Genomic DNA, 286,011 nt, shown 5'->3' with positions numbered 1-286,011 from the left:
AATACTGTTCATTTAAACTTAATAGTAAATAGAATGGCTGCAAAAAACATCTAAAGGATGGGGAAATACACGCACAAATACGCACACACAAACACACGTCTTTATATCCTTGTGAGGACACTTGTTAACTTAAGGCATTTCCTGGGCCCTTTCCCTAACCTTGAACTGAACCTAAACCCAATTCTAACCTTAACCTTAAAGCCAAATCTTAACCCTCGAATTTCCCCTTTGAAGTTTTGAGGACCGCCCAAAATGTCCCTACAATGCTTTCAACTATCATGGTTCTCGCAATGATAGAAAGACATGCGCACATACACACACACACACACACACACACACACACATAATTTGAATGTTTGGGAAGAAACAACAAAGAACTCTTCATGTTCATCACTGTTCTTTCTCCAGCCCAACTTACCATCCTCGAATGCCACCCCATAAATCACATGACCTGTTATCTGTAATAATGTCCGCCATACTGTGAGATGATAATGTGTGGGATCTCACATTGACTTATACACTTGCATACATACAGTACATTAGCCCCATACGGCACTAACTTAATTTACAGCCACCTGCCATCATGCTCAACTGATGAGTATATATGGATAATAATCATGGACATCACCTGGGGCGAGCCCATGGGTGACGTCCTCTTCCAGTCACCTCATTTCTGTTCCTCCCTCCATCATCTCTCTCTCAGTTACTCAGTCCGTCTTGTTTGTTTGATTCCTTTTCTTCGGCTCGCTTTTTGTCTCGTCTGGTCCCTCGTGGTCTTTCGTTGGTGGGTGTGTGAAGCATTAACCCTTTAAATGCCATCAAACACACAAATGCACAGGCGATGGCCCTTTAAGACTAACATGCACTCACCTCTAAACCCTGCTCCCGCCCACGTGCCATCGGGTCGTCTCTCATTATGTGCCCGGCGCCCCTCTCCATGAGTATTTTGGACAGGGACGTTTTTTCATTTGACGTGTTGGGTCTGGTCATTTTTCCAGAGAAGGTTAGAAAAAAAACAAAAAAAAAAAAAAACTGTTTAATGTTGGAAAGCAGCCAATTGATTCAATCAGGCCTGTGTCTAATGTCAGTGTTTGGTTTCAGCTGCTGAAATCTATCAGGTATAACCAATGAGAGCTCATGTGTCATTGTGTCAGATACTGTGCGTTCCCTACCATCATGATGTCTAATTAGAACAGCTGAGAGTTACATGAGAAGATCAGTACTCATAAGTATTGGGAGCGGCACTGATCTTCTCCCCTAACCTTTGTCAAGAAAGTGAAGAAGCATCTTTTCCAAAAATTCTTAATTTTTCCTTTAAGGATCATTTTAAAGGTATCCAAAGTAATAGGGTGTAACAATGTGAATGAACACACCCCAAAAGCAATGAAATCTAACCCCAGAAAGCATTTCGATAAGCACCCATGTGACGACGGGTGCCACGCTCGTGACATCAGACACCTCCACCGTCAGCTCCACCTTAACATTCCATGGAACATACATTCCAAAAACCTGCATCACATTCCAAAACCCGGGGGTGTGAGCACGCCCTCTTGTAATCCCCATGTTGCACTAGGTGTGGGTGAACCGCTGACTTCATGTTGCCCTGGAAGCGCAACTGCAATGCAATGCAAACCTTGGAAAAGCCTCCCTCCCAAACCCACCCACCCAACATATCACACACACACACACACCACCAACTATCCTCCTCCCCTACCTTCCCCTCAGTTATCTCCTTGTTGACTTCCCTCTGAGTTCTCAACTGGTCCCACCACCAGATAAAGGCAAGGGCAGACAATATGCAACAGACTGCCAATGTCGACAAGTGTACCCAGATTAGAAATATGGTGTATAACAGGGACGATCACACATGCAAAACACAGCGAGAGAACATGTCTGTCCTGCTAGTTCTGTTTTCAGGATGCGCGCAGGGCTCTCTGGGAACAACCGTACCTGTACAGAACTCTGTCTTCTTGAATGCTCATCATCATCGCCGCCACCTGAGCCTGACCCCGTCCGCAGGCGGGTGGTGACATTGTATTGGTCTGTCTGTTTTGAAGCATGCATTTGGTATCATTAATGTCACTCTATGTGTTGGTAAATCATTTAGGCTACTGTCACTACTGTGTGCTATGATCTCTCCACATCTGCTCTCTTCCTCTCTCTCTCTCTCTCTTTCTCTCTCACACACACACACACATACACACACACAAACATATCCTGTTCAAGTCTAACCTATTCTATTTCAGCACCTCTTAGCACAGCTCTATCAGTGCTTTCTGCGGTATACAACACACACACACACACACACACACACACACGTACATACACCCAACAGGCGGATTAATCTACAGTGGTGTAAATTTGACTGTCCAGCTCCAGCCATTTCTGTCCATCCGTCCAGCCACGTTACATCATGATGTTGTGAGATAGTTCACAGAAGGCAAAACACAATGTGAAAAAGAATATATTATATTTATCAAAAATTATAAATTGTGTACAACTGCACCACTACTGTACAGATTGCCCCAAATGTGCACATGTGCATCTTTGATTTACAGGTACTATGTTCCTGTTACACTTTTTTTATGTTTCTTTCTTTTAATCCTATTGCTTTTTGTAAAGAGAGGAACAACAAAATGGAAGCGCTTGTATATTATTATTATGATTATTATTGATTTTCTCCACCAGTGCTCCCACTGATGGGAAAAAGACAGTTGCACATTCTCCTGAGCATATTCTGAGGGCTGTGTTTTCTGTCCATTGAACAGCCCTTGAAGCGTGCAGAGGTGTAGAGATGCTTATAGTCTCTTAAGACCAGAGACACCACTCTGTAAATAGGGAACAGGAGATACAAATGTACCTCATTATGATCTACAGGACTGGACAAAGTGGGGAACCCAGGGAGGATGGAGAACTGGAGGGTGATGCAGAGCTACAGACTGCAGAAGTGCAATGCATCCATGGCGTGCATTGTTTAGGCTGCTCTTTTAGATCTGCTACAAGTATTTACTGCCATGTTACAATGGGAAGACATTTAAGGTTTTACATTATTCATTATACATACTGTTGTAAATATTGTGTGCGGAATGGTCACCCTTCTTGCACAATGCAGTGCTGTTCTGCAGACAGAAAATGCAGCCTTAACTGTGCTGAAATGAAAAAAAAGACCAAAAAAAAAAAAAACCTAAACATAAAGACTATTGAATATATTAAAGAGTTACCTGCCTGTTATTTAAGCGAATAAATATATATGAGAAAGAACACACCTGTATACTGTAGACTAAATCTGTATGGAAATCTAAGAGAATTTAATGGGAATTAAGTCCAACACCTTTTGTCTGTATGAAAGAAAAAATACATCAAAGTATTCTACAATAATAACTTTGACAAAGTCTGTGTGGTACTGTGTTGTTTGTTCACACTGATACAAGAACGTACTCATGGCTGGATTTACCATACGAGTGGTATGGTATTACACATATGTGCACTTTTCTAGCGTCGGACTCCACAGCAAAACGACACAAGGCTTGACTCTTTCTCTTTATGTAGATAATTATGGTCACTGTCAGAAATCTTATATGTCTGAAACTAAATATGGAGTTACAAGGTTTCCACCTAACAGCAGCATTATCAGATCAGAATAAAATCAAAATTATAGCATGAGTTACAGGGGCAATGGCAGTATTAATCTAGTCTTGACCATGTTTACATTTGATAGGTTTTTTACTGAGCATACATATACATACGTAATATATTGAGCCCACTTCTAATTGTAATAAGAATGTAAAGTTTCCAGCTTCACACAAATGTAGTTCATTCTTGACAATGATAAATCTTCTGGTGCAAATCACTTTACCACAAGAAAGGTGGCCCCAACCAACACTGCTGTCATGGCAAAGGTGCTTTTTCTGACAGAGCCTATTCACATCAGATGTTATGATTTGTGAATTACAGGTATGATTATTAACATTCAATGGCTGGATTCCATTCAAGGGGTTTCACTTCCAGATTGGCTTGGTAAAGTAGAGCAAGAAGTTCAACCTAAAGGTACCCCAGCCTGAGCCCAATATTTTGGCATTGAAGTTAATATCTATGTGTTGCCTGCATGTGGTTACTTAGTTTTTAAGGAACTGTGAGTGTTTGACAAATGTATACACAGACAGATCTTTTGGTATTCTACAGGGGTGTAAACTCATCACGAGTGAAAAAGGTGACAAAGAAGATTAGGGATAAAATCAATCACCTCCTGCCCTCAATAAGCACTGATTTATCCTCTAACACAGAATACCTAGAAATCGCTGTTAAACCTGATACTTTAGACTGTTTCTCTACAGTCGACCTTATAGAATTCACTTCAATGATTACTTCATCCAAACCATCAACTTGTCTCTTAGACCCGATTCCAACTAGGCTGCTCAAGGAAGTATTCCCCTCAGTTAGCACTTCCTTATTAGATATGATTAATTTGTCTTTGGTGACAGGTTATGTACCACAGTCCTTTAAGGTAGCTGTAATTAAACCACTTCTTAAAAAGCCTACTCTTGATTCAGAGGTTCTAGCCAACTAAAGGCTGATATTGAACCTTCCCTTTCTCTTTAAGACTCTAAGATCCTTGAGAAAGCAGTTGCTAATCAGCTGTGTAACTTTCTACATAGTAACAGTTTATTTGAGAATTTTCAGTCTAGATTTAGAGCTCATCATAGTACAGAGACCGTACTAGTAAAAATTACTAATGACCTTTTAACTTCATCAGACAATGGACTTCTCTCTGTCCTTGTTCTGTTAGATCTTAGTGTTGCTTTTGACACTATTGATCATCAAATCCTGTTGCAGAGACTTGAACATTTAATTGGCATTAAAGGAACAGCATTGAAATGGTTTAAATCATATTTATCTGGCAGATAGTATGTAAATGTTAATGATAAATCCTCCATGCAAACAAAAGTTAGACATGGTGTTCCTCAAGGTTCAGTGCTTCGACCAATACTATTCTCCTTATATATGCTTCCTTTAGGAAACATTATCCGGAATCACGCAATAACTTTTCATTGTTATGCAGATGATACTCAATTATATCTATCAATAAAGCCAAATGAAATTAACTAATTAACTAAACTACAAACATGCATTAAGGACATAAAGGCCTGGATGACCTGGAACTTCCTGTTATTAAACACAGAAAACACCAATTCATTATCAAATGACATAACTACTCTGGATGGCATTACTCTGGCCTCCAGCACCACTGTAAGGAACCTAGGAGTTATATTTGATCAGGATCTGTCCTTTAATTCACACATAAAACACATTTCAAGGACTGCCTTCTTTCATCTGCGTAATATTGCAAGAATTAGACATATCCTGTCTCAAAATGATGTTGAAAAACTAGTCCATGCATTTGTTACTTCTAGGCTGGACTACTGTCATTCATTATTATCAGGCTGTCCTAACAAGTCTCTATCGACTCTTCAGCTGGTCCAGAATGCAGCTGCTTGTGTTCTGACAAAAACTAAAAGAGAGATCATATTACTCCCATCTTGGTTTCACTGCATTGGCTTCCTGTAAAATTCAGAATAGAATTTAAAATCCTTCTCCTCACTTTCAAAGCTCTTAATGGTCAGGCTCCATCATATCTTAAAGAACTGATAGTACCTTATGTACCTACTAGAACACTACGCTCCCAGCATGCAGGCCTACTTGTGGTTCCTAGTATCTCTAAACGTTATCTCAAGGCACTTTACACATAGATTTGGTCCGGGGGGCAGACACCCTCCCTACATTTAAGAGTAGGCTTAAAACTTTCCTTTTTGATAAAGCTTATAGTTAGGGCTCTTTGAGCTATTAGCTTATGCTACTATAGGCTTAGACTGCCGGGAGACTCAGATGATGCACTTGAGCTCCTCTCTCCTCCTCCCTCTCTCTCTCTATCCATCCATCTATATCCATTAACATTAATGTTCTATTAATGCATTCAATAACCTAAACTTCTTCCCCGGAGTTGTCTGTGCTTTCTTGTCTCACAGGTAATCTGGAGACAGACGTCCGGATGACGGATTCCAGTCCCAGACCTTCTAGCTTCATTGTTGATTTTCATTGTGCTTCTCTCTCCTATCCTTCCTTTCTCTCCTCTCATCCCCAACCGGTCGAGGCAGATGGTCGCCCACTCTGAGTCTGGTTCTGCCTGAGGTTTCTTCCTGTTAAAAGGGAGTTTTTTTTTGCCACTGTTGCTCATGTGGGAATGTTGGGTCTCTTTAAAGTTAAAACCTGAAGAGTTTGGTTTAGAACCTGCTCTATGTGTAAAGTGCCTTGAGATAACTTTGTTGTGATTTGGCGCTATACAAATAAAGATTGATTGATTGAGATGTGAACTCACTAGGGAGGCCTCAAGGCATGACAACCCAAGAAGAAATTTTTTAAATGTTTATAATGTGAATTTACAGTTAATTTTTAGCATGAGGATAAAGTAAAAAAAAAAAATCCCCCTAGTAATGTAATGTAATCTTCCTGCTACAAAAGTAACATAAGGTGGACATCAATTCAGAGGGCACACAGTCAAGAGAACAGACCTGGCTCCAAGATTGTTTTAAGTGCATGGCATGCACTTACAGTAAAGTTCATCAAATAAAATAAAAACACTATCAAATGTAAAACACAGCTTATTTATATGTTATATTTTAGTAGAGAGAGAGAGACACACACCTGGATTAATACAAAACAAATCTTTTAAGCTTTTTTTAAAAGGTTGCACCCGAGTCGTATTCACCACCTGCAATTTGTAAAACATCTTACTTATTTAATGAGTTTAAATGAGACTAATTTGCATACTTTCATGACAAAAAAGGTTATAATACTGAAATAAGTTATATTGTATGTGGATATGTATTAATAAGTTTCATTCTGATTGAAAATAACTATTTTGTCCCCATTCCACTGTGGTGCCTAACACACATCCACCCATATTTAGGTTTTTAAGAAATGTCACATAGGCTTGTTTATGTTGCAAACTGGGCTGACTAGTAAAGAGAAAACATATGGTATAAAGTAGAGATGTCATTGTTAAGCCCAATTTCCACTGAGTCCAGCCCAATTGCCACTGAGTCCGGCAGCGGCGCGTTACAGCTGCGCCGCGGTCACCGGAGCTGATAGGTAACACTATAATCAATGAGAGTATCTCCACCGGGAACGTTTCAGCAGCGTGTCAGCAACGGCTCAGCAGCGGCTCCCGCGCCGCAGCGCTATCGATAGGTAGCATTTCTATTTTTGACGGAGCCGTTGCCAACTCGCGACAAGCTCAACAGAGCAGATTGCACCAGACAGGAAGTCCGACACTGAATCAGCAAAATAAAACTTCCGTTTTTCAAAATAAAACAACCCGTGCAGCCTCCCGATCGTATTTCAGCAACAAACATGAATAAAACAGTCAGATAAAGACTCCATCTAGCTACGTAGCCTACTGACAGATGGGATAAGCACATAAATCAAAGAAAATTACCAAATCAACCAAAATTGAGCAAGTTAACAAAACCGGGCCATTTAGTTGTGCTGCTACTATAGTAATTACTGTAGACTAAAGGCACTCGTTCGGGTTTGATTGTGCTGCCGTAATTACTGTATTAACAGTGCAACGTCATTTTAAAAGGCAGCTTTCTCTCCCAGAGCATGCTCCGGTCCGCTGCTGTAACGCTCCCGGTGTGAGTTGACGCCGGGCAGAGGACGGAGCTAAACCGTAGCACAGCCGTTCCGCGCCGCTGACGGACCCAGTGGAAATCCCCAGTCCGGCAGCGGCGCGTTACAGCTGCGCCGCGGTCACCGGAACTGATAGGTAACACTATAATCAATGAGAGTATCTCCACCGGGAACGTTTCAGCAGCGTGTCAGCAACGGCTCAGCAGCGGCTCCCGCGCCGCAGCGCTATCGATAGGTAGCATTTCTATTTTTGACGGAGCCGTTGCCAACTCGCGACAAGCTCAACAGAGCAGATTGCACCAGACAGGAAGTCCGACACTGAATCGGCATAATAAAACTTCCGTTTTTCAAAATAAAACAACCCGTGCAGCCTCCCGATCGTATTTCAGCAACAAACATGAATAAAACAGTCAGATAAAGACTCCATCTAGCTACGTAGCCTACTGACAGATGGGATAAGCACATAAATCAAAGAAAATTACCAAATCAACCAAAATTGAGCAAGTTAACAAAACCGGGCCATTTAGTTGTGCTGCTACTGGAGTAATTACTGTAGACTAAAGGCACTCGTTCGGGTTTGATTGGGCTGCCGTAATTACTATATTAACAGTGCAACGTCATTTTAAAAGGCAGCTTTCTCTACCAGAGCATGCTCCGGTCCGCTGCTGTAACGCTCCCGGTGTGAGTTGACGCCGGGCAGAGGACGGAGCTAAACCGTAGCACAGCCGTTCCGCGCCGCTGACGGACCCAGTGGAAATCCCCAGTTATGATTAATCAATAATCGGTTAGTTACCGTTAATAATTAAACCGATTAAAAACATAAGGCAGAGGATGAAGGGTGTGCCACCGGGAACGTTTCAGCAGCGTGTCAGCAACGTCTCAGCAGCGGCTCCCGCGCCGCAGCGCTATCAATAGGTAGCATTTCTATTTTTGACGGAGCCGTTTCCAACTCGCGACAAGCTCAACAGAGCAGATTGCACCAGACAGGAAGCCCGACACTGAATCGGCATAATAAAACTTCAGTTTTTCAAAATAAAACAACCCGTGCAGCCTCCCGATCGTATTTCAGCAACAAACAGGAATAAAACAGACAGATAAAGACTCCATCTAGCTACGTAGCCTACTGACAGATGGGATAAGCACAAAAATCAAAGAAAATTACCAAATCAACCAAAATTGAGCAAGTTAACAAAATCGGGCCGTTTAGTTGTGCTGCTACTACAGTAATTACTGTAGACTAAAGGCACTAGTTCGGATTTGATTGGGCTGCCGTAATTACTGTATTAACAGTGCAACTTCATTTTAAAAGGCAGCTTTCTCTACCAGAGCATGCTCCGGTCCGCTGCTGTAACGCTCCCGGTGTGAGTTGACGCCGGAGCTAAACCGTAGCACAGCCGTTCCGCGCCGCTGACGGACCCAGTGGAAATCCCCAGTAACTGTCAGAAAATGTCCTGCAGTTTTCTTGCAGTACGCGGCTGTGCCGCCAGGTGGAGCCTTCTACTTATTAATGAGATTGAGGTACAGGTGTGTTTGGTGACCGCCCGTACGGGCTGCACGAACTAAAACAAACGCACCTCCCTGCCTTCCGAGGAATAAAGTGGCAGTAAATAAACTGATAGTCGGAGCGACAGTATTTCAGTCGATCCATCCATCTTTATTTATGTAGCGCCGAATCATAACAAAAGGTACTTTATAGAGCAGGTCTAGACTGTACTCGTTCATTTCATTTGTGCGTCTGTTGCAAGCTGAGCAGCTGTATTAAAATGATCTACGGTGAGCACACTGCACACACATTATTGGTCAGCTAAACGTGAACGTGCCACCTTGACTGCCTACAGCAGAAAAATGCTGCTTACAGATTGATGCATTAGTATTGATTAATTGATGTAATATGCTGCATAATTCTACCTATTTACAGAACAAGGCTAAAAGCTTCCTTAACCCTCTGCATGATCCTGGTTAGCCTACCATCATTCGTGTGATTAGTTGCACCTGTGCGTTTTCTGATTTGACGTGTCAACACGTTATGAACATTAGTTATGGCTTTATAACCAAATGTATTGTGCATTCTCGTTGGTTTGTAAAGCAGTGTTGGTGGTTGGATAATCCTGTTTCTATCTACTGAGCTCTCATTGTGGACACTTTACTGTATCTAATAACACTGGCTGTGTTTTCATATTCATGATGTTCAATGGCATACCTGAATTGAATTCAACCTTTATTAATATAACAGTTCCACCTGTCATGATAAATGTCAGTTGGTTTATAGACGCAGTCCCAAAATTGATCTCGTCCCATGACTGTCAAATATTACATTAACGGTAGATGGGTGAGCAACAAAGTAATGTGGATGGAGACATTTTAACTCAATTACTCGTGCTCAATATGCACAATATCAAGGGGATCCTTTATCAACAATGTGTATGTAGTTGTGTGCTTAAACCATGAATATGCTCATTTCTATGCATAGATTTCTATTCTAAATATAGACAGATGTTTGACATTGTGGGAGCGTTTCTATATGTGAACAAATATACAACCATTATCAACAGGAAGGCTTTATTGAGGTCATTGCATGAAGTTGTATGTTTGAATGTTTAACACTTACTTTGTTTATACAGACAGGTCCATCATACATTGAGAGGCCCAGTACCCTGATATCAAATCAGCTGACTGGAATTCAGCATCCAATTTTATTTCTTGCACTTTTCCTACAGTGAAATATCAAAAATATTACTTAGGACATGTGTACACGGTTGACTGATTGTCACTCAACTTTTAGACTGACAACTTGTCAGGAAGTGTCAACACTTTATGTAGTTGAAATGATGCAGCGCTCTCTGCCTAGACCTATGGGAATGGGAATCATTTCTGCACCCAGCAAAGCATCAATAAATAACATCCCATGTATAAATGCTGGAGGTGAACTCTGACCCCATCTCAGTGTTCAGCAAAACACACAATACACATTTCTGCAATGCTGCATTTAAACCATACAAAACAGGCTCAGCGTGAGCCACAAAACACTACTCCGGCCAATCAGCAGGGGGCATTCATGCTTGTCCACAGACAGGACAGGGGGAAGTCATCAGATCAGCTATCTGTGAGGACATGAGTCTCCTGTCTCCAGCAGTCTTTGAATACAGAGTAGAGCTGACAAAGTGGAGAGAGGCTGTTTTCAATAAACATAGAAAACCTTTTCTCTCTGTACAGAAACACTTCTATTTTATTAAATATATCAATCCACACTGAACCTAAGCATCCTATAGAAGTTACTCTAAAGCTGACACATAGCTCTGGATTCTACATATTTTTCTTTAGGTTGTTGCCTTGCCAATGTGTCCATGAATCTGGGGGGCAGAAATACTGAAGGAGCACAAAGAGAGGGGTGGAGGTATTTGGGTATTTAGTTAAAATAAACATTTTTCTCCAGATGAGCGACTCTTCCTTAACTGTTCTTCCAAACACCTGAGGAGCTGAAAATAAGATGAGTCATGGGGACGTCATCTACGTTTCCAAATGTCAATTTTGTCTCGCAGTAATTTCAAAAGAAACTGGGATTTCTGTATTCTAATATTATTCTAATGACACCGACTATCCACACATCTGCCAACTTCAGTTAACGCAAAGAGGCCAGTTACAGCGACTGATACATTTTACATTGTCTAACATACATTTTAGGTAGCTGCTGACAATTCATGTTTTTTTCCTAATCTTCCATGTAGATTATGTTCTACAGTAGTTTTGATTAACACAACACAATAGAATAACCTCTAAATGCTGAAAATTTATTGTTCAGGTTTTAACCCACATGCTACAAGTCACGCAAGCTAACAATAACTTTATAGACTTTATTCTGAATGCATTTCTGCTGTGTGGAAGTCAATGAAACTAAATACTAAACAGGAAATGAGGTAATCAGAGAGGACAGCATGTGCTTTATATTTGTCATAGTGTAATAATGCAGTTGGAAACAAGTTGCTCTGAAGTCTTGGGTGGTGCTAAATAATGAATAATGAAAACATGAATTGGCCAACTAACACTGCTTGAACTTCTATCTCCTTTATAAATGTGTAAATAAACTGTCATGCATCTAAATTATATTGTGTATTTAAGATGAGGATGGAAACCTGATTTTAACATCCAGTTCCTTGTTCCCATGCTGATATTTATGCAGTACCTAAAGAACCAGACAATGTTAGGACTATGTATAATATTATCTAATTCCAATGGCTATCAATGTTAAATGTTTTTTAAAAATGTAGTATTCATACAATTTTATTTATTTTTTAAACAATTTGCCCTGATTCTTAAATTTGCAGTGTTATTTCATGTTTGTACCAGTTCTACAGTTAGTTTAATTACTGTCAATTCTCACAGTCTGCATGGATGAAGAAAAGATGTGCCATGATTCTTACATCATAGCCAATCTTAAACAACTTGATACAGAGAGCCATTGTAAAGTTGTTCTTGTGCTGTTACAGGAACACTTCAATAATCTGGAAAATACACTTATTTGCTTTGTCTTTGATGGGAAGATCTGTACTGCTTTCACATCTGTGTAATACATGAAATGAGTCCAGTACACAGTAACTGCATTGGTGCACAAGGATAACTATGACAAAACATAAAGAGCATGTTATTCACTGTGCTGGTTACTGCTTTAAAACAAGCTGTTTGTCTATACACTCTGATTTTTAAAGCAATTTTTAAAAATAGCTTGACATGAATGTGAAGTATTTGTGACTTGAAGTAAATGGGTTAAAACATGGACAGGTGGACACTGTGTGCTTTGTACTTCCATCAAATGAGGTCTTTTGTTTTGACCACCTTTACCAGACTTGACCCAAATGTTGAGGAAAAGTAACACCTTTATCGGCAGAGAGCTTGCTGTTCAGAAAGAGAAGAAGAAATGCATTAATATCAACAGTACAGAACAAGACAGAGTAAATATTTGTAACTGAAACATAATGAAAATATTTATTTGTCATTTGTCATTTATCTCAAACAATATGTATTCAAAATTATATATACATGTACATTACACTTGGACAAAATGGCAATTTCACCACTCATTCAGAATGAATTTAGTGCATACATTCCAATTTTTCAATATATACAAGACATAATCCTACAACATATAGCATTACTCAGAGTAATGGAGCAGCTGTAATCAGCCCCCAAACAATATGCTGCATGAGCTGTGCTGACAGGATGTATAGATGTGGAGTATTGGTAAAATGGAATCACGTATACCGTTTGTTACCGATACTACCTTTAAAAAAATACCAGGCCACGTTGGCAGCAGCTTGTCCAGCCTCTTCCCCTTCCACCAGCAGAATCCACTTTAGCATAAAGAAAAATAGGTGGCGCTAAATGAAAGTATTCTTTTGTACAATGGTGCTGGTTCACAAAGAGATCAATTCTTACCAAAACAAAGTATATGCACTTTTTTTTCTTTTTTGAGTTGAGTTTCAAATTTGAAAGCTGATTCGAGATCACTCTTTGTGGACCTTCACCTTCATTGTAACATTTTTATGCTATTGCATTTAACTTTACTCTTACTTACAAGTTGATATCAAATAATTTTCTACAGGAAAAACTCAAACAAAAATAATAAAAGTACTCAAAATCCACTAAGTAGGACAAGAACTTTGTGAATAAAAATAAAAGTACTGAAAAGGTCACTGCTGAACGCCTCAAGCCAGTTAAACACAAAACAAAACAAAAACAAATCTTTTCTTGTCTGATCCTTACCATGGAGTCAAGCAGGTAAAGGTGTTCAGAAAGCCACTCATCCCGCATGGTAGATCAACCATTACCTAGAAGAAACTGTCGACAAGGTTTAGCAGTAACGTGTACTCAAACCATTACACAAAAAAAACATGCACATTCAGCAGTTCTTAGGTAATCTTAACTAGTTCAACAGCGTTCTTCCACCATCAAGTGGCTCAGTCTCAATATCGGAAAACAGAGAGAAGTACTTGACCCTACATTTTGAGTGATGTGCTTGCACTCTCTGCACACTTAGTGCAGAACTCCACTGAGACGTGGTTTCTGTCCACATGCAGACACACGCCGCCAGATGTCTCCTTCTCCTCCACTTTCACACGCTTCCTTGGCAAAGCATAGTCATGGTCATTCGGGTCAGGGCCCTGGAAAAGCGAGGAAGATAATTTCATCCCATTCACACCACTCAGCCTTGACAAGAGCTGGCCTAACATGCTCTCATTGGCCAGCACAGCCCTCAGGTACCTGGTCTCATCTTCAAGCTCTTGCACTCTCTTGGTCAGCTGAGAATTTTCCTGTTTGAGAATGTTGTTTTCCACCGACATGACGCCAACTTTCTTCTCCAGGCTGTTGACATACTCCTTCTTCTTGAGACGATTCAATCTGGCAGCGATTGCGTTTTTGTTGATCATTTGACGTGATTGGTTTTGTTTGCTTTTGATCTTCACGTCTGACGACATTCTCTCTGGAGATGAGGCTGATGAAGCTTCGGCCCCAGAATCTTCACATTGGCCACTGTACACACAAAGATCTGCCAACTCGATATCGAAGAGCGAGGAGGCTGCATCTCTTTCAAGTGTCCATTTTAAGTCTTCAACGCCAAATAGGTCATCTAGCTCTATTCCTGCAGTATCAATGTCATCAGTTAGGAACCCCTCTGATGAACTCGGGAGATCTATGGCTTCTACTGCGTCTACCACTTCAACCTGCAGGGGCTGCACATCAGAGTTGTTGAGAGCACGGCCTCTTCTTCTGGTGATCATTGTGGTTTGTTTAAGAGGGTCACAAGGACGTTGTATAGAGGATATGGAGTCCTCACCTGACAGAAAAGAAGAGAACACACTGTTAGCATATGATGTTGCAGCAATTTACTGTACACTGATATACAAGTGACTTGAGTCACTGTAGCTCGATAAAGGCTATTAAATCAGATGCGATGGCTGTGCTGCATTACATAAAGTAACTTGGCTACTAGAATAAACAAGACTAAGCATTTTACTTTGGATAAATCTATACCTCAATGTAGCTTGAATACTAACTTGTGGTTGTCTTTTTTTGCCAACATCATTTACATGTTAAAAATTATGTAACATTTTATTCACTAAAGTTGGCGCTACTGAATGGTAACACATGACCTTGTACGAGTTTGGCATGAAGATTACCTTCAAATCTAACTTCATTATATTCAGTGTGCAACAGTGGCAATTTTAGACCCTTTTTAGGGGTGCTCCAGCACCACTAAATTTGATCTCAGCACCCCTAAAAATAAATTAGTGTATCCCCCCTCCTAAAAACAACTTATTTTATACAACTTTAATTATTTTGTGAGCTTGTCTGTTAGAGATGGGACAAACACTTATGCTACAGGTTTAAATGGTTTTATTCTAACAGGTTAAATGTACTTTGGATAGTTCATTAATCATTAATATATAATCTTGCCCTCAAGGTTCATTAATCTTAGAGTCCTCTCTGTAGAAATCTGATTGTTTATTCAGAACTACTATTGTACATTTCAGCAGACCACTCTACTGTGTATTAATATTTCTTGTTGTAATTTACGTTATTGAGTGAAATGAGTAGTTCAGCAGGGGGTTTGCACTTGCAGAGTATTGTATGTCAAATACTCATTAGGAGCTGAGCCACCCTAAAGGTCTGATCCTAAAATCAACCCTGGTGTGAAACATTACACATAAGGCGTTTGGATTGATAATTAAATCGTTTTTGGTTATGTCATCTCTCTCACAGCGGAAGTGTGTGTCGACGTAGGTACGACGTTTATTCCACACTTAAGCAAGGCCGCAACTTGATAGCAGTAGCACCAACGATAGCTTAACACAATGCTTTCCAACGAATAACCCATGACACACATAAGCCTCACTATAAATCAGTTTTTAGTTGTTTTGTTTCTAGTGCAGAGGTAATAATTCAACCTGCAAAGAACGCCAATTCTCTTCAATAACGTTACGTTAAGCGCTCTACGTTTATCCTGCATACAAAGGCCCAATTCCCCGAATACCTATTCTGCCCCATGCCAAGGTCTGTTTACTGTCGGTAACTTAAACAGTAAAATAAAAAGCTACTACCAATACAAATGTGATATTGTCTTGCGTATTTAGTTGCAAGTTGTCGACTAAACGGCAAATTCCCGCGCAGTTTTCGTTAGCGAGCAGCTAAGTGAAGCTAACATGAGGCGCTAAGCGACATGACGCAGCATGTTTTAACAACGACGCTCCTTAAACTACTTACCGTCCAGTTTGAAAAAATAAAACTAAACAAATGCAGTGATGAGTACTACGATACAGTACTTCCAAGGAAATGTGCTGGTTATTGGACACTTCCCAAACGGTCTCAGCTTGAAGAAAATAGGACAACGATGAAGTCAACCAGCTGAAGTGGAAACTGTAGTCAACCTACCGAGAGACGCTTCTTTCTCGTCTTCTTCTTCTTCTTCTTCTTCCCGTCCTGTTGACATCCAGCTGGAGCATTACCGCCACCCTCTGCTCCGGGGTGAGGATCAGACAATCTACATCTGTCTGTCTCTCTCTAAACTACAATGTATCCCCCATGCTTCATCTACTGTAAAATCACGATCATGTCAGCCACTCCAGCACCAAGAAACGTCCAGAAAAAAATCAAATTTACTTCAAAATTCCTTCAAAATAAAAGCCTCACTGCTGTTTGGTCAATTGAGTCAATTTCAAAATAAGTAAACAGCACAGATTAAAACCTCAACATGACAAACCATAAACTTCATAAAGCATTTATACTGTATCTTTGAGATGTTTTTAGATAATGCAGTACACTTTTACAGTCACTTTTTGCACACAGTATTTTATTATTATTTATTACATCTTTCTATGTGATGTTAAGTGTGGAGGTAGCTGCTGTAAACCAAGCAATGTCCTGTTAAGGATCAATAAAGTACCCATTTATCTATCTATATATCTATTATTACTGTATGTTGATTGTATTAATGACATTACTTTTACAATGTATTGAATCTGACACAAAAGCTGTTTATATTTTTCATGTAATTGTTTAAATATGCACAAAAAATCATTAAATTGTCCTTTATTCTTGTATCTTTTGTTTTGTGTTGTCATTAAATTTGGTCTAATTTTGGTTTTACTCAGCTGATTGGGTCCCCATTGAAAGGGTTACTATGTCTATCAATCTTTATTTGTATAGCAACAAATCACAATAAAGTAATCTCAAGGCACTTTACACATAGAGCAGGTCTAAACCATACTCTTCAAATATGTTTTATGTTTCAATATTGACCTCAGGGTGTATACAGGTATAAACAAGTTAAATTTAAGACTTTTTAAGACCTTTTAATACCACTTCTAAATGAAATTTAAGACCAAACGTACGATGGAAATACAGTAATATTTCCAAGTAAACACACTGACAGTATGGTAAAATGACAAATGACGGTTGAGTTTAAGAACATCGGCTAAATGTGTGTCATGCAAAAAGATCACAAAAATGTCATCACTGTCCTAAATTAAATTACTGCGGCTGTACTAAGTGGTGGTGTGACTCCTCATGTATGTTAATGGAGTGGACAAAATATTAGGAACACCTTTCAATATAATGCACCCTAATCTCTCAATAATGAACATAAAGCTGAATTTTCACCTTCTTGTCAAAAAATGTATAAACTTCATAAATGTAGAATTTATAGCAGAGCTGCTGTATTGGATTAAATTAGATTGGAAGCCAGTGAGTCTATTTTATATAGTTAACTTATTCTCTGAACTATATTACAAGTTCTCTAGTATTATACAGTTAAGTAGTTATATTCAACTTCAGTAGCGTCATGTTTTTTGTTGAATGCCTCACTCTCTCTCTTAAGGTCTGTTGAATGAGAAACCTCTGAGTGACTTAAAATTGATGTTGTGTAACATCAGCTGATAAAACGCGCAGCACCGCAGCATAGTGTATAGTAACGTCACAGTTACCTGTCTGAGGATTAACGTTGTTAATGGTGACATCACATGGAGCTGTTTTCATTAGTGTTTCGGGCTCCGCTGTTTTTTTCTGAGCAGGTTCTTCCTCAGATGATGTAGATTTATGTTTTAACCAGCGGTCTGTGTTTGTTCTTTAAACTTAATATCACTGTTAGCTTGTCTGTGTTATGCTAGCGGGAGGTGCAGAGAGCTACAGGTGAAGCTGCTTCATACACTGCCAGGCACCGATCGTAACCAAGAGTATTCATTCCTGTCTAGCCATTTGTGATTGAATTTGCATTTCCCCATGTTTAAGTCGAGTGGCTATCAGTGCTGAATTAGGACCACCTGTAGATGCTTTACCCTACGCCATCAAGAGCTGCGCAATACGAGCTGCGCAGTAGACTACGCTCTGACCTAACCATGGACAACGCAGCACAACGCAGCACCGGAGAAAAAATATTCGACCTAACAAAACAGATTGCCCGCATTTTCGCGGCGACGAGACTCAAATATTTAAGACCCAAGCAATTTGAATTTAAGACAATTTAATACTTTTTAAGGCCTTATTTTCATGAAAATTGATTTACGACTTTTTAAGACTTTTTAAGGACCCGCGGCCACCCTGGACCTACTGAAGGGAACTGCGGTTGAAGGCTGTGCATGGTCCCTATAAACAAATTACTATTACTATGCTACTACATGGCAGACATGTTACACTCTAAAAGAATACCATCATATTCCTTTAGTGAGAAATGTTTTTATTGAACAGAAGTGCGTGCAAGAAAACGTGTTACACAAAACCACCTTGTGCTGTTGCCATTACAATACCTCACTTGTCAGAGGTTACAACTAAAAGACTCTCAAACTCTCCACAGAGACTGACAACTGTGTTAACCATGAAAGGAAACTTACATGAAAGTTATAATAATAATACAAGAGAACCCCACTGTGCTTTCAATACACCATCATACTGAATGAATATTCCAGATGTACCTCACATTCTTGCCTTACAAAAAAAATAATTTCTGCACTATATTTTCAGATCTGCCTTTACCACATATTGTCTGCCACTGCAGACGGCATAAAAAGGAGGCTTTCAAAATAAATTCATATGCTGATTATTTTTCTCAATTTACTGATTTATCATTTTGTCTATAAAATGTCAGAAAATTCCACGTTTAAATGGATATGACATTAGAGCTGCAGATAAATGTTCTTTCAATTGAAAGAACATTTATCTGCAGCTCTTTTATTAGTCTAAAAAATGGGGGGTTTAAGAGAGCACCTTGGAAATCAGCATTTTTCATTGTTATTGAAATATCAACTATCCAGAAAATAGGCAGCAGATTGATAACAAATAGTAATTATTTCCACCAACCCGTAATGATGTAAAACAAAGAAAAGCAACACTTAAACAACAAGCTGTTCAGTACTGTAGTTAACGTATTTTGAATGTCAAAGCAACAGAAAGCACAAGTTTAACAATGTGTCAGAATCTACAGGCTTCTATATTTCACAGCATTACAACACCACTCAGAAAAGTTGCAGTCCAGATTTCAGTTTGCCAACATCACTGTGGTTCCAAACAACACCACCAGCTGTTCTCACAGGTGCCATGGCTCCTGGGGCGCTGTGTGGCGCGGTGGTCTCCATCTCCACCGGCTGGTCAAAGACAGTCATTGTTGAGTAGTTGCCCACCATGAGGCACGAAGGATCATCTGACTGTCCGGGGACTTTACCAAGAGGATAATTCTTCCATAGAACTTTATCGACGCACACCTGCCACGGAGAACCTCTGAGCAGCTTTGCTTTTTCAGCCTGAACATCTGACCACCTGTGCTCCTGGGTGGACTTCCCTCTGTCCGGTTCAGCCAGAGACAAATGACTGTAGCGCCTTGAATGCTGCAGCTTCTCGTGCAAACTCTCCAGGGTGTATACAGGCTGTTGCTTCTGCTCTGAGGATGGATCACTTTCTGAATATTCTGTCTGCGTGTAGATGGAGCAGAGCTGGACCAGCCTCTGCCGAGTCTCCAGAGGTAGCGGATGCTCCATGTCGTCCAGGATTAACTGGAGCATGTGAGGCGTGCTGAAACAGGGAGCTTCCAGACAAGCGGAGAGCAGCTGCTGCCACCTCAGCTGGATTCGGTTCACAAAAATCCTGTCCTTCATCCTGGCTTTCCTCTGCGCCTTTGTTTCAAAGTGATACTCAAACTTGTTGCTGTTACAGAAGAGGATCTCTGTAATCCAAGCAGAAATGTAGAAAGCTCTGTGATTATTCTCCTCTTTGGAGAGAAGCTTCAGTTCAACGAAGAGCTTCTCTAGAAGGAGGTGGATGAAGGACGGCGAGTTGAGCATCTTCAGGAGGGGCAGCCAAAAACGCAGGAACGTCTGGGGGAGCCTGGGACTGACATTATCAGACATGTCGCAGCCTAATGTTTGCAGTTGCTCAACAGTCGGAATGAGAAATCCGTCTTCTAAAAGCACGTCAACCAGAAAATCACTGGACTCCACAGAAAACTGCTTGATCTCACCAAGGATCCAGCTCATTTCTGCAAAGGGGGCAGGCCACAAGCTCTTATCTTTGCGTCCAGGAAGCTTGTCAAAAGCCTGGAACTTCTCTTTCTCATAAGATATCAGAAGTTCTCTAACGTTCTTGTAGGTTTCCATTTCTTTTTGCCTGGCAATGAGCTCATCGTCTTTCAGTTTCAGATCGTCTTCATCCTCTCCATCAGACTGCGACTCCCAGTCCTCGTTAGAACCTCCACCCAGCTGTCTGGACCAGTATTCCTGCTGGAGCCACTCCAAAACCACCTTACACCCCTTTCGACACCATTTCAAAGTAGGGAGCTTCCGATGTGTGAAATCGTGCCTCAGGTCTACAACCCACTCTGGGATGTTTAAGTTCCCAGCCAGGCGTCGTAGTGGTCTTGCAATCTTCCCTTGTTGCCGTTCAGTGATCAGGTTCACAAACCTCACCAGGGCCATCCCATACAGCAGAACCAAGTCAGCTCCGGCCATCTCTCCAGACCTGTCCAGAGCCTGGCACCTCACCAAATCCGCTGTGCACTCCACTGCTACAGGCGTGCTGCTGGCATACCTCCCCTTCCATGCTGAGATCCTCTGTAAAGCATACCTCTGTAAACCGGGATCCTGGGAGTAAAGATACTCCAACACCTGATCCCACTCAGCTTTGTTGACCCAGGCAACCACATGGCGTTTCTTCTCAGAGCTTTTTTTCTTCATTTTAACGGCGGAGGAGTACGTTAGACTTACGGTGGCAACTTGAACACATAAAGAATTAAAACGTAGAGTAACTGGTGTCCTATGGCAGTCACTCTCCTCAGCAAAGCACGAAATAGCTTTATGCTGCTACGCAAGAGCTAGCGATTGTATCTCATCCGGAATGGACCCACCGCCTTCCTCTTCTTCCTCTTCTCTGATGTTTACCGTCATATGGCATCCATGTAGTTTTATTACTGCCACCTGCTGGAATCAGACAGCTCCTACACAAGGCCGGCTATTTAGTTATTCAAACTTTATCCAGACTTATTTGTTGACATTTCACATTGGACTTGGACATAAGAAAGAGCATTAAAAGACAACGACAACAGAAACAATATATGTCATGTAATTTTATGGCAGCAGTTAGTAAAAAGACAATGCATTAACAAACTATAAAATATACAAAATAGAGTGGATTTCAGGAGAAATGGGGGAGGAAACAGAAAAGAGAGGATGACCAGACTAGGAAATAAACTTAAATGGGACTCTTCACACTATTGGGAAGCATCCCAAATGGACTTTGTGAGCATGGTCAGGTACCAGAAACAGGAGATTGGAGAGTTGACAGGAGAATACTGACCAACCAGACACCACAGGAGCTAACTATGTCCAGAAGGTGGCAGTAATGCAACTGTAAGGATGCGTGTTGCCGTTAAATATGCCAAAGAAGAAGAAGTGTCACTGCGTTTGACCGGCTACAAAAATGGCGGGTGTTTTGATAGAAAAACAACTCGCACAACGCGTTTATAATGCCTTACAGGTAAAACAAATTTAATTCATACCGAAATCATTTTATACCGATGACATTAGGCTACTTTGTCTGTGTACGGCTAATGGTGACATTTAGTTTTTTGCAAAGTTAAATGTTAGCTTCCGTCGATGTTGTGTAAACAGAATATAATGAGGGTGTCATATCATTCAGTGGTTTCTTGTTTTTTGTCTTTTAAATGATACTTCCATCAAAACTATTAAAACCCCGAACCTTACAGTCTCTTAAAGGACAGGCTTGCAATTTTTTAAGTCTGTCAGGAGTTCAAATGAACATTAAACCATGTTTTTCTTGCTGTAATGATTCCTCCTGTTCATACTTACCATTAGATCCTTCATAATGCACTTACAATGGAAGTGATGGAGGACTAAATCCACAGTCCTCCTTTTGTGTAAACATGGATTTAAAAGTTGATGTAAAGTTAATATGAAGCTTCAGCGTCCAAATGAGTCAAATCTTCATCTTCTATGTTTCAACGTTACAGTGTGTTAGTGCCAACGTCTTTTTGTTACTATACTTCCACCACAGCTCAACAAGGAAACACTAAGAGGGAATTTGATGCTAAAAAGACTGTAAATGTGTCAGATATCACTTGATATGAATAACTCACACTGATGAAGCTCAATAGAAGCTGATCATCTACTTTTAAATGACTGTGTGGAAACAGTGTGGATACAGTCCTCCATCACTTAACATTAAAACACCTAGTATATTACTGTTATTGAAAGAAAAAAAGGTGTCATTTAAAATCATCTTTAAATTGAATATCCTGTCTATATTAATCTGTCCAGGCTGGGCCTTGTCCCTTGGTGGAAGGTCTGCATCTACATGAGACAGACACCATGCTGCAGCTGCTGTGCACTCCCTCTCAGCACCGCACAGACATACTGGCATGGATCTGCAGCAGGTTAACAACAACAAAAAGGCTCTAAAAAGCAAAGCACCCATCTAAACCAGGTGGTAACTGTATGTAAAATAACCATTGCCTCTACCTTTACAGCATCAATCCAAACTTTGCCAGCTCCAGAGCAAGATCCAAAAACCCAGATATGCTGACTAAAGGTAACATGTTGTTTTCTTTGAGGGGATTACCTTACTATACAGTTTATGGTTAACAATTGTGGATGTCTTTTGATATAAACCTTGTGGAGGATAGTGAAAGTAACTCATTATACTGCTGTGGTCTGTTTTTTTTTGACAGATATGGCCATGCTTGGACAAGAGCTAACACTGTGCAAAGCAGACGACCTGGACCTGATCAGGGTGAGGGGTTACATAAAACTCTTATACTTATAGATGTTACTGATATGTATTAGCTGGGCAGAAAAGACAATCAAGGTCATATATAAGCTGATATTAGAGTATAGCAGATATAGTAATATTAGCAAACATGGGACAGTAGTTAACAATAAATAAATTCAGAAATACAAAGGACATTTTTGAGCTCATTTAAGGCATTTAAACTTATAGCTGGTTTGCAGTATTAGCCCAAAAAAATAGCCTGGTGGGGGTCATGTTCTTTCATGTAGTGGTGAGACAATTCATGAAATTCAGTTTGAGTAATGGATCAGTGAGTTTGAAGGCAGACACCAAAACCCTTCACTGCAGCTCATAATTCAACAATGAAACAGACCAGAAATGATCCAAGTGACAAACATTTTATCCTTATCCAATAATCTCCAGGCAAAAGTTGAGTTTGTCAAAGCTTCACAGACACAATAACCAGAAAACATAGCTCTTTTTGTCTTTGTGTTGTTCTGACTCGGTTCATCCAGGGTGATGCAAGTGCTCGTCGGCAGCTTCAATTCCTGGAGCAGCTTCTAACTCTTGTTCCAGGCTGCCAGACGTCTGCCACTCACAAAGTGGATACCGAGGCGCTGCTGAATGAGCTGTTTGCTAATGACAACTTGCCTCACCTCAGACAAACGCTCAGACCTACGTTTGACCCCTGGCCTGCAGACATCAGGTATGTGTTCACACTTTTAATAATCCTACTACACACTTGATATTCCCTCTCCCTGTTTTTATCTAAAAGGCTGTTTTTCACATTCATCTGCTCAAAGTGGGACGTTTCTGTGTGCTCATTGAAAATACCTACAAGCATATGTGACATCACAATTTGTTTTGAAGCCAATCCTGGTCCAGTATTCAACTTCCACAATTATGATATGGAAACTTAAAACCTTCAGTGCACAAACACTTCTGTAAAGTAGTTAAACTTTTTAATTGAGAAGGACAAAAAAACATATTCCAGATTTTTTAATGATCAAGGAGGAGTAGATACCCTTTTATGGCTCTTTAATATCTACATAGAGAGCGGGTCCTCTTCCATAGAGGCTACCATATTGCACCGCCATGTTTCTACAGTAGCCCAGAATAGACAAGCCAGCTGTAGAAAGGACCTTTTTGGGATGTCTGCAACCTCACTGCTAGACGCCACTAAATTCTACACGCTGAATCATGTTTAATCCATCTTTTTGTTCTATAAAAATGACTTCTGCAACAAATCAATTACAGAGAAAGACAGTTATGGCTCTGTGTACAACATGTGATCATCATGTCGGTTAAGTTTCCTCCAGTGCACGAACGCTGAGAACGGACTTTACAGTGAAACAGGAGACATCTGCTCGTGTGTCCAGCTGTTAAACTTTAAAAACGAACTACAGTTTTTATTTTAGTTTTTATTGTTTTAGCAGTTACATTTTATACAATCACAAATACACACAGAACAGACACGGTCATCTACTGCCAGGTGAAATACTGGATATTATTCAAAATGTAAATAGGAAGGAAATGGGCTAAGTTGAGTCTTGTTTACTCATTCTAACTGGTATTTTTTCAAAGATATATACTTCAGATCTTAAAACATGTCTGGGGGGACGTTTTAAGTTTGCCAGCAGCACTAGTACCTTTTTATTTATTTATATTTTGATAGATAGATAGATAGATAGATAGATAGATCTTCAACTTCTCTCACTGTTTTTTCTCCTTACCTCACAGGGCTTTATTCAAGGGCACCATGTCATCCTGTCAGAAGAGCTCTAAAGAAGAAGGTGCTGATGTTGCTGCCCTCCTGCAGTCCACTCAGTCAGTACTGGAGCAGCTGCAGTCACAGGTATGTTGTCCATGTGGTCTGTGATCCCTAAACTACTATACAACCTTCAACCATTCATGTTAAATGACATCAATCACATCGCCGCCACCGAGCTCCTTTCACCCCTTTTTTTCTGATGTCTAGTGTCTTTCTCTGTCTACTCCTCCGTTCACCTACAGTGTGAGTTCCTGACAAATGAGCCACAGAATCCTGTAGTCCTCCGTCCTAATGCATTGCACGTGGCGGCGCGGGACCTCCAGCAGCTGATGGCTACTTTCGGACGCGTTTACGAGACAAACCTGAGAGCTTACTGCAACAGAGACCCGCCCAACTTCAGCAGTGAGGCCGACATCTTCCACAGAGTACACCAACTGCTGCTGGCCTGCAAAACGGTAAGAAGGCACACATGTGTAAAAAAACAAAAAAACAAACAGGTGTTGACACAATTCTCTCAACGCCTGGGGTCCTTTTTTATCAGGAGCTGGAAATGCTGAGTGAAATATCAGAAGCATCTGTGTCCATGAGTGAGGATGTGAGCCAGCTACAAACACAGCCTCGCTACTGGAGCGGACAAGACAAGCACACATTAGGTATGTGTATGTTCTCTCTGAGAGAGAGAGAGAGAGAGAGAGAGAGAGAGAGAGAGAGAGAGAGAGAGAGAGAGAGAGAGAGAGAGAGAGAGAGAGAGAGAGAGAGAGAGAGAGAGAGAGAGAGAGAGAGAGAGAGAGAGAGAGAGAGAGAGAGAGAGAGAGAGAGAGAGAGAGAGAGAGAGAGAGAGAGAGAGAGAGAGAGAGAGAGATGACCATGTTCATTTATCTTCCCAGCGGAACAGTTGGAGAAACTAACCAGGAGATATGGAGACTTTCTCACTCGGCTTCAACCCTGATGTCATCACAAACACCAACTTAACCTCCAACCGTCAAGTTGAATGTTACTGCTGAAGTGAACAAAGCACTCTCTCATCACTCTGTCCTTGTGTCATAGAGGAAACTAACACCTTATGCAAAGTGATGTCAGACCATAAAATAATGTCATCTGCACTGCAGCACACCTGCCTTACAGTAACTCTCTAACATATATTTATGAGTCACAATCATATCCCTATTTCATACTCGCTCCATTGTCTAACCCTAACAAATGTGTAAATTGTATTACTAAATAAATGTGTTTATATTGCATCACTTTCTCAACAGATTTGTCAGCTAATTTATTCTTTTGCTCTATTTTCTGATTATCAGCATCATGTTTTTATAGTAAATAATTTTTAGGTAATTGAGGGGAAAAAATACAAACTGTTTACTTCCATATTGTCAGTAAATAATTTCAATGGATCAACACTGGTTCAAGCTTTTCTTCTGAGGCTATGATACTTTTTCTGAATGTGGACTCACTGAATGAGATTCTTTGTATCTTTTGAGTTTCAAACTGTATGCTTACACCGAAAGGTATGACAGATCTCCTGTTTACTCTCTAAAGAAAATTTTACAAACAAATATTTACTTTTTTTGCTTTAAAATCCGGCATTTTTTAATCAAAATGGTTGACTAAGTTTTTGTCAAAGTTATCGTTTCAGCCCTACTTAGCACAAGAGTATAGTTTTATAGGTTCATTAATATGTTCTTACAGTGATCCATGTTCAGGGTGAAAAAAAGCACAAGCAATGGACAGTGACTTTACAGCTGCTCAGACAGCAATAAGCATACAACCAGCTGTGGGTTTAACTATTATGTCATATTTATTATATATTTCACACCTTATGATTCCATAGCTTCAACATGTCTCTGATTTCAGAAAGAGTTCAGTAGTTCATCACAGGTTGACATGTGAGAACAGAGCTGTAGGACACATTTACACAGTATTGACATCAAGTTCTTTCCTGGTCCAGCTCTCTGACCCGGACCAGTCCTGTTGGTTGGTTTATTTAGAATCCTTTACAGGCCAACCACTCCTTCAGCTCCTTATCAAAATGACCTTTGACCTTTAGGGTCATGGTGACCTCATTGACCTGTGTTGGCAGCTCTTTGCCCGTCAGCTCCTTCAGGTACTGCTTCACGTTTTTCTCCAGAGCCCAAATGTCCCCCTCTACTTTCCGTATCAGCGTAGTCGCGCGGCTTCCTTTGGTCTTGTCGGTGTACACGGGGATGTTGTGCATGCGGGAGCGGCGGATCATGTAGGGCAGAGCAGGCGGGGAGGCTGGCGGTGAGATCCAGCCAGACGGAGTTGGCCCGGCGTGCTGAGGCGGAGCGGGGACCCGTGACGGTGGGATGAGCCGCTCTACGAACTTGTATTCCTCCGCAGACTCTACTATCACCGGCTTGTGTTCTTCTGCAGCAGCGCTACAGACGAGCCTGAGGCCGACAGCAGCGGCCGGTGAACGGCTATGAGGGCTGAAGGAGGCTCGTAGCGCTCTGCGGAGCACCGCGGACTGGACACCGAGGTAAGCCGCCATGTTGGCATGTGTAGAGGAAGTCACGTGGTTCATTCCGGAAATGGTCGATTTTCCCCCCTTCCGAACTTTATTTATAACAGTAGGTCGCTCCATATAGACATATGCGCCGCCATATTGGTACAGGGCTAGCAGAGGCACGGAGGTAAGAGCTACTCCACAATCTCAAAGTAGAATTATTCACTGAAATCTCGACCTATTTCCAAACGGTTTGGTTTGTTAAAAACGCCACACATGTAGCTATGACACAGGATGCTTGGATATTTTAAAAATGCCGGTTTACAAATTGTATTCCGTTTTCAGTAGACAATCTTCTGACAAAACCAAAAAAAGATGCCGGACTTCTGTGCCGCGTATGGATGTTCCAATGAGCGGAACATACAAACCAGATCCAGTGGGATCACTTTTCACAGGTAAGGTATCGAGTGAGCAGGTTGTTAAATAGTGAAATAAACCCAGACAGGACACAATAAAACCAGCTCACTTTACTTTATCCCGCGTGTTACACAGCTGCTTACTTGCGAAATAACTCATTTGAGACAAAATTTTGGTTAAAGTGCAATGTTATTTCATTTAAACTGCCTCTGGTCTGAGAAAAAACAGCTTACACTGCAGTGATTGACCAGTTAGAAGATTAATGATAGATATTGGATGTATTTAATATATGTATTATGTACTTAACGTTAATGTGTGAAGGATTACATTTCTTTTTTGTTGTAGACAATTCTTTACATCTCTGGCTACTTTTCTCACATTTTTAAGGTTTCCCAAAGACAATATTTTAAGGAGACAATGGGAACGGGCAGTGAGACGGAAAGGTTTTGTGGCCAGTGAGAGGTCCTTGCTCTGCAGTGATCACTTTAAGGCAGATGATTTTGACAGGACAGGGCAGACTGTCCGGCTGAGACATGGAGTCAAACCATCTGTGTTTAACTTCCCATCTCGTTTACCAAAGGTATGTGTGCCATTTAGCTAAAGAATTCATTCATTCATGTCTATGATTCATATGTCTGTAAGCATTTGATAACAACTAAACATTTTTTTTCTGTCTGCATGGAATAAAGGACAGTACACCTTTTTTTTAAATTTGTGTTGTTGTGATGTTTCTTACATTTTAGCAAGTACCATCAAGTACCACACAAGCTTTGAGGAAAGCTGAAGAGAGCCTGCCAGTGGACTTGCCTCAGCATTTCCATGAAGCTGAACCTCGGTCTAACATTGTAAGTATATAAAAATCATATATGATCATATAAAAACCTCTATCGCAGTTGCTATCTCCCACTCATTTTAGACACACTCAGATACACATGAGCATACATTAAAACAAACTGTAGTTGTTGAATATAAGACACTGGGAACATGGACCAGCTACATCTGTGAGTGATGAGTTATAAACATCACTCAATATTTTCCTCCCTCTTTCCACTAGGACCATAATTATGCTTTGCCTGCTTCTCCTGATGCTCTAAAGGCCAGACTTAATCAAGCTCTGGCTAGAGTGGAGAGTCTGGAGCATGAGAAGAGGAATTGCTTGATCCGGGAGCGAAGGGCGAAGAAAAATGTACAGGCTCTTCTTGAAGGTTTGAGGTCAACATTGACACCTTGATGCTGATAATACCTGAGCTGCTCCAAGTCCAGCGGCATGTCTGCACTTGTCGGTTTAGCCAAGATCATTTGGAGCTTCTCTTTAATTCAATCAGAGCATCAGGTAGGGTTGTTTTTTTCCTTTTAAGGGGACAGGAACAACAATCCATCTGCTGGCCAGATCCAGAGAATCTTCTGGCGTTTGATGGACCGGTGTGGAGTCTCACCAAGTGGGCGAGGCAACGTGGCAGCACAGGATGGCACAGTGTCCCTGTCTGCTGTAGAGTCCTGAAAGTCCTGTAGTCCTGAAACTGCTGGAGAGCTAGATCGACCATTTGCCAACATTGCAGCCATCATGTGTGACCACAGCTATCTTCCCACACGCTTTGGTGGTGTTGTGGACAATGCTCTATGGTGTACATTGCAGGATTTGTTGTTCGGCAGGTTCTGAGAAGACTCTATTGAGATGTGTGCCGTGCCAGCCTGGTAGAAGACGCCATGCCCACATCGTTTGATGAGACATACCACCTCCTTGTGCTGAAAAATAATGGTGGGCTGATGATACCATCGGATGGCACTGTGAAGGTGGTGAAAGCAGCAGAGCGGGTGATTGGCCAGGTCCAATCAGGGCAAGCTCTCAAGGTGTCAGTGGTGGCCACATGTTGTCCAGGAAGAGACTGGCACCGAGGATGTGTTCTTGCTCAGGGAACAGATGGTAGAAACACAATTTGGCATTGACAACCACCATTCAAACTGACTGAGATTAGTGGTGTCTGTGTTTCTTAAAATGAGGCTGCACCACATTGCAAACATGACTTCACTGAAGTACCAGAGTGGCAGCACAAGAAAGAAACTGTGTAAAACCGTTCTCTTTCAGGGATTTTGGCTCTCATAGGCCCGATTAATGAAAGACAGGTCTTGTAAATATTTTTCTAGGGGGATTCTTTATGTTCTTCCACCTTAAATATTTCAAAGTTCTGCTACTTAACCGTACAATGATAATAATGAGTGATTTAAAAAAAAAAGTAATAATGATGATGATAATAATAATAAAATGATAATGATGATTATGAGTATTATTAATTATGATAGTGATGATACTAATAATAAAGATAATATAATGATAATAGCAATATAATTATAATGACAGTGATGATGATAATGATAATAATAATAATAATACAATGACAATAGCAATAATAATCAAATGAAATATATACCCTTCAAGCAATTCTCTAAATAAAAACTTGAACACACCTAAATGTTTTGAGTTCTTTTTGTTCTATTTATGTCTTTATCTGTCTGTCTGTCCCTCATGTCTGTCATTTGTAACAAACAACCCGCATGAATATATGTTGACAATTGAGCAATCAGCAGCAGCAGTCAACGCAGCATCTATGTGGGGTACTGACTAATGTGAGACACTTAAGCTCCAATGCAGTCATCTCTTTTTTTCTTGTCTCCAACAAGCCAAGTTTTCCACCAATTGGTGTCACCAAAAAGGGAGGTCACACATGTTCTTCGGTCCCAGATGTTCCGTAATTTCTCTGAACTATACGTGGCCTCTTCCGTTTTTCATATATCGTGTATGCAATGAGGAAAAAGACTAAAATCATGACCAAACCACTTCCAGACACCTAGAATGGACAATCAGACAAATAGAGTTCAATAAGACACAGAACCACAGAATGTTAATTAACACTGCCACATAAAAAATCAGAGTCTGGTAGTTTCATGTTACAATTTCTGACATTTTTCTAAACAAACAATCATGCTTCTTACCTGAGACCAAATATACAACCTGTGGGAATACTTCAATAGTTCCTCTGTAGAGTAAATAGTGGTGTTGGCTGGTTTACACCAGTTTAGATAGGTTTTGTCAGCTGTTACAAATGTGCCTGGCCAGTCTGAGAATGCACAGACGAGGAATTGGCCATTAAGCAACGTCAGGGCCATCCATAATAAAACAGTGGCAATAATATTACTAAGAGCTTCCAATCTTATACTGAATCCACGAATCCACAGCACCAGGAGAGATGATGCAACAGCAGGAATGAGAAAAAACAGAAGCACAAATATCTTGTTCCATTTAGGATCACAAGGGCAAGCAAATTCCACCTCCAAAATCTTCTCCAAAGCAACAAGGAGGAAGAGAGAAGCCAAATTTGACCCTGTAGAGCTTTTTTCTAACTCCTCCTTGAATCCTGTGATCAGGCCTTCCTCTGCTCCCATTATAACTTCTACACAAAAAGAAAAAAGTGCACATTAATGGATGATTCAGACATGTTCATAGGTTCACTTTGCACTTTTGACTGCCATTTTGATGTTGCAGAGGAAGAAAGACAAAGTGGAGGGAGATAAGTTCATGTTTGACTCAAAGCTTTCAAGGCACATTTGATGGAACAAAAAGTAATAAAAAAGTTCTGTGCTTCCACTTTGATGGAGCTTAAATGAAATAAGATCCATAGTAAAATAACAATTGTATTTTTAGGGAATAGGTCAAATAAATCTGATGCACATGTCAGTTTTCACAACATTTGCATTGGGTGGAAGCATTTTAAAGAAAAATTAGGAGCCAAAAACACAACTTCATTAGAATATTTGAGTCCATGTTTTGAAGTTTGTACAGGCCAAAGAAAAGAAACTAGATTTAAGTTGTTATATTATTATTTTTATCTGAAAATTAAATTGTCAATTAAAAAAAGAATACAAACAATAGTGAATGTGATTGGCCTTAACATGGAGAAGATAACTCATATTTTTAAGACTTCAATTTATGAACTGCATCAGTAAATGTGTTGTAAGATGAGTTTAAAATGTAATTTGAAGATTATCATTTATGTATCTCACAAAAGAATGCACAATACAAACCTACACACTGGAATAAAGTAGTTACAACTGTGTCCCATCTTGTAATTATGCGTTAAAGATAAACATAAAAGTAAGATGTACCAACCTTTAGGTTTAGGACTGATTTCTTCAACTGAAGTTCTTTTGACGGCTCTGTGAAAACAAGTTGTGTCCCTACTGCTTCTTTCTTTTGTATTGTGGTTTTGATTTGTGCTCTAGGTGTGACAACATCTATATGAGTATGTCTCACGCCTCTTGGTTAAAAGTGAAAGTTAATGAGACATCTTTGACTGTTGAACATTTACAGTAACAGATGTGACACTGAAGTCTGTTTGTGGCTGTTATGTTAGCTTACTCAGCCAAAATGCAGTCACTATTTTTAGTCGTCCATCCTTTGACAAGAATCACTTCTCCATTACTCTTTCTGAGGTTTCTCCCCATTTTTTCCCCTGTTAAAAGTTTTTTAGAGAGTGTGTGCTTATTCTAATCGAAGGACAGAAGATGTTTTTAGCTGTACAGACTAAAACTTCCTGAGTCAAATTTATGATTTGTGATATACATACAAATACAAATACAAATTATAATTGACTTGACTTGATCAATGTGCTTACATCAACTGAGCATGCTTACATTACCAGTAAATGTTATTACAATAAGATGAGATAGTGGACACTTGAATACTCAGGTGTCTGACTGTGTGAATGGACTTGCGAGGTTGTCTGCAGGGCAGTAACAGTCAATAAACATATATTTGAACTGTGGTTTTTGAAATATTATGAGATTTAGTGTGATGTAATATTGATGTAATTGATGGTATTTGTGTGATACAGTGGAGTCTCGATTGTGAAAGAAATGGTTTTCTAACAGCTCCTGGTTGTCTGTGGTTAAACCTTTGCACTCTGGTCAGAGTTCAACATGAGAACTGATGCTTACAAAGATCAGTTTTACTTTCTGTGTGATTGAGACTGTGCAAACTACATGTACTTGACAATAATCAGCATCAGCATACATTAGTAGAACCGCGCTGATGTTGCACATCATCTTGATTGTGTTTCTGTAATAATAACATTTTCATTATGTTCTCATGTACATAAAAGTGTACAATCCTGTTATTTTGTAATGTTCCCAAATGTTGAAAATACATGTGAACTGAAAATGGATGGTAGTTAAAGACTTTCTGTTTTCCAGTCAGATCATCAAACTGTTCACTGAGAGGAAGAGGAAGAAAGTGAGGAGCATTGGCAATGACAGCTCTCAACTTCTCTCTGACCAATTTGAGTTTTGTGCTCTGGGAGGCGCTACAGAGTTCCTTTGGCAACCAGGAATCTTTTATCCCAAGTGCAATTCATATTTAAAACACTTCCAAGTGATCAATACACGCACAGGAATATTATTCACTTATATTTTATCCTTTACATATTTTTATGTATTTATGTATTTTAGGAATGATTTTATGGAGTTTATGGAATCTATTGATCTTATGTCATTTCTGTCTGCTGTGTGTCTGTTATTGGTGAGCCAAAGACAATTTTCCACCATGATGGACAAAGATTGATGGGCTGTGCAGAAAGAGCTGTTTGTAAGTAAATTGTCTCTCCTTACAGCAGTAATGATTGTTGGCCACTAGAGGGCAGAAGAACTCCAGAATCAGCCAGCAGATAAACAGACTGGGTACAGTACATCTAACATTGCAGTATCATTCCATTGGAACAGAGTTTCTGGCCTCCTGCTGCATGAAAGTCCAAGATTTACTCACTTTATGTTTTGGTCTCCAACTCAGTTCATCAGGTAAGCTCACAGCTGGCTGAGGAAAAAGAAGCAGCTGTCTGAAGCCATTCCCAGTCCAGCACAGTGCATGGGAATCCGGGCCTTGCAAATTTGGGAGAAAACAGCAGAAGAACAAATATTGGAGTTGAAGAATTAAAGAGTATTGTGTGGTTTTGAAGACCTTCCTGTTTCTATCTATAATAAGGAACCTTTGTAACATTGATACTTCTTCAACATCCTCCATTCTTTGTTGTTTTGTGTTAGATGTAGACCTTTATTTTGAGGTATTGGACAAGGAGAATTAGGGTGCTCTTGTGTCACTTTTCTTCCTGCACTTCAACACATATCCAGGGAGAATGATGGTTAAAACAGAGCAGAACAAAGCAGCAGACCAAATCCAATTCAAAAATTAATTTAAAAGGATACAACACCTTAATGTTCACCAGCACTGTAATATAACCAACCATATTTGGTAAAAAATATGGGAGATAAAAGACTGATCTAGGATTTGTTGGAATCCCTTACAGCAGAGGTTTCAAACCAATGTTCCCTCTAATTTTTCATGTGTCTGGGCATACACACAAGCTCCCTGAGCACACTGAGAACCACTGTGAGCAACATCAGATGTGCACGCTGTGGCCACACACCAGTATCACACCTGTTCAAAACCTTGGATCATAGCAAGTTACATGGCTTATTAAAAGAATCAAATTACAGCAGCAATTTTCATTAGTTTACTTTTACTATAAGTGATTTTGCCAACTTAAAATGAAAAAAAGACAAAAATCTTGTTCATGAGATGTGTAGTATGTTATATGTGAGAGTCCTGCTTTGGCCATGGGAAGAGTCCTGCTTTGGCCATGGGAAGAGTCCTGCTTTGGTCATAGGAAGAGTCCTGCTTTGGCCATGGGAAGAGTCCTGCTTTGGCCATAGGAAGAGTCCTGCTTTGGCCATGGGAAGAGTCCTGCTGCTTTGGTCATAGGAAGAGTCCTGCTTTGGCCATGGGAAGAGTCCTGCTTTGGCCATAGGAAGAGTCCTGCTTTGGCCATGGGAAGAGTCCTGCTTTGGCCATGGGAAGAGTCCTGCTTTGGCCATAGGAAGAGTCCTGCTCTGGCCTGGGTGATGTCCAGTTGTGGCCTGGCTGAGGGTCCTGTTGTGTGCCTATCTTAATAATTAATTAGATAGCATCTCCTGAATCTAATCATGACATGAAGCTTCTTCTTTTACTTGCTTTATTGTCCAAACCAACGGTAACATCACCAGTCCACAGGTTACGCCTCAGGGCTCCCGCATTCACATAAACTTCCTGTTTTCCTAAACATGTGACCTATATAAACCAATACATGACATCCCTCCTTTTCTTGGAAATAAACTTGTCCTCTTAAACAACCTCTGCATTGTGCCAAACATAAGTATCTCTTTAACATATTACTGAACTTTATCCATCAGTTTTTTTTGTTTTTTTTTTATAAAACTTTTCACAATACCTCCACATTCTGTATACTGCTCACTTCAACAACAAAAAATCACCAAATCTTTCAGGTGTCCTCTTAACCCTTTGAGGTCTGGCTCTCATCATGTCTGACATTTGAGTGTCCTGGTGTGGGGTTTGAGTGATATTAGTCTCTGTTTGTGTGTCCGCCTCAAGTACATTATCCTCCTCTCCTGGTGTTTCTTCCTGTGTACTGTGCATTTCCTTTGGCCCGGTTGTCTCATATCTTTTCACATGTGTGGTGTTTCTCCGATAGCGTGTTCCTGTTGGAGATTCGACCACAACTTGATTTCCTGTCTTGTTGGCAATTTTGTGTGGTGTTCTGTGGAACGGTGTGGAAAACTTGTCCACTTTGTCCTGCTGTAGGAGTACTGTGTCTCCAATGTCCACTTTTGAGTACTGAGCCCCCCTTCTTTCATCAGCATATAATTTTGCCTTTCCTTTCTGCTCTGCATCCCTGTCACGTACCTCCAGTGCTGTTGTGTGTGATTCACTGACGTCTGGTAACTTTCCCCTTATTTTTCGGTTGAAGAGGAGTTCAGCTGGGCTTTTCCCTGTAGTGGCATGTTCTATGCTGCGGTACACAGTCACATATTTTCTCAGTTCATGTTTCCAATCCAGTCCTTCTGCTTGAGCGATTTTAATTCTCTTCAACAGTGATGAGTTTTGGCGCTCAACTTCTCCATTTGCTTGTGCCCATTTTGGTGTCGTCCTCACGTGTTTGATTCCATTAGTTTCACAGTAGTCCCTGAATAATTCAGATTTGAACTGTGGTCTATTGTCCGATTTGCAGGTGACAGGTAATCCATGCCTGCTGAATATTGACTCCAGACTGTCGATGACTTTCTCTGCAGTTGTAGAGGTCAGAACATCATACTCATAGTAGCGACTGTAGTAATCTACTACCACAAGTATGGACTGATTGGTTGGAAGTGGTCCAAGTAGATCTACTGCCACATCCTGCCAAGGACCGTCTGGTAGTGATGTGGTTCTCAGTGGTTCAGGCGGGTCAGGTCTGGCTACAATTTGACATCCGTGACACGCCTTGCAATATCTCTCAGCTGCTTTATCCATGCCAGGCCACCAAAGCTTGGTTCTGAGATGCTGTTTGGTTCCCACAATACCCAAGTGTCCTTCATGAGCCAGCATGAGCGCTCTGGCCTGTAGTTTTTGTGGTAGCACGATGCGACTTCCACGGAGAACTAGGTATCCCATTACACATAGTTCATTCACAATTGGTGCATACGGTTTGCAGTTCTCAAAGTGTCCATTTGTGATTGCCTTGCGTACCTCCACTAGTTCTGGGTCAGTAGCAGAGGCTTCTTCCACCTCTCTAGTTGTGAGTGCTTTAGGTGTAGCACTTACTGCAACAAATCTCACATACTCCTCTGACTCGTGTTTGTGTACCTCCTTCTTAGCTGTGTCCCCAAGCAGTCGTGACAGTGGGTCTGCTATGTTCTGTTTTCCTGGTACGTGTATCACTCTGAAGTCATATGGCTGTAATCTGAGGACCCAGCGTTCTATGCGTGCACATGGTTTAGATCGCTGACTGTAAATGACTTCCAATGGCTTGTGGTCGGTGATGAGATCAAACTTCTTGCCATACACATATGGATGTAGTCTTTCACAAGCCCATACCAGAGCTAATGCTTCACGCTCTGTCTGAGAGTATCTCCTCTCACAATCGGTCAGGCTGCGGCTCACATAACATACAGGTACCATCTCTCCTTGCTGGTCCTGCACTAGCACCGCCCCTAAGCCAACAGGACTTGCATCTGCTATCACCTTTGTTGGTGCTTCTTTATCAAAGTAGGCTAGGGTACCAGCTCTGGCTAGTTCATCCTTCAAAGCTTGAAATGCCTGTTTCTGTTCCGGTCCAAAGTTGAACGGTGTGTCCTTTCGGGTCAAGCGTCGTAGTGGCTCTGATAATGTTGCATACTGTGATATGAATCTGCTGCTGTAACCGACAAGCCCCAGGAAACTTCTCACCTCCGTGGCGTTCTCTGGTTCTCTGGCCTCCATTACAGCTCGCACTCTCTCTTCTGTGGGTCCAATGCCTTTCTCTGACAAAAGTATCCCCATGAATATTAGTCTGTTCATGCTGAACTGGCACTTTTGTGGATTCAGTGTTAGTCCACATTCAGAGAGTCTCCTCATGACAGCGTGCAGGCGCTTGTCATGTGCTTCCTGGTCTGGTGCGTGCACAATCACATCATCTGAGATGTTCTCGACACCTTCAATGCTAGTCAATGCAGCAGCTATCTCATGCTGGTACTGCTCGCTGGCTGATGATACTCCGAATATCAGTCTCTTGTATCTGTATACTCCATTGTGCACTGCAAATGTTGTTATCTCCCGTGACTCTGGTGTCAGTTCTAACTGATGATATCCTCATTTCAGATCTAGCTTACTGAATATGGCTGAGCCATTCATGCCTTGGAGTATTTCATCCACAGTAGGAATAGGGTAACGTTCCCTCACGATTGCCTCATTTGCTCTTCTCATATCCAGGCACATCCTTATATCCTTGGCAGGCTTTGGGAGCACCACGACTGGGTTCACCCACGGGATGGGGCCCTCGACACGTTCTATAATGTCCATGTCTGTCAGTTCTTGTATCTTTTTCTCTACAGCCTCCCTGAGATTGTACGGTATGCGTCGGAGGGGCTGTGCTACAGGTTTCACTTTTGGGTCTATGTACAGACTAATCTGCTTGGTGTTCAACTTTCCCACTCCTCTGAATACATTTGGGTATCGCTGCTGGAGAGTGACTTTAATGTCTGTAATAGCTGAGACATTTTCACCTATTTTCAGCACCCCTAACTTCATGGCTGTCTTTTTTCCCAGGAGTGGTTCGCCATTGCCTTTAATCACAATGAATTCTGCCTGCTCAGTTTTATTGCCAATTGTAATTTCACACTTGAATGCCCCTTTAACTGGCAGTGATTGACTGGATGAGTATGGGTACAGGTTTCGCTGTTCTTTTGGCACATATGAATGACACTTTATCTTTTCTGCCTTCATTCTGTTCCACACATTTTCTCCCATCACATTACTTGTAGCACCTGAGTCTACTAACATTTCCAATTTTACTCCCCCCACACAAAAGGTAAGTCTCTCTGACATTTCATCCTCTTTGACAATAAATGCAAACTCTTTTTGTTCTTCTACCTCAATACTGTTCACATTTTGTTTCCTCGATCCTTTTGTGCGGCACACTTTTGAGAAGTGATCTTTTCCATTACACTTGTGACATGTCTGTCCACGTGCAGGGCATTTGGGATCCTTTCCCATATGGTCCGTGTAACCACATCTGTAGCATTTTCTTTCCGTTTTGCCCTCATCTTTATTCATTGTCCTTCCTCTTGTTTTTGTGTATTTTCCTTCTTTTTGTGTGACACGATGAACAGTCTCTGTCCCTCTCCTTTCTTCAGACAGCGACATGGCTGTCATCTGTTCCTCAATTCTTTCACACTGTGATGCCACTTCTAATGTACGTGCTAATGTTAGCTCCCGTCCTTCCTCTAGTAGTTTTCTGCGCACATAGTCTGATGTACATTTGCTCAGAATTGCATCTCTTATCTGGTTATCTGTCTCTACTCGAAAATCACAGTGTTTCGCCGTTTGTCTCAGACGTGTGGAAAATTGTTGCACAGTCTCACCTTGTTTCTGGTACAACTTGTGAAACGTCTGGCGGGCAAACGCTGTATTAACTTGGGGAACGAAGTATGTATTCAGCGCGCCGACCGCCGCTGTGTAGTCCGTCACTGTTCCGGTGTTTAACAGAGTCGAAAATATGTCCTGAACATCTGGTCCAGCGAGGTGCAAAAGTAGAGCTCGTCTCCTCTGTTTAGTATTATCTGTAGCATCATCATTAATTATCAGTCCTTTCCCATCCGCATATAACTCAAATGATGTCAGCCAACGTGTCCATCTTGGTCCAAGCGTAGCTGGTTCCGTGTAACATGCAAACGGTTGAAGTCCCGATTTTTCCATGCTGGCTGCTACTCAAGCTAACTTTCGTCGCTGCCCTTTTCTTCAGAAGTCCAATATCCTCGTCGCCATTGTTGTGTGCCTATCTTAATAATTAATTAGATAGCATCTCCTGAATCTAATCATGACATGAAGCTTCTTCTTTTACTTGCTTTATTGTCCAAACCAACGGTAACATCACCAGTCCACAGGTTACGCCTCAGGGCTCCCGCATTCACATAAACTTCCTGTTTGTGACCTATATAAACCAATACATGACAGGTCCTGTTCTGGAAGAAATGATACATATACACCTTTCAGACATAACATTTTGTTCACATTAAAACATTCATATTTTGCCCAATGACATGTGCTGTAGCTTGTGATAGTGTAAATTCCTGTAACTCTTTGTCTGTAAAATATCTAATTACTCAGTTTTTTATTAGCATTTCTACTACCCATAAATTATCTAGTAGTAACAGCATTTAATGATTAATATCCATAAATAAAAAATCTTAATAAATGTCACTAGAATATGCAAATCTGACTTAAATTTTACCTTATTTTTCACGTCTGTCCTTCTCACTTCTCCAATGGTTGTACACTTTGTCCAGGTTGATGGCTTCGTCTGCTTCTTGCTTTGACTTTATGCGCATCAGCTGGTCCAAATGTGCCACTTCAAGACGATTTCTGGATGCTGTTTTGATATGATTCATTAAACTAAATCCTCTTTCACAATCTGCACTGGAAGCTTGAAATGTAGCACAAATATCCACAAGCTGTGAGATCTCCTTTAGCTCCTCACATCTAAGTGCTGCAGCAACCATATCTGAGAATGTGCTGATTGACCCTTGTTTAAGTTTTTGCTTCATTATGTACTTGAATTCAGCATATTGCCTGTTAATGGCCTCCATAGACTGTGGGTGGTGGAGAATGGCCTCATACTTCTTTGCCAGTGTGGCAATGTCTGCTGATCCATAGTCAAAACTGATGTCTGAGCTCAATGCTTCAATGTCAAATGCAGACCACTCCTTTAATTCATCCTCTGGAAAACGAGCATCCATGTGATCACAGAGTTTACTAATGAAAAGAGTAATCTCACCAGTATTTCTGCCATCAGCTGATGAGGTCCCCATTGCCTCTTTGACACGGTCACTCCACTGTACATCCTTCTCCTTCAAGTATTGGGAACGCAACTTCTCAATCTTTGCTCTAGCAAAGCAGTGTCCTTCCATCACAGTCAGGTTGCGTCTTTGTAAAGTGAGGCAGAGTTGTGCTAGCTCACCCAAAACATCTCCCAGAGCAGTGACAGTAACCTTGAACTTTGAATCACTCAGCTTTTTGAAGCAGTACTTTGCCACTGGATCTCTGTTATCAGTGAATTCTCTTTTGCAGAATTGTTGAAGCACAGTGTAGTTCCTCAGAACAGCATTGACAGCTTGGTGCCGCGACAGCCATCGCACTTCGTTCAGAGGCCTGAATGACAGTGTATCTTCATCAAGAATCTTTGCTAGGTCCTCCATTTTGCCCCTCTTCACAGTGGACCGAGAGAAAGTGGAATACACAGTTCTAAGAAGAGTTTCCACATCTCGCATCAAAGGTACATTTTTCCAGGCATCATCAATGCCCAAGTCCTCTCTATGGGCCACACAATGCTGTTCAGTTAGGTGTGGTATTTGGCGCTTTAACAAAGCCGCAACTCCGTTGTGTTTTCCTAGCATTACTGAGGCACCATCGGAGGTCAGCATCACCATTCTCTGCATGTCCAGTCCATGTTTGGAGTAAAACTGAGTTATTGCCTGCACAATATCCTGAGCAGTGCATGCTGTCAGCTGGATGATGCCACCAAACACAGTTTTATAGTTAACATCATTTTCCTCCCTATATTTAATATATAGGACTAGCATTTTGTGTACTGATATGTCTGTGCTCTCATCTACTATCAGGGTATGCCAGGTGCATTTTTAACACTGCACATAGTCTCATTCTGCACTATCTCATTGATTGAGTTCACAAATTCAAAGGCATAGTTTTTGCTTCGCCAGCTTTCTGGTATACTCACATACTTTGCCATGTGATCGTGGATTTGTTGAACTGACAGCATTGATGCATTCATTTTGATGGCAAGTAAAATATTGTCAATGAGAACTTGAACTTGCTCGGGGTCAGATTTTGTTTTGTGTGACAGCTCCTTCCTTTTCTCTCTGTCTTTTGCGCTCTCCTGCAATAATGTACCAATCCCCTGTCCCATCTTGAGTCTTCGTACAATTCCAACAGCTTTCAAATGACTTTTCTGCTGAATGTGACGCTTGAGGTAGTCCAACTTCCATTCAGTCCACATTTTTCCCTCCGAAAGCTCACATGCTACTTTGGCTTCGCTGCATGTTTTACAGAGTAGACCTTTCTCACTCGAAAAAGAAAAAATCTCACCCAGTTTCACCGCTTGTTCTTCTATTTGCACATACTCCGACAGCCATTCCATCTTAAAAGAACCGCATTTCTTTTTTACTTTGGCTTGGTGAGTGGATGTGTCGCTGCCCGTTCGTTTCGCCATGGTAAGGGTTGTTGTTAGCTAGCTAGCCTGCACGGCGTGTATGGGCAGGGCAGAGGGCACATAGGCAAGCACTGTCAAGGCTATGATTGGCTGCGTAGCGTAAGTGAACTGTATCGTATCATTGGCTGGACACCTGTCACTCACTGAGTTACGTTGCAAAATGGTACAGAAAACAATATTATTGTTCTAATTCATTAGATTAGATTAGGTCTAATATTAGATATTAATTAATACGTTTATGTTGAATTTTATTTTATGCGCTGCATAGATTTTCTTGTGCGCTGAGAATGTGCAAGCAGTGCGCGATTGCGCAAGCGCGCAGCTTAGAGGGAACATTGTTTCAAACTCATTTTCATTCAAGGGCCACATACAGCCCAATTTGATCTTGTGTCAAGGAGTCAAGGAGTGAGGGAGGAAGGGAGGATGGAAGGAAGAAAGGACAAATGGAAGGAAGGAAGGAAAAGAAGGAGGAGTAGGAAGAGAAGACAGGACAGGTGGGGGGAAGGAAGGAAGGAAGAGAAAACAGAAAGGAAAGATGGAGGGAAGAAAGGAAGGGCAAATGGAAGGAAGGAAGAGAAGACAAGAAGAAATGATGGAAGGAAGGAAGGAAGGAATGAATGAAGGAAGGAAGGAAGGAAAGAAGGAAGACAGGAAGGAAAGACGGAAGGAAGAAAGGAAGGACAAATGGAAGGAAGAGAGGAAGGAAGGAAGGAAGGAAGGAATTAAGTAACAAAGAATGAAAAGAGGGAAGGAAAAGAAGACAGGAAGTGGGCCGTAGTGGACCCCTCGGTGGGCCGGTTCTGGCCCACGGGCCGCATGTTTGACACCCCTGCCTTACAGCATTTATGGATCGATATGCTCAGCATCCCCCTAGCCTTCACTCTATAGACTCTTAACAGCTGTTTGTTTGGTTTTTTAAACCTTTTGTGTGACAAGCTGGTAATCACAAAGCTCATCTCATCTCAGACCCAATTAATGTGGGGTTTCTTTAATTAAGTTTATTTGATTCATTTTGTGTTTTCATTTATTTTCCTGCTTTTCTATTAATTTGGTTGTAGTTTATGCTTTATATTAATTGCATCATTTGTATTTAATGTAAGTAAATAATTACATTAAATACTAAGTAAGTAATTTATATATATATATATATATATATATATATATATATATATATATATATATATATATATATATATTGTTTAGTTTATTATTGAGTTGAAGTTGGTTTAGTTTATTCCTCTCATTTGCTTTCTGTGCTGACTCAGGTCAGATAGTTGAGCCCAGAGTTCAGACTAAACACGGTGAAGCAGCTTTTACACAACTGGAACAAACTACCAGCAGAACTGAAATCAGCTCCAACTGTGAACACTTTTAAATCCAGGTTAAAAACATTTCTCTTCTCCTGAGCTTATCATTGACCTCTTTTAAAGCAATTGAAAGTAATTGTATGTTTTAATGTTTCTTGTAAAGCACATTGAGTTGCCATTGTGTATGAAATGCGCTATATAAACAAAACTGCCTTGCTTTGCCTTGATTTATTTAGTTTCTGTTGAATTATCTTTTGGTTTGTTGTATACTAGCCTACTTTTGTTTAAACCTTCATTTGTTCATTCTTATTTCTTCTTCCTTAGATGAAGTGTTTTGATAGCCTACACTTTTGTTGCCAACCACATTAGTTTTGTTTATTGATTTATTTTGATGTGCTTTGATTTTCAACATTATTTTTTTTGTTTATTTGTGCTTTAGTTTCTTTTGGTTTTGGTTAACCTCGCTATTTTTTGTTATACTTTTCAGTTGCTGTGAGCTGCTAGTGTTGGTCATGGTGTCCCGATGGTGGTTTCCCCTTTGTGTGTGTGTGTGTGTGTGTGTGTGTGTGTGTGTGTATGTGTGTGTGCATGTGCTTGTTTGTGTTTTCTCCTGGGATTCCTCACACCCCCTCTCTGACTCACTGGTAGGGCTCAGCACTGATCAGGTCCCCTTTAGTTTGCTATATTTTTAAACGGTGTGATTGGCTTAAGCTTTTTAAGAACTATGACTTATGTAATAAATACTTTTTTGTTGAATTAGAACTATGTCTTCTGTGTCTCTGATTCAATATAGATTTGGTTGTTTATTGCAACACTTACTAATTCCTAGGGTGATATTCCCTAGGTGGTGTAGTACTACTTTTGGAGACCTTGAGTAATTAAGTACACACTCAAATTCTTACCTCTTGTCCCCTGCCTGTCTCCCTTGCGCTTGCCACATATATAAGTAAGGATGAGACGCAGAGCTTCAACGGTGTTCAATGAGGCTTCTCCCAACAGCTGTTTTTGGCCAGGGCGTGACTGGAGTGCCTTTAGATTATTTCCCGCTATGCCTCTACTTGCTTGACTGCAACCCTATCGCCGCTACTGCCGATATTCTTCCGCAGTGACCAAGTCGCGGCAAAACATTAAAAACGACAGCCGCTTGTTAACTGCCATTGAACCTATCACATATTACCGTCCACTCCTCAGTAACTATTTCCATCGAGTCTGCGCGGAATAACTGGTGGAAACGGCAATTGTTGTTGTTCAAGAGACTCTGAGGTGCAGACTTGAGATCATGCAGCGATCATGAGCATATCCCCCCTCCCCTCCCTCTCCTCTCAGCTGCTCGTTGAGTGGCAGTAGCCAATCAGAGCTGACTAGTTCTCCAGCAGACGAAAACAGTGTAAAGGCCCGGAAGGAGAAGAAAAGAGTTTTGGAGCAAATGAGAGTTTAGCAGTTAATAGTACCAGTTACGAATCAGTTTATTTTCCTTGGACTTTCTGTGTGCGTGAATGTAAAAAAGTAAGTGCACGTACCTGCATTTAAGTTTAGTTTGTAATTATTTTCGCTACATGTAGAGGCAGCTCGTTAAGTTGTTACAGCCCGTGTTTAGCTAAGTTTCACAGCTAACCCATATTACCAAGAAATGCTTAGTATGGATGTTTATTGCATTTCCTTCATTTCTGTAAGCTATACTTCTGGCATAATTATTCTGTAACTTTATGTATGTAAGCAGGACAGAGTATGTAAGCAGGACAGTAAACACTGTGGTGTTTACTGAGTGCAGATAATTGATGCATAAGGTGTAGTGTTATTTTGGTGACAGTGCATACATCCAGTTTAGTGCTATTGTGTGATTAATGCATAATTTGAAATGTGAAACTTTAGAGAGTGCCACCTGGAGTTTATGAGACCATAAGGCATGTTTTTCAGTTAAAGATGTGATGTACCAAATGAAGGAGACTGAAGGCCAGTTTATTCATTATTTTATAAATATTGTTTCTGTTGGTCATTGCTTTAATAGAGTATATGCAGACCATTACTTACCTCGAATTTGCTGTCTTATTTCTATGGTTAGTTACAGTATGTAATGTTAGGATTACATTTAAGGTGTAACCTAATTGCCTCTGGATTTTGCATATGTTTGTTTCCTGTAGACCACACACATTCGTCTAATAAATGGTAAAGGAAGTTCTGCCTCCTCTGTGTCTGATCAACACCCCTTGGCGACGGCTACCACACCTGAACCACTTAGTCTCAGCTACAAAATTGGTCCTTCGAGCCGGATAGAGTCGTTACCATGGCAACCCCGAGAAGAAGTGATCCAGGCAGAACAACCCCCAGCCCTCGCCCTCAGGGGACAACCTTCAGACCTTCTCACCTCCAAGACTATGAGGTTGATTATGGAGATGCAAAACAGCAACCAGCAACATCTTCTCTCCAGCATGAAGTACGACTGTCAAGCAGCCTCCCATCCGTGTATGAGAGCCCAGGCCCGTCAAGCCCCTCTGCCGACCTTATGCAGCAGATCGTTGAGACGGTTAAACAACAAAGTGAAACGGCGAAACAACAGAGTGAAACGGCTAAGCGTCAGACAGAGCTACTAGAACAGGTAAGAACCACTCCCCAGAGCTCAGCCCGTTCCTCAAGAGCAGCATCACGGCAACAGTCACCTTGGGCGCACCTCCAAAAGTCAGTAAGCAGAATGCAGCCAGCCCTCGATGATTGCCGTTCCTCTCAAAGACTTGAGGATACCCAGGCCCCAGCTCAACACTCTCCCCCCTTAGCCGCAGAAGAGCAGCCTAGCCCCAAGCCAAACTACCAGCCGAGTAGACAACTGTATCCATCACCACCTCCACTTCACCGTACAACACCATTCAACCAGTCTGCCAGCTTCATGCCATTCCGTCCCATTCCACTAATTCCTAAAGACCACCAGCAGTCATACACCCCCCAGCACTCTGACCCCCAAGCCCAATCACAAGACTATTAACCCTGCAAAACAGCAACCAGCAACATCTTCTCTCCAGCATGAAGTACGACTGTCAAGCAGCCTCCCATCCGTGTATGAGAGCCCAGGCCCGTCAAGCCCCTCTGCCGACCTTATGCAGCAGATCGTTGAGACAGTTAAACAACAAAGTGAAACGGCGAAACAACAGAGTGAAACGGCTAAGCGTCAGACAGAGCTACTAGAACAGGTAAGAACCACTCCCCAGAGCTCAGCCCGTTCCTCAAGAGCAGCATCACGGCAACAGTCACCTTGGGCGCACCTCCAAAAGTCAGTAAGCAGAATGCAGCCAGCCCTCGATGATTGCCGTTCCTCTCAAAGACTTGAGGATACCCAGGCCCCAGCTCAACACTCTCCCCCCTTAGCCGCAGAAGAGCAGCCTAGCCCCAAGCCAAACTACCAGCCGAGTAGACAACTGTATCCATCACCACCTCCACTTCACCGTACAACACCATTCAACCAGTCTGCCAGCTTCATGCCATTCCGTCCCATTCCACTAATTCCTAAAGACCACCAGCAGTCATACACCCCCCAGCACTCTGACCCCCAAGCCCAATCACAAGACTATTAACCCTGCACATAACTTTGCACCTATTAAACAAGATACAGTTATCGACCGCCATGTCTCTCCCCCCATTGCAGAGCTCCAGCTCAAACCAAAACCCTCATGGTACGTTCCACCCCATCCACTCAACCATGTTGAAGGGCCAACATTTCCAGACTTCACGAGAGAGGATCGCGCACAGTACATAGAGCTTCGCCTGTCCCTCAACAACCTCCTACACCAGAGCCACTCTGAACAGTACAAGTATGCTCTCCTGCTGAAGCACGTTAAAACCCCAAATGCACATCGGCTTGTTCTTGCTCATGCTGAGTCCTCCACCCCTTATACCAATGCATTACAAGCGCTAGACAGAAGGTATGGGCGGCCCTATCAGTTTGTCCTAAAGGAAATTGAGACCCTGGAGAACTTGCCCCCCATTCGTGCAGGAGACGAGCGGGCTCTGGATGACTTCTCACTGCGTGTACAGGCCATAGTAGGCATGCTAAAATCCCTAAAGGATGATGGTGTGGAAGAGCTGCACAGTGGATCAAATGTAAAACGTCTACTGAATAGGCATCAAATCAGGAAGAACCCCAACCAAGTTAAAACATCTCTGCTAGAGTTCGCAGAATGGCTGCAGTTGGAGGCCGACTGTCTGGAATTTGACCCCACAGACCAAGCTTTCCAGGCCAGAAGGGAGCAGAAACCTCGACCCCTAATTCGACAAGCCACCGTCATGTATGGAGCAGAGCACCCTCCAGTTAAGACCACCCCAGCCGCTCCTCCACCAAAGGTAAAAGGCAAAGCTAAGATTCACTGCCCCTACTGCGACAGCGTAGCCCATTACCTGAGTCAGTGCACAGACTTTGCTGCCCTTACCAGAGATCTGGCTGTCAGTTGGATTAAAGAGAACAAGCGATGCTGGAGGTGTGCCCGATCACACTTAGCTAGAGACTGTGACTTAAAGAAGCCTTGTCACCTCTGCAAAGGAAAGCACTTGTCCTCTCTCCATGATGTAAATCAGCGGAGTCCAGCAGAGCCCGTGGACAGTCCCTCAGAGAGTGCCACCCTCTACACCTCTAACTCAGAGACTCTGTACCTAGACCAGTCACGCTGTGGGGGAAAGGTCTTCCTCAAGGTCGTCAAGGTTACCCTTCATCAAGATAATAGAGCATTCGAGACACATGCTATTCTTGATGATGGCTCAGAGCGCACCATCCTGCTCTCCAGCGCCGCACAGCATCTGGGACTGCGAGGAACGACTGAGGCTCTGAAACTGCGGACAGTGCACCAAGACATCAAGACAGTGCATGGAGCCTCTGTCTCTTTCTCTATCTCTCCAGCTGACAAGCCACACAAGAAATTTCATATCCAAGATGCCTTCACCGCCAACCACCTTGGCCTGGCAGAGTATACATACTCACTGTCAGCTTTGAAGCAGAAATACAGACACCTAGAAGGTCTGTCAATACATTCCCTCCACAAGGTCCACCCCACACTGCTCATCGGCTCAGACCACCCAGAGCTAATTGTTCCCATCGAGCCAGTTCGGCTCGGCCCACCAGGAGGTCCAGCTGCAGTTAAAACTTGCCTAGGTTGGACCTTGCAAGGGCCTTCAAAACACCTACAGGATCAACTGTCAGCCTCTCAGTGCCTGTTCACCTCCGCTTCCCCGAAGACAGATCTGTACCATCAAGTAGAGAGGTTATGGCAGTTGGACACCCTACCCTTTCGTAGTGAGAAGGTGGTAACGAGGTCAAAACAGGATCAGGAAGCAGTCGACATGCTAGACAAAGGCATGGTTAGGGTGGAGATAAATGGCGTACACCGCTACGCGACACCACTCCTTAGAGCCAAGGATATGCCCAGGCTACAGGCACCCAAGGAAGCCGTGATGTCATACCTCCGGAGCACAGAACGTCGGCTTGCCAAGGACCCTCTACTGGCCATCACTTACAAGCAGGAGATTGATAAACTGGAAAGAGCTGGTTATGCCAAGAAGCTCACTCCTCAAGAAGTCGAGCATTCAAGTGAATCGTGGTATGTGCCCCACCATATTGTATCTCACCATGGCAAGCATCGGATTGTATTCAACTGCTCTTTCAGCTATAAGGGCCATAACCTCAACAATTACCTGCTGCCTGGACCCACTCTGGGATCCTCACTCTTAGGGGTCCTTGTTCGTTTTAGGGAACACCCTGTGGCCATCAGTGGGGACATAAAACAGATGTTCCACCAGGTACGCCTCCTCCCCAGTGACGAACCCCTATTGCGGTTCTTGTGGCGAGATCTCCAGTCTGAGAAGCCACCTGATGTTTATGAATGGCGTGTCCTCCCATTCGGAACCACATGCAGCCCCTGCTGCGCTACCTTTGCTCTGCAGAGGCATGTGCTCTACCACAGTGAACCAGAGGACCGTGTTCGTCAAGCCGTGCAGAAACACTTCTACGTTGACAACTGCCTGCTGAGCACACCCTCCCCAGAGGAAGCTAGAGACTTGGTGGACCAATTGAGAGTACTACTGGCATCAGGCGGGTTCGAAATAAGGCAGTGGGCGAGCAATGTTGCTTCAGTGGTTAGCCACCTTCCTGCCGAGGCAAAATCAGAGAGCGCAGAGTTGTGGATTTCAGAGTCCCAAGCAGATCCCCAAGAACATGCTCTTGGATTAAGCTGGCATTGTTCACCAGACACTCTTCAGTACCAGCACCGATCATCTCCCCTCCAAGATGTGACGATGCGCAACATCTATCGGACTCTCGCAAGTCAGTATGATCCCATTGGATACATACTCCCCTTTACCACAAGAGCCAAAGTCTTAGTCCAATGCCTCTGGGCGAAGGAACGAGAATGGGACGATCCCCTGCTGCCCTCTGACCTATTGCAAGCCTGGAATACCTGGGAGGGGGAGCTACAGCACCTAACACAGATCAAGCTATCACGGTGCTGCACAACTCCTGACCTAGATGGAAGTGAGGTGAAAAGAGAGCTTCACATATTCTGTGACGCGTCAGAGGTTGCATATGGGTCAGTGGCCTACCTCCGTACTGAGGACCATCAGGGGAATGTTCAGGTGTCCTTCGTGCTGGCCAGATCTCGAGTCGCTCCCAAACGTGCCCTCTCAATGCCAAGGCTCGAGCTTTGTGCCGCCCTCACTGGAGCACAGTTGTCTAGATTACTCCACAATGAGCTCACCCTGGAAATCAAGAATACAGTCCTGTGGTCTGACTCATCAACTGTGCTCATGTGGCTTCAGTCTGAATCGTGCAGATTCAAAGTGTTCGTGGGGAACAGGATTGCCGAGATTCATGAGTTGACTGAGGGTCATTGTTGGAGGTATGTGGATTCTGGGAGTAACCCTGCTGATGACATTACGCGGGGGAAGACCCTCCTTGAGCTGGCGAGGCCAAATAGATGGAGTCAGGGTCCACCCTTCCTTTACCAGGTCCCTGAGTCTTGGCCTACGCTTCCAGCCCCAACAATTGAGGGAGACACAGAAGAGTTCCGCAAACCTAAGTTTTGTGGCCTCACCACCACTGGCCCTTCTGCAGTCGACGCAACCCAGTACGCCTCCTTCAAGGACCTGGTGGAAGCCAAATGCAGATCCCTAGATGGGGCGGCTCAGCCACCTGACTGTCTCTCTGCTGCCGATTATCAACTTGCTGAAACCACCATACTGAGACAGGCTCAAATAGACTGCTTCCCTGAGGAGTACAAGGCTCTTAAGACGGGCAAACCCATCTCATCAGGTAGTTGTCTCATTACCTTGTCCCCAGAGTTTGACTCTAGTATGAGAGTGATCCGCGTAGGAGGTCGACTTCGTCAAGTGGAAGGTCTTAGTTCCGACACAGTGCACCCGATAGTGTTGCACCCAAAGCACCCAGTAACAAAACTTCTTGTGCAGCAGTATGACAATAAGCTGTGTCATTCTGGACCAGAAAGGGTCTTCGCTGAGATACGACGGCGGTTCTGGATCCTCAGAGGCAGGGAAGCAGTACGCCGTCATCAACACCAGTGTCTTCAGTGTCAAAAATGGAGAGCTAGGCCAAAGGTACCAAAAATGGCAGATCTGCCCCCATCACGGCTCCGCCTCTTGAGACCAGCCTTTTATTCTACTGGTGTAGATTGTTTTGGGCCATTCCTGGTAAAGCGTGGACGAAGCAATGAGAAGAGATGGGGTGTGATACTCAAGTGCTTGACGACCTGCTGTGTACATTTGGACCTTCTCTACTCCATGGATAGTGATTCATTCCTGATGGCTCTCAGACGCTTCGTAGCCAGGCGTGGCACTCCTTTTGAAATTTTGTCAGATCAAGGGACAAATTTCCGTGGCGGAGACAGAGAGTTACAGGAGAGCTTCGCTGCCATGAGCCCAACTCTGCAGATGGAGTTAGCCAAGCAGAAGATCCAGTTCCGCTACAACCCCCCCAACTCACCACATTTCGGTGGAGCCTGGGAACGTGAGGTGCGTTCAGTTAAAACTGCTCTCAAAGTCACAGTTGGTTCCCAAACACTCACCGAAGAAGTACTGAGGACTGTGCTGATCGAAGTAGAGGGTATCTTGAATGCTAAGCCACTGGGCTATGTTTCTTCAGACGTCGCCGACCCGGACCCTGTCACCCCAAACTACCTTCTGATGGGGCGGCCGGACGCCTCATTACCTCAAGTCATCTACCCAGCGTCTGAAGTACTAAGCAGACGGAGATGGAGGCATAGCCAGGTACTTGCGGATCAGTTTTGGAGTCACGTTGCAGTCCGCCAGAAGTGGCAGAGTGACATTGAGAACATCACACCTGGCACTGTGGTCATGATCGTTGATCATCACCTACCAAGAGCCCTTTGGCCAGTCGGCAAGGTGAAGGATGTCCACATCAGTACGGATGGCCGTATTCGATCAGCTAACATTCAGGTGAAGGATAAAGTGTACCAGAGATCAGTCGCTCATCTCATTAAATTACCAGCCATCCCAGAAGATCACTAAGCAGTATCCTACCCAGATGTAGTGTCTCTTTAAGTAGTACATTCTCATAGTGAATGTAGGGGCGGCTGTTCAAGAGACTCTGAGGTGCAGACTTGAGATCATGCAGCGATCATGAGCATATCCCCCCTCCCCTCCCTCTCCTCTCAGCTGCTCGTTGAGTGGCAGTAGCCAATCAGAGCTGACTAGTTCTCCAGCAGACGAAAACAGTGTAAAGGCCCGGGAGGAGAAGAAAAGAGTTTTGGAGCAAATGAGAGTTTAGCAGTTAATAGTACCAGTTACGAATCAGTTTATTTTCCTTGGACTTTCTGTGTGCGTGAATGTAAAAAAGTAAGTGCACGTACCTGCATTTAAGTTTAGTTTGTAATTATTTTCGCTACATGTAGAGGCAGCTCGTTAAGTTGTTACAGCCCGTGTTTAGCTAAGTTTCACAGCTAACCCATATTACCAAGAAATGCTTAGTATGGATGTTTATTGCATTTCCTTTATTTCTGTAAGCTATACTTCTGGCATAATTATTCTGTAACTTTATGTATGTAAGCAGGACAGAGTAATAATAATACTGTGGTGTTTACTGAGTGCAGATAATTGATGCATAAGGTGTAGTGTTATTTTGGTGACAGTGCATACATCCAGTTTAGTGCTATTGTGTGATTAATGCATAATTTGAAATGTGAAACTTTAGAGAGTGCCACCTGGAGTTTATGAGACCATAAGGCATGTTTTTCAGTTAAAGATGTGATGTACCAAATGAAGGAGACTGAAGGCCAGTTTATTCATTATTTTATAAATATTGTTTCTGTTGGTCATTGCTTTAATAGAGTATATGCAGACCATTACTTACCTCGAATTTGCTGTCTTATTTCTATGGTTAGTTACAGTATGTAATGTTAGGATTACATTTAAGGTGTAACCTAATTGCCTCTGGATTTTGCATATGTTTGTTTCCTGTAGACTTAAAAGTTTGCAGTGACGGTGGACTGTGGCACTTGGCAGACCCAGAGACTCTTACAAATGAGTTAAAAGATAGAGTTTGAGTCTATATGACAGCTTGGCTTGCAGCGCACATAACACCCTGGACGTGTGCGATCGGTGTCGGTCGGTCCAGGGCGGGGGGTCGGTCAGTTATCATTATAAGGGATTTGATCAAGGAATGAGGGAGAAAGTGATGATATCCACCATGAACCGTTTCTTATACTTTTTTATCTCGTAATTAACAAATTCAGTTCAATCAGAACAAAACTGTATAAATGAAAATAACATTGCTGCTTGCAAAAGTGAATTAATTAGGCTAAGAATATAATGTGGCCCGGATGACACAATGGAAAACATTACTGTAACACTCGAAAAGTTATTGGTAGTCGTAGCAATAAATAACTTAATAATTCAATGTGTGTGTGTGTGTGTATGTGTGTGTGTGTGTGTGTGTGTGAAAAACCTACAAGGAAAAATGAATTATTTTGTAATAAGGCATTTTAAAGACGCTGCATTAAATTGTAGAGCCCTGCAGCCCTGCCATCATTTGTGTGTTCGGGTAGTCTGAGGAAGTAAGAGCATATTCAGTGTTTCATGTACAATTTTCAGCGCCGCTACAAAAATGCCTGTACTTGAAGTAACGTGACGGTAACTATGTTCAGAGCCGGTTCAGACCTTCATGGGGCCCTAGGCAAAATTCTGCTAAGGGCCCCTCTTAACTGAACAGTCGCACCTGACACCCAGTGCTTCCACTCATCCCCCCTTTAAACATATTGCACTAGTGTCGCCACAGACTAAGTCAGACCAAATCAAATTGAACTTAATGTGTAACAAATTACTCACCATTAAAAGTGTCCCTTTCTGCACTTTCTGGATCATCAATAATGTCTTCATATGATATTTGCTTCCCCACATCATGGTTGATGCTCATGATGGCCAAACCACTCAGACGTTCCTGGGACATGGAAGATCTCAGATAGCTTTTGATCTGTGCCTGTCTTATCTGGTTCTGTCCCTCCACTGGCTGACTGACTGGACTCTGTGCTGCTTGTGAGGAACTTAAGCATCGCACCTGTAAAATATAGATCAGGCTACTATTAATTCAGTTCCATCAAATTGACTGTACTTGTTTTACCTTCATATAGTTAAAATGTAGGTGATTTAGATTATTATTTAGCCTATTTAGCAGCATTGTCATAATATTTCACAAGTTTTATTTATTCACTAATATATCTGCATCTATATGTGCCTGTGGGCTATCCAAGCAAACAAAATTCAATCTTAGTAAATATTTCTCCATTACTTTCCATTTTGTATAAGTGCAGTTGTAACTACACTCAGAGGGATTGATATAACACATTACAGAAGCTAGCAAGACGCACACGGAGACCGTCCGCTGTTCACCCAGGGCTCACCAAACACGGACCAGCCCCGTCCCCTCCCACCCTCCCACCCGGAGAGGAGAGTTACCTGACTGCTGTTCCCGCTGTTCATTTTCATGCACTTTCTTTTTTCTCTTTTCACTCCCCGAGGGATAACTCCGCTTCATCTTGCTGATGCCGTTGATGCACATGCATGCACTGGCAATCTGACGTGCACGAGCAGCGCGACGGACGGTCACGTCGTCAGGTTTTTTTGTTTGTTTGTTTTCCCCACGGGGCCTCTATGAGTTTGCGGGGCCCTACGTAACGTGCGTAGTGTGCGTATTGGGTGAACCGGTACTGTATGTATGAGTTCGGGTGACACTGATAGTGACAGCAGACCAAGTGAAGGATCTATATGTGATGTGTTTTGAATCAAAGGGTGGGGCTCTGTCTGTGCTCTCAGAGAGTTAATGTAAACCAAAATACACAAATCATGCATGACACAACCAGTTTGATGTGAGGAAATGTTGGATTACCTTCATTAGACAGGATTTAATGGTCAGTACACTCACAGAGAAGTGATGTGTAGATAAAACAATGAGAGATAAAAACACAACTGTTCTTGAACACCACTTGTCAAGAAGTGTGCAGTGTTCCCCTCAGGGGGGCGCCAGAGGAAAGGTAATATTACTAATTACCAGTTTCCAGTTCCAAATAACATGTTCCCTTTATATGGGGTGACAGCACTACACTGTGCCCATGTTGCACTGAATGGACATCTTCAAACATTTGTAATGACAAAAGTACATGGTGAAAATGTATCATTTCACATACTGGCTGCTGAAATTCAGACTGTATCACTTTTTATTCTATTATAGATCACTTTAATCCTCTTACTATGCTGGAAAAAATGACATCCCTTAACTGTTTAAATACACTCATAAACAAGAAAAGCATCAGTCCACATCATTAAAACTGTACCTTATCATCATGAATTAAATGTAGATTGCACAGTGTAATGTCTGTAGATTAGTTCCCTATATAGGCAATGAGTGCAATGAAGGCTCGATTTATGGCACCAATGAATTGTGTGTCAACCATTGCACAATCAAAAGAGGACGACCACAAACTAATCTTAGCAGACAGAAAACGAACCACAAGCCACAAGGAACATAAGAAATATCTAACTAGGTTTGTTTTTGGCTGCTAGTGTTAGCTAGCATTAGCCATGTTTCTAACACTAGATACACAACTCATGAAAAGTTGTTTGTTTCCATTTTAAGAACAAAGAACAAAGTCAAGAACAAGAAATAGTTTTACCTTGCATTATCACAAGTTCATTACGAAGGTCAGACTTGTTTGTTTCTTGATCTCTCTGCAGGCTTGTTGGACCTGTAATGTCTGATACGTCCTCTGAGTGATCCACTAGAACATGTGGACCAGGAGAGAAATAAAGTGGAAGACTCACAGACACTTCCCAAAATATAGGCTACCATCGTGGCCTCTTCCATTCTCTTCATTCCACAGACTGCCAGTTACCATTTTGTTTAACCCAGCTAATTTCAAAATAACTTCAATGCGGATTGTTTGTCTTGGACTTCAGTGATAGCAAATCTTGGAGGTACTGGAACCATTTTGATAACAGTGGAAGCTGGCAGGCTGCCTTAGCTGTGGTCAAGGTGATACTATCATATCTAGACTACCTACCTTAAATACCTTTTATTCAGGCAGGCCTTTTCATCTTATTTCCTTTATTTTGTGTGTTGTATGTTTTTAATGCTGAGGAAAATTCAACATTTGTATCTTTAATAATTTTTCCTCCAGCTCTGAAACATCTTTTATTTCTAAAAGTTGTAACAGACTTCATTTACTATCTTGTGGAGCTATTTTTTAAGCATCTGTCTATGGTAAATGTTTCTGCAGCAGTAATATGTGTGTATGTAGTGTGGGAAAGCTCACTTGTACCCTGACAGGCCAATCAAACCAGTCACACACACAGCACAGACATTCAACAACATGAGTGTGTCCAAGACCTAAAATGAGAAAAAGTCAAAAGATTTCACTGGGGGGAAAAAGGGAGGAACAAGTATTTCAGCCTAATCAAACGCAGACATGTTGAACTGACCTGCAGCATAATAAATGCACTTTTTGGTGATTCAGTATACAAACAAAAACTCGTACTGATAACGTTTTTAGATTTTTTTTCCATAGTTGTCCTTCAGGCGGGTTCTTCATGCCATCTCTATACAGAAGTGCTGAAGCTTTGTTATAGTGTCCATTGGGTTCTTGGTCTTCAGTTACTGAGTTTGGCCAGATAGACAGCTCTATGTCCATTGATGCAGCCTAAGGTATTGCTGCGAACATTCAAAGCTGGTGATATCCTAATAAATACCTGCATTGGGAGCTGCAGTATGTGGACTTTTTTCTTGTTTTTCATTTGATATTTGGTCCAGCACCTGCATTATTCTACTTCTTGATGTGTGAGTCCACCACTTTTAACATTCTTAACATAACTTTTTTAACATTCAAAGTTTTAGAAATGATTCTATACCTGTACCTACATCTGTTAGAGATTTTTATTATGCAGCCCATATGTCAATGAAGAGAGTAGACAGGAGTCCAGGATGTCATGCGTTGAAAAGGTTTATTTACTTGATCAAGGAGAAGTGAATGAATGATGAGTACATGTTATGTTCTGATGCTTCCTTCAATTCTGAAGTTTCTGTCCTCCGGGGATAGACTTTAAACCACACAGAGAATGCCACAGGTTGAGCCATGCCCAAATATGGGCAGATCCAACACATATAAAATATACAGAAGTTAGTCTACTTGTCTATAGACAAAACATTGCTTAGACGACACTCAGGACCAACACTATATCAACCCTTTTACTCGTTACCTTTACTCCGTTCAAAAACAGTCAAACACATATCTGACCTTGGCTGCTATAGCAACACTGTCAGAACGCCTCCTGTTTTCCTGTTTTTTTTTTGTGTGGCTATGACTGCAAAGCCTAATTTGACCCAGTGCATATTAATGATGGCTAATTCCCTAACAACATCTATACCTTGACACAAGTTGGTCTAAAAACCTTTTGAGGCCACTTCATGAAGGATCATCAGAATGCAGAAATGTCTTCTAGCAAGGCAAGCAACCAGAAGTCCAATAAATATTTATGTTACATCAAATCTGCTGACACTAAGCAAACCTAGCAAGGCTTAGACCCACCCTAGTATATGAGTAGTGGTTGGTTTGTGGGGCTCTGAGAGCTGTAACAAAGCAAGTATCTATAAATAGATAGTTCCTTATTTTTTTGAGAACTAAAGAGCCCTCATGAATTTCAGAGAAGACAGAATTGAATTTTATAAAGTCCTAAACTCTATGTATTATTCACTGTGGGACAAAACTAATACCCTTTAAACCATAAACACAAGCATTGTATTGTTTTGAAGTAAAGAGAAAAGTGAGATGTTACACTGTAGCTAAAGCACGTCTCAACAAGTTCAACTAGAGAGAGAGAGAAACAAAGACAGATAGTAGGAGGGGTCTTTGTCAATGTCCCTGTATGTAACTGGAGGAGTTGCTTGACTTGTTAGTCCCGCTCTACTCCCTCAACTTTCTCTGTGAGTAGTCCACTGAGCTCTGAGGCTATATTCAACAGGAAGCAGGACCGTTTCCTGATAGTTGCTGTGGAGCAGAGGAGGATGGCAGGAGTGGACAAACAGAATGGAGAGGACATAGCTCTGAATACACTGGGTGACATAGAGGTAAGCAGAGCCGACTACCCCCCCCCCCCAGTTACTGTTTTCATGTATTCTCTACAGCAGCGTGGCCAACCAGGCCTCATATTGCTCTCATTCAGGGCCATGGGTAGATCAGTACCCAACACCATTGTATTGTACTCAGATGCAAATTTTCCTTAACCCTCATGTTGTCCTCCTGGATCGATTTTGCGGTAATTCATCGACATGTTTTCCTCTGATCTGAAATGGGTTTTTTAACTCAAAAATGATGGTAATAAGTTGGAATGAAGTTGGCTAAAAAGGTCTAACGCAGAATTGGGTGATAATTTATACCTTATGCTTTATAAACAGTCAAACCAGACTGGGTCAGTTTTGACCCAGAGGGACTACAGGAAGGTTTAAACTGATCTTTAATAACTGTGCAGGTATGTTTATTACGTTAAGTTTAAGTTTTAATTGGTTCATAATAATTGTGTACAGTTACTTAATACCAGAGGATGAATAAAGCTTGATAAGATTTAGAAATTGGTGACAGCACACATGTTTACAACTTCCAGGTCAACAGAGGAACTAGAAGGTGAATACAGACCAGGGGAAGTTTATTGATATTCAGTCTACTGTATATAGCACTGAGACCTTTTCATTCTGATAGATTTACATTAGTCAAAAGTGTCCTGTGCTGTAAATCATATAGTTAACATTAAGGCAGAAGTGTGAACAGAAAAGTTGCCAACCATTGATGCTTTTCACATTCACATTTCTAAAAGCTGGTGGAGCTCATTGATAATAGATTGATGTCATGTACATTCATTCAACCTTCTGTTGTAATAAAAATATTATGAAATGAATCAGTGATTACAGGCCAACTTTGGCACATGGCACCCATATTGATGACCCACTAGTGCTCTAAAGTAGTGGTTTCCTACTTTTCCTGTTTTGCAACCCCTTAAAACAAAGATATGCCTATGCATGCACCACCAATCAGTTCCTTTTGATTATTAGTGGTAAGAAGTTTAATATCTTTCACTTGTTTTGTTTGAATACTTTTAAAACACAAGAAACACCAAAATTCTCAAGAAGTAATTTGCAAGAATAATAATTATAATAATAAAAATAATTAAATTAACATAACTACATCAACTCCTCAAATGTAAATTTCGCTCCTTCCTAAGAGACCTTGTCCCCTATTTGAAATCTAGCCTAAAGTTTGTTTAAATGAATGTCAGGAATGACATAACCCAGTGTGAAACCAGTGTTTCTCTTCATACTTGCCAGCTGTGCACAGAGATGAATGAAAGCTTTGACTCAGAGAGAGTTGTACCCAGGCGTGACATTTCATCTACCTGTGCGACAAGATTGGTCAAAGCCCTGAAACAAAGCCTGTGGCACTGATGTGGCAAACAAAACACACATTTTCTCTCAGTGGTGCAGAGGGAGGGGGAGATAATAACACTGTGGGTCATAATGCTTTTTCTACCCAGAACAACCGTTTGCTTATCTGTACTGACAGTTACATTATCTGACACACAGAGTCAGTTTCATTTCATTCTGTCTGCACATACATGTATCAACTCATGTGATAAATTGTCAGCTTTCTTGAGTTCATGTGCGCCAGAACATTTTGTGCCTCCCTCTTTGATCCAGGTGAGTCATCACCTGAGAGTCTGCCACTCCCTCTTCATTACAGCCACACCTGTTAACAGAGTACATAGTAACAAGATACATAACACCTCTCTGTGTTTAGAACAAACCAGAGTGAGGCAGGGACATGGCCACATGTGTAGAGAGCAATCACACCTTTGAAATAGAAGATTGACATTGATCTACATGTTCTTTCAGTCCTAACCTCTCCTCTCTTACCTGGCAGGCAGCTATAGCCTCCCCTGGAAAACCACTTCGTCCCATCAACATAAATCACTATGCCACTAAGAAGAGTGCGGCTCAGAGCATGCTGGACGTCGCCTTACTGATGGCCAACTCATCCCAGCTGAAGACCGTTCTATATGTGGGGCCTAATTACCGTTTCTACATCCCTCTCATCGTCCTGCTGTCTCTGTCCATTGCTTTACAGGTCACGGTGGGGCTGCTGCTCGTCTTTATTGGCAAGTGACTCAAACTTACATATACATAATTTCTATATATATTCCCATCCCGACACTTGGAAGGTGCAAAGACTGGTGAACAACTTGAGAAGAAACTCCACTCAGATCTGCATACACATCTGTAAAATTATGTTAGAAGTCCAAATTCTTCTTAGAATTGACAATACAGACAAAAGAAGCATAACAAGTCATAAGGCAGCAGGAGAACCTACATAGGGAGAACAGGAATTAACAGGATCGTGCTGCATACTGAAATGATACTTTTCATTCTGGTATGTGATATTAATGCACAGGATTGCTCAGAAAGACATCACCTAAGTATGCAGTGTAAACAGGCTGACTTGTGCATGTTAAGTGTAACTATAACACTACATACCTGTAACACTAAACACTAAAGCCACAACAGACACATGGTGCATTATATAATCTGGCTCTGATTAGGGAAATAGTGAAAGCCAGTTTTACATAGTGGCCAAACCCTGTAATTACATCACGTGACGCTATTGGGTTGAAAAAGATCTTTTCCAGGAAACCTACATCGTGAAAGAGACATCTGTCAGAGAATCAGTTTTTTTGAGTGTCACAACCCCCACGAAATGATTCATTTGATGATTTATCAGAATTGTATCCGTTCAGTCTGATCACATTTCAAAAGACTAGAAGAGCTGTACAATTGAATCTTTTTATCCCCTTTCAAATTAGCTGGAGGGCTCAACCAAATGTTGGCAGTCTCGGAAGTCTCTAGTAAGCATGCTCCATGGACACATTGTTTTCATCCAGGTTTTTGTTTTTGTTTTTTTACAGCAGGAAGTGGCTTTTTTTTACTTCATGCACCACTGAGCAACTTTTATAGGAATGAACAAGGCCATGCCTCCAACACTGTTCCTAATTCTCTTACATTAATGGGCTACGTTGACTAACTCCACACGACATTGTAGTATTAACTTGCACTAGGTTCCCCTTCACACTAAGCTAAGCTAAGGGTCAGTGACAAATAAGGGTTGGCGAGATGAACAATTCAAAAATATATAGTTTTAAAAGCAGCTTCAGGTTTGTTAAAATGACATTTGCACCAGTTTTTAAACCAAGAGTAAGACTGAATGCTCCTGAAAATGTCAAAGGGTGTAACCACAAAAGAATGATAAATATGAAATATTTCATCCACCTACAGTGTATTTAAGTGGACTTATACTAATAATTACTTTATTTTTAAAAAATGTAAATGTTTCCTGATCTGCATGATTCTCCAGATTAAATGTAATATTTAGAACAAATGTATTCCATTACCTTTATTTAATATAAAAATTATAATGTAAGATCATGCCAAACTAGTTGATATGGTGTTTTGTTGAGAATTTACTGTTTTTAAGCAAGTTGACCCATAGGAAAAATGTGTTGCTCATCTGTTGTTCAATCTCATCTCTTGAGATAAATTTGAGCTTCTCATATTCATATCATTCTTTGATCATTTGTTTCTGAGTTACTTCTCCTAAGGGTCCCTTAGGAGCAAGAGATAAGCTAAAAAGAGACAAGACACCAGTAAGACAAAGGAGGTTGAATTTAGAAAACCATTTGAGCAATATGTGAGACGTAGGATAAACATAGGAGATCTCATAATTGTACAATAAATACATACAGTTATTATGCTCCCTGACACTTTGATCTCAGGATGTCAAACCTACAGAATAATATCCCCCACGTGCCTCAATGATTATTTTTTAAATATATATTTTGGTCAATTAAAAAATTGCATCTATCCCTAAAAGCTCATTCTCTCCTAAGCGCTCCTCTCACGATCCGCGCACCAATGTTGACAGCCAGGATCTTTTAAGAACGGGCAGGTAATTTTCTAAGAGAGCTGATTGGTCAGGAGGTGGTGCTTTTGTACTCATTGATCTCTTATCCAGAACATAACCTGCTCCGGAGCAGGTTAGCCGTTCAGCATAAGTTACCATGGTGATTTACCCCGGTAAGAAGTGAACCAGCTTCGTAGTACGGAAAACCCAGGGTTAACCCTGAAGTTATCTCGATAAGACAAAATCCAGCTTCGTAGTACAGGCCTCAGGAGAAACAAAGGGCTCAGTCCTCCCACTTCTCCCCAAAGGATTTAGAAATATTAATGAATACATGCAGACGATGAGTATATTTAAGAAAAGTAGCTATTAATGAAAAAAAGAAACAAAACATTTCGTCTCGAGTGGTCGATTTATTCAACATTTATATTCTGTGTATGTTTGTGTGCGTGGCACATTTAACATTCATGCAGACCCCAACAGGTACAAAACATAGGCCTACTTGGCAGCAACTGAATATGAAATATAAAAATATAGCTCAAACAAGTAAGGTATTGATTACAAGCAATTGCGGTGTTGTTTAGCCTGCCCTACCTCATTAAACAGCATTTAAATGCTACATTCAACATGTTATATATATTTCAGTAGTTGATGAAATCTTCTAAGCAAAGAAGAAAGTCAATTTTTCAGCCATCCCAACACTGCCAGTATTTAATATTGTCTATTTGAAAGCAACACCTACATGCCTTTATACATACAACACTAAAAACGTGAACGTTTAAGTGTAATAGTCAAATTTAGTTTTATGTTTGGGCACTTGGCACTTTCACCGTAATTTAACAGTAGCTGGTATAGAGAGAGAGAGAGAGAGAAAGTTCCTCACTGGTAGCGAACCAGCGACATTGCCACTGTGAAGCATGAGCAGTAACCACTTGGCTATCAATCATCTTCAAATATTGCTTTTGTGACAGCCCGACAGACGGTTGCCTTGGAAACATGAACTTGAACAGAGAACTTATTCTGAACTGAGAGTGTACAGACGATACGAGGGCTGAGAATATTGTTCAGATAAATTATTGATTGTACAAAAAATGGAAACACTCAAACAGAACATCATCAGAGAATGATAAAACATCCCAGCAGGGTCTGATCACCCTCTGACGGAGATTTATGCTTCGTATTTGTGCTTCAATATTAACTGACTCTTTAAGAAAAGGACACACCATGTCTGACACCTCCTTCAGTCTGCGGACTTCAACTAAAAAGGAGGAGAAACTCAGGGTTAGTTGAAGAAAACCTGCCAGCGAGCAGATTAGGTTCACGGAGTAAGTTGCCAGAGTAACTGACTCAGAGTTAAGCTGAACTGGCTTTGTGAAACCGAAAAACCAGAGTTTCTTTTTTATTTGCCTGAATTGATTACTTATTTTCTCAAATTTTGCAATGAGATAAACTGAGATATGATTGAGGTATAATATTAAATAATGTCTCATATTGAGACTAATTTGAGAGCTTGCACTACTCTCATTTTTCTTTTTGCTGAAACGCTAGAAAAGAGACAACTGTAAGAGAATCTGAGAACTCACATAGTGAGCAATGAGAGACAGAACCATGTATATTTCTCAGTGAGACATAACTGAGATCAAATCGAGACATATTTGAAAGCAGCACAGTATGTCTCATTTTTCTCTTAGTTGAGATCAGGAAAAGATACAGCTGTGAGAGAATTTAGAGAACTTGCACAGTGCTCACTGTGAGACTTAATTCTCAGGAGAGACATTTGAGAAGAATGAGAAAACCACTTTTGTCTCGATTAGTGCTCATTTATATCTAGGAGATGCAAATGTGACATAAAGGAGATCTCATCTTCAATTTTGCTTTGCTATGGGGAATTATTTGTAATAAATAATAAGTTTTTATGGTTACACTACTTTGACATTTTTGCCATAATCCTCTAATATATTAGAAATTTGATGCTGGGTCCACAGAAAAAAATGTGTGCAAGTTATTCATACGTTTATTTTAACCCTTTAAATTTGACTAAACCACATGGACACAAATATATCATTGACCCATAATCAGCAGCTGTCTGCACAATAGCTTCAGATTGATCATATAAACATGTATTATTCTCATCTGGCATATCATCAAGAGAGTGAATGAGTGTCAATCCCAAAATTACTATATTACAGTTTAGATTACCCTGACCTCACATTATGAATTTTGTTTAGACTGCCACTTTTACCACCAACGTTAAGTTCTTTCTTTCACTGTCTGCTAGACTTGCTACATTCAGTGTTCACTCAGTTCCACTTCTCTGTAATTTTGCTGATTTTTATCTACAAGTACGCCCAGATATCTACTAATTTGTACCTTTAAAATATCACCAGCACAATCTTTTTTGTATTCCTTAACTAATCTTAAACTAAGTGAATCAGATTGCTATCTGTTGTCTTTCTGTCTCTCATCATCTTTTAATATAGCTAATTAGCTTTTTGTCATTGTGTGATTGTGTGCCTGCAGTGAAGTACGATCTGAACGACATGAGGAAACACGCCAAGCTCAACTGGATGAACAACGTAGCCACAGTCTTAGTCTTCTTTACAGTCCTTGTCAACATCTTCATCACAGCACTCGGCTTTGAGGGGCAAGCTGTGAGGTAGGCAGTGTGGCACAGTCTTACACAGAGCTGCCTCTCTTACTGTTGTCCCTTAATTAATGAGATCTTCTTGTTGTTTTATTTAGCAGGGTGATGCCGGAGGCTCAATTTTTACCACTGCCCTCAGACGTCAACAAGACTGGTGGCATCTAGACCAGTCTTCAGATCAAAAATAAGACTTTTCTTTGTTCACCTGTGTTAGGTCTTCATGAATAGGCTGGGAGAGCTGTCAATCTGGGTTTTAGAGGGGTACCAAAGCCTACTTGGACAGGCATTGACCCCTGATACCTCCTCTGTGCCACCGGTGATGGGACACAGGGCCACATAAGCTAAGGATGACCAAGTAAAGCCTCATCCTGAGTAACCAATGACAAAAACTCAGCTCTGGATCACAGCTATCGATTGAAGATCGATACTTTATCTCAACCTAAAACCTCGTTTGAATACTTTTTTTAAAATACCGTTTGTACTCTGAGTAGAGATGCCAAGACTGCACAGTCTACTGGATCCTGACTTTTGCATTGTTGAGGTACTTTTAAACTTAACTTAAATCTTATATTGTGTAAATATAACAGTACTTTATTGTGTTCCTGTTCAAATACTGGATTGAGCTGGTTCATAGTTTTTTAAAACTAAATAAATGAATGACATATCTTCTTTTTTATAAATAAAAGTTTTTGGGAGACATAAATCCAATCAATGGCTCTGACCTCTCCTTGTCTTGTCTGGCCTCTTTATTAGGCATGCCTGTGCAATGTAACTCTATCCAATAACAACAGCTCTGCTCCAAATTCTTTATGAAGTTTATGCTGTTCCAGTTTTTGTAAACAATATCAGGAAGGTGATAATTCTACTTTATGTTTATTACTGAGGTTATAGTGGGTGATGTTGGTGTATAAGGGTACATTATATTGAATGGTGTTTCTAATATTTTGTCCACTCTGTTAACATATGTGAGAGGGGAAACATATTAGGAACACAAGTCAATATAATGCACTGAAATGTATAAACTTGAAAAAAGTAGAATTTAAAGCAGAGCTGTTATATGGAATTAAAATAGATTGTACAAGTGTATCTAATGAAGTGGATGGTGGCTGTATAAAGTCTATAGTTAAGGCACAACACATCTTTTAAGCAATTTAAACACACAACGCATAGCTAGAAAACACTAGAAACATTTAATGCAAGACAGCAAAGACATTACAGGATGAGGCTAAGAATATTATACTTTTCTTATTGTCAACAAATCCCATGAGACCAATGATGTGTTCTGTCTGTCAATACTTTATGATTTCTCTACTCTGTTGCACTCAGCACCAAGCCCATTGGTTCCTACTGTTAAAAACATCACATCACAGAAGATCACAGTATTGTAGTTTTTAACAGTACTCAAACAGGAAGTAGTGCCTTTATTAAGGAATATTTTCTGCGCTGTATTAATACACAATTAGTGTTCTGGAAGAAGGATGGTGTGTGTAAAATTACGCAAGAATAAGTTACAGTGTAAGTGTGAAACATGTCACCCATTACAACAGTGAGGCTCATCAATGCGTTTTTAATCGTTTTTGGACAACAATAGAGCTTTATGACACAGAGGAATACGACAAATCAGGATATACTGTAGATACACATAATACTTAATAAGATCAAATCATTGTTGGTTAGACTCTGCGTGAGATTTGTTGACAATAAAAGAAAAGTGAATATCTCCAGCCATTAAAATATCACGGAATGTGATATTTCTTTACTAACAGCTGTCAAACTGTTGAACTGTTGACGAATAAATGAAGATGAATAAGATGAATAGAGATGAGCTTGGAACCCGACATCCTAAAAGCGAATCAGATCTATCGATCACGGAGCCCCAGAATGTTTTCTTCACTGTTCATCACGTGGAAGTAGGTGTAGTAGAAGACAGCTCCTAACACAGCTAACAGTAGCAGCAGTCGAATCATCTTCCACACGCAGCCTCCGGACTTTCTGATGGGCTCCCTCGGTCGTGCGGTGCTGTGGTTGACTGTCGTGCTACTGCTCTGGATAGATGGCCTGCAGCATGAGAGGGAAGAGGAGATAAGGGGCGTGAACTCATTTGTTCAAACACACCACTGGTTTACACTATGACACTCACTCTGTGTCTTGATCTGATTCCTCGTCTTCGTCTGGCTCAGCGTTGCCTCTTCGTTTCAGCCTGGGTGGAGAAATACCTGCACTTAAATTTCAAGCTAGCAGTGTAGTCAACAGGTGACACATCTCAGAAAGTCAGAAAAAAGCCTTAATTTTATGTCAATCGGTTGTTTGCACTACTAATGTACAATATAAAGTCTGCTTCTGCAGTTATCTAATATTGGTACTGTCTTGTAGAAGGACCCTGTGTCATAATTTTGTTTTAAGACTATACAAAACACACTTACTACTAAAATATGACTCATTGTTCAGTGCACACAGTCAGATTCTTACAATTATATTTGTCATAACTCCTCAAATAATGGCTCAAATAACGTCTTCTCAATTTTTTAAAACCTGTTTTTCTACAATACTCAGATGCCCAAATGAACATTGAAGTAAACTTTTTTGCCAAAATTATTCCTCCTGTTTATACTGGCTATTAAAGGTGCAGTGTGTAGGATTTAGGTGCATCTAGTGGTGAGGTTGTAGATTTTGCAACCAATTCCCCCTCCCCTTCCTAGAATCTAGGACAGGAATGTCCAAAACTATTCCATAAAGGTTCATGTGGCTGCAGGTTTTCATTCCAACCAAGCAGGAACACACCAGGCTCGACTTATTTAATCAACTGATCTCAGTCTTCAGACAGTTGAGTGATCGAATTGTGTGCTCTTGATTGGAACAAAAACCTGCAGACACACGTTCCTTAATGAAAGAGTTCGGACATGCCTGGTGTAGGAGAACCGACGGTGACTGTGAAACTGGCAAAAAATGCATAGGGCCCTTTATGGAGCCAGTGTTTGGTTTGTCCGTTCTAGGCTACTGTAGAAACATGGCGGTGCAATATGACGGCCTCTGTTAAAAGGCTCATTCTAAAGGCTGATTTATACTTCTGTGACGGGGCGACGCTGTTGCCACGCCGTCGGAGCAACGCTGTTACTACGCTGCCGGAACGTCGTCGTCGTTGTCCTTTCGAAGTTCTGTGTCGAGGGAACATGTTGCTTGGGGGTGTGACTGTGTGTGTGTGTGTGTGTGTCTGTGTCTGTGTCTGTGTGTGTGTGTGTGTGTGTGTGGTTTCAGAGGAGTCTGTATCCTTGTTTATCTTCCGGTCACAGTAGCATGTAGCATTGCGCTATGTGCGCTAATAACAGAAAACACATACCTTGTTCATTATTAATAAATAAAGCAACTGCCGGAGGAACTGACGCTTTGACCGGACCAATCACAGCCCTTGCGTTCCGTGTTGCTGTGACGCGTAGTTAGGATTTTTTGGAGGTGCACGTCAGGCTACGGCGTAGGGGTCTGCGACGAGGCAGAGAGCGTTCCGGCGCAGAATTATAAATCATTCCATTCTGGTACTAAATTCTACATATTACACCTTTAAAAATATCCCCCTTCAAATGCATTTTCAGTGTTAAGTGATGGCAGTAATACTCCCCAACACCTTAATGTGTGATTTCCTGTTTGAATAAAGAATCTGAAAAATTCTACTTCCACTTCATATTTCTAAATAAAGCGTCTGACACCCAGAACATCTGGGCAAGGTAGTACAGTACTCCAACTTGTGAGTATTTAACTACTTACAGTAATTGGAACTTGACACAGATCATACACAAATTACAAAAGCTTGGAGGTGGGCCAATAAGGGCGCAACAACAAGTATTTCACAAGTAAGTCAGGGCATGATGATGCATTAACATAGTTGTGTGTGTGTGTGTGTGTGTGTGTGTGTGTGTGTGTGTGTGTGTGTGTGTGTGTGCGTGCTAAAACTGTACTCACATGTCTGCATAACCTTCGTGTCTAACCTGTGGAAATGAAAGCAGAGCGGTTTGTGAGATTATTTCCAGTCACAGAGCAGAGGCCACTAACACAGAGGGATATGCAGACAATCAGGACTCACCGGATTGTGGTATGTCATGTAAGTAATAACCTCCTCTGTAAAGACACAAAACACATCAGACCACAGCAGTATTTGACTCTCTTGTGCATTATTTTTCTTTAGAATATGACAAAAGGTGATGGTAACAGACAATCAACAAGAGGGATTAAGACATGTTTTTGCTTTGTCCTGTAGATGGCACTGATCACCTAGAGAGAGAAACCTAACCTTAACCTTAACCTAACCGTGACCACAGTAGTGAAAGTTTGTCTCTCTCTCTTTGTCTAATCCAATTTATCATTTACTGTAAGGAATTTGGCATGAAGGGTGTAGTCATGGCTGGAGTTGAGCAAGAGAAGAAATCACTCTTAAAGGGCCAACACACCTACAGAACATAACCCTTACATACTATTCAGGGTTAAATTGGACCCAATTTTATACTTTTAGGGAATGAAAAACACCTGTAACACCTTTTATTTCTTCTTAATTTATGTGACCTAGAATATACACAATTGGAAATATTTATAACTTTTAAAAAACATTTTTGTGCACCGTATTTGATCCTTATTTATTAAAAAAGCACTAATACTAGGACATCCATACACAAAAAGCATAAAATCTAAAGAAATAAACTTTCTCTAACCCTAACCCTAACCACACATTGATCTGTTATATATAGCATACACAGAAAAGGGATAAAATATATTCTTTATGATTATAATGAGCATGGAAAAAGCTTTCTCATTTGAATTTGAGTTTAGCCCATTGTTGAAGAACTACCTTTTCTCCCCTAATCCACATCATCAAAGTCTGGAAGGGTAGAAGACCTGGTTGTTTATTCCCAAACAAACACCAGACTGCAGCTTTGACGAAGAAAGCTCCGGGCACGAGGTTTGTGGTTCACATCTACATACACACCTGTCATTATAATTGCTGTCATTACAAGAATGTTGTTAAGTAGGATTGGCTCTTCTATTGTTTGTCAGGTTTGAAGCGGCGGAGGATAAGTGTAATCAGGACTGGAGTCATTCATACTGTAAATATTGCAGTCAGCACCAACCAATCCTCATCCATCATTTAAACTCTACTACCAAGTGTCAAATTTGATCTTTTTTGCCAGCTGTGACACACTGACAGCTAAAAGTTTGACATTTATTCAAATGTTCGACCACTCGCAAACATTATAGACTCACAAATGAACAATCAAGCAAAGTGATACACAGACAGGCCAGCAGACTGAGGAGCATCCTACCTTCCTCTCTGTAGTAGGTCTTATCAGAGGAGGGTTTGGCTGGGGCGTCCTTCATCGCCTTTTCAATCTTCTTCTCATACAGCTTTCGAGTAGAGTCTATAAAAGTTCACACAAACACATTAGCAACGCTTCACAAACAAATGAAGATAAGTCTTCATCATCTAAGAGTTGAATTTAATACAATAAATCATAATTTGCGTGCTAGTGTTAAAGGTTTTATTTGATCAATCTTATTCATTTGGAATTCCGCCTTAAATAGAGGTTAAAGCACGACTAGGCCTATTAACTCCAATTATGAGTAAAAACAAAACACTGGAAGTCAAAGAATAGACAAAGAGGAAGGAAGTGGAGTAGTGTAATGTGGGACATTGACTAATGTGGGACACCTAAGCTCAAATACATTTATCTCTTTTTCTATAACATTAAAGTGAACATGATTGGTGTTGAATCCATGGAGGGGTGTCATATAATAGAAATCATGTCACTTTGTGGGTCTTATATCATAAATAGGGGCAGGAAAATAGCAACACACGAAGTAGCCCTTATGAAGTCCACTGAAGGGTCAGTGACATAGGATTTATACAAAATCAATATTAAGGATATAAACTTTCATGAATAAAACAATGTTCTTAATTTCTTAATTTTTAAAATCCATGCATAAGCCTGAAAACTAGTGTCCCAGATTTCAGCGCGAACTGTCCCACATTAGAAAATCCATCAATTCTGAAATCATTTGGCACAAGGAACACTAATATATGTATTACTTTCCCTTTGAGTACAACATCTACAAATTACCTTCTGATTAAACAAGGAAACATCTTGAGAATTTCATAATGATATTAGGTGTTGATATAATGTATTGGATTCATATGTAAATATAGTACACAAGTCAGAATGGCAAAAAGTGTCCCACATGACATGACCCTACTCCACCCTAGTAATGCTTTGAAACAATCAAACAATGGCAGAAATGAATGGAAATAATGTGTACAGGAACATGGAGATGGATGCAGTATAAGTACACATAGTATATCTGTCTTTCTTATTAATAATTAACTTTTTCTTACCCACTATGGGTCCATGTTTGATGTCATACTGAGCGAGCAATTGGGCGATCTCCTCATCACTTTTCTCACTTAAAGACATCTATAGATAGATAGATAGATAGATGGAGCATGGAGAAGGAGGAAAGGGAGGAGACTGAATTCTGCTCGCCAGGCTGTGATCCAGAAATCAAACTTGAGGAACTGAATAAAACCACAGCGGCAACATTTGAAAATTGTAACAAAGAATTCGACGTTAAATCCAAAATGTTCTTAAAATCCGAACAACCCGTTTACATTCTATAGATGTACAGCAACATTTATTTCTATACATCGATAATAAAACCATGTTAAAAGTGCGCACACGGCAGATCAGAGGGCTGATAGATACTTTTTTTACGCAATAGAGAGAAAATAGAAAGGAAAGAAAAGAAGGAATATATATTGTTTAAATAGAAATGAGAGAAATAATGACTTTACCTTTGTAGAAGTGTAAAGTGTTCCTGGTTGAGAATGTGTCTGAAGGCAGGACGAGGTTGAGCAGGATTCAGCAGTGAAGTGGGCGTAACCTCTGGCAACATCTGGACGACGTAACATGGCACAGTTTCAGATTATAGAGCAGACCTACTACGTTCCTGCTCTGCTGGTTTAAAATAACGTTTTCTTGCTGCAACTCCAGTTAAAGACAGTCATTTTTTACATGCTCTGAATTCTTAAACAAACTTTACAATTCCACTACTTGCACTTAAAAACAATAGGTTACCTTCAGGTTTATAAGACCGCTGGAACGCAGCAGTTCATCTGATGCTCAATGTTAGAATAGATCAATGATATCATATTAACCCTTTATTGGGCAAATCATTATATTTGGTAACTTCTGTAAATATCCCAAAATATCCTTCCTTCCTTCCTTCCTTCTTTCCTTCCGTCCTTCCTTCCTTTCCTTCCTCCCTGCCTTCTTTCTTCCCTTCCTCTTTTCCTTTCTCCCTCCCTCGTTCCTTATTTCCTCCGTACTTCCTTCCTTTCCTTCCTTCCATATGTCCTTCCTCCCTCCCTCCTTCTCTCCTCCCTTCCTTCTTTCCTTCCTCCGTCATTCCTTCCTTCCATCTGTCCTTCCTCCCTTCCTCCCTCCTTCTCTCCTCCCTTCCTTCTTTCCTTCCTCCGTCCTTCCTTCCTTCCTTTCCTTCCTTCCATCTGTTCTTCCTCCCTCCCTCCTTCTCTCCTCCCTTCCTTCTTTCCTTCCTCCGTCCTTCCTTCCTTTCCTTCCTTCCACCTGTTCTTCCTCCCTCTTTCTCTCCTCCCTTCCTTCCTTCTTTCCTTCCTCCATCCCCCTTTCTTCTTCCTTCCTTCCTTCTTCCTTCCCTTCCTCCCTCCCTCCTTCTCTCCTCCCTTCCTTCCTTCTTTCCTTCCTCCATCCCCCTTTCTTCTTCCTTTCCTTCCTTCCATCTGTTCTTCCTCCCTCCCTCCTTCTCTCCTCCCTTCCTTCCTCCATCCCCCTTTCTTCTTCCTCCCTCCCTCCTTCTCTCTTTCTTTCCTCCCCCCTACCTTCCTTCCTTCCTTTCTTTCCTCCGTCCTTCCTTCCCTTCCTTCCTTCCTTCCTTCCTTCCTTCCTTTCAATGAGTGTCCTATAAAGGGTTAACTTATTCCTCAAGGAAAACAAGAATGTATCACTTCTATTTATTAAATAAAACTTTCAACTGTCATGTTTTATACCTTAACAGGGGCTTTTATGAGTTGTATCTCCACCAGGATATTCATACAATCATACAATCCAAAATGCATCATAAAATATTTGTGGAAATGTTTTACTTCAGGTGCAAATGAGATAACTGGTATCATCAAATTATGTTTTTTTTACATCTCATTTTCCACTCCTGCCTGTTTAAGGGTTCAATTATATTTTTAATTTATCACACAAATAACACAATCTAAAGAAGTTGGGTGTATCAATAACATTTCTGCATCCAGTGGATTTCCTTAAATGTTCATAACAATTATACATTTATTTTTTCCTCCTCTTTTTAATGAGTTTTTAGTAAGATCTGCATTACAAAATAATTGCACTTGTAAATTATACATTTATTTATTTGATGTATTCTGGGATTGATGTGGAACATGGATGTGAAATGCAGTGTGGGACTTTGATGATGATGATCATGACTGTGATCATCCTCAATGCTTTGAGACCTGTTTGTATACATCTATGCATCTATGTGTGTGGTTTTCTGTTCATCTTCATGGTTTTTGCACGTGTGTACAAACCAAATATAGTTGACAGAAACACAACCTGCTACTACAGCTCAAACAAATATGACCCACACATAGTTTAAAAGAAATATCAAACATTATTCCTCCTTTTTATTAGTGAATTCAAAACTGATTTGACAGTCTCTCTCTGAAGCTGTTAGATCAGCATTTAGACTTAGCAGAAGACTCTTGAGAAAAAGTTGGTCTTAATTATAGAATTTAAACAAACAGCTTCATGAATAAAGCTGACCTATTGCTCAAACTTCAGTGTAAACCATGTGTTCAAAGGTATTACGTAAGACTTTCCATAAGAAGTGCTCTCCTGCAGCGGCCTCTGGAGGTAGAAACTGAGTCAGACCTAATAAGGAGTCATCTTTCCAGGAAGGGCGTTGGCTGCACACTCCAGTAATGTACACATTCTAATCCCTGGAAACTTCTATGCCAACATTCCTTCATGCTTTAAAGTTACCTTGAACTTCACATTTAGATTAAAACAATATAATGACTACATGTAAGGACACCGATGAATTTGATCAATTTTATGTTTGATTTGTTTTGTATTGGTTGTATTTTGGATGGTAGGAGACACAAAACACACAGCCATTAGATTGACAGAAAAATACTTAGACAATTTTATTGTGTATCAAAATACTGTCTTACAAACACTTTTAAAGCCTTTTTTTATTTAGGACAAGATTTTTTTTTTGTTCTGAAATATTGGTTAGGCACAAAGTGAGCTGGAAGCATGAAGGGAGGGGCGGGTGGCAGCTGAAGGGGTGAGATACAAACACTGAGCAGAAAAAACGAAGCAACATCTGTTCTCTTTTTTGTTTTTTGGTTGTCTTTTTGTTTTTTTGTAAGGACGTGACAAACCACAACATCATCTTCAGCCCTTCTGTCCAGCACAACTTTAGAAACTTCCCTTTTAAAAACCTTTTTTAATTTATATTGCAAAAAGTTCCTTAACTCAAAAAGTGACCCGACGCAAGAGCCGCCCGTCGCGTTGACGTCACTCTGAAACAGAGGCTTTCTCATAGTTTTACAACCCAATGAACATGCAGAGCACATGTTGGTGTGTGAGTAAAGCTACTTGTGAAATGTGTCTTTCTCTTTTCACATGTCACCCTACCTTTCTTCTCTTAACTACTCCAAATCCATACTACGGTTTAAAAAAAAAAAAAAAACAGCAGTGCCTAAAACTGGATCTTACTAGCAGCAGGTAAAACAACCGGGGTTAGTTAAAAAAAAAGAATCATGAACAACACACGCTAGAGTGGACTGGGCCAGTGCTGAGCATTTACTGAGCATAAACACTAAAAAAAAACGACCCCTATATAAGTAACAGGCAAACCGCTTAGATGACTTTTACATGGACAATTAAAGGTGTCGCACCAAAGAGTGTAAAAGAGCTCTTTCACACATTTTTACATACAAACCAATAAGGTCGAGAGGGCACGGTACTTCTGACACTCTTTGGCTAAAGTCCTGTGATTGTTCATATAGAAGCCTGCATAAAACTGAATCCATTATTTATGTGAATAAGTGTAACTCCTCCAGTGTAAACAGTAACCTTCCATCCAATGCTAGGCTCAGTGAGGCCAAAATCTACTGCTGCTACACTAAGCTATTCTTTCATTCTACACTAGTTCAGACTGTGTACTAATGTCCACTTACAGTATGTCCATGACTGGAAATGTAATAAGCCTAAGGCACAATTGACTGCTAGTTTACAGTAATAAAAAAAAAAAAAAAAAAAAAGGTGCATCTTTCTCCTCCCGAGAATTTACTGAAGGACACGATTAGCGGAAGAGTTAATAACCACGATGATTGACGGGAGTGTTTCGATGTTTATGTGTTCGTCTTTGGGAGATAATAGTGGACTGGGTCATTAACAGTGAAAATGTTTGTTTTTAAAAAGACATCTGGACACATACATAATTCTGGCTGAGGGTTCAATAGTTACAAAACAAGGCAAAAAAATTTTCTTTTAATAATTTGTAACACATGGGAGGGATTTAGAGCTGTAAACAATGATCGGTTAGATTCTAAATAGATTTTTTTCAGTTGTTTTTAAACAGTGGTATCATAAGTTTCTGATTGTGAAGCTGGGAGGGGTTGGAGTTTTTTTTTTAGACAGTGATGTGGTAAGGGCTGCCGGGGATGTGGTCATCACCCCACTTGACCACTAGGATGTACTCTCCCTTCTCTTTAAGCTGGTAGCTGACGTTGTACAGACGGTTGCCCAAATGTTTCACTAGGATCTCCTCGCAGGGGACTTTGGGACCGTCCACACCGACCAGAAGCATGTTACGACCTGTGGATAGAGACGAAAGAGATGAGTATCTACATCAGTATGTGATTGGTAGTTTACTGCCATACTGTACTATTAAAATATGGCATCAAACTGGTGCCTCAATCCTGAGCTGAAGTTAAATTTGGAAATGTAATAGTTTACAGATGACTAGTTTCTAGTTATTTAAAATGTAATAACTATTTCAATGACTTCAAAGTCATGTAACTTATTACATTTGATGACTTTTCTGTATGTTTTCAGCTGTTAGGGTAAGTGTTACCATTAAGCACCAAAATCTAAGTTGAGCTGTTTTTCATGGATACTGACATGATTTATAAGAGAGATCATTTCTTATAAAGAAACATTTATCTCTCATTTAAAATGTATTCATTAGTTCATGTAGATTTTGGAATATAAAATAAAGATATTTGATGAGAAAAGTCAAAAGTCTGACATGATCTTAATTGGTACTGTGTGTAAGCCCATGTGTGCTCCAAATAAGCCCACGTATGACTTATTTATGAAATATAAAAAAAATATTGATTTCAAATCAATATTCAGTTCATTGTTGAACTGAATGAAAGAGAAGTAAAAGTGAAAAATGTACTTAGAGTAAACGAATACCTATTTTGTATACTTTTGTATCTCCAATTGTTATTTGCGTTATCATTTCTTTACAAAGTAGAATTCATAAGCTGGCAAAAAACAAAGATCTCCCACTCAGGTTTGTGACATTATTATAATTCCATTCAGTCAAAGTCTCGCAGGCATAGTTTCCCATCATACACACCTGCTTTGCTGCAGTCCACACTGAAGCTGTTCTTCTGTCCGATGAAGCCCTTGGTCAGGCCCAGACCTTTAGCCACCACCTTGCTGGCATCTGACTGGGGTGGAGCACCTGCCTGAGAACAGCTGATGGCACGGGTCAAAGGGTCAACCATGACAGACGAGGTTTCATGCATACTGTGGCTGGACACGAGCTTGGTACCTGGAAGACAGAGAAGAGTTTGTTCATTTTAGAGACATTTATATTCAGTATTTATCATATTTTTCTCATTTTATATCAAATCCATTACACTCAAGATCTTCCTCACCAGTGATCTTGGCTTTGAAGGGGCTTCCGACGATGTGGTACGGGCCGCCGTATTTGATGGAGATGAGATAGTTGCCAGGGGCCATTGGGGTGTATGTGACCCTGTAGCCCTCGGGGCACTCCACACAGTCCATCTTCACCTTGGAGGGGCCGTCGATGGTCACGGCCAAAGCTCCTGGGCCAGCGTTGCTTGTGTTCACTATAAACTCACATGCAGTTCCTGCGAGAAAACAGCATAGAGGACGAATGAGTGGATGATGATGATGGAGATTTTGTTTTCTGTTCCACTCTATAGAACGGCAGTGTGTTACCTGTGGTGCCTCCCTCCAGCCCTGCTCCATATGCAGACACCATGCCAGGGTCTCCAGCCTGGCCCGTCTCTCCAACGCGGATCTTAAACGGACTACCAGGGATGTGACTTCCATTGAACTTCACATCAATTAGATAGAGACCATTCTCTCTGGGGATGAACCGCACTGCGTACTTATCTATACAAACAGGAGGGCAAACATAAGGAACATGGAAAGATATTCTCTCTCAAAATTCTCTAACATCATTTCAGTGGAGTCAGGAGTTCAGATGAGTTTCGACGCCCTCCTCGTGGTTACCTTGGTCGATCTCAGTGACGCAGCACTCCTCGAGTGCTCCAGATGGGCTGTGGACCTTTGCGTCAATCACACCCTTCGCTCCGTTAAGGCTGACAGCGAATGACGCTGGCTGGTTCACCTTCAAGCCCGACTCCTGCTCGACAACACATACTCACACATTCAACACTGTATCACCATTATTCAATAAAGCAAATGACTATAGAATCCAACTTTTCTCCTGATGGTGCTGTTCAATATTTAACAGCATCGTTATAGCGACAATTGTTACTACTATTTAGCTTACCTGGGGGTCGCTAACAAGGCTAAAGAGGAGGGCTGCACAGTGAAAAGGCAGAGAAAGAGAATGTTTGTGTGAATTAAACAGAAACTGAAGAGGACAGAGAGAGAAAAAATGTCCAAAGTGTATCTATGAGTGTATTTATATGTGTGAGTGTGTCAGAGCTGTGTATGGCAGGGTGTATCTGCCTGTATGTAGAAATGAATGTGCATTTATGAGGGTCAGTATTGTATGAAAGCCCATTTCTGGCCTTCTCCAGTGTTCCATGTGCTTTAATGAGTGTGAACAGTGACAGAGAGGAGAAACAGCCCATGTCAGACCTCTTTAACCCTTTAGCGCCCCGTGTCACTTTCAAGAGGTGGGAGGCTGTTGGGAGCCTTTAGAATGAGGCACGAGAAACACACACAGTCCTCTAGTATCCCAGAAGCCCTTGCACTGCCCAACAACGCAGCAGCCGCTGATCCTATTCCTGGAGCTCTGATCTCATTTTATACTATAATCACCCTGGCAACTAAGACTTTCACTACTCTGCTATTTATTTAAGACCAACCAAAATATTTCATTTAACTTGTTAAATATACTTTTGTTACCAAGTCCACACTATCAAAATCCTTCTGATCTGAAAATATTTGTCTACTTTGTAAAACAGTAATAACTGAACATTAAACTTTTAGAAGTTATGTCTAATTATAAGTCTCTTGCATTGCACTGAATTGTACAATAAACAGACTTTATGACTTTAATCCCATATAGTACAAAAAGTCTACTGCTTTGTTGCTCTTCAGCTTGGCTGCTGCATTGTGGGCAGTGTACTGTGGCCTGGCGTGTGCGCACACGGATGTGTGTGTGTCTCAGAGCCTCACCTGAAGACTGGCAACAGTAAGGCGACGGGCGTCATCTGACGGTGAAGCCACGGGGACGATGAAGGGGCTGTCAGGGATGTGCTCCTCATTGAAACGGATCGACACCTCGTAGTCTCCTACAGGACGATTAATGTCCAGTCAGAGTCACTCAGACATGAACACAAATATAAACACACTAGCAGGGTTTCATAGCACACTTACACGCATCAGAGTTTACCATTAGGAGACAATCAAGCATTTATGCTACGTTACCAACTGCCACACATGGAGGATAGTAAAGCAGCTTTTAACAACATAATTGATTTGAATGTATTTCAGTGTTTTTAAAGAAATATCCAGCATGCTTTCAGTTTTTACTTTCCCTCTCTCCTCTCTTACCAGGCTCCTGTACGATATAGGACACTCCGCTGGAGCCATCCTTGCGGTCCTCAAAGGCAATTTCAGCCTTGCTCGGTCCCTCCACAGCAATACTAAGACCTCCTGCTCCAGCCTCCCTCGTCCAGATACTGAACTCAGCTGAACACAACGCAGGGGCCAAAACAGTGTCAGGTCCAGCATGGAAAACAACAACATCTCAGCACACACAATAATAATCCAGGTAATAGACCAACCTGGCACTCCAGCCTCTGCTCTCTCCAGGCCGGGCCCTCCAGCACGGACCTTATGTGCGCCTCCCTCTCCCAGGGGTCCGACGGTGAACTGGAACGGGCTGCCAGGCACGTGCACGCCGTTGTACTTCACGCACACTGTGTGTACGCCGGTCTCAGTGGGGACAAAACGAATGCAGTAGGTGTTGTTCTCTCCCTCCATAATGTCAGCCTTGTGAATCTGACCAGATGGGCTGGTCACCTGAGCTGTCATGTCTGCTATGCTGATCTCTGAAGAGGCAGAGAGACAGATGTTTGAGTCATTGAAAACATATGCATAAAGTGAGACTATAGGACTTTTGTTAAACAGCACTACAAGTAGCACTTACAAGATAATTGCCTGTAAAATATATCCTTTTATTTCCTAAGACTATCTTGAGTCAGTTGTTAAAAGGAACAGTTCGACCTACTAGCACCTCCAAAGATTATACATTGTATCTAGTTTGTTTGTATAGACTTAAAAACCAAAGTGTAACAATTTGTGCTTTTACTGGAGCTTATTTTCTATACTATTTCAACCAGCAAAGATACCAGAAGTATTTACTGTATCTGACCAAGAAACAGTCCATAACGCCTTGTAAATGCCCAAACTAAATACATATCTGTAAAATGCAAACATGTAGTTTTATAGTTCACAAGTACAACCTGTCATTTGGCAGAACTAAATTAATGCTGAAAATAAAAATAAATATAACTTTACAATTAGAATAAGTAAAGAAGCGGATTCAGTAATGTTGGTTACAGAGCAACAATTTACAAACTATACAAAAAAGAAGTAATTTCTGTGGCAGTTACACATCTAACAAGGCTCACAAACAGAATCATAATGAGGAGTTGATTTCTACCACAGTGTGCAGTGTCATTATTTCCTGTTTTAGTCACCTGGGATCTTGAGGCTGAGGTCGCACTGGCTGCCAACATTGGCGACTGATGCTGCTCTCTTCTTCCTGGTAATGCTCTCCTTCATCCTGCCCTCGCCTGTTACCTTCACTGTGAATGCACTCCCTGCACACACACACACACACAAAATCATTTTCAGTTTAGTTATTCAGAACATCATCACTCTGTTCTGTAATCTGTGGATATTTTAGGGTAAGCACCTGGAACGTGTTGGTCAGCGAACTTAATGTTGATGATGTAATTGCCAGGTTCAGTGGGGCAGTAGGTGACCTTACAGGTGCCGTCCTCCTGGTCCTCAGTGTTGATGTCCACTTTACTGGGTCCCTCAATGGACAGGCTCAGACCGCCATAGCCTGTATGGAATGAATAGTGAGTTGAAATATCAAGTCTGGATGCCTAAAAAATAAAATGTAACAACTCCTTTACAAAGCGCAAGTATTTTTATCAAGCGTGTACCAGCATCACGAGTGTCGATGATGAACTCGGCGGGCTCAAAGGTCCTGGCCTCACTCAGGCCCCTCCCACTGACACGCACACGGCTGGCATCACCGATCTCCGATTGGTTGATCATAACAGAGATGGGGCTGCTGGGAATATGACGGCCGTTTTTCTTGATGTTCACCAGATGTTCTCCAATCTCCTTAGGAACAAATGAGATACCTGCAACAGACGCACGCAAAGGGTTAAAAAAAATATAACAGCTACCGAGCAAACAGCCTTTCCAGTCGATTTCTCCTCGCTCACACACTCACCAACATGTCCGTTACGCAGCATCTTCAGCAGACAGGGCTCCTCGCGGCCTGAAGGCGTGGTGAGCGAGGCGGTCAGCTGGCTGAGGTCCAGCTCACCGATGTCCAGTGGAATATCTGCGGCAGATCCCACCTTCAGATGGGACATCCTCATGGAGTCATCACCTGGAGACACAGCAGTGACAGCCCATTAGGTTCTACTTACTTTTTGAAGGGTTACAAAAAGATCAGATCAATGTTGGAATTGTGTCTATGTGATGGCCTACATATTCTCAGTAAATTACACAAGATTTTGAGGATAAATGATATTACCAGTAATCCTAGCAGAGAAGGGGCTGCCAGGGATGTGCTTGTCATTGTATTTGACCAGGATGCTATAGTCTCCTGGCAGGACAGGCAGGTAGGACACAGTGCATGTCCCATCCTGGTTGTCCAGACAGCTGATGTCGGCCTTGGATGGACCCTCGATGGCCAGAGACAGACCACCTACATGGACACGACATGAACAGATGGTGTTTTGCGATTACACTTGTCATTTTTAGCCTTCTCTTCTGTTTCCTTCTTTAAGTCATGACTACTAAACATTAAAAGTAATCAGAAAGTATTATAGAAATTGCAACATACCCTCCCCAGCATCCTTAGTGTTAACAGTGAAAACAGCAGGCTTGTTGACAGTGCCATGGATGAGGCCAGGGCCATAGGCGCTGACATTACCACTGTTCATGTAGTCCACATAGAACTGTAGGGGACTTCCTGTGAACGATAACAGATAGAGGAAAGAATGGTGAGTTGTGAAGCCGTTTTCCAAAATCCTCAAGGATTAGTGAAAAAGGTTCAAAAGGGATGGCGTACCAGGGATGTGGATTCCATCATATTTTATGTCCATCTCGTGCAGACCGGCCTCAGTTGGAGCATACTTGACGGTAACTGTGCCATCTTTGTTGTCTGTGATGTCAGGCTTGGCCACCTTGCCTGATGGCATTCGGACCTCACCTTAAGTTTCAGACACAAACATTAACAGTAAGATACAAGCAACTCAGAAGACATCAATGAAGACCAGGGTTCAATCTGTCTGCAGTCATTACCTGTGATCTCTCCCTTCTGGATGGTGAATGGGATAACCAGGTCAAACGGTCTCAGCCCTGCCACATCCAGGCCATTCATGCCCATTGGTCTGTCTGTCGCCTGGGAGACAGAGGGTGAGAAGTCAAGAACACCATCTTTGAAAAAGACTGCAGTGATGGGTGTGGTTACGACAACAGAACACAGTGCAGGATAGAGGGGTAAAAGCTTCAGAACACCAAAATAAACAAAAACAAAATGGGATGAGACAATCATGAGATGAAGTGACTGACAATGAAGGGATGACAATGGTGATCATGGTCGTGATGATGACACCGACACACACAACTGTGAGAGAGAGAATGAGATGAGGACAAAAACACTGGTAGGTCAGGGGAGAAGGAAGAAATATAGTTAATGTGGAGCAATTTAAATGCCCAGAATGATGATTTGCTTAAGTAAGTTGACATGGAGCACTGCTGAACTGTTTAATTTCAGAATTCAAACACTCAGGAGTGCCTGTTACTGTGCAGCTCTGTTGCACTTTCCATGTGTTTAAAGGAATCCTGGTTACGGGATGAACGGACAGAATGGAGGGAGTGAAATGAGAGAAAAAGCCCTCTCAGAGATGAAACACCTGCAATGAGAGACAGCAGACACTGACGCAGGCTGATGAAGGGAGGCCATGTGTGATGATGAAGATAAAAGGAAGAGAGGAGAGAGAGAGAGAGGGAGACAGAGGTTTTGTTTTTGTTTGTTTGTTTTTTTTTTGTTTTTTTTGTTTGTTTTTTTTAGGTACCCAGGGCTGTTGTGCGTAGTACTGGGGCATTTGGCTCTGCTGCATGAGCTGGTCTGATGGAGCTCCTTCCAGTGCCTGAGGGGGGGATGGGTAGGGGTGGTGTAGGGGATGGAGAGGGTAAAAAAAAAGATGGAAGGGATTGAAGGGGAATAAAACAGTAGTCAGAGTGATTTTGAATACATGTGGCACCACCAGGACCCAATCACGAAGCTTCTGTAGGGAGAAACAGTGTCGGCCAATACCAGTGTTTCATGAATACGTTGTAAGCCTCACTGTGTGGATGAGACTAGGATCATTCTCATATGTGCAAGGAAACATCAGGCTTGACTTAATTGCTTTCTTGTTCTTTGTAAAACAAAATTTAACAAATACACAGAAATAAATTATTATTTATCAAAAGAATGGTATCCAATACCAGGTTGGCCAATTGTCACTGATTTTATGATCCAACTATTTGAATCAGTAGATGTAAATATTGGTGTATCGCTAGTCTTTTCTGTAACTATAAAATTCAATCCTTATGTTAAGAAACTGTTTTATATCTACAACTCTTTAAGATGCACTTACTGTTGTTTAGGGCAACAACAATAAGTTAATTCATTGATTAACTATTTTGATAAATCAATTAGTTGTAATTATGTGGACATCCAAACTGAATATTTTGGCATACGTTGGACATTTCAGGATATCACATTGGGCTTTTGGAGGTTGTCAGGTTTTCAGTGTTTTCTGATGTTTTACAGTTCAAACAATCACAAAAGTAATCAGCAGATGAATCAATGATAAGACAGCCCCATTCTTCTTAAATTAATACTTAATGAAGTAAACATATGTATACCTCCACTAACCGTAATGGTGTTTAATATTGAGAGGGAAATCAAATTACATATCTGGCATGGTGACTTTACATTGAAATATCAGATAAAAAATATTGTTGGTAAACTGTGATGGCAGATTGCAAGCCCTGTTTTTTTCCCCTCTGAGATGTAGACAAAGAACAGTTGAAGGCTGCTTCTACTCTGAGCTCCCTGACTCCTTGTCCATGTCCTGACTCTGCCCTCAGGTTCATAATGAGTGATAATCACAACACTAACTACTGAATTCTGTATGATAAAGTGTCTTTGCTTTGCTTGCAGTGTTCTCATGAAGTCTGCCATTGCCTAAAAATAAAAACACTTCTGCAACTCTGTAACTTCGCCAACCTACCCTGTATAAATCAACGGTTAAAATGCATATCACTCACCGTGACTTGGAAGGGACTGTTGGGGATGTGCTCCCCTCCGAAACGGACGCAGATGACATACTCGCCAGGCTGCGGCGCTGTGTAGAAGATGTCAAATGTGCCGTCCTCATTTTCTACAACATCCACGTCAAGCTCTGCCCCCTCGGGCGTGCACACGCTGCATGTCACTTTGCCTTTACCAGCAGCCTTGGCATCCACAGTGATGACTGTCTGTTCGCCAATCTGGATGGTTGGGCCAACACCAGCGCCTGAAGAATTTAGAAGAAAGTCAGCTGTGACATATGTAAATTTTTTAAAATATTTTTTAATATCACATGAGACACTCCCTTTCACACACTCAACATTCAGCATGCACATTCCACAACCATGAGACCAGGTTAAAGTTGGATGAAATCCAGTCGTGTTATATCCATCAACTCTATATTGTTACCATTGATTCATGTTATTATCAAACCATTTCCATGTAGAACTGAAAGCTAGATTAGCCAACGTGCCATTCCACCATGCCATCCTGCCTACTCGTTAGTCCATTAGTCTGTCCAATTAAAAATATGAAAGAAGAAACAAACAGTTAGGAGACAGGAAGTAGAAAATGAGCTGGAAGGATAAAAAACCGTAGGGGAGAAAGAAACATAAGAAAAGATGTTGAGAAAGGATAGAGAGAAAATGGGAGATTCCGTTGAAAGCTGGTGCCACTATCCTCCATGCTAACAGAAAATAAAGAGACAGCAGAGCAGTTCCTCTACATTATAAAGTCATTCAGTAGGCTTACCTAAACCGTGACCGCCGATTGAGACTGATAATAGGAACAGTGAGAAGCAGGGGAGCGAGAGAAAAAAAGTGACAAGACAGTCAGGTGGGGGTGGGGGTGGTGGGAGGCAATAACTGTGCTCCAAACACTTGGATGAAAACAAACGGTGATGGTGGGTTGTGAAGCGGGGTGATGGTGTGTATGTGTGTGTATACAGCGGGGACTGGGGCGGGGGGGGGGGGGGGGGGGGGTGTGGGTTGTGGGGGTAACTGAGGAGCACAGCGAGGAATACAACATACCAGTGCATGAAAAATAAGATATGAGCAGCAGGTATGCTGACAGAACAGTTTTCACTTTCACAGATGTGAGTGTTGGTATTTGATCTCCTCTGAGGACTTTCAAAAAGAAAACTTCAAAAAAAAATTAATATGATGCTCTGACTACTGTGAATCGCATCAAAACTTGTACAGAATTCAATGTTACTGGAAAAAGAAAATACAGGAATAAATTGGTTTATTTTAAAGAAACAGTTGAACCTTTTAGGAAATGCACTTTGCTTTCTTGTCAAGGTTTAGATACGAAAAAAAAACAATAAAAAACATTAAAAAAAATAAATGTGGGTTCTAAAGATGAAGCTGTAGCAAGCAGCCAGTTAGCTTAGCATACAGACAGGAAGTTGAAATCGGTTAACAGCTAGCCTGGCTCTGTCCAAAGTTATAAAAATCCACTAGAACCTCTAAACATACCAATTTACACTTAATATCTTGTTTGTTTAATCAAAATTTTAAAAAAGGCCACAGTTTGTTGCTTTTATACTTGAGATATAACAGTTAGCTTTTGGTTTGGTATGACCACTAGCTTTTGGTGGATAATGTAAGCAAACCTTAATGTTGGCTAAGAGATATTGCTTTGCAAATTCGAGGCCGGCTCTACACAGGGGCAAGAGGGGGCAGAGCCCCCTTAAATAAATGTCTTGCCCCCTCAAATCAAAATTTTGGAAGTTGAGAAAGCACAATTTAATATACTCACACAAGTAATATACATTAGAAGTTGACAAAATATTCTACAGTAGCGGAAAAATCCGCCGAAAAAGGGACACACACGATAGCCTACAGTATCGGCTTCCCTCTCATCTCTCTGTCCCTCCGCTGTGCGTGTATTCACAGGCTGCCCAGCGCACACACACACACCCGCACACACCCCTCAGCCCTCAGTAAACATCCAATCACTGTTGCATTATGCAAATGAGCCAAGACGTACCCTGACAGTTGGTGTCAGGTTTCAGCACGGTCACGGACTCGTGGGTTAGACCAGAGACATTATAATAAGAGCCTTAGCCTTAGAAGGACTTTGGTTAGACATTGAAGGAGCAGCAGCGTTACAAGCATAGAGATGAGTGCCCACGTCCACTGCATGTGACAAATTGAAGACAAGTGACCTGTGTCTGACAGACCCTTTATACAGTCTATGGACGGGCCCCTACGTAAAGCCCCGCCCCAGGCTTTAGTTCTCTACTGTTTTTTAATAATCACAGCAGCTAGCAATACTGCACCTTTAGCATCAGGAAGCACTGATTCTCCTGCACCAGCTCCCTCCATCCCCTCAACAAGTGCTCCCCCAAAGCAGCATGTTAAGCTGCCAACAAAAAAACAGAAAAAAAAAAACAAAAAAAAAAAAAAAAACAGAAAAATGTTCTGCTGTATATCTGTTGTGTTTTATAAAATAGTTTGAGAAGAATTTTATTATTATTTATAAGACTACCTTTCAGTTTTGTAAATATTGATATAGTAAATATAGGTTAAAATGTATTTGAGAATTAGGCCATCCAGTTAAGATAAATGTTATGTTGTTGGTTGATAAAATCTGGATAAAGGATGTTTTATTTTATTCATTTATTTTATTCCCCACCCCCATGCCCCCCCCCCCCCCCCAATAGGGGTCTATTGGACACATAGACCCCTTTCAATGAAGGAAGCATCAATACTATAAGCACAGAAAAAAAGTGCTGGAGCATGACGTGTACACATGATGCCTCCTTCACATTTCTGACTGCCCCCTCATATATGCCTGTCTCGAACCGGCCCTGTGCAAATTACTCTTTGGTTTTCATTACATTTAAAAAAAAACAGACAGCATGTTAATAAGTGAGCTTTTGTTTCTCCCTGCTACTAGGTTTCTTGCTAAGCTAACAGTCTCTTGGCTGTGGCTTCATATTTAGCAAACAGATATAACAGTGATATCAATCTCATCTAACGCTCTTCAAGAAAGTGAATAAGTGCATTTCGTAAAATAAATTCATAATAAAATCATCTAAAATGGGAGAACAAGATTTTAAAAATACCATTTTCAGTGAAACCGTGTTCCCAAATTATTTTTTGTTTTGTTAATTGCTTTGAGAGATAACCACCAACTAATTTGTGTTTAATTAATAATAAATAGTTAATATGCCTTTTGCAGGTTGAGCACATTGAAACACTGTAAACTGTGTGAGAAGTTTATAATTTTTATTCAAGTACTTCAAAATAGGAACTATCCTCTGAGCTGCCCTCGTTTGCAAGATAACTCTGCTGACTGTAAAATGTGGTGAACAGCAGGAAGAGGCAACAACATCTAGATGTGTGGGGACATAAATTAAAAGTGAAAATCTGATCTGCCTCTGAAAAATATGGGTGTTTTTTGGTATAAGTAGGTAACCAAAAGTAAAAGGCTTCGTTATCCTGTCCAGAGGCATTCATGATGACTTATAATAATTGTGACTATATTGTGTATAACAGTAAATATCGTTACCATGCAGAATGACTTTTGTATAGGATGAGTCACTAGGATAATAAGGGACAGGAGAGAAATTTACCAACACAATGGATTTTGAGAAAATTGCCACTTCTGCAAGGTATGATGTTCCCAGTATATGACGACAAATGCATGTACAGTGGTCTAGCTTTCTGTACGTACCTGTGACAGTACACTTGCTGGCATCTCCTGTGGGCAGGGCCCTGATACGGTAGGGTGAATATGGGATCTCATCCCCTCCGTACTTAATAAGGATGGTGTATCTACCAGTCATGTCTGGCACATAGGACACCAGGTAGGTTCCGTCATGGTTGTCACGGATGTTGGCCTTCTTAGGCTTCCCCTCTGGATCCTGCAGGAGCGTAAAATTTCCAAATGTTCATCAAGATAATTTAGAATAATAGTTTATTTTATTACATGAATCCCATGTGTGTACTAACAGTGATCTGCACTGCCAGCAGTCCCTCGCCAGCGTCTTTGGCATCGATGGTGAACTCAACAGGCAGAGAGGCGGGAACCCCAGTGGTGTTGAGGCCAGGTCCACTGGCACGCACCTTACTGGCATCATGGGTGGGAAGCACCTTCACCTTGTATGGGCTAATTTAGATGTTAAAGAAGTTTTGAGCGTTAGTCATCACACAAAGAATCCATGCAGGTGTTCTATCACTGCAGTGTCTGTATGTGTGTTACCTGCGTGGGATCTCCTCATCAGCGTATAATACGTTAATGGAATATGGGCCCTCCCTGGTTGGAACATAGTTGACGGTGTGAGTTTGGTCGCCGTTATCCACCACTTCAACAGGCTCCACCACACCTAAACACACATGGAGAAAGAGTTTTAGTTAAATAAATAGTGTTAAAAGGGTTTAAATGCTGACTTTATAGGATTCTTGAGTTTCAATCATGAATAAATACAGAAACTTTTAGAACACACCTTTGGGTCCTTGCACGCGGACCTGCAGTGGGGCCACTCCAGCTTTGGAGGCGTCTACTGTGAATGCCTGAGGGATATTGGCTCTGACATTGTTGCCCAGTCCTGGACCCTGGCACTTGACCTTCGTGCTGTCCACTGTGTCACTGACTGGCACAGAGAAGGGACTTCCTGAAGAGATAAAACATGAAAAGAGTTAAGGTTATGTACTTTATCATACAAAAGCTGTACACCTTTTTCTAGTCCTGTCCTGTCTGGACTGCTTCAGAGATAATCTAACAGCAGAAAAAGGAACTTACTCAGGGTTAGAACCTCATTAAATACCACATGAACAACAATAAAACGTTATGCAGAAAAGTTGCAATTATTTTCCAGCTGCAACAGTTCATTACCTTTGATGGGCTGTCCTCCGTAAGTGATGTTGAGGTTGTATTTGCCTGTCTCATAGGGGACATACTCCACACTGCAGCTTCCGTCCTTGTTGTCAGTGCAGGACATTTTTGCCTCTGATGGACCCTCCATTGCCAGACCAAGACCACCAGTCCCAGCTCCCCTGCAGAGGTGAGGAAATACTTCAGTGACATTTACGTTTTCCATCTCACTAAACCGTGAACCTTCCCCGAAGCTGTGAACTCTAGGTCTTACTTACCGGGTCTCCACTGTGAACTTGTTGGGTTTGTTGGTGATGCCTCCTTTCAGACCAGGGCCGTGCACACGTACACGAGCTGGATCACAGCCTTCAGTGACGCCGACACGGAATGGACTCTTAGGCACTGGAGAGCCATCGTAGCAAACCTCCACATTGTGTGGGCCTGACGCATACACAGAAAATATCGGTTTCAAACTCATCTATCACAGAATTCAAGCCTCTAATCCCTACAGCAATCTTACAAATTCTGCAGATGTTGTTATGTTGTAACTCACCCTCCTCGTAGGGAGTGTATTCTACACTGTATGTTCCATCTCTAAGGTCGGTGATCAGGGCATCCGTATGGCTGCCAGATGGGTTGCTGATGAGAGTTTTGATGTGGTCGCCTCCGGACTGTGTGAGAGCACGAGCATCCACAGTAAAATCTGTGGTCGCCTCGCGGAAAACACCTAAAATACACAATATTTTGGTGAAATGTTTGCAAGCTTGATCCAATTTCCAATACCTCAACTCAGGGTATCTGTAGGTACAGATTCCTAGCAAAGAGCAGCATCTAAACTATTTTAATCTACTGCACTTTAGGGTACTTTACCTTTGCCCTCCACTCCAGGTCCGAACACACGGACACCACTGGCATCGACTGCAGGCTCCACGTTGAGCCGAGCAGGGAAGTTTGGCACATCCTGGCCACCATAGCGGATGGTGAGGGTGTATGAGCCAGGGTAGAGAGGGATGTAGGTGATGGTGTAGGTCCCGTCTCCATTATCTTGGATGTGAACCTCAGCCTCAGTGCCGCTGTCTGAGATGATCTCAATGGTCAACTCAGCCGGGCCGGCGTTGGTACAGTCCACGATGAACTCCCCTGTCTCCCCAACCTTGGCACGCTCCAAGCCTGGGCCAGAGCAGCGGACCTGAGATGAGAGGCGAGTAGAGATGGAGATAAATGATCAACGATTTACAACTGTGTCAAGCAACAGAATTACAACTTTTTCAAGTTTGTGGTTGCTGCACCACATGTCAACACTGAGAGTTAGTTGTTTTCTTTTTAACACTGTTATACATACAAACATTTCAAGTCATGACAGTATACATAACCTTTTGCTTTCATACAGCGCAGTCTATCACTGACAGTTTGTTTGCATGCACTTTGGTTAACATTCTGTCTTGAACATTTCTTGCTTGCATAAATTACTTTCTGCCCTTTTGTTTTTCATAAATACAGCAAGTCTTCCCCTGGCCTAAAGAAGCGGCGCCAGTAAAGATGGCCTCTCATTGTGGCAATACTGTGGCAGGCAGGAAGTGGAAGAGACTTAACACACTTGGTGTTCTTGAGCATAACTGCTTAGTCCCTGACAATGTTATACATATTATTCATTAAAAGTGTAACAATATTGTCTGCCAATAACTGTAGCCAACCTTGGAGGGGTCTGTGGCAGGATAAGCGGTGGGGTTGAAAGGTGATCCTGGGATTGGAACTCCATCATAGGTCAGTTCAACCTGGTATGGCCCCGCCTCCCGAGGGATGAACTTCACCTGACTGGTTTCTGGGCTCAGGCCTGGCTCAACCTGCAAGATATATGAACAGGATTTGACCAATTAAAAAAATAGACACTTACATTAGCATTCTGTATGTGTCATATCTTAGAGATTTAAAATTACATCTATATATTTATCTTAACTCAAATAAATAATAAAAAAGCCAGCAGCTGTGAGAGGACTACATTTGGTCTCAAAATAGATTTTTTCCCCTTATGGAAATAAATCAAAATCAAATTTGTGTCAATTCAAAAATGTGCCATACCTTACTGGTCACTGGTTTCCCTGATGGTGAAGTCACCTTGGCGGCGACCTTGCCCTGACCGCCAGCACCCTTTGATTTCACAGTCACCTCCTGATCTTTGCCTACAGTCATTTCTACAATGACACACAGAGCAAAGAGTGCTGCAGAGTTCAAAACAGACTGATCCAGTTGGAAAAAATGGACAGAAAACGCTGATATTCAAGATATTGCATTGTACAGTTGTGTATTTTACAAAGACTCACAAATACTCAATAAGTGGAGGATACTGATAACTGAACGTACCATTCAGCTCTGCTCACATAATGTATGTTAAACACAGAAATTATACTATTTTTAAAGAGTTCAAAATGTGTAGAGAGAGAGATTGAGAGGCATGACTGGAAGGTACATACTGCCTCCCAGGCCTGTGACGTTGATCTTGCTGAGGTCCAGTGTTGGCGCCACAGCAACATTGAAAGGACTCTTGGGAATATTATCGCCACCATAGGTCACAGCAACTCCCAGAGGACCCTGGAGCAAGAAATGGGAGGAGTACCACAGACAAATTATTATGTAGGGAAGGGTGGTAGAAAATCTAAACTTAGTTTAACCACCAACATCAAACAAAGCCTTTTTCTGGCCGAACAAATAAACTAAATATGTGTCCATGATTAAATCAGCTAGAAGAATAACTAACTAAGAATAACTAATAATAACATTTGGGGAAATGTGCTTATTTGCTTTCTTGCCAAGATTTAGAGGAGAGCATTGATACTTGTATCCATTTGTTAACAATGTTGATTAGCTTAGCCTAGCATAAAGACTAGAAACAGGGTACGTTAACTTGCTAACTATTTTTTCTCTTGGTGCACCACAAGCTTGCCAGGTAAACGGTGTAAGCTCCAGACAGTCCCTTCGTCCAACTACTATCCAAGCAAGCCATTTCCCCTTTGTTCCTGTATTTATGCTCAGCTATGCTAATAGTCACTTGGTTCTAGCTTCATACTTAACACACAAGAGTGGAATCAATCTTGACAAGAAAGTGAATAAGTATATGTCCCAAAACGTCCAGCTATTATTAGTTCCACATTTTTTATTATTGTGTGTACCTGCTGCACAGGTGTGTATTTCACAGTGTGTGTGTTGTCATGGTTGTTGATGATTTCAAAGTCCTTGACAGCCTCCGCTTTGGTTGGACCACTGAAGTTGCAGTCAAGATTTGCCTTTCCTGCTCCTTTAGTGTTCACGGTGAAATGAGTGGGCTTGTTTAATTCAACACCTATGAGAGACACACAAAAGATTAATATGAGTTTGTGTGGATCTGTTGTAATGCAATTCTCTGACGTGTAGGTAATTAGCTAGACATCATTTCAGTTGTGTTTGATTTAGGTTAGATAGCAAAAAAGAAAAATTGGGTAGTTGGCATGAGTCACCACAGCTTCACATGGAAAATGGAAAGAAAGTTGCATGTTTAAGTGTGGAGTTGATCAAAAACATAGAAATATTTCACGCTGAACAACCTACTGAATAGTGTTCTTACCACTGCGACTGAGTCCTGGTCCCTCAGCCTTGACTTTGCTTGCATCGTGAGCAGGATCCACTTTGACCCTGATGGGTGTCATTGGAATAGCCTAAAAAACACAAACATAAGGATACTAGTCTTCAAACACTGTCCTATGAAAAATGATACATGCACATTCTGCTTTCATTTATAAAAAAACTGACAAACTCACCTGATCAGCAAAGAGGACCATGATGGTGTAGCTGCCTGCTCCAGGAGGAGTGTATTTGACAGTAAATGTGTCGTTGTCATTCCTAATGATGTCAAAGTCGATGTCAGCCTCTGCTGGTCCCACCACTCCGGGGGCGCACTTGATTCCAATGCTGATATCACCTGAGGGCAGGAGCCAAAACTCAATATAACACACCTTACACTAATTAACTAATATAGTTATGTCCCACAGTTGCTCCATAGCCATTCTATGCAGATATTGTATCTATATTGTCTTAATTTAACTAATGATTTAATGGGAAAAACATATTAAAATACACCTAAGAAGAAAATGTAATCCTATGATTTGGACCTTTAATTTTATTTTTTGGCCATCTGAAACACAACATTAACATATTGTAGCTGTATGAACTTTTTGTTTGCAAGAGAAGGAGCAACATTAGCATTCATTTGAAGTCATAATTCTCTCCCCAAAACGTGAGGGGAATATCTGGCTTTTTGTCTGTTAAATGCCTTCTTTACTAGGTAGTGATTAACTTTGTATATCTACCTTTTGGTGCTGGGCAGGAAACCTTTATATGTTTTATAAAACATCAATTATATAGTGATAAATAATACTCTGACTTATTGTGTGATAGAATGCAACAGTATAATGTGGCTTTACCTTGACCAGCCTCTGCGCAGTCGACGGTGAAGTATGTTGGCTCGAAGGCCTTCAGGCCAGTCTTGGCCACCCCAGGTCCTGATACCTTCACCTTGTTTGGATGACAGCCTGCACCGATATTCATCTGTGGTCAAAGCAAAAGAGACATTGCTGTAAAAAATGTCTTAACAACAACATGCTCTGTATGTGTCCTTAAGTGTGTATGTACTCACCCTGTATGGGCTGTCTGGGATGTTAACACCTCCCCAAGAGACCAGGACAGTGTGTTTTAAGGGTTTACGGGGTGTGTAAGTACAGTTGTATGTGCCATTGCCATTATCCTTAACCTGGACATCCACAGGAGTGCCTTCAACATCCTGTAGAGATGTGGCAAAACCAAAGAGTTAAATAAGAGAAAACTTTTAAGTGGAATCAAACATGTAACATATGGAGACACTGATGCTTGAGGGACCGGGTCGGGGTCAGATAATCCTGCACGTGCAGTAGATTCTTGTTCGTAAGCTTAAACATACACAGCCTTACCTGAGCCAGAATTTTCAGAGGAGCTTTTCCTCCTTGCTTGGCATCAACTGTGAACTCAGTGGGCTTTCCAACAGCCAATCCACTGCTTTGAAGGCCTGGACCGAATGCCTTAACCTGGAAAAAACACATTCATCGAGCTGATTAGGAACATGGTTATACATTATGAACAGAAACAGCTCTCTGTGACCAATAACATCTCTAAAAGGAATAACTGATATTCATTTTATGTTTCATGTCTGGCAAAAGGTGTCGTTTGTCCACATGTGCATACCTTGTCAGGGTAGAAGTCTTTTGGTGGTGGGTTGACAATCTCAGCCATGAAGGGAGAGTGCTGGATGTCCTCATTCTTGCAGAGCACATGCACTGCGTACTCTCCGGCCTCTGTGGGCCAGTAGCGCACATCACAAGATCCATCACCTTTGTCGTCACATTCAATCTTGGCCTGAGATGGACCTTCCACGGAGAAAGCTGAACAGGGGGGAAAATACAGCAAACTTAGAAGAGCTTTGGATACTTGCAGAAATGCATACTTTCAGGATTCTTCTGCCATATGTGTATTTGTTTTATTTCTCTGGCTTCCTTACCTAGTGTACCGATGTTGTCTCCAACAGCTTCCACCACAAAGTCGGCAGATTTGCCAACCACACCGCCCTCCAGTCCTGGACCCCAGGCCCTCACCTTCTGCGGGCCGGCCTCAGCACCAATCTTGACCTCAATGGGACTAAATGGAGCAAAGACGGTCAGTCACAATGAAAAGTCAATTTGGTTCAGTTGTAGTATTTGTTTCTGCACAAGAGTGTACCTGCGGGGAATGTGCTGTCCTCCCCAAGTAATGGTGATGGTATATGTTCCAGGTGTGGTGGGGTAATACTCAAATTCAAAGACACCATCTCCAACATCTTTCCTTTTACATGGCTCCTCAAGACCCTCTGCAAACACATTGATACACATTAGTTCCACATTCTTTTTAATCTGCTAAATGTTTGGAGCCATGTTAAAAAAAAAAAGTTTCTTGTTTGCAAGGCATAATGAGGATATCATCAGCATACAGGGAGTACATACTGTTCACCATTTCAACTGGGTATAATAACAGACACAGCCACTAGAGGTTTGGACAGTGCAACTGACTTCTCTATAAAGCTCGTACGACCAATTTTGCCAAAAACTGGATTTTCTAAATCTGGTGAATATTCTGGTGTAATATGAATTTAATAATGATAATAATAACTGCAAATGATGAAGTTTCAATTCATTTGGAACAGGTTTTCAATCTTTCACTCTTTTAGTCTGACAATGCTGGATACAGTTAACATCTTAGCTAGCAATGTTTATTCCCATATGAAGCAGATGTGGAAAAATGTACATTAATTCACCTTGTGAATGCAAGTCTAATAGTAATTCTCCTTTTGGCTCAGTTTTGGTCTTCACCTCCTAAGGGAAACATCTGGCTCTATAGGTGGTAAATGCTTCACTATATTCACCAGCTAGTCTCTCACATTGTCTGCCATTTGTAAGATGCAGGTATAAAAAGCAGCTTATTTGTAGTTGGAAACAATGCTGATAAGAGTGGTGAGAACTAAGAGTAAAGTTGAGTGCCAGAAAACCAAAACAATGAGCTGAAAGATGCTAAAATGCTGAGTAGAATTGAGGGGACCTGTATAGTCGAGTAATAATTCTCTGTGGGTTCATCTCTATAAGCGACTCCTTTCACATTATGCCTCTTTATCTCTCTATATTTACCCACAGAGTGAATTATTGATCCATTGATAATCTAAAGTTACCGATTAGAGGAGCTTTAATGGCACAACATAGGATGTAAAGTGAATTTCTCATGTCTATCGGAGGATTGTGTTCAAAAGTTAGTCTAAGATTCAAAAGGGTTTATAATCTGCTTGCAGTGTATCAGACTGTACCATAGATGGAGCATGAGTAAAGTCAAGACTTGTGTTTGCAGTGTAACTCACTGGGCCCCTTGATGGAGACTTTGAGCTCTCCAGTGCCGGCTCCTTTGGTGTAAACCTTGAAGTCCGCAGTCTCCTTCACCCTCAGGCCCTTTGGCTGCAAACCACGACCCTTAGCTCTGCAGAGGGTGGGGTTACATGCTGCAGAGAGACACACGAAAAGAAAGAGTGAGTGAGAAACAGACATACAGACAACAGCTCTCAGTGTTATGACTCCAACGTTATGACCACATGTGAGTTCAATGGTGGTTTCAGTAGGGATAGAAGGAATGAGCTGTGGGGTGAATGATATGAAACCAAAATAATTTCCATCCGAACCGTATGCCAGTCACGCTTAAAGATTGCTGAAAGGCTTTCAGTGCTTTTCAACTGCCCTTTCTCTCTTTCCTCATACCCTCCACACCCCTCATGTGCCTCTTTATCTCTCTATATTTACCCACAGAGTGAATTCTATCTTCACAGAGGAAGTGGAATATCCTTCGTATCTCCTGATAATGTAAAAAATAGGACATGCTGAGTCACAGTTGGATGGCCCTGCAGGAAGCAAGCGATTGACTACAGGCACAAGATATCTTACAGGGAGGGGTCTATTAAGAACTCTGTTGGTTAAGAAAAATATTATTTTGAAAATGTATTTTAACTCCAGAAGGTCATGCCACATAAACAATCCTAGCATAAAAACTATAACAAATAATACATTTAGTAAAATGTGTAATTTAATTTGCAGCCTGGAGGCCAAATGGATTGAAAGACATGGAGTCTAGTGAGGTGCATTATAGGGACTCTAAGATCCAGCAATTTTGGAGCTTAATGCATATTAGAAAACCAAAAGGATATCTTGACATTTGCTCCTTAAATTGTGTTCTTTTTAAATCTGTCTCACTTAGTTATAAAGTATTAAAAATTGAACCACAAAAGCAACAAAAAACTGGATATCATTTATCTTCCTGATTAAAATGAATTAAAATTCCAGGCTTGGCATCATTGATTTATAACCTTATGCTGTTTTAATGCTATAAATTTCCCAATAAGGCATCACCTCACAACATGAGCTAACATGCTGAAGGTTTTAATTGTTCGTCACAGTAGGATTAAACACAGGTTATTGCAACTGGCAATTGCTGTAAGATATAAAGGCCCCGTAAACTTATTTTCTTTATTGGTTTCTTATTATGAGTAATGGGATCTAACACGAACACACTTACTTTCTGCCAAAGTTATATATTATATTCTGCCAAAGTTATATATTATATTATATAAACAGTTTTGGCTGTTTCATATGAGATAGTTCAGTAGTTCACTTTTTTCTATTCTCATTGGTTTGAAGTGGGTGGGTCTGTTATAAACTTCAGTGCACCATTTGATGTAGATCCTGTTCACAGTGTGGGTTGTTTAGCTACTGCCACACCACACCCACACAGTTCTGATTAAGCAGATTAGGCTTTCAACTAGATTGGTAGGTAGATTGATAAGCTTTCCTCATTGTAATCATTCCTCCCATTCATACAGGCTATCAAAATGTGCTTTCACTGTTGACACTTCATATTAGCTTCAGTTCAACTTTTAAATACATGTCGACACAGAAGTGTTGACTGTGGATTTAGTCCTCCATCACTTCCATTGTAAGTGCATTATGAAGGGATCTACTAATGGTCAATATAAACAGGATGAATGACTACAGCTGGAAAAACATGTTTCAGAGATCATTTGGATGCCTGACTTTTCAGGTGGATGAAAATACCCAATGTCAAAATTGCAAACTTAATCAAAATGTTTTGATATTGCCAATATTTTTGATTATTTGTAAAGTTCACTAAAGTTCATACAATTATTTACAACGAAACTTAAATGTGTACATGAGTAAAAGAACAACACTTTGCTTCTGATGGACAAGCCCAATCCAAGTCAAAGGTTGTGGTTTATTTAAGATAGGCACTTGCTAACTCCTAGAAAACATGACCACATGTGAGCTAGAGCAAATGAGGCATCACACTGCAGTAGTTTCCCATTAAAATGTGGGAAAAATGGTTACGAAGTAAAGTGAGGTGGCATGTATGAACAAGAGAGTATTTATTCATGGATGTGTTGAAAACTCCTAATATGGAGACAAAGCTCTGGAGATGCTTGAGTCATTGCACGTTTAACTTTCAATTTGACTTTACAGACAGATGACACACACTTAAAGCAAATCCACAAAAGGGAAATTAGTCACAAAACATGCCATTCTAGAAAACAGTCAAATATCTACATGGGCATGCATGCAACCACACACAAACACACGCACAGACACACGCTCACACACGTTGGGTACCCAAGAGAGATCCCAGGAAACAGGAAATGACAGCAGAAGGAAGAGGCCGTTCCAGAAGAGAGAGGACAGATACCACCAGGCCTCTATCAAAGAGAAGAGGGGGATGAGGGAGTGGGAGAGAGAGAAGAAAGAGGACACCACTTCCAGTAAAGTGGCAGGAAAAGACAAGCCAAAGCATTACACACAATTGAAGAGAAAACAGCCGAGAGAGCAAATATTTAAAAAGGTAGAAAAGCCTTTAAGAGTCACAGTGGATTTGGTTGCAGTTGATAGTCATTATAGGCTGAGATTCTAGACTTCTATAAATATAATTTAGGTGATTTATAGGTAAAGAATTGAACATTAAAAAGTATAGAATGTCACTATAACATCCTTTATAGAATGATTTGTAGTGCTGCTGTAACAGGAATGGATCTCCTGAGGGATTGAATGTAGAACTACTTCTCAGCAGGACGGTCTTACCTTCTCCCACGTTGACTGTGAAGGGGCTCTTGTTGATGGCGCCACCTGCGAAGGTGACGTAGACGATGTGCTGGCCCTCCAGGGTGGGTTTGTAGGTGCAGCGGTAGCTACTGTTGCCCTTGTCCTCAATGGTGCAAGTCACCGTGTTCTTCTTACCGGTAGGATCCATGATCACCACCTCCACCTCCCCGACACCAGCTCCTGAGATGAGGAGAATAGAAACACATGAAGTGTAGTAAGAGTTCAAATATATGCACGCAGGCTTCTTCGATTCCAAAACCCCCCCCCAACTTTACTCGCATCTTCCAGTGTCCTTACCTGCTGTGTAGACGTCAAAGTAGGTGGACTTGTTGGCGATGTTCCCTGAGGGCTCGATACCCGGTCCCTGGGCTGTGGCCTTGGTGGAGTCTCCCTGAGCCATGCCGACCTCCACCTCGAAGGGGCTCTTAGAGATGTGCTGCCCTGCAAACAACACCGTCACCTACAAAGACGAAAGAAGGCAGTGAAAAATTGTGTCTGGAAAGCCGAAGCTCGCTTTTTTGTCCCTTATTTGACATCAGACGTTAGGATATTGGTATGATCGATATGTTATTTATTATTTTCCCTTTGTAAAGTGGCTCTAGGTTGAGATCTCAGAGGACACGTACAGATCACCTTAGACAGAGTTCATTTTCCACTGGAGCCCAACTGTCTATGTAATGTTGTATTCTTTAATTCCTGTTGCTATGCAGTCTTCACTTACAGACCTTTGCACAATAGTCTTTATTGGATTAAGATTGAGTGATTTGGTTGCAGCTCTTGATTATAAAAGATCCAGTAAATAGGGGTTGATGTAAAGTCTGAAGGTTTGGAGTATTTATTTAATGATATTTATGCTGTAAACATCACCTCACTGACTCCATGAAGACAGAGAGGTGGTAATTAAATGTGCGCACTTATGTAAGCGACAGAGATGGAGTGTGTGAGTGAAAGAAAAAATGTATTCTTTTTTGGTACTTTTGCTTAGATTTTGATGAAACTCAATGCAGCAGGACCAGATAAGTGTTTTATTCCATTCAATTCTTCCTTGTCAAAACCGGGAGCCTACATTACCCACCATGCAGCTTTACTGCCAACAGCTGGGTCAGATTTATACTAGTAAACAGCTAATGTAACCTGGAGCAGGGATAAGGAGTATGGAGAGTATGATGTCAGTATATGGAGGGTGAGTTTCTCTCAGCAGCTAAACTCTGGGCCCTTGACTGACTTCTAGCGTCCCCTGGCCCACACCGTCACATACTGTCATGTAAGATCTGAAAATAAGCTTACCTTGTGCATGCCTGTGACTTTCGGGGTGTAGTAGACAGCGTAGGTGCGGTTCTTATCATTGTTGGCTGTCACTTTAGCCTAAACAGACATTTAAAAAAGAAGAAGTGAGCCACATAGTATGTCACAGTACATGAGATTATCTTATAGTGGCTTCCAACAATTCTCATATTCAGTAAGCAACTGGTTAGAGCCCGACTGGTATATTGGTCAGCCAATTTTATCACAGATATCGGTATCAGCGCATATGTTGTCTGATACGTACTGATGTCTTCTCAAGTTATAAAGGGAGCCCTAACCCTTTAATGTACATTTGATGCCTTTTCTTAATTCAAGTTAAATATATATTTCCTTTTTTTTTTGTTATTTATTTACTTCGTTATTTATAATTATGAAATTCCCATTGCAATTTACTGTTTCAGTGCGTAGATGTCATTTTATACAATAAAGTTTTTTATTCAGTAAAGATCTTTGTCAAGTGTTTGATAACTACATTTAAGGGATCAAAGCAAAAAAATTATGTTTATGTCTATATTCTTTATATATATATAAAGTTATCGGCTGACATAGCGATATCGGAATTTTTTTGCGACAGTATCGGTCGGGCCCTACAACTGGTTGAGCAGGGCTGACGACAAGCAACCCAAGCCACTAAAGATATCATAATATTCATATTATCATAGTTCATTATAGCTCCAACATGCCGGCCCACTAACTGTTAACATAGCAAAACAATTACCTAGTTATACTTCAATGGTGCCAAAAAAACGAACATGACTCATCATATACAAACAACTTCATGGGTCATCATAACCCATGTAATAAAGACTAAACACTGTCCAGCTATCAGTGTCTCACCTCCTCTCTGTGTCCTGCAGGGTCCTCCACGTAAACCAGGACCTCGCCCATGCCTGCGCTGATGGTCTCCACGGTGAACACAGCCTTCTTCATCACAACATTACCTGTAGGCTCAACACCTGCAGAGAGGAAGGAGTTGGGATAGTACATTAAAAAAAACAATCTCCTGTGCATATTTATTATACCTTATATAAATACTGACTGACTGCAGTGACAACTTAATGCATGCTATTTAACATTTATATCACATTTAAGGCATTGGTACCAACGGTAATTCCTGGTACCAACCGACTAGCTCAGTTCTGGGTTGATGTAAACAACATCCCCCCTCCTCCCGGCTCTAAGCTGATCCAGCTGCCCAGCCCAAATCTACTGCATTTGCTTGCTTTCTTCTTGAAATCCAGTTACAGATGTGTTAGTGTGTGCTTGTGTGTGTGTACCTGGCCCATAGGCACGAGCCTTCTTGGGGTTGAGTTTGGGTCGCAGTGGTGCGCCAGGCTTCAGTTTAGCCTTGGGGAACTGGGACAGGTAAGTCATGACTGAATGTTCGTCCACATTGGGGTCAACGATCTCCTCTGGGGTGATCACCTGAGAGAGCAAGACAAGACCAAACATATGTTATCCTAATGAAAGGCCAGCTTTTGCTTCCTCTATTTATTTGCTGATGAAAAAGAACAGAAGCTACAGCTGTACCGCCTGGAGGAAGGCTTGATAGGTTGCCATGGAGACCACACAAATAAACTAGTGCCGTGATTTAGTCTAACCACATACCAACCTCTACTCTCAACTCAGAAAGTACCTGAGACAAACTTACATGGAAAACCAGCAGGCGCTCACTCATTGGCTGGTTTTACAAGCCACAGAGACAACAGGGGAAAGGACAGACTCAGTTTCTTAGCAGAAGCACAGCTAAAGCCGGAAACAGCGGCGACCACAGAGCCAACTGTCAGCACGCTATGCTGTGCCAGCACTGTGCCAATCATACCAACACTACACTGTCACTCAGCAACTTGGCCTGCGAAACAAAGCTAAATTTGTTTAAATCCATTTGAAATCTCCCTATTAAATGTTGAACTTCTCTTTCTGGATACACACTAACGGGATAATGTCCAATGTAGAACACAACTTAAATAGCGATGGTCAAACTGTGAATGCCAGTCATGAGTCTGGATGGTGTTCTGTATTTTTCTTATTGTTAGCAAAACCTATATGGGTCAATGGCATGTTTTTGTGTCCATGTGGTTTAGTCAAATTTAAAAAGGGGTTAAAATATGAAAATAAATGTATGAATAACTTTTTTATTACCAGCATCAAATTTCTGCTTTTAATCCATTTTGAGAGAATATATTAGAGGATTATGGCAAAAATGTCTAAGTGGTGTAACCATAAAAACGTTGTACCAAATAATTCAACTTACTTAAAAACTCTTTTAAAGATTGACATCATCAGTAGGAAACAGTGGGCTGAGTCACAAAGTATTAAGAGACCGATTAACACATTGTTGCTTTTGATTTTTTGGAAATGTTTTTTATTTTACCTGTGGGATACCCAACCAGTCGTCAGCTTGCTGCATGGCCTCCCGGGCGTTGTCCACTGGTTTGGTCTGATCCCACTGGTCCCAGTCAGGACACAGACCTGAGAAAAAGAGTAAAGGTGAGTTGGACACGTGAAAAGATGTCATAACAAAATATATTTTACATTTTGTCTTGCTAAGTGGATTCATGAACAGCGTCAGGGAGTGAAGTGCAGAATTTCTGTCGGATTAAGGAACATTAAAGTTGACCTGAACTTCACTACTAAAAGAAACCAAGAGCTTCTTTTGTTACAGTCAAGACGTCTAATTATGGCCAAAATGTTACAGCCTTGATGACATCCAACAGATAAAGGTAAGAATGCAAAACATGCAAAGTAATCTTTATTTGAAGGTGAATGTGCAGCTGTTGTAATTAGATAAGGAGCCATACATATGTCTCCATGACTCCTCAAGATGTCTACCCTTGAATTTATCCATTGTATCTTATAATATTTCTTTATTATCACAAAAGCTGCCTTGGCAATGAATCTACGTAAGCAGTCTATTTACTCGATCATTGACTTAAAACTGAGAGTTGTTATTTTTGGACACTGTTGGACATCTTTTTCTTGAAGCCTTATCTGTGGTTCAGGGCCGTTGGAGATCCACAGGTATGCCAAACATTCCAAGCATGTAAACAGAAACCTCATTTATCCTTCACTTTCCCCCTCACCTATGTCTCTCCCTCCTCTTACTCCCTCTCCTTTACGGGACCATAATAGGAAGGTTAAGTACTCCCCACCTCCTCTCTAGTCTGCTCAGCTCATCGCCAAACCTGCCCTAATATTTTACTCTCAGACAGATGAGAATTACGCACTCACGCTTTCCCTGACCTGACCTCAGGTCTGCAGCTGTCAATCACTGTCGTAAGCAGAAACTTTAAATGCTAAGACTCAACTTGGATGTCTCAACACGAGAGAAAAATCTTTTTTTTAATGTCTAACATGCTTACTAACATCCAAGATTTGTGCAACAGACCAGTGTTTTGGTGACCCTGACCAATCTGTTATCCTCCAGAGATAAATGTCTTCAGGGCACTTGATACTTGGCTGGTGTTCATTCCAGACCCTGGCTGATGGGGGAACACATGTACACCACACCCACACATTCTGGTCCTTCACCTCCACTGACCCATGGAAGACACAAAACACCCCTCCCCCACCTCTGCATATACACTTAAATCCCTCTCCGTGACACAAGAATACAAAGATATTCCCCTCACCTGGAGCACAGCTGTCGACCAGGGCACCTAGGGCCCGGCCGGTCTGCCAGTCCCGGTTGAAGTTGGTGATGGGAAGCTCTGGCAGTTTGTTCTGGATCCATCCTAACAGCCTCTGCTTAGGTGTCTTCTGCCTGCCGTCGTCTGTCTCCTCATCCTCATCCCACATAGGCATGGAGATGGAGTAGTGCAGGATCAAGGTCCATATCAGCCCCAGGATCAGCTTCAGATTTCCATCAACAATGGCTTTAGAGTCTGGAGTACAGTGGAAGAGAGAGAGAGGGCAGATTTTAAGTCCTGTTCCATAAATAATTCCATTTATTTTAACCCACACAACAATGTTAAGATGAAACCCTCCTTCATTCTCTGCCTTACAGTCAGTGTTTCAGTAAGAAGGTTCTGCAATGATCTCACTCTGGAGTCTATCTGCTATCTAATCTAAAGCTAAAAACGGGGAGTGGGGTGCATACCTAGGAATCATCGACCATGGTCTGGGGAAAGATAGTAGTAGTGTATGTTGACTTCCAACAAGGTACTTTATAGCCTATTGGACATCACAGTACTGAGAATGCACTGATAAAGGTGTTTAATGAGGTTCATCTGAATACTGATTCAAGCGAAACATCAGTTCTTGTGCTGCTTAATGTGAGCATGTTTTTCAAAAGACAGGTGGTCTGTTGACAATGGACAGGAGCTATGTTGTTGCTACTGGTGATTATAAACATAGGATTACCATGTGGAGATTGCTTATCATTGCTATGCAGATGATACACTAAGTTCCAGAGCTATTTGACTCATAGTGTCAATGCTTAAAGTAAATAGTTGGATGCAGTGAAATGTCCTTCAATTACATGGAGATGACAAGACAGAAATAAGTGTATAAAGCAACAAGGGGTAAAGACAAAAAGTTTTAGATTGATTTCACAACTATAAAGACAAATGCTCAAGTTAGAAATGTAAGATCTCAAACAAACATTTATTTACAGGTCTCATGTCCAGACAAGATTTAGAGACAGTGTATATTCTACCAGGACTATCAGACAACTTTAGAAAACTGTTGCCAGAGTTGTAACAAGAACCAGGAGAATAGAGCATTAGTTATTAGCCCTGTACTCAAATGTTTACACTGGCGTCCAATGAAATATTTAATAGATAAACCAGCAGCAATTTATCTGCTTCATCAACTGAATACTAACTTATACTTCTTTCCCATCTCAATTTAAAACAACTTCCATTCTCCTTTGCCTACTCCATAAGTTTAACTTGCTTTTTTGTACTTAAAAAAAAAAAAAAAAAAAAATTCATTCATTTTATAAATCAACACTATTTGTTAATACAACAGATTTTGGATAATTCATTACCAATTTTAAACCTTCCCTTTATAAACAGAGAGCAGTGCATATTGCAATATAACAACACAATGCCATATCTAAGCAACATGTCAGTTTGCTCTAAATTACATCTGTGGCATTTCTCTGTCTTCAGACAGAACCACATATACCGCTGCAAGCAGAGGAGAAAGTGATGCAACCAGAAGCTAGTCCAGGCATGAGGGAGACAACCACATACACACCATCCAACACAGCATGAACAAACATGTTGCGCAGCATGCAGTTGATCAGGAAGGATGAATGCTCAGGGCCAGTTATGAGAAAAGGGTGGAGTAGCATATATGTGTGTGTGTGTGTGTGTGTGTGTGTGTGTGTGTGTGTGTGTGTGTGTGTGTGTGTGTGTGTGTGTGTCCTAATTGAGAATGATTACAGCAGAACCAGGGTTAAAGGGTTAAAGGTCTGGTTCTTGTAGGTATTTGAGGCTTGGTGCTGATGGATGTACTGAAATGATATACAGATAGGCCTCAGGCTCTCTGCAGGGGGTCTGTAAAGTCAAAGTTTTGGGTTTGGCAATATAGACATGCATGTGAATCCAACATCTGACAGCAGATGTGTCCAGTTTGCAGTTTGCCTGTGATTTCAGACTTTCCAACACTCGGATAAGGAATCTAGGAGGCTTTACAACAGACAGAATGAGGCTGTAAAAACATCATCTTTGGGCAAGGAAGAGGCTTTAGGGTATTCTGATTAAGCACCGTTCACAATGTCACATTAATTTGTTGTGTCATTGTTGTCTAGACTGGAATACATGTTGGTAGCAGCAGCAGCATTGTTGTCCTGAATGATCCTAAAGTGAGCCTCTTTTTTCCCCTGAAATGTTTTTGCATGAGAGTGCTGGGGCTGCAGTTGGGGGCTGGGGCTACTGAAAAGGCTGAATATTTAAGGCCTGTAGGAGGAGGGTCTGAAACCGATTTGGCCAAGAGTTATGAGAAAGAGTTTGAGGACAAAGTTGAGATAGATGGAGGTCTAAACCAAAGGAGGGTGGGGGAGATTTAATGCATGTTGAAGATGAGGAGTGACACAGCAGTCAAGTAATGAAATGAGGTGAGAAACAGAAAGCAGAGAACATCCAAGTTATACATCCGATGCAATTAAATTAGATGAATTCTTTGCCTACATGCAGACCACATCTAGGACATTTCTAAGTCCATCTCAGTTGGCTGAGTCTGAGTTTGAGGTCTAACAAAGAGCAAAGTTGGCAAAGATGCCAACCCTGTCCCTGTGATACATGATGTCAGCTGCTCCCAGTGGAAAAATATACTCCAAAATGGTAATAAAAACAGAGCAGGGTCAGAAGAAAAGGCCTATTTGGATGACCCATTACCTTGGGAACTTTTAGTGAGTCATAACAGCAACCAAGGGGCAACTCAGTCCACTCTGGAAGGGTAGCAAAAAAGAAAAAGAGGAGAGGAAACAGGGAAAAGCCAAGAGGCGAGAGATGTGAGACAAAGTAAGTGATTGTAAAGGGACGGAAAGAATGCAGGAAAGAGGTGAGAACAAGACAGAGAAATGTTGCCTAAAGATAGAGATAAAACTGACATCTATATTTTCATTTGTACTGACAGGAGGGTGTGTGCACATGTGTATCACAGGTCAGTGCTTGCAGTAGGAATGCAGGTCAGCTAAAGCAGGGGCGTGCCACATAGTGGTCTATCAGCCGCCACAATAAAACACACTAGAATGAGACCACAACATTACCAGAACAATAGCAGAAAAGGCCACAGCAGATGAAATGAATGATTATTATAATGGTCGATTTTTAATAAGTTTCCAGTGTTCTGTCGACAGATTGATCACTGTTTTTTGGACCTCAACAACAACAATAACTAGGAAAAGGCCATTTTTGAGGAAATTGCGGCGTGAATGAATGCTGGCTGTTGAAAGCCTGATGCTAAACTGGATTGCTGGCTTTAATTTAGATGAAGGAGTATGAATGAGGTGGAAAAGTGGGAAATGGGTGGGTCATATTAGGAGATCTCAATAAGCTTGTGTTGAATATTTTCAAAAAGTATGAATGGAATTTAAAAGTTAAAAAAAACTGCTAATTCATTAAAGATGGCAAAAGGGATAAAGGACACAAATTAAAGAGTGAGCAATGAAAGACGTTCAAATGGAAGATTTAGAGCAGGAACTTGAATGATTTCCTTTCATTGTCTTTGTTGGAATAAAGATAAATCATCACAGGAGGTCAGCTGATCAGCTAAGGCTTTTATTTTGAAAAACAAGCCTTATCTTGAGCTTTCTGTTAGGAGAGAGCTTTTGTGGGGCTTTTATTTTGAAAACATAGCCTCAACCTGAGTTGAGTTCTATTTTTATTTATTTTATTTTGAAAAACTAGATCAATCCCTAGTTTCCTGTTAACATACAGTGACCATTGGGGATTTTATTTTGAACATTGGAAATGTGTGTGTGTGTGTGTGTGTGTGTGTGTGTGTGGCATTACAAAGTAATATAATGACGTCATATTACATGCTGCACACTATGCATGATTTTTGTATTAATTTGAATGGAAAACAACAGGTTACACCACATTCCGAACATTTCACACTACAGCAAATTTCGATCCAACACACAAAAACCAAAAACTTATTGGGGCGAGTCTGAACTGGCCATAGGCTATGCTTTATAAACAGACTTCCAATGAAGACAATTTAACGATCATATTTTATAGGCCGCTTACGCTAAAATGCGACTTTCAAAATTAAAAGTTAGATTGATTTGTTTAGTAAAAACGTTTTGCCTTGCAGTTACAGCTCCCAGCCAGCAGGGGGTGCCACAGCCTCCTCAGCACCCCACACAGCATCCCTGTGTGTATGTGTGTCAATATTTGTGTCTGCATGCGTGTCAGTACATGTGCAAGACACAAACTGCTGGGGATTTAATCTCCTAACCACAATCAGCTGTGTGTTACTGTCTATTGATAAGAACTAGTAATAAACCACAGAGATCCCTCGAAGTAGACACCAGCGTTCAAAAACTGCAGATCGTATTCTTCGCTTGTCCTCACGTGCACATCAGCATCTAAAACTTTGCTGAAGATGTAGATGTATCGACATATTATCGCAAGTAAGACAAATTTGTCTGTGTTTTGATGTATAAATTGAGTATGAGAAGTAAAAACTAGTTAGCTACAAGGGTTGAAAAAGGGATCATTGGGTGACATCACAGGTCATATGACACCAAGGAGCACTACACCTTTATAAACTTAAAAAAGGAGTGAAAAAGCATACAATTCATAAAACTAAAATTTCAAAAAGTTGAAGGATAGTTGAAGGTCTTGTGAACTGTTTAAAGTTTAAATGACGTCTGTAGTGTAAAGTATATAGAAGGTAGCTTTGAGGAGGATATAAAGATTGCTCCCATTTGCTTAGATTGTAAAAATTAAAAACATCTTAATATTTTAAAAGGTAAAACAGTAAAAGATTAATAAAGCTTAGAAGAATAGTGTGAACATGAATGAATGCATTTACACTAATCATCAAAGCTGTCCAACTCTGAACATCATCTCAGCTGTCGTCCTCCTTCTCTCATGGACCTTGTTAGGACATTAGAGTGCTTGCAATTTCTGATAATGTGTGTATACGTGTTGCTCTTTGATTCATGCCTCTTACACACAAAACCATTAAAAATGCAAGGAATCTGCCAGCATTCCCGGCAGACCACAGCGTACCAAGTCTAACAGAGCCCATATACGGACACAGACTGCTGTAGACTCTCCCTGTGCTGACTCACCCCCCCCCCCCCCACACACTCTTTGTACGAGAGAAGGAAAGAGATGGAGTCAACTGAATGTGGAGGCTTTTGTATGGAGTTTGTGCATGTCTGTGGTTGATCCTCCTTTTGCCCCAAAAACTCCCATGACTCATCTGGTTGGCTCGTTGCTGCGGCCTTCCCCCCGCTGACATTGCTATGACATCATAGCAACCCCTGACCCGTAGCCTGACCTCCCATCCCAGCATCACAGGGAGGGAGAGAGAGGGGGGGGGGGGGGGGTCAAAGCGCAGAGAAGAACGTCAGCGGGAGGAAAAGGTTTAGGTTATACTGCAACATCTGGAGCAGATTAGATGTTGAGATGTTGTAAGACGAAAAGTGAAACAGAGAGTCTGGTTGGGACGTTCTGATAGGCCTGGAGTCTTTCTCTTACCTGTCCATCACCCATTGTATCCTTGTGTGTGTATATTCAGAGTTTCATTCAATATATTCAAAGGTTCGTTCAATATATTCAAATATTAATTTCCTGAACGGCATGCCATTTATTTATTTATTTATTTTTTTTGAGTCTGTGAGAAGACAGCTTCATGTACCAACATAGACCTTGAATCTCTTTGCAAGTAAACCCTGTCTAATAAAAGTGGATGGTGCAACGCAGCTGAGACGGCTTGCTTTTGGTCTACGCCGATTAAGTTGCCTCAAACCCGCACCCATATCAATTAGGCGGGCACACGGAATAATATCTGAAACGCATCCTTGTGAAGCAGCGTTTCTGCTCGGCGTGCTCGGCGTGCTCGGCGTACTCGACCCCCCCCCCCCCCCCCCACGCTCGCAACCGCTCAATAGTCGAAGTTGACTTCTGAGAAGTTTGTAGGCGGGGGTGGAGGCTCATTTGAGTGGTCACTTTTGAATACTGGCCATGACCTTTCATGGTTTGGTTTGATCACTGGCACAGTCAAAGATATGCAGCTGCCCAACAGAACTAAAAAGGAGAAGTAAATAATCATATTTAGAAGCTAATCTCTCATGCTTGTCTATTTGAAACATCGACTCTTATCAGTTTATTAACAGAATAAATGTTTCACTAATCTGTAACAGTGATGTAATGACTGTCTGGAGTCTCTTTATTCATCTAGTTCTGATTTAACTAGTTTAAGTGTGGTGGTTTTTGATCCAGATCCTTTTGCTATGACGTGTAACACTTCTTTCTAAGTAGTGAAAATGAAACAAAAAACAGAATCAGCTGCTAAATATCATCATTAATATCTCCCTGTGTTCTCTCAGGCAACGTGTCTGTCTTCAGCCGTGTCAGTGATCACTCATCACCGTTCTGTGCCTGCAGACTGCATTTTTTTTGCACGCATAGCAGAAATTCTCCCTCGTGTCGTGAGGATGCTTTTCCGCTCACGGATATTGTTCTGTACATTCGTATCACATGCACACGCCTGATTTTTTACATGTGCAGGTTTTGAAACTGGTTAATGCTAAAATGCATGAATAAAACGCTGTTCAATTCTTTTTAAACAAACTGATTTCACAATAAAATGTAACTACTTTAGACACTGTTGTGCAAGCCTTTACTGTATTCCCAAACTACACTATTAATATATGATTATAATAATAGAAATATATTGGCCAATGTTGGCATTACATCATCTCTTGGATTAAACTGTGTTACAGATTACAGTGGTGGTGAGTTCAATAGCAGTAGTGATGGATTACATTGTAATGTAGCACACCCAACCATTCTCATCCTCCCAGTACTCTCCACATGTACAGTGTAAAGCACTGAGTCAGTGGAACTGTATCATGTTTTGAGAGCGCATATTTTACATTAAGTCATACTGTGACCTAGGTCTAGCAGTACAATGGTGCCCACACACACACACCCACCCACACACACACACACCCACACACACACACAGACATGCCTGGAAAAAAAGGGGGAGGGGTTGGAGTGACCCAAACACAGTCAGACAGAACACTTTGAGGAAATGTCACACATTCCATGCTGCCCTTATCACTCACTACTTTAATATAGCAGCTTATGCAGTATGCTGTGTGCTTTATGTTCCTATAAAATCAAGCAAGATAAAAAATAGGATAGGAAACTAACTTAAAACACAAAATCTCTCCTCAAACTTAAATCTCTCAACATTTGCTTCACGATTGCAACATAAATTCAGCTTGTAGTCTCGAACATCCAAAAACTGAAAATCTTTGACCTGGAGCTCTCTCTTCTTTCTTTCCTTCCTTCCCTCCCTCCCACCTCTCCTCTCCTCTCCTCCTCCCTCCCTCCCTCGAATGCCAAGCAACAAGCCACACTGGAGTTACTACACTTCCTCCTCTTCCTTTCTACTCCTTCCAGTCATCCCTCCCTCCCTCCCCTCCGCTCTCCTTCTCTTCACTCCCCTTCGATTGGAAAAAAAAGTTCCTCCTGGTTTTTTAGCCTTAAAAGGGCAGAAGCAAACTGGATCTTGGCAGCTATCCCATTCCCTGGGCTCTGGTTACAGACCGGGGGGAGGAGGAAGAGGGAGGACAGGACAAGGGGAAGCAGTGGGGGGAAGGAGAGGGAGGGGAGGGTAGAAGGAGGGGGGGGTGGAGAGCCAAGAAAGAAGAGAGGAAGAGAAAAAAAAGGCAGCAAAAAGTGCTGTGTGGGACATTTTTAAAGCCCGCACTGACAACAGCACCGGCTGAGGATAGGCTCAGATATGTTAATCTGGGTGAGGACACCAGATAGGCAGTAAGAAATATGAGGTTCGGAAGGGGATAGGGGGGAAGGAGAAATAAAGAAGGAGAAGCGAGAAGAAAGAGACAGACTAGGAAGGAGGCTGAGGTGAAGGGGGGAGACGGTACCCGCATAAAATGATGAATGGGAAGGTTTAATAAATACCATGTGGCTTTAATCAACTGTTTGTTTCCTGGAAGCATCGGAGGACTACGATCGACCATAAGAGCAGAGTTTGGGTTTCCAAGTAATTAATAGTTCTTGGCCTGGCAAAAATGATTCAGGTCTGGAAAAGTAGATCCCCTCCAGACGCGTTTCTGGCACCGGAACCCAGGCAGTGTGTGTGTGTGTGTGTGTGTGTGTGTGTTTGTAGGTTAAAAAAGAAGAAAAAAAAAACTTGTAACATAATAAGAGAAAGAAAAAGCACAACAAGTAACAACTGCACATTTTTGTGATTATGTAAAAAAAAAAGAAAGAAAGAAAAAAAAAGTTGCTTTATTTCATGTCTGCTTGTTCAGTCTGAACATGAGGCATGGGGTGTCGAGGCATGTTTCCAACTCTGTGATGTAATGCAATAGCCTGAATACCACGGGTGCTGAATGGGGAATGCACACTCCGCTAATCCTCAGTATCCACTTGACCAATCCCCTTTGGCCCGCACGGACAGGAAGTTATGCTAATGATAATGAGCTAGCAGGAAGTGATCCATTTTGACCTAACTGAACATCTAAACTCTCCGTTATCTTACTCCTGTGGTCGACATTCCTCTCGGCGCTACGCTATGTGACACGACTCACCCTCTCCGCTTTTATGTCGCTGCTGAAGACGGAGAGATTAAACGAGATGCTGTATGACATCGCAGACATAGGCGGTCTCTATATAAACAAACTATTTCCCGAGATTTCCCTGTAGGACTGCGTAGTGTCTTCTCATTATCCGATGACTGATGTCGGAGTTGAGGTAGCTGCCTGAGCATTGGTGCTGTAATAACCCAAGAATTCTAGTTTATACGTAAGGGGACATTACATATTATCACCATATAAAGCTGCTATGGTGAACAGCTGCCTATTTCAGACAACCAGGACTTACAGTGAGTCAATCTGATGAATCCAAGTCCAATATTCCCTCTCCTTTAACTCAGACTGATACCACTTCTGTTAAAAATATCAGGCGGCTTGGCGGCTGAATGTTCCGTTATCCATCAAGTAGTCGCCAGCTTTGTCGGCTGTTTGGTGACTGGGCAGGTAGCGTACCGTGGATTAATCAGAGCTTTTATTTTGCTGACATAAGCTGCCTGCTGCTGTTAGAAACAATGCTGATGAGAGCAGTGGGAGGGAGGCATAACTAGGGCTGCAACTAAGTGTTATTTTTTATTATTGACCAATCTGTCGATAAGTTTCTAGATTAATCAATTAGAGGTTTGGGCTATGAAATGCCAGAAAATGGTGAAAAAATGGGATGCAACCTTAAATATTTGATCATAAGCTAAAGTGTGTAACCCAAAGATATTCAGTTCATGTTTAAGAAGCGGAACCAGAGAATTTTCAATTGATTTTGAATCAAATGATTAATCAATTATCAAAATAATATCCTATCAATCGACTAATCAACTACTCATTGCAGCTTTAATAAAAACAGTGAAGTTTTAGAACATAAAATAAGCTTAAAGACACTAAACAGCTCAGATAATTCTCTGTGAAACACCTTATAAATAGACATTACAAATAGTCATTGAACCCATTAATAATACTGAATAAAGCAGCTTTAATTACATGTTTATCAAATTGGCATTATGAATATGACCATACATACACTGAGGCTCTAGAAATATGTCAATGCCTCAGTGATGCCATTTATAGCCTACTAAGCTGCCTGGTTGTTTTGGTTGGTAATTTCAAGCAATGTTAATATAAATAAACAGCAGGACTGCCTTACAATGTTAGATTAACAATAGTCTTGCATCAGTTTGACTAAGTGGCTCAATCTGTTAAGTATTTCCTTCACTGGAGTAGTCACATACAAACAGTCCCATTTGCTTATTTAATCTATAAACTGTCTGGCAGGATGTACTCCAATATCAAATTGCATTTTGTGTGACTGAAGAGTTTATTCATCACCCACTGCTACTCTCTACTCTCACTGCTAATCATTAATGATGGACTGATTGCTTAGTGAATCTTTTAGGCTTCAGATCTGTGTTCATACTTGCATGTTGCTGCAACAGCTCAATAAAACCTGCTCATCTGTGCACTTTTGCATATCGAGCTTTAACGTCTGCTGCTGTCCCCGAACTAGTGTCTGAAATACTTCTGATCAACACACTGAATCAGCACCCACCGGTGAACCCACCTGGTTTATTTTTATTTTTCTGTACAACATACAGCAGTAACGGGTCATCAATTGTCTATCTACTTAAATTAGCTGCCGACACAGCTGGAGCATGCAGCGCGTGCTTGACACCGCAGTTTACAGGTCATTATTATTCATAAGTGTGGATGCTCACATTGTTATTTTTATAGTTACTGTCTTAGTGTGGACGGCCTTTTACACACCTATAATCATATCCAGATCCAACCTCTCTGTATTTTAAAGGTGAAAAGGACACACTGGTGTATAAAACGAAATGAAAAAAAAAAATCACATTAAAAAGTGTGTCTTATGCCCTGTTTTTTAAATGGTATATATTGGTGTACATGTCAGCTGATAAGTAGTAATTAATTGCTTTACAAAAATTCAGAAGATACATTGTTTGAGATCATTTAAAAAAACATTGTCACCAGCGTATAGCTTTTCCACATCAGCCATAGATTGCTATCCAACTTTAAAAATTGTAAATACAGATTTTGGTATTGTCAAGCTATATATTCAAGCATATTGCAAATTGGGCCACAAGCAGGTATTGACAGTTAATGGGAAGCATCATTCTGCTATCAAACGCACATCATCACAGATGCATCCACAAAGTAGCGTGTGTTGAACAATCCAAGCAATGAATTGTGGAAGGATTTATTCCTAGACCTAACAGATCTACCAGCGTGTTAGTGACTCTTTTTATACTTTTTTTATTTAAAAAAACATGTATGATTGAAAATGTTGGCCCTGTCCAGTTGGAGTCATCCAGAGGAGGATCAGTTTAATACACTAATCATGTCAGGTATCTAAAACCTGCTTTGTCTATCTGTTCAAATCTAAAAAACGAGGTATATCAGTGCAGGTAGACACAGTCAAACTGAATTACTGTCATTCCCACAAACACACAGTTGACACACTTCCCACACACCCCCAGTTGCAACACGCCAAGTTTGCCTGCATGCAATACCTCACAGAAAAGAGAATGCATTCAAGTAAATGCTCAGTAGTCTGATTAGCCACAACTGAGCCACATATGAGCTCTCTTTTGATGACTCTTATCAAGCTGTAGGTGTAACTCCACGTCTTTTTCTAAGGCTTGATTGACAACAGCTCCTCTACCCTTGTTCCCACCCCTTTATTAGTAATATAACACGCATTTCATTATTATGCAACTATGTTACCGGAGGAGAAAGCCTGTCTGTTGCCACACAGATGTCTGTCTCAACCCGCACTCTCTGCCCCTAGGCAATAACAGGAGAGCAACCAGGTACAAAAAGTTACACCACAGGTCTGTTCATTTCAAATCCTGCCCATGTGGATGATGGGAAGAATTTGGCACAATCATTTAAAAACATTCATCCCCCAAGTCCACACAGGTTTGACTAAGCACAGAAAAAGTGTTATGTAGTGTTTTTAAAATAGGGGCTGGGTCGCTGATGGCGTGGAGCAAATACGCTGCTGACAAGGAATGAAAATCAGCGCAATGAAAACAATGTTTAATGACTAACAGTCTTTGTCTACTCGACAGCTAGTGTGTGTCCATGCCTTTTATTGTGCATCAACACAAACAAACAGGATGATGCCAAGTGGAATGATTGAGCTTGTTCAAACAGAGGTGTGATGAGCACAGTGGAATACACACGGAACACACATGCACAGCAGAGCACAACAGGAATGTCCTCACTGGATGGATGCAAGATTTGGATTAGTTTGACTTAAAAAAACAAACAATAATCACAGAAAATTAGATAGACAGATGGAAGATACATAGAAGCTGAGTCATGATGGGCAATCTGATCAGTGCTTCACGTAAGACACCTCATTCAGTCCACTGCCTGCTAGATGGCAGCCTTGCTACTCTTTAACTTGCCTGTTGACTCAATACATGCGAGTTCTCCTCTGGATTTATTAGTAATCACTTGTCTGCTGCCAGTGCCAGATCATGTGAGGTTTTGTCAAAACTTGAGAAAGAGAGATTACCTGTTGGTTTGAAAAACCTCATTACAGTGAACACTAACCTGCAGTGTGTGCTGGGAATGTGACGTGATGTGAGTGTCACTGCGGTTGACTGCTGCAGGGCACAGCTGAATTTAATAGTTGAGATTGTCTGACTTCAACAAAAACCTCAAAAACAAGCTGATCCAAGGGTGTCAGGCTAGACTAATCAAAACTAGAACACAGAAGGTGGCTCCATTGTAAGTAATGACCCTGATCTGAGTGATGGTAGTGACACATGCGAGGGCATTGTGATTATAACCAGAGACACTGATAAGCAGGCTCCTCAGTCCAGTATGGGTGTTTTTAGAGAACTATTCTGACATTCAATTAATTGTTTAAAGCAATGTAGCGCTAGACTAGCCCCACAGCTACTGTGGCTGTGATTGCTCTTTGGTTGGAACACATTAGAACTAGACAACTAGAAAAAGCACCTGCCTGGCCTGCCTGAATGATTACCACCAAGTGCCACTCACCTCTGTAGTGATGAAGTGCTTTAAACAGCTGCTTCAAACCCATTAATGATTGCCTATCATTCCAACTGATCAATGGAAGACGCTATAGCACACACCCTCTACACCACTCTATCTCACCTGGACAAGAAAGGGAGCTATATGAGATTACTGTTCGTTGACTACAGTCGAGCATTTAACACCACCAGGTTCCACCAGGCTCGTAACAAAGCCCAAGGACTGAGGATCGAACACCTCAACTCTACATGTGGATCCTTGATTTCCATACGAGCAAACCCCACTTTGGTATGCTAACTCCAGGGATGTGTTTTGAGCCCCTATACAACAACCACTTTGCCACTTTATACTCCATCATCATCCAGTTTGCTGACGACACAGCTGTGGGCCTGGTCGCAGATAACAAAGAAAAGGTACCCTACACTTGCTTGTGTCACAACAACCTACTCATGAGCGTTAACGAGCCTTAAGAGCTGATTTTTGGAATTTGAGAAGAAGCAGAGGAGGAACTACGCCCCCGTAATATCAACAAGTCCTCAGTGAAGAGGGTGGATAGCTTCAAGTACCTCGATGTCCACATCACAGAGGGCCTGACCTGGGTCCTGCATACTGAGTCAATGGTGAGAAAGGCAATGCAGAGACTGTTTCATCTAAGACACTTGAGGAAATTCTGGGTATCCACTCAAATACTGAGGAATTTCTACTCACACACCATTGGGAGCATCCTGACAGGGAATATCACTGCCTGGTATGGAAACAGTACCTAAAAGGACCACAAAGCCCTTCAAAGAGTGGTTCATTCAGTGCTTTACCCTGCCTAGAGTATATTTAAACCAGGCACTGGTGCAAACATAAGGCTGAGAGAATCACCAAGGAACCCAATATTGGCCTTTTCTCCCCACTGCACCTGGGAGGAAGGTACTGGAAACACTAGGCCAGAAATGAGAGGCTCATTAAAAGCTTCTACCCTCAGGCCACTAGGATCCTAAAGGAGGTCACCGCCTAATACTGCCCCCCTCCCCCTCCAATCATACACATATTTATTACAATTCTTATTAGGGCTGACACTCCCTGGTCAGTTGGTTGATTGGTTGGTCAATATGCTTTTGTCTGACCACATTTTCATTGGTCGGACAATCTCTGGTGTTACATCCTGACCTACTCCAGGTGCCACATCTAGGGTTTAGATTGTTTGTGGGTAAATCTGTATATAAATCTGGTTTACATATCAGCATAGTAAGTACTGGAGTGTGAACTTGTGGCCTCTCTTGAGTAACTCACCGTTACACTGGGCACTGTTGCATATCTGTACTTGTCCATTCTTGAGTGAGCAAGCAACATTGAAAAGGGAAATGAAAGAAGTCTGGACATAAAGATTTGATTTAAAAAAAAATAGAAAGTCGTATGTTATGAAAATGACTTCAAGAACAAAAGAAATGCAGATTTAGAGTTAAAAGTAAACTTGTTAAAAGAAAAGAAAAAGAGAAAGGCAGAGACTTCATGCATCACGCTAAACAGTGATGGCAGTTTGGTAATTTGTGGTGAGGGTTGCTGGCTGGGTGTGTCCATTTTCTGCAATGAAAAAAGGAAGTTAAAGACGAGAGCAGGCTCCTCTCTCATCTTCAGATTAAACGAGTCAAAAGGGGCAGCTAGGATGAGGGTGAGTCAGCAGGAGTCACAGACAGACAGACAGACAGAGCTAAGCAGGATGGCTCATCGCTGCCTGGTACTGCACCTAGAATGCCAGCAATGTGTTTCATTAAGCACACAATGAGCTGGCATTAATATCAGAAAATACAGGAGAATTCAGGAATGAGTGAGAGATCTGCACCCAAAATTAATCTAAAAAAATAATACAGATGGCGCAATGCATGTGAAACTGTTTTTTTTTTTTGCATAAATCATATATCATCAACCACACCTAAAAAGCAGAAGATGCCCCACCTCTTCCTCCCTCGGTTTAGGGTACTTCAGTGTTTAACATGAAACTGTGCAGTCACCTCACCTGTTGGCTGCAGAGGGAAGCAGTTAACATGCATGTGAACAAAAAGTTGTCTCGACCACATCCTTTCTGTTGATAAAGATTTTATCTCAGAGAAGAAGAGTGTTGTTGTTGTCTGTCTTTGAAGGCGTGGGAAGAGTAAAATATCATAGAATCTTTATGCAATCTCACATACTAAATGAGATTAAATTGGAGACTCTTGGAAAAGCAGTTTAAGAGCCTCTCATTTACTCTGTATGAATAAAGATGATATAATGCCAACACATGCAGGCTATATTCTAGTAGAATTGAATCACAGGTCAGCAGAAAATGACTTTAATTCACATGTAGTTTGATAAACAACTTCAAATCACCAGTATTGTGAGCAGGCAAGCAGCTGCATGTAGGCAAAGCCCATTAAACCCAGTTTAATGCCACTGAGTGTGAGCCAAGTCCTGTCTAATGCTGTGGAGACCCAACCCCAGCCCACTGCACGACATGAGCACAGACAATAGCCCTGTGTCTCTTTCTGTGTGAGTGTGTGTATGTGTGTGTGTGTGTGTGTAGGATCAACTCTCCTGTCCTACTAGGCCTGACTTACACCCTGGACTGCAAATTTTGGCTTGGACCGGCCCAACCCAGCCCAGCTCAGGCAGCAAGGGAACACAGAAATCCTGGGGCCTCGCACAGCGTAATCAAGACCCCCTCCTCCCCAAAACAATCCGCCTCAAAAAATCTGGACAGCCGGAGACAAAAGCGCTGCGCCCCTGGACGCTTGGGGAAACGCCTGCTTTTCTCACTGAAAACACACTCAGTAATGTTACCAACACTGGCAACTTTCCTGTAGGCTTATCTAACAAGCGATCACAGGAGAGAGAGAAAAAGTGAACTCACAAGTGTTTTCACAAGTATTTCTTTACAAGAAGACAGTGGGTGTTTTTTTTTACTACTGGGCATCAACATGTTTAACTTTAATCTGTCAGGGACTCTGAAGGCAGCTACATCCACATCCACATTTACATGAGCGGTCCTTTAAATGATCACCATCTATGTGACAGGATGAGTGTTCAACTCAGCTGCTGCCTGGAGCTCAAGCTGAAAAACTTCAATCAAACCAAACATACAGTTCTACAAATAAAACTAGGAGAAAGGAGTAAGCCAGCTGAATGAAGGTGGAGACATACTGGCACTCATTCATTACACTCAGCGTGGTTTTGTGGTGTGGTGTATGTGTGTGTGTGTGTGTGTGTGCACGGACTCATCTGACCCACCTATGGACACCAACTTGATGTTCTCCTTGTCCAGGAACTCCAGCGCCACCGACACGTTCTCCAGCTGCATCTGGCGGAAGGTGGGCCTCTGGTTGTACTTTCTGAACATCTTCTTCTGGGACAGGACCTCCAGAAGCCCGATGAGCCGCAGCCCGTCGCCGAGGTCCGTCTGCAAGTTGCCGATTCGCTTGTTGACACATTTCAGATGCTCGTTACACCATCGGGTGAAGGTGTTCTGCTGGATTTTCTTCCACGGCGCATCCTCGGCCAGGTCCTTCTCCGTGGCGGGCATTTCTGCGTCCTTGTCCGTGGAGAGAGCGTTGGGAGCGGGCGCGGCGCTCTGGTGGAGCCGGGGGTGGGAACCACTCATTTTTATGGTCTCGGCTGTCTCTCGGTTCGCTGACTTTTTTCTGGGTGGAGTCTGTTCAACTTGCTTTGGCCGCTCCCTCTCTCTTTTTTCTCACTCGCTGCTGCTGGAGCTCGTCTGCGTTAGAAAGAAAAAGAAAGAAACGGAGAGAGTGACTTATAGCCTGGAGATAGAGATTTCGCAAAAAAGAAAGTAGGCGGTTATGGCACTTGGAAAAAGGAGGAAAAAAAGGGAGTCATTTTTTAGGATAAAACTACACAAGCGATAGGCTGCACTGCACAACGAGGCAGCTCCAGTCAATGATTAACTTCTTCATGTCCAGGAATCTCCAATCCTGACCATAAACTGACCCACATAGTACAGCTGTGTCTTCATCTAAATAGATGGCAGCTTCTTCTTTTTTTTGTTGTAACAGTTATTAAAGACGATGGGGGAGAGACAACAGTGGAAAAAGTCCAGTCAGCACAAATCCCCAACACATAATCACATTTTCCAATTACTAACATGACTATTATTGTCCCTTCTGTCGTCTTGGATGCTGATATTGGGCAGTAAAGTCATCCACTTGAAGTCTATTGCAGTGTGATTATAGCCTAGACCTACTCAAACTTTAGGAAAAACAACAGTAGAAACCCTTCATTTGTACCTTAGAGGAACCTTAATGTTAATGTTTACAGGTGCAAACACACCAAACATGGAGATAATTAACATATTGAAATAAATGAAGGTATATTCATATTCATAAGTGTTTTTGCATAGTTTGAAAGGAGACCCCTGCTCAAAACTGCCCCCAAAACCATGAAAACCACCTCTAAATTTCACCTTGAAAAAATTAAGGCCTTCAGATGCATAAATCTAGTAGAGTGGGTTTTCGGTCACTTTCAAGGTTTTATGTTTCTTTTCTTTTCTTTTTGTGCCTATCATTTACACACACATAAACACACATTGTCTCAGGTCACTTTTGGAGACATTAGATAGACATACATTCCTTCCCCTATCTCTAACTTAACCATAACCGCTACTTACCTAAACTTAACTCTAACTTTAACCTTAACCGCCGACCCAAAAAAGCTGCTTTTTCCAGATTGGGGACACGACTTTTGTCCCCAGTTGAACAAGCTGTCCTTAATTAACGTGTCTTTAGTCTGAAATTTGTCCCCGGAAGTTACCGATGACATACCCCCTTGTTCCCTCTCAATCTTTTTCTGCGGACAGCGTTCATGGGTCCCAGGAGGCACTGAAATAAATATTTGAGATATCAGAAGGATGAAAGCATCACTGTCTCCCCATAAGGCCACAGCACAGAGTTGTGTTTGTTTGTGTTTGCTGGCTTGTATGCACCATTTCTTCAGCTTTCCCTCTTCGTGCACTGGTCCGTACTCTGCTTATTTGTGCTACGTGTGCAGTATATATTTCTCAGAGTCTAAATTTCTGTCTTCATTTATGTGCTTGTCAGTGTGTGTGTGTGTGTGTGTGTGTGTGTGTGTGTGTGACGTCACCAAGTTGTGTGTGCGTGTGTGTGTGTGTGTGTGTGTGTGTCTGCAGCCTTATGTTACAGTGCGGATCAGCCACTATCAGACACTAGAGCGTCTAGACATCTGCCTCCTCTGTTTGTCCTCTCTGCACTGACCAAACAGCTGCTTGAGATCACACTCTGAGTCTGCACTATATGACCTGCTAATGATAGCTATTCATGACACAGCAAGTTTGACGGACACTCAATTTTCACTAAAAGCCCTTGGAGAGTTTTGCATTTAATTATTTGTACTAAAGAATACATCTCATCAGGTTCTTCTCCACTGAGCATTAGAGACACATTTTCATTTCTTTCCCTCTGGTTTGTCAGACAGAATCACAAGAGAGCACAGATTAAGAGGGAATGAGGTGACAAATATTACAATCCAGATGTTTTTCACATGATCCCATTGCTGTTTCTGTCCTGTTTTGATACAACAGAAACAACATATTGTAATATTTAAAGGGGCAGTCCACTGCCAATGTTTCACTTAAAGGTCAGTTTACTCATCAGAGAGCACGGCTCCATTCTTTGGAAACAGTGTTAAGTCAGTGAGGAAGCTTTTTGAGAAAAATAACTCTGATGAGCTAGAGCTGAGACTTCAAAGATCTGACAGAAAAAAACCTGCGTTATAAATTGGGTGCATGGACTTTTAAAGATGAGGACATTTACAAGGAGAGATGCTATTGGGCTGCATCATGGAAATGTTAAAATCCAGCATTTTTGAAGTTTGACTTATAATCTAAAGTTGGGATATTTTATACTCTACTGCATTGATCCATTTGACCATTAAAAAAAAAATCTCACTCAAGTCCCCCAAATTCAAATTAAGTAGACAAAATCTCAACACACGCAAGCAAAAGTCTTTCTCTCTGAGTGAGGAGCAGAACAGCAGTAGCTGTAAAGACAGAAAGAGAGAGAGATGTGACTCTGCAGCTTTTTTGACTAAATATGGAGCTCAGTGCCAGGAGCCACAGTGTAGCCAGCAGCCATCAAGAATGCTTTGCCTTTGTCTGTGTGTGTGTGTGTGTGTTTGTGTGTCTGGTCAAGAGAGAATCTGAAGAATGCCCCTCACCCCTTAACAACTCTAGAGCCCCCTGCCTTAATAACACCCCAATAAAAGAACCCTATTAATGTAACACACACACACACAGACTGGCATCAGCATGCTTTTACATTCACTGGGCCATTTACAATAACAATACAATTAGATGTATAATTTAGTCCATTTCACAACTTTCATTACATACAAACTTGTCACAATTTACAGGCTTTGTCCATAATAAAAATTTAACACGTATGACGACAGCAGATTTGAATTGTGGCAGAGCAGACAACAAACGGCAGATTAACAAAAGTGCCTGAAACACAGAGAATTTACTGAAGAGGAAAAAATAAGGCTCAGACAGCAAACAGACATACTGAAATAGAAATGTTTGGAGTGGTCATCCATGGGTTCAGTTCATACTGTGGATTATAATAAAGTGCTGCCTGGAAGTCAGAGAGAGTTGAGTAAAGTGGTGAAATATCCCCAGCCAGCAGGGTATTGTTTCACTGGAATTTGCCAAATAAACAGGAGACAAAACTCGGGGCGGGGACAGAAAGAGCTGACCAAGACACATTAAAATGTCTCAGTGTCTGATGACCAAACTGATATCGCTGTCTTTTAACTCCATCTAGTGTTCATTCATTGTACTACAACTTCCCCTTTTTTTCTGCTACTTCTCTGTTCAGTGTTATGGAGTCCTGTTACACCCCTGTCTTGTCCTCTTGACCTCTTTGCTTGTCTGAATGCATCAATTCTGCTTTTTCTTTCCTCTCTAACCTAGAGTCATTCTGAACACAACTTTCTATGGATCTCACTTCATTAAACAGCTGATGTGTGGAGGTTCACATGTTATAATTGGTTATCCTGGTGGGCTTGTAATTAAGACCCATATGTCCACTATGACATGTCATATAGAAAAGTTCCTGTTTTTAATAATTTAACACTTGACACTTCATTCTACACTTCTTTATACTTCCTCTTCCTTACATTTCAGAGGTGAATGTTGTAGTTTTTACTCACTACATTTAGCTATAGTTCCTTACCAGATAAAGATTTTACATGTAAAACATGTCAAATATGATGCAGCACTATACTATTAAACGTCCTAGTAGTGTATAGAGTAACATACTTTGGCTGCAGCTTGAAAAATTACAATAATATGTAAGAATAACCTATTACACAATATATTTTGCTGATGAAACTTACTTAAATATGAAAATGCACCACTTTTACTTGTAACAGAGTATGCTTACGCTGCAGTATTACTACTTCAATTTACATCCAAAACATTGGTTTTCAAAAGAGAGATCCTCCAGTAAGCTACTCAGAAGTCTTTGGGACCTGGGTCAAAAGGTAAATTATGTAAACTGGAACTAGACATAAAGTTAAAGAAAGCTTCAAAAATCATAAAGTATGCCAGTGTTGACTTTAAGGAAAGCCAAAAACCAAGGGGTGAGCTATGCACTGAGTAACAGACCCAGATCCTGCTCTGTTATTTTACATTAAGTCTACATGTCAGGCTTTTGGCCAAAGCTTACAACAGCAGCATAAGCTTCATTTCCTGGATTACAAGAAACCCAAAGGGTGGAGTTCACAGTTTAGGGTATTAGTGTCCTTTCAATATTTCTTTGTGAGGTAGAATGACGTGATAAGAACATAAAAACAGAGAAAGCATATTTTAAAGAGCAAACATAGTGAGGAGAGAGCTTTTACTGACCTGTAAGTATATGACTATATATAGTCACATCACATATGGCCATATTATATATAAGAATAAATACGGCTGTGAGGAATATGTGCTGTATTTAATTTAATTAGTTTAAATAGTTGTTCAAATGAATGCAAACTAAATTACCTCTGCACTCCAGTGATACTTTTATTATAGTATCAACCGCTATGTCAACAGCATCTCACCATCACTTACCACACCCGATCAGCCACAAGCTAAACAGAGCAGAGCAGAGCAAAGGAAGTTAGATGAATGCTGCACAAAACACTGCTAACCACATACACACACACACACACACACACACACACACACACACACACACACACACACACACACACACACACACAGAGGGAAAGAGTGATGCGAGGAGAGGCAGCGAGCGAGTCAAATGCACAGATTAGAGCAATGCTACGGCATTCCCCTTCCCTGCATGCATGTGTTTCGGTGGCACTTTGGTGAAAGTAGGCCAAGCAGTGTCAAATAAGGACAGGTTTTGCCCTGGCTATCTACATCTCACACTGTCTATGCCAGCACCCGGTTTCATTTTATTCCATAGCCCTGTCATCACCTCTTTATTATCAAGATGTTATCAAACCATGACTCTGTTAGAAGTCTTTTTTTCTTCCTCAAATTTTTGGCTTTCAGAGTCAGTGGAGCTACTGTAAACACGTAAAGCCTGCAAATCTGAAAACACACTTTTCCCTCCACCGCGTTTTAGATGAAGGGCGTACAGGAATGTTAGGACCTCAGTGTGAAATCACCTGTCAGAATAAGGTTGGAAAGCACTGCTCTGCTGAACGTTACATTCAGTCTGAGAAGAAAAGAAGCACATTCCACAGCTTCAATCTCTTCACCAAAGAAGTCAAAAAGAGAGCGAAGAAAAGCAGATGATGATGATGACAACGATGATGACGACGACGATGGCGACGACGATGGCGACGACGATGGCGACGATGATGGCGACGACGATGACAACTTGTGACAGATACAATAACAACTTCCATTAGAGACAGTTGTATTGGGGACATTCCTGCTGTAAACATATTAACATCTGTAATAAAAGTCATCTTATTAGATTGACCTGATGGAACGACCCATCCAGTCACATGAAGAATAACTATATTAGCTATATTAGGAGTCTCATTTCAGAACAGTAACCTACATCATTACACACAAGCCCTCAGTACTAGACACATGGCTCTTTAAGGTGTTTTCATAAATTATGTTTTAGACCCCAACATGTGCCATAAGGGTATAAAAACATTATGAAAATGTATGTACTGTTTTGTAGAACAACTATTAGGTGAAAACAAGAAACATTATAAAATGTGTATTAGAACAGCATAGTTCCTTGTTTCCAGTCTAATGATACAGTATTTTATTTTGAAACCCCTTTGAACCCCTGTCTTAATGTTCTGGCTTCTCATTATCAGGTAGCAGTTGCTTTTGGTCATGAAACATAGAAGGGCATCACATTATCTTCACTTTGCCTTTGCATAAGAAACACAATATATTCGTATATGAAAATGATAAAAGTAGCATTTTTGATATAAGAAATATCTAATTGTATAAGGATCAAGAACATGTGGTTTCGATGTGTTACAGAAGTACAGAGCTGCTTCTCACACCTGATAGTGGGCCTCTTTTCTAAAGCCCCCTGCTTCACCTGTTACTCAGGTTCCTTTCATTACTGAACACTGTCCAATAATAAGTCACGTCTTATTTATAGCCTCTGGCACTTTTTAAAAACACTCAGTTACAAAGTTCTTCACAAACACACACGCACATTCAAAATTGGAATGGATTCACCAAATAGTGTAATTTAATATAAAATATAACCGATGAAACCAAGACACTGCAAGAATATCTGTCATATCTTACAGTGTAAAATATAACAGAGAGAAACTGTCCAAAAATGTACCTGTGTCTAATATTATGAGGTTTAAAACACTGACCACGGTCATCATTATACATCACACCACATCTCCATCAATAAACATATTCCATAAGTGCTGAATACACAACACATTTAAACATCAACTGAGCTTCTTTAGACATCCAAGTAGGTTTTTTTCAAACAAGTTACCTTGATTTATAGGTGTTAAATAATTCCTAGCACTGGCTCTGCTCTCTAAGGGCCCAAAGTCCAGCATTATACCCACTTCAGCACTCTCAATCATATAGCCTATCACAAAAATAAAATATTTCGGGTGGATTAGGGTAATGTGGGACACTTTTTGCAATTCTGACTTGTTTCCCATATTTACATATGAATCCAATACATTATATCAACACCTAATATCATTATGAAATCCCTGAGATGTTTCCTTCAGAAGACAATTTTTAGATATTGTACTCAAGAGGAAAATGGCACATATAAGGTAATACACGGACAGTGGATTCCTTGTGCCAAATGGTTTCAGAATTTGTGGATTTTGTAATGTGGGATACAAGTTTTTAGGCCTAGAAATACTTTGATTTATACAAAGCAGCATTATCTAACAAACATTCTGAAATGTGTGCACCCATATTTGGTCATTTAATTTAGTAGGCCTACAATTATTTTTTCTTTCTTTGTCAGATAAGTTAAAAAACTAGAATTGAATAGAAAAAGAGATACATGTACTGGAGCTTAGTTGTCCCACATTAGTCAATATCCCACATTGCCCTAATCCACCATACATAATGATAGGATGTCTGTTGCTCTATATTCAGGGTTAAAAATGAAAGCATCATAATCCGCTGCTATCTTGTTATCAGTGATGATTATCTTCAGTTAAATATGATTAAATGGCCTGAGCAGAAGTGTCTCGCGTATGAGTGCGCGCGGTGAGCACGCGCTTGCACCCCCCTCGTCTCGAGGTGTGTGACCCGCTCCCGGCGGCGGAGGGCGCCAGCGGCTACTACTCGGCCCCCCGGTAAAAAACCACTGTCCGTGTATTACCTTATTTGGTGTGTAGCCCCTAATTGTAGCAAAGCCAACGCCGGAGAGATGCTTCAGTCCACTGCTGCTATTACGTGCATGCGCAAAAAGCGTGCTCGTGCGATAAACCCATAAACAAATCAATGCAGGAATGAAGTGAGACGGATGGATGATCTCCAGGCAAGGACTACACTACACATCTACTGCGGTGATGCTCTGACCACAGCATGGTCAAAAAAAAAAAGTTTCACTCGAAGTTAAAGTATGTGTAACGGCGCCAAATCATCTGATAAAACAGCGTTAAAGCTTTAGAGACAGAAAAAGAAAAGTTAGCGGTGCTCGAGGCGTGGCGCTCACACTCTTCACAGAGCTGTCACACATTATCATACATGACAGAAAACTTCATGACACCCATACACAGACACAGACACAGACACTGCAAACAAACCCACGCCACTTTGTTCTAGCCTACTTTACACTAAACTATATGCAGATTTAAGTCAAAAGCAATCATGTGACAGAAAATCTCCCACAGTGACAACACAAGTTCTCTCTCTCTCTCTCTCTCTCTCTCTCTCTCTCTCTGTCTTTCTCTTTCTCTCTCTCTCATTCACATCAACAAGACACAACTTACATGTGTTCTGTAGGCTGTGGTCTTGGGGTGTATGCGTGTCCGGTGTCTCTGCGGTCCTCTCTCAGTCAGTGCAGCCTGCAGTTACTTCGGTCATAGAGTAGCCTATGTGTGTGAGTGTGTGTGTGTGTGTGTGTGTGTGTGTGTGTATGTGTGCTGCACCGAGGTCCCGGACCTCCCTCCCCACACGCAGTCCCGGTGAGGGGAAATGGGTGTATTGGTTGTACTGGTGGCGCAAAAGGAAAGAAAGAGATAGTCCCTCCGCTCTTTTGCTCTTTTCTACCTCTGCTTCCCCTCGTCCTCTCTCTCTCTGTGTGTCTTCTACCGTGAGAGCCTTAATTGGTAAAGGGGTAAAGCATCAGAGGTGCAGGGGGTGTAACTCACTCTCTTTCTCCTCTGCGCCTTCTTTTTTTTCAGAGGTGACGTCATGACCGCGCCTTCAGGATTTTAAAGGTATGATGTCACCGGCCCGTGTAGTGCCCCTATCACTCCCATCTTTCTTTTTCCCAGTATGTGCGTGCGCGTGTGCGAACTTGTATCAGTGTCTGGTTTTGTGTGTGCGTGTGTGCGTGTGTGTGTGTGTGTGTGTGCATGTTTTTCTACCTTTTGAGGGAACCACTTTCAGTTGAAGCCTTGTGAGGATATTTCTGAGTTGTGAGGACACTTTGGTCAGTTCTCACAACTAAAAAGGGCAATTTGAGGTTTAAGACTTCGTTTTAGGGTTAAGTTTAGAATTGGGTTTAGGCTCAGTTTAGGGTAAAGGTTGGGTTGAGGCATTTAGTTGTCATGGTTAAAATGAGGGTAAGGGGTTAGGAATGCATTATGTCAATGAGTGTCCTCATGATGACATAAAAACAGACGTGTGTGTGTGTGTGTGTAACAGAGAAAGGTAGCTCCCCTCATCTCTCTGCACCCTCTGTCCTCTCTTTCCTGTTATCTGTTGTTGTTGAACATGGCAAGTTGTATTTCTCTATGTCCAACTTTGATCCATCTGACTCAACACAGGGGTGGGAGAGGTGTTTGTGTGCCTGTGTGTGTCTGTGCGTGCGTGTGTGTTAGTGCTCTCCAGCTCCAGAGTATTGGCTCAGGAAGCAAGAATGTTCGGAGTCTGCTGTGCCCTCTACTTACAGTTCATCAGTCTGGTGGGAGGATGAAGGGAGGAGGAGGAAGAGAAGAGGGGTGAGAATAAATAGAGACCAAACATAAACAAAATCTGTGTAGTATCACTATAAAAAACTATAACTCTCAACCTTCAACAACATGTCTGTCACATGCTGTTGTGGGTTTATAGAAATCTAATAAAACATTTATTACAATTGAACATTTGGGAAAATCTGTTCTTGCAATGTTTCTTTAGTATCTTACAAAAACATTGTACACAAATACCACAGAGTAATGCAGGGCAAAGAGAAAAAAGAGAGAGAGAGAGAGAGAAGGGAAGGGAAGGCAGACAGGTGGAGGAGGTTGGGTGAAAGAAGGGGGTGGAGGTTGCTGAACCTTTAAAAAAACACAATTTAACTTTAACTTATCAGCTTGTCCCTTTAACCCCTATTCATTTTGTTACGTATGAGTGAGTCATGAAGTACTCTCTCTCTCTCTCTCTCTCTCTCTCTCTCTCTCTGTGTGTGTGTGTGTGTGTGTGTGTGTGTGTGTGTGTGTTCAACCAGGAGGAGAAAGTGCATATGTTTCTGCACACAATACCATAGGCTAATACTGTAACGTTGCTATAATTAATATCATAGTCTAATACTGTAACATTACTATACTATAATTAATACCATAGGCTAATACTAACATAACACTATAATTGATTAATACTATAATGCAATTATATATGTCAGTCTTATTGTCTTAATGTTATGTTAATATATCAATGTTGCTGTTGTGACATTCATGTGCCAATAAAGCAAATGTGATTTTGACTGTGTGTGTGTGTGTGTGTGTGTGTGTGTGTGTGTGTGTGTGTGTGTGTGTGTGTGTGTGTGTGTGTGTGTAACAAAATTCAACTGTAAAATTAAAGGTTTGAAAGAGATCAATGACCTCAAACATGGAGAAAGTGCATATGTTTCTGCCCAATATGTATGCCACAACCTGAGGGACAGTGAATGATCTAATGCTATAATACTACTATAATTAATACCATAGGCTAATACCTTCTTTTTACAGTCTATGGCTAATACTATAATTAATACTATAATGAAAACCATAGTTTAATACTATAATTAATACTATAATGAATACCATAGGCTAATACTATAATTAATACTATAATCAATATATGTCAGTATTAATGTCCTAATGTTATGTTAATCTATCAATATTGTTCTTGCGACATATATGCCAATAAAGCAAATGTGATTTAGATTTTGTGTGTGTGTGTGTGTGTGTGTGTGTGTGTGTGTGTGTGTGTGTGTGTTTGAACTGATTAGAGCCAGATGTTTGCGGTTGTGGTTGCGAGCACGTCCAGTTGGTCAGTGACATCATCTGTGTGCAGCTTGTTGAAGTTACATCCCCAGAGACTTATTTGTTGGGATAACACACACACACACACACACACACACACACACACACACACACACACACACACACACACACACCACTGCGCTCTACAGCAGCCACTTCTTTGGTGATGTCATATCTACATCCTTGCGATGAGATATTGTTCACTGAATTCATGTTCCTTGTTTAGTTATGTGATAAAGTTAAATGAGGTGGTGAGGTGGTTAGGTAGACTTTGACATTGACCAGTTGATTTTATTTATATAGCCCAAAAATCACAATTCATAAGTTTACTTCAAGGAGTTACACAATCTGTACACACACTCTATCCTTAAACCCTCAATTTACAAGTGAGAGTACACAAGTGAAATGTGTTCATGGGAACAGTGTTATGGAGACACAGATATGATGAAGTAGCAAGAAAATCATGAAGTAATGTAGCATTTATGATGTATGAACCATCTTCCTAGTGTGGAAACAAAATATTCACCAATAAGGAAATAATGATGACTTACAGGTTTGGTTCTATTTAGCACCTTGAGTTAATCATGAACTATTTATTAAAATTCCCATTCACACATTTGGAAAACATATAAATACTCTGTTTTGAGTAAACTGTGTCTGATATGACTTTTCCAGAAAAAAGTCCAATTACTTTGTTTGTCTGTTTATTTGTAAAACCTCTTAAATTGCAAAATGCTCCTTCTCCTTCATTGTAAAAATCCACAATTAAATATGTAAATATTATTTATTTTAATAGTTGAACAGCTACTTCTCAGCTACAGCTACTGGCAAATATGCTGCCTTCCTCCCTTTGTTTGTCCTTTTTGACTCCAGCCATGTGTTGTGTGTCATGTGAGTGAGATTTACTCATTTTTTATTGAATCAATTCAGTTCTCACATCATTCTCATTCATAATTTTGGTTCTGCTTTCAATGCTTGCCTCTTTTATGTAATAATACTTTTAGCTTTCTTTGCAGAGCTAGAACCACACACACACATGAAACAAGTTGCATACTGGACATGATCAACAAAAAAACTAGTTGTGACGTCACACACCATGAACTCTGAACATACATCATTCTGCATGGAGAAGAGGACAACATTCAACTAAAGGAACAAGAAGATTTTTTGAGTGAAGCAGGACTTTAAAGGAAGTTAGGAGAAATGACATTTAGGTGCATTAACATACTGCACTGTTTTTTTTTTCTTTTATCATCCTTTCAAGAACCACATCCTCCACTTTGTTCATAACGCTCGCAAAGCAAGCACTTTATAGACAAGAAAAGTGACACAGATCCCTGAGTGAGACAACATGAACGTCTTTCACAGTGGGTCAAATTAAGGTCCTCTTTGATGGACGTTGATAGCTGATAAAGTGACTATCTCCTCTAGACTTAAATGGCACAACTGGACTAATGTATCAACATGAGAATAGCTTGTTGAGTTGTAAAGCAAAAGATGAATCAAACTGGTTCCAGATAAAGGTTGGTTAACTCCTTTATGATTTGGCCTAAAATCACCACAACAGAAACATTATCCTTTAATTACTAATGACAGAATACTAAGAAAAATACCACATATATCTGGCTGGTGCCACTTCTAAAACCCTCTCAGGCACCTTTTTGAAGCAGTAATGGAATTTTGGAACAAAACATCAGACTAAACCTCAGAGGGACCTTTACAGCCACAGCATAGCTATAAAATAGTAATATGTGTTAATGATGATACTGGAAATACTGGGTATGATGTAATGTAGTTCTGAGATCCAATGTAAGATCAAAACCGATTTTGGAGAAGAGCCTTCACCAGTTTTATGTTCTGTCACAAGATGATATGTAATGATACCATGTGTTTCTATGTTTTCCAACATTTCTGTAAAGCATATATGAGAGACTCCTCCTAAAGTAACTGCTGTGATGTTTTATTGACAGAATGCTCCTTTTTTACAGTGTAAGTCTAAGCTGTAAAATAAAGCAGTATCAGGGTCATTACAAAGTACAGGGTATATGGGTATATTCTAGTATGAATATAAAGTTTAACCCTTACGTGACTCATAATTAGTCTCTACCACCAATTCACATTCATAAATTCCCCATCAGTCATCAATAAATGTTTGATTAATCTTATGGAAAAAAGACATTCGTAATCACTGTTTTATGGTCTAGGTAGATGCTGATTTTTTCTTTTTTTTTTTTTTTTTTTTTTTTAATATACACAGGTACACAAAATGTACATTGCACATAAAAAGATGCATTTTATTTCCATTTTTGTATACTATGGGTCACATTAGGAAAGGTCGAGCTAAAAGAAAAATGTGTATATAGTGTTTTTACAGCTCTCAAATGTAAACATTGGTCAAATTTGGCCCTGAACAGTATGTAAGGGTTAAATAGTAGTGCATATGTCTCAACTGAACCTTAATACTATATGTAAGAAGACTCTGCAAGTGTTTTTCTATTGTGATGTGAGTCAAATAAAGTGAGATGTTGGTACTTTGTCCTCTGATTTGGAAATTTGTGATGTGCCACCGTTTTATATTTTTGGAACAGTTTAAACAGTATTTGATAGAAAACAAAAATATATCCACCTATATAGAAATAGTGTCTCCTTTCTACTTATACTTAAAAATTGGTGGAATAACATCCAACTGATTATTTTTGAAGTGTTAAACATGTAAACAGCTGACTTCTCTTCCTCTGAAATGAGACTGATTATTGGTGCTTTTACAACAGCTGAGAGGGTAACATCATCTCTGTTGATCAATGTGATCTCACACAGCGAATAGTGGCAGAGACTAAGCCTGTACAAATTTACAAAGAAGGATGTAAAAGGGCAAAAAGAATGACAAACAGAAATAGATTCAGAGAAAGTAGTTTAATATCAGGGAGTCTGGGGCCGTCTGACTGCCTCATAACAAAGCTGCTCTCTGTTAAGCCAGTTAAGGAGCTAAAGAGATAAATTGCTTAACTGGAAGTGATAGAGGAGACTGTCCATCGTGGTCCTCTGGCTCTTCCTTTCTGCTTCTTGTTTGCCTTTAAACACACACACACACACACACACACACACACACACACACATACAAATATGATATACTAACAAGCATTAAGTCACTGCCATCATGATTGCACACAGACACAAAGCCTGAGCTCTTAGATTAGACCCATAAACAGCACATTAAACCCCTCTTGCAGGTAATTAAACAAATATGTACCCATTCCTCGCTCCCCCATCCCCCTCATCTGACTCTGACTCAAACACACACACATATAAAAGTGGCTCTCATATGACAAAGCGGAATAATATGGAAAAACGTTACTCATTAAATGGAATGGAGTCCCTTTTTTAGACATGTGAAATATGGAGCGGCTTTTATGACCAGCTGTAGCAGACAAGTCAGTTACACAATGAAACAGCACTTAAAGAAAAGAGGGCTGAGGGATTGAGGAATGGCCATAAACATGTGACCGAGATGAAGTGACAGTGAGCTTAACGCTTAATGACAGCTCTTAACACATAAGCAAGGCTGCATCGGAACCCCAGGGGCTCCTTGACACTGAGCTCATGTCCCCTAAACAACTTCAATTTTATTCTGATTGGATAATACTGCTGTCAGGTGGAAAACTTGTAACTCCAAATTTTTTTCCCATGATTGAGGGCCCCCTTCTGTTCAAGGGCCCCTAGGCACTTGCCCAGATTGCCTGTATGGTAGATCCGGCCATGCAGATACACATTGTTCTAAGACATCCAATATATAGTAATGCTTCATAAATGAGCTATAAGCCATTAGTAAGAATAACTTTTGAATAATCCCTTTGACTGGTTAATTGGACCTGAACCACAACTTTTATCAATGACTTGCTAAGATTTATAACTTCAGACTCAATAGCTTAGGAGAATGTAAGAAACCTACTTAGATAAACCTCATACATTTATTGATGTATTTAAATGGGGGTGCTATCAGGTCAGGTCATTTCATGTAAAACCAGGTTCAACTTTTGCTACAACGCAGTGCAGTATCATTTGGCAAAGCGCTGTGTGGGCCAATCACATACATCCCAGTGTACAATCCTGTTGGATGTTATGAACCATTAGCCTTGTTGCCTCACAGCAAGAAGGTCTTGAATTCAAAGGTCATTCTGTGTGGTGTTTGCATGTTCTCACCGGCCTTGCATAGGTCTGCTCTGCTTGCTCTGATTTCCTCCCATTGTCAAAAACATGTATGTTAGGTCGGTGCCCTTGATCAAGGCACTAATATAGAACTGGAGTTGGGATGGGAGACTGAATTTCATTGTACAACTGTATGTGTGACAAATAAATACAGTACCTTTAGAATGCAGTTTATTTCATGATCCTCTCTGTGAATGTTACAAATGGCTGTGCAGTGTTTTGATGTCCGATAAGCCATCAAACACATTACTTTGTTACACCAACTAGAGTTCCTGGATTATATTTCATTGTCTTAGCAGTACTGTAACACACTAAGAGTGGAGCCAGATAAACAGTGATGGTGGCTGGTCTACTGATGGAGTCAGCGCATTCAGTTACAGTACTCTAAGCAGATGTAATATAGATATGTCAGGATAAAATAGCATGGCATAATTGTCTTCAATAGGAATGCTCACCCAACCTTTGGCACATTCAGTGTGTGTTTTTTGAATACTTATGGAGTCATCAGAATTAAAATGAGCTTAACAACTGAATTAAACACAAAATGTTCCAAAACTGACATGAGCTGAACAGTAAAACCTTTGTTCAGCTAACACAGACTACCAAAGAACCAATGTTCATCGCCATTACAGCCCAAACCACCACCCACCACTTAGAGCCTCCTACACCTGCACACACACTACACACTCCCACACACTTAATATGTGCTATCAGCTCTTAGCACAAGCACAGCCAACTACTGTACTAAAAGTACAGTGAGGATTTGAAGTTATAAAACACAGTCAGGACCGGGCAGAGTAATCACACTGACTCACCAAGCAGCAGACTCTGATGTCTGCCGCAGTCTGAGTCACACGCGCTCCGGAGGTCAGAACTCCAGGAATAATTAGATGTTAGCAACTGTACTGTATTTGTATGGTGGGTATGCATACAAGAAACATCCTACGCATGCTCTGGAACACATTATGAGTGATGTTTCCTGGGTTCATGGGGTGTTTTGGGTCTCATGACATTGTAAGCCCTTGCCAAGGCGACCCAGCAACATTATAGTCCACAAATCAGCCCTCTTTATCCACAGTCATCTGGAGGCTCTCTCTGCTGCTTCGGCTGCAGCCCTGATGGCTGCTCTATTCAGATACTCACTCATGTCCAGCAGGGTGTAGACTGTAGAGAGAGCGGTTCACTTTACTGCATGTGTGTGTGCTGTGTGTGTCATGGAAAATGTGTTAATATCTCTTGCAGGAGCTTCCTCCAAGAAAACCCCTATGAATGTACATATGTGTGTGTGTGTGTGTGTGTGTGTGTGTGTGTGTGTGTGTGTGTGTGTGTGTGCCCTGGTGGAAAGTGTCTTTCATTGTCTTTTCTGAATATTACCACACCATGCAAATCGAGAGGTAATGAGGCTAAATGTTGCGTGGTACTCTGCGTAGTGATTAAATTATTGGCATACTGGCATGCTGGGCATATGTGTGAGTTTGATGTGTTTGTGTGTGTTTGTGTGTGTGTGTGCCTGTGTGTGTGTGTGTGTGTGTGTGTGTGCCTGTGTGCGTGTGTGTGTGTGTGTGTGTGCCAGCTATAGTTGAACCAGCTGGTCAGAACTGAAGGCTCGGCAAGGTGACTCAACAGAAAGTTGCTACGTGGCTTCATCTGGTCTAAACTACACACACACACACACACACACACACACACACACACACACACACACACACACACACGCACGCACACACACACGCATGCTCACACACACAGACATAATGTGACTGTATTTCTTCTGGTCCGTGGCCTTTATTTCTCTGATCTCTTTACTGTATTTTCAGGGCCTGAAATGAAAGTAAAAAAAAGTTCTTAGAAAAATTCCTTCTGTTATGTCTAAAACACATCAAACCCATTCAGCCCTCATCACTCTGAATCAAACAGACTTCAACACTTCAGATTCTAACATGCGTATTATAAGAACATATAGATGTAAAGAGAGGCATAGGCTTTATGTTGTAATTAGTGGCTTTATTATAGTTAATATATACCTTTTTAATGCTTTATACAGAGGTTCCAAGAGCTTTTACTGTTTAAAAACAGTCCGAGAAGTTGGATGATCTGTTCATAACTCATGTCCATAATGAAGTCACAACATGTGAGCAGGTGTCAATCTGTCAATCAATCAATCAAACTTTATTTATATAGAAGTTTTCATACAGGTTAATGTAGTTACACAGTTGATTGACCAGCTGATAATAGTACAGAACATGTGTAGACAGAGAACAACATACAGAACAAATTACAAAGAAAAAGAAAAAATCATTTTAAGCAGTAAAAAACGTAAAAGTATAGAGAATAGAGAATATGTAGCAAAGTGAGTCTGGTTCATATGTACAGGTAAGCTGTGGAGTTTTGAACCTCTATCAATTTCAATGGAAGGATGCTTTTAAAAGCAGATCACTGTGTTGCCAAGAAACAAATCAACATTCAACAAAACAGCTCTGCAATAGAGGAAGGAAATGTATTCAGCAGGTATTTTAGGAAATAATGAACGTAACCATAACACTGGATGCTTACAAGAAAATTCCAGAGGATACATTTTATTTGTGGTGGATTGTTCAGAACACATGAGCTGGGTGACGTTGAACGCATTACATCATTATGAAAATATCATCACCATCATCATCATCAAAATTGAGTTTGTTTTCACACCTAACAAGAACACACAAAAACACATTCTAATGAGTAGAAGAAGAACACATCAAGACGTCTGTGTCTGATGTAAAGTATAAGTGAATAACAGTTCCTTAGAAGTGTTTTAAATATGAATTGAACTTGGGATAAAAGACTTCTTATAAATATTTCTGGTTGCCACAGAATACACAATACTTACATATGTAAATTGATAATAACAATCATAACATAATACAAAGCAGTTAGAAAAAGATACAAAAGACAGAAAGAAGGCCAAAAGATACAAATTCAAGTCGTTTGACTTATCAAACAAGCTCTAAATGTTTCATTACGCTGGTTTCACTGCTGTATCTGAGAGAGATGTAAATGATTTGTATTTCTGGTGTTACATGTGTTAATCATCTCTGAATTTGTTTGAAAAATCAGTAAAACTACATGTGAAATATTTATTTATGTTGGAAATTGAAGGAACATTCAAAACATGGAAGATGAGTACTACTTATTACTACTACTTATTTTACTGACAAGGATATGATGATTACCTAATGCCATGCCAATGTTTGTGAAAAGAGGTTAAAATGTGAAAATAAACGTATGAATAACTTGCACACATTCTTTTTTTGTGGACCCAGCATCAAATTTCTGCTTTTAATCCATTTTGAGAGAATATATTAGAGGATTATGGTAAAAACGTCTAAGTGGTGTAACCATAAAAACTTCGAACCAAATAATTCAACTTGCTTAAAAACAGTAAATAGTCAATAAAACACCATATCAACTAGTGTGGCATGATCTTACATTATAACTTTTATATTAAATAAAGCTAATGGAATACTATTGTTCTAAATATTACATTTCATCTGGGGAATCATGGAGAGTCATTATTAGTATAAATCCACTTTAATACACTGTAGGTAATAAAATGTGTAATATTTATCATTTTTTGTGGTTACACCATTTGACATTTTCAGGAGCATTCAGTCTTACTTTTGGTAAAAAATGGTGCAAATGTCATTTCAAATTATATAAAACCAACGAAAATACTAAATGTACATTTTAACAAACATGATGCTGCTTTTAAAACTAGTTTTAAAGATATTTTTTAATTGTTCATCTTACCAACCCTAATTTATCACTGACCCATATGCAGATGTTCCATCTTTACACTGTATAGTCATGATTGTGAATAAATATCTTTTGATGGCAAGCCCCACAGGAGGACCCTGTGAAGATTAAATAAACACCTAGGCCTCACTTGGAGTGGGAAGTGAGGAGGAGAGATGGACAGAAGGACATTTCAGCCACTCTAGTAACTCTGCTCTCTCTTTATCTTTTCACTCCCTCTCTGTCCATATTAAGAAAATCACACAGATTGGAGGAGAGCAGGGCTCAGAGAAATCTGGACCTCTTCCCAGATCTTTAGTTCCTGTTGGATAATGAGTACATGGGGCTGAGGCAGGATGTGTGTATGTGTGTTTGCGTGTGTGTGCAGGCATTCCAAATGGATATTGAAATTAGACAGGGGTGCTCCGCATCAACACAACACATTCACAGTCTTTAAAAGGAGACTCGACTGAACTGAATGAATCAGAGTACAAGAATCTATCGCTAGTAGCTGCTGGCGATTCCGCACACATTAGATATGCACGCAACCAACAATCAAACACAATACAGCTGTCCATCATCGCTAAGATACAGAACAGATGGATTGTGATGTAAGAGCAGCTCTGAGGAGGGTGGTCTCTGTCCGACTCAATCCCCTTTCAAGTATTGTCTAAACTCTGCTCTATAAAGCTTCTTAATCCCTTCTACCCGGCTGTTAATTTAGGTTTGGGACATTTAACAACCTGGGAGCACACATACACAAGTACATTTAAACAGTCCGACGCCCTTCTCAAACACAGCCTTTTAAGGTAAGCTCTCCCTTCCTCTCTCTCTCTCTCTCTCTCTTTCTCTTTCTCTCTGCCTCTCTGTCTCTCTCTCTCTCTCTGTCTTTGCCTCCTCTTGCTTGTTTCTATCAATTTCAGCCTGCACCCCCCCCCCCCCCCCCCCACCCACCCACCCCACTCCTCCATCACCATCACCATCCCCCCCTCCTCCTCATTGTGTTTTCAGTTTTTCTTATTTTCTGGCTCTTTCCCCAAGAAAGCACTGCCTGATTCCCTCATGACCAAGTTCTCCTCTCTTGGGTTTTGTACCCTCTTGAGCTAAACAGAGAGGAAGCTTGAGAACAGTTGAACAGACCAAATGAGAGGGGAAAAGAAGAAGAAGAAGAAGCAAAGCAAACAAGTGAGATGCTTGCAGCGATGCAGAGAGATGACCTCTGGATATGAGTGTGTCAGCCTGGTTTCTGCAGGGTGGCAGCAGTATATTTTCTTTTTGGCTGGATTCTAGGGTGAGATGTCCTAAATTTGGGTCAGGGACTGTGAATGAAGATGAAGAACCTCAAGGCTGAATGCATTTTGGTGGCTGCTGCGTGTGTGTGTGTGCGTGTGTGTGCGTGTGTGTGCATGTGTGTGCGTGCGGTATAGAGATGGATGGAGAGATGGGCTCCAGTAGTTTTGTCCATATAAGGGGGGGAGGAATGTGGAGAGAGAGAGAGAGAGACAGCTATGAATGACTGATCTCCCTCTCACTCTCGCTCCCTCCCTCTGTTTGCCCCCTCTTTGCTCCTCGAAGTTTCTCGCTTTAAATCTTCCTTTTGGACTCTTCTTCTTCTTCTTTCTTTTTCTTCTTTTTTGCTTTCATGTGTGCACACAAAACATACATAATCCTAATGTGGGACAAGTATGCACAGGCTTATACACATATTTGTCTCACACACACACACACACACACACACACACACACACATACACAGACAGAGTAGTGTTTCACAGGGTGCGTGATCTCAATGACATCATTATGACCCTGCTGGATCGCAGACTTCTCAGTTATGTGTGTATGACTGTGTGTGTGTGTGTGTGTGTGTGTGTGTGTGTGTATGTGTGTGTGTGTGTGTGTGTGTCAGACAGTGAGAGAGGCTCCTCTTACTCATCCAGGTGACAGTGTGTGTGTGTGTGTGTGTGTGTGATTCATGCTCATTGCATCACTGCCGCAGAACAACACAGGTACGGCACACAAACTCCCGAGCACTTCACACCTGTACGGCTCATTTACTGGATGTGTGTGAGTGTGTGTATGTGTGAGTGTGTGTGTGTGTGTGTGTATTCCTGTAATCCCTTTCTCTCAATCAGTCCCAGCCTTGCTTGCATGAGCGCACGATGAAATATAAGGTGACAGCCGTCCTCCTCACCTGCGTCTGGACTAGATTCACTAGAACCAGATGTGAAGGGAAACAAATAATGATGTCATGCCAGATGAATTGCAACCAAAAGCATGCATTTGAAATGATGCATTCCTTCTGTGCGTTTGTTTGTGTTTGTGTGTGTGTGGGGGGTGTTGCAAGATGCACAGAGAGAATGAATGTTTGTGCGTGTGAGTATGTCTGAGTATGTGTGTGTGTGTGTGTGTGTGTGTGTGTGTGTGTGTGGGGTGGCTTGAAATCAAAAAACATTTCCATTTAGAGAAGATAAAAGAAGCCTGGGAGAGAAGGAGAAGGGGATGAAGTCCAAAAAAACAGTATTTTGCCTCTCCTCTGGTTGACCTTCGTGAGCCGCCTGACTTCAACTGTACACCTCACTCCTTTCTCATCCAATCATCCCCTCTGCTTGTTTTCCCTTTCATTCCCCTCAGCCTCTACCAGTCTCTCAAAACATGAGCATGATACACCAACGTCATGCCATTGATTGAATATGTTAATAACAATAATAATAATAATAATAATAATAATAATATACGTTATTTACAAAGTGCTTCACAATAAGACAAATCACTTAATCAAGCTTTATTTGTACAGCACCTTTCTTAAAGGTTAAAGTGTTTTACAGATGACTGACAAGCTATTAATGAAACAGTATGTATGGAAAACAATTGACACGAATTTACATGAGGAATAAAAATGATAATAAAAGAAAATAGATGAAAGAAAACAAGAACAAATCACATAAAACCTAGATTACTAGATAAAAGATGAAGGAAAGCAGATAAGGAAACATGAACACAATAAAATAAATGATTGATTAAAGCATAGCCGGATCTACCATATGGGCAACCTGGGGCCCTCAAGAAGAAAGGGGCCCCTCAATTATGGGAGACAAAAAATTGTATGTTTCTGTTCTTGGGTTTTGTTTTTTTTTGTTGTGGGCCTTCACAAAAATATGACTCAAGCCTTGACAGACTCTCTTGATGTTGATAATTATCGTTGCCGTCGGAAACCTAGTATGTTCAAAGCAAAATATGGTGTTACAAGGTTTCCACCTGGCAGCAGCGTTATCCAATTGGAATAAAATAAAAGTTGTTTGAGAGAAAATTAAGTCTCATTATTGGCTGTTTTATTTGACAGATTGATGTCTGGGCAAGTGATGATTGGTTAGCAGACCACAATGCATTCTGGGTAGGTTGTATCAACAAGTGTGTAAGAAAATTGATCATGTAGCAGAAAATGGAACGCAAAAACCATTAGCTTTTTCGAAAAGGCTAAAAATGAGGAAGAGGAGTTTGGATTAATCCAGTTTTGGATTAAAGTGAATAATAACCATAAAACATTTGAATTAAAGCCAGGCTGAAGAGCTTGTTTTATTCGTTTTAAAGAAAATAATGCGTAGAAAACGCCACGAAGCACATGGAACCAAAGTAAAACAGTAAAAATGATAAATAAATCACTAAAAAATTACTTACCATGTGTTTTTTAAGATGAGCTTGCTGCGCTAATCTCCTCAGGAAAGTCATCCCAGAGTCTCAGAGGCCTGACAGCACAGAATCCATCATGTCTGTGTTTAAATCTCAATATTGGAACATTGACAAGAGAGGAATCTGAGGCTGTCACAGGGGAAAGGGGGAGATGAGGCAATGAGAGGTCAAGAATATCACTTGGGGTGAGGCTCTTTAAGGCTTTCAAAAGCTAATAACAGGAGATTGGCGTAAGACATGGCGTAAAGTTACACAAGAGTGGTTTTAAAAATAGCAGAGCTTGTAGAAAAAATTGTTAAAAAAGACAAGTTGAGGGTTTTGTGGTAACTACAGTTTCTGTTAGTGTCTAGTGATATATACACACTGTAATTCTTCTAAATAAAGAACAGAGGAGAGGAGAGAGAGGAGGCTTAGAGATTAAAGGCAGGAAGCTACCTACAATGGATCACGTTGTTATTAAGTCTATTGTTATGCGTCTGCTTTATTAACAATTTGATGAAGTCTGTGTGTTTCCTCTGAGGCCCTGTAATCTATGTTCATACTCTGTCTCCTTCTCTCTCTCTCTCTCAAACACACACACACACACACACACACACACACACACACACACACACACACACACACACACACACACACACACACAAACACACATATCCTGAGTGAACTGGGATGACATCATATGATCTCATTACTGAAGCAGTTCAGCCTGACACACAGACCGGCAGAGACATGACCTGCAGAGCGAGAGAGAGAGAGAGAGAGAGAGAGAGAGAGAGAGAGAGAGAGAGAGAGAGGCAGTATTATAATATATGTTATTTAACATTTTCTGTAACTTATAGCAGTTTGATGTCTGTCTTGTTTGTCGTTTGTCGGAGCTCGTTTCATTTTTGTTTTCCCTGGAGTCTTTTTTTAATCATCTTCAATTCTTTGCCCTATTTCTACATGTACTTTGGCAACACACGAATGTACATGTCATGCCAATAAAACTAAATGAAACTTGGAGTGAGGGGTTTGGGGGTGGGGGGGGGGGGAGGGGGGTAGTTACGCATGTCTCAACACAATTCAGGAGATATGGTTGGTTGCTGAGAACTGATAAGACGATCTTCTTATCAACATTTTACTCAGAATATTGATAAATGTCCTATCTTTCTACTCCATGATGCTGGCTGATGTGTAAAGAGATCATTCCAGTGAGTGACGTGAAGGAATTTTGATGGATAGAAAAAGACACAAAAAACAAACAAACAGAGAACAAATGATAAGGAAGATGGAAGATTGAGTCAGACTCATTTGTTTATGTTTTCTGAGGCCTTGGTCTCTATGGCGACGCTTCATTTTCACTTCCCGATCAACAATGCTGGCACCAAATGCCCACTCAGCAAAAAAAATCCCTTGTTTCTCAGTTGGCTGTGTACCATTCGGATACTGTCTTGTGACTTGTCGATGGTTTAAGTCTGAACTTCTCTTGTTAAGAACAAATCACCTTCAAATTTCAATAAAATGCACACACATGTCTCTCTCTGACTCTGTAATACAGCTGTATTGAGAGTTCAGACTTAGATATCTGGCAGACTTATTCCTTTGTAGGTCTGCTCAACCGTTTGGTAGAGGTCACTGTGTCATAATATCTAGTCAAAAACCAAATCTGTTTAAACCAAACTTTTTGGGCAATCTTTACCACTTGTATGAGGCATGTAATGTACAAAAAGACCATCAGATTGCGCTATGGTTGTTGATACAGGCCATGCTAGTTAGTGTACTACCAACGAAGAAAAACACATGACCAAAATCAACCTGGAGACATTTTAGAAGTTGAGTTTAATTTTTTCATCTCTCAGGGGGCTTATTGATATATTTTGCCCATGTTTTTTTTGTTGTTGTCATGGCCCCAAAGAGGCAGGAAAAGCAAATACATAATTTTTTAAATACCATTTTCTTGGTGTGACCTACAAAGGGAACATCATTTCCTAACGACTATAAATAATGTGTTAGTGGTCTGTCTCTAAATACTCATTTTAAAGTTCGGGCCCATTAACGTCTAGTGAAAAACACATCACAAATATGTAATTACATTTTTTTAAAGGCTTGTATTTCCCCCCCAAACAGTTAGACAAATATTAATCAAACAGTTTATTTGTTGTGGACTATTTTCATCAGCAGATGAATCCTCATTTAGTGCTGAGTATTTCTGGCAGCAGGCGAAATAAACTACAATGTGTATTTTCATGTAGGACTGTGACCATAAGTACTTTTGTTGGACGATATATTGTCTCAGAAATAATCACGATAAACAATATAACTGTCATTTGAAGATCATTTTATTCCACTGATATAATGATCATATAAAAGCATAATGATGTAAGAGGGGTGGGGGGTGGGATTGGAGAGTGTGTGCTAGACTATCATTATGGTTGAGGACAGAGTTATTTACCTTGAATTCTGCTACAGTCTCCACTCAGGATGTACACAGTGAGGAATGGAGGATACTACTTGTTTAGCTAATGTGACATGAATAGCCTCTTAGCTGCAAATGTGAAGTACCTTAAATCAATATTGTCATTATTGTGACAGGTCTACGTTCATGATAATAGTAAGAAACTTGTTAGTTGGATCAATTAATTGTTGGTTTTAGTCTTTGGGATTTATTGATAATTTAAAAAATATAATTCAGCAGGCCTATTCTTTAAGTCTCAAAAAAGGGTATTTGAGACTTACTTGAGACAGAATATTAAACTGCAGCATTCAGCATCCATATTAAAGGGCGTCGACTTTGTTAAAGAAAAAAATAGCTTTGATATGAACACACACACTTCCCTGGTCCTACCAGAGGTGTGTTGTATGGTAACTAGGTTGCTCGACTGTACAACAGTGGAGGCGATACGCAGAGAAAATGAGTGAAATGTAAACAGGGACTGAACCCAGTGAGAGCCAGTTGCACAATTCCCTACAGAGCAAAGTTTCTGTAAGTGATGACATGAGAAGCTTTTCCTCAGTCTTTTCATTCTTTCTTTCTTAATGGAACACTTTCTGAGCTTTCTGATGTTCATTTTAACCAGCTTTTAACTACAAAGTAGTGGATGGGTGGAGTTTACCATGTAGTACATTATGATTGACACTATGTTGGGACAAGTTATAAATTGATTATTAAAAGCTCAATGACTGACAGTGTACTCGACTCTATCTGAAATGTGTGCTTTATAACCTCACCCATCTCTGTATGCATCCCCCTCTCTCTGAGCTCTATCCTCAAATGATTCATGCTCTCCTTTTATTCTATCTTGCAATCCATTCTTTAAAATGAGGAAGTGGAGAAAGTGGTGCTCCTGACCCCTCCTTGTTGCAATGTCCATCATGTCGGCCTTCTCTTTTGCACAATCTTACAATCACACAATCCCAATCACACACACACACACACACACACACACACACACACACACACACACACACATATATACAAACACCTTGCTGCAGCTTTGAATTGACTTTGACTCTCATATATTAAAGTTAAATACAACCTGACTCTCCACAGTAACACACTCAACACCCCCACCCACACACAGACAGACACACTTCCGTTTTACCGAGTAACACTGTGGTGTTAGCAACCACACCCTCATGTATAAGTCACACTGGTCACTGGATAGGTTTTCTCTCTCTCTCTCTCTCTCTCTCTCTCTCTCTCTCTCTCTGTATGTGTGTGTGTGTGTGTGAGGGTGAGGTTGACAGTATGAGTAATTCTTCAAGATGATTCATTTAAGCTTAATTTTGGGTGACAAGATAGCATTAAATAAGAAGGAGAACCCCACAGAAGCCATTGTTTTAATTTTGTAACTTGTAGCTTTCTATAAATTGTACAGGAATGAGAATGGTATCAATCTCCCCTTCAACACCTTGGCAAAATATCCCCGAAAACTTTTTAAATCTCTTGTCTAACGAGTTTGTGTATTTTAGTAAAGCAAACAGTGGATGTTCCTTAGTTTTTGGATCAAAGTGGGAAAATTTAGCCCTGCTTTAAAAGTCTGGCTGATAAGCTAGAAGGCTATTTCTGTTGAAATGTGTGTGTTAGTGTCCGAAGCTGTGTGTGTGTTCTATGTGTTCTGTCATTGGTCACTAGAAACAGGCACATACTGTAGGACCATTTTTGGTGGTCCCTTGATCCCTTTCCATCGTCAGCTTGCCCTTCAAGTGAGGTTTAGCTCAGACGCAGGGAAGTCTGTCAGAATTTGAGACAAAACACAAAGGACTAGACAGAGATACGAAGGCATCCCACAACTGATAGCTGACCTTCACAAGAGTTTTCACAGGGATCTCAGTCAGAGTTCAATGTCTTTCCTGACTCAGATATCTGCTTTATGTTTAAGTAGCTCACCAAGGAGTGGCAGTGTGTTGCCACTGCCTAATCAGAATTGTGATTAATTGATAACCCAAACACATCTTTCACCTTAAAGGCTAAATAGCAATTCTGGTTTTGTTGAGTGATGTCAGAGCAGCTGTCAGACTAAGCAGAGCTAGAACAAGGCCAGGATTCCTTACATTCCCTAGTCAAAGAGTAGCATTTGTTCTGCATTAACAAGAGTTTTGATGTGATAGATAAAAATTAGCAAAGTAGGGAGCAGAGAAGCAGGGGGGTACTTAATATGTTGCAACAGTGCCATCTAGTGGCTAATTTGTAGATTGCATTGGGAATCTGAACTGACCTCAAAGGATGTCTACTAGGAGGATGTACCTGGAAGGCCTTGTTCACTGCAGATGTTTTGCCATATGCTGGAAAAGTACAGTGTCACAGGAGTAATAAATCACATTAACATTTCAGTTTGCCAAGTTTGTTCACTGGAATGGCTTATTTGGAAACTTGCAGTGGTGGTGGTGATTATTTACAAGGTAAACATAGCAATACTACACTGTAAAATCCATTACAAGTATCAGTTCTGTTCAGAAGTATTGTGAGCAATATATACTTAAATAATCAAAAGTAAAAGTAGTCCTTAAGCAGAATGAGAGATATAATATTGTCGTAAGAGGTAATTTGCATATTCAAACTTTTTTGCATTCAACAGAAGGAAGCAGATCAACAGGCCAAAATGAAAGCAGCGAAAAGTTTTCAGGATTTACAAAGGTAAGAAAACTCATTTCAGCTACTTTAATATTGTTTACAGAAGGAGTGAGACCAATCACACGCTTCATCATCACAAAACCTGTGGCATTTGCCCTTATGCCCTTTATTGGATTTGAATGAAAATCAGTGTGTATGTTCAGGGCATTGTGTTACATCAATACATCATGGCAGACTTTTATAGTCCAGAGGCTTTTTTGTAGAGCACATATGTCAAAATTCAGATCAATCATATTGATGGTGAGGGTGTGTCACTTACAGCGCCACCCTGTGGCAGATTGAGCTCATATTTCTTCTGAAGTATACATGCACATCTTTTCAGTTATTGTGCCAAGTTTCCTGGTTTTAATCTTATTCCACCTCACAGCAATTTGAGCTGCTGCAGAATAAAAAATACTTCTATTATTACTAATACAGTTACTACAACAACTACTACTGCTACCACTACTACTACTAATGCTATTATTGCCACTACTATACTACTGCTATTACTACTACTGCTACTTCTACCTCTTCTATTACTAGGCTACTACTGCTGCTACTACTACTTCTACTTCTACTACTACTACTACTTCTACTACTACTACTACTTCTAGTACTACTACCACTACTACTACTAATGCTATTATTACCACTACTAGGCCTGCTACACTACCAATTCTTTTAAGGCATAATTTAATCCTCTCCATACTGTGAGAACAGAGTAGGCCCGAGAAAGCTAAGGTAAATCATAACATATAAAAATGAATTCAACCTTATTGCGTACATAAAATAAACAGTGAGGTTACACAATACATTAAACCTGTATGAACCTATCGTATGAACACACCATCCATGTGTACTTAAATGTTAGGCCTAAACTGTCTGAAGAGCCCTGTTAGTAATATATATCTATTTATAACTTGTCAACAAAAGGAAACTGCACATTTCCACTGAATACGTCAGTTCTGTATTAATAAGTCGCTAAGCGGCTGTAACGGTGGATCTCGTTCTGGCTCAAGTTATCGTCATGTAAAACTACACTTCCCAGAATTCAGTTGAAATTGTCAACTGCCATTAAATGAATTTTTACAGAAACGTATTTAGATTTATTTTCTTATGTATATCTTTTTATAACACCGGATGCATTTTGAAGTAAAAACAATGCGTTAAAGAATATAAAATAATTTGACTTCAGACATGCGGTGTCTATATGACGTAGCGGAAGTCTCCTCATCTTCCTTTCCTCCATTAGGTGAGTGCGTGGTGGCAGCCCGTTTTCTTCGGCTCTGTATTAAGTAGGCAGATTTAAAGTTATTTTTCAATAAACGGAGCCCGGGTTTCCTAAATAACACCCTTTTATTTGTTAATTCACAGATTGCAACCATGGGCCGCCGACCAGCCCGCTGGTAAGTAGTGTGTTAAACGCTTTCTTATCGGGAGCGAGTGAGCCTCGGCAGGAGGAAAATGGCAGCGGCGCGTAGTCCTCACCATGTGGACTGTTCACTGTGTTAGCATGCAGGCCGTGTGAGACACTGCGCTGTCATTTTAGTGCTTTAATACACATATGTTCGTGTTAGCCTGTGGCGTTAACTGTTATATGTTTATAGAGAGTCTCACTAAACAACTAAACCAATAGGAAACGCTAGTTTGGTGGAAGAGGCTTCAGCTAACATAATGCTAGCGCTAGCAAACCGGTGTCAAACTTATAACATCTGCAAGACTTTACACGTAAACACACAACACCTATAAACTACATTGTTTGTTCATACTGGATGTAGTTTTCTGGTATGAATTTCTACCTAAACTTGCTAATATGTAGTGACTTATAAAGCCGGCTATTATATTCATTAACAATTAGTGGTCACTATTACACTCATATCTCCTGAAATCCTGTTCATATATGTGCCTTTAACACCTTTTATTTAAGTAAATAGTGAATACAGCTGCTGTGGGACTGACAGATTATACTGTCAGCACATTGTTAATAAAGAAGTAGACTGGCAACAAGTTTAATGTAAAAGCCATAATTAAAATTAAGCATGCTTCATCTTATTCCTCTGTGCTATAGAGCTACATTGTTATCCTAAAACTGTTAAACTCATCAGGAGGCCACAAGGTTATACTGGCTGACATGTTGCTTCATTAACATGAACATTGGTTTATTTTGACTCACACACATTGTTCTGCTACAGAAATATGAATTAGAACACCAACGGCGTATCAATTCGCCTCTTAAAGTAGTCGTCCTGTTTAAGTAACATTGAAATAAAGTTTTAAAAAACAGGTGTAAAGTCAAATTAACACACTGATCTTTCAGTGGAGTTAATTGACAATAACAAATGTATATCTTTTTAAAAATAAGTTGCAACAGCAGTAAAAGTGATGCAGTGATTTGTGTGAGATGGTTACATTCAACTCTTTGTCTTCCACAGCTACAGATACTGCAAGAACAAGCCCTACCCCAAGTCCCGCTTCTGTAGGGGTGTGCCTGGTAAGCAGCTCCCACTGTTTTATTCCACATCAGTGTTTTCCAGAAGTAGTTATAGGGTGATCAGTGCAACATAAGTAAGCTGTAAAGTGTCAAAAATCAGTGCCTTGTTGTTTCTGCTCAGCATTTTAAAAGAGATTTAGATGTTTTGTCTTCAGTGGAATATGAATCCTGCAGCTTATTAAGCCGACCAGTTGTGCTGTGGTGCGTTTCTGGTGTGCAAGGGCTGCAGACAGTAACTCTCTGGTTGTGTATGTCCTCAGATGGGAAGTTCTGAGTGCTTTAAGGGACCATTGAGACAAACTAGTGTCTATTTGTAGAGTATATGTTCACACCAGTATGATTCACTGATTCTGTTACATGCTTTGGAAGACATTTAGAAGCACTAATCAGTCTGTCGTTGTATGATTTCATAACTTTTACTAATATTTTATTGTGTGATCAGGTTAAATTTTTTGCATCGGTGTTTAACATAATACTCATTGTTCTCCTGTTTGTCACGTGTAGATCCTAAGATCAGGATCTTTGACTTGGGCAGGAAGAAGGCCAAGGTAGATGAGTTCCCTCTCTGCGGCCACATGGTCTCTGATGAGTACGAGCAGCTGTCCTCAGAAGGTGAGTTAAAGGAGCTCTGACCAAACACACAGCTTTCTATTACTTCCCTTCACATCTCCCAGCAGGGATGCAGGAGATGTGAGAAAATAACATGATGGAATTAAATTCACCTAATTGTTTAACATTATTTAGAGGAGACAGCAGTTACTCGTGACACGCATCATGTAGAAATAATAGTGAGGTAACAGTTTAATAAAATAACATTAACACATGAACAACAATGATGGCTGCTTTGCATTTACTTGAGGCAGTTGATTGGCTGTAGTGTTGCACATGCTCAGACTCAGTCATGGCTCACTAAGACAATGAATAGAATGGAGTCATGCTTACTTACACCTGTGTTTTACTTGATTCTCATCTGCTGACACTGCAGATAGAGGCTTTAGGACTGTGGCTCTATATTTTCCTTTAGGTCAGTTGTATGAATATAAATATGTAGCACTGCATCTGGTGCTGTCATTAATTACATGTCATGTGACTCCTGTGATGAGTTTTCTCTACACTGTCTCAACTCACTTGTCACAACCCATAGCTGTTGTGGTGCAACATAAATTGATGATAACCTTAATAAAAACAATCAATATAAAATGATCACATCCACTAATGTTGCAGTCGTCCTTTAAATGCTGGCATGCTGAAGTTGACGCGCTTGTGACAGCTTTGTCACACATCTGTACTGCATTCATGACAAAACTCTGCAGCTTATTAAGCCGACTAGTCTCTCTGCAGTGTGATTCTGGTGTGCAAAGGCTGCAGACAGTAACTCTTAGGTTGTGTATGTCCTCGGCTGAGTGGTGCTGAGTGCTTTAAGGGACCACTGATACAAACCGCTTATTCGGGGAACTTCACAGGCTTTGATTCTGATTTTTCTACTTTTACACCCTCTCTCTGTGTAGCTCTGGAGGCTGCCCGTATCTGTGCCAACAAGTACATGGTGAAGACCTGCGGTAAAGATGGTTTCCACATCCGCATGCGTCTGCATCCCTTCCACGTCATCCGTATCAACAAAATGTTGTCCTGTGCTGGAGCTGATAGGTGAGCACTACATTCTGATGGACGTACAGATTAAAAGAAGCAATGTGCTGAAACCTTTTATCAAAAAAAAAGATTTAATGCCGTCTTGTGCATTACTCATACATTAACCTTTGGCACTCGTCTCCATCTTCTGCTTCTTAGGCTCCAGACTGGAATGCGTGGTGCTTTTGGTAAACCCCAGGGCACCGTGGCCCGTGTGCACATTGGTCAGGTGATCATGTCCGTGCGTACCAAGGCCACAAACAAGGAGCATGTGGTCGAGGCTCTGCGCAGAGCCAAGTTCAAGTTCCCTGGTCGCCAGAAGGTAAATGAGCAGGACACAAACCTCATGAAATTTTAATATTAGTCAGTTGTTTGACATTTTGTACACAATGACATATGCAAGGAGTAAATATTAGTCACACATCTGTACTGCATTCATGACAAAACTCTGCAGCTTATTAAGCCGACTAGTCTCTCTGCAGTGTGATTCTGGTGTGCAAAGGCTGCAGACAGTAACTCTTTGGTTGTGTATGTCCTCAGCTGGGTGGTGCTGAGTGCTTTAAGGGACCACTGATACAAACTAATTATTCAGGGAGCTTCACAGGCTTTGATTCTGTTAAGTAATTTTTAGGCTATAATCACGCTTATTTTAAGCTTAAGTTGACTTGTGTCATTGTTCCTGTCACCTTTCAGATCCATATCTCCAAGAAGTATGGCTTCACCAAGTTCAACGCCTGCGACTTTGATGACATGATGGCCGAGAAGCGTTTGATTTCCGACGGCTGTGGAGTGAAGTACATCCCCAGCAGAGGCCCTCTGGCCCGCTGGAAGGCTCTTCACGCTGTCTAGAGCAGCAGCAGGCTGTCAGAGACCACTATAGACAACCAATAAAAGTGGGTTTTCATTACAAACATGTCTGTGGTGATGGCTGATTCTTTTCCTATGCTAGCCAACTGCATCTAAAGTTGGTAATACAGATAATGGGAGTATTGGGAGTTTGTGAATGGAAGTCTTGGCGCTGAAGTTTCAGTTTATTCATTTCTCTGTTGGAAGAGTACACATTCATCCCAAATCACCACATGAAATTGGATTAAATAATGATGGAAAGTCTGAAATCAAATCAGCTTATGTTTAAGCAACAAATCAGATGAGATTAGTCTAATTTACTTTAACTAGGACAAAAAAAACATCAGATCATACCAACTGCTCTTAATATTTATGTATTTGTATGTAATGGATATAATTAAGTAGTGGCTGTAGTTACCTCCTTGGACTTCACTGTTAAAACCTTCTGAGTAAAGATCACCTGTGTGAGCGTGGCAGATTTATGACAGTGAGCCAACATATATGCACTGTGAGCCTCATACTGGAGCAGGCAAATAAACTTCAGACACCTATGATATTCATACTGTAACATATCAAAATGTCTACTGTGAAAAATGTATTGTCTGACTCCTGCCAGTAGTTATTTGTATTTCTTACACTTCAGTAGTTCACAAGGCTATATATTAAAATTAACTATTTATACAGCACTTACAAAGTTTCAAGTGTTTGATAGTAAAAACAGCACATTTACAAATCCATAAAAATGAACTTAACTGCCTCAAAATATAATAAAATCACCAAAAAGCTATTTTAACAGTGATTGATAAGACAAAATGTCAGCTCATTCGTTAGTCTGTGATCCTTGACTTAATGTATCAATGTGGACCTTGGAACAAGTAGTGACACATTCAATGATCACAGGGACAAGAGACAGATAGTTTGGAGCGAGGCCTCTCAGAGCTCTGTATGTCATCAATAAAATCTTCAAATCTATTCTAAGTGTTAGAAGTGTTAGTGTGCTCCGAAAGCGGTTTTCAGCCACAGTTAAGATAGATCTGAGATATATTTGCATATGAGGTAGCCTAAAGGGAGCATTTAAATGGACCTAGCACAGAGGACTGGGGGACTCTACAGTGAAAGTCTGTTGCTGTCCTAGAACCAAGGATACAAATGTGTATTAATACCCAAAATGTTTTGTGTCAGGAATAGTATCTGAAATATGAAAATAATATCCTTGAGAAATTCCAGTCTGGTTTTAGAAAAAGCCATAGTACTGAAACTGCTCTTATCATACTCATTAACCCTTTATAGGACACTCATTGAAAGGAAGGAGGGAGGGAGGGAGGGAGAAAGGAAAGAAGGAAGGTAGGGGGGAGGAAAGAAAGAGAGAAGGAGGGAGGGAGGAAGGGAAGAAAGAAGGAAGGAAGGAAGAAGAAAGGGGGATGGAGGAAGGACAGAGGAAATAAGGAATGAGGGAGGGAGAAAGGAAAAGAGGAAGGGAAGAAAGAAGGCAGGGAGGAAGGGAAGGAAGGATATTTTGGGATATTTACAGAAGTTACCAAATATAATTATTTGCCCAATAAAGGGTTAATGATGCTGGCTATAAATCCATTCTTGTTCTCGTGGTCCTAGGTGCAGCAATCACTACCACAAACCATAATATCCTCTTGGACCATCTTAAAATGTGGGTTGGTACCAGTGGCTCTGCTCTGAAATGGTTCAGGTCGTTGCAGCACACCTCATCTAGTCACTTCCTAAAGCAGGCATGTCCAAACTGTTCCATTAAGGGCCGTGTGCCTGTACATTTTGTTCCAACCAATCAAGAGCACACGATTAGACCAATCAACTGTCTGAAGCCTGAGATCAGTTGATTAAATGAGTCAAGTCTGGTGTGCTCCTGCTTGATTGGAATGAAAACCTGCAGCTACATGAACCTTTATGGAACAGTTTGGACATTCCTGGCCTAAAGCCTACAGCACTAAACCTGGTCAGCCTACCCACTACTGTAGGTGCTTAAACCAGCCACTAGGTGGTGGCGCTGCACATCTAGAAATCGGGTGACACAGTTTGTATTCAACTAATACCAGTACCTGCATAGATTTTTTAATTCTGAACTTCCAGTGTCCATAGTCCAGCCTTTCTAATGTCATATTTTAAATTATTATCTGTCATATAAATGTCCAATTTAGCTACGATCTTCAAGATTTAACTTAATTTTATACACCATCTATGATTTAATAACAGGGTATGAATAAGGCTTTTTTAAACTCACTTAATGATAGTTTTCAGATGTTAAAGATTCTGTCAGCTTGCAGATGATGTCATGGTCCTTTCTGTGTATATGTACATATAATTTGATGATCCACCTTAACCCACATTTAACTTACAATGTACAAGTCAATGTTAGTGTAAAATATGCACAGTTATCTATTTATTTATTGTGATGAACAGAACAGGCAGGAGAGACTAATGATACACAAAATAATTACTAAAATATTCCTAAAAAATTCACAACAAGGAATATTTGACCTCTTAACTGAACTCAAACCTGACTTTTTGGCCAACTAAAGGAAAATATATGTATTAATACACGTAGTCAATATAACCTTATTTGGTTTCACCTACATAGAGTGTACATGTTGACTTTGTGTGGAAGGGCGGTGTTAACAGTTACACCCAACATGACTTTAGGTTCCTGTCTTTATTGAACAGAATATGCAAGCAGCCAGTCATTCCAGCTCATAAAATAAAATAAATTAGTGTATATGAAGAAAACATAATAGTCACAATAGAAAGAAAGAAAATTAAATGAATAAATAAATAAAACGCATAGTTGACTAAGATTTAGGTTACAGGTATACTTTTCTTATATATAAAGACTCTAAATAATACTTTATATCAGTTTAAAATCATTTAAATGAAAGGGTTTTTTAATGTTCTGGCTTTGTGGATATGAAATTGACTTAATAAACTAAATAGGCCATTTCTAAATTGGAGAACAATTTAATTCTATACTTCAGCAATACTGAACGTGAAATTTGAATATGAATCTTGTGCTGGTTTCAGTTCTTCCTTTAATAAATGGAAACTTATTAGAAAGAGGTTATATTTAGACAGTCCACCCGGTTTCTCTTACACCCCACCCGACTACAAACCCCACCTCCTTTCCTCTGCCTTTCCTTTACACACATACTTTTCAGAACTACACAATAGGAGGAAAGAAGTCAAATCAGATGCCAAATCACACCAAACACAGTTTTCCACTTGCTTTTCCATGTAATTTCAGCCAAAGGTGTGCTTGGGTGTGTGATTGTGAGAAAAAGAGGAAATGAGAGGTACATTCCTTTTAGTTTCACACTGAAGTAGATGAGTTTTGGGAACAACAACTGAATTTTCATTGCTAAATTGTATCAACGGTTTATTAAGAGAAATGATGAAATATAAAATTACACATTTGTATACTGTAATTTGTTACGTATAATGTAGTATATGGTGTATTGTCTGCCATTTCACACACATGATGAGACCTATACACTCTTGATTCACTCAGTAAGCTGGTGTTATCTACTTCAGACAGCTGTTTCTCTGAACAGATGTGTCATGAATGGCATGAAGGTTTGTCTGACGTACCAATACATTTGTGAGCAGGGAAACCGGTTAAGAGGAAACTCCGATCCTATCAGCTGTACCCTGCAGTTTGACTTTTGGTGGACCAACAAGTCCCTCCCACAGGAAACAAGAAAAGCCAGCTCTACATTTCACAAGAGATGAGGCGGCAAGAAACAAAACAAGCCCACAAGTCAAAGAACAAACAAGCTGGTAAGTTGCTGTTTTACTTTTTCTGCCTGTCATGCTTCCAGTACGTGTTCCAGTGAGTCAAGCAAAACTTCTCAGTGGGAAACATGACTTTGTAATCTGAGAAGTGTATGTGTGCCAGTTTACTTCTGTGTGAGTGTGTGTGTGTGACAGAGACAGAAAGAAAGAGTCGAAAGAGAAGACAGATTGCTACATTCTGTAATAAGAGACTGTGTTCATTGTAAAGGAGGATATAAAGCTTGAAAGTGTCTCACAGTGTTTTTGTGTTCACCAAGTTGACAGAATTGTCATGTCAGCAGATTTGTAGCCAATGTCAGTTCTCCACTTCACAGTCACAGCATGCAACTAGCAGGGAAATACATGTAGTGTGTTGGTGGAAAACAGAAGTGTAACTAGCAGCTGTATAGACCACAGCTTAACACATTTCATTTCCTCATATTTTCTTTAACATGTTTGGTTTACCCCTGACCCAGTGTAACCTCAAAATAGATTTTAAAAAAAACTCACAATAAATCCTGACCTCTGATCTGCCTCATATTTCTGTGTTCATGTTAATGTATGGTTGAGATAGAGGTGTGGCTGTGTGGCGTAAATGAATAAATCTTATCTTATGTGTGCATCTGTGTGGGAGGCTAGAGGTTCAGATAAGTGGATAGCAGCGAGTAAGCTTTTTAAGAATATGCCAGTTCTGTAATTGTAAGATTTCATAAATAAAGAGTAGCTGAAGTAATTATGTTTCAAGCAACAGAATAATAATACATACATGGAATCAAATTGAAATATATAAACCTTTGGGTAATTGTGTATACAGCTACATTAGGAGATCTTTACAGCTGGTTATCAACTAATGACTGCTCAAAGGCCAACAAAGGTTATTCTTATTAAATCTACATTTATTTAACTCTTGTAGTCTTTAATGGAATTGTTTCACATTGTGGGAAACACACTTTCTTGCCCAGAGTTGATGAGAATATTAATACCACCCTCTGGATTCGAAGATATCAAAATCACAAATTGTGTTCACATTTTATGTACAAGTTAAACAAACTACTTAATGTCAAACAGGTTATTATCAAGATATATTTGTTATCTTTTTGGAGCACTGTCACATATTTAGGAGCATGGACAAATCACATTTTTTTGGTCTATATCTGTGTATGCAATGCATGTTTTGCTTTGATTCTTATTTAATGCGTTCATGTCAAATAAATTAGATTTATAATGAATCAAAAGCAGCAGACTCCTGAATGTTGTAGGTTTGTTTCTGCATCTCTACATATTTTGTATTATCAGAATATCAACTTGGAATCAGCAGGGAATTGTGGCCCAGAGCATATCATAATAAGCTGGTGAAGTAATTATGTGGTGTGACGTGTCTGGTGTTATGTAATTTTTGCTTTCATGAAAGGCTGACTAGAGTTATGTTTCTGGCTGCATGTTTTCAATATTCTGGTCACAAGTTAAAAAATACACCAAAAAAAAAACCCCAATACAAATTCTGTGTCTCAAATCACATATTTCTGTTAGTACACTTGGTACTTGTGTAGTGTGCAAATTTCAACAGGTTAGTGTTCTCTCAAATCAAACACGGCAGTTGCGCACTTAATACCAGAAATAACAATTAGCTTATCAGCAAGCTAACATTAATAAGCTAGTGTTAGGATTTGCTTCATCATTCACTGTTCCAAATCATTACAGACTGCTAAATTAACCCAGCTATACTGATATGTGACAACATTATAGCAGTGCTTAATGCAAAAAAACATAATTCCATAGTTACACACTCAACTTTTGAGTGCATCATCCAGGTACTTATAGTGCACTGCATTTTCCAGTACATCTCAATGTGAATGCACTTATGCACTCAAAATATTAAGTGTAAGTATAGAAGTATGAGATTTGAGACACAACATATGATTGTATGACATCCTGCAACATCAAAATGTCAGTAAATGACTTGTTGGATAGGGTGGATATTGTTTTGAAGGCACGTGCTCGCTTACAACAAATCATACATGTTCAAAAACACTGGCTTGCTCTTTTTCTAGGAGAGATTCTGCCCATAGTGCATCTGGTGCATTCATTTTCATTTACTAGCTAAGAGCAAGGTGCATATCTTTTTGTACTTGTGTATAAGATGAAATGTTACTAGAACTCCACTCACTGAAAGACAGTGAGATGAAGAACCTCTCAAATAATCTAACACACAGTAAGTTGCATTATTTGCAATCTTATCCTGATATTAAAAGTCACTAAAAGTAGCAGGAACATCAGCTATACCTGGAGCTCTGGTTCATTGCTTCATTCATTGGTTCATCGCAAATGTCACAAATGGTGAAAAATGTTAACCACTGTTTTCTGCAGTCCTAGTTAATGTCTTCAAGTGTTTTGTTTTGTCCTGACCAACAGTGATCTGAAGATCTTGGGTTGCAGATTATCACAGAGGACTAAAGAAACCATAAATATTATAAAATGATTTTGACAGTTTTTTCTTAAATAATGATTAATTTTCAACAGTTGGCGATTAATGTTAGAGTGTCAACGAATGGTTTGTTTGACTAATCATTGCCACATGGCTACCCATTACCCTGATAAAGTGATGATTAACTTAATTTCACATTAATCAATTTAACAGCTTGAAAAGGAGTTATTCCAGTTCGTCAACCAATAGGCAGCGGCACATAGTTTCTATGATTTGAGCTTAAAGGCCCTTTGGATTAGATTGTGGGGCACTGAAGTATTTTCCATCATTGTAGATATTATAGATACTAGTAGTGACAACACATTGGCTATGGATGTGTGTCAGGATACAACTAAATGTGTTATGTGTATGTTAGTTCAAGTGTGGGGATGAGGCCTTGTGGCCAGTTTTTGTGTCAACTGCCGCTCGTATCATAACCAGAACTCCCACTATTGAATACATCACTCCTGCCCTGCAGCAACTTCACTGGCTGCCTATCAAATCCCGCAACTTTAAGATTCTACTCCTCACATTCAAGATCCTTCACAACCTGGCACCATCATATCTCTCTGAACTTATTCACATCTACTTAACCACCATGGGGTCAAGAGCTTTCAGCCGATCTGCCCCCCGCCTATGGAACTCTCTCCCACCAGACATTCACACTTCTGACTCTGTCTCCACTTTAAATCCGCCTGAAAACGCACCTATTCAGAGTGGCATACTCTGTCTCTCACTAACTATGCAATCTTCATTCTTGTTTATTTATTGTACTAATGCACTTTGTAGTCACATTCATATTTATTCTCTATCCTTGCACTAAATGTCACCTGATTTATATTGTTTGATGTACTGTTGTTGTGTTATATGTGCCTTGTAAGGTGACCTTGAGTGCTTTGAAAGGCGCCTTTAAATAAAATGCTTTATTATTATTATTATTATTATTATTATTAATGTTTAGTCAAATCAGATCTCCCGTATTTGTTTTTGTCTTCATGTACAAGGTTACTGTCCCTCACTGCTTTGTGCCATGATGTCATCTTCCCTCCTCTTCCTCCTCCTCCTCTCCTTCCTTGTTGGTGTGTGTGATGCACGGGTGGCTTCACCTTTTAGAATATGTGCCTTCAACCTCCAAAGCTTTGGGGAATCTAAGTCCAACAAGGTTGATGTCATGAAAACTATTGTCAGGGTAAGACAAATACAGAGTTGGATTTGACTGAGATACTTTGATATTCGAACTCTGACTGTGACCAGTATGTATATATATGTATGTATATATATATATATATATATATAAAGGTGGAAACCAATACGAGCTAAAACCAAGCAACACAACATATTTGATGAAAAGAAAGGGGACAAGAAGCACAAATGCAAAGTTTAGACCAATAAAAACCTAAATGTTGTTTTAAGAAAGACTACATTTACAGGCAGTTGGATTTCTGGCAGCAGAATTAATACAAAAAAATACAAAGTAAACATGATCCAATAAATATTTCTCACAACAAGTAACTGTATTTACTACAGGAGTAGTGCCTGTACTGAAGATGTAGAAACCTTGAGTAAAAAGTACTCTAACAATTATATGTGCATCCCAATGTCAAAAACAGATGTAAACAGTACGTAAAATATGCAATTTGTTTGCTGGCTTGAAGATTGGCAGCTCTGAACTGATGGTCAATGATAAAACTTAAAAAGCCTAGCTAACATGTTATAGCTTTATTCCTCTGTGGGCACGTAGACAACAAACCAACAAGCAGAAACCAACAAAATGAAACATAAAAAGTTGAAATAGAAGATGACACAAAATGATTCACTATTATGTGTGACTACAATGCCATTCAGTGTTTCATTGCTGTACTATATGTATGCCGTACTATGTTTCAGATCATTACCCGCTGTGATGTGTGTTTGCTCCAGGAAGTGAGAGACAGCAAACAAAAAGCTTTACCAAAGCTGCTTGCGGCCCTTAACAGGTGATTTTTCAGTGTTTCTTACACACACACACACACACACACACACACACACACACACACACACACACACACACACACACACACACACACACACACACACACACACACACACACACACACACACACATTCACATATCACAGCAATAGTAACAGTTATATCCACTTTTCTCAATGTTTCTTCAATATCCAGCCATGACACTCGGCATAAATATAAAGCTGTTGCCAGTGAGAGACTGGGCAGGACAGAAGCATACCAGGAGCAGTATGTGTTTGTTTACAGGTGAGATTAGACGTCTTTTTACATCATGTGGGTATCGTTTAAAAAATTATGATACCAGTACCTATCTAAATACTCCTTAAAATGATACCGATATCATTCATACATCATTCAATTTTCTTCAGTACCAATACCCAGCCCTAACTGTGATACTTGTCAGTTTATAGTACCAAATGTTAAGACAGTTTGAATACATGCTGTTATGTTTAAGTTGTGCTGTGTTTCTCTGAATGTGTGCAGGGCTGATACAGTGACAGTCACAGGCAAGTATCAATACCCTGATAATCGACCTGGAGATGTGGATGCTTTTGCCAGAGAGCCCTTTGTCGTCCGCTTCAAAGCCCCAAAGACAGGTCAGTTCACTGTTACCTAAGATTCTTGTCTCAGATCATGAAAAGCATTCAATTTATGCATTTAAACACCGCGTTCTGCATCCTCCCACCAAAATCTATATATTCAGCCATAAAGGAGTTTGCCCTCATACCTCAGCATACCACCCCAACCAACACCACCAAGGAGTTAGATGCACTGTATGACGTTTTGCAACATGTGAAGAAGATGTGGAAAATTGAGGTAGAAGCTAATTTTGCTGAATGTTAATGGTAATCAGAATTGTAGGACACTTGAAATAACAATGTCAAAGTGCAGGTGATTAAGATTTTGTGTATGGACTAACCATCAGTACTGTTGTATGCATGTATATTTGGGCAGAATGTGATGCTTCTTGGGGACTTCAACGCCGGCTGCAGCTACCTTGCTAAGAAGTACAGGAAGGATGTGCGTCTGATTACAGACGAGACCCTCCATTGGCTTATTTCAGACAAGGACGACACCACTGTGCGAGCGACCACCACCTGCGCCTACGACAGGTGAGCTCACACTCCTTAAAGCCTGGTCATGTCAAAACATTCGTCAGCAGAAATGTGTGAAATAGTGTGTCTTGGCATTTTCTATAATATGTCTCAATATTCTAAGTGAGAAAAATGAGAAAAGGTTCACATTCTTTACAATGTTTAAAATTTGTCCTAAAACACAGTCAGGAGCCTAAATGAACATTCACGCACATTTTTCTTGCTATAATTATTCCTCCTGTTCATACAGATCATTCAAGCTTCAACCATCCAAATGAGTCAAATCCAGTAGATATCTTTCAATTGTAGTCTTTTTGTTACTATACTTCCACTTTAGGTGAACAGAAAATCACTTAGGCTACTGATGAGAAGGATTTTTTTTTACTAAAAGGACCAACTGTGAAGATATACTCTTAATTTTATGAACTGAGATAACTGAATCCCATATTAACTCCAGATGTACTTTTTAAATACATTTTTGCTCTCAACAAGGACTGTGGATTTTGGATTTGGAGGGGCTATCTAATGGTCAGTCTGAATAGCAAGCAAAACCTGTTTCAGTTTTCATATTAACACCTGGCTGCTGTTTTAATCAGCTGTCCCTCAAAAGAACACAAACACACAAAAACAACACAAAAAAAACACAGTATAGGTCGAAAATGCAGCTGGAAAAATGACTTGTAATTATATTTGACTTACTGATGCCATCTAGTGGCCATAGTAATTAGGACCTGCAGAAGTAATGCAGTTCAGATGACATGATGATGACATGACATGATAATTTAAAGTGATCATTTTAACCCAGACTATGATCTTTCCCTAAATTTAACCAAGTGAATTTTGTACCTAAACCTACAGTAACCAGACTTTAACCACAGTGTTGTCACACCATAAAACATCATTATTTTTTATAATTATTGTCTTTATAGGCAACATATTAGAAAACGCTCCTATGGGTCGATTTGCGTAGTACAATCAACCTATGTAGTTGTTTTAATTATGACCATGTGTTTGTAAAATTGTGAATCTATCCTATAATGACCCATAACCCACAGGCAGTGACTATATGAGTTCATATTGTGTCTCAACAGGATTGTTGTACACGGGGAAAGGTTTGCCAAAGCAGTTGTGCCTCTTTCAGCCAAACCGTTTGACTTCCCAACAGAATACCAACTTACAGAGGACCAGGTAACATGCTGTTTGTGTCTGTGTCTGTGTGTGTGTGTGTGTGTGTGTGTGTGAGAGAGAGAGAGTTGGTGTAAACATTTAAATACAATTTCATCGACAGAACTAAAACACAGTAAAATGTGCAACATGCTGTTCTATAGACATGTACTGAGGTTTGTTCTGGGGTTTGTGCTCAGGCGCTGGACGTCAGTGACCATTACCCAGTGGAGGTCCTTCTGAAGAACACTGCATCCAAAGTCTCCTTCAGCCTGCTCCTCATCCTCCTCCTCCTCTTTACATTAACCTGCAGCTGAGACAACATGCAGTGTGTGTGTGTGTGTGTGTGTGTGTGTGTGTGTGTGTGTGTGTGTGTGTGTGTGTGTGTGTGTGTGTGTGTGTGTGTGACTTAATTATTCACTTTCAGGGACACAAATCAGACTTAAGTACAGTGGATTGGGGACGGTTTATGCAATTGAGGACAATAAAGCTGTGTCCCTAATTGGTAAAACACTGACTTTTGGGTCAGTGGTTAAGATTAGGTTAGATTTAGGTGGGTAATGGTTGGGTAAGTCTTCAGGACATGAAAGTAAGTCTATACATATACCCCAAAAGGGACTTAAACAAACCTCTGTGTATGTATATGTGTGTGTCTGTGTGTGTGTGGTGATACACCCTCAACATGATCTAAACTAACCATTTCTTTGGTTGTCTTCATTATGGAAACATTGTAGCTTAATAACAAATGTGGATTATTGTCACCTCACTCTGAGGACAGTGACAGTGAAGCTTACCTCATGAACTGATGAAACATGTGGAGTCCAACTTGCCAAATACCACTGATAACACTCCACTAACAGAAAATAACAGAGCAGAAACAGAAAATAACACAATCATTCATTCAGTATTATGTAATTCAACACATTACACATTTATCTTCCTGCTTGTCTGTGTGGGAATCCTCAGTATGATTAAAGTATACAGAGATGTTAGAATATAATGAACAAATCAGTATTGTGTTCTCTAAATGTGTTTTTGTCCCTTCAATTTAGCAAAGTTTTTATAGACAGGATCAGGTGCACATTAGGTATAGTAGTCTGTACAGTGTACAGTATGTGTTATCATATAAAATATATTTAAACATATTTATTAAAAAATACTCTGCTTAGGACAATAATGTATGTCTGAAATGGTTTTCTCCCTCATTGATTAATGCAGATTCTATAAATATACAAATGTATTTCATTTCAAAAGTGGAACATCTTAACACAACATGTCTCCTCCTTCAGTATAAAGTCCATTCTCAGTGTATGTGCACTGCAGGCTTCAAGTTTCCACATCATACTTGTAGAAGCTGCATACTGGATCAGGATTAGCTTACAAACTAGTTATTATATCACATATCATGCTTGTACATACATGACTAAAACTCAGAAGAAACTTTCCATTTTCAGCAGATGAATGTGAAAATAACCTTCATAATCTGTACATACATCATTATACACAGTGAAGCTCAAACATTTAACTATAGGAGCAAGAAGAAAGTGAAGTAAAGAGGAACACCCCAAATTACACACACACAGAGGACTGCTAAAAACTGGTAACTATGTTTTGACGGTCCACCAGGTTTATAGGTTTGTAGTGCAGAACCTTTCTATATAAATGAATGTCTGTTACTTTCAAACCCATGGTGAGTTCACACTGCTGATTAAACCTGTCACCACCAGATACATCTCTATATTTCACACTATACAGAGTTTAATCTCATGGTGGGCTCAGTTTATGATCATTGGTGTATTGGTCATTAAGAATACTGGAACAATGGCAGATGGACCATCAAAACATATCCTTCCTTACTGGCCTTCGCTGTGTGTCTGGTATTCATGAGCTACATGTTTTTGTCTCTCACTGCCAGAAGGGGGAGACAAAAGCTGTAACTAAAGTATTTTTATGTCTTAAATCATGTCCAGAGGGGTTCTTTAAGATATTCAATGCAACAGAATTGAGACAGTGAAATAATTCTATGAAGAACATGAATCTCTAATGTTTAGAACAATGTATAAAATGATTAACTGTAAAATGGAGCTAATATATAGAGGGAAATAATGAGGTGGTTTATTGACTTGTTAGCACTATATTGAATGTTGATGCCTCATATACAAACACTTTGTAAATACTGTTGAGATTTGGTTTTGGAATGATATATATAATAAATATTTTGTTTGGAGCAGTCTCTGTATTCTCAGGGTGAACAAACACGTGTCTGGTTTATGTGGATCCAGGGAGGAACTCAAGAATGTTGTTGACTGAATCACTGGAGCTAATATGAGCCCTGGGCGCACTCACACTAGGCAATCGTACCGTGCCCAAGCACGTTTACTCCCTTAGGTCCTGATTATTTGGCTAGTGTGAGTGCAAATGTACCGTCCTTGGGTACGGTACACTTCCCTGGCACGGTATGCTTGGAAGAGGTGTGGTTGAGCACAGTACACATGCATGTGCACTAGGGATTAATATTTTTCCCGAAAATAAGACATTTTAAATCCCGCGAAAAGAAGCCAATTTTCCAGGGAATCCCGGGAAATCGACAATTTAAAAAAAGGGCAACATTAGCTGAGCTCTGGTCATTTCAAGCAACACTAATGCAACACAGAGACGTTATGCATAGATGGGTTCCCAATCCAACCATTTTTTGTGTATTATTTTATCATTATTAAGACAAAAGAACTCATGTGCATTGACATTATAATGAATAGACTATAGGCTTAATATTAGTTTGCATCCAGCGTGCTGGGTGGACTTCATGACATCTGCTGCACCAGTGCTACCACAATTATGAAATACTAAGTTTATTGTCTGTGACTGTGACCCTCATAAAAGTAATATTTTACAAATCTGCATTATATAAACTAACGAAATTCGTACTGTACGTCATTTGGCGACTTCTAAGTCATTAAACTAAGTCTTACTCTTAATGGAGTAAAGAGTTGAATCAGTACGTCTGCTTTTACTAGAGTCTTTTTTTACACAAGTATTTGTAGTACTGCATACTACACAGGCATGACTCACAAGAACAAGCTTGCCCTTTTCAATCATAGTGCGTTGTGTTAATTGACCGGCTGTGTTGTGCTTTACCGGTGCACAGCACATGAACACACACCTGCATGTTTTATGAAAGTAAACTGTCTTTATGTTTTTGCGCAACTTATGTGTCGGAGGCAACCGTGCTTGAATACACTTGGGTTTGAGGTAATGTGAGTTAATGGTAATGTGGCCAGCGGGGGGCAGGGGAGGGGGGACATTCGTGCTTCAGCACGGTACGGAACAACTGGCCCTAGTATGAGTGTTTCCAGCTGGTGAAGTGTGTGTTAATTGGTTCCCAGCTGTGATAACTTCAGTTAATGATAATGAATGCTGCTTCTTTCTAAATGAGCACATGAGTCTAAACAGAGGGAGCCGTGTTTATACGTTTATTACTTTAAATTATATAAGACGCAGTTATAAGGTGAAAGCGAACACTGGTAAGTGACCAATAGGGGACGACACTGGAATCATTTGTCAAAATAGTCCTATTCAAAAGCTTATTCATTTTTATCTTCCTAATTGATCTTCATATAGTGACAAAACATTTTTACATTTTCCCTCAAACACAAAAATAGTTTGTCTTGAAGGTCCAAAAGTTTAAATAGCCAGCTCTCCAGTTTGTGTTACTGTTCTTTCTGAATGTTTAAACACTATCAGTGATTCTTGAAGCATTATCTTTGAAACCATTAACACTTGTAGCCAATGCATTTACCAAGTGTGTCAAACTGGATGCATGCTCTGCTTTACACTCAATTTGTAATTTAATAACACATTTCTAGCAAAATTGCAAATATTGATCTCTACATGTTACACTGTTTCACAAATTAACTTTCCCCACTGACATGTGAAAATACTTTTTGAAAATCAGTTCACTTACAAATTAGAGCTTGAGCTCTGTGCTGTGATGTTGATGAAGTCTTATGGCCAGATCCAAAAAGAAGGCAACATTTAGTCTAACTTTTTTTTCTGTTCTTTTTTTCCTATAGAGCACATTTTTTTGTTTTTGTCTACCGTGCTTTTGTTGTTTGACGAGTGTTCTAACATTTTAAGATTTTTTTTTTTTTTTTTTTTAATTTCCCATTATTAGTATTGATAGTTTATGTTCAGAATACACATCCATACTTTACACATGTGGATACATGTGTGTGTTACATGACAAACTGCTGCCCTACCAGATAAAACTTTTGAGAAATGATAACTTGATTGGGTGAAAACCTTTAATAATGCTCCTAATAGGGATACAGGAAGTGTATCTCCTGGTGCACGTTGCCTGTTTAAGGGTTAAAGGAGAGGAACTCAAGAATGTTTTTGTTTGTTATGACTGGATCACTGAAGCCAATCATAGGAGCCAATCATAGGAATCTATCACATGAATCCATCGTAGGAGTCCATCCTACTTCTCAGTCAGATGTCTTCGTGCATCAGGCAGAAAACTGACAACGCAACAGGTCAGTAGAGCGACTTTTCATAATGTATAGTTAATAAAAAATAAGTTTTTAAAATATTGAGTAGTATGAAATTTAGTATGAATATATGTCATGACCAGACGCAGAAAAAAGTCAACCATTTTGACTTCAATTTGCGATTTTGATGCCAATTTTGGCATTTCCATGCCTCGTACTTTACTGAACACCTAGAGATTTGACGCCACTGACTTCAAACTTCAAAAAGTATCGAAGTTAGTGAAATAGGAAGAGTTCTTCTCCTCTGTCTCAATGCATTTCACTCATGATCTTATAAAGGTACACTGAACTGACTGTGTATTTGTGATGCAGATGCAGATTACTTTCATATTCTCTTTTATCCCTTTTGTTACTACATAACTAGTTTATTAACATTATGTTTCCTTAAACTGTTAAAGGGTGATGACCTCACTAACTTGTAAACACACAACTAAAACTGACTGATGGTTTCAGTTATTAGAAACACTAAATGCTGATTCATCATTTATCTGACTAATTCATCTAGAAATCAAACTGTTGTCTTGATTTAAATTTTAGTTTGAACAATTCATTTCACAGAGGTGATAACAGTTTGTGTTCAGGATGATTTGTATTAAGGTGAACTAGAACTTTTAATACAATGAATATGTTTAACTGCTGTCTGTTAACTAAATATTACTGTACATGTTGTCTTCTTTGTTTCCAGGTGTCCTCCTTTTGAATGAGGATTTTAGGTTTCATCTCATTGTGGATATCACTTACAGTCTATGGAGTTGATGAAAACTGCTAACATGTCATATGAAAAGTCTTGGAGAAGAAAACCTTTGAGCACTGTAACATTTCTGGTAAGAACATTTATGTCATTGATCCTTTACATCTTTATTACTCTTGTTACTCAAATAACTGTGAAGTCAACAACATGTGACAGGATGGTTTAAATCCTCTCAGTGGAAATGATGAAGACTCTGAGATATCTGACCGAACATGTATTTCTTCTTTCTCCTACTAATTTTCTCATATGTTTGTGTTCTTTATGGAGATTGGTTGGATGATTTTAACAAACGCTAATCAAATGTAACAACTGTTATTTTTGTATTTGGTCAATGTCTTCAATTGCACTCAATCTCTGTTAAAAACTGTAATATTCATTGTGTCACTGTTTACAGATAATCATGATGAATGTCTTCAGTGTTCTTAGCTTCAGCCCTCCTCCATGTCCAAAGTGTCCTCCTGGTAAGATAAAACTAAATGGAATTTTTACTTCAATTATTTTTGTTACACTGTTTAGAGATTCAAGTACTTGGAATTATAAATTATTATCTGTCTCAGACTTGATGGTTTTAATTTGATCTGTTTGAGGTTTGGAGACATCTGTCTATGAGGATTATTATTAGGGTCCAAGCACTGACCAGTGCGTATCTGTAAATATTATTATTAGCGCCCGAGCCCACCAATGGTGGGCGAAGCCCTATTGTATTGTATAAGGATTATTCTTTTTTTTCTGACAAAGTAACGGCCTTTTTGCCCCCCTAAACGTGCCCCAAAAGTCACCAAAGTTTGCATGCAAGCCAGACCCGGCGAAAAATTTGATATTTTATGGTTTGCATAAATGGGGGCGTGGCAGAATGGCACTCTAGCGCCCCCTGCAAAATCAATAAAATTGACGCCACTGACTTCAAACTTCAAAAAGTATCGAAGTTAGTGAAATAGGAAGAGTTCTTCTCCTCTGTCTCAATGCATTTCACTCATGATCTTATAAAGGTACACTGAACTGACTGTGTATTTGTGATGCAGATGCAGATTACTTTCATATTCTCTTTTATCCCTTTTGTTACTACATAACTAGTTTATTAACATTATGTTTCCTTAAACTGTTAAAGGGTGATGACCTCACTAACTTGTAAACACACAACTAAAACTGACTGATGGTTTCAGTTATTAGAAACACTAAATGCTGATTCATCATTTATCTGACTAATTCATCTAGAAATCAAACTGTTGTCTTGATTTAAATTTTAGTTTGAACAATTCATTTCACAGAGGTGATAACAGTTTGTGTTCAGGATGATTTGTATTAAGGTGAACTAGAACTTTTAATACAATGAATATGTTTAACTGCTGTCTGTTAACTAAATATTACTGTACATGTTGTCTTCTTTGTTTCCAGGTGTCCTCCTTTTGAATGAGGATTTTAGGTTTCATCTCATTGTGGATATCACTTACAGTCTATGGAGTTGATGAAAACTGCTAACATGTCATATGAAAAGTCTTGGAGAAGAAAACCTTTGAGCACTGTAACATTTCTGGTAAGAACATTTATGTCATTGATCCTTTACATCTTTATTACTCTTGTTACTCAAATAACTGTGAAGTCAACAACATGTGACAGGATGGTTTAAATCCTCTCAGTGGAAATGATGAAGACTCTGAGATATCTGACCGAACATGTATTTCTTCTTTCTCCTACTAATTTTCTCATATGTTTGTGTTCTTTATGGAGATTGGTTGGATGATTTTAACAAACGCTAATCAAATGTAACAACTGTTATTTTTGTATTTGGTCAATGTCTTCAATTGCACTCAATCTCTGTTAAAAACTGTAATATTCATTGTGTCACTGTTTACAGATAATCATGATGAATGTCTTCAGTGTTCTTAGCTTCAGCCCTCCTCCATGTCCAAAGTGTCCTCCTGGTAAGATAAAACTAAATGGAATTTTTACTTCAATTATTTTTGTTACACTGTTTAGAGATTCAAGTACTTGGAATTATAAATTATTATCTGTCTCAGACTTGATGGTTTTAATTTGATCTGTTTGAGGTTTGGAGACATCTGTCTATGAGGATTATTATTAGGGTCCAAGCACTGACCAGTGCGTATCTGTAAATATTATTATTAGCGCCCGAGCCCACCAATGGTGGGCGAAGCCCTATTGTATTGTATAAGGATTATTCTTTTTTTTCTGACAAAGTAACGGCCTTTTTGCCCCCCTAAACGTGCCCCAAAAGTCACCAAAGTTTGCATGCAAGCCAGACCCGGCGAAAAATTTGATATTTTATGGTTTGCATAAATGGGGGCGTGGCAGAATGGCACTCTAGCGCCCCCTGCAAAATCAATAAAATTGAGCCCCTCGCCACAGATTGACATAGAGAAACGAAACACTGTACACATGTTCATGTCAAGACGCACCAACAGGAAGTTGGCCATTTTTAATCAAAATATAGATTTTGGGGTTGATTTTGCCATCATATTTGAACAAACTAGTCCTAGAGATTTCATCCCATCCACTTCAAATTCACACAGAGTCATCTTGAGACATTGGAGATGAAAAGTTATAAACCCTCATAACTTCAGATGCTTGTTCAGCGTCCTGGTTTGGACACATGTACAGTCTCATATTTAGTGACAGTCATAGTGCCACCTACTGGCGACAGGAAGTCACTTGCTTCATTCTTTCACTAATTACTCCCATAATCTTAAGTATTTACTCCTGACATTGACTCAGCTAGACATGAGATGTGAGTGATGCTACATTCTGCAGCTCATGACCCATCATCAAATACTGTTGCCATGACAACACATTCAACGCCATGAAATACGATTACAGTTTTCAGGAGCAAAGGATGCCTCCACGGTAATGAAACTCAACACACACGTCTGGAGTGGGTTCATTTAACATCCTATATACTTCAATGGGATGGGCGTGACTAAACGGCTCAATAGCACCCCCTTGAATATTTCAAAATTGAACCTCAGCCTTCCTGATTAACATAGAAGAATGAAATTCAATAGGATTATGTATCATCTCCAGACGCACAAAAACGCCATTTGGACCCATACCCTAAGTCCAACAGGAAGTCGGCCATCTTGGGAAAAATGCTCAATTTTGGTTGGTTTTGTTTGTTTTGGTTTGTTACAGGAAGTCGAGTGAAAACAGATTGTCCAGAGTCCAGCACTAGATTCTGTCTGCCCTGCATTACTGGAAGCTTCATGGACGAACCCACAGGACAGACACAGTGCTTCCCCTGTACAAACTCTGATTCAGGTAAACTTGTGTTTTCTATCATTAGTAACAGATACACATATAGAGGCAGTTCCATAGTCTGATATTAAATATGATCCTTGACTTTAGAGCACAGTTATGTTTCTCTCTGCACTTTAAAGCTCCACTTAATCGCAGAATTTCCATAGTTAATCACGTTTTGAATTGCATGTTTAAAATCCTGTTATTTTACATTTCAAGGCAGTTTTAAGCCCATAATGTAAAGCATTTCTTACCAGAGTGCCTTAACTGGGAATCAATCACGGCTCTGCTGCGACTCCCACACTCCAAAATGGTACTTTGGTGGAGCTGAGGCTCGCTTGGCTGCACCTGGGTGTTTAGCGTGGTGGTGCTAACTCAAACTCGACTCGACGCACTCCGTTTGACACAGGTTGCATTTTACGTTTGACTTGTCAACTGAACCATCTCGAAGTTAAACAAGCCGTTCAAAAGTCCAGTAGCTCTCTTACTTTCCATCAGCACGGTAGGTTTACTGCAGGAGGCCACTTCAAAGCATAGCGCTACAGCTAGAGGAGCCGTCTACGGGTGAGTAGAAGGGACAAAAAGGCTTGCAAAATTAAAATACGATTTAAAAAAATTAACGCGTTATGGATTGCATTAATCTAATCGCAATTAATGTGTTAACGCTGACAGCCCTAACATTAATGTAAGCAGTGGGGACCTGTCAGGTGAAAATACCAGGAGTATTTTTTTCACTATAAATACCCACAAGATGTCCTTCCCTAGAGTTACTAGGTACATTTTATAGTAAAGGGTAATAGCCTCACCATGGTGAAACCATTATGTAGGGGAGTAGCCTCATTACAAGGCAACCATACATGTAAAAGTAAAAGGGAGTGTGTTTGATTATTAATAATGACTAATAATTATCATGATTAATGATTAATAATTAATAAGAAATCAAAGAATTGTCAAAACTGTTAAAATCAGCCTCAACCAAGAATCAAGAATCGGATGGGCGAAGGAGTGAACTCTTTAAAGCTAAAACAATTTATTAACAAATTATTAATAAACAAGTTAATCAATGACTAGTTATAAATTGTACTACCACCATAACTAATAGGCAAACAACAACAGATGTGTATGACTGTACAAATAAACAGGTGTGTGTGTGTGTGTGTGTGTAGGAGAGAGGAGGTGTGTGTGTGTGTGTCTATGTGTGTGTGGGCACAGGGAGAGAGGTGTTTGTGAGTGTGGTGTTCAGGAACGTGGGGTTCAAGGTGAGGGACTCATGTCTCGTCACACAAGAACAGGATGCGGATACTGTTTCCACTGGACAAAATGCTCAGTTTTGGTGAGGTTTTTGGTAATTTCCAGGCCTCATATTTGAACGAACTAATCCTAGAGATTTCATTCCATCCACTTCAAATTCACACAGAGTCATCTTGAGACATTGGAGATGCAAAGTTATCAAAAGATTTTTCCCCCATCATTCCTGGTTGCTGTAGTGACGTGGCAAATTTCGATGTCTTGCCATGAAATTTCAAACCCTCATAACTTGACTCCACATGGTCTTTTCCAAATTTCAGATGCTTGTTCAGTGTCCTGGTCTGAACACATGTACAGTCTCATATTTAGTGACAGTCATAGCGCCACCTACTGGCAACAGGAAGTCACTTGCTTCATTCTTTCACTAATTACTCCCATAATCTTAAGTATTTACTCCTGACATTAACTCAGCTGAGACATAACACCTTGGTGATGCTACATCTCCGACTGACCCACAGCCCGACATGCGTGGGGGAGCGAGGGCCCGTTCATCGCTGCTTGCAGCTTTAATTTCATTTGTAACGCTCAAAAAAAAAATTGTTATTCAATTTGATCAGCAAGCCAATTAATAGACACAATATATCACATAAAATCAGAAAAAAAATTGTTTTGGTTTGTTTCAGGAAGTCGAGTGAAAACAAAGTTCAGCACTAGATTCTGTCTGCCCTGCATTGATGGAACCTTCATGGATTGACCAACAAGACGTAAACAGTGCTTCTCCTGTACAATCTGTGATTCAGGTAAAATTGTGTTTTCTTCATTAGTAACAGATATACATATAGAAGCAGTTCCATAGTCTGATATTAAGTATAGGAGGAGCATTCCGGGTTTAAGAAACGGAGCATGGACAAAGAAAAACGAACACTGAAACGGATGCTAAAGCAAACGACTTTAGACAGTACCCGTCCATATAGCCGTGACAGTGAGAAGGCAAGGGGTGGCACAAGGAAACTCATGAGTTTATCGTGCTGGCCGACCTGCCATTTAATATTGTGGAGAACCCGGCATTGCAACGTTTGCTGGCATACTTTGGACGCTACCTTGACTGTTAAACATTGGCAAAAATGCTTGAGAATACTTTTGTTTATACTCAGTAAAGAGTAAATTAACAAGTTATTTAAATACACATATACAGTAGCTTCCTCACGTGCGGATCAGCCAAACTTCGTGGGAATTAATCATCCACGGATTCAGAAACGGGGAATAATTCAGCGTTCTCTTCTGCAGGGAAAATAGTGGCTGGTTTCGTCAGCAGCTCAAGGAAAGGGCACTGTCTGCTTGCCCCCTGGAGTTACTTTGTACTACATATAATGATGGAACATCAATTAGAATAATGACTCCATTTCCAAACACAGTGTCTCATGAATTTATTAATTAATAAAATCATGTCACATTTCCTTTGGTTATCATCATTTCGCTTTTCTTTTAGCTTTTCTTTCTTTTCTGTATCTTCATGTGTAACCTTGATGTGTTCACAGGTTCTGGTTTGAGGATAAAGACATCATGCACAAAAACATCAAATACAGTTTGTGAACCTCTGGATGGATTCTATTGTACAGACCCTTGGAACAACCACTGTATAGCAGCACGGAAACACACAAGCTGTCAATCAGGACAATATATCAGCCACAAAGGTTGGTTTTCCTAAGTTTGAAATGATAACACCAAACATTCTTTAAAGAGCAACTTAACACAAGAGTAAGAATGTGTGCACTTTAATAGTTTTATGATTTCATAGAGGAATGATGAGTTAATATTGTGCACAACTGAAACATGAAATCATTCTTCGAATGATATAACTCATAGGTAGGTATAATAGAAGCTAAATAGTCCTCCTTGTTTGCCACACAAGAGAGGTGAATTCGAATTCTGATTGTTAATAATCTTAATAATGATTTTATGAAGGTATAAAGTATTTTAAGATTAAGTGACTGAGATATAAGAACAAGAAAACACCAACAAGTTCACTTTTAGTTACATCCACATTTATTACTAATACTACAGCAGAGAGAGAGAGAGAGACAGAGAGAGAGAGATTCATATCTGTTGTATTTGTGCAGGAACGGCCTTCACAGACACTGAGTGCACTGACTGCAGTAGTTACACATTTTCAGATGGGACATTTACATCTTGTCAGTCACATACAAAGTAAGTGAAACAACAGATAGTCAAACTTATTACAACTGCAGTAAATGTAATATATCTCTAACTGTTCCTGTGATGTGTTTCCCTCCATTATTCCAGATGTCAATCAATAAATCTTCAGCAGATAAAACCAGGAACTGCTTCAACTGATGCAGAATGTGGAGAACAAAGTTCAAACACAGTAGTAATTGTGGTCGCTGTCGTTGTGTTAGTTTTGTTAGTTGTAGTTGGAGTAATCGGAGGACTTGTATTTTACAAATATAGATCTAGACGTCGTCAAAACTCAGGTAAGATTTATATGAATTAAATTAACATCATAGTTCTGTAAGATGATCATACTTTTCGTCACATACTTTTGCATTTAAAATTTCTATTTTACATTTTCACTGATCATTTTATTTTTTCAATACTTCTATTTATTTTTTTTTCTTTTTATGTTTAATTATGGCCTAATCATTCCTAGTTGTGTTCTAAAATAATAATTGTACAACTTTAATTTTCTATTCTGACTTTTAATGTTAATTCTAACCAAAAATATCATCCACTCAGAGCTTGTCGCTTCACCTCCACTGAGGGGGGGCAATAAGGGGGTGAAAGCTTAGGACGACTCTAGGCTGATTTTTACTTATGCGTCGGAGCAACGTCGTTGTCGTCCTTTCAAAGTTCTGCGTTGAGCGAACGTGTTGCTAGGGGGTGTGACTGTGTGTGTGTGTGTGTGTGTGTGTGTGTGTGTGTGTGCGTGTGCGTGTGCGTGTGCGTGTGTGGTTTCCAGGGTTTCCCGCAGAAAATGTGTTAGTTAAGGTGGTGGAAATAAAATTGACGTTTTGTAACATCAGCTGATAAAACATCAAAACATTGCAGCATTTTACACATTATGCCGCTAATATCAGCTGTTTAGTTGGAGCCGTTCATTTACTCTGAGCCGGTTAGCCTGAAACTTGTTACTATAGTCAGAGACAGAAGGACTTTGCTATAGTAACGTCACAGTTAGCCGTCACAGTTAGCCTGAAACTTGTTACTATAGTAACGCCACAGTTACCTGTTTGAGGATTAACGTTGTTAATGGTGACATCACATGGCGCTGTTTTCATTAGTTTTTCGGGCTCCGGTGTTTCTTTCTGAGCAGGTTCTGCCTCAGATGATGTAGATTTATGTTTTAACCAGCGGTCTGTGTTTGTTTCCTTAAACTTAATATCACTGTTAGCTTGTCTGTGTTATGCTAGCGAGAGGTGCAGAGAGCTACAGGTGTGTTCAGGGTCGAAGTCAGACAGTCGGACACAGCGGTTCCGGCCAGTCGTCCTGCAGTAAGCACCGCTGCAGACGTTGGTTGAACATTAATATACATCGCTGTAAATGTGTGCGGGAATTTCCCGCATTGTAAGTGTTGGATTTGCGGGAATCAATCAAATTGTGCGCAATACCCGCAATCCCGCGCTGAAATTCAGGCCCTGAATATTAATATGAGTTTTTTCAGTTTTAGTTGGAGCCGTTAATTTACTCTGAGCCGGTTAGCTTGAAACTTGTTACTATAGTAACGTCACAGTTACCTGTCTGAGGATTAAAGTTGTTAATGTTGACATCACATGGCGCTGTTTTCATTAGTTTTTCAGGCTTCGCTGCTTTTTTTCTGAGCAGATTCTGCCTCAGATGATGTAGATTTATGTTTTAACCAGCGGTCTGTGTTTGTTTCCTTAAACTTAATATCACTGTTAGCTTGTCTGTGTTATGCTAGCGGGAGGTACAGAGAGCTACAGGTGCGTTCAGGGTTGAAGTCAGACAGTCGGACACAGCGGTTCCGGGCCGCTGCAGACGTTGGTTGGATTTATTTATTTTATTTATTTATTTATTTATATTTTTTGAAGACGTTAGTTAAGGCGGCAGGCGTGTGTTGCTTTGGCGGCCGCCTTAGCTGTAAAGTGCTGTGGGAAACCCTGGGTTTCAGAGGAGTTTCTATCTGTATCCTTGTTTATCTTCCGGTCACAGTAGCATGTATCATTGCGCTATGTGCGCTAATAACAGAAAACACATACCTTTTGTTCATTATTAATAAATAAAGCAACTGCCGGAGGAACTGACGCTTTGACCGGACCAATCACAGCCCTTGTGGTCCGCGTTGCCGTGACGCGTAGTTAGTATTTTTTTGGAGGTGCACGTCAGGCTACGGTGTAGGACAGAGAGCATAGAGCTCTGCGTAGCTATGTGTAGCCCTCTGCGTCACCCCCCCCCCCACATGTTCCCTTGACGTAGAACTTTGAAAGAACAACGTCGGCGTCGGAGTGACGGCGTAGCAACGGCGTCGCTCCGACGCAGAAGCATAAATCAGCCTTGACAACAAGGGCACTAAAAATATTAGAAGTTATTTTTTAAATGAACTTATCATCATTAATAGATATTAATAAATGTTTTATTTACAATGTACTGTAAATGTACCATCCAAAGCCTCTGTATTGCCCAAACACCCAGCTCTATTTGCATGAAATGATTCAGTCCTACCTCCAAACTAGGCACAGCAGTGAATTGTGAGTGAGGAGGAGCGTAATGTTTCAACAGCTTCATAAAATACAATGAGGGTTCAAAAAACAAAAACAAAGAAAAGAAAGACCAGAGGGAGAACTGAGAAGGAGCTATTCATACAAACTTAGTTTTCTCTGTTCCTGGTGCCAGAACCAACAGATGAATCCCCAGGCTTACACCCAATCATGGACAGAGGTAAGCAGCATTGTGTTGAATGACATGTCACTTAACTGAGGGGGGTATGTGGCAATTTCTTTTTTGCACTTTACCATCTAAAAATAAACATTCTCAAAAGTCAGGTAAGATTTGTATGAATTAAATAAACATCATAGTTCTGTAAGATGATCATACTTTTTGTCACATCATAATGTTATAAAGATGACTTACTCATTGATATTGTTTTAATATAGAAAGAGGAAATGGTGAAGGTGCTCCATCACAGGTATGTTCAGAATCACAAACAGGTTTATTGTTATGTAGGTTTGTACATACAAAGAATTTGACTTTACAGTTTATCATGCTGTATGTACTCTAACTGAGGTCACTCATTTATTATTTCATTTAGAAGGAATCCCCAAGAGACGAGGAAACAACCTCATTGACAGTAGATAAAGGTAAGACAGTGATGTATTCTTTGAAATGTTTCTGACTTACACTCTGTGATGTCTTTACAAGTCTGCACGATGCTTCTGCTTTAGATAAATGTATTTCTATCCCCAGGTTGAAATCACTCAGCTGATATGATATGGAAGCCTGTTCTCAGCCACACTGGATGCTAACCTGTCAACAGGTATCACAGGTTGTGATACTGTATCAGCCTTTCGCAACAAAGGCAAAAAGACTGCCTGGCAAATCTGGTACAACAGAGTACTTGTGGCACATTTTCTGTATCACTATTTGGAAACAGTGGCAATGAACATAGGACAGGAATGGCAGGCATCTTGAAAAATGGTTTCCATCCTGAATATTTCCTGGCCACTTCCATTTTCTAACAGTGGCCCCTCCTCTCTGTGGACTGCACCTTGCCGTGGTGGAGAGGCTTGTGTACTCTAATGAACCTGAGAGCTATACTGGCAGGGATTTTGTATCCCTGGCAAGTTTAACTAAGCCGAACAGGTCAGAGGAGAGGAGGCAGACAAAACGGACATTATGGCTATTTCATACAAATGGTGGCCATCTTGAAAATGGTCACCATCCTGAATTTTTAAGTGGAACATAGCTTTTTCCAAAAGAGATTTCCTTGAAGAGTATTTCTGCCTAATTGTATGCTTGCATCAACATTTGAACAGTTGAAATAATTAATATTCTACAGCAGTGGTCTCAAGTCTCACGCAATGGCCGTGAGACTCACACATTCAAGCCAGTTCTCACGGCCTCACGCCACACATGGCATTTCTCACGCTGAAATGCACCACACAGAAGTACGTGGGGAGTGAGACCTCTGTCTGCACTGACTTTATACGATCCTGAGTTCGCGCCAATCAGAAGTAACCTCCCCCCCCCCCTCCAACACACACACACTTGCACGTTCATATAAGCGCTGTACCACACACCTGTCATTTGTCACGCTGAGAAATGATAGATCCCACCGCACAGAAATTAATATATTACTGTATATACAGAAGGTAATCCAGACATCCCAACTCTCCTGCATGTTGATAGCCGCTCCCTGACGCAAATGAGATCCAATCTCCCGGATTCTGGAACGATCAAGGGCTACGCTAGAGAGTGAAAACTTTTCAGGAAACTTGAGAGCCCTGTTCTACAGGAACGGTGGCCATCTTTAAAAATGGCAGCCATTTTGACTTTGGGACAAGCATCTTTTCCCATTATCATGTCCTTTAGAGAGTATTTATATGAATGTTATGCTTGGATCACTGTTTGAATCATTTATATAATAACCATTGAATAGCAATGGCGATTTTGAGATGGCGATATTGAATTTTTGAGTGGCCAACATCTTTTTCCAAAATAGTAGCCCTTAGAGAGTATCTTTGCCAAATTTCATGCTTTTATACCAAAGTAAACGATTGTCTCACTAATCTGCTGCACTATATGCTGTCACAATCAAGGACATTAGTCTTTTTGCTGCCTCTTGTTTATTACCTTTGTCTTGTTTGTACCTCTGCACCCCCTATATGTTTGTAAGTATGTATGGGATTGTGTCTGTATGAAAAAAAAAATATCCGCAACCTGTGCTTCCAGCTGTTCACAGGGCTGTGAGGAAGTGACCACTGTACATACATGAACTATAACCAGGTCACACAATCTGCTCTGTGTTCAGAGCACAGTAGGTTACTGAGTCCAAAGAAGACATCTACTGTACACCAATTGATGATATTCATTTATTCATATAATCATAATCAGTATTCTGACAAGAAAGTCTTTCAAATTTCTGAAATTAATTAAAAACACTACTTAATGAACTAATGAGGAAAATTTAAAAATGTAATTATTTTCCAGATCATTTTTTATTTGTGTATTCTTTGAATTAATTGTATCCATTTCAAGTGTAAAAAGTGTAAGATAATATTTATTTTGTAAAGAATATATTGTTTTTGTACTGGATTTTTTAAATGAATTGAATAAAAGCTCATGATTTGATAAATATATCCTTCATATGTTGTGTACATTGGGAACTACATCCTAATATGTAGTTTGTAATGTTTACATTGCTTTAGATTGGGAGGAGTGATGCTGCACAGTGAAGTCGTGTCAAGTTAGTCAGTGTTACGGTGGTGCCACCACAATGACACTTGTCTTTTATTCGGGCAGATATTAAGAGTACACAAGTTGCTCTCTGAAGAAGCTTTTCCCTTTTTTTGAACATGGAATTCAAAGAGAGCATAAATATACAGAGCAAAACAATGAACAGTTTGAGAAACACTAGCCTGTGTTATACTGAGAGAACATTTGAACAAGTCATAGTATTTAAATCCATGATATTCTGTGGATGAAGACATTCCTGATGACATTAACAACACATGCTGGAATTAGGATCCTGTTCTTCCTGCTCAGATGATCCAACACCACAGAGTGAACTATCTGTAGACTGTGAGACTGACCAGACTGACAGGAAGAGGTTGGTAAGGATTCAGATATGGATGTAAAGCTATGCTAACTAATCATGATCATCATTTTCCAGAATGACATCACATTGAAAAAGTCTGAGTAATATGAGTAGTAATTTAAGTTAAATTATGTGTAATTTTAACAATCACAGTATACTGCAATGGATAATTATTTAAATATTACCACGATTAATGTGGCAGGTTTGTACCAATCAGGTTCAGGTTGTATAAAGGAGCAGGATGCTGTTTTATCACGTTATTCTATGTTCAGCTGTTACATTATAATGGTCTTGAGTGGGAAAAGGCTCAGTATAGTCTTCCTCTGTGAAACCTGTATATTGGTTCTGTTTGCATCTTACCTTTGTGTCTATTTTAGATCCTTTAACAAGTAAACATTTCTGTCAAGATCCACTACATGTCACCAGTGTAGCCTAGCAGCAGTTACTCTTACTTTTTTTTATGTTTTAATTTTTCTCATTATCTTATCTATTAATCTTTTTTCTTATAATTTAGACCTGCTGCAAAACAAGTGAATTTCCCTGTGGTGATCAATAAAGTTTAAAGGTTGAATATGTAGAATATTTATTAAAAGCTATATATATATATATATTAAAATAATACAGCCACGGGGCGTTTTGAGAGGTACAGAATGAAAGTATTGCTTTTCCATAAAAAAAAAAATTTTAGTCTGAATTAATTTTTTTTTTAAATTTTGACGGGTTCGACAATGACTTTCTGACACATTCTGTGTACATTGTACCAGCCAATTAGCAGCCGGAATTGCGGGTTGCCAGGGTTGTCTACTGTAGCTACTGTAGGCTGGCACTGGATGAAATGGAGTTGTAAACAAGCAGAGCCGTGTTGGACTTACTAAAACCAGCGTTTTTTGCTCTCAAGTACAACTTTTCATCACAAAACTTCGAAGGTAAGACAGAATATCTGTTAGTCGCTGTAAATAAGTGGTTGTTTACCTTTGTATTCTTTGGCTGCTGGTTCACTGAGTTTTTAGCGCAATAATAGTGGTACTGTTGAACTCGCCAGGGTCTTAGCTTTCATATGAGATGCTATTTGTTTGTGTACCATGAAGTATCAAAACGGTAGCAATGGAAATGTGGAGAGTGGGTTGATTTTCTGACGCTGTTCGGATTTTGATATTTGATCATTAATATGCTTGGTGTTTGAGTTGTGTTTGGTGTGTGTAAAAATGACGTGCTTGTAGCGGAGTTTCTCCTATTTAATTTGATGTGCAGTATGACTGTATCGCTACATCATTAGGGGATCATCCCTATGTGACCGGGGGAACATAGGGATGATACCGTCTACAGTTAGCCAGTTAGCTGAGTTAGCAGATGAGTTAGCCGCCGAGCTAGCAGCCGAATTAGCCGCGATCAGGGAACATAGGTACGCACATAGACATATATACGTATATATGACGTATATATGTCTATGGGTACGCTCCCCAGGTTTAACTGCTACTCCCACTGGCGTTACTATGTAATGTACCTCGGTGGTTTCAAGTCAGTTACAGCGAGGGTACGTTCGCGTCCTGTTTTCTAAATAAAAGCACCAACTCTATCGTTATGGTTTTCTTAATAATAAAAGGCAACGGGTGTTTTATTTTGTGAAGATGACCGGAAGTGTGTTACTCGCTACGGCTAACTTGAGTGGCTCCGAATTCGCAGGAACAAAACTTTAAGCAGATGTTATTTGGACAAATTAGCGTCACATTGTGGATCTAAAGGGCTACGTTCTCGCCTAAAAAGGTTAGACATGTTGATAAAGTGGTATATTTACAGAGTTAGAGCTAAAATAAAATCTGCTTCAGCCTGCTGATTTCAGCTTGGGTAGGAACGAAATGCATTCTGGGTTATCGTGTAGTTTACTGACCGGTCTGCTCACGCCGATCAGGCTACAGAAACAAGCAATCATTTTGAGTTGGGAGCTAGCTAGCTAATCGATTACACACCACTCAAAGAAAGACTTCCAGTTGAAGACTGGCTAATGTTAAATACTGTTGTAAAATTAATTGGTCGAAATTAGTCGTTACCCTGTATGATTCATCACTTGACATGACGCTGGCTAATCGACTGACGCACTCGGCACCGGACCTGGCAACCCGACTGCTGGAATTACTTTTTGGTTGTTGCGACTACGATCTCGAGACATTAGATGGCGTTGTTCTGCTCATTCTACATATTCTACATAGTGATGGGAACGGCAGTTCTTTTTACTGTACTGAGTCTTTAGAATCCGTTCATTAAAATGATTCGTTCAAAAGATTCGTTCACCGAATCGTTCAGTGCTCTCCAACTCCCTGAACTGATAAACAGCCAAATAATCCGTCATTCAGTTCATGATTCAGCCCTGAGGTTCACGTTCACTTACTGAGGGACGGTGCGTTCAAGGACTATATTATACAATCATTCGCGGGAGACGCAGCGCTGCTTATACATGCACTAAAAATATTACGCAGTGAAAGTGTCCTCTGTGCACAGTAAAATAACATAACATGATGCTACACTGATGTTAGCAACACAGCGCTAATGTTAGCAGTACATGTACTGAACGTGAATCAACTCCTCAGCCCTCAGTGCACTGAGTCAGTGAGTGACTGACACAGCGCCACTTTCAGCAGTTCACGAACGTGATTTGTTCGCGAACGATTCATTGAACGACATGCTGAGGACGTGAATCTCGTTCACGTACTGTGCTGAAAGTGGGCTGAATCATGAACTGAATGACGGCGAATCACGTTCGCGAACGAATCATTGAACGACATGCTGAGTACATGAATCTTGTTCACGTACTGTGCTGACTCGCGGCAGTTCCACTCCCGACCGGCAGCCATGCTCGCGGCTGAGCTCAACTGAACTGAACTGAGAAAGGAACGAATCAGTTCATGAAGTGATTCAGTTCACTTCGTTCACTCTCCATACTTATTAGTGCCACGGGGTTCAAGCTCCGAGGCAACTATTAATCTTCTCCATACTTATTATTTTACTTCTTCCGCCGTTTTTCGGCGCGTAACTCCTCCCGCAGCTTTGAGAAAACCCTGACAATATATACATCAAAACGTGCGGCTCGATCGGGGGAGGGGTGCTATGACTTTTGGTGTTGAAATTCCAAATTTTCTCAAAGTTATTCCCAAAAAAACGGGAGATTTCTCCATTGAAAATGAATGGAAATTTTTTGAAAACTTCACCTTTTTTCAGAGTCACGTAGCTCGCTCATACGTGCAGGTAGAAACGTGATTAAAACTTTAAAACGGAGGAAAATTTGTCCTCTCTGGAAAAATACCAAACTATTTTAACATAACATGTAAACTTTTCAAACTATGAGCAGTCAAACGAGGAGTGGAAATCACTTTTTCGTCAAAGTTAGAGTGGAAGCGGCAGTTAGCTAGAGTGTGAGAAGCAGTAAAACATAACCTTCATTTTTATTTTTAACTCGAGCTCACGGCCAAACCGTGAAAAGGAGACAAATAATTTTCTGTCACAATATAGACATAGGTGTTGGGATTCATAAAATGTGACTTTGACAGGCGGGGTCTGCACAAAATTTAAACGGGGGGGCCGAGACTAGCGGCAATCCCTGTCTCGCTCCCCACTAACCCTAATGTAATCGTCTTCTTTTTTCAAAATAATCTCACTCTGTGTTCGCACTGAGCTTACTCGCTCATTTTAAGGAATATGTGAATAAAATAAACACTGTCAGAATCTGCCGGCTTCTGTGTCTCTCACGGTATTTTCGGTTTTTGGACAGGAGTTACGGTTTTCTCACAGTTTACAATTGTTCGGGACCTTGTCAGAAGCCAAATCCTTTAGAATTTTGAGACATTTTTCAAGGCAGATCCTGAAATCGCCGTAGCAACCGCAGGGCCTTAGCTGACCTTGGCAACCTGTTGCTGGGCAGAATCTGATCTACCTTTTTGTGATTGGCTGAACTGACCTACCTTTTTGTGATTGGCTAATTCTACCTGTCTGTCTGTTTTGCCAGTTAACTGAGGTAGCGGCCCAGCTAGTATTGATAGTCTCTCTCTATATATACATATGAATTATATTGACACTCTTACTGCTCAAATGCTGGCTTGTGTGTGTGTGTGTGTCTGTGGGTGTGAGTACACACTGTGTTGTAGTGATTAGAGTTAGTGCATGTTGCTACTGCCTTGTGCTCTGTGTGCTACTCTCTGCTTACATCTACTGTTACACTTGATACTGACCAGTAAGATGTACTTAATACTGCCACAGTAAAAGTTAATTAGTGTTATATGATCAGGGTGACTTTTGAACACTGGAAATAAATCGTGTACTCGTCCCGGCAGTAGCCCCGTGGCACTCAAAATTTCCCTGGAATTTTCTAGTTAGTGCCACGGGGTTCTAGCTCCGAGGCAACTATTAATCTTCTCCATACTTATTTTTTTTCTTCTTATTATTCTTCCGCCGTTTTTCGGCGCGTAACTCCTCCCACAGCTTTGAGAAAACCCTGACAATATATGCATCAAAACGTGCGGCTCGATCGGGGGATGGGTGCTATGACTTTTGGTGTTGAAATTCCAAAGTTTCCCAAAGTTATTCCCAAAAAACCGGGAGATTTCTCCATTGGAAATGAATGGGAATTTTTGGAAAACCCCCAAAAATTTCACCTTTTTTCACCTTTTTTCAGAGTCACGTAGCTCGCTCATACGTGCACGTAGAAACGTGATTAAAACTTCAAAACGGAGGAAAACTTGTCCTCTCTGGAAAAATACCAAACTGTTTTGACATAACATGTAAACTTTTCAAACTATGAGCAGTCAAACGAGGAGTGGAAATCACTTTTTCGTCAAAGTTAGAGTGGAAGCAGCAGTTAGCTAGAGTGTGAGAAGCAGTAAATCATAATCTTCATTTTTATTTTTAACTCGAGCTCACGGCCAAACCGTAAAAAGGAGACAAATAATGTTTTATCAAAATGTAGACATAGGTGTTGGGATTCATAAAATGTGACTTTGACAGGCGGGGTCTGCACAAAATTTAGACGGGGGGGCCGAGACCGGCGGCAATACCTGTCTCGCTCCCCATTAAACCTAATGTAATCGTCTTCTTATTTCAAAAGAATCTCACTCTGTGTTCACACTGAGCTTACTCGCTCATTTTAAGGAATATCTGAATAAAATAAACACTGTCAGAATCTGCCGGCTTCTGTGTCTCTCACGGTGTTTTCGGTTTTTGGACAGGAGTTACGGTTTTCTCACAGTTTGCAATTGTTCGGGACCTTGTCAGAAGCCAAATCCTTTAGAATTTTGAGACATTTTTCAAGGCAGATCCTGAAATCGCCGTAGCAACCGCAGGGCCTTAGCTGACCTTAGCAACCTGTCGCTGGGCAGAATCTGACCTACTTTTTTGTGATTGGCTAAACTGATCTACCTTTTTGTGATTGGCTAATTCTACCTGTCTGTCTGTTTTGCCAGTTAACTGAGGTAGCAGCCGAGCTAGTATTGATAATCTCTCTCTATATATGTATATGAATTATATTGACAGTCTTACTGCTCAAATGCAGGCTGGTGTGTGTGTGCGTGTGTGTGTGTGTGAACACACTGTGTTGTAGTGCTTAGAGTTAGTGCATGTTGCTACTGCTTTGTGCTCTGTGTGCTACTCTCTGCTTACATCTACTGTTACACTTGATACTGACCAGTAAGATGTACTTAATACTGCCACAGTAAAAGTTACTTAGTGTTATATGATCAGGGTGACTTTTGAACACTGGAAATAAATCATGTACTCGTCCCGGCAGTAGCCCCGTGGCACTCAAAATTTCCCTGGAATTTTCTAGTTAGTGCCACGGGGTTCAAGCTCCGAGGCACTCCACTCCAGAAGCTGGAGAGGAGTGCCTCGGGGCTAAGCCCCGAGGCAACTATTAATCTTCTCCATACTTAATATTATTATTATTCCGCATTATTCTTCCGCCGTTTTTCGGCGCGTAACTCCTCCCGCAGCTTTGAGAAAACCCCGACAATATATACATCAAAACGTGCGGCTCGATCGGGGGAGGGGTGCTATGACTTTTGGTGTTGAAATTCCAATTTTTCCCAAAGTCATTCCCAAAAAACAGTGAGATTTCTCCATTGGAAATGAATGGGAATTTTTTGAAAACCCCCAAAAATTTCACCTTTTTTCACCTTTTTTCGGAGTCACCTAGCTCGCTCATACGTTCACGTAGAAACGTGATTCAAACTTTAAAACGGAGGAAAATTTGTCCTCTCTGGAAAAATACCAAATTATTTTCACATAAAATGTAAACTTTTCAAACTATGAGCAGTCAAACGAGGAGTGGAAATCACTTTTTCTTCAAAGTTAGAGTGGAAGCAGCAGTTAGCTAGAGTGTGAGAAGCAGTAAAACATGACCTCAGTTTTTATTTTTAACTCGAGCTCACGGCCAAACCGTAAAAAGGAGACAAATCATTTTTGCTCAAAATGTAGACATAGGTGTTGGGATTCATAAAATGTGACTTTGACAGGCGGGGTCTGCACAAAATTTAAACGGGGGGGCCGAGACCGGCAGCAATACCTGTCTCGCTCCCCATTAAACCTAATGTAATCGTCTTCTTTTTCAAAAGAATCTCACTCTGTGTTCGCACTGAGCTTACTCGCTCATTTTAAGGAATATCTGAATAAAATAAACACTGTCAGAATCTGCCAGCTTCTGTGTCTCTCACGGTGTTTTCAGTTTTTGGACAGGAGTTACGGTTTTCTCACAGTTTGCAATTGTTCGGGACCTTATCAGAAGCCAAATCCTTTAGAATTTTGAGACATTTTTCAAGGCAGATCCTGAAATCGCCATAGCAACCGCAGGGCCTTAGCTGACCTTAGCAACCTGTCGCTGGGCAGAATCTGATCTACCTTTTTGTGATTGGCTGAACTGACCTACCTTTTTGTGATTGGCTAATTCTACCTGTCTGTCTGTTTTGCCAGTTAACTGAACTAATTCATTTGAATGGAGTTATTCCAGTAGACTTTAATTAATTGGTGTAAATAAATATTATTTATGCTTCAATATGATCATAATCATTACTTAATATTTTCAGGGATGTTAAGTTGAGAATAAAGTACATTCATGAGGAAAAAATAACTCGTGTACTCGTCCCGGCAGTAGCCCCGTGGCACTCAAAATTTCCCTGGAATTTTCTAGTATTATTTTTCTTCTTCCGCCGTTTTTCGGCGCGTAACTCCTCCCACAGCTTTGAGAAAACCCTGACAATATATACATCAAAACGTGCGGCTCGATCGGGAAAGAGGTGCTATGACTTTTGGTGTTGAAATTCCAAAGTTTCCCAAAGTTATTCCCAAAAGACCGGGAATATTTCTCCATTGAAAATGAATGGGATTTTTTTTTTAAAAACACAAAATTTCACATTTTTTCAGAGTCACCTAGCTCTCTCATACATGCACGTAGAAACGTGATTAAAACTTTAAAACGGAGGAAAACTTGTGCTCTCTGGAAAAATACCAAACTAATCTCCATAACATGTAAACTTTTCAAACTGTGAGCAGTCAAACGAGGAGTGGAAATCACTTTTTCTTCAAAGTTAGAGTGGAAGCGGCAGTTAGCTAGAGTGTGAGAAGCAGTAAAACATAGCCTTTATTTTTATATTTAACTCGAGCTCACGGACAAACCGTAAAAAGGAGACAAATACTTTTTGGTCAAAATGTAGACATAGGGGTTGGGATTCATAAAATGTGAAGTTGACAGGCAGGGTCTGCACAAAATTTAAACAGGGGGGCCGAGAGCGGCAGCAATACCTGTCTCACTCCTCACTGACTCTAATGTAATCGTCTTCTTTTTTCAGAATAATCTCAGTCTGTGTTCACACTGAGCTTACTCGCTCATTTTATGTAATACCTGAATAAACTAAACACTGTCAGAATCTGCCGGCTTCTGTGTCTCTCACGGTGTCTTCGGTTTTTGGACAGGAGTTACGGTTTTCTCACAGTTTGCAATTGTTCGGGACCTTGTCAGAAGCCAAATTCTGGGGCATTTTCAGAATTCTTTCCAAGCAGATTCTCAAATCGCCGTAGCAACCGCAGGGCCTTAGCTGACCTTGGCAACCTGTTGCTGGGCAGAATCTGACCTACTTTTTTGTGATTGGCTAAACTGATCTACCTTTTTGTGATTGGCTGATTCTACCTGTCTGTCTGTTTTGCCAGTTAACTGAACTAATTCATTTGAATGGAGATTAATTCATGTTTACTGTGGACACAATAAATAGTTTTATTGTTTTGTATTGTAGTTATATGATTTGTGGTATATAAAAAGATTCAACATTTATCAATAGAAGATGAACAAAATGTACATAATATAATTTCATACAACCAAGTAATTTAAAATAAAAAGTATAATAAAATCTACTCACTAAATGATTTGAAGATTTACTTAATAATTTCATAACAGTGATGTTCCTGTCTGTGGAAAAAATGAAGTAGACTTTAATTAATAAGTTTAAATAAATATTATTTATGCTTAAATATGATTAACATTCACTTAATATCTTCAGGAATGTTAAGTTGAGAATAAAGTACATTCATAAGGAAAAAATAAATCGTGTACTCGTCCCGGCAGTAGCCCCGTGGCACTCAAAATTTCCCTGGAATTTTCTAGTTAGTGCCACGGGGTTCTAGCCCCGAGGCATTCCACTCCAGAAGCTGGAGAGGAATGCATCGGGGCAAAGCCCCGAGGCAACTATTAATCTTCTCCATACTTATTCTTCTTATTCTTCCGCCGTTTTTCGGCACGTAACTCCTCCCGCAGCTTTGAGAAAACCCCGACAATATATACATCAAAACGTGCGTCTCGATCGGGGGAGGGGTGCTATGACTTTTGGTGTTGAAATTCCAAAGTTTCCCAAAGTTATTCCCAAAAAACCGGGAGATTTCTCCATTGGAAATGAATGGGAATTTTTTGAAAAACCCCAAAAATTTCATCTTTTTTCACCTTTTTTCAGAGTCACCTAGCTCTCTCATACGTGCACGTAGAAACGTGATTCAAACTTTAAAACGGAGGAAAACTTGTCCTCTCTGGAAAAATACCAAACTATTTTCACATAACATGTAAACTTTTCAAACTATTTATTTATTTATTTATTTATTTATTTATAAAGCACTTTAAAACAACCACAGCTGAAACAAAGTGCTGTACATAAATACATAAAAACAACACAGGAAACGTAAAACAATTAACAGGAAATAAATACTAAGATAATTGTTTATTGTTTTTAAAACAAATTAAAAACAATAAAACTAATTAAAATAAACAAACCATAAAACACTAAAACAAGAGCAGAGTCTCATGCACGGTTGAAAGCTAAGGAATAAAAATGGGTTTTAAGACGAGTTTTAAAAACAGACAGTGAGGAGGCTTGTCGAATATTTAAAGGAAGCTCATTCCATAATTTAGGAGCAGCTACAGAAAATGCTCTATCCCCTCTGAGTTTCCGCTTTGACCTCGGTACCTCCAGGAGCAGCAGATCAGCTGACCTGAGGCACCGAGCAGGAGCGTGGGGGTGAAGGAGCTCAGAGAGGTAGAGCGGGGCCAGTCCATTTAAAGATTTAAAAACAAATAAAAGAATCTTAAAATGAACTCTAAAGTGCACAGGTAGCCAGTGGAGGGATGCCAGGATGGGCGTTATGTGCTCCCTCTTACGTACTCCAGTTAAGAGGCGAGCGGCTGCATTTTGCACCAACTGGAGACGTGCGAGGGAGGACTGACTGACTCCAAAATAAAGTGCATTACAGTAATCCAGCCGAGATGTGATGAAGGCATGGATCACTGTTTCAAAGTGCTGTAGTGTGAGGAAGGGTTTTACTTTTGCCAGCTGTCTAATATGAAAAAAGCTGGACTTCACCACAGCACTAATTTGCCGATCCAATTTAAAATCACTGTCCATCTTAAAACCCAAGCTTGAGACTGTTGGCTTAAAATAATCTGCCAAAGGACCCAAGTCAAATGGAGGGGGTTCACAAAGGCCACTGGGACCAAACACCATCACTTCTGTTTTTTTCTCGTTAAAGTTAAGGAAGTTCAAGGCCATCCAGGCTTTGATGTCTTCAAGACATGCCAGAAGTGGTGTTAGGGAGAAAGCGTTTTTCTTTTTCAGCGGCACATATATCTGACTGTCGTCAGCATAAAAGTGAAAAGAGATGCCATGCTTTCTCAGGATGGAGCCCAGTGGCAGTAAATACAACGAGAAGAGCAGGGGCCCTAAGACCGACCCCTGTGGAATCCCATACGGCAGTGGAGCAGAGCTGGACTCTGAAGTACCAAGGCTCACGCTCATGGTTCTGTCAACCAGATAGGATCTGATCCAGTCCAGCGCAGTACCACAGATACCCACTAGGTGGCTTAGCCGAGCCACTAGGGTGTTGTGGTCCACTGTATCAAAGGCCGCTGTTAGGTCCAACAGGACAAGAATGACATGATCACCAGAGTCATTTGTTAATAGAATATCATTAAAAACCCGTAGTAAGGCTGACTCGGTGCTGTGCAGGGTTTTGAAGCCTGACTGAAAAACCTCCAGGACATTGTGTTCATCCAGAAATGACTGTAGCTGGGCATGAACAACTTTCTCCAATAATTTTGAGATAAAAGGCAGCTTGGAGATGGGCCTAAAATTGGCCAGCACGCTGCAGTCAAGGCCAGGTTTTTTCAGTAGCGGCTGCACCACAGCATGTTTAAAACTTAGGGGAACGACACCAGAAGACAGGCTGCTGTTTATGATAGCCAGCACTGACTGCCCTATACTCGGGAAAACCTCTTTAAAGAAGCTAGGAGAGACAGCATCACAGGGAGAGCCTGATGGCTTAATATGGCCAACCAGATCTTCTAAAAACGACATAGACACAGGCTCAAACTTATCAAGAGCTGCAGAACCAGGAACAGGGACAGAGGGGTCAGGTGCAGTAGCTAAGATGAGAGTCCTAGCAGTAGCAACCTTATCAATAAAAAAGTGCAGGAAGGTATTGCACATTTCAGGAGATGCCTCCAAGCTGACAGGCTGTGGGGCATTGAGAACAGTGTCAATGGTTTTAAATAACACCCGCGGGTTATGACGATTGGCTTCAATGATGTTTGACAGGTATTCTCTTCTGATCTCTTTAACAGTATTCTGGTAGCAGCGCCAACAGTCCTTAAGGATTTGGAGAGAAACCTGCAGCTTGTCCTTCTTCCACTTTCGCTCAGCTTTGCGACACTCCCGTCTAGCTGCGCGAGTTGCGTCATTAAACCAGGGCTCTGATTTTGCTTTAGGCTGCACAGTTTTCTTTGGCGCCACCGAGTCCAGTATGGTTAGGCAGGAGGTGTGAAACCAAGAGCTGAGCTCCTCCGTGTTAACAGAGGCAGGGCAGACACAGAGCTGATCAAAAGCCACAGAGAACTGGCCAGCAGTAAAAGAGTTAAAAATCCGACGGCTCTGAACAGGAGCGCCAGATTTAACATCAGCACAGGAGAAAGCAACTTCAAACAATACTGGCATATGATCAGAAATTAAATCATCACAGATCTCCAAGTTAGACACAGATAAACCATGAGAGAGGACGAGGTCTAAAGTGTGTCCATGTTCATGTGTGGGACCAGACACACACTGAACTAAATTAAAAGAGTCAATAAGGCTTAAAAAGTCCTTCACCAACGGCTTATCAGGACAACACACGTGAATGTTAAAATCCCCGAGAAAGAGGGCACGGTCATATTTAGGCATGATTTCAGCCAGAAAACCAGAAAAGTCATTCACAAAGTCCTTGTTGTATTTGGGAGGTCGGTAAATGACAGCGCACAGCACCGGGTCTGAGCGACCCACCTCAAATAAAGCCACTTCAAAGCTGGAAATTGAGGACGAGACGGTGCGCTGCTTACATTTAAAAATGTTTTTATAAACTGTCGCCGTTCCTCCTCCACGACCCGACGTCCGAGGGGAGTTAAAATAAGAGCAGTCAGCAGGTAAAAGTTCGACCAGAGGGCTGCACTCACCGGCACCGATCCAAGTCTCTGTCATACAGAGGAAGTCCAGGCCACGGGAGCTGAAGAAATCCCTCAGGATGAAAGTCTTGTTCGCCAGGGATCTAGCGTTCACCAAGCCAATCCTGGTGGGAGCTGGGGCCTGTGATCCGGTGGAACGGTGAGCCCGGGGTAGCGTCCTCAGAAGCCCGTGGTTTACCCCGCGCTGAGAGAGCCGAGGAGGGCAGAGACGGCGGGGCTGGAGTCCCTCAAAAGAGCCGAAGACAGGCACCAGGCAGGTGTCGATGGGGTCGAGGAAGCGCCGGGGCACAACGAGAGGAGGGAGCAATCCGTGTCCTGTCCGAGAAATGGACGTAGATCGTGTCAGGCAGAGCTTCAGCTTCACCAGCCGACCTCCGCGTCTACCGCGGCGACGGGAACGCTTGCGCCGGGAAGGTAGGGTCGGGGCCCGGTACAGGTGAGGTGGGATTCCCGCCAAAAACGGGGGTGAGGTATACTGTCCGCCGTGATCAAAAGTACTTAAATCACTGATATTCCGCCGGATGAACAAAAGAGACTGGCGATCATACACCAGCAGAGACTCAATTTGTTTAGTGCCAATGATTGAAAACAATAACACTAAGACTTGCAGGAGCACCAGACGGTCAGCCACACACACTGGCGCCATCTTGGATACGCCAACTATGAGCAGTCAAACGAGGAGTGGAAATCACTTTTTCTTCAAAGTTAGAGGGGAAGCGGCAGTTAGCTAGAGTGTGAGAAGCAGTAAACCATAACCTTCATTTTTATTTTTAACTCGAGCTCACGGCCAAACCGTAAAAAGGAGACAAATAATTTTTTGTCAAAATGTAGACATAGGTGTTGGGATTCATAAAATGTGACTTTGACAGGCGGGGTCTGCACAAAATTTAAACGGGGGGGCCGAGACCGGCGGCAATACCTGTCTCGCTCCCCATTAAACCTAATGTAATCGTCTTCTTATTTCAAAAGAATCTCACTCTGTGTTCGCACTGAGCTTACTCGCTCATTTTAAGGAATATCTGAATAAAATAAACACTGTCAGAATCTGCCAGCTTCTGTGTCTCTCATGGTGTTTTCGGTTTTTGGACAGGAGTTACGGTTTTCTCACAGTTTGCAATTGTTCGGGACCTTGTCAGAAGCCAAATCCTTTAGAATTTTGAGACATTTTTCAAGGCAGATCCTGAAATCGCCGTAGCAACCGCAGGGCCTTAGCTGACCTTGGCAACCTGTTGCTGGGCAGAATCTGACCTACTTTTTTGTGATTGGCTAAACTGATCTACCTTTTTGTGATTGGCTAATTCTACCTGTCTGTCTGTTTTGCCAGTTAACTGAGGTAGTGGCCGAGCTAGTATTGATACTCTGTCTCTATATATACATATGAATTATACTGACAGTCTTACTGCTCAAATGCAGGCTGGTGTGTGTGTGTGTGTGTGTGTGTGTGTGTACACACTGTGTTGTAGTGATTAGAGTTAGTGCATGTTGCTACTGCCTTGTGCTCTGTGTGCTACTCTCTGCTTACATCTACTGTTACACTTGATACTGACCAGTAAGATGTACTTAATACTGCCACAGTAAAAGTTACTTAGTGTTATATGATCAGGGTGACTTTTGAACACTGGAAATAAATCATGTACTCGTCCCGGCAGTAGCCCTGGGGCACTCAAAATTTCCCTGGAATTTTCTAGTGTTTACTTTACAATTCTCTTCCGCCATATTTCGGCGCGTAACTCCTCCCACAGCTTTGAGAAAACCCTGACAATATATACATCAAAACGTGCGGCTCGATCGGGGGAGGGGTGCTATGACTTTTGGTGTTGAAATTCCTATTTTTCCCAAAGTTATTCCCAAAACAACACAGGCATAATCCTCCATTGGAAATGAATGGGAATTTCTTTTTAAACACAAAATTTCATCTTTTTTCAGAATCACCTAGCTCTCTCATACTTGCACATAGAAATGTGATTCAAACTTTAAAACGAAGGAAAACTTGTGCTCTCTTCACAACACTAAACTGTTTTTCCATAACATGTAAACTTTTCAATCTATGAGCAGTCAAACGAGGAGTGGAAATCACTTTTTCTTCAATGTTAGAGTGGAAGTGTCAGTTATTGACACTCTTGCTGCTCAAATGCAGGCCAGGCAGGTGTGTGTTTGTGTGTGTGTGTGTGTCTTTGTGTGTGAGTGTTTGTACACACTGTGTAGTGTGCTAACATTATGTGTGAAGTGTAAAGTGCTGTAGTGTAGTGCTTAGAGTTAGTGCATGTTGCTACTACCTTGTGCTCTCTGTGCTACTCTCTGCTTACATCTACTGTTACACTTGATACTGACCAGTAAGATGTACTGTATACTGCCACAGTAAAAGTTACTTAGTGTTATATGATCAGGGTGACTTTTGAACACTGGAAATAAATCATGTACTCGCCCCGGCAGTAGCCCCGTGGCACTCAAAATTTCCCTGGAATTTTCTAGTTAGTGCCACGGGGTTCAAGCTCCGAGGCACTCCACTCCAGAAGCTGGAGGGCCTGTGAGCAGTCAAACCAGGAGTGGAAATCACTTTTTCGTCAAAGTTAGAGTGGAGGCGGCAGTTAGCTAGAGTGTGAGAAGCAGTAAAACATAGCCTTTATTTTTATATTTAACTCGAGCTCACGGACAAACCGTAAAAAGGAGACAAATAATTTTTGGTCAAAATGTAGACATAGGTGTTGGGATTCATAAAATGTGACTTTGACAGGCGGGGTCTGCACAAAATTTAAACGGGGGGGCCGAGACCGGCGGCAATACCTGTCTCGCTCCCCATTAAACCTAATGTAATCGTCTTCTTATTTCAAAAGAATCTCACTCTGTGTTCGCACTGAGCTTACTCGCTCATTTTAAGGAATATCTGAATAAAATAAACACTGTCAGAATCTGCCGGCTTCTGTGTCTCTCACGGTGTTTTCGGTTTTTGGACAGGAGTTACGGTTTTCTCACAGTTTGCAATTGTTCGGGACCTTGTCAGAAGCCAAATCCTTTAGAATTTTGAGACATTTTTCAAGGCAGATCCTGAAATCGCCGTAGCAACCGCAGGGCCTTAGCTGACCTTGGCAACCTGTTGCTGGGCAGAATCTGACCTACTTTTTTGTGATTGGCTAAACTGATCTACCTTTTTGTGATTGGCTAATTCTACCTGTCTGTCTGTTTTGCCAGTTAACTGAGGTAGTGGCCGAGCTAGTATTGATACTCTGTCTCTATATATACATATGAATTATACTGACAGTCTTACTGCTCAAATGCAGGCTGGTGTGTGTGTGTGTGTGTGTGTGTGTGTGTGTACACACTGTGTTGTAGTGCTTAGAGTTAGTGCATGTTGCTACTGCCTTGTGCTCTGTGTGCTACTCTCTGCTTACATCTACTGTTACACTTGATACTGACCAGTAAGATGTACATAATACTGCCACAGTAAAAGTTACTTAGTGTTATATGATCAGGGTGACTTTTGAACACTGGAAATAAATCGTGTACTCGTCCCGGCAGTAGCCCCGTGGCACTCAAAATTTCCCTGGAATTTTCTAGTTATTAATTACAGTTCCATTCCATTTAGGTTTAAGAGAGAAAGGTTCCTGCTATTGCTCATGTGTAAGGGGAGGTCACACTTTAGTCTATAGGAGTTTTTCTCAGATTTGTTTAATACTAAAAACATTTCCTGTATTTTCTGGTTGTATTCCAATTAAGAGACTGAGAAATATGATGTTTTTATATTTTTGATCTTACTTTTTTTTTTACTAGGTTACTACTCATTTCAAAATGTCAAATAAATCAAATGAAATCAATGTTGACAGTAGCTGCGACATCAACACCAACTAACATTAAATATAATGAGACAGTGATGCACAGGCTTCAGTGTTTTGAGTGGATTGCCAACAAAGTAGACAACCTTTCATTGTATATGTTACATATTGAATGTAGACAAATTTCATCCAGATGCCAGATGATTGTATTGTTCTGGAAATATGCCATAAAGATTTGTATCAGAAATTTGTTCAATAAATAAAAAAGGACCCAAACTACTACTCTGATTGGCTGACCCTGATCCATGATCCATGATCCATGGACTTTATTTCGACCTTTTGTGTCATGCGTCATCCTGGTAAAACATCCCTACCTGAACTCTCTAAACTCACATGAAGACGAGGGACACAAAGGTAAGTAGACTGACTTTCATAAGTTTTCTTTGATAAAAGATTTTTCTTTAACGTATCTCACATAATGGTCAGTAGAAATGTAGCAGAAGCGCAGCAAGACATGATAATACAGATAATACAGCAGGAGGGCAGAGACCAGCAGGCTGAAAGTGAGACCACCAGAGTACAGTTTCCATATGAAAGTCTTCACAGAAAACAAGAAAAACAGTTCATGTTTATACCAATGTGTTATTGTTGAAATGAGAAAATGAAATGTAATAGCCCTTTTTTTCAAGATAAAGGACATCATTTGTTTGCAATTGCATATAAACAAGAACAGTGTCAGATATTTTAGATCAAAACAAGAATAAAACAAATAATTCTAGTTTATACAGTTCTGTTACTTTAATTGAATCTATGTGTTTTTTCATCCTGACTGACGGGGTCCAAATTGCCAAACATGACTACTGTTTAAATACTCCAGTCCAACTCAAATATTAGCCTGCCCAGGATGTAAACTACCATGTTTTTTACAAACAGCATCTGATATTGATATTGATAGACGAAACATGTGAGTCTGTATAATGCTATTCCAAATAAACTGACAAAATCTATCTCCCAAATTACTAAATACTATCCAGCAGTCACAGAAAGACGACATCATTCACTCATATGATGATATGATGTCTAATATTCACTACTATACAGTAGTTTCAGCTGAAGGTTCAGCACCTGAGAAATATATCTGCTGATGAGAGGATAATCAGAAGTATCACAGAGGTGATAACAGTTTGTGTTCAGGATGATTTGTATTAAGGTGAACTAGAACTTTTAATATAATGAATATGTTTAACTGCTGTCTGTTAACTAAATATTATTGTACATGTTCTCTTCTTTGTTTCCAGGTGTCCTCCTTTTGAATGAGGATTTTAGGTTTCATCTCATTGTGGATATCACTTAGTCTATGGAGTTGATAAACTGCTAACATGTCATATGAAAAGTCTTGGAGAAGAAAACCTTTGAACACTGTAACCCTTGCCTTCCAATACATTTGCTACCTGATTGACTCACTTATATTGTAAGCTTGGAACAGTAAGGCATAACTTACACAGTGAGGTTTCGACAACGACGGATATGTCGAAGCCTAAGACCCACAAGACCGGACCGGGCGCGGGCGGGGATGCCGACGCCGCTGATAGCGCTGTTAGCATGGGTAGCTGTGATGACCATCCTGGCACTGACACAACACAGTCTTCCGATATCAGAAAGATTCTAAAAGATATCCGCTCCGACATCGGTAAGTCGCGGACCGAGATACTGGCTGAACTTAAAACGCTTCAATCAACAATACAAGCGCATGAGGTGAAGCTGCAAGAAGTTTCTGACTCACTCACTGATGTGGATGCTCGTGTGGTTACCTTGGAGAGCCAGTACTCTGATCTGGTGCAGGACAACGCTAAGATGAAGCTGAAGCTGGAGGACCTCGAAAACCGTTCGAGACGGAAAAACATCAGGGTGATAGGGATCCCGGAGTGCGAAGAGGGACCCCGTCCCACTGCGTTCATGGAGGCGTTCTTGCTTGAGGTTTTCGGGGGCGACAGCTTCACCAACCCCCCGGTCGTAGACAGAGCCCACCGCTTGCTAGCTGCACCTCCGAAGCCGAACCAACCCCCTCGACCAATGATTGCTCGGCTACACCACTTCCAGACAAGAGAGCGTATTATACGTCTATCGAGGGAGAAGCCCCCCCCCCCCGCCTCTCCACACACACACAATTAAATTACACCAGCCAAATGAACAATCACAACAGTTTAATTTGAACAACAACAGCAAACTGCAAGTATTGAATGACAGCAGCCAAAAGAACAATCACAACAGTTTAATTTGACAGCAGCAAACTTTCAGGTAACTCTTTCCACAGTGTCTTTCACTTAAACTAAAACTGTACACGTCTGGACTTCCTTGCAGCAAAAGCATCTATGGTATCATCAAATGACACCTGCCTAGACACTTCACGGTTGATGCTTATCAGTGCAAGTCCATTTAACCTCTCTTGAGACATGGTGGATCTCAGGTAGGTTTTGATTAGCTTCAATTTGGAGAAGCTCCTCTCTGCAGCAGCCACTGTCACAGGAATGGTGACAGCAATCCTCAGGGCCACCCACATGTTAGAGTAAACTTCCTTCAGTTTCTTCTCCTGTAGGAAGCTGAGAAGTTCAAACGTTGTCATTTTTCCTTTTTCCATGTCTGGGAAACTCTGCAACTCCTGTGCCAGTTCCTCCCAGTCCAGGTCTGACTGTCCATTACAGCTGAGGGTGTTGCTTAGTGTTTCACATTGTTTTCTCAGCTCGTCACTGGGCAGCTCAGGGAAGTTGACAAGAACACCAAATGTCTTCTCAACTTCACCCAATGCCTGAAATCGTTCCTGCAGTGAGACAATGGAGACATCCACCACCACATTGAAAAAGGAAACTTCCATTTTCTTTAGTGCATCTGTCATTTCCTGGTCAGGAACCTCATAGGAGAACTGCCTCTTAGTTTTTCGTATTCTCTTCTGCTTAAGGACAGCCTCTACATTCATCTTGTCACACATCTCCTTGGCACACACTTGAGCTGAAGCAAATCCACTGTCTCTGTAGCCCACAAGGGAAGCTTCAGTTTTCCTTAGAAGATCAACTGCAACATCCATTTGCATTGTTTCTGACTGCAATAATTTGCTGACATGTTTGATGTTTGTCAGGATGTCACAGTACAGATTGAAAATCTGTAAGATCCAACCTCTTCAGCTAGAGATTGTGCCTCGATTTTTATAGTTGGGTCTGTGGCGTTGTCCCTCACCTCTATGAGTGCATCTCTGACTTCTGCAGCCTGGTATCTCACAGCCTCTACACTGTTGATTCGACTCTCCCATCTGGTATCTGACCAGGATTTCAGGGTTGTGGTGACATGTTTTTTTAGAATGGACCATCGCTGAGTGGAGGCAGAAAAAAGTGTGAACAGCTTCTGCAGGTAGCCAAAGTAGGAAGTGGCATCTGCAGAGCTTTTTGCTGCATCAGCCACCACCAGATTCACTGTGTGTGCTCCACATGGCACAAATAGAGCCCTTGGGTTTTTTTCAAGAAGCCTGGCCTGGACTCCTTTCTTCTTTCCTTTCATATTCGCTCCATTGTCGTAAGACTGCCCTCTACAGTCTTCAAATGTGATGCCGAGTTCTTCCAGTCTCTTCAGAATGAGGGTTGAAAGGCTTTCTCCTGTGGACTGGTCTGCCTCAAGGAACCCCATAAAATGCTCTTTTATGTGTGGGGTGTCCTCAACTGCAACATGACGAATGATGACAGATAGTTGCTCTTTATGGCTTAAATCAGGGGTGCAATCCAAAATTATTGAGAAGTATTTGTTCTGTTGAATTTCTCGGACCATAGCCTCAACAATCTTTTCACCAATGCAACCGATGAGCTCATTTTGAATATTTTTTCCTAAATAGGATGTATGGCTACTTCGTGTTTCCACGTCAGTTAGATGCTGCTTCAGTACTGTGTCAAACTTGGCCATGAGCTCTACTTCTTTCAGGAAGTTTCCGTTATCTGGTTCATGAAGTCTTTCTGTGGTACCTCTAAGAGCAATATTTCGCTCTGCCAGTGACTGTATGATTGCCACCAACCTGGTCAGGACTTCACACCACCGCCTCCTTTCAGCTTCTATTAGTGCCAACTCAACTCTGTCTATTGTTTGGTCCTTGTCAAGACGAGTTTCAAGCTCCTTCCATGAGGTCATGTGTTTCCAATGTTCTGGACTGTTCTCATGAATTTTAAGTACATCACTGCAATTCTTCCAGTCATTTAGTCCATCACTGATAAGTTTATATGTTTTTTGTGAGAACAGCTTGCAACAGAAGCAGTACAAACTGTTGTTTTTAATGGAATATACCATCCAACTTCTCTTGATCTTTTCTCCATTGAGAAAGTGGTGATGGCAACTTCTCCCATCTCCTCTTTTTGGGAATTCAAAGTCAGATTTCAGCTGATATGGCCCTCTGTGGACTAATTCCACCCTCACCTTATCAGACAGGGAAGGCCAATCAGCAGGGTCCAATGGTGCTGCCTTGAGAGATTTTTCATGGACTTGAGGATGTGTTGATGGGCCTGGGGTGTCCTCAGGCTGTGGAACATTGCACGCTGCGCTTGTCCCTTCACCTGCAAGAAAATCAAACACACATGCAAATATAAATATTAATCCTTCAGTATTAGTAAAGTCACAATGATTTACAAATTACAAGACATCAGGCAAAAAACACATCTTAAGCATGAATTAGGAATAACAATTATATTGTTCAGTAATGTGACTACAACATTTAATTACAGAACTCACCTGCTTCATGCTGACTTGCAGAGGTGGGTGGTATGGTTGACGTAGTAGTGCTGCTGCTGCTGCTGCTGCATGATGCCTGACTTGTAGCTGTATTCAAACAGAGCACATCCATACTGTCACAACACTGCATTAAGTTTGTTGTGTCAATCTCACTTAATAAATCACTTGATTTTAATTGACTAAAAATTATATTTATTGGCATTACTAACAAGGTTGTACCATTCAGTAACAACAACAATAACATAGTAATGTGTCAGAGACCACAATTGGATAAACTTACATGCTTCAGAGAGTGGTGTTCCTGTGGATGTGTGATCAGAAGGCCCCTCTCCAGAAGCTGTTTGAGGTGTCAAATATTTTCTGAGTGCATCTAGACAGACAGAGTAAATGTATTAAATTACAAGAAAAAACAAGTAATAATAATAATAATAATAATAAAAAAAACTGCTGCAGCTTGCATTTTCATCACTTGGCTACTGATTTTCAGCACAATATCAAACGTGATAAGACAGTAGTAGAACTATGCACCAGCAGCAGCAACTGTGTCAGTGGGCACACAGGTGTTATTATACTAGTGATGACTATGGTAAAGTTAATTTTCAACTCGACCAAACATAATGACTAGATGAAACTGAAATAAAATACCAAATCAGACTGGACATCCAGGCAGGCAGAGATGATAACTGTGTAGAAAACTAATTAAAACTCCTCACAAACATAAACAGCGCCGGTGTAGTGCGCATTTCACATTAAACAAGCTAGCAAGCAGAAATATGTGCTAACGAGCTACCACAAATAAAACGTCTCTCCACACAAAACGGCATACTTTAAAAAAAAATGGTAGGCCTACAGGCTAATGTTACCTTTATATTGCGACTTCCTCTTCTCCTCTTCTTTTCTTCTTTTTCGGTTCTGCGCAACCGAGGGCTTAGACGGCCTTTTCATCTCGTAAATAACAAAAGCATCACCTGTCTGTGACCTGACGTCTGAGCCCAGCTCTGACCCTGAGGTGCGCAGTGCGCACCCGTCATGTGATTCAGCAGCTGCAGCAGCACCACATTTTAGGAACATCATTGTTTATTCATTTGTTAATATTTATTATTTTCAAAAGAGAACACACAAAGGAGGGCGACTGGTCATAGAAAATTATTTTTATTTTTATTGTTTTGATTTTATTTTTACTGCTTTGTCCAGCAGATGGCGCTCTAGGCGACCGCCTATATCGCCTATGCCTAGAGCCGGCCCTGTATTCACTCACGCACACATGCGCGTAGATACACATACAAAAATGCACATACACAAGTATACCTGTGTATTAGACACTGGCGCCATGTTGTAGATCTTATTTCACTGTTAACTGCCTTGCCGCCACTTTATTTATTTTTTAACCACTGAAGGCATTTGAGGTGGAGCTGTTGGGCACCACGGGGAGTGATTTTATTTATTTATTTATTTTCTCTTCCCCTCTGCACCTATCTACACTGCCCTTAAAATCAGGACCCTGTTTAGCTCTATAGATACTTAACCAAGTCCACCGTTGGCTGTGCACTTGCATACATATGGGTCACATTGGGTGTGTACTGCTTCATACAGGGTACTTATAATCTTTTTTTTTTATTATCTTTTTATTTATTTACTATTATTATTGTTGTTATTACTGTTATTTGTTTTTCTTTTTACTATCCTAATGCATACAGCCATTTTTTTATATCCGTATGGACTTCTGGGGCCTTTACGGTGTGCTTTCCGTGCTTGTTCTATGTCTTCCTTTTTGTTTTCTCTGCACTGTGTTAATCATAAATGGTTCGGAGCAGACGCTAGGTCGCGTTTGACTAGCGATAGTTAGTTGTAGGTAGACTAATAGACAAATGTTTCAGGTAAAGTTAGACATCTCATTGGGGAGATGTTATGGGTGGGTTGTAGGGGATACTGGGTTGGGGCATGCCTGTTGCTGCTGTACGGTTTTATTGTATTCATAATTCATTTCCTGGAACGTCAGGGGGTTGAACCGTCCTGTTAAACGAAATAAAGTTCTCTCTCACCTTGCGCTCCTGAAGGTTGGAATAGCCTTCCTTCAGGAGACTCATCTCTGTAACTCCGATATTCCTAGGATTCGACGCAGCTGGGTTGGGCAGGTATATCATTCCCAGTTTAATACTAAGAGCCGCGGGTCTGCCATCTTGATACACAAAAATGTCCCGTTTGTTGTTGAGAAGGTAGAGTCAGATGTTGGAGGCCGCTTTATCATTGTGTCGGGCAAGCTCTTTAGTAAACCAGTCACTCTGGTGAATCTTTATGCGCCTAACTGGGATGATAGCCAATTCTTTATTAAATTATTCTCTACAATCCCGAACATAGATAGTCATGCTCTCATAATTGGTGGAGATTTCAATTGCGCAATTGACCAAAATCTGGATAGATCGTCATCTAAGGTAATACCTCCGCCCAAATCAGCAGCAGTTATACAATCATTATGTGATCAATATGGTCTTTCTGATCCTTGGAGATTCCTGTTCCCCTCAGCCAAAGCCTTTTCGTTTTTCTCTTCAGTGCACCACTCCTTCAGCCGCATTGACTACTTTCTGTTAGATAACAATCTCCTCTCCTTAGTTAAAAACTGCTCCTACAATAGCATTGTCATATCAGATCATGCCCCTATCTCTTTTGAATTGATAATACCACACCAACCCACATCTCTTTCACCCTGGAGACTCAGCCCACTTTTGCTCGCAGATGATAAATTCTTAGTTTCTAACTAATGAAATCAAGGTCTTCTTGGAGTTTAATGATTCACCTGAAATCTCTAGATCAACTTTATGGGAGACTCTGAAAGCATACATCTGAGGCCAGATTATTTCCTATTCATCGAGTAACAGGAAACAGGAGGTTGCTAAACTTAAAGAGCTATCACAGGATATCCTTAGGTTGGATGAGCAATATGCTCGGTCACCTGACCCGGGGTTATATAAGGAAAGACTGCGCCTTCAGGCGGAATATGACTTGATATCAACCTCCAAGGAAGAACAATTATTATTGAAGGGTCGCCACAAATTCTATGAGCACGGAGACAAGGCTGGTAAGCTCCTAGCTTCCCAAGCTCGCCATTTTACCTCATCTCGCTTGATACCTCAAATTAAATCCCCCACTGGCACTATGCTAACTAACCTTAAAGATATAAATGACCATTTTTCTGTGTTTTATGCATCCTTGTATTCTTCTGAATGTCAAGACAGTACAGTCCTAATTGATTCCTTTTTTGAAAACATAACCTTGATGCCAGTTGATGAACAGCTTAACTCTAAACTAGAAAACCCTCTAACCCTGTCTGAAATTGCTGGAGCTATCACAGCTATGCAAAGCGGGAAATCCCCAGGCCCGGATGGATTCTGTGTCGAATTTTATAAAAAAATTTCTTCATTATTGTCCCCATTACTTCTTGCCATGTTCACGGAATCTTTTGACAGCGGCCACCTCCCACCAACCTTAACCCAGGCCTCCATCTCTTTGTTGGCCAAGAAAGATAAGGATCCAACCCTCTGTGAATCCTACAGGCCTATTTCTCTGCTTAATGTAGATTTCAAAATTCTCGCCAAAGCTCTTGCACTTCGATTGGAAACACTGCTCCCTTCTATAATTTCTGTTGATCAATCTGGCTTTATTCAAAAGCGTCACTCTTTTCATAATGTGCGGCGACTTTTTAATGTTATTTATACACCGTCTCAGTCAGATGCCCAAGAAATAATTGTTTCTTTAGATGCTGAAAAAGCGTTCGACTGGGTCGAGTGGACATATCACTTTGCTACAATGCAGAAATTCGGTCTCTCCCCAAGCTTTGTCTCCTGGGTGAAGCTGCTTTACTCCTCTCCTATGGCCTCGGTCTGCTCTAATAGTGTTCACTCTCCTTACTTTCAGCTTCAACGGGGCACGAGACAGGGCTGCCCGCTCTCACCCCTTCTGTTTGTGATCGCCATAGAGCCGCTGGCCATATCTTTACGTCAATGTCCATACTTCAGCGGTATTACTAGAGACAATATAGAGCATAAAGTCTCGCTATATGCAGACGATTTACTCCTCTACATCTCTAATCCAACTCTGTCTGTTCCACCTATCTTATCTGTTCTGCAAAATTTTGGTAAAATCTCTGGCTACAAACTTAATTTTTCTAAAAGCGAATATTTCACTATCAGCACGTCCAGCAGCCCTCTAACTTCCTCAATCCCGTTCAAAGAAACACAAAATGGGTTTAGATATTTGGGAATAATGGCCACACGCTCTTTCAATGCGCTCTTTAAACATATCTTTGGCCAATTACTAGACCGATGTAAAGAGGATCTAGCAAGGTGGTCTGCTTTACCTTTGTCTCTGGCAGGCAGGATTAACTTAATTAAGATGATTGTCCTTCCCCGCTTTCTTTCTTTATTTTTGAACGTTCCCATTTTCATCAAGAAATCAGTCTTCAATAATTTAGATAAACTAATTCTATCCTTTGTCTGGGGTAGTAAGGGCCATCGCATTAGGAAATCCTTTCTACAGAGACAGAAAAAACTGGGAGGCATGGCCCTCCCTAACTTCCTTTTCTACTATTGGGCAAGTAACATACAAAAGATAGTCTTCTCGATTGACCACTCCGAAACAGATGGGGCTCCTGCCTGGGTAAGAGGGGAGAAATCATGTAGCCAGTTCTCTCTCAGCTCTATTGTTTGCTCATCTCTTCCCTTATTTGTGAAGATTACCTCCTCAAATCCCATTGTTTCTCATACAATAAGAATCTGGTCCCAATTTAGGAAGCATTTTGGGCTACAGGAGGCGTCAGTCTTGTCCCCCATTATCTCTAATATCGCCTTTATACCTTCTAATACTGATGCAGCTTTTCAACTATGGCATAAAAATGGAATTGGATGCTTAAAAGACTTATTTTCCAACAACATTTTCCTTTCTTTTGAACAAGTTAGTCAAACGTTTAATCTCCCCAGAACTCATTTTTTTCGATACTTGCAGATGAGACACTTTGTACAGAAAAAATTCAGCTCTTTCCCAAACCTACCTCCACTGTCTCCAACTGATGAACTTCTTGATTTGAACCCCACTGCCAAGGGCCTAATATCTACCATATACACAATGATTAGCTCTATAAATCCCCAGATGCTGGACCACCTGAGACAGGCTTGGGAGCAGGACTTAGATTTGCATTTCTCAGAGGTTGAATGGGATGGAATGATTGATCAAGTTCATTCCTCCTCCCCCTGTGCCAGACATGGGCTTATTCAGTTCAAAGTCCTACACCGACTCCATATTACAAACTCTAGGTTAGCCACGATTTTCCCCAATATTAACCCCTCTTGTAACAGATGTAATCATTCCCCGTGCACTCTTGCTCACATGTTTTGGTTTTGCCCAGCTCTGGAAACATTCTGGAGGGAAATTTTTAAATCTTTCAGTGAGATCTCCGGTCTCTCCATTGATCCAAACCCACTTATTGCTACATTCGGTGTGAGACCTGACGGTGTCACTTTTAGTAATAGTGTGTATGATTTTATTGCATTTACAACTCTACTCGCAAGACGTCTAATTCTTCTTAAATGGAAGCACACTTCCCCCCTTACACACACTAGGTGGATTAAGGATGTATCACTTTACATTAAACTAGAGAAAATCAAATTTACACTGAGAGGCTCCTTGAAGAAATTTCATAAAATGTGGACTCCCTTCTTGGTCTATTATGATAGGCTGCAAGTACTGGACTGGGATGAGCATGGATCTTAGTGCACAGTCCACTTACACAGGATTGAGCCTCTCCTTCTGCCCCCCCCCTCCTCCTACCCACCCGTCTTGTCTCCCCCTTCATGTTGTTGTTGTCTGTTTTTTTTGTGGTTTTTTTTGGTTGTTGTTGTTTTGTTTTTTTAAATAATTATTATTATTTTTATTTTATTTTTATTTATTTATGTTTTACTCGTTTATTCTATATATATATCTTTTTTTTCTCTCTCTTATTTATTTATTTAATTTTATACTTCAATGTGTGTGAACTGCTTTGCAGGCGATGGCTGAGACTCAACACATGTTATGGACATTTCTATTTCGCCTGTCGGGTGGTGGGGAATGGGTTGGGGTTTATAAGCGGCATACCTGATAGAGTTCAGTTTGAAGTGTTTATATTACTCTGTCCTTTGCCTAAAAATGCCAATAAAGAGATTTGCAAAAAAAAAAAATAATAATAATAATTTTAGTAAAAGTTATTAAAAGAAAGTTCAAAGAGTTTTGTTTTTTACTGGAGAGGTTTCATCAGCTGATTCAGTGGTGATGATCTCTGTGGGAAGTTGTGATTTGGATTAGTTTGGATAGTTTCATATTTCACTTTACTTTTATGACTCAAATTACACTCAGTCTTTGTTTAGAAAAACTGTGTAATATTCATTGTGTCACTGTTCGGTTCTTTAAGATTCTCCCCACCGAACGGGGCATCAGGAGAGGACACGTTGTTATAACTCGTTGTGGTTTTTTATTAGTTTTGATTGGATTTTGCAGATAGATTGCAGGTTATAAACCTATAGAATAGAAAGGCTATGATATAAACAACAATATTGACAGCCATATATTCATAATACCATACATTCTGAATGCACAAATATAAATATCAATATAAAGACACACAAATATAAATATAGATCTACTGTATGAATTCATATAAATATATATATCCAGAAACATCAATAGTCAGTATTATTAAGCAGTATAAATACCATAATATAATTAATGTTTAAATTGAATTAAACATTACATTGCAACACATAAGCCACATTGCATCACTAATATTGCACATTAAACTAATAGCCCAAAGTGCTGGCCTAAATGCAAACCAGTGAGTGTAGTTTTAAGTAGTAAAGCTGAGCATAGTAATTCATTATAAGTGTAAAGCGATTGACTACATTACCCATCCTGCATTGCGAGCAGGAAGACAGCCAATTACAAGTAACTACGTCACCCAACCAGCACCGCAAACAGGAAGTAAACTCATGTGACCGTGAAAGCGCTACAATTCAAACATTAGCCACGGATATCATGAAACCGGCAACGTTAGACATTGGACCGCAGACAATGTTTATCAATGTGACCAAAGTAAGTTCTCAAGCATATAAATCGGGCACATACACCGTGACAGCGGCAGCACAAGCAAACAAACTTAAACCGCAGCTCAATGAATGGAAACAGCAGCTTACCGGTGGCGCATCTCTCCTGCCGAGACAACATGCCAAAACTAGTGCTCGCTCCCGCTTATAGCCCGTGCTCGTTCATTACCTGTCTACGTTTCACCTGTTTACTGGCCCGCGCTTCAATCAGGTAAGTGAACAGCGAACCTCCCTCTTGTTCACCTGTGTGACGTTACCGTTAATCACCTGTGACTCCCACTTACTCACCCGTGACCTAGCGGACGCAACACCTCCCACTTGACCGACTGATCATGCGATTCAAGACGGTCACAGACAAAACATCACATTACCCCACAATTATTTTTTTTTCTTTTCTTTTTTTTTTTTTTCTGCCATGAAGAATAAGACGCCATTGTCACTGTTCGAACACCTCCCCTGACAGATATGTAGTGTTCTGCCAAGCTTGGTCATATGGGGTGTGTACTCTTCACTCTTCGTGAATGGTGCAAGTGGTGCTGATGGCAGCATAGACACATACCAACCAGCGGGAGAGAGAGAAAGAGAGAAGGAAAGGCAGTGACATCCTGATGCCTTTGGAATCATAAGGTCTTGAGGCAGCGCCCACAGAACAGATGGCCGACGAGGTCCAGGAGCTACTGTTCTTCCACAGGAATGAGGACTACTAGTCTCCTCACGTCTCTCCGTAGGATGACTGCCGTCAGCTGCTGAGGGTTCCTCTTGACTTGCCCAACTTTTAGGAAGGCAGGGAGGCCTGCACACATCTTAACATCTGCGTCTCTCACAAGTCCTTTCTTGTCAGGGTACACGGCCTGGATCCGTCTGAGCCGGAATTGCCCTCGCAGTACGTTTTGGTCAGCGATCCAAACAATGTCACCGATTGCTACATTCCTTTGGGTCTGGTGCCACTTCGGCCGAACGAATAGGTTAGGTCCGGCAAGTTCACTCCACTTCTTCCAGAACATATCCACACCAATCTGAATGGCTCTGAGACGGCGCCAAGGATGGGTGCACAAGTCAATTCCTCCTGTATCTCCTCCTTGTCTGGTCCTCCCAAGGAGCAGAGTGTTGGGGGTCAGATACTCTATGGAGTCTTCTTGTTCTTGTGCCCTGGCGTCGATCGGCCTTTCATTGGTGAGGTTACCTGCCTGGTAGAAGAGGGTTTGAAGTTCGCCCCAGGTGAGTGAGCTTGTCGTCCCTCCAAGGCTAGTGAGAGCCCTCTTTATGAGCTTAACTGCAGCTTCCGCAGCCCCGTTGCGATGAGGTGCATCAGCTGGATGAAAGTTCCATGCCCACTCTGTCCCATTCTTAGCGGCCTGGTCTTCTATGGATGCTTTCCGTAAGGTAGCCAAGTACCTATGCAAGTCTTGTAGGGCCGGTTTGGCACCAATGAAATTGGTTCCCTTATCTGACCACAGTTTTCTGGGATGGCCTCTCAACGCTACGAAGCGAAAGTAAGTTTGAAGAAAACTTTCAGATGATTGGTCGTCCACAAGGTCCACATGAACTGCCCTTGATGCCATGCAACAGAATACTATTCCCCATACCTTTTTTCCTGTTCTTTTCTTGACAGCGTCTTTAATTTCAAAGGGGCCGAAAAGATCCAGTGTGGTATACTCAAATGGGTTAGCATGCTGAGAGCGTTCTGGCGGCAGATCACTCATCATCTGCTGGCACATCTTTCCTTTCAGTTTGCGGCATGTAATGCAGTCATTCACAACTTTCTTGACTGTTCTCCGTCCTTGCACAACCCATGCTCTTCTCCTGGTGCGCAGAAGTGTGGCAGCAACACCTTCATGATTCTCATCGTGGGCTTCTCTCGTCAGCAGGGTTGCAAGCCAGGATTGAAACGGGATTAGAGGAACAGCTGTCCCATCTTCATTCCAGGACTGGATTCGTCCTCCACAGAGAAGGATTCCGGTGTTCTCGTCCTTGTAGACTACCAAGCGGTTCAGTGTTGAGTCCAGGAACTGACTGCCATCTTGGGCCGCAAGGACCAAGTCTTGGAAGGCTTGCTCCCTTTCCTTAGGAGACAGGATAAGCCGCTTTGCCTCCCACTTTGGCGAGTCTGATGTCTGGCATCTTGCCTCCCACTTTGGTGAGTCTGGTGTCAGGCGTCTCCTTAGCCAGGTTTCTGCAGCCCGTCGAGTCCAGGCTATGGAACAACACAGCTTGGACAGAGAACTAAAGCATTGAGGCTCCACAAGGTGCACCAGTCCAACTGCCCAGGGCTTTCTCGGTCCATCTGCCACTGATATTGCACCCAGGACAGCTGGTGACATCAGTCCACAATTGGTTCCTTCATGTTTGACTTCTGCTTTGATGTCAGGCCTGTTGGGGCCAGTTCTTTCTTTTGACTGGGCTCTGGTAACCACTGCTGAGAAGGCTTTCCGCTGAAGCTTTCCCAAATCTTCAGCAGCAGAAGGTGTAATCTCGCTGGCCATCTTCATAGGCCAGTCGGTCTCAGGCAACTTCAGGAACTCAGGGCCTTGCTGCCACTCTGACCCTTCATTGAGCTCCTCAGGAGTTGCACCTCTGGTAAGTATATCAGCAATGTTTCGTTTGCCTTCAATCCACCTCCAAGCTTCGACTTGTCCAGCTTTCTGAATCTCGCCAATTCGATTAGCAAAAAAGGTTTGGTAGCCGTAGCTGTCCTTTTGGATGGCTGCCAGGATCGTTTGGCTGTCCACAAAGTGAATCCATTGCTTGACCTTAATGTGGCAGTGCTTCTCAAAGTACTTTCTTAGGCGGGTAGCGAAGACCGCACCACACAGTTCCGCCTTGATCACATCTCCCTTTTGGTCAAGAGGGGTGAGTTTGGCCTTGGATTCCACCAACTTCACAACAACTTTGTCTTGTGTTTCCCATCTCATGTAGAGCACAGCTCCGTAGGAGGACTCACTCCCATCTGAGAATGTGATCCCTGTTGGTGGGCCTATGGCTCTAGGTGGCGTGAGGCTTCTCTCAAACCTGACCTGGCTAAGTCTCACATATTCTTCAAAGAGCGTGATTGCTGCCTCTCGAAGTTTCGGTGAGAGAGGGGCATCCCATGTGTCTTTAGATGCCTTGTCTTTGTCCTTGCCAGCTTCCTGGAATAATTCTCTTACCAACATCACACCCTTCTGTTTGGCTGGTGAGGCGAGACCAATCGGGTCATACAAGGCGGCAATCTGGCTGAGAAGTATGCGTCGGGTAAGGGGATTTGGTGTTCTTTCCCTGACATCCTCCATACTCAGATTCAGTCCTGTCCTCATTTTCCCTCTTTTCTTGGAGAAGTTGATAGATGTCAGCAACCGAAGCGTATCTGTCTCAGGTTCGTAGCCAACCCCGAGTGCTTTATTCTCTCCATCATGCATTTGGTTGGGCAGTACTAGAGTCCTGGGTACAGTTGCTTCTGTGCTGGAGTCAGGGGTTGTTTCAGCAGGGGCTCTACTCCTCCCACTTTGGCGTGACAGGACCCACGGTTTGAGGAAGAAGCCTCCTGCTTTCAAAATCTCCTCCACGCCTTTGGTAATCCTCTCCAGCGCCTTAAGGTCGTTGTGGGAGGTCAGGATGTCGTCCACATAGCTATCCTCGGTCAGAGCTCGCCGTTCTTCAACCATATCAGCAAACTGAGGAAGGTTGGCCGTCTCCTTCATAGCGACTTGGGCGATACATCCTGCGGGTTTATCTCCAATATTGACTCGGACAACTGCAAACACTTCAATGTCATCCCCAGGGTTGTCTCTCCAGAGAAAGCGGTGGAGGTGGACTTCAGCATCTTTCAGCCACACTGAGTTATACATCTTTTTTACATCACCCAGTGCGGCATGGAGTCCACTTCTAAACCTCAGGAGGACGCCTCTGATGGGATTGAGGACATCGGGGCCCTTGTGGAGGAGATCATTTAGACTAATGCCTCAGAACTCTTGGCTACTGTTCCACACAATTCTCACAGGGGTTGAGGAGGAGTGAGGGTTCGGTGCAACTAAATGGCTGATGTACCATTTAGGTCCCTTCCAGCTGTTAATTTCCTCCCTTGTGAGTTTTGCAGCAGCTCCCCTGGAAACCATTTCATGGATTTGCTCTTTGTACGCAGCCTTCCATGCAGGTTCCTTCTCCAGACGTCTCTCAGTGTTTCTGAAGGTTGCCTCCACTGCCTGCCAATTGTCTGGCAGCATTGTGAGGTCCGCCTTCCAGGGATAGGCTGCATCCCAATGGGGAGAGTTGCTGTGTTTGTCCGTCAGCACGTAGGTTAGGCATCCTTTTATCTTTTCCAGGTCCCGCTCCTCCTTGAGGGTCATCTCTTTTCCTCCAGGGGGGCAACTGCCACACTTGCAACCGCCACATTGAGGACTACATGCAGCTCCGATGCTGTCCCACCTGAACCACTCGAAGACCTCTTTGTTAGTGGTTGCGGTGCTCCGGACAAGCGCACTTTCTTCCTCTTCTTGAGGTATGATGGTCTCCTTATACGCCATGGAGGCTGATCTCATGGTCCTCGCGAGGTGAGTTTCAGAGCGGTACACGGCCAGGTCAACTGTCTCCATGAGATCAGGATGGGTTCCCCCGACAGTCTTTCCCAGCGGGCCGTCCCAGAGGACGAGGTCTCCCACAATCTTGGTTGGCTGGGGAACAAGACGACCTTCCCGGTGACTGATGAGGAGGTCAATCTTTGTAGGTCGGACCAGTTCATCTCTGGGTACATTGGGGAAGAACATCTTTAGTTGCTCGGCCGTGACTGATTGGGTCACCTCTGCGATGTTTTCCAGGCCATAGCAGAGAATTCGATGCTCCGCCACCTTTCCCTTAGATGTCTTGACCTTCAGCCGGAGGGAATATCTTTTGGTCAAGACAGTTTTCTTCATCCCCCCAACTCCATGGACAATAAGCCTGATGTTCTCACCGTATAGTCCAAGGCGATCAGCTGCTTCGTTGGTGATATAATTGGTGTCAGATGTGAGGTCGATTAGGGTGCCAATAAGGTGGCCCGAATTCGTCGTCACTTGCATCAGCATCATCACCACTGGATGTTCTTGCAGTCCGTCTCCAGCCTTTGCACATACAGTTGAAGATGTTTTGTTTGAGAATGCGATCTTGTATTTCTCTCTTTGCTCTGGAGTAAGCTCTGACCGAAACTCCTCTTGTTGGCTGGTTAGGCCAAGTTTCTTTCCTCCAACTTTTACAGTGCTCTGCTCCTCACTGCTGCGGTCCTTTTTTGGAGGCGGTGGCTTAGGACACAGAAGATAATTGTGGTCCGACACCCTCCCTTTCCGACAGTCCGCTTTTGGGCAGAGGTACCTGGGTGTGCATCCTTTACCATCCTTGGGGTGGAGCCACAAACACTTGGAGCACAACCCTAGCTTCTTCAAATGGGCTCTTTTACTTGAGAGATCTTGCTCTCTGAAGACCTTGCACGCAAATAGCTTGCCGGCATGGGAGTCATCTCCACAGACAGTACAGCTTGGATGGTTGTCCTGCTGACCTGCTGTGGACTTAGTGAAAGCCTTCCTCCCTCTCTTATCTGGATAGTCTGCAGCAGCCTTTTCCACAGGGCCTTTATCTGCAGGGCTTGGCTCCAGCTGGTCCAACTCCTCAAGAATCTCCTCCTGTTTCTTCAGAAAGTTCAGGAGGCAATCAAAGTGGTCCAGTGGAGAGAACCTGTTTTCCGGGTCAGTTTTATGCATAATCCACTCTTTCTTGAGAGAGCTGGGAAGCTTGCTTTCGATGGATTGAGCAACAACACGGTTCTTTACAGCGTCCTCTTCTCCAAGAATCTGGAGGTTGTACAGTGCCCTTTCCACTGCCTGGATCAATTCAATGGTTCTTCTGGGGTTGTTCCCTTTAACAGGGGGAAGAGACTGGACCTCATTGGTGATCAACAGGACTATTTTTGCTTTGTTCCCGAATTTGCTGTCCAGCAGTTTGAACATATCATCAGCGGATTCGCAGCTGGTTAGGACGAGGTCTTTCTTCACCTTTTCATGGAGACTATTCAATAAGTGAAACCTTTTTATGCATTCTGCACCATGTGGGTTACCCAATTCTTGTAGGTCCTCCCACTCAGTCTTCCAGTGATAATAGTCCCTTATATCACCAGAGAAAGTAGGTAGCCGCGCTCTTTCAAGGCTGATTTGAGGCTTGAAATTGGAGTTTCCTTGGGCCATCCCTGGGCTGCTGCTTTGCTGTGAGGGGGGCCGGGTGTTCATGTTCGATCCTCCCGTGTCTGTCTTGGACTTCAGCTTAAGACTGGCAGACATGTCAGGGAGAGAGAGGAAAGAAGAATCTTTCAGTGGATCATCAACTGCACTGCCATCATCTCCCAGGTTTCTTTCTCTACCCTTTACTTGGTCTGACTCATCCTCCTCCAGCTTATCTGTCAATGCCAAGACCCTCTTCTTTAGCGCCTTGTGGCGTGCCCTCAGATCAATCACCTTCGAGCCAGGAACCAACTCTTTCCACTCTGCCAGCATTTCTCCGAGTTCAATGACCTCTCTTTCAAGACCTCTATTCCTGAGTCTGCGGTCCTTGATTGACTTCAGAGGGCTAACTTCCTCTTCCTCTGCCTGAGTGATGGCCGAATCAGCGGTTTTGGCCTGCTTGAAGAACGTCTCCTCTGCGTAGCCGGTCCAAAAGGTTTCCTGAGTGGCCTTCTTCACCTCGAGGAACTTATTCTCACACTCAGTTGTCTTTGCATCGATTTGGTCTGCAGATGCGATGACCTCTTCATCCGTTGAATCCCTCAGGGCTTCAGCATACTCATGTCCCGCATCTATGACTTTAGAGAAGTCTGTTCTGAACAACTTCCATTCCCTGAAAATTTCAGTCGACTCCAAGAGTCCTGATTTAGTAAGAATATGCGCCCTTTTAGTGAATGAAGCCTGTGCTCTTGATCGCACACTTTTGAGCTGTTCCAAGTCTGCCATTGTTACTCCCTTTGTGTTGACTGGAGAGCCGTCACTGCCAATGCATACATGCTCCTTTATCCTTAATCAACGGGCAGTTTGATTAGTGTTAAACTTGGGGTCAGTCACAGAAGTGATTAAGCCTCCTTGATGAGGCGGTCCGTGGCTGCTTCGCTGCACTCAGTCCAGTGCAGTTGGCCTCGGTTTATAACTGTTCGGTTCTTTAAGATTCTCCCCACCGAACGGGGCATCAGGAGAGGACACGTTGTTATAACTCGTTGTGGTTTTTTATTAGTTTTGATTGGATTTTGCAGATAGATTGCAGGTTATAAACCTATAGAATAGAAAGGCTATGATATAAACAACAATATTGACAGCCATATATTCATAATACCATACATTCTGAATGCACAAATATAAATATCAATATAAAGACACACAAATATAAATATAGATCTACTGTATGAATTCATATAAATATATATATCCAGAAACATCAATAGTCAGTATTATTAAGCAGTATAAATACCATAATATAATTAATGTTTAAATTGAATTAAACATTACATTGCAACACATAAGCCACATTGCATCACTAATATTGCACATTAAACTAATAGCCCAAAGTGCTGGCCTAAATGCAAACCAGTGAGTGTAGTTTTAAGTAGTAAAGCTGAGCATAGTAATTCATTATAAGTGTAAAGCGATTGACTACATTACCCATCCTGCATTGCGAGCAGGAAGACAGCCAATTACAAGTAACTACGTCACCCAACCAGCACCGCAAACAGGAAGTAAACTCATGTGACCGTGAAAGCGCTACAATTCAAACATTAGCCACGGATATCATGAAACCGGCAACGTTAGACATTGGACCGCAGACAATGTTTATCAATGTGACCAAAGTAAGTTCTCAAGCATATAAATCGGGCACATACACCGTGACAGCGGCAGCACAAGCAAACAAACTTAAACCGCAGCTCAATGAATGGAAACAGCAGCTTACCGGTGGCGCATCTCTCCTGACGAGACAACATGCCAAAACTAGTGCTCGCTCCCGCTTATAGCCCGTGCTCGTTCATTACCTGTCTACGTTTCACCTGTTTACTGGCCCGCGCTTCAATCAGGTAAGTGAACAGCGAACCTCCCTCTTGTTCACCTGTGTGACGTTACCGTTAATCACCTGTGACTCCCACTTACTCACCCGTGACCTAGCGGACGCAACAGTCACTGTTTACAGATAATCATGATGAATGTCTTCAGAATAGAATGTTCTTAGCATCTCATGTCATCGTGCTGAGTACTTGATTGGGGAGGAATGCTGTCCAAAGTGTCCTCCTGGTAAGATAAAACTAAATGACCTTTTTACTTCTTCGGTTATTTTAATTTATTTTTGTTACACTGTTTAGAGATTCAAGTACTTGGAAACATAAATTGGTGAATTACAAAGACATATAAATCACAAGAAATCAGAAAAAAAAAAAGTTTTTGGTTTTTTACAGGAAGTCGAGTGAAAACAGATTGTACAGAGTTCAGAAGTACATTCTGTCTGCCCTGTATTGATGGAAGCTTCATGGACGAACCAACAGGACATAAACAGTGCTTCTCCTGTACAAACTGTGATTCAGGTAAACTTCTTTTTTTAGTAACAGATACACATATAGAGCCAGTTCCATAGTCTGATATTAAATATGACACCTGAATTTAGGGCACAATTAGGTTTCTCTCTGACCCATCATGCACAGTAAGAAAAAAAAAATTTAAACAAGCTTTTTTTCTCACTGACAGGGTGTTTTGCCCTGTCAGGATCTTACAGTCAGTTACTAGGTCAAACTATGTAGTAAAGGGTAATAATAATGTTATCATAGAGTTACCTTCTGGAGTGATGTTAAAACTAACCAGAGGACTAACCTGTCTCTACATATCAGCTCTGTGATAGGCTGCTAACATGTATAGGATGTACTCATCTATCACCCAGTGTTAGCTGCAACCCTCTAAATCAATAAGCTGTATAGCTGATGGATGGATGAAGAAACAGCATTGTCCAACACTCAGCCCCAAAAGAAGATATGATGTCGTGGTTCTGATATTGGTAGTGTAACTTTGTACTAAATATGGTGATGGAACATCAACTAGAATTATGACTCCATTTCCAAACTCACTGCCTCAGTGTTTCTATTGGCCTGCTGTGCACATCTACACAGTAAAGGCTGAACAGAGGTGAATTCTGCAAATCTGCTAGAGCTAGCTAGAGATCATACTGAAACAGGAAATGTTCAGGACATGCTTAAATGAGTCTGTTGTGCAGTCTTAAGTTGAAGTGAATGAGATGCAGAGTGAATACCTGCAGGATTCAGGTGTGAAGTGTTCATACATTAAGGAAAGATATGAAGAACAGCAGCTGCAGCAACCAAGAAATGACTGCTGTATTTGGTACAGGCAGGAGTGTGAGCTCTGAATCTGCTTTTAGATTTAAACAACTGGTGAAGATTAGAATAGTCTTTTAGGACCTGTATTAAATGGGGGGGAAAAAGCTTCATCTAGCTGTCATCCTCCCACATTTGAAATTGAAATCAAATCTTCACTTGGTGCGCTTATTCTCCACTCTATTGAAATCAGATCACATATACATCACAGAAATGGTTTGTACAGTGAGGCAAAAAACAACAACAACCATTTATTTATTAGTTACTTCATGTGTAATCTTGATGTGTTCACAGGTTCTGGTTTGAGGATAAAGACATCATGCACAACTACATCAAATACAGTTTGTAAACCTCTGGATGGATTCTATTGTACAGGCTCTGATAAAGACAACAACTGAATAGCAGCACAGAATCACACAAGCTGTCAACCAGGACAATATATCAGCCACAAAGGTTGGTTTTCCTAAGTTTGAAATGATAACACCAAACATTCTTTAAAGAGTAACTTAACACAAGAGTAGAAATTTGTGCACTCAAATAGCTTTATGATTTCATGAGTTATTATTGTGCACAACTGAAACATGAAATAATTCGTAAATAGTCCTCCTTGTTGGCCACATATGGTGTAAGGTATTTTAAGTGACTGAGATAGAAGCACAACAAAACACCAACAAGTTGACTTTTAGTTACATCCACATTTCTTACTAATACTACAGCTACAAGTACTAAACATTATAACATTTTACAAACAAGACACAAGAGGGAAAGACAACAGAGTGATCAGTTCTTAGGTCAGTTATTCAAGTCTTGAAAATCAGTTGACAGTGTGATTAAAGTTGGTGTCAGCTTGTCTGTATGTGACTGGTTCATAGAGGTGATAACCAGTGATGGGGTCATTGATCCGAATGTGAACTGATCTTTCCATCTTGTTCATGTTTGTAGCTTGAAGGAAGGGTTCCTTCATTCCTGAGAGGTTAAAGGAAGAGCTGGTCTGTTGTTTGAGGATTTAACTGTCTGCCTTTGAGTCATGCAGGACTTTATCCTATTGACAAGTTAAACCACTGAAAGTCAACATATTCACACACTGTTAAGTTACTCTTTAATGATGCTCTTCTGCTGCTTTGTCCAGTGATCAGTTCTTGTTACTGTTCTTCAAAGAATTGAAATCTAAACAGTCAGCAGTTTGTTGAAAGTGTTTTTTTTAGATTCACTTCATATCTGTTGTATTTGTGCAGGAACGGCCATCACAGACACTGAGTGCACTGACTGCAGTAGTGACACATTTTCAAATGGGACATTTACATCTTGTCAGTCACATACAAAGTAAGTGAAACAACAGATAGTCAAACTTATTACAACTGCAGTAAATGTAATATATCTCTAACTGTTCCTGTGATGTGTTTCCCTCCATTATTCCAGATGTGATTCACTAAATCTTCATCAGATAAAACCAGGAAATGCTTCAACTGATGCAGAATGTGGAGAACTAAGTTCAAACACAACAGTAGTTGTGAGTTTGTGAAGAATAAAGTTCGTATACAACAGTAACTGTGAGCTCTGTCATTGTTGTGGCATTTTTTGTGCTGCAATTAGAGCATCTCTACTACTTTCATTGTTCTATCTCAGAAAAGAACTTGTATGAATTGAACACATCATAGTTCTGTAAAATGATCATACTTTTTGTCACATCATAATGTTATTAAGATGATTTACTCATTGATATTGTTTTAATATAGAAGAAAGAAGAAACAGTGCAGATACTTTCCAAGAAATCAGTCAGCCATGATGTTCACCTGACAGCACTGTCCAGGATACTGGAGTCTGTCCTCAGACACACTGGATGAGTCAGCTCACACACTAACCTGTCACCAGTCTATCACAGAGCTAACACATACAGAGCAGCTGCATGTGTTAACAAAAAAAAAAAAAAAAATAGAAAAAATGCCATTTCTTTGTTGTTGATCTTGGTAGCCTATGCATGAGACAAAAGCAGGTCTGCCTGCAGTCACTAGGTCTAATGAAAGGCACCCAATCAAAGTACTCCAAACACACTTTAACTCCCACCATGCTCTGCTCAACTTATACCTAGGTGTGAAATCCAGCAGTCAAACTCTTGGCTCCCATTGGATGAGACCTGCTGGAAACTCTCCGTGATTTTCCTTCCTGGCTGTGATGTCACAGACAGTCTAAACACCTGAATCACTCCTCAAAGTGCACCTTCAGCTGTTCACAGGGCTGTGAAGAAGTGACCACTATACATACATGAACTATAACCAGGTCACACAATTTGCTTTGTGTTCGACCAAGCAGTTTACCAGGGTTTATTCATATATTCATAATCAGTATTCTGACAAGCTTCTCCTCAGTTTCTCTGTCTTTTTCATGTCACATCCACTAGATGTCGCCAGTGTAGTCTATTTCTAACAGCATTTACTTTTAGTTTTTATTTACCTTTCATCTCTTATATTATTGATTTATCTCTTTCTTCAAACAAGTGGAGCCAATAATATCACTTATGTGGCTCATAGTGTGACATATGAGGATGTGATGTGCTGGTTGAGGAGAGGAAACAAATAGCCATTGAAGCATTAAAGAGACCACTGAAACCACTGAAAACCATTACCTGATGAATCTTCATTGTACCACAGATTGTCAGCAGCTGAGATGGAACATGAACATGTATTGCCTCATTGTCATCTGGCCCAACATATAAGCTCCGTGGTGAACTTTTACATACTGTGTGTCGCTGCCACAGCTCAATAAAAGCTGCTCATCTCATTTTACACATCACACTTCAACATCTGCTGCTGTCACTTGGGTCAGTTTGTTCTGTAAATACGGAAAAATTACAGTAACTAGATATACTTCTGATCAACACACTGAATCAACATTCACTGGTCACTGGTGTTTTATAGGTCGTTATAGTTCATAAATAAAATCTTTATAGTTGTAGTTTGGGGGGGGGGGGGGGGGTCATATTCAGATCTCCTACAACTAGAAACCAGTCTGAAATGATTTCATCATTGTAGGTTTGTTGCACTGCATGATGTCACAATAAAGTGAAGTAACACTGTAGACTGGACTATCCAGCACTATGTCATTACTCAGAACAACACAAAACACATTCTATATTTGGCACTAAATTATTTCTTCACTTGGTGCATTGAGCTCAGTATGCTGCTAAAATGCTGCTAAAATTAGATCATCCAACACATACTTTATATTAGATATCCTAACATTCTGTGCACACAACATGAACAGACTTTACCTGTGATACACACACTTCTTAAATTTTCTATATCTGACCAATTAAGATAATATTTAATTTCAGCTAAGTGAGCTGTTGAAGGTAACGTGGGAGAAAAACTACTCTCCTCTGAGTGGCTGGTTGGGAAATGCATCAGGGAGACAAAGCAAGGACTGAATATAGATGCACTGTAAGCAAGTATAAAATAAAAGCACTGTCAAGTGCAATGAATCCTAGTTTCCATTTATTTGAAAGAGAAAGCAGATAAAAGCCATTGGCAATTGTACTTATTACTATTATTACTACCTTCAATATTTAAAACTGATCTGATGACGAAAAACAAACAGCCAAAAATTTGCATTTCTTATTTTGTAGATGTAGAAATGTTGCGTTCAGTATTTATAGCAGAGATAAACAGCTCAGCATTTCCTGTGACTGCTTCACCGCCTTTCCGCTGGTTACCCTACATGTTGAGTTAATATTAGCTGTTATTATTAACTATAACTCTGATGATTGTGAGAGAATGAACAGTAAACAGTGATGTAGACATCAGTGAGGATGTGATGCCTCATTGCCACCATGTGTCAGTTTTAGTTGTGTGTTCACAAGTTAGTGAGGTCATCATCCTTTAACAGTTTAAGGAAACATCATGTTAATAGAGTAGTTATGTAATGTTAGTACTGATCTGTAAAACATCTCTAAGTTCTTTTATAGCACATTTTAATCTTGAGCATTGACCTTTTGCTTTTAAAAATATTTACCAGCACAGTAATTCATGTGTAAATCAGACCAGTTGATTCTGTCTCGTTCTTTGAATATCTTCATGTCTCTGTCAGCTGGGCTGCCTAAGTGTGTGTGCAGCAAGCTGGGGTGTTAAAATGGGCGTCAATCAGCAACACAACACTGACAGCAGTTGTTTAAAATGACGTTCTACAGTCCAAATTCAAAGTATTGGGGAGAGTCGTCTCCCCCGTCCCCTCCTCACCAGACTCAAAGCCCAAATGGCTTTTTAGTTTGGGTGGAATCTTCCAGCTGCAGCAGCTGTGTTTGATTCCATTGTTTCATAGCTGACAAGCTGTGGTGTTGAAATGGGCGTCAGCCTGATCTCACAGAAATATGAAATGACCACAACCTCTTAACACTGTATCATGTAATGGTGGTATGTAATGTGTTTAATTTATGTCACCACCATGATCAGGTTGAATGAGCAGTGAGCCAAAACAAGAACAAATGTTCTGCACCAGAATATAAATGTTAAAGGAGAACATACTAGAACATACTGACTATTATAGTCACAAAAGACATTTCATTCATCCCTGATGACATATCATCATCATTTTTATGAGTTAGTGTAGTAAATATTTTACATACTGGTCCTTTAACAGAACCTTTACTTGTAAATTGTCAGTCCTACAGTTAAGACTCTGTTTACTGTAAACACACTGAATTGGCCTGTAGGACTCCGGAGGCAGCAGACGGGTACCGGCAGGCCAAGCGGAATGCAGCTAGGGCGGTCGCTGAGGCAAAAACCCGGACATGGGAGGAGTTCAGTGAGGCCATGGAAAAGACTTCCAGACGGCTTCGAAGAGATTCTGGACCACCATCCGGCGTCTCAGGAGGGGGAAGCAGTGCACTGTAAACACTGTGTACGGTGGGGACGGTGTGCTGCTGACCTCGACTCGGGACGTTGTGGATCGGTGGAAGGAATACTTCGAAGACCTCCTCAATCCCACCAACACGCCTTCTGGTAAGGAAGCAGGGCCTGGGGGCTCGGGTGTGGGCTCTCCTATCTCTGGGGTGGAGGTGGCCGAGGTGGTTAAAAAGCTCCTCGGTGGCAGGGCCCCGGGGGTGGATGAGATCCGCCCCGAGTTCCTCAAGGCCCTGGATGTTGTGGGGCTGTCATGGTTGACACGACCCTGCAGCATCGCGTGGACATCGGGGGCAGTGCCTCTGGATTGGCAGACTGGGGTGGTGGTCCCTCTTTTTAAGAAGGGGGACCGGAGGGTGTGTTCCAATTACAGGGGAATCACACTCCTCAGCCTCCCTGGTAAGGTCTATTCGGGGGTGCTGGAGAGGAGGGTCCGTCGGATAGTCGAATTTCGGATTCAGGAGGAGCAGTGTGGTTTTCGTCCGGGCCGTGGAACAGTGGACCAGCTCTACACCCTCTGCAGGATCCTTGAGGGTGCATGGGAGTTTGCCCAACCAGTCCACATGTGTTTTGTGGACTTGGAGAAGGCATTCGACCGTGTCCCTCGGGGGATTCTGTGGGGGGTTCTCCGGGAATACGGGGTATCGGACTCCCTGATAAGGGCCGTCCGTTCCCTGTATGACCGGTGTCAGAGCTTGGTCCGCATTTCCGGCAATAAGTCGGACTTGTTTCCGGTGAGAGTTGGACTCCGCCAGGGCTGCCCTTTGTCACCGATCCTGTTCATAATTTTTATGGACAGGATTTCTAGGCGCAGCCAGGGTGTAGAGGGGGTCCGGTTTGGTGGCCTCAGGATTGGGTCACTGCTTTTTGCAGATGACGTGGTCCTGTTGGCTTCATCAGACCGTGACCTCCAACTCTCACTGGATCGGTTCGCAGCCGAGTGTGAAGCGGCCGGGATGAGAATCAGCACCTCCAAATCCGAGGCCATGGTCCTCAACCGGAAAAGGGTGGAGTGCACTCTTCGGGTCGGGGATGAGATTCTGCCTCAAGTGGAGGAGTTCAAGTACCTCGGGGTCTTGTTCACGAGTGAGGGAAGGATGGAACGGGAGATCGACAGGCGGATCGGTGCGGCGTCTGCAGTAATGCGGACTCTGCACAGATCCGTCGTGGTGAAGAGAGAGCTGAGCCGAAAGGCGAAGCTCTCTATTTACCAGTCGATCTTCGTTCCTACCCTCACCTATGGTCATGAGCTTTGGGTAGTGACCGAAAGAACAAGATCGCGGGTACAAGCGGCCGAAATGAGCTTCCTCCGTAGGGTGGCTGGGCTCTCCCTTAGAGATAGGGTGAGAAGCTCAGTTATCCGGAGGGAGCTCGGAGTAGACCCGCTGCTCCTCCACGTCGAGAGGACCCAGATGAGGTGGTTCGGGCATCTAATTAGGATGCCTCCCGGACGCCTCCCTGGTGAGGTGTTCAGGGCACGTCCCACCGGTAGAAGACCTCGGGGAAGACCCAGGACACGCTGGAGAGACTATGTCTCTCGGCTGGCCTGGGAACGCCTCGGGGTCCCCCGGGAAGAGCTGGACGAAGTGGCTGGGGAGAGGGAAGTCTGGGCTTCCCTGCTTAGGCTGCTGCCCCCGCGACCCGACTCCGGATAAGCGGAAGAAGATGGATGGATGGATGGACACTGAATGGTCTGTATCAACATACCTGTAGTTTGACATAGAAGTGACATTTCTTCACAGACAGTAACCGACTTTACTATTGTGTCATCCATTCTTTCTATGGTAAAGCATTAGTGAAGTATTAGTCTGTCTATATTACACTTTTTTCTGACTGTTTAGACACTATCTCTGAAACTAGAGGCTATTTTTGCAATCAGAGTGACATCTCCCATTCCCTTTATAAACCAGCTGCTCTTACACTTTGGCACACTGCTGAAATATTCCTCCATTGGGCCCTATGTGGGATAGGACACAGAATCCCAATACACCCATATTTGCCATCTCAAGACGTGTTGCTGCATGTCCATGTGTGTGTACACATTGTGTACCCGCCTATTAAAATCTTAATAATGTGCCCTTAAAATGAAAGTGAAATACTACGCCACTGACTTCAGACCAGGTTTTTTTTTGGTCAATAGTGCTATTGCTTTCCACTGCCTCAAAATAGCAATGTGTCAACAATGCGCCTGACCACACACCACCACACCCATGGATGCACAGATGGCAGCAAGTGATTTGCTATTTAAACAACATGGGCGGTGGACAGGAAAATAACAACTGCGTCAATTCCAGATAGAGATAGAGTCCAATATTCCTGCCAAAGTGTAAGCGCACACGGCTTAAAAAGGGAATGGAAGACTAAACTGTAATTGGTTTACTGCATGTTACACCCAAAACACGCCCATGATGAATTAAGACACATCATTATACAGTGAAGCTCAAACATTTAACTATAGGAGCAAGAAGAAAGTGAAGTAAAGAGGGACGCCCCAAATTACACACGGTCCACCAGGTTTATTGTAATAGTGTGTTTTGGTATTCCAGCTAATTTCAAGCCCCAGTTCATAAGTAAGTGGGTATGTTCCAATTGTTGACAGTGACAGGGAGGGGTAGGGGTGGGGGGGTATTTTAATACTTTTCTAATTTTATTTAACACTCAATGATTATGTTACGTCAATCATAACGTTGCTGTGAGACTGTTCCAGTATTAATAAAAGGAGTAATATTTTATGTACTTTTATTTTAATGAAAACATGTTGAGTATTTTGGTCATTGAACACCCCCTGCTGTAGTACACGCGCATTAGTAGTTAACGCTCAGTCTGCATTTGGAGCAGAGCGATACAGGTATGTTTACGGAGCATATTAGCTTGTAAAAGTTGTCCTATTGTTTATAACACAGCATTGTAACGATATTTTTGAAGAGCTATGTAAGACAGTTGTAATGCATAAAGCACAGGTCTGTACTGTAAAGCGTTTTGGCGTTACCTCAGAAGTTAGCGTTGCATTGTTTTCAACTGTGTTCCTTTGAAGTGACGCTGCTAGCATCAAGTCGCGCTGGGTGACGCAAAGTATTATGGGAAATTTAGTTTTTCTCTAGGATTTGTATAAAATGAATGTTGAGTGTATTTTTACTTGTCTAATGTTGAGTATGTGTGTGTTTGAGCGCACACAAGGTAAATGTGGTTACTCTGTGATGAATTAGACATGTGAGACAGGGCATATTTATTTTATTTTTGTCATTCATTCTACTTTGTTATTTTATGCATCGTTTACAGCAGTGGCGAGCGGTGACCTTTTACTGTGGTCATGCTGAAGTGTCAATACCATGCACGCCCATGGGGGGGTATTTATTTATTAATAAAAAATATAATATGGTTTTTAACTACTATATCAACTCGATTTTGACACTCTCACACTCTCACTTGCCCCATGTTTGTAGGGTAAATGAAAGCAGAAATATTCAGCACTGACATGACGCTTGACAGCAGCGGATCCATGGTAACCATGGTAACCATACAAACAAAGAAAAATAAATTACACTCCCGGGAAATTTTCGAGGCGTGTCATTGGACAATAACTGCAACAACGTCATAAATGTTGGACCCCGAGCATAGCTGCCCGCTCGGTTTGCCGGTACCGGTTACTCAGACAAAGTTACCGATAAACAAAAAATGTGCAAGAGGTAAGAGTGCCAACCATTTTTGTTTAATTTGTTGAAAAATTAAGATGTTGTACACAGAAAATGAGGTCCTCCCTCGGTGGGGATCGTCTAAATACACGTAATCTCCCCTTGACCTTAAAATAAGCTGCTTCATTGACAGCTTTTTTGCCATTCAAAATGCTCATCTACAGTAAACACAGCCTCTAGCAGTAACTGTGCTACTCAGTGTCACAGTGCGCATGCGCGAAACAAGTTGTCAGCTTTTCGGAAGCAAAACGAGACAGATTAGGCACGGTTTTAAGACCAAAACAGTAGAACTAAGGTATTGTATAATTGAACACACTGCCAGATTAATATTTTAAATTATTTTTATTGAAGGGCTTGGGCATGCACTGCATTTATAGCTTATCATGACCACTCGCCCATGCTTTACAGTATTCTGAGAGGTGAGAAGGATGTGAACTGATGCAGTCCCTGTCACATGTTGTATCATTACAGGTATGATTGGGGAAACATATATAACCACAATACGATCATTTCAATTTATACTTTGCTGTTCATTTTATGTATGTTATATAGAAATTGTATAAATGTTGTACTCAGTCTGTATTTGGAGCCGAGAGAGATGCAGTCCCTGTCATATGTTGTATCATTACAAACTCATTCAGTAAAAGAGATCCAAAGAGAGCTGTGCTTTTGTGGTGTGTTCCAAACGTGCTACATTATAGGTTTGCAGTACAGTACTTTTACACTTAGATTGATGTCTTTTACATTTAAAGTAGCTGTATGAAACAGATATATTCCAAGTAATCATAAAATTGCCCTAAATATCACCAGACATTAGGGAATCATGTTAATTTCAAACACTGATATCACTGACAGTAGTAGTCCAGCCAGAATATTCACATTTGAAAAGCTCAGTTGCAGCCCTCAAGTAATGTTTATGTTGTCATTCTGTGTTTTATTAATAATAATAATAATAATAATAATGCATTTTATTTAAAGGCGCCTTTCAAAGCACTCAAGGTCACCTTACAAGGCACATGTACACAACAACAGTACATCAAACAATACAAATCAGGTGACATTAGTGCAAAGATAAAGAATAAAGAAGAATAAATATGAGCGTGACTTCAAAGTACATTAATATAATAAATAAACAAGAATGAAGATTGCATAGTTAATGGGAGACAGAGTAGGCCACTCTGAATAGGTGCGTTTTCAGGCGGGATTTAAAGGTAGAGACAGAGTCTGAAGTGCGAATGTCAGGTGGGAGAGAGTTCCATAGGCGGGGGGCAGATCGGCTGAAAGCTCTTGACCCCATGGTGGTTAAGTTGGCAGATGGAGCGAAGAGCTGGTTGGCAGAGGAGGATCGGAGAGTTCGAGAAGGTGTGTAGATGTGAATAAGTTCAGAGAGATATGATGGTGCCAGGTTGTGAAGGATCTTGAATGTGAGGAGTAGAATCTTAAAGTCAATGCGGGATTTGATCGGGAGCCAGTGAAGTTGCTGCAGGGCAGGAGTGATGTGTTCAATAAAGGGAGTTCTGGTTATGATACGAGCGGCTGCGTTCTGTACAAGTTGGAGTTTGTGGAGAGATTTCCGCGGAAGACCAAAGAGGAGAGAGTTGCAGTAGTCCAGATGGGATGTGATCAGGGTGTTTATCAGGATAGCGGTGCAGGTTGGTGAAAGTGAGGGACGGAGACGATTGATGTTACGTAGATGGAAGTATGCAGAGCGAGTAACGCTATTGATGTGGGCTTCAAAAGATAGTGTGCTGTCCAGGATGACACCCAGGCTCTTTACTTGGGGGGATGGAATTGTCGATGGACATGGAGAAAGTGTTGAGTGTTGCTAAGGTTGATCTGGTACCGATGAGGAGGACCTCAGTTTTTTCGCCGTTAAGTTTAAGAAAATTTAGTGAGAGCCATGATTTAATTTCCAGTAAGCAGTCGGATAGAGCTGTGGGTGGCAGAGTGGAAGTAGGCTTAGTGGAAAGATAGAGTTGGGTATCATCAGCGTAACAGTGGAATTGTATGTCAAATTTCCTGAGAATGAGACCAAGAGGCAGAAGATAAATATTGAACAGGAGGGGGCCAAGGACAGAGCCCTGGGGAACACCACTAGAGACTGGAGAGGAGTCGGATCTCAGGTTTTTGATTTGAACAAACTGTGTGCGGCCAGAGAGATATGATGTGAACCAAGCCAGTGGGATGTCAGTGATTCCAATGGAGGCTAATCTGTCCAGGAGGGTGTCATGAGAAACGGTGTCAAAGGCTGCACTCAGGGCTGTCTCAGTGCTGTGGAGGGGACGGAAGCCTGACTGAAATTGTTCATAGAGGTTGTTGTCAGACAGATGGATGTGGACCTGAGCTGCAACCGTTCTTTGTAGTATTTTGGAGAGAAATGGCAAGTTAGAGATGGGACGGAAGTTGTTCAAGTCATTTGGATCGGCGCCAGGTTTCTTGAGTGTTGGTGTTATTGCAGCAGTCTTTAGTGATGATGGAACAACACCAGAAGTCAGTGAGGAATGAATGATGTCAGTTATTAACGCGGACAGGGCAGGTAGGCAGCTTTTGACCACGTGGGTAGGTAGTGGGTCTAACTGGCAGGTAGATGACTTGGATTTATGAATGAGACCACTTATTTCAGAGACAGTTGGCAGTATGAAACTGGTGAACGGAGAGCTAGAGGAAGATGTAGGCCAAGAGTGCAGAGAGGATGCAGAGTTTTTATTAGCAGTCAGTGTCTGGTGGATATTTTCAATTTTGGCATTGAAGAAGGTCATGAAGGTATCACACTGTGTATCTGTGAGCAGATGAGGTGGTAGAGCATCAGGTGGTTTCAGAATGTTGTTGAGAGTTGAGAATAGGGCTCTAGTGTTCCCATCAGCTGTCCTGATTAAGGTTGTGTAGTATGTGGTCTTGGCTGAGGAAAGAGCATCCTTGTATTGGAGTATGTGGTTATAGTACATTTCTTTGTGAACTGCAAGGCCGGTTTTAATATAAAGGCGCTCCAAGCGACGGCCTTTAGTTTTGAGCTGGCGTAGGGCTGGTGTAAACCAAGGAGCGGAGTGGGTAAAAGAAACAGACCTATTTTTCAGAGGTGCAAGAGTATTTAGCAGTCCATGAAGTCCATCATTGTAGTGGGATACCAGTTCATCTGTGGTAGATAAATTTTCTCTGCTGTGTAGGTCATCAATACCATTGGAGAGAGCCAACAAGTCAATATGTTTAATGTTTCGGAATGTGATAGAGCGATGCATAATAGTTTTGGATAATCTAAGATTGATGTTGCAGGATATTAACTTGTGGTCTGAGATAGGCAGATCTGAGGCACATCAGTTATGAGGGATTACACCAGAGCAGCAGATTAGGTCAAGAATGTGTCCTTTGGAGTGTGTTGGAAAGTCCATATATTGCTGTATTCCAAAGCTGTCAAGGCATGAAGTAAAGTCCCTTGTAAAAGCATTGTTGATGTTATCCAAGTGAATATTAAAATCACCCAGCAATAGTAGATTTGGGGACACAGAACATAAGGTTGTTAAGAAGGCAGAGAATTCCTGCAAGAAGGCATTGTTCGGCTTGGGTGGACGATAAACAGTGGCGAGGATGGTAGGAGTTGGGCCCTTGATTTGGAGAGCAATGGACTCAAATGAAGGGTACACAGGTACGGTAATAGAGGACACTTTCCACTTTTCACTGTAGAGTATTGCCAGGCCGCCCCCTCTACCAGAGAAACGGGGTTGTGATGTGTAGACAAACCCAGGAGGAACAGTTTGATTAAGGTGTGAGAAGTCATTAGGCTGCTGCCATGTCTCGGTCAAACAAAAGAAATCAAACTTACGATCATTCAGGAGATCATATAGCAGAGGTCCCTTGTTAGTCAGCGAACGGATGTTAAATAACCCAAAGGTTAAATTGCTGATGTGAGGTTTGGGGTTAGCTGACCTGGCTGGATTAACTAGGACACTGTGATCAACAGTTCGTCTGCACCTGTGCCTGTGCCTTGGTTTGCGATGTGAAATAACAACAGGAATTGGCAACCTGTTAATCACAGCATTGGAAGTAGCTTTATGGCGGTTAGTAGGAGATAGTGGACCATGGTAAGGGCAATGAACCAGGGAAAGTGTTGGTACCTGGGTTGAACGCCAGGGGGAGCATGTGAGTGACGCCGTACTGTCTACTACCAGAGTAGGTGGAGAAGAGGAAGGCTCCGGGAGGGGGGCGTGGCCAGTGACTAGTCAATCACGGGGGGCAGCGGTCAATACAGCATGCTGGATGTTATCTGCTAATACTCTGCTACCCAGACTATTGGGGTGGAGTCCGTCGGCCCGGATTAGGGAAGGACGGTTCCAGAATAGGTTGAAGTTGTCGATGAAACCAATATTGTGGATTCTGCAGGTGGACTGGAGCCAGGTGTTCAGACTGAGGATTCTGGAGAAGCGCCCAGCTCCGCGGCCATCAGTTGTTAGAGGTCCGCTGATCCAGACATCCTTTCCACAGCTGTTTAAGGAGCTAAAAAGGGCATTAAAGTCCTTTTTAGTCAGCTCGACTGGCTCCAGGGAAGCAGTGTGTGGCTGCGTTGTAGAAGCGAGTGTTTCTGATAATTGAGTCTCCTACGATGAGTGTGGTAGGAGCGAAAAGGGGTGGAGGAGGCGATGACTGTGGCCTTTCAGTGCTCTGTGCCTGCGCAGGGGAGTGCTGTGGCCGGGCAGCAGCTATGTACCTAGGAGAGGTATCGATAGCCAACTCGGGGTGAGGAAGAGCACCGGCAGCAGCATCGTACCTAGGAGAGGTATCGATAGCCGGCTCGGGGTGAGGAGGAGCACCGGCAGGAGCTACGTACCTAGGAGAGGTATCGATAGCCGACTCGGGGTGAGGAAGAGCACCGGCAGTAGCATCGTACCTAGGAGAGGTATCGATAGCCGACTCGGGGTGAGGAAGAGCACCGGCAGTAGCATCGTACCTAGGAGAGGTATCGATAGCCGATTCGGGGTGAGGAAGAGCACCGGCAGCAGCATCGTACCTAGGAGAGGTATTGATAGCCGGTTCGGGGTGAGGAAGAGCACCGGCAGCAGCATCGTACCTAGGAGAGGTACCACTAGCTGGCTCGGGGCGAGGAAGAGCACAGGAGCAGCACCGGAGTTTTGGCTGATGCTCCACCCACCACCTAGCTACCAATCACCAAGTCAGTACTGATGCGCCACCCACCACTTAGCTACCAATCACCAAGTCAGTACTGATGCTCCACCCACCACCTAGCTACCAATCACCAAGTCAGTACTGATGCGCCACCCACCACCTAGCTACCAATCACCAAGTCAGTAGTGTTTCAGCAGCCAGGTTGCCAGGTGACACTGAGCTGCAGTCTGATGTTACAAAACCCAAAAAACCTCATTATGACTCTCAATACATCGTGACAATTTGAGAAACAAAACAAGGGGATGTATAGGAGACACCTTTGAAGGATCACATCCAACAACTGGCAACCCGCGTGAAGTAGACTCTGGCAGGGAGGGGGCGAGGAGAGACAGCTCTCTCCAGTGTTTTGAACGTGGGCCGCAGTACCATTTCTAAACGCTTGGTGTCAGAGTTACATATTTCAACCTGTGACAAAACAAGTTCACACTGCTGATTAAACCTGCCACCACCAGATAAATGTCTGCATTTCACACAGTAAATACAGTTCATTATTTTAAATCACACTTAAATCATGTCCAGAGGGGATCTTTAAGGAGTTCGTCACAGAATTGACACACTGAAATAATGGATCACATGAATCTCTAGTGTTTGGAACAATGTATAAAATGATTTCTCTGTAATATGGAGCTAATATATATAGAGGGAAATAATGAGGTGGTTTATTGACTTGTTAGCACTATATTGAATGTTGATGCCTCATATACAAACACTTTGTAAATACTGTTGAGATTTGGTTGTAGAATGAAATATAATAAATATGTCAAGTCAAACTGTCTGCTGACTTTCATAAACATAAACATGTGATCTGAGAATAAGGAAGCAGAACCAGCTGATAATGAAACTCTGTTCTTTGGTATTTTCTTCCTCTGTTTCCTTCCTTCTGTCCCATCTTATGTCTCTGTTTAATGTCTTCCTCTCTCTTTCTGTTTGGAGCAGCCTCTGTATTCTCCCGTTTTTTACACAAAAAATCTAATGTTGTAGAACAGGGCCTTTTTGTGTGTGTGTGTGTGTGTGTGTGTGTGTGTGTGTGTGTGAGTGAGTGAGAGAGAGAGAGAGAGAGAGAGAGAGAGAGAATCCAATATTTGTCCTGAGCTGACTTTCATTTCCTGTCTTGTCTGCTGATTTTTGCTCTTGTTTCGAAACACATTGCCTATCACTGATTGCTAAACACTTCAAGTTGCAGTTTTTTCTCTTTTTATTTAGCAGATCATACACAGCATATTAAATGTACTGTATAACCTCATACACAGTAACAGCCCACCACTTTAAAATCCTTAAAAAATAATTATGTCATGATTAGTATATTGAAGTTTAGAATGTATTGTGTATGTAGTCTTACAAAGCACTTCATTGGATATAGGTCATTAGTTGTTGTTTGCATCACATGATCTGTGTCCCTAATTTGATTGCAGCAGATGGAAAGTACCAAAAGTCCTTATCACTGGTTATGTGAAGGTCAGGTAAACAGATGTAAAAGATATTACCTAAGTCGAAGCGGAAGTAATATGATGATGTGGTTGGGGTCAGAGGGTGCAAAAAAGGAAGTTTTGGAATAAATTCTCCACTTTATGATGGCCCTGAAGAGAAAAACACAGTGACATTTGGGAAAAACAAAAACAACAACAAACCTCCCCCCCCCCCCCCCCCCCAAAAAAAAAAATCACCAAATAACATTTCTCAAAACATTTTGAGAGAATTTTGAAAAATATTTTTTTTTTACAGTTTTCTTGATAGCTAAGACACATTAATTGAAATTACACTCCATATCCAGACATCCAACTCTCCCGCAAGTTCCAGGAGACATGCAGAGGTTTCATTCTTAGCTGAATATTTTAATGTGAGGCCAAAAACCAGAACTGTAACTTAAAGCTCAGCATTTTTCCCTCACCTCAGGGTGAACAAACTGTTTTCACTAATTCTGTTTTCTGAAACAGGGCCTTGTTTATTGTGGATCTATTATTCCAAAACAAGTGAACTGACGCATGGATCTGTTCTTTATCTATTCTGAGGCCAAGTCCACACGTACCAAAACGATCTTTTCACTCTCCGTTTTCCCTGGCATTGTTTCAAGAATATTTGCGTACAAACGGATCCATCTCAACACAACTCAACACGCTACTTCATATTCCAGGCCTATAGGCGGCGCTGTTTCAGTTTCAGAAATTCACCAAAAACGGAGAGGAAGAGGCGGAGCATGCCCATAAAGCTTGAGAGCTGTTTACAAATCGGCAGTAGAACGAACCAAACTCAAGGAGAAGAAGAAGACGACAGTAGAAGAGGTGGAGGGCTAAGCTTGAGGGGTGTGGCGATGACATCATTGAAACGCAGGTATGCGTTTTCACCATCCAAACGAACACTCAAGGGCTGCGTTCGCGAATTTTTTCACCCTGGGACCAGGTTTCAGAAAGCTTCGTTTTCAGGCAATGCATTTACAGTATTCGTTTGGACGATCAGCCGAAACGATGCAAAACATCTGCATTTAAGCCAAAAAGCGTCTCCGTGTGGATGGCCCCTAAGATTCCACCTGGGGAAGTGTGTGTTAATTGGGTCCCAGCTGTGATAACTTAAGTTAATGATATTGAATGCTCTGTTCTTTCTCAATGAGCACATGAGTCAAAACAGAGGGAGAGGTGTTTATAGTTTTGGGGAATGGGCCTGTCTTTTGGTAGATTGCATCATGGTTTGGAGTGTTTACATATTAGACCCAGTTTTAGTGTGTGTTCTGCCCTGAATATGTTTTACATGTTAAAAAGACACTTAAGTTGACTGTTGAAACGTTTGTATTGTTGCACAGATATTGTGGAACTTTTATTTTGAAATCCACATAGTTGCGCAAAGCAGGAAGTAAGAATGTAAACAACGAGAAGACATGGTGGCATGTGTGTGTCATCTCATGGCTCGTTCAAAGTAATCCTTTGTGTGTATCCCTCAGAAAGCAATGACTGTAAGTGTTATACCTTCTTTACATGTTGAATGTATTATTTATATTTTATTATTTATTTATTTATTTTTACATTAAGTTTGTATGGAAGTAGTAGCTTAATGTGTTTTAGCCTATATGACAACTGTACCATCAACTTACCTGCTAATTACCTAGTTTCCTACTCTGTTACATGAATCTCTTTATACTTACCTGTTGTATACCTAATGGGTTACAATGTTAACATTAAGCAGTTAATATTTATCTGTTGTTCACACAGCAGTCCATTTAGTCATTTTTTGTATCTTTCTTTTCTACTTTCACTCCAATTCAATGCTGTCATCCTCACTGCTGTGCATGAAGTCATTTAAAGGAGCAAGCACGCTCACTTTCTAGCTCTTGAAACAGAGTTTGGCTGGTTGTTTATCTATGTTAACACTTTGGAAGTAAAACACATAGAGAGAACAGTACAGTGTGTAAGTGATCAGTAAGTAACCAAAAGGGGCCGACACTGGAATCCTTTGTCAAAATAGGCCTTTTCAAAAATGTATACTATTTAAGACGCATGAAAGCTTGATAATTTTTATCTTCCTAATTGACCTTCATATAGTGACAAAACATTTTTACATTTTCCCTCAAACATAAAAGTAGTTTGTCCTGTAAAGTCAAAGATCAAAAGTTGAAATAGATAGACCCCCAGTTTGGATTGAAGTCTGACACATTTCCTCTTTGACTGGAACTGTTGAGTGTAGCTGAATCAGAGATCCAGCTGCATCCTGTACATAAGTGGAGCAGGCATGTGGGAGACAGAGAGGAGGGGAGACGGAGAGGAGGGGAGACACGGAGGAGGTGAGACAGAGATGAGGGGAGACAGAGAGGAGGGGAGACACGGAGGAGGTGAGAGAGACGAGGGGAGACACGGAGGAGGTGAGACAGAGACGAGGGGAGACACGGATGAGGTGAGACAGAGACAAGGGCAGACATGGAGAAGGGGACACAGGGAGTTGGGATGGAGACACAGGGCCAGCATGGATCAGAGATGCATTTTGTATATTTATTTTCTTTCTTATATTATTTAATGTTGTGTATATTTCTGACTGCTATACATCCACACACCAAAGTAAATTAGTTGTTTGTAGGCTACAAACTTATTCTGAAAATGACACTAGATGGAAATGTAGTTAATATGTGCGCTACATTTAGATGCTACTAACTTTATAGTTTTTTTCTATTAGCTAAAACACAATCTATGAAACTAGGACACCTCTTTGTAGAAATTCTCAACTCAAACAACAAAAACATATACATAAAATGCATAATACCTCACATTTCCTGCAAAAGCAAACACTTCATTCAACACAAAGTAAACTAAAAAAATGATATTTTTGCATCACAACTTCAAAAACTAAATAAACACCTGACAGTCTAGTTTGTTCTGCCTCCTGCTGTGAACATGTTTGTCTCTGCATCTGTGTTTTTTTCCTGCTCACACTTTCAACTTTTTTAATCAGTTACACCCTCTTCCTGAACTTTGATAATACAACCTGCAGTTCTTCCTCACTTCTCTGTTTTTATTCTTTCACTCACTCTGAGTGAACTGTAATGTTAATCACAGTAATTGTGGATGAAACAACACAGTGGGAATGTATCAGCAACACAACACTGACAGCAGTTGTTTAAAATGGGTTCTACAGTCCAAATTCAAAGTATTGGGGAGAGTCGTCTCCCCCGTCCCCTCCTCACCAGACTCAAAGCCCAAATGGCTTTTTAGTTTGGGTGGAATCTTCCAGCTGCAGCAGCTGTGTTTGCTGCCATTGTTTCATAGCTGACAAGCTGTAGTGTTGAAATGGGCATCAGCCTGATCTCACAGAAATACATGAAATGACCACAACCTCTTAACACTGTATCATGTAATGGTGGTACGTAATGTGTTAAATTTATATGCCACCACCATGATCAGGTTGAATGAGCAGTGAGCCAAAACAAAAACAAATGTTCTGCACCAGAATGTAAATGCTATAGGAGAACATACTAGAACATACTGACTATAATATAGGCAGAGAAGTGCAGTAAATATATTACATACTTGTCTTTTAACTCTTACATACTGTTACATACATTTTATTTTAGGTGAACTTTTCCTAATGTGACCCTGAATATATAAAAAAATGCATCATACTTTTTATTTTTGTGCAGCTGATACACATTTTTGTATATGCAAATATCAAAATTTAGCCTGTGTTTATGTAAAAAAAATTCAAAAATCCCCATTTAAACATTTTTGTCTTATTCTATAAAATGTTCTCCTGGACCATAAAACAGTGATTGTGTATGTCTTTTTTCCACAAGATGAATCAAACAGAAGTATTAATCAAACTGATGGGGAATTTATGAATGTTAATTGGTGTAGTGACTAATTATGACTCAGAATTATCACACCTTATTCTGTTAGTTAAAGCGATGGTTCGGCGTAATTTCGACCTAGTGTCATATGCACCATGACTTCTATCTAAACACCCCCTCACCACTTTTTTTTTCATTTGGTCGCAAATCAGTGGAGTTAGAGCCATCAGCCGAATGTCTTAGTACAGGCACTAACGGGACCACCAGTGTATCTGGTAAATGACCCCACTAATAATGCCTGGATTGTTATCAAACTTCTACAGTAGTACAAATAGGGTCTTTACTCATGAATCCATGCATTGGAAAGTTTATAAGTACACCAGGAGTTTATTAAAACAACACTTACCTGATGGCTTTTATTCTGCTGCTACTGCTAAAGCTGTCGAAATCTTGCGCGATCACTGAAATACTGTGTGGTTGTGTGAGATCCCGCACAGAGCACATCTATTGCCGGAAGAGACCAGTAGTAATAGTGAAGAAAGAGCAAGTCTTCACGTTCGATAGTAAACTCAAACTCTGCCATGTCGTTGATGTCTTCTGCTGTACTCTCGCTTCTTGCTCCTTCTTCACTACTACTACTAGTCTCTAACGGCAATAGATGTGCTCTGTGTGGGATCTCGCACTAACTAAAAAAAAGGGGTGGGGGGGTGTTTAGATAGACGTAATGGTGCATGTGACGCTAGGTCAAAATTACGCTGAACTATCGCTTTAAGTTACTTTATTTATCCTAATGTCTCTTGTTTTATGTTTCCAGTTTTATTTTGAAACTCACCGCTTGTCTCGTTTCAGGTCCTTCCTGCTCTCATGTGTTTACCTCCTGTGTGATTACCTGCCACGCCTAATGTGCTGTACCTGTGTCTCATTGTCTTCCCTCCCTGTAGTGTATATAGTGTCTTTGTTCTGCCTTCTATGCCAGTTGGTCTTGTTCCTCACTGATGGCGTTCCAGCATTTCTTGTCTTTCCCTTCTGAGACTTTTTGTGTTTTTGACCAGTTGTCAGGTATTAACCCTGCTTTTTTCCTGCTGTTTCTTTACCTTTGCCTCCACTGACTATCTGTGTACACACTTTGGCTTCATTAAATGATTGTTTTTCTGTTTGCCACCGAGCAAAAGTCTGCATTGAGTCCCTGCTCACGGGAGCCGTTATGAACAGTGTGTGAGGGTTAACAGTTAACAGGGTTACGGTTTACTAGTAAATTGTCAGTCCTACAGTTAAGACTGTGTTTACTAGTGTTGCTTTCGTCAACGAAAATTATGACGAAATATCTTCGTCAACGAACCTTTATCACGTGACGAAAACGAGACGAGACGAAACGAAAATGCTGGTCACGTGACGATAACAATAATAAAATGTGTAATCCCATTTTGTTGACGAATAAAAACGAGACGAAAATATTTATTTTTTTTTGTTTTGTTTTTATTGTAGCTTATTAAAATGCAAGATATGATTTATTGCCCAATATCGCAGTGTATCTCGCTTCTTTCCCCCGCCCTCCCCCCGCGTCTTTGTTGTCACTTTGTAGCCGCTCCACAGAGGGCACATGGCTAATTAATATGCACGTGCTGACCATATATGGTTGTGTCCAGGTGTTCCGGGGGCGCAGTATGAGGTGTGTTTGGCACCTGGCTAAGTAAACTCGTGAGAAGGGGTAAATTCACTAATTGATAACCCTTTGGCTTTGTTTAGCTAATATATTGAAGCCACTGGGGTCTTCTATTATCAGATTTACCTCTCCCTCTAGGTTAACTAACCCAAGTTTGTCACTTAACCACTTTTATGTAATACCTCTCTGGACTATTGTTTTTGTTGTTATTTGTGACAACCAGTCTTAAAATAACACCTCCAGGAGGTTACAGTTTCATCTCTCTACCACTAGGTACTTATACTATATTGACAGGGTTAGATAGAATAACATTACTGAAAAGAGATTAATACAGTTTTCTTTGACTAAAACTAGACTAAAATAGTCAGGGACAATTCTGACTAAAACTAGACTAAAATGCTCAGACTTTTCGTCGACTAAAACTTGACTAGACTAAAAGGAGTATGAACATGACTAAAACTAATAAAAACTAAAACGACCGCTTGACACAAAGACTAGACTAAAACTAAAAGTAAAATAGGCCGCCAAAAACAACACTAGTGTTTACTGTAAATATACTGAATGGTCTGTATCAACTTATCTGTAGTTTGACTTAGAAATTACAGAATTTTGGTGCCACAGAGGAAAAAAAGATGTTTGAAGTTTGTGGACACTGAAGTGTCCACAAACAAAGACATTTATTATGAAGAAATACAGAAGTTCAAGACACATGAAAGAAGGAAGGAAACAAGGTTCTCAGTATCCATTTGACACTTTCATTTAGAAAATTACAGAAAAGGCCTGGAGCTAGAGTAAAAGGAATGTATTGTGGAAAGCCCCAGTGTCATGAGTCACATTTATCTCAGTCAGGTCTAGTCATTGCTGGTTTTGTTTTCAATGAGAAGTTTTTCTACTGAATCAGCCATTTTATAGGAAACACCTTTCAGAAACATCTTTCAAAATCACTTTTGGTTCAACTTCAAATGCCCCTTTAATTGACTGGAATTTGTGTGGTCGGTGGTGTTGGTTTAGTGTTGGTGGACTATAGTGTATGGGAAGTTTCATGGGAGATTATTGCCATTGTAAAACATTCCTTTATCAGGCAATAGGGGGCCCCATTTCCCAAGTTTTCTTTGGGGGGCCCCAAACACTTGTTTGTTTTGTTTTTTCCTGACGGAGCACCCCTGCATCTGCTCAACTATGGAAATTGACATTATGCTGAGTGATGATGCTACCCAATAGAAGCACCTACTTTGCAAATAGCAGGGGACCCAGGGAAATATAACACTTGAAATTATTCTGTAATCTGTCAAACTGCAGTGATGTGTCTGATCAGTCTGATCAGCTGTAGCAGCCAATCATCCAATAAGGTGGTGTGTCAGCCTATTAAAGACTTTTGTGCTCCTCGCTCATAGCTCCTCAGAGATCAATACCACGGCTGCGGTAAAAAGGCCTCAACAACGCCTGCATTTCCTGAGGCTTCTGAGAAAGGACGGTCTGAATACACAACTGCTGGTGATATTCTACCTTTCTGCCAATGAAAGCATACTGGTGTACTGCATCACAGTCTGGCATGCTGGCTGTTCTTCAATGGACAAGAAGGCTCTGCAGAGGGTAATAAAAACTGCCCAAAAAAATCATTGGCTGTTCTCTCCCCTCCCTTGATGACATTGCCAGTAGTCGCTATCTCAGCAGAGCCTCAGCCATCATCACAGACTGTACGCATCCTGGTCACCATCTGTTTCACCTTCTGCCCTCTGGGAGGCGCTACAGATCACTCAAAACCTGGACTACCAAATTCTTTTTTTCTCATTAAAGTATTTATTTATTTTTCAACAAATAATAATAATACTTACAAAAGACAAAAGCAAGAAAATAAACAAACAGGCAGTCAAAACAAAACTACAAGGACAATACCCCTCTGTACCATTGTATGTTTGATTATATCAATTGCGATGCGATTCAACACATGGTTAATGTGACAAGTCCTTAATGTATCGAAAGAAATAGTCCCATACTGAATGGACCTTCCCTTTAACATTGTCCTTCCTGGCAATCAGATATTCGAAAGATGCCGTCTCTGTCATCAGTTGAGTCCAATTTGCAAGCTCCGGCGTACACGTACTCTTCCAATTTCTCAATATCAGCCTTGCTGCAGCAATGAGGCCCACGGTTATTAGTGCATGCTGTCCTTTGTTGACTCCTTGTGGCAAGAGTGTGCTATCTCCCAGGAGACAAAACAGTGGAGATTCCGGTAAACTTTGTCCCAACCAGTCTCCCAGTTTCCTTAATACTTTTTTCCAAAAAGGTAATACCACCGGACATTCCCAAAAGGCATGTAAAAATGTACCGTCTTCTCCCTTACACTTCCAACACCTTTTGTCTTCTACTAACCCCACTCTGAAAAGCTTCATAGGAGTATAGTAATATCTATGTATGATTTTGTAATGGCTAAATTTGCTTCTAATATCCCTAGTGGCCCATCCAACCTTGAAAACTATATTATGCCATTTCTCCTTACTTATTTCACATTCTAAATCTCTTTGCTATATTAATCTAAGATTCTCAGTGTTCACACTGTGTAGTTCAGTTCCATTAATGGACTACCAAATTCAATCACAGTTGTTTTTTATTGATTGATTTGATTTTAGTTATTTATTTATTTATCTATGATCTGTGATTGAATGTGATGTGAATCCGCTATTGTGGCACCTAACAGAGAAGCACTTTTAATTTTGTTGTATTGTTCACAATATAATTACAATAAAGACTTTGACCTTGACCTTGATCCTCCTCACTCCTCAGAGGTGAAATAAGAGAATTGGGATGTCCTTCAAAAATTGTGTTTCAGACCAACTTCCAGTTTAGGCGAGAACCAACCAGAGTGACGGAAATGAAAGGTATCATACATCTTCCATTGCAGAAAAGCGCTCTTCAGTGTTTGTGGCGTAATGGTTACACCTTACCTCTTTCAGTTTTTAAATGCAGCATCTTTTTTTAAAACCCACAAATAGAAAGGAAATTGGTGGTTGATGCAGACACACAAAGCTGCAGCAACCACACTGACTTTACACCTTTGTATACTAGTTCTTTCTGTTTTAGTAATTTAATAGCAGGTGATGTGAGGAAAAACACTCTGCATTGTTCCATAAAATACAATGTAGCGTATGAGAAGTGTGGACGACTATCAAATGTCAACCCACAGAAGGTGTGTCCATGACTTTCCTGACATTTAGGTGGTCTTTAATCCTATAGAACAAAATGAATATACAGATGTGTGTTCTCCCACCAGCATCGTTTCTTTACCACATTTCTATGAGAAGCTAAAGTAGTAGAGATCATTTACTGCTAAAATCACTGCACAGTTAGTCATTCTTCTACGCGTTCAGTATGACAGTGACACTAGTAGACTACTCTGAAACACAAACAGTATTAACTCTACTATTTACCTGCTGATTGTTGTGAAGAAGGATGAAGTGCTTGTCACTGTGAGAACTTTCCAGAGTTATAAAATCCCTTCTCACAGTATTATAAACTGCTGTTCAGTGTTTTGGCATCAAAGATTTCAGATTATGTTGTAGCAGAGACTCAACAGGAAACAGTGGTTAAACACTCATCTAAAAGTATTCCATTACAATTAAAACTCCTTCAGTCAAAATCCTGCTGAAGTAAAAGTACTACATAAGGAAGTGAAAACCACAGAAATGGGTTTAAGGTAAGATAAGGTATCTTTATTGGTAAATTCAAAACTGAACAACAGTAGCGGTGTAAATGTGAAAGTGATAAATAAAATAAATAGTATATACAGCAAACAATCTCTGTGTAAGTAAATCTGCAACATAGATAAATGTGCAATATGCATACATTCCTGAGATCATATACATGTGTGCAATGTTCATGGGATTTACATAGTAAGGTGTAAGATAGAAGTAATCAGAGTGAAAATATGCAGAAAAATAGCTCCTGTGACTGCCATTATATAACTCATCATATTATCATCACTTGCAATTTTTTTACTCCATTATTTAAATAGTTTAGACAGGAAAGTTCCTGTAAACTAAGGGCAACAGAGGAATTTATTTAATCTCACTCAGCTTTCTGTTTTCACAGCTTCAAACTCAGCCTCGGCATATATAGAAGTTCTGTTTTCACAGCTTCACACTCAGCCTCGGCATATATAGAAGTTCTGTTTTCACAGCTTCACACTCAGCCTCGGCATATATAGAAGTTCTGTTTTCACAGTTCTATTACCTCGTTGCATTTATTGGACCAGCCAGTAATCATCAACAGCTAAACTATATCCAGATAGCAAAGAGTCATTGAAACAATGTTAAATCAACATTATTTTGTCAAAGTTAAGTCATTGAAACAACGTTGAACTCTGATGTTGATTCAACATCAGTTTGCACCCTCAATTAATATTGAAACAACGTTGATTTTCTAACTGAAGATCAACAGAATTTCAATGGTATTTCAACTAACACAAATGTTGAAACAATGTTGAAATTTCAACCTAACTATAGATCAACATGCTTTCAATGATATTTCAATATTAAATATAATACTATTAAACCACAACAGTGACTAAATATGCCTATATAAAAGTAGGCTAATAATACAAATCCTGCTTTATCTAGAGTCAGGGTGTTATAGACGTAGGCCTAAATATGATGGGCCTTATTAAACAGGTTTTTATCTAATAGCAAATGACAAAACCACACAATTTTTTATTTAATCAATAAATTTCACCACATTTCAAAGCTTGTAAGGGGTCCAATCCCTCCTGACTGGTCTGGGGTGTAATGCAGCCTCTTCTGATCTGCCTGAGAAAAGGTTAATTCATTTGCATTACCCATTTGTAGTGTCAGGGCATCTAAAACAGAAAACACAAGCAAAACACAAACTGTCAGTTAAATAGCTGTTACTGTACATGCCATTGTGCAAGTGGTGTGCAGATTCAGATATTTAAAAGAAACAAAAATAAGGCATAAAATACTTTAAAGACTTGCTTACTTGATAAATGATGTGGATCAATGATCTGTAAAAAGGACAAAAATGGTTAAGTAAACAGCAATTTAACTTTAGCAACCAACCACAGTCCTGATAACTATACAGCAAGTGTTTTTGTAACCATGGAAACACACAGTGTGTACATGAATCTGCTGTTACTGTGCATGTATTGTGACTTTATCTTTGTCTTATAATATTCAATAAGTTATAGTAATCATTATGCCGATTGTATCCATCCATAGCTGTCATGTCGCTAGCGTAAATGCTAACTTCAGAAGAAAAGTTAACGTATCTTTTCTAATGACACTGTAATTAATAAAATGGCTGCAAATTGATCATATTGATTTTAAATTGAGCGATAATATGGACTGTATGTATCCTCGATCGCTGATCCTAGATAGCATTGTCCTCATACAGTTAACAAGATAAGCTATTTTAGCGAGCTAACGCTAATGCTAATGCTATATACTTCATCGATATTTTAACATCCTGGTTATTTAAAGCTAACATTTCCACGAAATAAACCGGTAGGCCTACATAAATGCTTGCTTTATAACTTCTGAGTGTTTATGAAGCGCTTGAATGAACTTGCTGTGGTGCTGCGTGAATATTATTAACTTATAAATTAATGGTAGAAGTTCTGACAGCACATGACTGCATATAATGCTGCACTATGTAAATAAACTATAATGTTACACTTTACGAACATCAATTGGGTACAATTCAGCATTCAAAGGTTAGATAAATGTAGATAAATATATGCTTACCTGATATGGATTCAGAAATGAATCCATATTAGGTTATACCTTCAATATCAACTATTCAGATGATTCAGATGGAAATCAACATTGTTGTACAACTGTGTTCCAGCAACAGCAACAACAAAATCTAAACATGAGAGCAATTTAGATCTTTTCCGATTTTGCTGAAGTAGAATTTATGTTTGTGTGCTCTTTTCTACAAAAGAGGAAATTAATCCAGATGCTTTCAGTTGTTAAATCTGACTTTTCCCACATTACCCATTTCTCCCATTGTGTCTCTATTTACACAAAAAAGAACTTAAATAAAGAACTACACATTTACAGCTGGATGTTATTACTTTCAGCCACCTTGTGCTCTATATTGTGAACTATAGGGATTGACCAATATCATTTTTCAGGGGCCCTGCTGCTGTAGAGGTATAAATACATTCAGCACAGACTAGTACTAATACTACTACTACAGTCTACAGGTAGCCAGTTAGCTGAGTTAGTAGCTGAGTTAGCATCAGAAAGCTCTCAGACGTCCATGTTTCTTGACAGGTGACACTTCTAGGGGGCCGGGTTTCAGCGGACTTGGTGGGCACTCCCACAGCGTTTGGCATGGTTTGGCAGCAGATAAAAAGGCTGCTTTTTACACAACTTTGAAGCCTAATTTCATATATTTGGCGATTTTTTTAATCATTCAAATTTGGCAGGGTGGTTAACAACACCTTTTTCTGTGGTATGTCAAACTCAGAACACATATTTATTCTTATTTTACACAGACTCTAAGGCACTTAACACACACATAGAGCAGGTCTAGACTGTACTCTTTAATTTAATTTAATTTAAAGAGACCCAACACTCCCACATGAGCAAGCACTTGGCTTTTAACAGGAAGGAATCTCAGGCAGAGCCAGGCTCCAGGTGGGTCACCATCCTGCCTCGACCGGTTGGGGGTGAGAGAGAGAGGGGGAGAAGGAGAAAAAAAGAAGAGAGAGAAAGGATGGAGAAGCACATTGAAAATCAACATTGAACCTAGTAGATCAAGGACATGAATCTGTCATCTCGACATCTACAATCCCAGTTTACCTGTGAGACGAGAGAGCACAGAGGACTCCGGGGAACAAGTTTAAGTTAGTGAATGCATTAATAGCACATGAATGTAAATGGAGGGAGAGGAGGAGAGAGGAGCTCAGTGCATCCCCTTTTCCACTAAAGCAGTTCCAGTGCTGGTGCATTTGCTTTGCCACGGCTCGAGGTGGTTAGGAGGCCACGTCATTACCGTATATGTCAGTTACGTTGCTGCTTTCCCATAAAGACTCACGCCAACTTCGAAGCAACAACAATAAGAAGAAGGAGCCATACGGTAAGGAGGCAGCTTGTCTCCTCGACAGACCACTGCTGTCTAGATGTGTCCATGGTTTTACTCTTCGTTGGTGTTTTAAAAATGGCGCTTGATGCAGTCTTGTTTGTTTGTTGGTCTCAATAATCCTGACCCCTGACATAACCAGTTCGTTAGCTCTAGTCCAGCAAAGAACTGGTGCCACTCTTGAACCAGTTTATCTGGCCAAGAGCGAGTTCTTTGTCTGTCGAAACAGAAAAATCGGTTCCAAATTAAGCACTGGCCCCGAACCAGCAGTGGAACTTCTTTGGTGGAAAAGGGGGAGTCCCCCTACAGTCTAAGCCTATAGCAGCATAAACTAGGAGGTGGAGACAGTCCTAACTATAAGCTTTATCAAAAGGGGGGGTTGAGCATAGCTCAGCGGGTAGAGCACCCGCCCCATGTGTTGAGGCTATAGTCCTCGTTGCAGGCGACCCCGGTTCGAATCCCGATCCGAGCGGTCTTATCCTGCGTGTCATTCCCCCTCTCTCTGCCACCTGTTTCCTGTCTCTCTACACTGTCCTGAACATTAAAGGCAAAAAAGCCCAAAAAATATACTTTAAAAAAAAAAAAAAAAAAAAAAAAAGCTTTATCAAAAGGGAAAGAGTGTCTGCCACCTAAGTAATAAGTCAAGGAGGTCAATACCTAATATGTTGCGTAGCAGGGCGCATGTATCACAAAAAGGGACTTAAAAAAAACAGCTGGCCAATAAAAAACATGCCGCTCCCGTTCATATGAACAAAGATGAATATCTAAGCAGATTATCGATTTGGCAGATAATCAGTCGATCTTATGGGAATAGTTTCAAGTAAAGCCAAAACAAATAAACTATCATATGTAACTAGACTTTGTATCAGCACATTATAATGTCATGTCCAAATGAAATGTAATTCCAAAAGAATAAAACAGAAACCTAAATGTGAATAAAAACTTGTTGTGCTTGTTTGTCAGAGATATGTTATCAGAGATCAGGAACAAAGGTCAAGAATCATCTGATAATAATGAAGGGACTTTTTCTGTTTGTGAAACTGAAAGAGTCTCCAATGAAGTTCATTGGAAGTTCAATAGGGGAGAGGGAGTTAGTTGATACATGGATTGGTTGTCCCATTCATCAGGTCTCTAAGGGCGCTGTTAAAAAGTGTTGGGACTGAAAGTTTCAGAATTTAGGTGAGATTTTACTTAAGGACTGTTCCTATATGAACAATGCCACTTTAAAATGTAAGAATAAACATATAATTCAGGGCGCGCAGGTGGTCGAGTGGTTAGAGCGCATACCATATACGCATCCGACCCCGGTTCGAATCCCGATCGGAGGTCCTTTGCTGCATGTCACACCCCCCTCTCTCTCCCATGTTTCCTGTCTGTCTACTGATAATTAAAGGCGTCTATGCCAACAAAATCTTTAAAAAAAAACATCACACAGTCAGGGCAATGTCTCTCGTGGAGGACATGATGATATGGCCAGGATGTCCTCTTCATTGCTCTCTGAACTGCTGTCATTTACTCTTTCAGGAAATCTGGCAGCCTGACCAGAAATAGAGCAGTCACATTGAGGTGGTCTGTCACATTGAGGTGGGCTGCTAAATGTCAGGGCTTAATGATTGGCTGCCAGCCCACTGCTATAGCACGCAGGAAGTCAGTTGCTGGCTCAAAGAATGTTTCACAGCAAAGCATCTTATGAAACATCACATCTTGAGTTCATCAGATTATTTTTCCAAGATTATTACAGAAAATTCTAGAATATTATTCTCCACTACTGACCAGCTAATCAACACTGTCCCCACTCCCTGAAGTTATCTGCATCAAAATGTGAACTCTTATTATCCTTTAATAACGAAATAACATCAATTAGACCAGAATTACTACTACTGTAAACACAGATGATCTCCGTAAATTAATTATTATGCCATTATTATTCTCATTCTGACATTCTGACATCATCAGAGAGCATAATGTATGTTTCCATAGTTATGTTATATGATATGCAACTGTACATCTCTGCTGAACCTAATGATGATGCAGCCATACACTCCATTACTGCCTGTCTTCTGGCAATAAATAAATGGATGAGTAATAACTTCTTAAAGTTAAATGAGGACAAAACTGAGATCCTTCTAGTTGGCCCTAAAACTAACAGAGAAACACTATCTGAGGAAATTAACTCCATGGATTAAATCTGAGGTTACAAATCATGGTGTTATTTTATGTTCAGATCTAAACTTCAGCTCTCACATTAACAAGGTGAAAACATTGCTTTTTGACCTTTAGAAACAGCTAAAGTGTAACCATACATAAATCAAAAAGATGCAGAAGAACTGATTCATGCTTTATCTCAAGCTGACTCGATTACTGTAATTAACTTTTTACTGACCTCCAGAAAAAACACTGGGAGGTTTCAGCTCATTCAAAACTCTGCAGCTATAACCAAAGCGAAGAGGAGAGATCAGTCTAGTTTTATCTTCTCTGTACTGACTCACTGTACTTACTGTAAATTTCAGAATTAACTTTAAGGTCCTCTTCCCTACATACAAAGCCTTTAATTGGCTAGGACCAAGCTACATGGTTAACTCCCTTGTTAACTTTTTACCTTCAAGAACACTGTGATCATCTGCTGCTGGTTTATTGGAGGTTTCACAGCAACAGTTGAAAGAAAACTGGGGATGCAACCTTTGTTAATTACACCTGAAAACTATGGAACACACTACAGATAGATATCATAGTAGCACTACTCACTACTGCACTTCTTTTAGTAGTTGCATTTTACTTTATTTTATGCAGTTTTTATTTAGCTACTTTTACTATGTACTATATTTTGGACCTGAGCACTAACACACATGGCACCATCTAGGCAAATTTGAATAATTGAGCCCCTCGCTCCAGATTGACATAGAAAAACAAAATTTGGAACACATATGTATCACGTAAAGACGCACAAAAAAGTCTCTTGGACACATACTACAGTTGGCCATTTTTATTCAAATTTTCGATTTTGCTGCGATTTTCACCATATCCATGCCTCATACTTTAATGAACTCTCTAGCTTTTCTTTTCTTAAAGATTTTTTGGGCACAGACACCCTTATTTAACTGTAGATAGACAGGAAACAGGAGAGAGAGGGGGGATGATATGCAGCAAAGGACCTCCGGCTGGGATGAACCAGGGTCGGCTGCGTGTGCGTCATGTGCTCTAACCACTGGACTACCTGCACACCGAACTCTCTAGCTTTTCTATCCGTCACGACTGCACTTCTTTCAATAGTTGTATTTTTACTCTATTTTATGTATTGTTTTACTTTATACTGTTTTACTATGTACTATTTTTATTGTTAGTTTTGTTGTTATATTTTGTGTTTTTATTTCTTTCCGCTTCATATTCTGTCCTTTTTTTAACATTGCTTTATTCTCCTTGGTGTATGTCATTTATTTTGTTGTAAAGCACTTTGAGCTGCATTTATTGTCTCAAAGGATACAAATAAAGTTCTTCTTCTTGCGTGAAATGTCACACCTGGTGAAACCTTTTCAATTTTAACATCATTAGGCGTGAATGTGGCAAGGGGACTCCATAGCGCTCCCTAACAGCAGGTCATGTGACCAAAACCGTTGTCTGACTTTGTTTTTAACTTTGTTAAATTTGCAGGACTCATAGGTCTCATCGGGACACCCCAACATCCATTTTTCAAATTTTTCGCTGAACAGTAGAACTGGGAGGTGCAAGGGCCCAATCGCAGTTTTCTAATTATTATTGTTATTATTATTATTATTATTATTATTATTATTATTATTATTATTATTATTATTATTACCATCGGAGGCTATGAACACCACCTTTGCCAAAAGCACAGTGAGGAAGTCAGCCATTTCTCACCCTTCTCCTCAGAGGTAGGACATTGAGAGAGGGGGTAGAGGGGCATTGAAAACCAAACTTCATTCATATTAACTGCTTAAAAGTTTAGAAATTGAGTAAATTGGTATTACATTGATACTACAAAGTGCACTGCATGTTGTTAAAGGATTGATTAGCTTAATTACTTTTCACTGACAGACAAGGTCAGTTGAGGATAGGATAGACACAATTAATGCCAATTATAATTGTGCATTTTAAATTATTTGGTTGTAGCAAAATATATATTTTGATGTTGCAAATTACTCACAGCTCACTGCTTTTCAGTGTGATTGAAAACATTTTCGCATCCTATTTTACACTCTACAATAAAACATCTTAACAAGAAAGAAATGCTTTATTTTTGTTTGTGAGACCAACAGACAGAAGTTATTTAGGTTCTAGCAAATGACATCTTATTAAACTAAAATAATTCTATCTATCTATCTATCTATCTATCTATCTATCTATCTATCTATCTATCTATCTATATTATAATGTATTTATTGACATCACTTATTTATTAATTGGGTGCTGCAGTTGATCTGATCACAACAGTTTTATATCAGTTTGAAAACAGATTACAGATTAAACTCGTATCACTCCCACGTTTTATATTTTATTTCTAATTCATCACCTAAGTAATCTGTTAATTTTCTGTTAGATCAACAAAAGAACCATAAACAACTTTCTTCCTTTATTAGAAATATTTTTCTCTTCTTGATCTGTTATATCCCACACTGACTGTTATGATAGATGATATTAAAGGTTATTATGGATCAAATTAACATGAGGGACAGTCTGTCTGTCAGCAAGAAGCATATTTTATACACATTTATATTTCTCATAATTTATTATCATTTCCATTCAGTCACGTGAGACTGAAACTTCCTGAGCATCAGGTTTGATGTGAGTTGATATTCATTTCCCCTGAAACATTTATAGACTCTGGGTCTGAAAATGTTCTTTCATTCTGGGTTTTAATAATAATGATGTCACAATCAGAATATCAATACAAACAGACACAAACAATGAAAATGATAATAATGCATTTTGTCAGTAGAAATGGTTCATATGCTTGTATCCATATTTTAAGAGACATGCAGCTGTCTTCACGTGGTTTCTCTTGCTCTCTTCATGCACGCACGGTGGGAGGGATTAAGACGCAAGTGAGTGAAACGTGGATGCTATTGCACGGCGGCCGAGAACTATTGGACAGATCTGGCATGCACCTTCTGTAAAAAAAAATGCCCGCGAAGAATCTATAATGATGTTCCGTTTTCCCAGAATGGTGAAGTTACTGTAAGTCATACCCGCCCCCTGCTCTACTGATCCAATCATAGCAAAACGTTCTTAACGCATAGAGTCTTAACGTCAGGTTAGAGACTCGCGCTCAATGAGTCTTTTATTCATAGCCAGCAGCAAAACTATCAGGTTTTGACATCTGCTGCAGGACAGCACTGTGTTCATAAAGTTGCTGCTATCTGATCATGTATGGAGCCTGGAAAAAGAAGAATGGAGCCTGTTTAGAAGAAATCAATTTTCATTTTCATTATGAGTGAACTGCTGCAGACAGAGTTACACTTTCACTTTAAATGATGTCATTACTGCATTTATATACTAGAATGTGATGTACCTTAGTTTTCCATGTTATTGTATTGATGTGAGGACTTTTTATGGAGTTAGATTTGTTTCATAATGTTGTGTGTGTGCAGATCGACAATCTGTGTGTAAATGTGTAATCTGTAAATATAAACACCTTCCACAAATACAAAAAAAAGATTTGTATACTCACAAAAATATTTTGCAAATATAAAACGGATCTGCAAATACACAAACAAATTCCACAAATATAAAAAATACATTAAATTAATTTACAAATAAATGAAAAGCATTTGTGAATATCTTCCTAATATTTACAACTTTCAAACAGACATTTGTGAACTCAGTTTTTATTTGTGGATCTCAGTTCTACGCTTGTGGATTTGCTTTTTACACACACGGAGTTTTGAAACAAACTTTCCGCCGGTCCGAACGAAAATCCACTCGGCCATTTTCGGATAGCAAGTGATCGCCTACTGGTGACGTCATTTCCTCATATCAAAGTAAGAGCACGCAGTCTTTCTATGAGCTTTTAAAAAAATGTTTATCAGCGATAAGTGACGTGCATTCATGGTGTCATGTTAATGTCATACAGTGATTATTAGTGTGTTTATTTGTTCTATGTATATTATCTAGCACACACTTTCATATACATTTCTGTTTGAGTATGAAAGGCACCAGGATGCTTGTGGGCAACGTTCAGACAATTTTAATCGTTAAACAATAATAAAAAATAAATAAAAAAATAAACAGCTATTCATAAAACAGAATGAATACAAATGTAAAATATATTATTATTATTATTTTTATTATTGTTTAATGATCAAAATTGTCTTTTAAAAGCTGTGCTGAAAATGTCTAAATCTTAAACCCCATCATTTTCTACTGATTACACTAGTATTGAAAGGTTGTGAAGAGATGTCTGGATGTCAGTCACCAGCATCTTCTACAGGGGCCCTCTTTACAGGTTGGATTGTTATGACTTCTGGTCTATTTACAATGCATCTTAATAGACATGTATAAAGTACTAGCGATCCAGACTTGAGTAGAAGTACAAGTAGGCCTACTCTATCAAAAAAGTGACTTGAGTAGAAGTAGAAGTGCTCTTTAAGCACCGTACTTAAGTGGAAGTACTAAAGTATTAAACATGTTTTGTACTTAAGCATTGCAAGTAGTTTATTTTTTTAAATTACTACTCAAGTACTGAAAGTAAAAGTAAAAGTATTGTGTAATGTAGTTATTAAAGAAATCAGTCGAAAGTTTGAAAATCATATTGTTTATATTATTCCAAATGTTTGGCTGTAACAGCAGTACAACGGAATGTACAAGAGCACCTTAAAACATTGAGCTTAACTCTTTTGAACAAAAAAATATGTATTGGAAAGTAAAGGGGCAAGTATGTCCCTTCCCCCTTTAGAGCATCTGACATCACTTCAAACATTACACATTTTCTTTCTCCTTTCATACTCAAACAGAAATGTATACGAAAGTGTGTGCTAGATAATATACATAGAACAAATAAACACACACTAATAATCACTGTATGACATTAACATGAAACCATGAATGCACGTCACTTATCGCTGATAAACATTTTAAAAAGCTCATAGAAAGACTGCGTGCTCTTACTTTGATATGAGGAAATGACGTCACCAGTAGGCGATCACTTGCTATCCGAAAATGGCCGAGTGATACGAGTGGATTTTCGTTCGGACCGGCGGAAAGTTTGTTTCAAAACTCCGTGTGTGTAAAAAGCAAATCCACAAGCGTATAACTGAGATCCACAAATAAAAACTGAGTTCACAAATGTCTGTTTGAAAGTTGTAAATATTAGGAAGATATTCACAAATGCTTTTCATTTATTTGTAAATTAATTTAATGTATTCTTTATATTTGTGGAATTTGTTTGTGTATTTGCAGATCCGTTTTATATTTGCAAAATATTTTTGTGAGTATACAAATCTTTTTTTTGTATTTGTGGAAGATTACACATTTACACACAGATTGTCGATCTGCACCATGATCTGCACACACACACATTATGAAACAAATCTAACTCCATATTTTGTTTATTTATTGTACAGAAATGAGTGTGTATACTTCTCTTGTCACTCTACATCAAATCTTTTTTTTTTTCCCTCTGATCGATTTTTATATTCAGATATCACTCTAGGTATAAACTGGTATAATTAAAACATTAACTATAAATGTAAAAACTGTACTGACCCAGTTTTATCTGTACTGATCATGATTTCATGACGTGCATGATCACAGACTTAGCATTATAAACACTATGCTGTCTGACATTTCATACATGCCAGCAGAGTGAATATGATTAATGCAACCTTTGAAACGGAATAAAATAATCTACCACAGCAGCTTTTTTATACCTTCTTTGTGTTAAAGGGGAGGAGTTCATCATGAGAGCACGTTCTGTGATTGGCTTGGCACACAGACTTTAACTCTGACTGGTCCTCAGAGCAGGCTGAAAACTGACGACGCAACAAGTGTAAGTAGAGCGACCTTCGTAATCTATTTTAATCAAAGTTATCTTCATGACTCGACATCGATGCTATGTAAGAACTATTAACTACAAACAATGTGTGTCGTTTAGTGTCGTGGAAATGTAAAGATGAATCCAGAGAATACACATTAGTCTCTTCTTTCCGTCTTTCCTACTTCCTGGCTTTAACCCAAAGTTTAGTCCGTGTGCTGTGGTCACCATAGACATGTTCACAGCCACTCCCATGTTTTGCATTTTTGTTCGCTCCTCCTCCTCCTCCTCCTCTTCCTCCGTCTTCCTCCTCCCTCCTTTCTTCTTCTTCTTCTTCTTCTCCTCCTTGTTCTTCTACTTCGTGTCGGTGCATTATCGCCATAGTTCATTACCTATGAATATATAAAAATACTGTTTCAGTAAATATCTTTTTCTACATTGTGTTTCTTCAAGTAACTAAACTAACTGTCTGCTGATCAATAAAAAGACTCAACTTCTAGATATCTTAGACGTGGATCAGGATCAGAGTTGATTTATTGTACAGATGGAAATAGAGAAGATCTCTCAGTAAGTATTTTTTAAACTGAACCAACTAAAGCAGCATAAAGCTGCTGCTGTGTTTTAAACAGCACATTGGTGTTTCACATTCAGAGGTTTGAGTTGAAGTTCTGCTTTTTATATTTTCAGAGTGAGTGAAGGAATAAAGTCAGAGGAGACAGAAGTGAGGGAGATCTGCAGGATGTATCATCAATGGTCAAAGGAAAATAAACAACTGATTCAAGAAAGAAGAGTGCAACTGATTCCAGATTAAAAGAAGAATGTATGTAGATGAATTAATGTTCTAGTAAATATTTTAAAAATCACACTGTGTTATCCAAATGTAAACAAAAGCAAATCCTAACAAACAAAAGTCAATGTACAAGATTAAAATGTGCTATAAAAGAACTTAGAGATGTTTTACAGATCAGTACTAACACTACATAACTACTCTATTAACATGATGTTTCCTTAAACTGTTAAAGGATGATGACATCACTAACTTGTAAACACACAACTACTAAGGTCAACTTGAGCTTTTAATGAATATGTTTTTAATGTATAAGTTTAACCACTGTCTGTTAACTAAATGTTAATGTACTCTTCTTTGTTTACAGGTGTCCTCCTTTTGAATTAGGATTTTAGGTTTCATCTCATTGTGGATATCACTTACAGTCTATGGAGTTGATGAAAACTGCTGACATGTCATATGAAAAGTCTTGGAGAAGAAAATCTTTAAGCACTGTTCTCACATTTCTGGTAAGAACATCTGTGTCAGAAACAACAATCTTTTTTATTACTATCAGTTTGTACATTGGATTGATCCTCTGAAATATTTATTTCTTTTGTTAATTTCTCCCTCACACACATACATAAAGGTGCTCATTACATTTTAAAGGGTAAAAGTTGTTTGCTTTTTGCTGGAGAGGTTTCATCAGTTCTGCTCAGTGGTGATGACCTCTGTGGAAAGTGTGACTTGGGGTTGGGTTAGATGATACTGTTCACTTTTTGTGGTGTGCATAACTTTAAAAATCCATCCATCCATCCACTGCTTATCTTGGACCGAGACATGGTGGCTTTGGGTTGAATAAGGAAACCCATACATTCTTCTCCCCGGTATCGCCCTCCGGCTTCCCCTGGAGGATCCCATGGTCTCAGGTGTGGAGATATACACTATATTGCCAAAAGTATTGGCTCCCCTGCCTTGACTCGCATATGAACTTAAGTGACATCCCATTCTTAATCCATAGGGTTTAATATGATGTCGGTCCACCCTTTGCAGCTGTAACAGCTTCAACTCTTCTGGGAAGTTGTTTATGGGATTTTTTGACCATTCTTCCAGAAGCACATTTGTAAGGTCACACACTGATGTTGGATGAGAAGGCCTGGCTCTGTTGAGACTTTATTTGTTGGACAGACATTATTTCAGATGAATCCAGTTCACATGTTGAATAGGTTATAGACTGCATTTCATTTTATTTGGGAGTTACATTAAAGACTTCATTTCCCATGATGCTCTAGGAGCAAGAAGGTGGCCTAGCGTGATTACGTCAGGGGTTTTTTATGTTAGTCAGCCATGTTTGAACCTGAAAACTCGCACACGCTGTATGATTTCTCTTTTTCTTTATTTTACTATTACCAACTAAAGTACCTTAAAATGGAAGACAAACGTCTCGCTTCGTCATTCTTAGTTTGAAGATTAATTCTACAACATTTTGGTGCCGAAACCCGGGAAGCAGGAGATAATGGCCGACGAAGCTAGAGACACCGAGGAGCAGCAGTTACTGGACGATGTGGAACAACTTATTGAAAGGTCGAAAAGGAAGCGTCGGACAATACGGAGTTCCACAACAAGACTGTTGAATCAGATTGACGGTGAAGTATCAAAGAGAGACCCGGACATCGGCCGTGTGCGAGAGATGTTGGCCGTGTTGTCAGCAAAGGAGGACAGTTTGCGCGAGCTGGACCGCATAGCGGAGGAACACACTTCGCTGGAGGACGTGGAGGCGGAGATCGAAATCGCAGAGGATTACAGAGACCGCATTATCGGGATGAAGACGCGAGCTCACCAAGTGATCCGAGCACGTGAGACTGTGAATAAAGACGATCCCCGGCCTGCTCGGCTAAGTGATGTTAGCGCAAACACCGCTGGCTCTCAGCGCAGCAACCCGACCGTGAGACTGCCGAAGCTAATGATCGAGAAATTCAATGGAGACGTAAGTTTATGGCAGGAGTTTTGGAGTCAGTATGAGACTGCTATTCATAGCAATGATGCCCTTTGCAACAGAGAAAAGTTTACCTACCTGAAAACTTACCTTGCTGGAACGGCTGCAAAGGCAGTAGCAGGACTCACTCTGACAGACAGTAACTATGATGCTGCAGTTGCTATACTTCGAAGCAGATTTGGAAGGAAAGATCTTATTGTAAATGCCCACATGTCGAAGCTTCTGAATCTCACTCCTGTAAAGAAATCATCTGATGTCAGTGCACTGAGGCAGTTATATGATGACTGTGAAATTCAAATCAGAAGCCTAGAGTCACTGGGAGTGGTATCAGACACCTACGGAGGCATGTTATGCCCAATACTGCTCCAGATGTTACCAGAGGACATGGCTCTTGAGTACAGCCGTCAGAGAGGAGATCAGGATGAGTGGAAGGTGCCTGACGTGCTTAAATTTCTGCAAAAGGAGGTTCAGAGCAGAGAGAGAGCTTCGCAAATGATGAGATCATACAACCAGAGAGAGAACCAGTCTGCTCACAAAACATACAGCAAATCATATTCAACCAGTGACATGAAACTAAAGAAACCAAGCATGACATCTGCAGCTACACTACACACTGCCAACCAGAAGATACAAAACTGCCTGTTCTGTGATAGTGCTGAACATAAGTCTGAAATCTGTCCAGACCACCACGTGTCAGCACGTAAGGAAAAGCTGAAGAAGCTTGGCAGGTGCTTTGTGTGTTTGGGACCTAAACACATCGCAAGGTTCTGCAGGTCAAAGAGCATGTCATGTGCCACATGTGGAGGCAAGCATCATGTGGCCATTTGTGAAAAAACCGACGCATCCCCACCTGCTGTATCTGCCAACATGGACACTGTCATTTCCTCTGTAATTCCCCAAGCAGAAGAAGGCAAACCTGATATTGAGAACACTGTGCTGCTACAAACCGCCAAGGCATGGGTTGTAGGGCCCACCGGCAGGAAGGTGGTTCGCTGCTTGCTAGATGGAGGCAGCCAGGGGAGTTTTGTGCATGAGAATGTAGTGAGGGCGCTGCAGCTACCTGTTATTAGACAAGGGACACTTACCCTTCACACATTCGGCTCCTCTGCTCCTACAACGGTGAAGCGCAGCATAGTGAAGCTCAGCTTGGAGAATATCTGGGATAAACAGCAGAGAACTGAAATAGAGGCAGTTGTGACCCCCAAAGTTTGTACTGCACTGATGAAAGTCCCTGGTGAACATATACAGAGAGAAATGAATAAGAGAGGTCTCCAACTCGCAGACTTCGTTGGAGATGATGAACCTGAACTTTCTGTGCTAATTGGCTCAGATTACTACTGGCAGATAGTATCAGGCCGAGTAGAAAGACTGACAGAGAGCCTGGTAGCACTGGAGAGCACCTTTGGATGGACAGTGCAGGGCCCAGTAGCAGTGTCCAGCATGACAGAGACAACATGCATGCACATTCAGCTCAGCGAGGATGCACAGATTGACAAGCAGCTGCATGCATTCTGGGAGCTTGAGTCCCTGGGAATCACAAGTGAGAAGTCTGAGAGCTCAGATGATGTGGAAGCGTTGCAGCGGTTCGAGGAAACTTCCATCTTCAAGGATGGGCGTTACCAAGTGGAGTTGCCATGGAGACAAAACCACCCTCCACTTCAAGACAATTACCGCATCGCAAAAAAGAGACTGGAGAGTTTGAAAAGGAAACTACGAAAGGATGTCACACTCTACAGCAGGTACAATGATGTTGTGGAAGACTACTTAAAACAAGGAATGGCTGAGGATGTGACAAGGGAGCGCACATCCCCACCAAGCAGTCAGACATACTACTTACCTCATCACGCTGTACTGAGGGAGGATAAGGTGACAACAAAATTGCGGGTTGTCTTTGATGCTTCATCCCACGAAGATGGAAGTCCCTCACTTAATGACTGTCTCTTAACAGGTCCCAATCTGAATCCAGATCTGATGAGTGTTTTGATTAAGTTTAGACTGCATGAAATTGCATACATGGCAGACATTAAGAAAGCATTTCTGCAGATTTCACTCTCAGAAAGAGACCGGGATGCTGTAAGATTTCTGTGGTTCACAGGCCCACCAACAGAGGAGAGGGACGAGAAGCTGCGCATTCTTAGGATGACAAGAGTGGTGTTTGGAGCTTCATCAAGCCCATTCTTACTCGCAGCCACCATCAGGAAGCATTTGAGACAATATGAGCTTGAACACCCACAAGTGATAGACACCATCAGCTCCTCACTTTATGTGGATGACTTTATTTCAAGTGCGAGTGAGGTGACAGAGGCACATGCAGTGACGACCACAGCCAAGAACATCATGTCTGCTGCAGGCATGGAGCTATGCAAATGGATGACGAACTCTCCTGAGCTGAAAGAAAAATGGCAGGAGAGCTCACTGGATTGCACTGCACAGCTAGAAACACACGGGTCAGTGCTGAAGGTTCTGGGCTTGGTCTGGAGACCTGTCACCGATGATTTTGTGTTCGACCTCAGGGGGCTGCTTGATATTCTGAAAGAAAGAGAAAACACAAAACGAAGTGTTCTGCAGTCTTCTGCTCGCATTTTTGACCCTCTAGGATTTTTGACCCCTTTCACTATCAGGATAAAATGCTTGTTCCAGGAGATGTGGGAAAGAGGGCTTAGGTGGGATGAGGAACTGCCGCCTGATTTGACAAAGAAATGGCAACAGTGGTGCTCAGAGCTCCCCCAACTGCACCAGCTGTCAATCCCACGTTGGTACAAAACACACATGCAGCAGCAGGACAGTCAAAATTTAAGGCTACATGTGTTTTGTGACGCAAGTGAGAGGGCTTACAGTGCAGTTGCTTATCTCCAAGGAGAAACAAAGGATGGAAAGGTGACCATAAGCCTGGTTGCATCCAAGTCCAGAGTGGCTCCACTCAAAAGAATGACACTGCCACGCCTGGAGCTGATGGGAGCTGTAATAGCAGCGAGGCTTGGGAGCACCCTCATGAAAGCACTGCAGCTGGACAAGATACAACTCAGACTATGGACAGACTCAATGATAGTGCTACACTGGATTCGCAGTTCCGCTCATAGGTGGAAACAGTTTGTAGCAAATAGGGTGACAGAAATCCAGACTCTAACTGACCCACAGTCATGGTCTCACTGTAAAGGAAAAATGAATCCAGCTGACCTTCCCACCAGAGGACTAACGGTGCAGGACTTGAAGCAGAGCGCACTGTGGTGGAAAGGGCCTTGTGTTCTGATATCACCTGATCAGTTAGAGAGCACTCAGGAAGATGTTCAAGAAGATGAGGTAAAGTCTGAACTCAGATCCAAACACCAGATTGTTGTACAGTTTGTTAATCAAGACATAGACCTTTTAAAACCTGTTCTATGTCTGGAGAAGTACAGTAAACTAAAAACAGTGCTCCGAGTGACAGCCTGGATAAAGAGGTTCATCACCAACACTCGCTCAAGCACAAAAATGAGTGGTGAACTGACAGCAGAAGAGCTGAATGAAGCAGGAAAACACTGGATAAAGGTGATTCAGAACCAGAGGTTCAGCTCAGAAATTGACCTGCTCAAGGCAGGAAAAGGCCCAAATTCTGACTCCAGAATCCGAGAGCTAAAACCATTTCTGGATGAAGATGAGCTGCTCAGTGTGGGAGGAAGGCTCCAGCATTCGGATCTCTCTTACAGAGAAAAGCACCCATGGATTTTGCCCAGCGATCACAGATTTACAGAAATGTTAGTGCACTATCAACATGAGAAGATAATGCATGCAGGGGTACGAGACACTTTAGTGCAGACGAGAGAGAAGTATTGGATTTTGAGAGCACGACAAGTAGTCAAGAAAGTGTTGTCAAGATGTGTACTTTGTAAAAAATTCAAGGCAAAGGCGGGACAACAGACTACTGCACCGCTACCGAAGGACAGAATAACAGAGTCACCGCCATTTGAGATCACAGGTGTGGACTTCGCAGGGCCACTCTATGTGAAGGCGCGGAACTCCATGACAAAATCCTACATAGCGCTGTTTACTTGTGCTGTAACCAGAGCAGTGCACTTGGAGCTGGTCTCAGACCTATCTACAGAGAACTTCCTGTTAGCACTAAAAAGATTCATCTCAAGAAGAGGATTATGCAAGGTGATCTACTCAGATAACGCTAAGACATTCAAGAGAGCTGATCAGGATCTAAAGGAGCTCTGGAAAGGCATCAAAGACCCACAGCTACGAGAGTTCTTCTCAGAGAAGGGCATCGTCTGGCGGTTCATCGCTGAAAGAGCAGCCTGGTGGGGGGGATTCTGGGAAAGGCTTGTAAGGTCAGTCAAAATTATTCTCAGGAAGGTGCTTGGCAGAGCTAGACTCAAATTTGAAGAAATGTGCACCATTCTGACTGAGGCAGAAGCCATCATAAACTCGAGGCCGCTCACTTATGTGCACAATGATGTGGATGAACCACAGCCGTTGACACCTGCCCACTTCTTGGTGGGTCAGAGACTGACTTGCTTACCTCCTAAGCCCTTTCCAGCTGATACTAACCATCCAACAGCAAACAAGGAGGAGATGACACGGAGGTGGCGTTACAGACAAAGACTTATGACTAACTTCTGGAACAGATGGCGGAGAGAATATTTATTGGACTTGAAGTCGGCCCATCGCTGTGACATCCCGCAGCCTTCTCTGCTGAAGGTGGGAGAAGTTGTACTCATCGGAGAGGATAACACACCAAGGCAGAGCTGGAGGCTGGGAAGAATTCAAGAACTCTTTCCAGGGCGTGATAGCCTAGTAAGGTCATGTACAGTTCGAACCAGCTCAGGCACCCTTCTGAGGAGACCAATACAACTGTTATATTCTTTAGAAATTTAGATAAACTGTAGTTTATCGGGGGGGAGGATGTTGAGACTTTATTTGTTGGACAGACATTATTTCAGATGAATCCAGTTCACATGTTGAATAGGTTATAGACTGCATTTCATTTTATTTGGGAGTTACATTAAAGACTTCATTTCCCATGATGCTCTAGGAGCAAGAAGGTGGCCTAGCGTGATTACGTCAGGGGTTTTTTATGTTAGTCAGCCATGTTTGAACCTGAAAACTCGCACACGCTGTATGATTTCTCTTTTTCTTTATTTTACTATTACCAACTAAAGTACCTTAAAATGGAAGACAAACGTCTCGCTTCGTCATTCTTAGTTTGAAGATTAATTCTACAACAGGCTCTCAGTCTCCGCTCTAATTTATCACAAAGGTGTTCTATGGGGTTGAGGTCAGGACTCTGTGCAGGCCAGTCAAGTTCATCCACACCAGACTCTCTCATCCATGTCTTTATGGACCTTGCTTTGTGCACTGGTGCACAGTCATGTTGGAACAGGAAGGGGCCATCCCCAAACTGTTCCCACAAAGTTGGGAGCATGGAATTGTCCAAAATCTCTTGGTATGCTGAAGCATTCAGAGTTCCTTTCACTGGATCTAAGGGGCCAAGCCCAGCTCCTGAAAAATAACCCCACACCATAATCCCCCCTCCACCAAACTTTACACTTGGCACAATGCAGTCAGACAAGTACCGTTCTCCTGGCAACCGCCACTGCATCCGATGCTTTGCATTGTACTTGGTGATGTTTGGCTTGGATGCAGCTGCTCGGCCACGGAAACCCATTCCATGAAGCTCTCTACGCACTGTTCTTGACCTAATCTGAAGGCCACATGAAGTTGGAGGTCTGTAGTGATTGACTGCAGAAAGTTGGCGACCTCTGAGTTGCTGTCGTTCCCAATGGCTTCCACTTTGTTATAATACCACTGACAGTTGACAGGAATATTTAGGAGTGAGGAAATTTGACGACTGGACCTGTTGCACAGGTGGCATCCTATCACAGTACCACGCTGGAATTCACTGAGCTCCTGAGAGCGACCCATTCTTTCACAAATGTTTGTAGAAACAGTCTGCATGCCTTGGTGCTTGATTTTATAAACCTGTAGCCATGGAAGTGATTGGATTTGATTTGATCATTTGATTTCAATTATTTGGATAGGTGAGTGAATACTTTTGGCAATATAGTGTATGTAATCCCTCCAAGCGTACTCTGAACCTGATCTGGGATCTCCTTCCAGTTGTACGTGTCCAGAACACCTCCAGAATCCTAACCAGGTGCCCAAGCCACTTCAACTATGCTAAGGAGCAGCGACTTGGCCCCTACCCAGCCTTGCTTTCAACAGGGGTGAAGAACTGCTGACCTTGATTGGGGACACTGTTCGGTGCTGGAAGGAACAGTTTGAGGATCTCCTAAACCCGACCAACATGCCCTCTATAGAAGAGGCAGAGTTGGACAACTCATGGGAAGCCTCACTCATATCCCTGGCACAGGTCTCCGAGGTAGTCACAAAGCTCTTCAGTGGAGCAGTAGACCAGCATGCAATGAGACTTAGGGGGCATGGGAAATTGCACATCCAGTCAACTTGGAAAAAACGTATGACTGTGTCCCTTGGGGCACCTTGTGGACGGTGCTGTGGGACAGTATGGGATACTGGGGCTGTTGCTGCAATATATTAGATTCTTATATAACCACTGTGAGAGCAGTGTTTGCATCCTTGGCACTAAGTCAGACTTGTTCTCAGCGGGTGTTGGTCTTTGCCAGGGCTGTCTGTCGTCACTGATTCAGTTTGAAATTTTCTTTGACAAAATATCAAGGTGCACCTGGGGGGAGAGTGTCTAGTTTGGGGACATCAGGATTGCTTTTCTGCTTTTTGCAGATGATATGGTCACTTTGGGTAGTTACTGAAAGTATAATATCATGGATATAAGAGGCTGAAACAAGTTTCTTCTAGATAATTTCAAAAATGTGAAAAACAAATGTCAGTACTGTCAGACCCCATCCACACACACACACACACACACACACACACACACACACACACACACAAGAGTAAAGACTCTTGTGACTCAAATGACTGTGAAGTCAACAACATGTGGTTTAAATCAGTCACAGAAGCTCAATGAATAACCACCGTAACCATCAGTAGAAATGATGAACCTTCTCAGATATCTGACAAAATGTTGTATTTTATCATAGTTTTGTTTTCTTTCGAGGTGATTGGCTGGTTGATTTTTATAGACGCACAACTCAGTGGAATCATTGATGAAGTCCAACAACCCTTAGTTTTGTATTTGGTCAATGTCTTCAATTACACTCAATCTTTGGTTAAAAAAAAAAAAGTCTAATGTTCTTTCTCTCACTGTTTACAGATAATCATGATGAATGTCTTCAGTGTTCTTAGCATCACATGTCATCGTGCTGAGTACCTGATTGGACAAGAATGCTGTCCAAAGTGCCCTCCTGGTAAGATAAAACTAAATGACTTTCTTTCTGCTCGTCCAAACTCTCCATAAGACACAAATACTGCTGTCTGCACCTGTTGCACCTGTTTTCCTTTAAGCAGTTATTCTTTGTAGATCACCCGCAAAACGCATGCAAACGAAACGCATCTGTTACAATAAGTCAATTAATGGACAGTGGACACTATATATCACACAAAATCAGAAAAATGATTTGTTTTTTTACAGCAAGTCGAGTGAAAACAGATTGTACAGAGTTCAGAAGTACATCCTGTCTGCCCTGTATTGATGGAAGCTTCATGGATGAACCAACAGGACGTAAACAGTGCTTCCCCTGTACAAACTGTGATTCAGGTAAACTTGTGTTTTCTATCATTAGTAACAGATACACATATAGAGGCAGTTCCATAGTCTGATATTAAATATGATACCTGACTTTAGGACAGAGTTATGTTTCTCTCTGAAGTTTAAAGCTCCACAAATAACTGTAGTTTTAACTAATTAAAATGGATATGTACATTAATGTAAGCACTGCATCAAAGGAGAAAAACATCATGAGTTACTAGGTAACATTATATAGTAAAGGGTGATAATAATAATACTCTAGAGCCACTTACTGGAGTGATGTTTAAACTAACCAGGGGAGTATTTTTTAAATGACAAATTGCAACCAATTTCCACCATCTATAAGTCAGACTCATTGCTCATGAGTGTGAATGGTTGTCTGTCTCTATATATCAGCTCTGTGATAGACTGCTAACATGTATAGGATGTATTCATCTATCACCCAGTGTCAGCTGCAGCTCTCTAAATGTTGCTGTATAGCTGATGGATGGATGAATAAACATAATTTTCCAAAACTCAGCCTCAAAAGAAGATATGATGTCATGGTTCTGATACTGAGTACATATTGAGCAGAGAAATAACAAAATGTAAACAGTGTATGTGAATAATGCAGCAGCATTTTATAGTCTGGTAGTGAAACTTTGTACTAAATACGGTGATGAACATCAATTACAATAATGACTCCATTTCAAACACACTGCTGTGCACATCTACACAGAGAGTGAATACCTGCAGGATTCAGGTGTGACGTGTTCATACATTAAGGAAAGATATGAAGAACAGCAGCTGCAGCAACCAAGAAATGACTGCTGTATTTGGTACAGGGAGGAGTATGAGCTCTGAATCTGCTTTTAGATTTAAACATCTGGTGGTTAGATTAGATTATTTTAGATGATTTTTATTAAATGTTGTTCGAATAAAATAAGAATTGCCATGAATTTATAAATTGTGTCACATTTCCTTAGGTTGTGATCAAAATGGTTCATCATTTAGCTTTTCTTTAGTACATTTATTAGAAAACTTTTGTATTTTCATGTATAACCTTGATGTGTTCACAGGTTCTGGTTTGAGGATAAAGACATCATGTACAACAACATCAAATACAGTTTGTGAACCTCTGGATGGATTCTATTGTACAGACTCTGATAAAGACAACAAATGTATAGCAGCACAGAAACACAAAAGCTGTCAACCAGGACAATATATCAGGCACAAAGGTTGGTTTTCCTAAGTTTGAAATGATAACACCAAACATTCTTTATAATGATTTTGTGAGGGTATAAGATTTTAAGGTTAAGTTACTAAGCTACAAGCACAAGAAAACACCAACAAGTTCACTTTTAGTTACAAACACATTTCATACTATTACTACAGCTTCAAGTATAAACACTATAACGTTTTACTAACAAGACACAAGAGGGAAAGAAAACTGATAAGACTAGTGAATGATCTGAATGCATGATACAGAGTTATCTATAGTGTAGTTGGTATGAGAGAGCTGATAAACAGACCAGATGTTACCTGAGAAGCAGTGAGTCAAATCAACAGCATTGCAGTTAAGTTCTGAATTACCAACTGAAGTTACAAATGATGAAAGCAGCAGAGTTTAAGTAAATTGATGAAGGTTTTGTAGGAATACGTGTTTGCTCCCTGGGATGACTTCTGACTGATATCTGAGTTTGATGTGATGAGATCAGAAGCTGGACTCTGGATCTTGTAATTGGTCAGAATCACATATTCAGACTAATGCTAGTTTCAACCAGCCTGACAGAAAGAAAGAGACACAGCCAGCACCCAGAAACCTGGATCTCATAAAAGTTGTAAAGTTTCAGTCTGCCCACCTGAAGGTGTATCCTGTCCTATCACAGGGGTTGAACAGTTCTGGGGGGGCAGAGTCAGTCCTCTCCTGTCCATGGACACACAGGTTCAACTACTGAATATGATGACTCCATTAATCAAAGCATTTACTATTTAATAACAACATGATTCCTAATTCTATATTTTGGTAGTAACTTTAACTTTCTGAGTGTGAAACAAGCAGAATGATTGTAAACCAGATGTTAGTCTTATTAAACATGATGGAATTATGTTAGTGGAGCATTTCTCAGCTTAAAGGCAGTGAAATAAAAGCACATTCAACGCATACTGTGATATACACACATATCACTATACAACATTAAGAGATTGTATGTGTGTGTCCACATGTTTGGTGTGGATTATTACATGTTGACATGTTGTGCAGTAAATTCTTGAGGTTGATGACTTACAAGTGTTTGACAGTGATCGTCCAGTGATCAGTTCTTGTTGAAAGTGTTTTTTTAGATTCACTTCATATCTGTTGTATTTGTGCAGGAACTGCCACCAGAGATACTAATTGCACTGACTGCAGTGGTGATACATTTTCAGATGGGACATTTCCATCTTGTCAATCACATACAAAGTAAGTGAAACAACAGATAGTCAAACTTATTACAACTGCAGTAAATGTAATATATCTCTAACTGTTCCTGTGATGTGTTTCCCTCCATTATTCCAGATGTGACTCACTAAATCTGCAGCTGATAAAACCAGGAACTGCTTCAACTGATGCAGAATGTGGAGATAAAAGTTCAAACACAACAGTAATTGTGCACGCTGTCATTGGGGCACTTGTGGCACTTGGAGTAATCGCACTTGGGATATTTGCATTTTGGTGGAAAAAAAAAAAAGGTTCTCAAAGCTCAGGTAAGATTTGTATGAATTAAATAAACATCATAGTTCTGTAAGATGATCATACTTTTTGTCACATCATAATGTTATTAAGATGATTTACTCATTGATATTGTTTTAATATAGAAGAAAGAGGAAATGGTGAAGGTGCTCCATCACAGGTATGTTCAGAATCACAAACAGGTTTATTGTTATGTAGATTTAAACATATAAAGAATTTGACTTGATGTTGATGTACATAACAATCAAAACATTGCATTAGTCTTTTTAACAATGAATACAGTTTATCATGCTGTATGTACTCTAACTGAGGTCGCTCATTTATTATTTCATTTAGAAGAACCCCCAAAGAAAGGAGGAAGAGGAGATGTTACCAGTGAGAACAGTACCAGGTAAGACAGTGATGTATTCTCTGAACTGTTCCTGACTTACTCTCTGTGATGTCTTTACAAGTCTGCACAATGCTTCTGCTTTAGATAAATGTATTTATATCCCCAGGTTGAAATCAGTCAGCCATGATGTTCACCTGGCAGCACTGACTGGAGCCTGTCCTCAGACACACTAGATGAGTCAGCTCACACGCTAACTTGTCACCAGTCTATCACACAGCTAACACATACAGAGCAGCTGCATGTGTTTAGTCTACAGGAGGAATCTAGAGGACATGCACACAGACATGAGGAGGATGTACAATCTGTGAGATGACAATACAAAAAATGTCATTTCATTGTTCATGTTGTTGGGCCTTATAGCTCATGCATGAGGCGAAAGCAGACCGATGAAACAGACAAATGAAAGGCACCAAGTAGAAACAAAAGGACTACAAGTGGACTCCCAAACTCTCAGCTCCCATTGAACATCCTGATGGAAAGGCCCAGTCATTTCCCCTTCCTGGCCTTGATGTCACAGACAGTCTAAACACATTAGACGCTCCTCAACATGTGCGTCCAGCTGTTCACAGGACTACAAGGAAGTGACTACTGTACATACATGAACTGTAACCAGATCACACAGATTTCTTTGTGTTCAATCAAGCACATTACAGGATCCAAAGACAACATCTTCTGTACATTAATAGATGATCTTCCTGAACTCAGCAGCCTGATTAGTTAAAAAAAAAGTAAGTATTAAATTGATCGAGAATATGAATAAAATACATTTAATAACTTTCAATTCATTTTTTCATTTGTGTATTCATTGTATTCAGGTGTTATATATGATACACTGAACCAATATGTATGATAAACTAGTGTAATGTGAACATGGAATTCAAATAGCATGACTGACAGGAAGAGGTTGGTAAGCATTCAGATATGGATGTAAAGCTATGCTAACTAATCATGATCATCATTTTCCAGAATGACATCACATTGAAAAACTCTGAGTAGTAATTTAAGTTAAATTATGTGTAATTTTAACAATCACAATATACTGCAATGGATAATTATTTAAATACTACCACGATTAATGTGACAGGTTTGTATCAATCAGGTTCAGGTTGTATAAAGGAGCAGGATGCTGTTTTATCACGTTATTCTATGTTCAGCTGTTACATTAGAATGGTCTTGAGTGGGAAAAGGCTCAGTATAGTCTTCCTCTGTGAAACCTGTACATTGCGTATATTTGCATCTTACCTTTGTGTCCATTTTAGATCCTTTAACAAGTAAACGTTTCTGTCAAGATCCACTACATGTCGCCAGTGTAGCGTAGCAGCAGTTACTCTTACTTTTTTTTTTAATGTTTTAATTTTTCTCATTATCTTATCTATTAATCTTTTTCTTATAATTTCGAGCTGCTGCAAAACAAGTGAATTTCCCTGTGGTGATCAAGTTTCATTCATTCACTCTAACTTGCATGATTTCAGCAGGCACAAACACTCCTCTGGCACCAGTGAACATCCAGGGAATGGACATTGAGACAGACACATCTTACAAGTACTTGGGGGTTCACCTGAACAATGAACTGGACTGGACTGACAACACCACTGCACTTTATGAGAAAGGCCAGAGCAGACTCTACTTGCTCAGGATACTCATCTTTTATGGGGTGGTCTGCTGGGGTAGCAGCATCTCAGCTCATCTCAACAGGAACAGACTGCATGAACTGATAAAGAAGGCCAGCTCTGTCCTGGGATGCCCCCTTGACCAGGTAGATGTGGTGGAAGAGTGCAGAATGATGGCCAACCTGTCATCTCTGATGAACAACAACTCCCACCCCATGCAGGACACTCTGACTGTGCTGGAGAGCTCCTTCAGCAACAGAGATATCACAGTTCCTTCCTCACTGCAGCTGTTGGACATCAGCACTGCTCCTAGTAAACCACCCCCCCCCCCCCCCCCCCCCACACCCAAATGGACAATTTCACAAACTGCACTTTTTACAATGTACATGTCTGTGCAATATAAGTATTTTAGATATACTACTACTTCATTTCAATTGTTAAATATTATTATTAATTACAGTTCCATTCCATTTAGGTTTAAGAGAGAAAGGTTCCTGCTATTGCTCAAGTGTAAGGGGAGGTCACACTTAAGCCTATAGGAGTTGTTTTTTTTCTCCTCAGATTTAATACTGCAAACATTTCCTGTATTTTCAATGAAGTTTTGGCAGTTGAAAAAGCCCATTTTGTGTTGAAATGGTCCTTTAAAAGAGTTCCAAACTGTCCTGTGAGCTCTAGTGTTTATATTATGAAGCTCTTGAATGAGATCAAGTCATATTTAGGCAGAAATCACCTACCAGTAACTGCATTTGGCCTCCAATCAATTTTTGGCAGGTGAAAACTGTTTGTTATTTTAATAGTAGGCATAAACAATAATATTAGATATAAAAACACATCCAAACATGGGAAGCAAATACTACGTAGGGCCCAGATCAGATAAAAAACAATGCAGAGTCACAAGGATCATTGCAAAAGTGATAATTTCTTGAAAACACACCCATAAATCAAACACACTGTAGAGACATGTCTATCACGTAATTGCCATGTCTTATTTCGCTACAAACGACACTTCTTTTGGCCACAGTTGTGATATTGTGTGATAATTGTGTGTATATGCATATTATGACCGTTTAATCCAAAGAAAATCAGACGTTTTATAGCGCTACCGCTCAACGGGCTGCTGTGCGCGCTCCCGCGGCCACAAATCAGATTCTGGCAGACGATCACTTTTTGGCACGACACCTGTCCTATACAAGTCAATGGAGAGTTCACCAACTTCTCACTTGATTTCTAACCTCAGTAAACGTTTTCAAAATGTGTTTATGGTCTCAGTCGCTAGTTTAAAGCCTTCTTCAATGCAGTATGATGTTATATCTTATATACAGTCTATGGTAAAATACGAAGGGAATAGGCTAATGACAAGCACTTAATGACACACTGAGTGGGTGCTCATCTACAGCCTATACAAAATGGGAGGACTAAATGAGTAGATCTATGTCTATGCTTTTAGTACAGTGATGTGGGTAGAATATCACTACTAGGCTATGTGTAGGCTATTCTATTTATGTAGGGTCATTTTACAGACTTCTCCAACTCAGTTTGATCGTCACAGTTTAAAAAGTATTTCCTTGTCGTAATCATAGACTGTATATGGTCGTAATGTGTGTCATAGAGGCTGTAGCCTAGTGGTCAACATGTCCGTGGAGTCGAAAAAAGAACTGATACATATGTCATGGTAGCATGTTGAGGAGTTTTATAAGTGAAACCAAAAGTAAGCAGCTGTTTTGACTCAAATCAAAATGGAACTTGCATGTTAGTCAGTGTATACATGACGTGGCTCACAGCATTAAATTAGGTGGCTGAGTAATCCAGTTTGACGCTCATTTCAATATAGCCTACTTTCTTATGTGTTTTTTCGTGATTTATTGTTTTCTTATGCAATCATATTCACTAGTTTTGCTTATTCGTTGTTAGGTAAGGAACTCAGTTAGCTTGAAAGCCAGTTGGGAAATAAACCGAGGTGATGTTGGTTTGATATTGGTTATTCGGATATTCGGTTGGTACTACATTGGAGAACTATTCTGCATCGGTTTGGAGTCACTAGGTCACATGGCTTGGTAGGTATTGAAAAAAAGAGACAATTCCTTATAGGAAATAATGTCTTTTCCTTAAAAAAGTAAAATTTTATAAAATCATATAAAATAGAGTGTGCATACAATGGGTGTACAAAAAAGGTGTGTGTGATTGGTACTACATAGGAGAACTATTCTGCATTGGTTTGGAGTCACTAGGTCACATGGCTTAGGAGGTATTGAAAAAAATGGTAAACAACACCATGCAGTGTTATATTTGTAGGAGCCAGATATGAATGTGAGTGTGGTGCTCCTCCCAAACAGCAGGGGGTGCATGTTTATGCTGACAGCGCACTGATTTATTTTAAAGGGTCATGCCAATCACAACAGGTGCGCTGATGGTGAGGGCAAAAAGTTTTTTTGACTGCGTTCAGGTCGCAGCTATTTTCTGTTGTTTTGGTTTATTATGTTATTTTGTATTAAGAGCAACCAACGAAAACTAAGCGACCAATAAATAATTTATCAACCAGTTAAGTAGTCTGCGTATTGAGTGCACGTCAGAACATCCAGCCATTAGCAGCTTTAAGTTTAGGACTAGTCACTACAATATTGAACTCTGTTTCCCCGTAGAAATGTTTCCCTTTAGTCCTGATCCCGTCTAAACAGCAAAGGAAATGCGCGTTCACATGAAGCTCGCCTCCGAAATACTTGGACCACTGTACTATTGAACATAAAACATGTTTAATTTAAGGACGTGTAGGGTGTGTTCAGGGTGGTATGGCCGTTAAGCGATTACACAGGCTGCAGAAAGCCCGTTTAAAGATGCTGTGACACTACTGACAGTTCCTCACACCATCTGAGTGGCGGATAATGGTGTCTCAGCCATCAAACACATGCTATCCTTTAACATTACTTCCATAGGAATTGTTTTTTTCTGTGGAGAAACACACAGCTGGAAGGATTGCAACCTTGTTTCTCAGGCTATTTGTGTACATGCGCTTATAAGATGATTGCAGGCTTTTTACAGGCTGTAACAGTGAGAACTGGAACCCTAAAAACTACATGGAAAGTAGTAACCTCTCTGGCGTGCATACAGACACAGCTGGAATGATTGCAGCTTTTGTTCCTCAAAGCCCTGTGTGCGGTGATGGAGCAACAGCGCCCTCCTTTGGTGACAGCTGAGAGGAAAAAGCTTACAGCACCTGGTGGGAATGGCTCATGACACCCCCAAGTCCGTATTGCTGAACCCTGGGATCGATCAAAAAGGATCAAAACGGACAGCTCCATCTGCTGGCCATTGGTGGGAGGTTTTATTTCCAGAAATGTCATGTACAAGGCCTAGTTTATCAAAATCCACTGTTCTGCTGAATGTTTTGTTTATTATTTTCATAGTTTGAGTTGATGTAGCTGATGAGATTCATATAATCAAGTGGAAAAGTGTTTAATTGTTACATTTTTGGGCTGAATTAAGAAAAAGGGTGTAAGAATGTATTCAGTGCACTCTCACTTTGTCTGGAAGACATCAGAGCCATTCACAGAACTTATTGTTTTGACCACACAGGGGCTGCAGCCGGCACAGTGGGGGTGTATTCACACCTCTGGTAGCGGGGGAGAAGACACAAGGACTTCTAATTGCTTTGGTGTGTTTTTTCTTTCCACTATCCCACCCCTTGTGAAACCCAAGCACACAGAGACTCCATTTTTACAACTTTTATTTTTCACCCAGAATGTGTTTAATTTAAAAGGCAATGCATATAAAACACAAGTAGACAAGATCTGTTTAGTTTAAAGCTCGCTCACCACGACAAGGTACAGATCTACGAGCGAGAACACGAGAGACAAATTGGCTTGTACAGGTAAAAGTGCAATAATGAACATGATTATCCAAAGACTCAGGTGACCAATCACCAAATAACAGACTCAAGCCGAGGTGGTAGACTTCCTAGTGGATGGACAGTAGGAAAATATTTTCTGCATGCTTCCAGCCACTTTGTCCTTGGAAGGGGTGTACCTCTTACGCTGTCCACCACAGTTTGGCACGTGGCAAGCCCCACATGGCCGTGAGGACTTGTTAGGCATGAATGCCTTCACTGTTGGTGCAGGAGGGACAAAGTTCTGGCTGCAGGATGGCCCACGAAACAAGAGGGGGCCTGTGGCTGTGCGGGGAGGACCAGCAGTATGGGTGCTGCCGACACAGGGGGTGGGCCATAGGTGGACGCAGCAGGAGGCCTCGGCTGGAGGTGGGTGGGCGCAAGAGGCCTCGGCAGAATGGGGGTGAGCACAGCAGGCTTCGGCTGGGTGGAGAACGACAACGCAGTGGGCTGAATGGGCTGGTTTGCGGGAGTCACAGGCTCTGGCTCATCAACAAATAATCTGGAAATATAAAATACACATGTGATCAGTATTGATATGACATGTGTGATATTTGCTTTCCACAGCCAACAGGTGAAACAAAGTGCTTATGACAACTTACCTCCGCTTCTCACCACGTCTCTTTCCAGCCTCGTGATGGATGTGCTGGTGCTGGACCGGAGGCCGGTCTGGCGGAGGCAGGGCAGCGCAGGCGCCTCCGGGAACGGTGCATCCCACAGCACTTTCAGGCGAGGAGTCACCTTCAGTAGTACTGTCGCCCCGTAGTTGGCCTTCTTCTCCTCCCTAGCAGTGAAGGTCGAGATCGACTTGGCGTTAATGTTGGGCAGTATAATGGCGAGACCGCCGAGGATGGGGTTGTCTCGGACACGGTCAGCGATCCTCTTGTACTGTCCCTTCAAAGAAGCCATGACCTTGCATGGGGAGGTGAGCTGGTTGGCCGGCGCGCGGTGCTTCAGCATCTTGAGGAAGAGGTAGAGCAGGCGACTGTCCTGGGTCACCTGTGCCGCCTAAGCATACTTCACCCAGCCAAACTTTGTCTTCTGGGCTGCTCTGGTCTCAGGAGAGTCCGCCCCAAGACACTGACCGAACAAGGTGTAGCCCCACCTTGACTCATACCGCTTGACAAAGCGGGCGGCAATCTTGTCGTGGTCATGGAGAGCGTTGGCTGCGGCGGCAATATTCTGCCGGAGGTCGGCCGGCACTAGGAGAAGGTCGCTGTCGTCAGCCAGTTAAGGTCAACGATGAATGGCAGCTCAGCAGTGGAAAACAACAGACAAAACCAGAAAGAGGAATCAAAACTTTCTAGAGGTTCTAGCCAACTATAGGCCGATATCAAAACTTCCCTTTCTCTCTAAGATCCTTGAGAAAGCAGTTGCTAATCAGCTGTGTAACTTTCTCCATAGTAACAGTTTATTTGAGAATTTTCAGTGTGGATTTAGAGCTCATCATAGTACAGAGACCGTACTACTAAAAGTTACAAATGACCTTTTAACCTCATCAGACAATGGACTTCTCTCTGTCCTTGTTCTGTTAGATCTTAGTGCTGCTTTTGACACTATTGATCATCAAATCCTGTTGCAGAGACTTGAACATTTAATTGGCATTAAAGAAACAGCATTGAAATGGTTTAAATCATATTTATTTGATAGATTTCAGTTTGTAAATGTTAATGATAAATCCTCCATGCAAACAAAAGTTAGACATGGTGTTCCTCAAGGCTCAGTGCTTGGACCAATACAATTCTCCTTATATATGCTTCCTTTAGGAAACATTATCCGGAATCACTCAATAAATGTTCATTGTTAAGCTGATGATACTCAATTATATCTATCAATAAAGCTAAATGAAACTAACCAATTATCTAAACTACAAACATGCATTAAGGACATAAAGGCCTGGATGACCTGCAACTTCCTGTTATTAAACTCAGAAAAAGCTGAAGTTATTGTGCTTGGCCCTAAACACCTTAGAAATTCATTATCAAATGACATAACTACTCTGGATGGCATTACAGCACCACTGTAAGGAACCTAGTTATATTTGATCAGGATCTGTCCTTTAATTCCCACATAAAACACATTTCAAGGACTGCCTTCTTTCATCCTAGTAATATTGCAAGAATTAGACATATCCTGTCTCAAAATGATGTTGAAAAACTAGTCCATACATTTGTTACTTCTAGGCTGGACTACTGTAATTCATTATTATCAGGCTGTCCTAACAAGTCTCTAAAGACTCTCCAGCTGGTCCAGAATGCAGCTGCTCGTGTTCTGACAAAAACTAGAAAGAGAGATCATATTACTCCCATCTTGGCTTCACTGCATTGGCTTCCTGTAAAATTCAGAATAGAATTCAAAATCCTCCTCCTCACCTTCAAAGCTCTTAATGGTCAGGCTCCATCATATCTTAAAGAACTGATAGTACCTTATGTACCTACTAGGACACTGCGCTCCCAGCATGCTTGTGGTTCCTAGTATCTCTAACAGTAGAACAGGAGGCAGAGCCTTCAGCTATCAGGCTCCTCTCCTGTGGAACCGTCTTCCAGATTTGGTCCGGGGGGCAGACACCCTCCCTACATTTAAGAGTAGGCTTAAAACTTTCCTTTTTGATAAAGCTTATAGTTGGGGCTCTTTGAGCTCTTAACTTATGCTGCCATAGGCTTAGATTGCCAGGGGACCCACATGATGCACTGAGTTCCTCTCTCCTCCTCCCTCTCTTTCTCTATCCATCCATCTATATCCATTAACATTCATGTTCTATTAATGCATTCAATAACCTGAACTTCTTCGCCGGAGTTGTTGTTGCTTTCTCGTCTCACAGGTAATCTGGGCCTGTAGACGTCCGGATGACGGACAGTCTTCTAGCTTCATTGTTGATTTTAATTGTACTTCTCTCCCCTAGCCTTCCTTTCTCTCCTCTCAACCCCAACCGGTCGAGGCAGATGGCCACCCACTTCTGAGTCTGGTTCTGCCTGAGGTTTCTTCCTGTTAAAAGGGAGTTTTTTCTTGCCACTTTTGCTCATGTGGGAATGTTGGGTCTCTTTAAAGTTAAAACCTGAAGAGGTCGGTTTAGAACCTGCTCTATGTGTAAAGTGCCTTGAGATAACTTTGTTGTGATTTGGTGCTATACAAATAAAGATTGATTGATTGATTGATTGATTGATTGAAAACTTCAGAAGAGCATAGACAGCTCCACACCAAGTCACACATGCAGTTCCATTTGATACACCTCACATGGATTTAGTCCGCATTTCCAGGGCCAGTGTGTTTGGGTTAGGGTTAGGGTTAGCACCTGGCCTGGACTTAATTAGTTGCATATTGTGTGACATTTCCATGAAAGTCACTCTGACAGTTAGGGCGAGTTCCATTTTAGCATTGGAAATAATTTACAGTGAAGTACTTTATCTCTGTGAGAATGTGTGGCTGCATAAATACACTGTGAATATTAATGGTGACATTATTTTAACTCTTCAGGGCTCGAAGACATGGTGTTCATAATACCTAGATATGTATAATGATATATAATGATACGCATGTTGACATATTTGCTGTTTAAGGCATCATTTCTTTTCACATTTATGTATTTAGGTGTGTAGGGGTGGGTTACACAGGACAAGTCTTCCACTGTTATACATGACAAAGCTTTGTTCAAAAAGTCAAAGTTGTTCTAATGGTATACCAGTGAGAGTTGTGACTCTTTAACCCATTGTTGACCATTAAGCAACTGCATTTAACAATATGCACAAAGTTAGCTACTTACTTTCAAACTAACATCGTGTGTGTTTTGTGTTTGGGATAAATTCTTCTCCTCTCCTGAAAAAAATGTTTTTGATTGTAACAAAGCTGAATTTTGCATCAAAAATACAGATTTGTGGCTACTTTTATATTCCATATAATGCAATAAAGAAACAATATTTAGGAAGTAAATGGAAATAAAATAAAATGATGACTCATTTAGCCACATACTGAGAATCCTGCTCGAACTGTTACCATGACTGCACACTTCACAGTTACATAGACAAGAGTTATTTTAGTGGTTAAGTGAGGTAAAATATTCACTTATTTCAGCTGTAATCCAGAAGCCCTTTGGATAGTCAAATGCCAAAGGTTGCCTTGTCTGGTGGCGAGTTGTCTGTCTACTTGCAGTGTGCTGTCATTCGCATATAAAGATTTTTTCCCAGTTTTAAAGGAAGATATTTTACACATATTGGGCCACAATGAAGTTTGAGAATATTCTTGCTGATATTAATGGATTTGGAATATTTCAGAAAATGATCATCGTAATCAACTTCATTAGCCGCTTCACTTTGCCCTGCCACTTCTTGCTAAACAACTTCATAGCAGCTATTCCCTCTCACCACTGCGACATCAGCTCTCTGGATGATGGAGGTATTTTTAGTAATTTATCCCTGCCGGAGAGGCTCACTGTTAGCATCCCAGTCCAGGAGGATGGGAGTCTGAGCTCCTGTAAGATGTTTGCAGAGCCTCAGTATCAACTGCTGTCCAACTCCTCCGACATTACTGACCTACCTACAGTGTCCTGCCAGAATGGATGGGTGTACGATAACAGCACTTTCAAGTCTACTCTGACCTCACAGGTGACTTAAATTTCTTGCATTTGTACAATATTAAACAAACGTAAAAGCACTTCTTCACCATCGTGAGCACATTTTTTTCTGAACCTTTTTCTTTCTTTTTTTGTTTTTGTACAAGTGGGACCTGGTGTGTGATAAAAGAGGAGAAAACAAAGCAACTGCTACCATCTTCTTTGTTGGAGTGATGTTTGGAGCCATGTCCTTTGGGAGTCTGAGTGACAGGTATTGCAGCTTGGGTGTCAACCTAAATATTTAATCACCAAGTGTTTTCAACCCATCAATAAATTACATTTGGAGATTTCCCGACTTTCCGTAGGTTTGGCCGAAGGATCATGCTGCTGGTGTCATATGTGTCAGGAATGCTGTTTGCTGTTGCAAGTGCTTTTTCTTCATCCTACGTGATGTTCACAGTACTGAGGTTCTTCACTGGGTTTTGCATCAATGGCATTGTGATTGTCTCATCAGTCCTCAGTAATTATATATATTTGAAACTCTGGGTTAAACTGTAAATTCTGGGGGAAAAAACATATCCTATATTGTGTTGATTTCAGAATTCAGGGTTACCAAATGCAGGCCTATACCTTCTAAAAAGCGTTGTAGTAAAGCTTTTCTCTGATCCTTGCAAAGTGACAAGCTCCTTGTTTTTTACAGGCGTGGAGTGGGTAGACATCGAGCACAGGAAGCTGGTGGGAGTGATTGACAGCTTATCCTGGACGTTTGGGTACACGGGATTTGCAGCTATTGCTTACTTTGTGACTGATTGGCGGTGGCTGACTGTTAGTGTCACCTTACCTATAATCTTGGCTATCATCACCTGGAGGTACGACTAAAAATATCAAAAACTTTTAGTCCAACAGAAGCACTTGTCTTTTTATAAATTTGAGTAGTTTCAACCATCAAGGTATTCTCTACAAGCATTGACGGGAAAGCAGGTGATAAATACAGATGGACACAGAAATACAGACAAATACATATCTTGATGATAGAAATGTTGCCTCATTAAACTTTTGGGATCTTGCAGAATTCAATGTCGACAACAACTCTGTTTTTCTTTTATATTCTTTGTTGTTTTGTTGTTATGCACAAAATCAACCCAATTTGTTGGTGATGTACGTACAAAAACCATCTTTGCCTTTAACATCAGGTGGATACCAGAGTCAGCCAGGTGGCTCATTGCCAACGGAAAGCTGGAACAAGCTCAGACCTATTTGAAAAAATGTGCCAAGATAAATCTAACAGAGGGGTTAACCGACAACCTTAATACAGAGGTTAGGATATTCCAGATGTTGAAGTCAGCAAATAAGAGTCAATGACATAATCTTGTGCCTTTAAATTATTCTACGTTTTTTAATATCAAATGTTTTAGAAAATAATGTTGCTTTGCATTCTTTCAGACATTGTCCATGATTGTGACAGAGAAAAGAGATCGGGTTTATTCCTACCTTGATCTGATACGAACACCAAAAATGAGGAAACTGGTCCTGCGTACTGGCACACTTTGGTCTGTATGTTTTACGATTTTAAGTCGCAAAATGTTTTTTTGGATTAGAGTCATTTAAAAAAGGTTTGCAATTTCTCTTTCTTTAGGTTCTGTGTGGCAACGGCATTTTATGGTATCAGCTTCAACGTCACAGGTTTTGGGCTCAATATCTATCTCACTCAATTTACCTACGCTGTCATCGAGCTCCCAGCCAAAATATCAGTTTACTTCTTACTGGATAAGATAGGCAGGAGAAGTACCGAGGTAGGATCTCTACTGTTGGTTGGAGTCTGTCTCGGAATCAACATCATGGTACCTAAAGGTGGATATTCATTTATTTCCAGACTTACATCTAAGCCTTTGGTCATTTTGTTGTTTAAGATTATATAAACTCTAACAATGCATTTATCTTCTCTCAGATATGTCGATTGTAAGAACAGTGGTAGCAGTTATTGGCAAAGGTTTTTCCTCTGCATCGTTTGCAACTGTTGTACTGTATAGCTCAGAGCTATATCCCACTGTAGTGAGGTAACTGTGCATGGTTTTCTTTGAATCATTCTTCTGTCAGCCTAAAAACGTTTCATGGATTTGTAACCTAAAATGCATGTACTATATCATACACATTATTGTTGTACATACTGTTATCTTTCTTGTTAACAGTCTTTTCTCTACTACTAAGATAACAACTGCCGACTGTACAGAAATCAGCTGCCAGGCTTTTAACCAGAATTAAAAGGCGCAATCACATCTCACCTGATTTAGCCTCTGATTTTACCTGAACTGCCTGAACATTTTACTTCATTTATTATTTGTAGTTTTATGTTGTACTCAAATTGTGTTGCATAATTTGCATAATGTGGATTTTTATGGCTTTTAGTTCATCTTAATTTGTTTTGTTTTGAAAGGTTCTATATAGATAATGTTTATTATTTATTATATACAGTATAGCAACATTTCCACATGATAAAAAATTGTGTCACAAGAGTAGCAGCTGAAGTCACACAGTTTCCTTTGTCTATGAATGTGTTTTAGGCAGAATGGTATGGGCTTCAACTCCTTCATGGGTCGATTTGGTGTAGCAGTGGCTCCTCTGATCCTTCTTCTGGATGAGATGTGGAAGCACCTCCCGCAGCTTGTCCTGTGCTCTGCAGCTATACTGGGGGCAATTGTAGCAAGAACACTACCAGAGACGCATAACAGGTGCCTGCCAGAGACCATACAGGATATTGAAGAGCAGTCACGGGCATGAGTGCATATTCAGCAACGTTTTTAATAAAACAAAAACAATGATGACAATATGTAGCCCACAGTCGGTTTTGTGTGACTTAATGTGCAATTTAAAGTTCAGTAGGTTGAAAGGGTGTTTAAGAGGTGGAAGGGAAAACACTCTTTAAGCCCTTTAAGCAACACATAAGTCATCTTTTAAACCCAACTAATTTATCTTCTAAATAGTTTTATTGTGTGGTGTAAGATTAACTGTACACAAGAGTTACATTTGTGATCAAATAAAGTACTTACAAGTGCCTTTGACCTGATTTTGTTACCTGAACACACCATAACAGTGTCAATTTTATCTTTATAGTAGATTGTCTTAAACTGAGTTTTTTTAGGTAATACATAAACGTTGAGTTAATCTGTAACAAATTGACTGCTGAGAACTTTTGAAGAATTCAAAATAACAAATATGTTATGTATTAACACAATATTATGAAGGGGGGAAAAAAGGAGGGAGACCTTAAATGCAGAAAAGTGTGAACGGTTAATATGCTAAAAATGAATAATCTGGATTGGAACAATGTTTGGTACGTTGCAACCTAGAGGAGCTGCTGGTCCAGTCCTTATTTTCTCAAGGATCTTTTTTTCTTTGTATTATCACTGACCCACTTGGGATGTCTTTTGCTAATGTTTTTGTGGATTTGGCAAGATAGCAAACATACTGCAAAGTATTTTAATTGGCCATATTAACCTGTGAATTCAATCATTATAAATTTACAAACAAATTTAATCTCGCAAATTTGCTAATTCTGCTAAAAAAGCAAATGCTTAGTCAGCATATCAACACAGAAACAAAAACTCCACTGGTGACCAAACTACTTTTGCAATTACAGTGTTTACTAATTAATATGTACACAGAAACTAAGTCAAAGATCCTTTACAAAAGAAACAAAGCAAGTGTGATGCCTACTAAAGTGTTTTATTTATTCATCTCCAGGCAGCTCTAAGCTCTCCACAACAATACTGACTTTCGATTTTATTCCTATACTTTATTTTGGCCTTCCTTATTTCCTCCTTAACTTCTTTAGAGACTGATTTTTTCTCCAGGAGGTCACTTGAATAGAAAATTATTTTCTTCATGTTAATCACACCTTTAAGTTCTTTGGTCACCCGGGGCTTATTATTGGGGTAAGTGATCACTTTTTTGGTGGGAATTATTGAGTCCACACAGAATGTGATGCATGATGAATATAGTGTCTGAGAGTTCATTTACATCATCACACATCATAAAAGCAGTTCCACTCTGTACACTCAAAGCATGCCTGGAGGGAGGAGATGTTGTCCTCTGACCAGACTTTCACTGTTCTCTCCTCCTTCTCCAGACGTTTAAAGCCATACTACAGCCCCTACCTCTCAGGCTATTTGTGTACATGCACTTATATAGATCATATTACTCCCATCTTGGCTTTACTGCATTGGCTTCCCGTAAAATTCAGAATAGAATTCAAAATCCTTCTCCTCACCTTCAAAGCTCTTAATGATCAGGCTCCATCATATCTTAAAGAGCTGATAGTACCTTATGTACCTACTAGAACACTGCGCTCCCAGCATGCAGGCCTACTGTAGGCTTAAAACTTTCCTTCTTAAGACTGGCCCAGACTTGCCTTGGACTAATACTCAAATGTATTGTGGACATCTGTTGACAGGTAGATGCCATTTTAACATAAAAAGGGCTCATTGACCATAATTATATTTTAGATATCCAGTACTGTGTTTATCTTAGTCAGAATTATATTCTTATTAGTCTGAGTGGCAATAGAGATATCTACAATTACAGTTTCACTGAAGTTATCACTGTCGCCTTAAGTCCAGACAAATATAATATCTGACATGTGTAGTGTGATATCTAGTGATAATCTAGTTAAACTTGTAACTAGTTACAACCAGATTGGAAATATCAGAAATGAGAGTTTCTCCTAGTAAGATAATTCTATTGCAGATATCTATAATGTTCATTCTACATATCAGAAATGTAATTGTGGATATCTGAAATGTTCATTTTGACTAAGAAGAACTGAATTAAAGATACGTGCAATAAGGGGCACTGTCAGGGATTCCCATGAAAAGAGATCACATTGGACCCCACCGCCACATACATAGGCAATGCCAACCATGCACAATTTCTGTAACTACACCTCTACCTGTGAAGACTTGCAACTCTCTTATAGTCCATTACTAATTGTACAATATTTTCTGACATTGAGCTGTGATAATATAACACTGTGTGGACATGCATGCAACATTCTGCATACAAATAAAACATTAGTTTACTGCGTTATTTAATTGTAAATGAAATATTCTATTAAGAGACTGAGAAATATGATGTTTTTTTTGTTTTTTTTACTAGGTTACTACTCATTTCAAAATGTCAAATAAATCAAATGAAATTAATGTTGACAGTAGCTACGACATGAACACAAACTAACATTAGAAATAAGGAGCCAGTGATGCACAGGCTTCAGTGTTTTGAGTGGATTGCCAACAAAGTAGACAACCTTTCATTGTATATGTTACATATTGAATGTAGACAAATTTCATCCGGATGCCAGATGATTGTATTGTTCTGAAAACACAACACAAGGACAGTCTAACATGAGTATTATCTTCCGTTGCTGCTGCTCTGACTGTCTAAACTGAACTAACTTTCTTCAACTAAGGATTACAGCGCCAGTCACTAATATAACAAAGTCTCTACCGCCACCTACTGGAGAAAATGAATATCGCTTAACAAATTTAAGATGACACAATAACACTTCTGCAACTAACCTTATCCTTTAAAATGTCCAGGGTGCTAGATAGTCATTTGTACCAAGCTTACTGAGTGCTGCAGTGTTAGCTCGGGCATCCCTTGACACAACATCATAAATGTGGGATTGGCTGTTATACTACTGACGTTATCTCATATGACATGTAAAATACTTATATACAGTCTACAGATTACGACAAGGAAATACTTTTTAAACTGTGACGATCAAATTGAGTTGGAGAAGTCTGTCCCAATATATACCCTGCTTTATCGTCAAATATATAATCAGGGAGGCCAAAATGTCCCAAATGAACATCATACTGCATTGAAGAAGGCTTTAAACTAGCGATTGAGACCATAAACACATTTTGAGAACGTTTACTGAGGTTAGAAATCAAGTGAGAAATTGGTGAATTCTCCATTGACTTGTATAGAGCCGGACGTCTTTTTGAACACAAAACGGTCGCCCCCTGGTGGCCTTTTGATAGAATGCAGCTCTAAGTTACTTCCGCATTGGCTTCTTTTCAGAGGACAGGAACTCCCCGCCTGGTCGTAATGTGTGTCATAGAGGCTGTAGCCTAGTGGTCAACATGTTCATGGAGTCGAGAAAAGAACTGATACATATGTCATGGTAGCATGTTGAAGATTTTCATAAGTGAAACCAAAAGTAAGCAGCTGTTTTGATTCAAATCAAAATGGAACTTGCATGTCAGTCAGTGTATACATGACGTGGCTGACAGCATTAAATTAGGTGGCTGAGTAATCCATCGAATCCAGTTTGAAGCTCATTTCAATATAGCCTACTTTCTTATGTGTTTTTTCGTGATGTATTGTTTTCTTATGCAATCATATTCACTTGTTTTGCTTATTCGTTGTTAGGTAAGTAACTCAGTTAGCTTGAAAGCCAGTTGGGAAATAAACCGAGGTGAAGTTGGTTTGATATTGGTTATTCGGATATTTGGTTGGTACTACATAGGAGAACTATTCTGCCCTGTAGTACCAAGGTTAAAAAGATTGGCCTTGATATTGAACATAGACCAGAACAGATACATCACATATTGCACTTACATCATTATTTATTTTATTAAACACCACATTTGTATGTATCTGATTATGTTTTATCAAGAAATTATTATTTTCACACTCTACTATTATATTTTATATTGGTATTTGACCATATTTTCTTCATATCATAGTCACCAAAAATTCTGCTCCAAACTTTCTCAGCTGCAGGCTCCTTTATCACATCGACTATCGACTACTTTTCACATTCATATTCCCAATTTCACACTTTTTAGTATCTTCCATCACAAAAAACTCAGGAAAACACTCCTCTTTTTTAAACACACATTCTCTTTCAATAATAGTAGCCCATTCCATTGGTAAACTCACTTTAATTCTATCATATATTTTATTAACCTTCTCCCTGCTTTCCATCCCGTCTAACTCACATACTGAGTCATAAATTTTCTCTAAGGAATCCTGGGATGACCTCATACATAATTGCTTTATACCTCCTTGCATACATTTTGGTTCATACAAAGTTTTCCCGTTATATTTAATTCTTTCATTCAAAAACAATGGTAAATTCATAAACATTTTAAGCCTTTCACACTCATAATTCATTTTGGGGAGATATTTCCTCCAGGCCTCAAATACCTCTCTATAAATATATGATATCCCTATTGTCATTGATTGTTTAAATCCCATGTACCAGCCATGCTCACCTATACCTCCCACATCATCAGTGTATTTCCTTAAAAATTCTTTCTACCCATAATTCCATTTCCCTTTCATATATTTCTGTAGTATTTGTATTCTCATGGCGTGCTTTTTTATTTCCAAGTCAATCAAATTTAACCCTCCCTCCCATCTCTTCCCCACCAAAGGTTTTGTGCGATGTTTACACCCTTACCTTCCCATATAAAGTCACATACAATTTTGTTTATCTCATTCAATACCCACTCAGGCACATCAATTACACGCATCACATACACACATACAGACAACAACAAACTGTTAACAACAATAACATTTTCTTTTAACCTCAATTTCCTCCCTTTCCATGCAGTACATATCGTTCTAATCTTATTTATCACCCCTGCCCATGTGACATCTCTTGCTTCCCTGCCGTCCACTCCCAAGTGCACTCCCAAAACTTTCATATATTTGTTGGCAACCTTAAAGCCCACATTTTCTTTCTCTACATCACCTACTTACTTCTGATTTTTATTTATTTATTTTTGCACCAGATATACCTAGCACTGTCTCCAGACGACTGCAGTCCAATACAGTCATTGTGTCACTGTTTAGAGCAAGTAACTAATTGGATGAACCAAAATTTCCTTCAATTAAATCAGGACAAAACTGAGGTCATTGTTTTTGGCAATAAAGAGAAGAGGATTGCTGTCAGTAAACATCTCGAGTCACTCTCTCTAAAAACTAGGGACCAAGTCCGAAACCTTGGCGTGCTGATAGACTCATATCTGACCTTCAGCAGTCATAGCAAATCAATCACCAAAACAACCTTCTATCAGCTTAAGAATCCAGAGTGAAGGGTTTTATGTCTCAAACAGACCAGGGGAAGTTGATTCATGCTTTCATCTCGAGTAGACTCGACTACTGTAACGGTCTTCTGACTGGACTCCCACAAAAAAGCATTAAACAGCTGCATCTCATTCAGAACGCTGCAGCTCGAGTTTTGACCAGAACAAAGAGATCAGAGCACATTACTCCAGTTCTAAAGTCTTTACACTGGCTCCCAGTCAGCTATAGAATAGATTTTAAAGTTCTGCTACTGGTCTACAAATCACTGAATGGTTTAGGTCCAGAATATATAAATGACATGTTAGTAATATAAACCCAGTAGAGCCCTGAGATCTACTGACTCAGGTTAGATAGTTGAGCCCAGAGTTCAAACTGAACATGGTGAAGCAGCTTTTAGCTGTTATGCTGCACACAACTGGAACAAACTACCAGCAGAACTGAATTTTTAATTCCAGGTTAAAAACACTTCTCTTCTCCTGTGCTTATGATTGAGCTCTTTTAAAGCACTTTACATTTTAATATTTCATTTGCACTCTATGTCCTTTTAATGATTTTTTATTTATATCTTATATTTAATGCTCTATTCTAGCATTTTATTTCTCTCTTTCTATTTTTCTGTACTTTGTTTTTATTATGGGGGGGGGGGGGGTTTAATGTTTCTCAAATGTTTTTCTGTTCTATGTAAAGCACATTGAGTTGCCATTGTGTATGAAATGCGCTATATAAATAAAACTGCCTTGCCTTGCCTTGCCTTGCTTTACAGAGGCCCATAATAGGGTTTAATGCTATTGTGGAGATGTTGATAAACGGAGAGGATCAGGCTCAGCTGAACAAAATCATTGCAACGCTCAGGAATTCACTAAGACTAGGATCAGTAAAGGCAGAAGCATTGCTAAACCTCATTCAGGGGGCTACAGATGAGAATGTTACTTACCCTGTCAGAACAGGATGCATCTGTTGTAGTTCCAGGGGGACAAATGAAGTGTATCACCTGTCCTGTCCAAACCGATCTGAAAGTGACAACTGAAATGCTCTTTGAACCTGAGCATGAGTTATCATTGGATGAAGGACTCAAACTTACCTCACGTAATGTCAACATTTTTGTGAGGAATACCACACAACATGACATTACAATGCCAAATAAATTGTGATCGGGAGCATACAGAGAATAACAGACTGTTACCCGGTGCAACCAGAGGAACACCAGGTAAATTCTGTAGCTGTTGAAACTTCTCACCATGCTCCACTTCAGAACTGTCTCAAGGAGATCCCCACAACAAACAGTTTGATCCACCTGTCAACGTGGACCACTTGACCAGTGAACAACAAGCAGTGGTCAAACAAATGCTCTGGGAGGAATCGGGAGCATTCGCTAGACACAATGATGATGTAGGCTTCATTAAAAACTTGAAAATGGACATTAAGCTAACTGATGAGGTCCCAGTAGCTAAAACATACAATGCCATACCTCGCCCATTGTATGACGAGGTCAAAAACCACATCCAGGACTTGTTAAGTAAAGGCTTCATCCGCAAATCCACCTCCCCATATGCAGCTGCAGTGGTTTGTGTGAGAAAGAGAGACGGGGAGCTTAAGACTTTGTATTGACTACAGGGGGCTTAACAAAAACACAAGCCCAGATAGACACCCCATACCACGCATACAGGAGATTATTGATGGTCTTGGTGGAAATGCTTGGTTCAGTGTACTGGACCAAGGCAAAGCTTATCATCAGGGGAGTGTCAGCGAGGACTCAAAGATAGTCACAGCCTTCACCACCCCGTGGGGACTGTATGAATGGAACAGGATTCCATTTGGGCTCACAAATGCACCCTCCGCTTTCCAGTGTAGCATGGAAGAGAGCCTGGAAGGTCTCAGAGACAAAATATGCATTCCATACTTGGACGATGTCCTAGTCTACAGTAAAACATTCACACAGCGTGTAGAGGCTGTGAGGTCTGTCCTAAAATGACAGCAAGCTTGGGGAATTAAACTGAGGCCAGACAAATGTGACCTATTCAAAAATGAAGTTCGCTATGTCGGCAAAGTGATCTCAGCCGAAGGCTACAGAATGGACTATAAAGAAATAGCAGCTGTGCAAGGGCTTAAGACAAAACCCCCTACAAACATTAAAGAACTACGCAAACTTCTGGGTCTCCTGTGGTACTATAGAAGCTATGTGCAGGATTTTTCTCGTCATGCAAAATGCCTGTATAACCTACTTTCAGCAGATGTAACCCCAAATGCAAAGTCAAAGCCTACCTTCAAGTCAGCAGGGGCAGAACAGCTACCCCCGCATCAGAAAATAGTATGGAATGACACCCACCAGAAAGCTCTTCACTATTTAGTTGATGTACTAACTAACCCACCTGTAATGGCTTATCCGAGATTTGAAGATCCCTTCATTCTTCATGTGGATGCTTCAGAACAGGGACTTGGTGCAGTCTCGTATCAGAGGCAGGAAGGCAGACTCAGAGTTATTGGATACAGCTCACGAACACGCTAACAGAAAAAAACTACCGTCTACATTCAGGGAAGCTTGAGTTTTTAGCGCTCAAGTGGGCTGTTACAGACAGGTTTAGAGACTATTTGTTTTATGCTCCATCTGT

The 286,011-nt window shown here is 40.8% G+C and overlaps 11 protein-coding genes, 4 long non-coding RNA genes and 3 other non-coding genes across 21 annotated transcripts; 13 read left to right on the top strand and 5 right to left on the bottom strand.

The window, feature by feature from the left end:
- Nucleotides 1–12,862: 12,862 nt before the first annotated feature.
- On the bottom strand, nucleotides 12,863–16,285 carry crebzf (CREB/ATF bZIP transcription factor). Of its 2 annotated transcripts, XM_053318160.1 has the most exons (4): nucleotides 15,943–16,101; nucleotides 13,681–14,515; nucleotides 13,444–13,518; nucleotides 12,863–13,031 (listed from the first exon to the last, which is right to left on the bottom strand). In XM_053318160.1, the coding sequence occupies exons 2-3, from the start codon at nucleotides 14,457–14,459 to the stop codon at nucleotides 13,509–13,511; spliced, it is 789 nt and encodes a 262-aa protein (XP_053174135.1). In that variant the 5' UTR covers nucleotides 14,460–14,515; nucleotides 15,943–16,101; the 3' UTR covers nucleotides 12,863–13,031; nucleotides 13,444–13,508. The 2 variants fall into 2 exon arrangements, with proteins under 2 accessions (XP_053174135.1, XP_053174133.1); XM_053318158.1 differs by lacking the exon at nucleotides 15,943–16,101 and adding an exon at nucleotides 16,111–16,285 and having other exon boundaries at nucleotides 13,444–14,515.
- Nucleotides 16,286–18,367: 2,082 nt separating this feature from the next.
- las1l (LAS1 like ribosome biogenesis factor) lies at nucleotides 18,368–21,163 on the bottom strand. The gene has a single exon (XM_053317577.1). The coding sequence runs from the start codon at nucleotides 20,892–20,894 to the stop codon at nucleotides 19,185–19,187; it is 1,710 nt and encodes a 569-aa protein (XP_053173552.1). The 5' UTR covers nucleotides 20,895–21,163; the 3' UTR covers nucleotides 18,368–19,184.
- Nucleotides 21,164–21,593: 430 nt separating this feature from the next.
- haus7 (HAUS augmin-like complex, subunit 7) lies at nucleotides 21,594–25,732 on the top strand. The gene is made up of 9 exons (XM_053318349.1): nucleotides 21,594–21,693; nucleotides 22,494–22,609; nucleotides 22,703–22,764; nucleotides 22,904–22,965; nucleotides 23,478–23,668; nucleotides 24,703–24,817; nucleotides 24,976–25,188; nucleotides 25,275–25,386; nucleotides 25,621–25,732. The coding sequence occupies exons 1-9, from the start codon at nucleotides 21,637–21,639 to the stop codon at nucleotides 25,680–25,682; spliced, it is 990 nt and encodes a 329-aa protein (XP_053174324.1). The 5' UTR covers nucleotides 21,594–21,636; the 3' UTR covers nucleotides 25,683–25,732.
- A 782-nt stretch (nucleotides 25,733–26,514) lies between these two features.
- mrpl49 (mitochondrial ribosomal protein L49) lies at nucleotides 26,515–27,260 on the bottom strand. The gene has a single exon (XM_053318355.1). The coding sequence runs from the start codon at nucleotides 27,243–27,245 to the stop codon at nucleotides 26,718–26,720; it is 528 nt and encodes a 175-aa protein (XP_053174330.1). The 5' UTR covers nucleotides 27,246–27,260; the 3' UTR covers nucleotides 26,515–26,717.
- Nucleotides 27,261–44,147: 16,887 nt separating this feature from the next.
- Nucleotides 44,148–44,944, top strand: LOC128357935 (uncharacterized). The gene is made up of 2 exons (XR_008321239.1): nucleotides 44,148–44,274; nucleotides 44,910–44,944. It is a non-coding gene; the product is annotated as an uncharacterized LOC128357935 (long non-coding RNA).
- Nucleotides 44,945–53,170: 8,226 nt separating this feature from the next.
- Nucleotides 53,171–64,299, top strand: si:dkey-93l1.9 (uncharacterized protein LOC562339 homolog). The gene is made up of 5 exons (XM_053317295.1): nucleotides 53,171–53,304; nucleotides 57,250–57,385; nucleotides 59,229–59,463; nucleotides 63,777–63,912; nucleotides 63,999–64,299. Exons 1-5 carry the CDS (start codon nucleotides 53,171–53,173, stop codon nucleotides 64,063–64,065), a joined length of 708 nt encoding a protein of 235 aa, XP_053173270.1. The 3' UTR covers nucleotides 64,066–64,299.
- Nucleotides 64,300–65,429: 1,130 nt separating this feature from the next.
- On the bottom strand, nucleotides 65,430–229,111 carry emd (emerin). Its single transcript, XM_053318356.1, has 7 exons — nucleotides 229,107–229,111; nucleotides 70,274–70,354; nucleotides 69,207–69,302; nucleotides 67,976–68,010; nucleotides 67,855–67,880; nucleotides 66,041–66,100; nucleotides 65,430–65,958 (listed from the first exon to the last, which is right to left on the bottom strand). The coding sequence occupies exons 2-7, from the start codon at nucleotides 70,350–70,352 to the stop codon at nucleotides 65,760–65,762; spliced, it is 495 nt and encodes a 164-aa protein (XP_053174331.1). The 5' UTR covers nucleotides 70,353–70,354; nucleotides 229,107–229,111; the 3' UTR covers nucleotides 65,430–65,759.
- On the bottom strand, nucleotides 74,233–118,922 carry flna (filamin A, alpha (actin binding protein 280)). Of its 3 annotated transcripts, XM_053318324.1 has the most exons (48): nucleotides 118,438–118,922; nucleotides 102,542–102,793; nucleotides 101,284–101,381; nucleotides 100,187–100,334; nucleotides 99,747–99,865; nucleotides 98,892–98,969; nucleotides 97,902–98,064; nucleotides 97,584–97,784; nucleotides 94,814–94,951; nucleotides 93,652–93,778; nucleotides 93,434–93,570; nucleotides 93,121–93,317; nucleotides 92,850–92,963; nucleotides 92,540–92,683; nucleotides 92,328–92,451; nucleotides 91,665–91,825; nucleotides 91,472–91,562; nucleotides 91,041–91,210; nucleotides 90,345–90,462; nucleotides 89,953–90,065; nucleotides 89,568–89,717; nucleotides 88,744–89,062; nucleotides 88,427–88,600; nucleotides 88,152–88,314; nucleotides 87,895–88,055; nucleotides 87,506–87,673; nucleotides 87,262–87,385; nucleotides 87,012–87,168; nucleotides 86,734–86,923; nucleotides 83,803–83,826; nucleotides 83,031–83,278; nucleotides 81,788–81,862; nucleotides 81,012–81,111; nucleotides 80,779–80,919; nucleotides 80,551–80,679; nucleotides 80,239–80,412; nucleotides 79,930–80,091; nucleotides 79,634–79,837; nucleotides 79,378–79,530; nucleotides 79,160–79,282; nucleotides 78,242–78,508; nucleotides 78,009–78,146; nucleotides 77,631–77,746; nucleotides 76,491–76,623; nucleotides 76,194–76,370; nucleotides 75,884–76,102; nucleotides 75,580–75,777; nucleotides 74,233–74,810 (listed from the first exon to the last, which is right to left on the bottom strand). In XM_053318324.1, exons 1-48 carry the CDS (start codon nucleotides 118,805–118,807, stop codon nucleotides 74,626–74,628), a joined length of 7,635 nt encoding a protein of 2,544 aa, XP_053174299.1. In that variant the 5' UTR covers nucleotides 118,808–118,922; the 3' UTR covers nucleotides 74,233–74,625. The 3 variants fall into 3 exon arrangements, with proteins under 3 accessions (XP_053174299.1, XP_053174300.1, XP_053174301.1); XM_053318325.1 differs by lacking the exon at nucleotides 81,788–81,862 and having other exon boundaries at nucleotides 118,438–118,738; XM_053318326.1 differs by lacking the exon at nucleotides 83,803–83,826 and having other exon boundaries at nucleotides 118,438–118,738.
- rpl10 (ribosomal protein L10) lies at nucleotides 147,165–150,907 on the top strand. The gene is made up of 6 exons (XM_053318354.1): nucleotides 147,165–147,282; nucleotides 148,309–148,367; nucleotides 148,872–148,979; nucleotides 149,876–150,014; nucleotides 150,156–150,318; nucleotides 150,690–150,907. Exons 1-6 carry the CDS (start codon nucleotides 147,260–147,262, stop codon nucleotides 150,843–150,845), a joined length of 648 nt encoding a protein of 215 aa, XP_053174329.1. The 5' UTR covers nucleotides 147,165–147,259; the 3' UTR covers nucleotides 150,846–150,907.
- LOC128358151 (small nucleolar RNA SNORA70) lies at nucleotides 148,536–148,668 on the top strand. Its single transcript, XR_008321360.1, has one exon. It is a non-coding gene; the product is annotated as a small nucleolar RNA SNORA70 (small nucleolar RNA).
- LOC128358152 (small nucleolar RNA SNORA70) lies at nucleotides 149,675–149,807 on the top strand. Its single transcript, XR_008321361.1, has one exon. It is a non-coding gene; the product is annotated as a small nucleolar RNA SNORA70 (small nucleolar RNA).
- LOC128358150 (small nucleolar RNA SNORA70) lies at nucleotides 150,445–150,577 on the top strand. Its single transcript, XR_008321359.1, has one exon. It is a non-coding gene; the product is annotated as a small nucleolar RNA SNORA70 (small nucleolar RNA).
- dnase1l1 (deoxyribonuclease I-like 1) lies at nucleotides 154,609–161,715 on the top strand. The gene is made up of 9 exons (XM_053318352.1): nucleotides 154,609–154,640; nucleotides 158,103–158,287; nucleotides 158,986–159,074; nucleotides 159,265–159,354; nucleotides 159,592–159,704; nucleotides 159,812–159,924; nucleotides 160,063–160,220; nucleotides 161,294–161,390; nucleotides 161,567–161,715. Exons 2-9 carry the CDS (start codon nucleotides 158,129–158,131, stop codon nucleotides 161,681–161,683), a joined length of 936 nt encoding a protein of 311 aa, XP_053174327.1. The 5' UTR covers nucleotides 154,609–154,640; nucleotides 158,103–158,128; the 3' UTR covers nucleotides 161,684–161,715.
- LOC128357933 (uncharacterized) lies at nucleotides 166,466–167,095 on the top strand. The gene is made up of 3 exons (XR_008321237.1): nucleotides 166,466–166,510; nucleotides 166,599–166,737; nucleotides 167,059–167,095. It is a non-coding gene; the product is annotated as an uncharacterized LOC128357933 (long non-coding RNA).
- On the top strand, nucleotides 167,927–168,556 carry LOC128357932 (uncharacterized). The gene is made up of 3 exons (XR_008321236.1): nucleotides 167,927–167,971; nucleotides 168,060–168,198; nucleotides 168,520–168,556. It is a non-coding gene; the product is annotated as an uncharacterized LOC128357932 (long non-coding RNA).
- LOC128357040 (tumor necrosis factor receptor superfamily member 14-like) lies at nucleotides 195,057–264,831 on the top strand (the record flags this gene model as incomplete). Its single annotated transcript, XM_053317270.1, has 7 exons — nucleotides 195,057–195,141; nucleotides 252,895–253,036; nucleotides 261,734–261,827; nucleotides 262,052–262,177; nucleotides 263,227–263,385; nucleotides 264,521–264,608; nucleotides 264,705–264,831. Coding segments are annotated over exons 2-7 (675 nt in total), but the record flags the coding sequence as incomplete, so codon positions are not given.
- A 32-nt stretch (nucleotides 264,832–264,863) lies between these two features.
- Nucleotides 264,864–265,388, top strand: LOC128357934 (uncharacterized). The gene is made up of 3 exons (XR_008321238.1): nucleotides 264,864–265,038; nucleotides 265,215–265,269; nucleotides 265,376–265,388. It is a non-coding gene; the product is annotated as an uncharacterized LOC128357934 (long non-coding RNA).
- Nucleotides 265,389–274,976: 9,588 nt separating this feature from the next.
- LOC128357916 (solute carrier family 22 member 7-like) lies at nucleotides 274,977–278,194 on the top strand. The gene is made up of 9 exons (XM_053318338.1): nucleotides 274,977–275,357; nucleotides 275,473–275,576; nucleotides 275,671–275,825; nucleotides 276,006–276,174; nucleotides 276,499–276,622; nucleotides 276,749–276,855; nucleotides 276,942–277,156; nucleotides 277,254–277,362; nucleotides 277,867–278,194. Exons 1-9 carry the CDS (start codon nucleotides 274,977–274,979, stop codon nucleotides 278,081–278,083), a joined length of 1,581 nt encoding a protein of 526 aa, XP_053174313.1. The 3' UTR covers nucleotides 278,084–278,194.
- The last annotated feature ends 7,817 nt before the right edge of the window (nucleotides 278,195–286,011 follow it).

The sequence above is a fragment of the Scomber japonicus genome, chromosome 4 (assembly GCF_027409825.1).
Source record: "Scomber japonicus isolate fScoJap1 chromosome 4, fScoJap1.pri, whole genome shotgun sequence".
Taxonomy (NCBI): domain Eukaryota; kingdom Metazoa; phylum Chordata; class Actinopteri; order Scombriformes; family Scombridae; genus Scomber; species Scomber japonicus.
Note: the sequence above shows the minus strand (reverse complement) of the source record. Positions and strands in the feature narration are given on the sequence as shown.

Excerpts from the sequence above, each read along its gene's own strand:
- crebzf (XM_053318158.1), bottom strand. The coding sequence starts at position 16,168 with ATGTCAACAGGACGGGAAGAAGAAGAAGAAGAAGAAGACGAGAAAGAA. Across the intron at positions 14,516-16,110 it reads CGAGAAAGAAGCGTCTCTCG|GTGAGGACTCCATATCCTCT; the intron begins GTAGGTTGACTA and ends CTTTTCTGTCAG.
- las1l (XM_053317577.1), bottom strand. The coding sequence starts at position 20,894 with ATGAAGAAAAAAAGCTCTGAGAAGAAACGCCATGTGGTTGCCTGGGTC.
- haus7 (XM_053318349.1), top strand. The coding sequence starts at position 21,637 with ATGGCGGGTGTTTTGATAGAAAAACAACTCGCACAACGCGTTTATAAT. Across the intron at positions 21,694-22,493 it reads GCGTTTATAATGCCTTACAG|GCTGGGCCTTGTCCCTTGGT; the intron begins GTAAAACAAATT and ends TAATCTGTCCAG. Across the intron at positions 25,387-25,620 it reads ACAAGACAAGCACACATTAG|CGGAACAGTTGGAGAAACTA; the intron begins GTATGTGTATGT and ends TTATCTTCCCAG.
- mrpl49 (XM_053318355.1), bottom strand. The coding sequence starts at position 27,245 with ATGGCGGCTTACCTCGGTGTCCAGTCCGCGGTGCTCCGCAGAGCGCTA.
- si:dkey-93l1.9 (XM_053317295.1), top strand. The coding sequence starts at position 53,171 with ATGGTTGATGCTCATGATGGCCAAACCACTCAGACGTTCCTGGGACAT. Across the intron at positions 57,386-59,228 it reads ATACACTGGGTGACATAGAG|GCAGCTATAGCCTCCCCTGG; the intron begins GTAAGCAGAGCC and ends CTTACCTGGCAG. Across the intron at positions 59,464-63,776 it reads GCTGCTGCTCGTCTTTATTG|TGAAGTACGATCTGAACGAC; the intron begins GCAAGTGACTCA and ends GTGTGCCTGCAG.
- emd (XM_053318356.1), bottom strand. The coding sequence starts at position 70,352 with ATGTCTTTAAGTGAGAAAAGTGATGAGGAGATCGCCCAATTGCTCGCT. Across the intron at positions 66,101-67,854 it reads CACGAAGGTTATGCAGACAT|GCTGAAACGAAGAGGCAACG; the intron begins GTGAGTACAGTT and ends TTCTCCACCCAG. Across the intron at positions 65,959-66,040 it reads GAATCAGATCAAGACACAGA|GCCATCTATCCAGAGCAGTA; the intron begins GTGAGTGTCATA and ends CTCATGCTGCAG.
- flna (XM_053318324.1), bottom strand. The coding sequence starts at position 118,807 with ATGAGTGGTTCCCACCCCCGGCTCCACCAGAGCGCCGCGCCCGCTCCC. Across the intron at positions 91,211-91,471 it reads ACCAGGACTCAGTCGCAGTG|GTGTTGAATTAAACAAGCCC; the intron begins GTAAGAACACTA and ends TGTCTCTCATAG. Across the intron at positions 89,718-89,952 it reads GGAAACCAGTGACCAGTAAG|GTTGAGCCAGGCCTGAGCCC; the intron begins GTATGGCACATT and ends TATATCTTGCAG.
- rpl10 (XM_053318354.1), top strand. The coding sequence starts at position 147,260 with ATGGGCCGCCGACCAGCCCGCTG. Across the intron at positions 148,980-149,875 it reads CGAGCAGCTGTCCTCAGAAG|CTCTGGAGGCTGCCCGTATC; the intron begins GTGAGTTAAAGG and ends CTCTCTGTGTAG. Across the intron at positions 150,015-150,155 it reads TCCTGTGCTGGAGCTGATAG|GCTCCAGACTGGAATGCGTG; the intron begins GTGAGCACTACA and ends TCTGCTTCTTAG.
- dnase1l1 (XM_053318352.1), top strand. The coding sequence starts at position 158,129 with ATGATGTCATCTTCCCTCCTCTTCCTCCTCCTCCTCTCCTTCCTTGTT. Across the intron at positions 158,288-158,985 it reads TCATGAAAACTATTGTCAGG|ATCATTACCCGCTGTGATGT; the intron begins GTAAGACAAATA and ends ACTATGTTTCAG. Across the intron at positions 159,075-159,264 it reads CTGCTTGCGGCCCTTAACAG|CCATGACACTCGGCATAAAT; the intron begins GTGATTTTTCAG and ends TTCAATATCCAG.
- LOC128357916 (XM_053318338.1), top strand. The coding sequence starts at position 274,977 with ATGAAGTTTGAGAATATTCTTGCTGATATTAATGGATTTGGAATATTT. Across the intron at positions 276,856-276,941 it reads CTGCGTACTGGCACACTTTG|GTTCTGTGTGGCAACGGCAT; the intron begins GTCTGTATGTTT and ends CTCTTTCTTTAG. Across the intron at positions 277,363-277,866 it reads CTATATCCCACTGTAGTGAG|GCAGAATGGTATGGGCTTCA; the intron begins GTAACTGTGCAT and ends AATGTGTTTTAG.